General features: G+C 35.7%; 1 protein-coding gene across 1 annotated transcript; it reads left to right on the top strand.

The window, feature by feature from the left end:
* The first annotated feature begins 69,458 nt into the window (after positions 1–69,458).
* SEMA3C (semaphorin 3C) lies at positions 69,459–264,974 on the top strand. Its single transcript, XM_043968818.1, has 18 exons — positions 69,459–69,951; positions 72,532–72,674; positions 158,100–158,260; positions 160,040–160,102; positions 173,332–173,451; positions 179,117–179,207; positions 188,909–189,028; positions 193,483–193,625; positions 195,301–195,415; positions 197,089–197,158; positions 199,973–200,117; positions 215,421–215,643; positions 233,564–233,652; positions 240,090–240,131; positions 244,503–244,660; positions 255,001–255,068; positions 255,996–256,126; positions 262,111–264,974. Exons 2-18 carry the CDS (start codon positions 72,572–72,574, stop codon positions 262,528–262,530), a joined length of 2,262 nt encoding a protein of 753 aa, XP_043824753.1. The 5' UTR covers positions 69,459–69,951; positions 72,532–72,571; the 3' UTR covers positions 262,531–264,974.
* Positions 264,975–288,358: the final 23,384 nt, after the last annotated feature.

The following is a 288,358-nucleotide window of genomic DNA, read 5'->3' as shown; positions in this document are numbered from 1 at the left end:
CAGATCTTCTCAAGCCCTCTATGTCTTAAGCGTCACCTGGTTGCCTCTAAATAATTTAATAGTCTGACCAATTTAAAATTCACCATAAAGATGTTTAGCTAGCTTCTCTAAAGAATTATACACTTTTACCTACCATAGGAGATTCCTCTAAATCATAAGAGAAATTAATAATAACAACAACAACAGCAATAGAAATGGGAATCAAAACAACTTTAAAGTTGTACTTCACACCAAGATAATAGACAAAGATGATAACAGTTGGAAATAGTTAAGGTTGGAGGGGCGGTGGAAAGACAAGTACACTATTACACTGTTGTAACTGTGAATTGTTCCAACCATAATGGAAAACAATTTGAAATTATGTTTTTAAAAAAGTGAAAAATATTTCCGGTCCTCCAGAACTAGATATCCCACTGCTAGTCAGATATTCCTAGGTGGTAAACAGCAGAAAGATTTGAGAGAGACAGACAGACAGACAGACAGAGACAGAGACATATATTCAATTGAGTCCTTTTTTGTGGAAAAGAATTAGGGAAAAATAAGTAAGTGCCTGTTGATTGAGGAATGACTAAATAGATGTGGTATTTAAATAAATGAAATAATGCTGCACACCGAAGAACAGTAATATGACAACAAATATAAAAAACAAATTAAAAGTCTGATGGTCTTTTCCTAATGCTAGTGGTCCTTAATCTATCTGCTGCATTTGACATAGTAATTGAAGACAACTTCTTGTGTATTATCTCTGCTGATCAGAGTTTTCATGACCGGACATGCCCGTTTTCCCTTTATAAATCTATCAGTTCCTTTGAAAGTATGTCATTTACAACAGCCTCATGATGTCATTGGTCCTCTTTGAGAATGAAGGACCACCACCAAGAACAACAACAATAATAATTCACGGCACAAACTTTTATTGTGCATAAGGTAATGTCCTAGAGCTTCTTTTCTCCTAGATTCTCTTGCCTGGTAAACCCATCAGTTCTAGAGTATTTAATTGTTTGTCAGAAAATTACTCTCTTAGGTCTATATACTCCTTCAGAGTTTCTCCTTTGAGCTTCAGTCCTGTTTCACTATTAGACATCTTAAATTCCTCATGTGTAAAACTGTAATTTAAGATTCTAAATGTGGATTCTAATCTGTTCCCCCAGTTTTGGGGGAAACTGACTAAAATCACTGATAAAACAAGTTTAGGTTTTTAAGGGTTTATTGGAAAATAGAAAGAAAAAGATTGAGAACAGAATTCCAACAGCCTGGCATTCCTATCTTTCCTCAAATTTCCTGTGAAGTCCTCTGCCGCCACCACCACCAAGTCAGGAACCTATTGCCTTAAACTTCCTAAACTCTCCCCTCTTCTAAACTTCCTTGTGTCCATAGAACGGATCAACAACCTTCCAGGACTTCAGCTGCATAATCTCAACATTATTTTGAACTCCTTTCCCTCCTTCATCCCATATATCCAATAAGGTGACAAATCTTGCTGTTTCTACCTTCATATCTTCTCTTGTATGTAACATAGGATTTACCCTCATACAACTACCACCTCACCACCTCTTGCTTATTTATTATAACAGCTTCTTATTAGGCTGCCTGTTTCAAGTCTCCTCACACCAGTCCATCCTACACAATGCTAACTAAATTTAAGTGCAGCTATAAACATGTAATTTTCCTACTATAACAACTCCTGTTAACTGTTAAATTGTTTTTCAATTATGTCCAATTCTTTATCACCCCATTTGGGGTTTTCTTGGCAAAGATATTGGAGTGGTTTGCCATTTTTTTCTCCAGCTAATTTTACAGATGAGGAAACGGAAGCAAAGAGGGTTAAATAACTTGTCCAGGGTCACACAGCAGGCTTTGAACTCAGGAAGAATTAAGTCTCTAGGCCCTGTACTCTATCCAATGTGCCACCTAGCTACCCTAATGATAATAACTCCAACAGCTTATTGCCTTTAGGATGAAATATAAACTCTGTTTAGCTTTCAAAGCCCTACAAAATCTGAATTCAACGTAACTTTCCAGCCACACTGAACTTTCTCTACCATCCTGCACTTTGTTAACCAGCCAAACCGGATCCTTACATAGGATATTCCCTCTCTGTTTTCTGTGCCTTTGCAATGGCCAGCTCACATACCTGGAATTACATTCTTTCAATCAGTAAACATTTATTAAGTGGCTATGTGCAAGGCACTTTGCTAAACCCTGGGGATACAAAAGGATGAAAAATCAGTCTCTTCCTTCAAGAAAGTCACAGCCTAATGGGGGAGACTATGAAAACAGATAGATAGATAGATAGATAGATAGATAGATAGATAGATAGATAGATAGATAGATAGATAGATAGATAGATGATGGATGGACGATAGGTAGATGGATAGGTAGGCAGATAGATAGATAGATATAGATATACACACACATATATACACATACACATATAATATATGTATGTATATATGCATATATATATGTATGTATGTATCTATATATGTAAAGCAAACTATAATTGGATAAATAGCAAATAATTAACAGAAGGAAGGTACTAGCATTAAGAAGGGATGGGAAAGGCTTGCAGTAAAAGATGGGCTTTTAGTTAGGACTTAAAGGAAGCCAGAGAGATTAGTAGACAAAGCAGGGAGGGGAAACATTCCAGGAATGGGGGAAAGCCAGAGATGCCTGGAGCCAAGACATGGAGTATTTTGATTGTGGAACAACCGGGAGGTCAGTGTCATTGGATCTAAGCACACAGATAGGAGAGAAGTGTGAGAAGACTGGAAAGATAGGAGGGGCCTGCATTTATGAATTCTAGACAGAATATTTTGTATTTGAACTTGGAGTCAATAGGGAGCCATTGGAGTTTAATAAGAAGGGAGGATGACAAGATCAGATGTACAATTTAGGAAAATCATTTTAGTTGTCAAATGGAGGAGTGATTGGAATTAAGGCTAGATAATGATTTCTAATTTCAGCCTGTTGTTTATTGAAAACAGGCTTTGCATTTTATTCTCATTTTTTTCCTTTCACATTTTAACTATGAAGTTTAATAACATGATAGAAGGCCTGGGTCAATGATTAAGTAGACATGTTTGCTGAATGAATGATATTTTGCCCTTCAAAATATAATTACTATGTGAGATAAAGGTCTAGTTGAACATGGTTAGTCTATGTGGTGAGTGTTAGTCCTATTCTTACAATTAAACTAGTTACATAAATAGTTCTTTGCATTTGGAAGGCTGTTTGAAAGAAAAATTAGTCTTGGTTACTTTGCCTCCTGAAGGCAAACAAATTCAACAGAGGCAAAACTAGGCTTGATTTAATGAAAAATTTCCTTACATTTAGAGATACTAAAGATTTGCCTGGATTTCCCCTCACTGGAAGTAAAAAAAAAAAAAAAAAAGAGCTTGATGAGCACTTGCTGAGTATGTTCTAGAAAGAATTCTTTTATTTTCCCTGGGGGGGGTGAGGTTTGGGGGGAACTAGGTACCAATTTAGGTGCCTTTTTTCAACTCTGGAATTCTATGATTCTCTGGAAAAAAAGGAAATATTCATATGCATAAATACATATATATATACACATATACATATACAAATATACATATAACCTATTCTATATGAAAATGGTCACTAAGAAGAAAAGTTATGTAATTATATTTTGTTTATAGCTCACTAAGTGCAAATAACAATATAAAAATGATATACCAATGGCACTAATTATATGTGTAGTGCTTGACAGCCTTCTCAAGGTCTACCAGAGAGATATTCTGACATTCTGTATGACTCTTAGCTTGTGTGGCCCTTTTTGGCCAGAATAGCTGTTCTTACTTTCAGCTTTTCTTTAGAGAAAGGCACAATTTGGTATGCATGAATTTTTTAAGTGGGGTATTCATAAACCAGATTTACCAGAAGCTGGAAAAGCAGGTGGTGGCTAACCACAAAATTATTTCCACACATGTGAAACTCTAAACTGTTAAAATGTTTGGTGTGTCAACATAAGGAATATAATTTCTCACTTCTGACCAAAAAAAAAAAAAGTAGTACAAGATTTCTTTGTCATTAAGTTCAAAAACATTCCCTTTCCCCCCAGATGTACTATAAAATTCTACTATAAAAGAATAAAAAAAGTTAGCAGATGGTAATCGGGACATAAGTAATACCCTTTGAGAATCAGGATCATTGAATACCTATACTAGCTTTGCTTCTGATTTGCTGCATTTTACTGTTTTCTATATTTCCAGTGCTATACAATGAGGTATCTGATAAGAATTTGAGAAAGATCACTTTAAAAAAGAATAATCCTAAAATCAGTAGAACTTTTACAAACTAAAGTGCACTATTTTGTTTTTGTTCTTGCTGTGCAAAGATGATGTATTGGAAAGCATCAGATTTACCAGTAGGGGTAGTAACAAGAGTAAGGGATAATTGATGGACAGCACAATTGGTCCATTGGTATTTGCAAAATGTCGAGAGATCTAGAAGATACCCCTACCATGGAGTATACACCCTGTGGAGAATTTATGGGAGGACATGGACAAGTTACACAGTGTGAGAAGTCTGTATAGCTATTAAAGTGTTAAAGTATTTGACATTTATAACACTTGTAAGTTTTACAAAATTTAAATATAATATTTATAATACATGTAAGCACATTATTGTATTTAAAAGCAAAAGAGAGTACCCCAATTAATAGTCACTTTTCTTGATTTCTTTTGCTGCTGTTATTTAGCTGATTAGTCATTCTAGACCCTTCATGACCCCAATCTGAGGTTTTCTGGCAAAGATACTGGGGTGGTTTGTCATTTCTTTCTCCAGCTCATTTTACAGATGAGAAAACTGAGGCAAACAGGGTTAAGTGACTTGCTCAGGGTCACACAGCTAGTAAGTATGTGAGACCTAATTTGAATTCAGGTCCTCCTGACTTCAGGAATGGCACTCAATCCACTGTACCATCTAGCTGCCTAAATCCAGAAATGTTAACATTCTCTTAAAATGTCAGTGATAGCTCATAATTATCATCTGCCAAAATTTATCTCCATCTGAAAGGACCACCCATTAAGATAAGTAATTCAATATTTTACCTCATTCCTATTTGATTAGAAAAAGAATGGCCTTGGTTTAGTACTCTGTAGCAGAAAACTTGAAAATATTGAGAAAGGGCAGGAATTCCTTAGAGTGTTTGCTGGAGCAGAAAAAATAATTTTAAAAAATCAAACTGTTTAGAGGTTTGGAGGGAGTGGGGAGGGAGTAAAGTCACATTACTCAAATCACTGAAAATTGAACTGGACAAAACACTTAAGGATCTGGTGTAGGAAGTAACCATGCCTTAGTCTCTGGAGATCAGACAAAATGACCTAAGTGGTCTTTTCCATTTCTCATTTACATGATTATATAATTTGGTCTTTGGAGTTTTTTTTAATCACATTTCTAACAAGGGAGACAGTTGGTGGCAATTAGAATGGTGACTTTGCTATGAATGTAAATACCTGTATTCAAGAAAGTAGGCTGAGAATCAATTGATTTCAAATCAATCAAGAGCTGTCACTTGTAACCTGGATTTTATTCAAACAAGTAACATAGGGGTAAAAAAAAAAGGTCTCAGTTTTTTTATAGAAAATCTGGAAGACATTGAATGCCTATTGTATAAATATTTCCAGTTATTTACTTTCTTAAGTTTTGTCATCTTATTTTTTTCTGATTCTTTGAGCTAAATGAACAGAATGATAACTAAAAAAATTGAGTTTGGAATGCTATTGTAAAACAGAAATACGCTTTTTTTTTTTTGCTGGTCAATGAGAGTTAAGTGACTTGCCTAGGGTCACACAGCTAGTAAGTGTCAAGTGCCTGAGGCTGGCTTTGAACTCAAGTCCTCCTGAATCCAGGGCTGGTGCTTTATCCACTGCACCATCTAGCTGCCCCCTGAACTTTTTAGTATAGCACTGTTTTAAATCTTTAAAATAGCAAGTATATTTCAATGAAAATAAAATAACAATATTCTTACTTATGATTTTAAATTTGGATGATATCTTTGAATCAATAAAAAAGTTTAAAAAAAACCAAGAATGAAAATGTCATTTTTAAGTGGAATGAGAAACTGGCTTTTCTTTTGTAGAAATTTCTTAAGTGTGTGTAATTTACCAAACACAAATTATCTACATTCCTACTTCATGCAAATACATTTAACATAAAAGGAAGTTTCAAAAATCTCCTGCCTCAAACTGACACTTCCCTGCTAAAGGTCTTTAATTTTCATGGGAAGATGGATAATAAAATATATTGTCAGTGAACATAAAAATAAATGACATTGCTATCACAGTCAGATTGTAGACATCCCCTAACTCATTTGAAGAATGGGTAGAAACCAGACTAGCAACAGTGAAGAAAAGGGTATTGTAAGTGGGGAGTGGGGAGAATAATCAAAAGCTCATAGGTTAGACTGGGCTAGGTAATTTGGAGAGATGATGAGAAAACCAGCTTAGTGGAAGCAAGAGTTTTGCTTAGGGAATGGTGGGAGATGAGTCTGTAAACATATGGACACTGTGAAGATCCTGAAATGACGCATAAAGGATTTTAGTGTTTATATTATAAACTAGGACACTGGAAGTTGTTGATCAAGGGTTTAAAATTGTAAAATTGGCATTTTAGGAAAATTTACCTAGAAAGGACCTATAAGATTGATTGAAAACAGGTATATCGGTTAGGAGTTTTCTACAGGAGTCTAGGCATGAAGTGATGAGAGCCAGGACTATAGTGTTGGCAGGGAGAATGGAAAGGGCAAGACAGATGTGAAAACCATTTTCAAGGAACAACTGCAGGATGTAATTGGATATAAGGTTTAAAGGAAGGCAAGAGACAGAAGATTCCAAGGTCTAGATCTTTAGAAAGTAAGCATTTCTTCCCCTCAAAAACTGAGCAAGAGAATCTAGATATGCCTTATCTTTGAAAGTTTGCTCATTTTCACACTTTCTAGTTTCTGTCTACACAGAAGTACTGACTCAAATTTTAGTTTAAAAAATGATACAGTGCCTAATGCAAATTTTCATGAATGAAAGAATGAAAGAGCAGTGTGGTTTTACTAGATGCTTATATTGTAAACAAGGGAGATGATCTATTTTGTCTTTTTACTTATGTCATTTTAAGTTTTGACTCTAAGAGAAATGTTTAAATGTAGCAGATTATTTAATCAATATGGCATTTAAATGGAACTTAAAACATTAGGGCATAGGGCAGGAAGTAAGCAGTGTCAAATACCATATTTTTATATACCTGACCCCAGTTCCATTTTTTTAATTTAATTTTTTTTTAATTTGGGCAATGAGGGTTAAGTGACTTGCCCAAGGTCACACAGCTAGTAAGTGTCAAGTGCCAGTTCCATTTCATAAGAATTCTATTGTCACACTTGTCCATCAGAGCCAATAATGTGCAAATTGCATAGTAAATTAGGGAGTTGAGGCCAGAAGAAAGGAAGAAAAAAGTCATTTGGGATTCTTTAAGGTGACTAAGATTGTGGAAATTATGAAGTCAAATTGAAAATTATGGAGGATAGATGTTCAGAGTATCTTAATAAGAACTCTATCATTTCCCACCCCAAAATACATAACATTTTACATCTGTTATATAGATATATTAGGTATTGCATGATACAATGTTACAATATTTGCCTTGGGATAAGGAAGGCAAAGATTCAACGCCTGCTTCTGACAGCTATTTGATATGTGATAGGTCAAATAACTTAAATTCTCTACACAAATCTTTAGGTGTATAGGTTGTAGAGAGCATGTCAATCTGCAATGATATCAGACTCATTTGGGAAATCCCTTTGTCAATGTTGCCACAAGTATGTAGGAGCAGCTTTTGAAAAAAAAAATTAGGGATGGTTCCTTAGTCATGTTTGCTGTGACCTCTTTGTGAAATATCCTTGAGTAAAAAGAAAAAAAATCAGTAAATAATATAGATTGGAGAACTGAAGGCATGACCAGTGTCTTATGAATTCGTTCTCTCATGAGCTAGGATCAAGAGGACTAAAGCAGGTTTGTACCAATTGAATATGGTTAGAGGGGATAGGAATTCAAAGGGAACTCAACAAAAATATGCCAGTAACTACTATGGGGGAGAAGTTTTGTCTTCATTGACTAAGAAACTATTGAATTTTTCCTTTTACCCAGAACTTCCATCCTTCCTTATCTATTTCAGTTGAGGCTTTTGTTCTTTTATTGACAGCCACAATATTAGAATGATAAGAATCACAAATGGTTGATTACACTCTTTCTATACCAGAACCAAAGAAAGAAGACTTTTCTTCAGTTAGGATAGCAAAATATCACATTAGATTCTGTGTGTGTGTGTGTGTGTGTGTATGTGTATGTGTATGTAGATATATGTATACCCCTACCCATACCCACACCCACACGTGTGTATATATATATATATATATATATATATATATATATATACCCACACACACACACACATATATATATACATATATATATACACACACACATATATATATATACATACACATATACACACATGTGTGTGTATATATATATATATATATATAAAGTATTGTAGAAAAATAGGTATACCCTAAATTGCTTGAACCCCCAATTGTCTAGGTAACCAGAGGACTCTGTGAGAACAGACCAACAATCCATTGAAGTTTGAGCTAATATCAGTTTATCTACAAAGACTCTCCCCTTGCCTTTGTTTTATTGTTTATGCTGGAGGCTTGAACTGTCAGATTGCAAATGGAATGATGAACCCAAGTGTTTGTCATTATCATCTTTGGTGGAAGATTCTGTACTGTGCAGACATCTCACTTACCCCTCCCCCCGCCAAAAAGGCTATAAATCTTAACCATATCCCTTAAAATTGTGACCTTGCTGTTTAAATATATCCTTTTCTGAGTGAATGTGGGGGTCTCTCTCTTGAGATCTCCCATGCATGCATGTCATCTTGCTGAAGAGAAATTAAAAAGGGTACTTGTCTAAATAAATGTGTTTCACTCTATTTCTATTTTTGTGGGGGACAGGCTTCTTTTTTAACAGTCTATAAGTATTATATATATATTAGTTCATGGTATTCTATATATGTGTATATATATATATATAGTACTATAGGTTGTATAAATATAGTATATAAGTAGCATGTGTATATATCTCTATATATGTGTGTATATGTAAATATATATAAAGTATATACATATGTTTATATGTATTTTTTATATCAGAGGTCTGCTTTGCAAATATTAAAGTACTATATAAATGCTAGCTATTATTGTTGTTGTTATTGTTGTTATATATTGCTTAGTTTTCCAAGAACCATTAGCCATTGAACATTAGTTTTAAAGTCAACAACTACCAATCAATTTTGAGAAGTATAGAGAAAGTCCTTCTTGTTCTCCTGTACTTGAGTTTTCCTTCTTTGATTTTTAGAAAACTTATGTTGAAACTATATAGAAATAGAATATTGGGCTAAGAATCAGGAGAATAGCAGTCAGTCTAGTCCTACAATTTTTAGGGATTTGTAGGATTTTTGTAGGATAAGGTATATAAAGGTACTTTCCGTCTTTCCTTTTCTCCCTCCTTTCTTCCCATCCTCCTTCCTTCCTTCCTTTCCTCATTTTTTTCTCTCCCTCATTTCTTTCCTTTTTTCCTCTACTTTATTTTTGGCCCTCTGTAAGTTGTTTCCCCTCTTCTAATTCTCATTTTCCCTCATTTTTAAAAGGAATCGCTTAGAATAGATAGTCTCTCTTCACCTTTTCACACCAATAATCTGCAGCTTTGTGGGTTTTTAAATTTTATTTCTTTGCTATTGTCTTCTTTTTTCCTTTTCTTTCTTTTCCTTTTTTTTTTTTCGGTGAGGCAACTGGGGTTAAGTGACTTGCCCAGGGTCACACAGCTAGTAAGTGTCAAGTGTCTGAGTTCAGATTTGAACTCAGGTCCTCCTGACTCCAGGGCCGGTGCTCTATCCACTATGCCACCTAGCTTCCCCTATGGTCATCTTTAGAATTAGAATTTTGCTTCATATTAGGTACCTCCCTGATCTTTCTCCAAGTCATTTCAGAATGGTTTAAGAAAATGGCAGGCTTTGCATAAGTCTCTATAGTATTTACCTTGTCATTCCATCTGTCTCCATTTACTCAAAATGTGATTTTCATTAGTAAGGCTATATTAGGGATCTATATATACTATATGAACAGAAGTTTATCTAGTTACAAATTTTGTAGCTAAATGAATTTCTAAGACATCATTTACATTAAACATTAGTCTATTAGCTTTTAATAACATTGTACTTTTCATTTAAAACACTAAAATTCCAGATTCATTTATAATAAATGAGCTTCCATTATATGTTCATAGTTATCAATTGGGAATGTCCACATGTAACAAAATTCATAAATTGATTCTCTAAGTCTAGGGAATATTGATAAAAATGATGATAAAAGAACATTTATTTTGATGATCATTCAATGAATACCTATCAAGCATTTATTTAAGCACAGGTTTATAGAAGGTGCTTTCAGAGATATAAAATTAGCAAAATAAACCCTGTGTACAAGGAAATACTAATTTTGTTGGATAAATGTAAAAATAAATAAATGAGGGAGAGGCAGAAGGAGACATACAAACAATGACTGAGGCAGACTGACAGATATAGAGAGAGGGGCTTCTAACAATACAATTTATGTATACTTTAAAACTTACACAAAAGTAGACATTTCTTTTTAAATGATGAGATAAAAATTAAAGCACATTCAGTAAGGAAAGAGTGTGTGTAACAAAAAAGGGAGTATATTGAATAGGGGAGTATATCTTTAGGAAAATCACTTTACTAGGATTATAGAGTATCATTTGGAATGGAACCAGACTTGGGACAGGGAGGCTCATTAGGAAGCTGTTGCAATAGATCTGGCTAGAGGTGAGGGACTGGGCTATTGTGGTGGCTATGTGAATAGAGGTGACAAATGTGGAAAAGGTGTGATTGAACTGAAAAGATATGCCAACTCATTGGATATATTGACATGGTATGAAGGAAAATGAGGAACTGAAGATACCATGCAAGTTCTGATAACCATATTGACTAAAAGGATAAAATGCTCTCGACAATAATTGGGGGATTTGGCAGATGGTAAAAAGAAGATTTGGGATAAAGATAATAGAATCAAATCATAGCTCATACATGCCTGTTACTTTAATGTGATTCATTCTGTCCCACTCAGAATGAAAAAGGATGGCTGTAGTGCTGCAAGTCAGGTGCAGAGTCTGAACAATTAGGAGTACCTTTCATAACCACAAGATGACCTTAAAGGAAGGAAATGGGCCAAATTTTCCCAGTAGCATCTGCATATTTGCTATGCATAGCGGTTATGGTAGGTTATTACTGCCCTAAGTAGCTGATAACCAGAACATAAGAGAGATTAGTATCTTGCACAGCAGATGGAGTTGGCAGAGTATAGGAGTGTTGAGAGATGATGGTAGGTGTGATAGACAAGCCCTAGAATCAGCTATCACAGGGATGGTAGAATGTGACTCTCACTCATTGGTTGATCACACCACCATAGAGTCATGCCTTACCCTATTGTTTGTCACTATATCACACACATAGAAACACATATCTGGTCCCCACTTTGTAGATTACTTATCTAGAGAAGAAAATTAGGTGTATGATTTCATATAAACAATATACACAGCAATGATGACACTCAAAAGAAAGTAGAAATCACTTTAGTGTTCCCAAATAGAACTTGAATGATATAATTACATTTTACTAGAAAAATATCATTCTTGAATTGGATCTTGAAGGCAGTAGCCATTTATCAGAAAATAAGTGAAAGGATTGTCTAGGGTAAAAGATCATAATGAAAGGTGCAGAAGATATGAATTGGGATGGTAAGAAAACTCATTAACATACAGGTGATGTTGGGAGAGAGATAAGATGCTATATACATAAGATTTTGGCAGCTGATGAAAATCCTTGAACATATATGTACATGACAGCATGATTGATCAAGGGAGTAACACCATTAAACTAAACTAAATCAAAATGCTTGGATAATTGCCCCTACCCATCCCTCTGTCTCCCAGATAAGTTGTGATTTCCCTAGGCAAAGCATGAATCCTTGATATCAGTGCCCAGTGATAAAGTCTTCTGGCACTGATGCATGATTGGAATGTCAAAGACTCAAAGCTCAAAGATACCTAAGATATCAAGTAGCTCAACCCTCTCATTTATGGATGAGTAAACTGAGGCCTAGAGAGAATTAGTTGACATTCCTAACATCACACCAGAAGTAAGAGCAGTGCTGGGATTCAGAGTCACATCTTATGGCTCCATATCAAGCACCCCTTTCACAGGTTACCTGTAGAGAAACTGTGTAAATAGAGAAATCTGAGGGACCTGAAGAAAATACTTCACCAACACACCTAAGATAAGTTAAATTTGCAGCCGTGTGCAAGATGAACAAGCCTGGGAAAATACTTAGGTCAAGGATACCAGGTACCAGGAAATTGCTTTTCCAAGCAGCAGGTGGCACTGGGGAGCAAGGCCAACTGAGCTGTCAATCATCTACTGAGTCAGCAAGAGTGATATGCTTGTACAACTTGTCCCCTTCCCTTTTATGTTGATGGTACTTCCCTAACTGCTCATTCCATAGACGTGACTTTCCCTCTCCACACAGCACAATACAAAGGAGGTGGGGACCTGTCCTGTTTTGTGAATCTCCACCATGACCACATGGCCTGGAAGACAAATCATCCTTGTCTCTCTTAAAGAGAATTTGATTATAGTCTTTAGATAGGCTATATTCAGACAGATCTTTAACAGCTACTCCCTCAGTCTGTGATAGAAAAGGCTTTGTAGAGCACAACACCTAGTGAACTTCCGTGGGGAAAGAGCCTGAAAAGTAATTGGGTTTGAGCCTAAAATACCCTGATGTCTCATCATCCATTCCTTTTTCCTATATTATTTTATAGAAAGCTGGGACTAGAATAGAAATTTGTAAAGTTCAGTTCGTTCTGTCTCTGGTCCACCTTTTCAGGATTATTGTGAATTACTCTCCTTTAGGCATTCTATAGCTTAGACAAATTATTCTACTTATTTTTTGCCATATATGAGCGACCTTTGATCTTGGTACTGTTGCATAGGCCACCCTTGATATCCATAATATATTCCCTCATCTCTGTCTCATGACAGAGGCTTTCTTCTAGAAAACTCAGATGGTACCTCCTATGGGATGCCTTCCCTGATTGCCTTACGTGATAGCACTCACAAGCCAGAAATTTCTTTCTGGCTTTTGTATGGTTCCAATTTAATTTCCTGGGTGAAGGTTTTTAGCACCAATGTAATATACGCTTTTTGAAAGCAAAGACTTTTTCAAAATCTTTATTTCTGCAACCTAACAGAACCTAACTTGCTAAATGCTTGTAGAATGGATAAATGAATGGATGAATCAGATAGTACATGAGCAATACAATTTCTGAGTGACTCTGGACAAATTTCTTAACCTTAGAGAACTGACCAGGGTAAACTTTCTCTGACTGTAAGTTTCAGAGAAAGGTGCTGATCAGCTTCAATGAAGGGAACTTTCTTAATAGAAGTTCGTTCACTAAAGAAACCACTGATCTAACTTTTAAAATATAGTAAAAAACAATGAGTGGACACATTAATTTCCAATTTGCAATAAAATTGAGTACCTCCTATGTGCAAGGAACTGGGCTTCTCCATGTATTAAAAAGTCATGTCTTTTCCAATGGAAAGAGGGTGAAAAAAATCTCCCTTAGTTGTGTAAGCACAAAGAAAAATGACAGAGAAGGAAAAACTATTCAAACCATCCACATAATTCAGTTTAGAAACTACTGGATTGAATCCAGGACAAGTATCTTAATTTCAATACAGTTTATTGCTCCATGACACTGGGCCTCTCTACTCCTCTTGTTCTTCCTCTTCCTCTTACTTTTACCACCACCACCCCCACCTCCCACCACCACTACTACTACTACTACTACCATCATCAGCACCACCACTACTACTACCACTATTAATATTACTACTACTTTATCTTGTACCTATGGGTATTATTTCTCCTACTATATGGTTTGCTCTTTAAAGTGGGTAATTAATCTTATGAAACTTGGCAACTCTAAAAGTTCCTTGCACAAAATAGGTCTTTTCAGTGTTGGTTCTGACATGTATTTGCTAATTTGTGTGAACATGGGTGTGATCAGGCCTCTTACGCTGGCTTTTCTCTTCTATAAAATGAGGGTAACAACAGCCATACTATCTCCTTCATAGGTCTGTTGTAAGGCACAATTAAGATAGTTTATAAATTGCTGTGCAAACTTTAATGTGCTATATAAATTTGAGGTGTTATTATTATTGTTATTGATACTAGATGGATAATCACCTGCAAAAATGTTTTTCCAAGTATATTGAATAGAGAGAAAATGAGAATACAGGGATGTAAATACAGACTCTCAAACTTAGACATATGTTTCATCCTGTATATAACAGTAAATGTGTGGTTCATGAGAGGTGTTCTTTTAACATTGGGTTATTACCATCAATGTTCTGTATTTGCTTTCAGAGCACTATGGATGCAACACATTTGTCTGACCTAAATATAATAGCTGTAGTCTCTAAAGGCAAGACAGAACATTGGTGAAAGTTAATAACAGTAACTATAAAAAATGCAGCAATACCGTTTGGTGTGATTAAAGTAAATGCACTTGATACATCTCTGTAGCTATTATAGAGTCTAGAATAGGATTCCAGGAATGGAATGAATCTCATATCCATGTGAATAAATCCTCAGAATGTGGACTGACCCAGCATGGTGTTCACTTTCATCTATAATATGATTTTCACTGAATCATGTTGCTAGATTTATCAGCATGTATTTAAATATGCATAGAATTATCCATAAATCAAGATATAATATTTTCAAATATTAATGTCTTTATGTTTATTTACTTGAAGTAAAGCACATTATTGGTTACTACAGTTTCATTTCTAAGACCATACATAAATATGGGTACCTTATTCAATTACTTTTTTTTCCAAAATAAAATCATTTTTACTATTCAGTTTTGTGAATTGGAATAGGCTAGTGTAAGGTTTAGCAACTGTTCAAAGGAAATGGCCAAAGTATTTATTAAACCATACCCTTAACAGCAGTCAGATTCTCATTTACAGAAGGAAGGTGTAAGCTTCCCATATGCCAAGAGGTTAAGGGCTCAGCGAAGGCACTGAGCAGTGGTCTGATCTGAAATACCCACAAGGAAGTTTCTAAGTAAGCCCTGTTAGGGATATCCTGTAGAGCATTAGAAAAGGCTCGTCGAATGAAGGCAGATTGCTATAACCAAGCACTTATTTAACACCTATTATGGACCAGTTACTGTGTTAAGTACAGGTGATAGAAAAAAAATGTATACAAAAAATTTTAAAAAGCAAAAACATTGCCTGCTTCCAAGAAATTTGCCTTGTAATAGGCTGTCAGTGAGCCAGAAATGGCCCCATCAAAAAATACAACTACTACTAGAAACTTATACCTTAAGTTTACTAGAGTTAGTTGGGTAGTACTAGATGGATATATAGTGTTGATGATAGATAGAGAGATAGATAGATGAGTGGATGGATGGACGAATAGATAGGCAAATAGATGATAAGTAGATGATAGATTAATGGATGATAGAATAGAGAGAGTTGTGGACTCAGGAAGTGCAAAGTTCGAATCCTAGCACGATATAAATGCTATTATTATTAATGTAACAATTGGAATGATGCCACCTGCTGGAGACTTACTGTAGGAAAGCTCCAACATGAGGAGAGGGCCTCTGAGGGCAGGACTATGCGGTTTCTCTTGGGCATCAGGAAGTGACGTTGGCTTGTAGGAGGAAGAAGGGGGAGGCTGGCACGCTGGTTCGCTCTCTTTCCTGAGGACTCTGGTGGAGAAGGGAGCTAGGAATGCTCTCTCCCTTTAATAGATAGATAAATCTAGGCCTTTCTCTCTCTCTTTACCAAATTCTTATTCTCCTTAATAAATGCTTAAAAGCCTAACTCTTGCTAAAGCTTATAATTTATTGGCAACCACTCATTAGATATTTTAGACAGTATGGCTAGAATTTTAGCCCTTACATTAATACTTTTAGTACTAGGGCAGTAGCAGAGGCTGGGTAATAGATGAGAGCAAGAATGAGACAAAATGTAGAAGGGGGACTGTAAAGGGAATGCCAGTGGGAAGGAAATGAAAAAAAGAATGGGAGGGATGAAATAAGGGAGAGGTGGCAAGTTACCAAAGACAACCAAACTCTGCCAATTCCCAATGTTGCCTGGGGTCACTCCTGGCTTTGTCAACTCCAGTTATGTCATGTGTCATGGGTTTCTGAACTCCCTCCAACAGATATCATTTCAAGACCACAAAAAGATCAATTCTACATGGTAGAACTATTTCTTGTTTTGTTTGGTTTTGAAAAGAAGCTTCCAAACAACAACAAAATGTCACAGTAAAGCTTATTCTTCACTTATCCTCATGTCTGACATATAACTTAAGCTGATTATTACACAGTGCTCTTAATGGTGCAAACACCATCTAGGAAGCTATTAGAAGGCACTTCAGTCTTTTTTTTTGGTCTTATCCAACTCTTTGTGACCCCATTTGGGGTATTCTTCACAAAGGTACTGAAGTGGTTTGCAATTTCCTGCTCCAGCCCACTTTATAAGTAAGGAAACTGAGGCAAACAGGGTTAAGTGACTTGTTCAGGGTCACACAGCTAGCTAGCAAGTGTCTGAGGCCAGATTTTAACTCAGGAAGGTGAGTCTTCCTGATTCCAGGCCTGGCACTCTGTCCACTGGGCCTCTTGGCTGCCCAATTAAAGACAGCTATAGGAAATCAAAAGTGTATTTCTTTATAGACCCTCTGGAGTTTAAGACTGAAGCTTCCAGAAATAAGGCACATTCTGACTAATTTTAGAAATTAGATACCAGGGCAGCTAGGTGGCACAGTGGATAAAGCACCGGCCCTGGATTCAGGAGTACCTGAGTTCAAATCCAGCCTCAGACACTTGACACTTACTAGCTGTGTGACCCCAGGCAAGTCACTTAACCCCCATTGCCATGCCAAAAAAAAAAAAAAGAAAGGAAGAAAGAAATTAGATACCATCCCAAAATCAGAGAAGAAAAAAGATCACAAAATAGACTTGGCATACATTTTCATTTAGGGTTAAAAGATAAGCTATAGTATTTTGATGGTAGGTGCCTTCTTTCACCTTAGACTGACTTTCTCTTGATATTGGAGAGAAAGACTTCCAACTCAGCCTTTAAAAGTAAGTGCCCTCTAAGAAAAATTTACAATCAAATAGGGGTTTTTCAATGTAGTGGTGGTGGTAGTAATAATAGTAGTGGTAGGAGGAGGAGGAAGAGGAAGAGTTGAAACAGCTACCATTTATATAGTGCCTACTATATGCCAGACACTACCTAAATATTTTACAATATTTTCTCATTTGATTCTCACAACACCCAGATGAAAATCCTAGATGAAGCAAATAGAGGTGAAATGATTTATCCAAGGTCACACAGTTAGTATAAGGCTCTATTTGATGGACTATATTATCATGAATTTCAAAGCTGATTGAGACTTTCACCAAACCTATATCCATCAGTTTTACCTTCCCATAATTACAGAAGGAAAATCAATAAAAAAAAAATTAGCTAGAGCCACCAAAGACTTATAAATAGACTGAGTTTAAGTTTGCAGCATTTTGATAAAAATAAAATTAGCTAATCCTTAAAGTTATTATGCCTCCTAACAAATCTCCTCAGTAATTTTTTTAAGTCCCTTACCTCTGTGTCTGGTCTTTGTTATATTGAAATGTAGCAGATCAGTATTTCTGCCCTACAATCTCCCCCCTCCCCCACTCTCTCTTAACAATAGATGGAAAGCTACTAGAAGCAGTGTTGAAAATGGGTAGTTGCATTCTAGGAAATCCTTTTAATAGAAATAAGGACTAAAGATGTGGGCTGAACCATTGAAAGAACAAATGACGCCCAAGAGTGAAAAGCAATAAAGGCCTTGTAGTCTTACTGAGCTAGAAGTCAGGTTTGTGAAAGTGGTAAGAGAACTTAAAGGAAGTAACTTTACAGAATTGGGATGGTTTGTGGAATTATAGGTATGAATACCTAAATAAATCTAAATCTAGTGGGACATGACTGAAACAACTGAACAGCAATAAAATATCTCTATTTACATGCACATATAAGGATGTGTATTATTACTTTTTAAGTTATACTTTACATCAATATATCAGCTGATTCATTCCTGCTGTAACACAATAGATATGACTGAGAAATATCCAGACATACCCTAGAATGATTGGACAGAACAATAAAGATTGAACTATGGGAAGCTGCTTTCTGTCAGCTCTTCTTACGTGTTAAGAAGCCCATTTTTTTTCAGTGCCTTGGGCAACCATTTAAGCTGAGTGTAGGATTGGTTATATGATGACTGTCTATGAGGATATGTCTTATTTCTTTGTGTCAAAGTAATCTTGGATGGGCACAGACAGAACAGCCAGGAATGAGTCTGGAATCAGAGACAGCCCAAGGCGATATGGTAAAGTAAATGAAGTTTGTCTTTGGAGAATTCTTCCCTTTGGCCTTGTGCCCTAGAATTCGTTCCCTATCTCATTGTTCCTTGGTTAATCTGACTCATGGCTATGGTGCCCAGTAAGGCCGGTTCTTCTTAGTTACACACTGTGCTTCTGCTAGTTAACTAATTCCATTTACCAATATTTAATGTTTCATTCCTCTCAATCTTTCCTTTTTAAACTCTGGTTTGATTATTTATTTTAAATTTTTTATTGAGTCAATTTGTTTTGACTTATGATTCATGTCACAATAAATAATGTCCCATGTAGGACCTTCCAACTTAAAAAAAAGTTAAGAAAAACCATCTGTTGTAGTGATTGCAAAAGACAGTACATGTGACTTTTCATTTTTCTTTTTCAACATTTTTTAACCAAAAGATGAATGTGTTTCTCATTCCTGGACTTCATCATCTCCAGAAATTCATAATTCTGCAAGATGAAGTCTTGTAAATTTCATTTGATATTCATAGCAACCTTAGAAGTAGCTGCTACTACCCATTTCAGAGATGAGGAAACTAAAGTAAATAGAAGTTGTGATATTCATAGTTACACAATTAGTAAATGTTTCTGGCCAGATTTGAACTCAAGTCTTCCTGACTCTAAACTTAGCATTCTTTCTATCATGCTGTCTAGCTACTTGAATTTATTTATTTTATTTTTTTCATTTATTTAGTTATTTATTTTGGTTTGTGTGTTTTTTGTTTTGTTTTGTTTTTGTGGGGCAGTGAGGGTTAAGTGACTTGCCCAGGGTCACACAGCTAGTAAGTGTCAAGTGTCTGGGACTGTATTTGAACTCAGGTCCTCCTGAATTCAGGGCTGGTGCTTTTTCCACTGTGCCACCTATCTGCCCCCATACTTGAATTTATTGGTAAATGCAGCCAATTGTTGTATTTACTTTTATGCTTTCCCAATTTCTTCATCAATATTGAACTTTTAAATTAAAAAAAAAAAGAAGTGATAATTCTAGATAATGGAAGACCTTGAAAAGTTCCTGCAGCTAAGATCAAACCATGGGGGAAAGAAGAATAATTTATAGTTATTGACACTAGCAATCAATTGTCAATTAATCAACAAAAACAATTAAATGTTTACTAGTTCCTAGAGTCAAGAAGACTTGAATCCAAATCCAGTTTCAGATATTAAAAGTTATATGTCTTGAACAAGATTCTTGACCTTTGTCTGCCTTAGTTTCCTCAACTGTAAAAGGTGTATAATAGTAGCACTTACCTCCCAGAGGTATTGTGAGAGTCAAATGATATAATATTTATAAAGCACATAAAGCAGTGCCTGCCATATAGCAAGTTCTTAATAAACATTTATCTTCTTCTTTACCCTCTACTAATTAGAATTATAGTGCTGTCCTGAGCATATAAAGAGGATTAAGAGAGCCAAGATGCTCAATTAGAGGCAGCAACCCAGCCAAACTTCCCAAAATTCCTCTCTAAACAACTTTAAAGTAATGCCTCAAATTGAACTTTGGAATGGCAGAGCTAACAAAAGGTCAGAATGTCAGAATGAGACATTTTTCCCTGTCAAGATAACTTAGGACATCACGGTAGAGGTCTATCATACCAGACTTGGGCCTGTCCCTGATTGTACACAGCAGCAATGCCAGTATCAGAGGTAGGCCTTTGAAGCAGCTGGGAGAAACAGTGGCAGCTTTGGGAAGCTCTCAGTCCACAGATGGTAAGAGGATTGAACAACGAGTTAGAAAGTGATTATAGAGGACCTCTAGTGCTGTGGATGGTGACACTGATTGACAACTCTATTGCCTATGTGCAGTTCTGAGTTACAGTTCCAGGGTAGAGAGGAACATTTGTGATTAGTCACAAGGGAGCAGGGGCCCCGGTCACAATTCCAAAGCAGAGAAGAACACTAGTCCTTGTAGCTACAGAAAAAATAAGGTCCCTTCCAGGGTAAAGACCAGAGTACAAACGAAGAGATCAGTGACCACACCTCTTTTCAGATCACACCATATTGGCATTATTGAAAATGCTCAGACTCCCAGAACTAGGTCTGAAAACAGCAGCAGGAAAAAGCCTAAAGTTTGTCACAGTGCCTCCCCATCTCTGTGTGAAAAATAGATGCAAAAGCTCATTGGAGAAAATAATTCCTTACCAATTAATATTGGGCAAGTGGGAGATAATGATTCTATGAAATACCAAGAAACAAAACCAAACAAAACAAAAAAACAAAATCAAAAGAATAAAAAAATCGGAGAAAATGTTAAATATCTCATTGGAAAAATTGACCTGGAAAAAAAGATCAAGGAGAGATCATTTAAGAGTTATTGTACTATTTGAAAGCCATGGTCAAAGAAGAGCCTAAACAAAATATATAAAGAAATTATCAAAGAAACTGCCCCCAAATCTCAGATCCATAGAATGAAATAGAAATTGAAAGAATGCATCAATCACTTTCTGAAAGAAATCCTCAAAATAAAAACTCTCAGGAATATTGTAGCCAAATTCTAAAGCTTCCAGGTCAGGGAGAAAATATTGGAAACAGCCAGAAAGAAACCATTAAAATATTAAAATATCATGGAACCATAGTCAGGATCACACAATTTTTTTTTTTTTTTTTTGCGGGGCAATGGGGGTTAAGTGACTTGCCCAGGGTCACACAGCTAGTAAGTATCAAGTGTCTGAGGCTGGATTTGAACTCAGGTACTCCTGAATCCAAGGCCGGTGTTTTACCCACTGAGCCACCTAGCTGCCCAATCACACAAAATTTAAAAGCTTCCATGTTAAAGGAGTGACAAGCTTGGAATATGATATTCTGGAGGACAAAGGAGCTAGGATTACAACCAAGAACAACCTATCCACAAAAGAATATAGATAAATGGATGAATGGATGGATGGATACATGCATGCATGCATGTATTCATGCATACATACATATATACATATGTAGAACAAATTAACTTCTCAGACATGGGTAAGAGTTTTAATGAGTATATAAGGCTCAGTGAACAAATAAAATCTTTAAGTGAAGGAAGGCATCGATATGAAATAAATCTGAAAAGGGAGCTTGGGGCAAGACTGTGGAGGGCCTTATATGCAAAAATTAGGAAGTTGATGTTGCTTTGTAGGAGAATGGAGAATCCCTGAAGGCTTTTTGAGCAATGGATCCATTGTTAGACTTGTGTATTAAGAATATTATTTTGTCAAATGTGTGAAGGATGGGCCAAAAAGGATCATGGAAACAGGGAAGACATCTAAGAAGTGGTTATAAGAAGTGCCGAGCACCTTAATTTGAATGATTGCAATGTGAGTGGAGATGAAGGTAAAGGTTTGAGGAATAATATAGAAGTGGAATTAATAGGACTTAGTCATTATTGCTCCTTTTTCCTTCCACCTCATCTATCACATTCAAATAACTAAGAGGTTGTGACCTTGGACGGCAGAAGGATGGTTGGGCTATTAATAAAAATAAGGAAGTTAGAAGTCTGAGTAGATGAAGGGAAGAAGATGGTAAATATCCATGACGATCCATTTGAAATTAGATAGTATCACTTTCCAATAGTCCACCACTGTCCCGTGAATCATCCTAAGATTCTCTGTCGCCTGGGAGTAATAAAGCAAGCATTTGGAGAGATCCAAAGTTAGAGAAAGTTTAGTAGGAAAAGTTAAGTATCAGGGAAGGTGTAGTGAGGAAGGGGAATTAAATATATTCTTGAAGCTTGTGTTATAAAGCAACTAACCACAGAATTCAGCTAGTAGAGGGACTCAATTGTCCAGAAAGGGGCTAATAGACAAAGTGACTTGGAAAAGACTGAGTAACTAGACACTTTGGTAAAGGTAAAGATCCTATTCATTGGTTATCTGGAGAGAGGTGGAAGATAAGGTAGTGGTGGGCAGAGAAAGAAGTGCCTCTCTTAAGATCTTAAAGGCAGACCAGTGGCGTGTGATGCTGAGGTCCAGTGTGTTGCTGGGTCATGCCACTGCAGTGGAAAGGATTCAAGGGATTAGATGCAACATATTCCCTTTAAATAATTGCAAAAGATCAATTGGTTTAAAAAATCTCTGTAGAAGAAAAAAAAATGTTATGAGATTGGGAACCTATATTAAATATATAAAACAAAGGAGTTTTAAAATGTATAAAGTGATTTAACTGAAAATATTTTGAGAATTAATAAAAAAATCCAATATCATTGATTAGGAAAACTTAAATCTTTTTATGTTTTAAAGCATCCACATGATCTTGAACAACCTAAATTCTTTGAAAGTACAGATGTTGATCTGGGTATCAGAGGTTATGCATTACCCACATATTATCACAATGTTTTATGGTATAACACAAAAACAACAGCTGAATTTTATGTCATGTCTTATTCCAAAGGATTGGCCTGAATTAGCTGATTGAAGAGCAAATCAAGTTGTAATATGCCATGTATTATCTTATACATAGTAAATTATGGGCAATATGTTGCCTTTATCTATTCATATTTGTTTAGATGAATAATGATGTTATCATTGATATAGAAAAGGATATTATTAAAGTTTCATTTAATGAAAAGAGGAAAGGAAAATATAAGGGAGAAAATAAACATATAAAATATATTTTTGGACCATCTGGTCCCTTCAATATGCAAATCACTTAATACTGTAAAATATGATATAACCATAAGGTCAAAGAATTTGTATTCCAGGGTTCTAGGGTTAAGTTCTGGTTTGCTATTTACTGTGTATGTGAGGTTGGGCAAATCCATTCATCTCTCCGAGTGTTACTTTATTCATCTGGAAAATCAAGGGATTGGACTATCAGTCAACAAAAATTTATTAACTTCCTATGTGCCAAATACTGTGCTGCTTGTATCTATTTATCCTGTCTAGATCTAGTATGCATATCTTTGTTTTCATGTTATCTCCACCATTAAAATACTTCTTGAGGGGGCAGCTAGGTGGCGCAATGGATAGAGCACTGGCCCTGGATTCAGGCATACCTGAGTTCAAATCCGGACTTAGACACTTGACACTTACTAGCTGTGTGACCCTGGACAAGTCACTTAACCCCCATTGCCCTGCAAAAAACAAAACAAAACAAAACAAAAAACTTCTTGAGGACAAGGGTTGTTTTGGCCTTTCTTTGTATTTCCAATATAGTTAGCATATTGTTTGGCACATAGTAAGTGCTTAATAAATGCTTGTTATGAGGTAAGCTTTGAAGCAAATTAACTTCTTATGGGATAGTGAGGTGATGCAGTGGATATAGTACCAGGCCTGGAGTCAAGAAGACTCACCTTCCTGAGTTCAAATCTTGCCTCAGACACTTACTGGCAATGTGAGCTTGGGCAAGTCACCTAACCCTCTTTGCCTGTTTTCTCATCTAAAATGAGCTAAAGGAGGAAATATCAAATGATTCCAGTATCTCTCCCGAGAGAGTCCCAAATGGGGTCACGAAGAGTCAGACACAACTGAAAAACAACTGAACAACAACAATGACAGCGTTTTTTTATTTTTTTCAGTGAGGCAATTGGGGTTAAGTGACTTGCCCAGGGTCACACAGCTAGTAAGTGTTAAGTGTCTGAGGCCGAATTTGAACTCAGGTCCTCCTGACTCCAGGGCCGGGGCTCTATCCACTGTGCAACCTAGCTGCCCCTAATGACAGGGCTTCTAAGAGATGACAAGGGAGTGTATTTTAGGTGTAGAAGATAGCTTGTGAAGAAACACAGAAATAAAAGATTGTGTCATGTATCAGTGTTTGAAAAGAAGTAATATATAGTAAGGATGGAAAGGTAGAAGAAGCTAGGTTGAAAAGGTCTTTTAATGTCAAAGAAGGGACTTTATATTTGACCCTAGAAGTAATAGGAGCCACTGAAGTTTACTGAGGAGGAAGTGACCTGTGCTTTAGGACAATCTTTTGGGCAGCTGTATGGAGGGTGGGTTGAATAGGAGAAACTACAGATAAATAGACCAATTAGAAGGTTATTACAATAGCTTAGGTGTTGAGAGTTTGAACTAGGAAGTTTTTTTATGCACACAGAGAGAAAGGAGCAGATTGGGGACTAAGCATAAAGAACTAATCCTATTCTATATCCTATGATTTAACAAGAATATAGCCAGACCTCTGAGACTGAATCATGTCCAATTCTAACATTGGCTATCTGACTTCGTTAATTTAATGTGGGCCGTTTATAAAGAGACCCTGAGGGCCTAAGGCTTTCTAATCTCAGCCTAATCTCAGACCCTTCCCCAAATCAAAATAAATTCCCACAAGATCAATTCTCTATCCATTGAACCACCTAGCTGCCCACAAACATGTAGTATATATAGTTTATTTGAAGAAGTATGTGTTTGTGTGTATACCCACATATTTATTACATTTAACAAGGTTATAGCAAAATCCATATTTTGTGGCTCCTTTAACACTTTTTCATCTTACCTGGTTTTTTGCAAGTTTTACATTAGAAGCAAAGCATATTATATTATGAGATAATAATTCATTACATGAAAATATTGTTACATATACCACCTTTAAAAAGTCACTTTCTAACAGTAACAATCAAATTCCAATAGTTTGAAAAAGGATATCCTGGCATATGCTGCAGCATATGTTATTTTCTTACAAAATGAAATCTCTAACTAAAATCCCCCAATAAATATGCAAGCAGAAGAATTTCTTGATATTCTACAACCAACACATAACTATTTGATCAAAAGAGTGAGCCATCTTATTTGGATGAAGAGAATGACAAAATTAGCCCTGATTTTTAAGTCAATTAGGTGACTTATGAAGATGTTTAAAAGTTTTCAATATATGCAGTTGAGATTGCATTCCGGTGGTGAACAATAAATAACAATGATGTATGAGGCTGTGGAAAAAAGTTTTAACAGTCGGTTAGATAATGGAGAGACGCCAGTTTTTTTAGGATCACCCTTTTGGGGAGGAGACCAACAGCATGAGCTACGCACACCAGTCCGCCTGTGACGCAGGCCAGATTGCCTGCTGAGCACTCGACTTCCGGGGTGCGAGCTTAAAAGGCAAGGAGAGAACGGAAGTGGGGTTTTTTTCCTGCTCGGCTGGTCTCCTGGCTGCGCTGCACAGACAGACGCGGACTGGAGTTTGACTCGGCCCGGCTCTCGGTTAACAACACGCGCTTGACTCGGTCTCTCTCCCCAAAGGTGGCCTTGGGTTTTGGTGAGTTTTATACAGAATATAGACTAAGCCTAGACTTAAGACGATTTGTATTATATTTCTACTTTCCTATCCTTCTAATCAACATCACCTTGTGACTACCATACAATAAAAGGTCTATCTAGAAAACCAGAAGCTTCTTCCATTTACTAGTCTGGGAGATAAATTAAGGGAAAGGTTAAGTAGGGTAGATTTATGATCTAATATCCAATTTTAATCTCACAAGGCTAAGAGGTTTTCTCAAGCAAAGACAAAAGAGCTTTGTTTCCTTATTAAGGGCTTCCTAATGACCTCTTTGACCTTTCAATAATTCCAGTATCTCATGTTTACATTTTATTTCTTATAACTATTTCTAAATTCCTTGATATAATTCATTGGAAAGTAATTTTGATTCTATTAAGATATAAATATAAACGTAGTTCTTAAACATTCACATATGTAATATTGTACCAGTGTTTATTTTTATGTTAAGTACTTAAGAATAACTTCCTACTTCCCTTTTCTTCTGTTCTTAAGTAGTAGAATATGACAACTATCTGACCTTACTAGGAAGGTCTCAAAATTTAAAAAAATAAATAAATCTGTCCTAAAATTGACCTTTAGAAGATATCTAAGCAAAAAGTTGTATAATATGAAAATACAAGATTCACCACCCTTATGAAGTTATAGAAAGATTAACACTTTCTAGTCAAAGACAGAAAAAGAATATTTTTCAGACTTTACAGCAAAACAGAATAAAACACTACAGAAATTCTTTATAAACAGATAATACTTCACAGAGCAATAATAAAAGCTTATAACTGACACATATCACTGGATTTATGATAAGTAAATGACACTGATTCACCTCCAGGGTATGAAAGAGCTATGCAACAAGAGTAGAATCAAAATATACTCCATAGGGACATCCATATGACTTCAAAAAGCAATATATGGACAAAGAAGCTTGAAACAAATGGCTGAGCAAAGTAGATTTTTTTGCAAAAATGAGGGGTTCATGATATCAGATTATTCCTACCAGCAAACACAGAGAGCTCATCTTTATGGAGACATAACTTATTGAACAGGGCAGCTTTTTCAAGGAAATGGTAAAAATGATGCAACGTATCATTGCAGTTTGCAAAAAAGTTATCACCTAGTAGATACCCAGAAAGACAATTACATGAAAGAATTATACACAGGGAGTTTGCTAATCTTTATAAACTAAGAGGACAGTTTACTGTACCTCAAATAAAAATTCTGAAATATCCTTGAGAATTCAACAAATTCTATTAGAAGGGTAGCATTATAACAGATACAACTGTCCCTCACAATTGCCCCAACATATTATTAGTTCACAAAAAAATAAGAATAATGATTTAAATGAATCTCAACATTTTAAATACTAATAATTTCCTTGCTAGGTAAATTTTTTTAAAAACCCTCTGAAAATAAAGAAACAAAATGGGAAAAGAAAAAAAAATTATATCTTCCCTGGATACTCTCACCTACAAGTAAAAGAAGCTTTCAGTTAGTGTACAGAAAAAGAACTAACATCACAGCTCTGTTGTTCAGTCATTTTTTAGTTGTGTCCAAATCTTTATGACCCCATATGAGGTTTTCTTGGAAAAGACATTGGAGTGCTTTGCCATTTCCTTCTCCAGATAATTTTATAGATGAGGAAACTGAGGCAAGTAGGGTTAAGAAATTTGCCCAGGGTCACAAAGCTATAAATTGTCTGAGGCAAGATTTGAACTCAGGAAGATGAGTCTTTCTAATTTCAGGCCTCATATTCTGTCTAGTGTTCCACCTAGCTGCCCATCACAACATTTTAATTCAATTGCAAAAGGCCATCATCAACAGCAAGCAGTCAGTCAACTATAGCCTGCCTCATATTAAACCTAAGAGAAAACTAGAAGGAGAATTGCTTGTCTCAGGATCATTTCTATCTGAAAGACATTGGGCATTAATTTAAGAATTGGAGTTTTAGCTATGAATGACAGACATGTGGGCTATTCCTTTTTAAAAGTATTTTATTATTTTCCAGTTACATGTAAGGATAATTTTCAACATTTGTTTTCACAGGATTTTTAATTCCAATTTTTTTTTATCCCACCCTCCCTTCCCTCCCTCCTCCCCAAGACAGAAAGCAGTCTGGTATAGGTTGTATATGTACAATCACATTAAACATATTTCTACATTAGTCATCTTGTGAAAGAAGAATCAGAGCACAAGGGAAAAACATCAAAAAAGAAGAAAAAAACAAGTCTAAAAGTAGAAACAGTATGTCTCAATCTGCATTCATAATCCACAGTTCTTTTTTCTGGATGTTGAGAACATTTTCTATCATGATTTCTTTGAAACTGTTTTGGATCATTGCACTGCTGAGAAGAGCCAAGTCTATCCCCATTGTTCATCACACAATGTTGCTGTTACAGTGTACATTGCTCTCATGGTTCTGCTCATCTCACTCAGCATCAGTTCATGTAAGTCCTTCCAGGTTTCTCTGAACTCCTCCTGATCATCATTTCTTACAGCACAATAGCATTCCATTACATTCATATACCACAACTTGTTTAGCCATTCCCCTGTTGATGGACATTCCCTTGATTTCCAGTTCTTTGCCACCACAAAGAGAGCTGCTATAAATATTTTTGTACATGTGGGTCCTTTTTCCTTTTTAGTGTTCTCTTTGGGATACAGACCTAGCAGTGGTACCACTGGGACAAAGGGTATGAACAGTCTCATAGCCCTTTAGGCACAGTTCCAAATTGCTCACCAGAATGGTTGGATCAGTTCACAGCTCCACTAATAATGCATCAGTGTTCCAATTTTTCCACAGCTGCTCCAACATTTATTATTTTCCTATTTTGTCATATTAGCCAATCTAATAGGTGTCAGACGGTGGTACCTCAGGGTTGCTTTAATTTGCATTACTCTGATCAATAGTGATTTAGAGGGGCAGCTAGGTGGCGCAGTAGATAGAGCACCGGCCCTGGAGTCAGGAGTTCAAATTTGGCCTCAGACATTTAACACTTACTAGCTGTGTGACCCTGGGCAAGTCACTTAACCCCAATTGCCTCACTAAAAAAAAAAAATAGTGATTTAGAGCATTTTTTATATGACAATAAATAGCTTTGATTTATTCATCAGAAAACTGCCACTTCATATACTTTGACCATTTCTCAATTGGGGAATGACTTGGATTCTTATAAATTTGATTTAGTTCCCTATATGTTTTAGAAATGAGGACTTTATCAGAAGTACTGGCCATAAAAATTATTTCCTAGCTTTCTGCATCCCTTCTAATTTTGGGTGTATTGCTTCTGTTGTACAAAGCCTTTTTAATTTAATGTAATCAAAATCATCCATTTTGCATTTCATAATATTCTCTATCTCTTGTTTGGTCATAAACCACTCTCCTTTCCAAAGATCTAAAAGGTAAACTATTCTTTCCTCTCCTAATTTATCTATGGTATCACCCTTTATGTCTAAATCTTGAACCCATTTTGACCTTATTTTTGTATAAGGTGTAAGATGTTGGTTTATGGTTGGTTTCTGCCATACTATCTTCCAGTTTTCCCAGAAGTTTTTGTCAAATACTGAGTTTCTATCCCAGAAACTGGGGTCTTTGGGTTTATCAAACAGTAGATTAGTATAGTCATTTACTACTGTGTCTCCTGTGCCTAACCTATTCCACTGATCCTCCACTCTATTTCTTAGCCAGTACCAAATAGTTTTGATGACTGCCTTTATAGTATAGCTTCAGATTTGGTACAGCTAGCTTGTGGGCCATTCCTATGACTAACCCTACAAACTATGTCCAGAATACCAAGTACCTTCTCTCTCTACTCCTCATTGTCTTCTTGTCCTACTCAGCCCAAAATGGAATAGGTCTGTAACCTGATTGTTTCCCAGCTAGCAATAGACAGAGACACTGATACATAACTGTTTTCAGTCTTTGCAGTTGTGCCTGATTCTTCGCAACCCCATTTGGGGTTTTCTTGGCAAAGATACTGGAATGGTTTGCCATTTCATTCTCCAGCTCATTTTACAGATGAGGAAATAGACTCAAACAGGGTTAAGTGACTTGGCTAGGGACCTACAACTAGTAAGTGTTTGAGGCTGGATTTGAACTCAGTTCTTCCTTTTCTCCAGACCCAGTGCTCTATCCACTGAGTCACCTAGCTGCCCAATACACAACTAATAGGAAAATGTTTGATGTTTCTCTGTTAACAACTCATTCTAACATGTTAATCATAGTCTACATGTCACACTCAAAAGAACCCAACTGTCTTTGTGGCATCCTCTTTTTTGTATGGCCACTTATTACTCTTCCCTATGCATATTCCTGGCTCTTCTGCTACCCAACCTTCTTCTTCCATTCTCCCAACCAAGACAATTTGATTGTTCCTCTCAGGTGTTCCTTGTTTTATAAATCTTTCCTTTCTTTTCACAATAGTCTCCTCTATTTTCTTTCCAGAATAAAAAAAAAAAATAAGTAGCAGTCAGGAAAATGATAATCTGTTGGTTGAAATGAGTAAACTGAGGACTCAGGGGATAATGTAACTTGCCCAAAGTTACAAAGCTAGTTCAAATCATGAATTTATTGGCTAGGTAGTATAAAGGGTAGAGTGCTAGAAATAGAGTCACAGAGACAAGTTATAACACTTCCTCAAAAGTGTTCTAATTCTATGAACTTGGGCAAATCATTTAAAGGGTATTTGCCCAAGTTTCCTCATTTGCAAGATAGGGATAATAGAATCTATGTCCCAGGGGTGTTGTCAGGATATCATGAAATTATATATGGAAAGCATTTTAAAATCTTTAAAGTACTCTGTTATTTATTACTATTATTATCATTATTATTAAAGTTAAGATGCATACAAAAAAGGATTTACTTCAATGCTGTTGCTTTACAGATGATGAAAGTTAGGCATTTAAGTAACTTGCCTAAGATTATATAATGATATAGTAGAAAAAACTAAGCCTAGATCCCAGGGGTTCTGATTTGATATTGAAAATGTGCCCTTGAGGGCAGCTAGATGGCACAGTGGTTAAAGCACTGGCCCTGGAGTCAGGAGTACCTGAGTTCAAATCCGGCCTCAGACACTTGACACTTATTAGCTGTGTGACCCTGGGAAAGTCACTTAACCCTCATTGCCTAAAAAAAAAAAAAAAAAAGTGCCCTTGAGGGCAGCTAGGTGGCACACTGGATAAAGCACAGGCCCTGGATTCAGGAGGACCTGAGTACAAATCCAGCTTCAGACACTTGACACTAGCTGTGTGACCTTGGGCAAGTCACTTAACCCTTATTGCCCTGCACCCCCAAAAATGTGCCCCTTTTGTGGATACTAGACCTGATTTTCATTCTTACCTCAGACTTATGTCCTTTGTGACTTTGGGAAAGTCACTTATCCTTCTATTAGTATTTTCCTCTGGAAAAGAAAGGTTCTAGACTAAATGACCTCCATCCTTTCTCTTTATTAGTTGATGATCAACAGACTTAGTTGGACCTATCAGTAAAGTTACTGTCACAGGGGAGAAATGGAGGTTCTTAGGTATTCCTCAGTAAAGAATTATACTCTCACACCCAATTCAATTAGAATGAAAATAATCTTTTATTTGGTACTAGGAAATTGACCAAGTGGGAAGTAAAAGACTTCACCCTTCAGGGAGAAAGACTTATAAACATTCTCTTCTTCCCAGAACTGAAGGAAGGTAAAAACTTTTATAGAGGATAGATGGTGTGTCCACTCAAAAACTGGAAAGTTCCCTTTTGTGGTGGGGTGGGGAAAGCTTGGATGCTTGTCATATTCCTGAGAGCTGACAGGATTTTTTGAAATGATGGTCCTTTCCTTTGGGGTTATCTCTGTCTCCCAGATCTGGTTAGGTAGTAGCCCCACTTAATTGATTTTCCTGCTATAGAATTTTATATTCCCTTAGTTCTTAGGTGTGTCTGTCCTGAAATCCAGTTGATCAATCTACATTTTAATAGTCCCTTTATTCCTGGAATATGTCTGTCTTGTTATCTTGTCATCTTTGGTTTTGCTTCTCATAGGAGACATGTAGCTTATCCTAAACTACATGTCAGTTACCATAAACATTTCCATTATCTCTAAAGAGATAAAAAAGACAATAGAGACAATAAATAAAAGATAAAGATATTATAATAATAAATATAAGATAATAAAAATGACTTTAAAAATTGGTATGTTGACTAGTACTTGAGAAAGTAACCCATAGTAACTTTATTTTACCATTGTTTCTGAATTATCATTTTCCTTAAAAATTCCAATCCATGGCTTTCACTCAGCACACAGCTGTCTTTAACAGACAGTTGGTGAGAATTTCTCTTTTCACCTACTTAAAAGCCTGGGAATTGCCTATAACACATGGTCCCCAAAAAGGGAAAGACTTTTAGGGATGGCGCAAGGGTAAAGCTTGCAGAATGCTAGGCCTGAATTATATTCTTGCTCAGTATTCCAAGCTTGTTTTCTGGTACCCTTAGGAATACACAAACACTGCTTTTAACATTTATTGATTTTTAATTGTCAGCATTCTAAGAATCTATGAGTCTACGATTCTGTGCCTCTATGTACTCAATACAGCTTACTTTCTCAACGATTTCTTCCCTCCTCTACTTCCCTATAGAAAAATCACTACCTGATTTCCTGGAACAGCCACAGGGCATTCTACATTTGGGATTCTTCAGAAGCTATCTTTGGACATATTATCAACATAATGTGGGTGGGCAAGACCTAGTAAGATATTTGTATGTTTTAGATTATGTGTATAAAATAGGAGTCATTTCATTCATTTGTTCATTCAACAAATGTTTATTGAATATGGACTATGTACACAGTACTGTGAATTACCTAGTAGAGAAATTCACTGTGCTATGAAGTTGACTACCAAAAGCCCTTTTCAATATTTGCTTTCCAAAAGGAAGTGGCCATGGTAAGGGCTGGGAGCCAAGAATTCTGCATTCCATTCCCTTCCTTGCCTGTCACTGATATATTGAGTAACATTTAACAATTCTGCAAACTTCCCCTTTCTCCCACTCAGCCTGGCACTACAGGGGAAACTCCTCTGAAGTGGACATGACCAGGGGCACTTTGAGTGAAGAATAAGAGAACAGAAACAACCCCCTAGGCAAGTCTCCCATCCACAGTTGCACAGACTACAAAGCTAAGTTGGTCCTTGAGACATGACTCAACCCAGACAGCTGCTGTAATGGGGAGTCTGAATGTTTTCTGAGGCACCTGGGGGAATGAGGCCAATAGACTTATTGTGTCTGGGGACCTTCTGAAGTAGGAAAAAAGAGAAAATGAAATAAATGGATTCAAAATCTTGAATTTCAGCTTTTTAGAAAAGACTCAATAATGCAAATTGATTAGTGTATTATTTTGGTTTGAAGAGAGAGTGAAAGAAATTATTTGTCACTTTAAAGTTATTGCCAAATATGGTCAATGTCTAGAGTTTTAAAGGAAAAAAAAATCCCTTTCCTGGAGGTCCTATGGTTTACTACCTTGTATTTTAGGTTGATATTTAAGGATAATACTAATGGGCCCAGAATAATTTCATCATGTCTCACTTTTTCCAGAGAGTTATTTGTACAATATAACACATTCTCTCAGCCCCTTCCCCCAATTGCCTTTAAAATTCATACTGGTCAGTAGAGTGCAAAGAAGGTAATTATGATTGTTCCTCTCAGGCTTCTAAGGGTTACCCTGAGGGATTTGTAGCTTGGTCATTATCCAATGGGCTTCCTATGATCAATCAACCAATAATCCTCTATTAACTTTTAGAAATCAGTATTTACTAAGAAGGCATAACAAGAACAAGAGACACAAAACATTTCCTAACCCCCAAATGATAAGGCACACTCTTCCCTTACACATACAGATTTGCTGGGGAAAGTGAGTATGAACTTGAACTACAATGAGAGTGAGACACACATGTAGAGAATTCATTAGGCCAAAGGCTATCTTGACTTAGAAGGCCTTTTCTATCTTCAGGGAGGCCTCATGGAGTTTCCTTTAGATATAGCTCTAAGCTTGGTGGATTAGCACCATTTATCCATAGCTGCCGTTTCTCTTCATCTAAAGGGGTCACAATTCTGAAACTACCATTCTCCTTAGTGGACTGTCTTTTCAAAGGCATTTGCAGGTACTTGCTTGGAATTGTTCTGGACACTGACTCCAATGTCTCAGATGGATCTTCTAGTCACCAAGGTAGTATGCTTCCTCCCAACAAAAAATAAAACAAAACAAAACAAAACAAAAAAACTTCTTATTCATCTATAATGGGAAAAGAAAAATGGGGCACCATGTGACCAAGACACATGGTGACTGTGTAGATCAGAGGGAGGGAAAGTAGAGTAGTCAAGCTTCTATTCTTTGTCCAGTGACTCAGAATAGTTTTCATTCAACTACCACCAAGAAAAGAATAATGACTCACTGCTTAAAACTTTTGCATACATGCTCCTTTTCAACCAAGCCATAAGTCTTTCTGAATACAAAGCTATTGAGAAGGTTTTTCATCATCACACAGTACTTTGAGTCACAATGGCTGAAACCCAGATTCACCTCATTTAGCATGAAGTCTTCTAGATCGATACCAGAAAAGGAATATCCGAGCATGTATCAGAGACTGGGCCCTTGTTGGACACCACCCCACTTCCCATTACAACTATTATTATCTAAATTACTTATTCAAACCAAGAACAAAGAATTGGCTACAAAGATATTTTTTTTTTCTATTTTGAACCTATTGAGTTCAGATAGGTTAAATGATATAAAGAAGTCAGTCTAAAAAGGGTGGATCAATTGACATAATATTATATATAGTGTGTAGAGTCCTAAAATCAGGAAACTCTGAGATCAAATGCTGCCTCTGATATATAAATGTGATATGACCTTGGTCAAGTCACTTAACTTCTGTGTGCCCCCAAATAGTACTCTAATTTGATTTTACAAATGAGCTGAGGATCTGCTTTCATAAAGGCAAGTTCCAGACCCAGAGTTTTTATGTGTGTGTGTGTGTGTGTGTGTATGTATGTGTGTATGTATATATATATATATAAACATGGATTTGCTCTGGTTCAGTAATTTTACCCTTGTATGGAACTATAGGTTAAGAAAATCTCTCCCCCTAAACCAATGCAAATCCACCACTGATCTGCAATTTAGCAGTCTTAGAGACCAACCTAGAACAATGAGAAAATTAGGTGAGTTGCCTAGAATCCACAACCAGTATGCATCAGAGGCAAGAATTAGATTCAGGTCTTTCTGATTTTGAGGCCTGGTCTCTACACCAAGCTACCCTTCTCTCCCTCTCTTCTCACTTCCCCTTCCTCCCCCCCCCCACCCCTCTCTATTTTTCTGTCTCTGTCTCTTTTTATGTGTATGTGCGTTTGCATGTAACAAACATGTCTACTCAAATACTAAATCTTAACCATCATATTTTAAACAAACATTCTGTCCCATACAATTTTACTAGAAGAGGTTGGAGAGTTGGCTGCTTATATTAGAAATAACATACTACATACAACACACACATATTACCTAAATTGCTATCTATTATGTGCTATTGGAACCACAATTTTATGTTTATAAACCTTGGCTTATCTCAACAATGTTTAACTTAATTTTTCATTTAAAAAATGGAACTAAAAATGACTAAGATATCCAATTAATATCTCAAGCAGACTTACATAGCTATGCAAGGAAATTCCACAAATACCTCCTGGAAGGGGAAACAAGGTAGTCTAGACTACACTGAAACTATTATATATCAGGTGGACAGTTGACTCCTGATATTAGAAAGAGAATACTGTACAGTGTTTAGTTAAAAACACACAGCTGGAGACTTGGTGCCTGGCCAGTCCTCTTTACTTCTTTAAAAGTAGCTATTGTATTTTAATGACTACTTTATAAGGAAGTAGTAAAAGTGATTTGCACATAGTGTATAATCTCCACAAAAGAATCACAAAATATCTCGTTTCTTTATCATTTTCTCTGCTTCATAAAGACAGCTAGGTAGCCTAGTAAAGGGTATATTAGACCTGTAGCCCAAAAGATCTGAGTTCAAATTCAGTCTCAATCATTCAATTGCTTTACAATCCTTTGTACACCTCAGTATTCTTATCTGTAAAAGGGGATAATAGCACATATTTTATAGTATTGCAATGAGGGTCAAATAAAAGAATGTGTGCGTGTGTGTGTGTGTGTGTGTGTGTGTGTGTGTGTGTGTGTATGGCGAACTTTGTACATTTTAAAATGCTATATAAATATTAGTTATTTCACACATGGAAAGAAAAAGGGAGCAGAGCTCAACAAATTTACACAAATTCACATTTAAATCATCAATGAAAGAGCTGGGGTCAAGTTTCCCCTACAACATATGAACTCCTTTGACATCCAAGTCACTTTGCCATATAAACTATGAGGATAGATCTAAGAAGTTCATCTGGTCTACTTGGAACTGATAAATTAATCCCCTTTAAGATGCCCTTAAGCGGGCATCCAGATTTTGCTTGAATGCCTTTAGTGAAGGGAAACAATGCATAATGAGTAAATGTGGTCTGAGTTTCAATGTACGAATAGATTTGTTTGAATAAACTCTTAAGGAATACTTTTTTTTTTTTTTTTGGTGAGGCAATTGGGGTCAAGTGACCTGCCCAAGGTCACACAGCTAGTAAGTGCCAAGTGTCGGAGGCTGGACCTGAACTCAGGTCCTCCTGAATCCAAGGCCAGTGCTCTATCCACTGCGCCACCCAGCTGCCCCAGGAATACTTTATTTAAAGATACATTCGTCTATCTTGTATTTTCTGCCCACTAGTACTAGTTCTGTGTTCTGGAAAAATTTAAATGTTTAATACATCTTCTAATTCAAGTATTTCAAACAGGTATACTGTCTCCATTTAGTTTTTTCTTCTTTTTAGTTTAAACATCCTTAGGTCTTTTCATCTGTTCCTCATAAGATGTTTTTGACTTTAGTATTCTAATTTCTCACCTCTTATAGCATTCCATTTTCCAAGGGATAGCATTCTGGTAGGAAGGAGGACATCCAGGTATTCTAAGCATTACCATTATTATAAACATTAAGCATTAAAAATACTTTCTACTTATGAAGAGTTACTTCATATGTAGAAAGTATTTTTTCCATGTCACTTTGGTGATGAGGCATTTCACTTTCTTAGCAGAGTTATTTTTATACTAAAATATAGATAGATAGATAGACAGACAGACAGACAGATAGATAGATATTCTTCAGGCTGGTTCCTTCCTCTTAGACTCAGCTATAGGGTAGTAGCTAGAACAATGGAAGTGAGCTCAAATTCTACTTATCGATTGTGTCATCATGTTGATCATGTTCAGGTCCCTTAATGTCTCAGACCCTCAATTAAAAAGAATAATATTTACTATCCCTACTTCACAGGGTTGTTGTAAACAAATTATTTTGCAAACTTTAAAGTATAATACAAATGAGCTATTATAATTTTCCTCTCATCCTCCCACCCCAAGATCATGAAATTAATCTCTAAAATTATACTTTAAGACATCTAGGAAAATGTTAATATTTAGGAACATTAATGTAATAAACCATTTAAGCTACCTAATTTGTTTGATTAAGACAAGATTATTATTTAGCATAGTTTAAATTGATTTTAGAATGATTTTCATAATATTACATTCCCTTTATCAATTTGTAAGCACCTAGAAAAATTATGTTCCTTTAATTAACCTATTACTATAGTTTTCTGTTAGTTATACCTATGTCTAGGTTTTCACTGGCTGTTCCCTATGCCTGGGATTCTTACATTCCCAATATAGCACCTATTATATCAAATAAGCAACAGAGATATTATGTGGAAATTTGTGTCTGAAAAGGTTTGATAACATTTATCTGAATGAGTATACAAATGGGAGTTGGTATTATTAGTAATTCAATTTCATAATCACTTATTGGATGACACCAGTGTGCAAAACACTGCTTGTACCAAGATAACAAACAGAGCTCACATGAGGAGCTCACAATCAAATGCACTTTACACATGTATACAACATAAGTGAGATACAAGTTAGAATGTGATGGATACAAAGAAAGAATCCAGACTGAGATTTTGATCAAGTATAGATCACATTCTCCTGGATGAGATTAATATACAAGATAACACCTTGAGTTAGAACTTGAAAACCACAAATGTATGGAATCAGGACAGGGTAAGATGACACTGAGAAGAGAATGAAATGCGATTAAAAAAAAAAATTGTGGTAAAGGTCCTTAAATGCCAGACCTTCACCTTCATAATTTATTTTGAAGGAAGTAGGGAGCTACTGAAGACATTTGAGTAAGAAAAAAATTGTACTGGTGCATTAGGAGAATTGTTGTGGTTGCTATAGAAAGGATAGACTGGATACTGAAGAGACTATAAGTAGTTCGGAGGATAATAAGATTATGCAGGTGAGCGGTTATGATAGCCAGGCCTATACTTAGTCAATATGCATAATTAAAACATATAAATAAAGACTCTGGAAAAGTATGATGAACTTTTTGTAGTGTACATTTTACTTTCCCCTCACAAAATATTAATTTTAATTACACACACATGTAAGGTAGCACTTTAATTAGCTTTCTAATTAGAAATAGTATGATATCTAATAGTATGTTCAAAGATCAAATCAGACTATGTTAGTCCTGAAGGTTAACACTGAAAAATATTTAAATTTCTAACTTCAGATCTAACTTGGAAATAAAATAACTAATTCTCATCTATAATACAAGGTTTGGCTTAGGTTTTTACAACAGGGATTTCTCACATTTTGGCTGGGGAAGTTTAATTATTTTCCACGATATTCCTTATTATTTTCCATGGTGCTACAAGGAAACATGGTCCCATGCCATATACTGACCTATTAGCATTTTAAATTTCCCTTCTTATAAATGGATGTGAAGAGTAAGGTGAACATTCTTTGCAAAATATAGAAATGAGGCACACTTATGTCAAATCAACATTTTTCACCAATTCAAGTCCTTCAAACTTCTTGATCTAAGATCATTCACTTCATGGGGAGAATTACAGAAAATATTTGAATCTTCTTTTTTCCTCCCCCCCAAGGTAGAATAGTGGAGTTGTTCTATTTTGTTTTTTGTTTTTTCTCACTCTTTCATTTACTTAACTTTTGAGACACACATATTATGTGTGTGCTGAGCTCACTTTGGAGTATAGCTGCTGTCTTGATGAAGCATATTATTTGATAGACTGCTATTTTATGACCTATTCTTTTTTTTTTTTGGGCGGGGCAATTGGGGTTAAGTGACTTGCCCAGGGTCACACAGCTAGTAAGTGTCAAGTGTCTGAGGTCGGATTTGAACTCAGGTCCTCCTGAATCCAGGGCCGGTACTCTATCCACTGCGCCACCTAGCTGCCCCTATGACCTATTCTTGCTAACTAGATGCTATATTCAGTTACTTCTACTTATTTAAATAGTACAAATGTTATCAGCACTCTCTATATTCCAGTACTCTGTGCAAAGTCCCACTTACCCTTCCCTAGTTCCAGGTGCAGCTGTCAGTATAGTCAGTGTCCCTAAAAGGGAGAACACTTTCTTCCAACTTGTTGATTCCAAGTAAAAGAAGATTTGTCCAAATGGTTTGTCTTCATTCTTTAGTTATATTTCATTTATTTGTTTACTATTTCTCTCTGTGTCTCTGTGTCTCTGTCTCTGTCTTTCTCTCACTCTCACTACTGTAGAAGTCTAATCCCTAAATAAAATGGCATGGGAGCTGGATCACAGCCAAAAGATGCAAGGATACTTGGCCATTAAGTCTTTCTTCACTTAACATTACTTCCTCCCCCCCCCCCCTGCAAGATTATGTCCAGTTCATCTTGTATAGATCTACAAATTATTTTTGTTTAACTCCCCCATTAGATTGTAAACTCCTTGAGAAAAGGTAATTTTATTCCTTTCTTCATACTTACACTACTTAGAACAATACCTAGCATATTGGAAGTACTTAACAAATGCTTATTGATTTAACTTGCCTTGTCCTAATGAAGAGAACAATTATATTGTCAGGTCCTAGAAACTAGATTCAAACTAGTGTCATGTTGGAATCAAAGTTTACCTGGTTTATTATATGGTAATAGTTCAGTCTTTGACCTTGTTCAGAATTGGAGATAGTTTAATGGGAAAGTTAATTAACTGAAGTACTGTATGGGTATGAAAAATCATGATAAGTGATTATACACACATCCATTCTGTGGGGATATTGCTAATTTTGAGAGAAATTTCCATTTTGGCTATTTCTTCTCCTCAGAGTAAGTACCGAAATGAAATATAGAATGATTTATTTTCTAAGTATGTCATAGCAGTTTCCTTTCATTTAAGTTGCACTAAATTTCTTTCCAATAGATCAATATTGAAAAACATATTAGAAGGGGTTAGAAATGGGCACAAAAGGGAGCAGCACTTGCTCTGTTTGTTTTTAATAAACAAAAAAATGTGTTGAAAATAAGAAAAAAATCAAGAGATTATTAACATTATTTTTTAAAGATTAAAGGTAAGAATCACATGTAAACAATATAATGATGGACCATGTCTTGGCCAAAACAAAGTTCTTAGTTTTAGAAGGAATTTGTTAATTGTATTCAGTAGAACAATGTCATAATTCATGATATTTTACAGACAAAGCCAGAGGTCTGTTGACATCATTCCCATGTAGTCATTTAAGTTAATTAAGTTTGCCAATTGATGAGAACTTAAATCATCAGAGAAAACCTTTTTTTCTTTTCAAGGGAAAGATAGAGATAATTGTACTTCCAAATTTTTATATGTATAAAAATTTATTAAAATTAGAGGGGTTGAAAGATAAGAAAAACAAAGCATTCCATTATCAATAATCTTTTAGAAGATTAAAAAGGGAACATTTAAATCTCCCTGGCTTTGTTACTTCATGTCTCTAAGTATTCCTAAAACGTTACCAAAAATCTATTTTCCCTGAAGTCACTGTTTTTAGTCATAATTTTAAATTGCAGTTTTGCAGTGAGTATTCCAGCTTCACTCAAAAGCTTACCTCAAATGAACAGACTGATGAAAGGAGGGAATGCTGGAGGTGGGGGGGCAGAGAACAAAAAGAACAGAGATGATTATGGGGCTGGAGAGTCTAACAGTGAAGATTTAAAAAAGAACTAAATATGTATTTGGGGTATAAATATGTAGTTCGTCCAAACTACACTGAAGGAGGTAGTATAATAACTAGAGTAAAATATATGAAGGACACAAACATCAGTTTAAAAAAAAGGAATCATGTACAGTGGTCTAAAGGTTTAGACAAGTGAAATAGGATAAAATTAAAATGAAGTTGAAAATCAAGGAAAAATTCTCAATATCAAGTCCTCTTAGTACTTTAAAACAGTCATTCCAATAGGGGGTGGTAAACCCTATTGCACTTACATAATATATACTGGAGCTGACAAGAAAACACCAAGGAATATCAAAGACTAACTCTACATCTTCAATGAGATGGAGGAAACATATACATATGTGCATGGACAAATGCATGCATTTATGCATAAGCACATACATGTGTTTTTTCATATAACCTAGGGATATAAACACATATTGTGAGCATATGTGTATAAAATATAGTGACAAATCGGACTTAGTATTTCACCAGGTTTTCTTCATTTCAAGTCCAGCTTTCTATCCATGGACCAAATTGCTTTTGCTTGTGTATATACACACATGTATGCATATGCATACATGAAAACAAACATGCCTCTACAGTGTGTGTGTGTATATATATATATGCACTTGTATTTATATGCATACATATATACATGGATTTGTCCATATAAACGCATACATAAATATGTATAAACACACAACTAAATATATATGCATATATCATAAATAAATATTTATTTCTAGTTTCTGATCTCTAAACTGTAGCAACAAAATATTTATTCAACTATTCTTAGTAAATTAAATGAGTTGTATAGAAACAACTTATGAGAATGATGACATTTAAATGGAATCACATTTTAAATTAGTGTGAAATTGTTTCCTAGAATATAGTTAATGACAGCTAATATTTAGTTCAAGTATACACTTGTTTTTTGACTTGTGAGATGAATAGTAAGAGAATACTTCAAATTTTATCTTCTAAATTAGCCACAAGAAGCGATAAACTAGCCTTATCGGTGGTCACAGGTATAATACTGCAGAGCTACTGGGCATTTGGCCAAGAAGAGTCATTGGGGAAAAAATGTAATTTTAGCACTTTTCCTAGTGTATCCTGATGCCTACTGAGACACAGACTACTTGCCCGAAATTGGATTTTTCAGGCCTACTTTGTGAAGGTCATTCAATCCACATCATGGTCATGAAGTTATTTTGGTATAAAAACACATAACAGAGAAATCAAATAAAGGTCCTTTGCATTCTGGCTCTCAATTATCTTTCCAATATGGATCTTTTAGTATTCCCCCTTACATTCTCCACATTTATGAATTTGGTACATTTACTTGTACTTGATATTTGCACCTTTATGACTTTAAAGATTCTATTTTCCATGCCTTGTATTCCCTCTCTTCTTGCCTTCTCCTCCAGGAATCACTAGCTTCCTTTTAAGATAAAAAGTGCCACCTACTATACAAGGGCATTTCTGATACCACCAGTTGTTAAGTTCAAAAGAACCCAGTAATGGAAAAAAGTTAGTTTGCATTTACTTTTTTTAATTTGCAAAGATTTTTTTTATATTTTATTTCCTTGACTGTACTTACTCAGTGTCTGACCCATAGTAGGCTCTTTTAAAATAAGGTTTTTTAAAATGAACATTAAAATTTGTTTTTATATTTCATTGGGGGAAGAAGCATATTATTATTATTATTGTTATTATTTTAAAGTTAGTTGATTAATTATACCTGCTTCTCTACAGCAAATTGTGAAATTCTTGAGGGCTGGTAATATTTTATTTTTGTCTTTGTATCTCTAGCATCTAGCTCAGGAGGAGCTTAATAAATTATTATTGAATCCAAATGAAATATTGAATATTCTGATTCATAATTCTTGCTCCCAGCTCAGTGCCTTTTCTTCTATATCACAGTCACCTCTCCTAAAAAAACCAAATTACTGAAGCAACTACAATATCTTATTTATTTACTTATCTATCAGCCAACATAAAGTTTTGCATATAGTGGAAGCACACAATAAGTATTTAGTGAATAAATTAATGTGAAGGTATTTTTAGTAAAGGAAGTTACTTTAGTGTTTGTTTTAATGCCATTTTGTCATATTTGAGGTTTCCTGAAAATTTTTATATACTTGTCTTAAAACAGTAAAAGAAATGAATAGAGATCAAAGTAACTTTGAAAGATTAAAATGTATAGGTCATAATGTTTTGCCTTTCTTATCAAAATCTGTTCTGGACAAGTTTCACCCACCCCCCTTTTCTTTCTATTCCAAAAAAAAAAATGCTACAAGTTTTTTTTGTTAACCAAGCCAATCCTATTTATCTATTCATTTGTTTTTGCACAGTGATAAAGTTTTCAGAGAATATACTTTTTTAATCGCAGTACCAGGAAAAATCAAAATACATTTCTTCAACAGCAATGCTACCTCTTTTCCCACAAAACAAAACAAAACAAAACAAAACAAAGCAAATGCTACATTGCCATTTTTATTGTAGCCAACTCTTCATGACCCTATGTGGGGTTTTCTTGGCAGAGATACTGGAGTGGTTTGCCTTTTCCTTCTCCAGTTCATTTTATAGATGAGAAACTGAGGCAAACAAGGTTAAGTGACTTGTCCAGGGTCACACAGCTAATTAGTGTCTGAGGCCAGATCTGAACTCATGAAGATGCGTCTTCCTGATTTCAAGCCCAATGCTATATCCACTGTAGCACACAGCTAGCCTACGTTGTTATTTTACCTATGGTAGAGATACAAAAAGTATTGTGAGGGTCAAAATTTTATATATGGAGCATTATCAGTGACTTGCCTTAATATTGGGGTCCCGGAACTATGAGGGACCTTTTAGGTTTAAGCCCTCCCCTCTGAACTGCCCTTTTTAGATATTTCTCCCAGGCCAATAAGAAAGGAGCCTCTAAGCTTTAGTTCACAAAAGGATCAGATTTTATTACTTGGGAATTAATTAAACAACGAAGGTGAAACTAATAAAAATCAAGGGTAAGGAAATAGGAAAATAGAAATACAGATAGATATTCTTAACTCTAAACTTAGCCTATGCAATCGCCAGACCGTTTTCTATTAAGCTAGTTCAAAGGAATTTAGGGTTTTCTGTAAGTAATTCACCCAGCAGCTGAACAGCCCGCCAGTCTAAGGTTGCTCGCACAGTCCCAGGATCGCAGTCCCCAGACCAAGAACCAGTGTTCCGGAAGTGTCTTCTAACCTCCCTTCAGGGAGCATTCAATCTTTTCTTCCCCAAAAGGGGAGACCCTTCAAAAGCTGCCTATACCACAAATAATTTTTACTACATTTACCCCCTTTGTTTCTTTGGAAAACACTATGGGTTTGCTGATGAAACAGCCAAAAATAACAGAATATAATACCCTATGCTAGCAAACAATATGTTAATATCAATACAGAAAAGGGAGAGAGAAAAGTTTTGTCTAGGGGGGCAGTCCCTCATGAACTCACGCTTTGACATTTGCCTTGCAAAGGGAGGGCCTCTGCAGAGAGTACATGTTACAAATGGTGTATATAATAACAGAAGGAAAAAAACCCAACAAAACAAAACTGTTCATTTAAAGTCTCTGAGCTCTTGTCTTCTTGGAGTGGTAAATGTCATCAGGAGAACTGGCCTCTTGTCTGGCCTCTGGTCTGGAAAGCTGGACTCTGGTCTGGACTCTGGTCTGGAAAGCTAGACTCTGGACTCTGGTCTGGAAAGCTGGATTCACTTCTTTAGCTGTTGAACTGTTGGATTTTTACTAAACCTTAGCATAGCATTGTCAATGGTCAACTTAATACATTCCATTACATTCCCCTCCTTTATATAATACAGGGTTGAGGTAGTTATGCGATCTATAACACTTCTTACCACCATGTGTCTGAATCAAAGCCAAATTTAGTAATGTATTCTTGACACCTAAAAATGTTATGGAAAGTTACCATACCACATCTCATGGTTCCAAAGACATTCAGCAATTGTGCTAGGCCACAGGTGGATGGATTCTGACCATGCCATCAGACTGAGTGAAAGAAAAAGAAAGCAAGTTAAGTTAAACTAGGTTTTTTTAGGAGGGAAAGAGGAAGAAACTGGACTGTGTCCAGCAATTGTGGTCTACATAGTTGCCATCATAAGCAAACCATGGACTTACATGTACCCGTCTCTCCTCCTAGTTAGTCTCTGAAATAATGTTTCCATAATTCATAAATCTCATATTAATTTCACCAAAGACAGTATGATGGTAAGAATGCATGTTATACTGCATAACTGAGGATATATTTGTAATATATACAATAATTCCAAATCATACCCAGAGTATAATGACATATAAATGATAAATAAATGTAAATATCTGATAATATTAGACATTATTATATAATCTTCTTTGAGCAAGTAAACACATCATCTTATACATGAATTTTCTATCTAGTATGACAATAACAGATATTTAAAGTGAAAATCAATTTATCAAAAAGAAATAAAACTTCAGTCAGCAAAACTCAGTATTCAATATGTTCATTGATCAATCAAGCAATAGGTTTCAATAACCCTTTTTAAAAAAAAAAAACATAATCCCATAAACAAAACTCATTAAACTCATGGTTATCTCAAAACAAAAAAATTGTGATAGCTTCTGAGGCCCAATGGCCCCACAGCATATACTTAAAATGTCTTTGAAAATTCACTTAGTTCAAAAAATTGAGTTAAAAAGAAAGCAAAAGAAACAAAAGTCAAAACAAAAACAAAACAAAAACAAAAAGCAAAAAGTTTGCTAAGCACCCTTTTGTGCTCATGAGGAAACTAAAAGATGTGGTGAATTCCAGGTCTTTTCAATGCCTTTTAAAAACAAAACAAAAGATAGTTTCAAGGAACAAAGGTTAACTAGAGGGAAGGGAAAGGGGTGAGGGAGATTGAGGTAGGCCAGAAAACAAGGCCATGTACTTCAGTGGGTTACCTGCAGAAAGAAAAGCTTGTTAAAGTTAAAGTGGAGTTCTTCAGCTGATGAATGATTACATTCAGCTGCTCTTCCAGGGTCAGGTTTACTTACTAATAGTGATCTAGAGGGCCTTTGTCTAGCAGACAATCATAATACATGTCTCCAAATGTGAGGGTTACATGAGGTTCGTTACTCTGGGGAGGTGAATGGACTGGCACAAGGGCATTCAAAAAGTCTGGGTGTGGGAATATGTGGCTTTCAGTATCTATTTTCCATCCCTCCCCTTCATCTTGTCAATCCTGTGCCCCCCTCTGAGGGAGACCTTGGTTATCTTGATTCTGGTTCTGTGTTTCTGTATTTCTCTGATAGGGTCTATGGTTATTCTGATACTGTCTCTCTGTATTCCCCTGAAAAGATCCATTTCCATTTTGATTTTGCCTGTAATATGGCCTATCATATACCTTGGTCCTCGTACATTGTCCATTTAAATGCTCTTCTCCAAGTCCTAGAGTTCCTCAATGAGTGTCCTTCTTTCTCACAGTAGCAACACACCTTAGTGCCATTGTGTTGGCCCTTATATGGCTGACCAGGAAGTGCTCCTGCCAGGATACTCTGTTTAGGATCACTCTCCTCACGTGAGTCAAAAACATAAGCTGAAAGTTCCTTAAGTCTATCTACAGTCAGAGTTCTCCTATCTGGACATTGTGTCAGAAAATACTTGCAGTTTTCTGGCAATGAATTACAAACAAATATGTTAAATATGATATAGGAATCTATCAAATCTAAATGGATCCAATCTGGTGTACTGTCTAGCGGCCTCACAAAGTCTATTGTAAAATCTGTTTGGTCTTTCTTTAGTCTCCTGATCTAGGCTTAAGAATTCCTTCCAGTTTTCGAGTTTTCTAGAGCAAGATTCCATTCCCTTCAGAAATGTTTCCCTAGCGTCTTTTAATTCTTGGAATTGTTTATCGTTATTATAATTCCAATTCGGGTCCCTGAGAGGCCATGCTATAACTGCCTGACCTTTTGCCACCAGGGTATTTCCTACTGAGACAATATCTGTAATCTCACTTGGAGATCACAAAGTTTCTATAAGACAAGTAACATTGGCCCAAGTGGGTTCATATGAATTAAATATAGTCCTTAACTGTGAAATTACAGTGTTCGGATTTTTATCAAAACTAGGGATGATTGATTTCCATGCGTTCAAGTCACTCAGTCTAAAGGGACTATGTTTTCTAACTTGAAATGGTGCTCCTTTTTTGGTATGTTCTATAGCTTCCTGCAGGGGGAGCAGTTTCTGCTGATCTGATTCTAAGGATTGATCAAGATCTGTTCCTGAACATGGATCATCTCCAGCAGAGGGAGCCGTCTTGGTGTCTCTCTTGCCACATGACACTTTCCTCCACAGTATAACAATGATAATAGTGAAAATGAAATTCATAGTCATTTGAACTATGAATGTGATATTAGAATTTATTTTGACTGTAGGCATTAAATTTCTACTAATATTAAACATGTTCTCAGTGGAGACAGTCACACCCATGTCATTATACCAAAAACTTTTTGCCATGTGAATGAGGAGGAAACCAATAATGTTATGAAGGAACATTGGGCAAGCCAGTTGTCTAAGTTGGGACATTATGCTGTCCCAATACATTCCAATGAGAAAAGTCAAAGGGAAAGCAAAATATTCAATCATGTTTCCCTTTAAACTGGATAGGCTTTTCTCTTTAAAGCAAGGCTTTTAGAGGCTTAAAGCACGGGAGATTAGTCAAATGAGGGAAAGTCGGGGGGGGGGGGAATAAGAGAAAGTCCACTAGGGGGTGGGTTGGGTGGGTCCATAAGCTCCTAGTTTAGGCTCATCAAAACTGTGAGAGCCAAAATTGGATATACAGAGCTTTATTTAAGTGACTCACCTTAATATTTGGGTCCCAGAAATATGAGGGATCTTTTAGGTTTAAACCCTCCCCTCTGAACTGCCCTTTTTAGATATTTCTCCCAGGCCAATAAGAAAGGAACCTCTAAGCTTTAGTTCACAAAAGGATCAGATTTTATTACTTGGGAATTAATTAAATAACAAAAGTGAAACTAATAAAAATCAAAGATAAGGAAATAGGAAAATAGAAATACAGATAGATATTCTTAACTCTAAACTTAGCCTATGCAATCCCCAGACTGTTTTCTATTAAGCTAGTTCAAAGGAATTTAAGGTTTTCCGTAAGTAAATCACCCAACACCTGAACAGCCCGCCAGTCTAAGGTTGCTCATGAGCCCCCAGGACTGCAGTCCCCGAGAGCTAGCATTCCGGAAGTGTCTTCTAACCTCCCTTCAGGGAGCGTTCAATCTTTTCTCCCCACAAAGGGGAAGTCCTTCAAAATCTGCCTATACCACAAATAATTTTTAACACAGTATCAAATTTTAAATCAGATTTGCATTGGCAGAAAGATCATTATGGTTAACAGTGGGTCCCTTAGATTACTTAAAAATCAATAGTGGAAACATTTAACTCAAAATTATTATTTGTTACCTGTACAGTTAAAAACATTAGAGTATGTTACATATTCTAACTAAGAAGCATAGCCATCTGACTTGAATTTATTATTTTGCAATTCAACCTTCTTACTGTCCCCCATCCCAGCCACATTAATTAAAATTGTCACCTCTGGAGCCTGACCCTAAACTGAAAGGTCTCACAGCTTTCTATTCCTATTCTTTTCTCTTTATCATAATGGGTTTTAAACAGATGGTTGATGTTTCTTCCTTCAAATGACTCTACATAAGATAGAAATTGGTCTAATTTTTCACATGTCCACCTATACTTTGTGACCATTAATGTGAAACTTATGTGAATTTTATTTTTACAACTCACAGGATCATTGATGGAGAGAGAAAATGCAGCTAGAAAGTGTCTAAAATAAACCTTTAATTTTACAGATGAGGAGACAGAGAAGTTAAATGATTTACCTATGGTAGTAAGAATCAGAGGCTGGATAGGTCACTTTATTATCCTCTGACATGAGGGCTTTTGCTCTTTCTACTGTACTAATTCAGCTCTTCAAAGGCTTCAATTCTTAGAAAAATAGTAATCCTCCTGAATTCATTTGAGGTTTCTCCTGCTAAAGGCAATATGCACAGGAAAACTTTTCAGGTAACTGGATGTCAATCCAAATTGTCACTCTCTGGGGAGAGGTCTAACAATCCACTCTCTGTTTAGGGCGACATATTCACTGGGGCTTGTGGTATACAGCTGGGCTTGAGATCCAGTTCTAAGGTGTTAAAAGTCAAGCAAAGATAGACTTTCACTACATAATGAAAAGCAAAATGAGCAGAACCACAAGAGTGTTGTGTAAAGCAACAGCAATCTTGGTTGTTTTGTTTGTTTTTGTGGGGGGGGGTTGAGTGTTTTTGTTGTTGTTGTTGTTGTTTTTGTGGGGAAATGAGGTTTAAATGACTGGCCTAGGGTCACACAGCTAGTAAGTGTAAAGTATCTGAGGCTGGATTTGAACTCCTGTCCTCCTGAAACCAGGGCTGGCACTTTATCCACTGTGACACCTAGCTGCCCCCAGCAATATTGTTTTAAGAAAAAACTTTGAGTGACCAAATCATTTTGATGGTCATAAATGATCAAATTAACTACAAAGGACATATAAAGGAAGATACTATCTGAATCCAAAGAAAGAATTGATAAATAGAAGTATGTCCAGAATGGCTTTACATTACAACACACACACACACACACACACACACACACACACACACACTTGTGTCTAATGGTAACCATTTCTAGGGCAGGGATGGGAGAGGGAAGTAAAAAAGGAAATAAAAGAAAGTTACAGAATAACATATATTTAAAAGGAATAGCAAGTTGCATATAATAAATTTGTGGTTTCATGTATAATCATCTTTTTCTCTATTCTACTAAGTTATGAAAATGCTTATTTTATTTCTCAAGTTGAGAATAAAATAAATAACATTTTAAAAATAAATGTAGCATGATGCTATTGAATCCTGTGGAACAAAAATTAAATAATACTTCCATCCATCCGGTATAGTTAGCTAAGCTCCAGTTTTACCCTCCAAGTCTGCTTCTGTCCAGCATGGAGAAGAGATTCAATTCAATTTCACAAACTTTTTTTCCTCCTCAAACTAATGATTTGTCCTCATAATTAAAATTCTTCTACTGTGCAACCTTTGCAGGAACCATAGAAGTTGAGGGCAGGATTATAGAGCCAGGATGGAATTAATGGTCTCTTGACTAGGGGGTCATTTCTCCAGTACTTTATAATTTGTAGAGCACCATACATATATTCTCTTATTTGATCCTCACAGAAATCCTGTGAGGTAGGTGCTATTATTATCTCTGTTTTATAGATGAGGGAACTGAGCCACAAAGAGGTTATGTGACATGTCCAGAGTCACACAGCTAGTAAGTGTCTAAAGTTGGATTTGAACTCAGGGTTTGCTGACTCCTGGTCCAGCACTCTTACTGTGTCACCTAGCTTTTAAAAAAAAAAAATAAATGTATTTTATTATTTTCCAGTTACATGTAGAAATATTTTTCAACATTTGTTTATATAAGATTTCCAATTTTAAATTTTTCTCCCTCCCTCCCCTCCCCCCTCTGCTAGACAGCAGGTAATCTGAAATAGGTTATATATACATAATAACATTAAACATATTTCTGCATCAGTCATGTTATAAGAGAAGAATCAGAGCAAAAAGGAAAGAACCTCAAAACAGAAAACCAACAGCAGCAAAAAGAGAAGAAATAGTATGGTCCAATCAGCATCCATATTCAACAGTTCCTTTTTTTTCTGGATTTGGAGAGTCTTTTCCATCATGAGTCCTTTGAAACTTTCTTGACCATTGGATTGGTAAAAAGAATCTAGTCTATCACAGTTGACCAACACATAATGTTGATGATACTGTGTATAATGTTCTTCTGATTCTGCTCATCTCACTCATTATCAGTTCACGCAAGTCCTTCCAGGTTTCTCTGAATTCCTCCTGCTCATCATTTCTTACAGCCCAATAGAATTCCAATACATTCCTATACCACAACTTGTTCAGCCATTCCCCAGTTGATGGACATCTCCTCAATTTCCAATTTCTTGCCACCACAAAGAGAGCTGCTATAAATATTTTTGTACATGTGGGTCCTTTTCCCTTTTTTATGATCTCTTTGGGATAAAGACCCAAAAGTGGTATTGCTGTGTCAAAGGGTATGCACAGCTTTATAACCCTTTGGGCATACTTCCAAATAGCTCTCCAGAATGGTTGGATCAGTTCATAGCTCCACCAACAATGGATTAGTGTTCCAATTTTCCCACAGCTTCTCCAACATTTATTATTTTCCTTTTTTTTGTCATATTAGCCAATCTGATAGGTGTCAGGTGTTACCTCAGAGTTCTTTTAATTTGCATTTCTCCAATCAATAGTGATTTAGAGCATTTTTTCATATGGGAATAGATAGCTTTGATTTCTTCATCAAAAAACTACCTGTTCATATCCTTTGACCAATTCTCAATTAGGGAATGACTTGGATTCTTATAAATTTGATTTAGTTCCCTATATATTTTAGAAATGAGGCCTTTATCAGAAGTACTGGCCACAAAAATTGTTTCCCAGCTTTCTGCCTCCCTTCTAATTTTGGATGCATTGCTTCTGTTTGTACAGAAACTTTTTAATTTAATGTAATCAAAATCATCCATCTTGCATTTCATAATATTCTCTATCTCTTGTTTGGTCATAAACTGCTCTCCTTTCCAAAGATCTGAAAGGTAGACTATTCCTTCTTCTCGTAATTTACCTATGGTATTACTTCTTATGTCTAAATCATGGACCCATTTTGACCTTATTTTAGTATAAGGTGTCAAATGTTGGTTTATGCTTGGTTTCTGCCATACTATCTTCCAGTTTTTCCAGCAGTTTTTGTCAAATACTGAATTCCTATCCCAGAAGCTGGGGTCTTTGGGTTTATCAAACAGTATATTACTAATGTCATTTACTACTATGTTTCCTGTGCCTAGCCTATTCCATTGGTCCTCCACTCTATTTCTTAGCCAGTACCAGATAGTTTTGATGACTGCTGCTTTATAGTAGAGCTCCAGATTTGGTCTAGCTAACCCACCTTCCTGTGCTTTTTTTTTCATTATTTCCCCTGATATTCTTGACTTTTTGTTTTTCCAGATGAATTTTGTTATTATTTTTTCTTGCTCTATAAAATAATTTTTAGGTAGTCTGACTGGTATGGCACTGAATTAGTACATTAATTTTGGTAGAATTGTCATTTTTATTATATTAACTCAGCCTATCCATGAGCAATTGATATCTGTCCAATTATTTAAATCTGATTTGATTTGTGTGAAAAGTGTTTGGTAATTGTGTTCATAGAGTTCCTGGGTTTCTCTTGGCAAGTAGACTCCCAAGTATTTTATATCATCTACCATTTCTTTAAATGGAATTTCTCTTTCTATCTCTTGCTGCTGGACTTTGTTGGTCATGTATAGAAATGCTGATTATTTATGTGGATTTATTTTATATCCTGCTACTTTGCTAAAGTTGTTAATTGTTTCAATAATTTTTGAGTTGATTCTCTAGGATTCTCTAAGTAGACCATCATATCATCTGCAAAGAGTGATAGTTTTGTTTCCTCCTTGCCTATTCTAATTCCTTTAATTATTTTTCTTCTCTTATTGCTATAACTAAAATTTATAGTACAATATTAAATAATAGAAGTGATAACGGACATACCTGTTTCACCCCTGATCTTATTGGGAAGGCCTCTAATTTATCTCCATTGCATATAATACTTGCTGATGGCTTTAGGTAGATACTATTTATTATTTTAAGGAAAGCTCCACCTATTCCTAAACTCTCCAGTGTTTTTATTAGGAATAGGTGTTGTATTTTGTCAAAAGCTTTCTCTGCATCTATTGAGATAATCATATGATTTTGGTTGGTTTTCATATTGATGTGGTTGATTATGTTAATAGTTTTCCTAATATTGAACCAGCCCTGCATTCCTGGTATAAATCTCACCTGGTCATAGTGTATTATCCTGGTGATCACTTGCTGTAATCTCCTTGCTAATATCTTATTTAAGATTTTAGCATCAATATTCATTAGGGAAATTGGTCTATAATATTCTTTCTCTGTTTTTGCTCTGCCTGGTTTTGGTATCACCACCATATTTGTGTCATAAAATGAATTTGGTAGAACTCCTTCACCTATTCTTCCAAATAATTTGTATAATATTGGAATAAATTGTTCTTTAAATGTTTGGTAGAATTCACCTGTAAACCCATCTGGCCCTGGGGATTTTTTTCTTAGGGAGTTCATTAATGCCTTGTTCAATTTTTTTTTTTCTAATATGGGCTTGTTTAAGGATTTTATTTCCTCTTCAGTTAACCTGGACAGTTTGTATCTTTGTAAATATTTATCCATATCATTTAGATTATTAAAATTATTGGCATACAGTTGGGCAAAATATTTCCTAATTATTGCTTTAATTTCCACTTCATTGGTGGTAAGATCACCCCTTTCAATTTTAAATTTTTTAAAAATATTTTTAGGGGCAATGACTTGCCCAGGGTCACACAGCTAGTAAGTGTCAAATGTCTGAAGCTGGATTTGAACTCAGGTCCTTCTGAATCCAAGGCCAGTGCTTTATCCACTGCGCCACCTAGCCGCCCTCACCCCTTTCATTTTTAATACTGGTAATTTGGTTTTCTTCTTTCCTTTTTTAAATAAAATTAACCAGTGGTTTATCTATTCTATTGTTTTTTTCCCCATAAACCCAGTTCTTAGTTTTATTGATTAATTCTATAGTTTTTTCTTTTAATTTTATTAATTTCTCCTTTACTATTCAAGATTTCTAACTTAGTATTTATTTGGGGATTTCTAATTTTTTCTTTTTCTAGCTTTTTCAGTTGCATGCCCAATTCATTGATTTCCTCTTTTTCTTTTTTATTCATGTTAAGCAGTTAGAGCTATAAAATTTCCCCTAAGCACTGCTTTGGCTGCATCCCATAGATTTTGGTATGTTGTCTCATTGTCATTCTCTTGGATAAAGTTATTGATTGTTTCTATGATTTGTTGTTTGACCTACTCATTCTTTAGAATGAAATTTTTTTAGTTTCCAATTGATTTTCAGTCTACCTTTCCATGGCTCTTTATTACATGTAATTTTTATTGCATCATGATCTAAGAAGGATGCATTTACTATTTCTGCCTTTCTACATTTGACTATGATGCTTTTGTGCCCTAATACCTGATCAATTTTTGAAAATGTGCCATGTACTGCTGAGAAAAAGGTATATTCCTTTCTGTCCCCATTCAATTTTCTCCAGACATATATAATGTTTAACTTTTCTAGTATTCTATTCACCTCTTTTACTTCTTTCTTATTTATTTTGTGGCTAGATTTATTTAATTCTGAGTGGGGGGGGTAGACTCAGATTCCCCACTAGTATAGTATTACTGTCTATTTCCTCTTGTAACTCATTTACTTCTCCTCTAAGAATTTGAATGTTATACCACTTGGTGCATACATGTTTAATATTGATATTACTTCATTATCTATAGTACCTTTTAGCAAGATGTAGTTTCCTTCCTTATTTCTTTTAATTAGATCTAGTTTTGCCTTTGCTTTGTCTGAGATAAGGATTGCTACCCTTGCTTTTTTTTTACTTTAGCTGATGCATAATATATTCTTCTCCAGCCTTTTACCTTTACTCTGTGTGTATCTCTATGCTTCAAATGTGTTTCTTGTAAACAGCATATTGTAGGATTCTGGTTTTTAATCCACTCTGCAATTAGCTTCTATTTTATGGAAGAGTTCATCCCATTCACATTCACAGTTAAAATTATTAAATGTTTATTTCCTTCCATCTTCTTTTCCCCTTTGTACTCTTTTTCCCCTTCTTTCCCCCGATTCCACTTGACCAGTGTTTTGCTTCTGACCACTGCCTCCCTCAATCTGCCCTCCCTTTTATCAGCTGCCCTTCTTTTTCTTGCCCCTTTTTCCCCAACTTGTGTCCTCCCTTCTATCAATACCACCCTTCCCCGCCCCTTCCCCTTTTGTTTCCTTAAAGAGTAAGCTAAGTTTCTTTATACAAATGGGAATCTATTTTATTCCCTCCCTTAACCAAATCTGATGAGAGTAAGGTTGCAACAATGCCCAACCCTCCCTTCTTTCCCTCTGTTGTAATGGATTCTTTGTGTGCCTATTCATATGATATAATTAACCCCATTCCACCTCCCTCTTCCTTTCCTCCCCCAGTTTTCTTTTATTCTGCCCCTTAAGTTTCTTTATATCATCATGTCAAAGTTGATTTAATAACAATACCTTTACAGAGATACAGATCTCAAGAGTTAAAAGTATTATCCTCCCTCATATGGACTCAAGCAGTTTAACATCGTTGAAGAACCCTTTTCACCCCCTTGTTTACTTCTTTATATTTCTCTAGAGTCTTGTATTTGGACATCAAATTTTCTGTTCAGTTCTGGTCTTTTTCTCAGGAAGCCTTGGAAATCTCCTTGTTCATTGAATGTCCATCTTTTCCTCTGAAAGAGAATGCTCAGTTTTTCTGGGTAGTTGATCATGGGTTGTAATCCAAGCTCCTTTGCCTTCCTGTATATCATATTTGAAGCCCTGTGATCCTTTAACGTTGAAGCTGCCATGTCTTGTACAATCCTGACTGTGGCTCCATGGTGTAATGATTGGAATGATGCCACCTGCTGGAGACTTATTATAGCAAAGCTCTGCCATGAGGAGAAGGCGTATGAGGGCAAGACATTTGGCTCTTTTGTATCAGGAAGTGATGTTTGCTTGTGGGAGGAAGAAGGGGAGAGGCTGGAGCTCTTTTGCCAGGACTCTCGTGGAGAGTGGAGCAGAACTGTAGCTCCCCCAGATAGATAGATGAAACTAGGTCTTTCTCTCTCTCTTTATCAAATTCTTATTCTCCTTAATAAATGTTTAAAAGTCTAAACTCCTGCTAAAGCTTATAATTTATTGGCAAGCACTCATTAGATTTTAGATAGGATAGCTAGAATTTTAGCCCTTTACAATGGTATTCAAATGGTTTCTTTCTGGCTGCTTGGAGTATTTTCTCCTTCACCTGATAATTCTGGAGTTTGGCTACAATATTCCTTGAAGTGTTCCTTTTGGGGTCTCTTTCAGGAGGTGTTTGGTGGATTCTTTCAATGATGATTTTATCCTCTGATTCTACAATTTCAGGGCAGTTCTCCTTAATAATTTTCTGGAATATGGTGGTGTCTAGACTCTTTTCTTGATCATGGCTTTCAGGTAGTCCAATAAGTATCAAATTATCTCTCCTGGACCTATTTTCCAGGTCAGTTGTTTTTCCAATGAGGTATTTCACATTTTCTTCTATTTTTTCAGTCTTGATTCTGCTTGTCAGATTCTTGTTGTCTCATGGAGTTACCAGCTTCCATCTGCTCAATTTTAATTTTTAAGGCCGCGTTTTCAACAGTAAAGCTTTTGTACTTCTTTTTCTGTTTGGCCAATATTTTTTTCTCATTTGGCCAATTGTATTTTTTAAGAATTGTTTTCCTCAGTCATTTTTTGTGCTTCTTTTTGCAGTGTAACTTTCATTTCTCTTATTTCTTTTTACATTTTTTCTTCTACCTCTCTTATTTGGTTTTTAAAAGCTTTTTTGACCTTTTTGAGGAAGGCTTTTTGGTCTTGAGACAAGATCATCTTTCCTCTTGACTCTTCACTTGTGGGCATTTTGACCAACTCATCTGCACTTGAGTTTTGGTCTTCTGTTTCACCATAGAAGTTGCCAATGGTAAAGGTCCTTTTTTGTTTCTTGCTCACGTTGTAGGCTATTTTTAAACTTATCAAGTTGAAGTCTACTCCTGGGGCACAGGGTTCACGGATGCAAGCTTCTTATTGCTCTCACCTGCCCCACTCTCAGCTGTGTCAAGTTGCCACAATGTTGAGCTGCCCACTGAGCCCAGCTTTGTGTGAGATTTAAAATTGGATACTAGATCATAAATCTCCCCTCCTTAACCTTTCCCTTAATTTATCTCTCAGACTAGTAAATGGAAGAAGCTTCTGGTCTCTAGTTAGAGCTTTTATTGTGTGGTAGTTACCAGGTGATGTTGATTAGAAGGATAGGAAAGGAGAAATACAAACCAAATAGTCTTAAGTCTAAGCTTAGTCTATATTTCGTATAAAACTCACCAAAAGCCCAAGGCCACCTTTGGGGAGGAGAGCTGCGTCAGGCACGTGCTGCTAATGGCTAGCTGGGCTGTGTCCAACTCCAGTCAGTGTCTGTCTGTGTGTCGCGCCAGTCATCGGACCAGGAGAGCAGGCAAGAGAGCCCACTTCCATTCTCTCCTTGCCTTTTAAGCTCGCACCCCGGAAGTGGAGTGCTTAGCAGCCAGGCTGACATGCGTAGCCCGTGCATGGCCGTCGGTCTCCTCCCCGAAAGGGTGGTCCTTTAAAAACTGGCGTCTTTCCGTATTTACTAACCAACTGTTAAAAAACTTTTTACCACATTTGCTGACGTGAGCTGTCAGCTGAGAAGAGTGGTGCTGAGCTGCCCTCCCTTTCACCCAGATGAGACAGATGTTTGCTGAAGTCTTCTAAATTATCTCACGTAGCAGGATTTTGTCTCTCTTTTTGTAGGTTCCATAGCTCCAGAATCTGTTTAGAGGCTTGATTTAATGTTGTTCTTGAGGGAAATACGGAAAAGCTAAGGAAAGTTCCTAGCTTCTCTCCACCATCTTGGCTCCACCCCCAAAAGTCTCACCTAGCTTTTCTATAATGTATACATGAATGGAAGTCAGTGTATCAATCTCAAGTAATTCCTTTAGTTATTATCTTATATTTAATATGCTTAATAATTGGGCATTGGTTAAGCTATTTAATATTTTTTGTGATTCTTCAATTATAGTTATTTCACATACAGTACTTATTTATTTATTTATTTATTTGCAGGGCAATGAGGGTTAAGTGACTTGCCCAGGGTCACACAGCTAGTAAGTGTCAAGTGTCTGAGGCCGGATTTGAACTTAGGTCCTCCTGAATCCTGGGCCAGTGCTTTAACCACTGTGCCACCTAGCTCCCCCAATTACAGTTATTTCAGCAATATATTTGTCTATAAATTTCAAATATTTTCCTAGGCCTCAGATTGCTCTGCTGTGACAACAAATATGTTGATATTTCAGACTGAGGAATACAATACATATTTAAATGAAAAGATTTAGCCTCCACTCTGGATAGCATAATAACATTCAAAATCAATAAAGAATTCCCATTTTGGAAACATGAGGATGTTGGAAAGAACAAACACAAATAACTGGAAATTTTTTGCCATATACATACATAATACTACTACAAGATTATCATTTTATTTAATGATCTAGGGTATTCAATAATATTTTCCCATCAAAAACTCGGAGTCTTACATTTATGTTTAACACATCGCAGAGTATGAGTCTATTCATTTCATTATTCTCATATTCTCTTCCATTCTACCCCTTACTGAAATAAAAATGGTTTAAAAAAAAAGACAACAACAACCCCTCTGACAAGAAACAGAACAACAATAGTCCAGCAAGGCAATTCATTATATTGACCATGTCCAAAAGCATGTCTCATGCATCATTTTGGATTTTAATTTTATCAACATGCTAATAAGAGATAGATGTTGTGATTCAGATTCAATCCTCTGGACTCCTGGTTTATTGCATTATTAATTATTATCTCATTAATAAAAAGGGTGAAGTCTTTAAAAGCTGTTTTTCTTTATGATGCCTTTGTTCTAGTTCTGCTCATTTCACTCTGTATCATTTCATAGAAATCTCTCCAGTTTCCTCTGAAACTGTCCATTTCATCATATCTTATGGCATGAAAAATCTTCCATTACATTCATATTCCAAAATTTGTTTACCTATCCCCTGATAGGTGTGCACCCCCTCTTTATTTTCCAGTTTAGGGCTATTATGAAAAAATCTGTTGTCAATATTTTTGTACATATAGGTCCTTTTCCTCTTTCTTTAATCTTTTTGGGGTTAAATAGCCTGTTCATTTTAAAAGCAATATTGCTCATCATTTTGATTTGTCTGGGATTAGTTGCTCTATTAAAGGTGCTCACAAATATTTACGAGGAAAACTTCTCATGTTTTAATAACTAAATATACACAAACACATAGAATTCACTGCAGATCTTGGGATTTAAATGGGATATAGCCAAGTTATAAATAACGGAGAAAAGGATCAAGTGTGGGCAACATATGTTAAGAATGCATAAGGAATGAAAAGCAGGGATGTAGACCTACTGTTGGGAACCCAGAAATGGATGTAATTGAAAGTGGGGGGTCTTAAACCCTAGAAAATCTGTGGAAAGGAATGCCATAATCAGATTTTCAGACTGTAAATCCAGAAACAATGAAGGACACCTGGTTTGACAAGGAAAGAAGACCAGTAATGAAAAAGGTGCTCAGCAAGTTCATAGGATGACTCATAAGAGTAAAGGGGAACATTTTTCAGGACTTCAGGTACCTATATACTGATGGAAAGAGTATGAATTGGAAATAAAGTGAATTTGAAATTCTAATGGAGGGAGATAAACCAGTGAAAGAGCAATGATAGCATATAACCCATTACAAAGAAATAGAAGAGGCTGCAGAGAGGCACTCTGTATCAAGATTGCTACCTGAATATAAATCCATAAATGTGAATGAAAGCACAATGAAGAGAATTTGAGTTAAGGCAAAAGGAGAGAGAAAATGGTTCTTGAGAAACAGAAATAATATTGTGGGAGTAAACTACTGAAATGACCGCACAGAATTATGGAGGAAATGAATAATGAGTTTCTGAAACAAAAATCTCAACTGGCTCAGAGGGAAGATACAGTATATCATAATGATCAGGAAATTCAACTACCCAGAATGCTACTTGAAGTCAGCTTCTACTCAAAGTATAACTTCTGATAAAAACTTTCCTTGATCACTTTTTTAAAATTTCTTAGAAGGTAAAGGAAATAGAGAAAAGCTGTTTTGTGCCAAATTTTGATGAATAGTGAAGTGAAAATAACAGGAACAATGGAAGAAAGTCCATTCAATTCAGTAAAATGCAATAAATGTTTAGTATTAGCAATAACATTTCCTATCCATATTGTACTTTCAATTTTGTAAGACACATCACATATACTCATTTATTTAAGCTTCATAGCCACACTGGGGAATGGGTACTGCAAATGTCACTGTGCCCATTGTATAGGTGAGAAAAGGAGTCCAGAGAGGTTAACTGATTTGCCCATAGACACATGTAAATATTAGGCAAAATTTAAACCCGGGTTTTCCCTACTCCAAGTTTAACCCTTTATCAACAATGCCTTATTGTCCTTCATACATAGAACACTATGTGAGGCACCAAGAGGATACAAAAATAAATGATATAGTTCCTGACTTTGAATATTTATGGTCTAGTAGGTTGGAATGACAAATATTCAAGTAATAATACAAAATAAAGAATATTCATTATCCCAATGTCATAGGTGAAAATACTGACATTCTAAGAAATTAAGAGCATTGCTGATCATCAGAAGGCTATTAAGTGTCAGAAAAGGGAATTCAATTTGACAAACATCTCATAAAGTTGTTTACTTGTACATTGAGTTTCTACTATGGACAGGAACAGGTTCTAGAGATGCACAATGACTCATGACATATATGCACTTGTTTAAGCCTCATAGAAACCCTTTATGCAGCCTTTAACATGTTTATGATTTATTAAGTGGGATTAGGCCTTACAAATGTTACTTCAATACAAGCTAGAACATAACTACTCATGGAAAATCAAAAAGTCTTGAGAGTTTCTTAAAGAGAAAGGAATTACCTCTATCTGGGGTGATCAGTAGAGGCCTCAATTACTATAAAGAACTGATGAAGTAAATAATGGACATTCACAAGATGGAAGAAGAGGTATATAACTAGAAAGATTAAAAGACTGACATCGATCTGTAAGAATAGTTTTAGCCAGGCTACTATCCAGAATAAGTTGAGGCCTAAGTGCATTCATCAGGGGGGATGGTGTTATGCTGAAAGAAGGCAGAGATTATAAGTACCCCAATTCACTTGTGTCTCTTCTCTGTAAAAAAGCATCGTCTTCATATGCATTGGGAAGGATAAAAGAGCAATGGTCAACTGTCAGTTCTGTAGAGAGTTGCCCCCAAAAGTGCTATTTATATTTATATATAGGATGATTAGTTGTTGAATGAGGATATTAGTCTCCTCCCACCCCAGTTGCCATGTTCTTATTGAATATTTTATGGCATTTGATAGCATGGACCAATCCAATTTCTTCATACTCTCTCATTTCCAATCCCATGAAACTGTTTTCTTCCTGTTGCATTCATATCCCTAAATGCTTCTTCCTTGATTCCTTTTCTGCATCTCACCCTCAAATGTAGTTTTTTCCCAAACCTCTATCGTCTTTCCTCCTCTCTCTTTTCTCTGTACTTCTCCATTTCTTAGTGATTTTATCTCTTTAACTATCATCAGCATCAATTACCATTTTCTTGCAAATGACTTTCACATCCTCACATCTCCATCACTGACCTCTATGAGAATATTGTATTTTCAACATTCTTTTTTACTTCTCCATTTGGATGTCTTCCCAAAGTTTCACAACTGAACAAGCTCCGAAATGACCTCATCACTTCCCCCCACAACCCAATCAATTCCCATCTCAGTTGATGATTTTACTATTCTTCCCAGTCATCCAGTCTCAAAACTTTGTGGGTATATAATGGAAAGAGAAGGGGATTTAGAAACAAAGAACCTGGAGTCAAATCCCAGCTTTGCTGCTTATCATCAGTATAGCCTTGTTTAACTCACCCAGATCTATTTGTTTCAGATTTTTTCATCTACAAATGAAAATATTGAGCTAGATGTTCTTTAAAATTACTTCTAGCTTAAAATCCTATGATACCAGAAGGATTTTCCTTTATTAACTAAGGCTTCCCACAGAGGTACTAGAATCCCTTTCACTAGAGGTTTTCAAATATAATGGGATGGCTATTTGTTGTTGTTCAAGTCATTTCAGTTGTATCCAGTTCTTTGTGGTCCCATTTGGGGTTTTCTCGGCAAAGATACTGGAGTGTTCTGTCATTTCCTTGTCCAACTAAATTTACAGATGAAAAAACTGAGGCAAACAGGGTTAAGTGACTTGCCCAGAGACACACAACTACTAAGTGTCTGAGACCAGATTTAAACTCAGGTCTTCCTGACTCCAGGCCTGGTGCTCTATCTATTGTACCACTTAGACATCTGGCTATTCGCTAACTTATGAATTGAACTAGGAAGGGTTCTGTGATTCTTCTTCTCTCTCTTACTTGCTGTATTCACTAAGTTGACCACTCTTGTGCATTTTTCTACCTACAGAGTTTCTCTCAAATCTCCAATCAACCATTTTCCATATCTACTGCTATCACCCTTCTTCAGGATTTCAGGATTTTATCATTTAACCCTAGGATTATTATAATAAACTGGTCTTCTCAATTCAATTCTTCTACCCTCCCAATTCATCTTCTTAATCTTATTCATAATCTTCCTAATGCAAAAATCTGATCAGGTAACAGATTCCCTAACTTTGTGGTTAGTATCCACAATTTGGCTCCAATTTACCTTTCCAATTAAATTTAATATACTATCCTCTGGACGCTTGGCTTTTGAGCCAACTGGACTACTAAAAATTCCCTAACCTTGTTTCTCTCCTTACTCCTTGTGTTTTGTAGTCTATAACTCCTGCCTGCATATGATTCCTATATACCTTAGCCAGTTAGATTCCTGATCTTTCAAAACTCAGCTCATATGACATGTCCTCTAAAGAGCCTTTCTTCATCTTCCTGGGTAGATGTGATCCTTCACTTCCCAATCTTTCATCCTTCTTTGTTTGACTTCTCCATATGCTTATCAGATTCTAACTTGGATTTTAGTTCTGTGCACATCTCCCAGCCCACTAGTAATTTACAAGCTTTGGAGGACTATGTTTTATTATTTTTAAATTCCCCAGTATCTAGCACAGGTTAGTACATATAGTTGAAGTTAATGATTTTTAAATTGAATTGAAGACTGGATCATGCTAAACTAAGCTCAGTTTCTTTTTTGACAGGGCTAATAGATATTTTATATTTTGAGAATTCTATAGTATTATTTCATCTTGTCTTCAGCAAGGCACTTTGCAACAAATCTCATTATGTCCTTATGGAAAAATGGAGAAATGTGGACTAGGTGAAAATATGTTTAGATGAATAAATAACTGGTTGAATGAATATAGTGAAAGAATTTTGACTAATGGTCATGCCAGGCTAGAGGAAGTCTTTAGTAGAAAGCCTGAGGATTTGTTCCTTTGTCCTACTTTGTCAACATTTTAATCACTTGCTTGGATGAAGCTATCACAGAGATGATTATCAAATTTCAGATATTCTTCATTAGAAGGGATAGTTAATGTATTATGTGACATAATCAGAATTCAAAAAAAAGTTTTAATTGGTTTATTGATGGGCAAAATATAAAAATGTGAAATGTAAAAGGACTAGATGCAAAATCTCTGTTTTTGAGTTCAAAAGACCAATAGCAAAATACAAGGGAGGGAAAATTTGGCTTAAGAGTTGATGAGAAAATGATTTGGATGATTTTATTTAATTGTGAGCTCAATATGAGTCAACTATGTGACGTAGCTGTCAAAAGAGCTACTGTCTTGTCCAAATTTCAGTAGATTCATGATCTCATTGACGTGGGCACTTCCCTTTCCAGTGCATGTTGCAACATATTTGTGTCTACCCTTTACACAAATTTTTTCATATCCATCCAAAAATTCTTTATGGGCCTTCTATATCACAAAGGATAACTTCTTCATGTAAATAATAAAAAATAATAATAGTTAACATTTATATAGTGCTTACTATGCATCAGGCACTGTGCAAAGCACTTAAAATATTATCTTATTTGACCCTTACAACAATTCTGAGAGGTAGATACTGTAATTATTCTCATTTTACAGATAAGGAACTGAGGTAGACAAAGGTTAATCGACTTGTCAAGGTCACATAGCCACACTAGTAGCTAATAAGCAAACACTAATAGGTGTCTAAAGCTGGATTTGAATTGAATTATTCCTGACTCTACGCTTATCACTCTGTCTACTATGTCACCTAGCTGCCCCATTATGTTAATTAATATTTTGTAGATTCTAGTTCAATTCTCAGGCAATTCATCTGTTATCCCTTATTCTTATTCCATGACAAGCCTACCTCCTTGGGCTTGTTCCATGACAAGCCTATCTCCAGAGGCAGCTTGGTGAATCAATGGATAGAATGCTAGACTTGGTGTCAGGAAGACCAGAGTTCAAATCTAGCCTCCAACACTATATAACTTTGGCACATAGTATATGTGCCATAGAAATGCATATTCCTTCCCATCTCTCTTTCCTGGCTATTCATGTCTTTGTTGACATGTTTTATAGAAATGCTTCAGTGCAAGTTATCTTTGATAATGTACTGGTCCCCAATTACACACTATACATCTTTCCATTGTCCCTTAGATTACCTATAATTTTGATTCTTCTGAGGTGATGGTATTCCCTGATTATATTTATCAGGAGTAAACAGGTATTTAAAAGATGAACTTTTGCATCAGAGAGCAATCAGGAATCATTGGGAAAATTCCTCCTTTTTCTAGATCAAAAGCATTCTGTCTTCCTGCGTTCTACCCTCAGCTCATTGTTTATCTGCTTGCATAGATAATTTCGCATGAGACCACAGGGTCACAGCCATACTCTTGGTCTAAGTGTTCAAAAGAATACAAAATCCTGTTGTGAATTTTTGTTGATTAAAATAATTAACTAGGTAGGATAAAATAAGACCTTAAAGGTTCTTCAAAAAGGTAGCTCACATGAATATTTTTAAATCATACAAGACTTCTTGATAGATATTATCATAATGATAACTTTGATTGATGATTCTGTGATTGTCACTATCAAGTTATGTATAAAATGAAAATGCATGATCCCCCAAATCTTCATCACTACCATGAGGATAGAGGCACATTCATTCTTTTTGTCCTCATAGGGAAGAACTTGAAACAATGCATGGAAGATACAAAGAGTGTCAGATTTAGGCTTGATGAAAGAAAAAATTTAACAATTGAAGCTGGGGGGGGGGGAAGTGGATAGAATAAGTTGACTTCCAGATGCCCCATTTATAAGGGGCATTAGTAAACAGCATTGTATTCATATAATCATATAACTTGAAAATTTCCCATTAGAACAATTGGAAAAATTAGTATATATAGTTTGCCAAAGAGAAGACTTATGGGAGACATCAAAGCTATCTTCAAATATTTAAAGGAATATCATGTAGAATTCAGGGTTAGATTCTATGGCTTCAGAAGGCAGAATTTTGAACAAGGAGCAGAAATTTTAGTCACTTAAATGGTCTCACTATAAAAAAACCTTCCAAATTAATTAGATTTATTTAAAAATGAATTATCCATCTCAGACGATGGATTCTCTATAATGAAATATATTCAGGCAATGACTGAAACACCCTTTGTTGGGAATAGAAAATGGTGGGAGTGAAGAGTTTATGGATAGAAAAGTGACAGGAATTACAGCAAAGCTTCTTAAACTGTGGGTCACAACTCCATATGAGGTCTCCTAACTGAATGTGGAGGTCACAAAAAATTGGCAGTAAAAGGTTTTGTACACCTATTTTATATATCTATATTTTATGTGATACCCATGATAGCATAAAAATTTCTCAGGAAAAAAGGAGTGGAAAATAGAAAAAGTTTAAGAAGCCCTGAATGAGAATATCCCTAAGGCCCCATTCAACTGTGGGATTCTATGACTTTATTATCCTTGAGACTAAAGCTCTCTGGTAGGTTTTATGTTTTACACCTTCTGGTAATATAAAAATGGACCTTGAACAAAGTTCAGTCAAGTCTAGTCAAAGAGTATCTATTGTAAAAATAATGGATAAAGTGGCTCCTTTTGGTAATTAGAGCATCAGGTGGAAGGGAAGTTAGGAAAGATGATTTAAGTAGTTTTTCAGGCTATTGAAGAATGCATAGAAACACAAAGAAGGAAAAACTTGATTTTTTACTTTGATTCAAAACATTGAGTTTTTGTCATTTCAGTTGTTGAATATCTATCTGGGTATTTATTCATGGTCTGTTTTCTACTTGTCATCGACATTTTTAAAAAGTTATACTTATTATCAAGTAGATTTTATAACATTATTTGGATCCATAAATAATAGGAAGGCAGAGCTATCCTGAGAAATCTTTGTCTAAAACAGGGCATCCAAATGCTCATTATTGTTCTAATTTCTCCTATGCTAGACTACATCATTTCATAGGGTTTATAAGAAGATCACCACTCATGGTAGACCTGTGGGTCTTCGATTGGGACAGAGTTCATTTGAAAGAACAGTTTTCCATATAATAGAAAAGCTCTCACTAAAATGCATGACTTTTTTCAATTTGATACATTCAAGAAACATGAATTTTTAGCTAACCATCCAAGAGAATATTATTTCATTGAGGAGAAATATAAACATTGAGAAATACGAGCAAGTCTTTTACAGTTACTACTCAATGACCAATAGCTAAATGATTTTCGTGCATTATTGCAAATGAAATTTTGAATTCTGGATTCTTCTCCTTGGCAAAATTGTGAAATGAAAATTTTTCTGTGGTATTCCTTTAATCTGTCTTATCATTGCTCTCCTTAAACTCATTTAGGGAACTTCCACCAGACCTCTGTCACATTTCAATGGGAAATTATATTATGTTGCCTCCTGGTTCCCCAGACCTCAACAATGGGGTCCAGGGTGGAAGTTGACTTTGGAAGAGAGCAATCCAAACTCCGTGTGATGTGTACTCTTTTTTTTTGCACCTGCCTTTTTATCAAAACTACCAATCTTTTTCCCTATCCCTTCAATAAAATGGGTTTAAATGAGTTAACCATGAAGGAGTTATTCAGAATGTTAAATACCTAGCAAGTTTGTGGAAACTTATAAATTATAGATAGGAGAAACTGTTGACACCACTTAGTTTGTGCTATACAATTTAATCTTACTGCCTCTACTGATCTTGCTCCTGTACTCTCATCTGGCTAATTTAGTGCCCAGAATGGCTTTTATGATTCTCAGTAGGAGCCAATGGTAGATTTCTAAGTTCTGAGAAGTGTTCTAAAGTGATTCACTCAAGCTGGATAGCAAGAATTCTGTATACAAGAGCCATAGGCCTGTGATTAAATCTAATCCAGATTATTGGTCAGTCAGCTTCTAAAACTACTTTTTCCCTACAAGAATAAAGCTATGTCTATGGGAATTTGTGAATGGTGTGAAGTAAGATATAAAATCCTGGTTGTACTAGTCCATATATGCTATTTGACAGGCATTTAAACTCCTACTTTTTCATCCCTTTCCTCAGGTTTTTTCACAGATTATGAAAGTTATTGTTTAATACTGTCCTGTTTGACTTGAATTATATTTGTGTAAATTTGTGGAATCTTTTAAAAAGTATCCCATGTTCCTATAAGGGAAGTCATTACATACAACAAAGATTTATTGATGTATTTGTTGACATTGATACTTTTTCATATTTTAACTCTACCTCCTTCCCTGTCTCCCATTTTATAAATATGATCTGAATGAACAAACATGAAATGGTAATGATAAGAATTGATACAAGATAGCAATTTACATAAGAAGAATTTGTAAGAAATTCACATAATATTTGTACCCACAGTTTTTGGTTCTGAATATTGGCAGAGCATTTACAAACCAAAATGTTGCTGCAGGTCAAGAGATTGTTAAAATTCTTTTGTTATATCAAATATAATTGAATGGAGGGGGAAAACCTAAGATTGTTTGGGACAGGTTGCCATCAATATTTTTATAAGCATTTATTAAGTACCTACTATGTGCGAGGTTTTTTTTTTTCCAGACACCTTATTAGATCCCCACTACAACCCTGTAGTAGGTACTAAGTGCTCTTATTATCTCCATTTTTACAGTTGAGGAAGCTGAGGCAAAGAGACGTCAAGTGGCTTTCCCTGCATGCACAGCTACTAAGTGTATGGGACTGGATTTGAACTCAGGTTTTCCTGTCTACCCACTCTATCCCTTCACACTATCTACCCAGCTGCCACTTGAAAATCATTTTGTTATACATATATTTATTTAGTAAAGTTATTGGACTGCTAATTGAATTTTAAGACACATCTCTTAGTCCAGCCTTCATATTTTCCCTTTAACATTTCTTATTCTGGAGAGCACCTCCCTTCAAATCCTGACTCTCCTTCCCTCCCACCTCTGTTACCTTGAGTAAATCCCTTCACCTCTTTTTCTTCATCTGTAAAATGAGAGCGCTAGACTAGATTACTTTTAAAAGTTATTTTCAGTTCTAAATCAATAATCGGATCAAGTTATCAGAGAAACCTGAAGTGCCCTTTGCTCACTTACTTTCCCTAAGTCTGAAATCCAATTAAATCAAGCCCTATTCAAGCCACAATTTTTAATTGTTTTCAGCTGAGAAATGGAAATTGTCAAGGAATAACTAAAGCAAAAACCCTGTTCCATCCAATGAAATCTAAGAGTCTTTTTATCTGAATTTTATTTTAAAATCACAGCTGGAAAGAACCCGACATCGAATTTTCTTTCTTCACCTCTGTACAGTGACATCTACCGGGCTGCAGCACATTCTGATTTTATTTTATTTTATTTCTTTTCAGCCGCAAGTTCCTGCTTGCTTTATAGGCGCTGAAACCAGCTCTGTGGCATTCAAACATCTGGTTCTGCCTTCGCCACAGAGCGAAGCACTTTTGATTTAAACATCAAAGCCCGTTCTAAGGTTCAGTAACTTTACCTGCACAGTAGTACCGGCTCATGTCCCATACGTCTTAAGTACTGTAACTTACTACGTCAATTTCGGTTTGCGGACTTCATAACAGTCTTCTTCCGTAGAATTGCGAAATAAGTTTCTTTTCATCATTGTGGTTTGGAAGTATCCAAGAGTAAAGGGTGTAAAGGGATGAGTCAAACTGAAGGGGTCAAGTGAAAGCCCTCTCAGGTTGAGAGGCAAACAGCAATAGGAAACAATACCCATTTAAAACTGGAATAGATTTTTGAGGCAAGAGGGGGGATGTTTCCTGGCTGGGTCCAGAAGGTTTGCAGGAGAAAAAAAAAGTAAAGGCGGCGGGGGGGGGGGGGGGGGGGGGGAGATGGTATTGCTATGCTTCTGAAACACACATGTCTTTGCCTTAAAAGGATGAGATCATTCCCCGGCAAAACTGCTCTGCACTTTAATATAGCTAAGGCAAAAGCAGCCTGCAAGCGTTCCAAGCTCTGCCTGGATGCTACAAAATCCCTTGAGCCCACCCGGCAAGTTTTTTTTTTCCCCTTTCCATTGCAGACTGCTAAACAAACGGAGGTTTTCAGCAGGTTTCTTTATTCTGTGTAGCACATTCCTGGATTTTGACGGAAGCCCATTCTCTGGGCATGCTGCTCCCCACCCCTTCCCCCGCCCCCTTTGGCTGCCTCCCTCAGTCACGGTCTTTCTTCCTCTCCCGAGCGTTGGGTGTGGCTTATACATTAGTTATGAGATGCAGCCCCTATTTGCTCAGCTAATGATGTATGCAGGGCTCAGCAGCGGCGTGGTACTGGAGGCAAGTAGGACCAGCTCCAGGGGTAAATGTAATTGGAAACCAGGGCTTTCACCGTCATAGCTCAGCTACTTTCCATTCAGTCTTAGGTGCTTAATTGAGGAATAGAGAGGACTCCGGGGTGCCGTCGCAGCCGCAGTGGGGAGAGCCCTGAGGATTGCTTTACAAAGAAACTCGGACGGACTACCCGGAGGGAAGAATTTCGCTACTGACACACTAGGGAAATTAAGGCTTTCTGGTTAAAAATAATAAACAAAAATTTAAGAAGGAAAGAAAAAGGAATAAAGTCACCAGCTGCTAGAACCAGAGGGACACTGATGACTTTGGCTGGCTGATTTCTTCCAGGCTGGGTAAGTTGGCTCCTGTCCCCTGGAGTATTGCGAATTTAGGAAAGTGTAACTTTTTGCTTAATATTCTGTTTTGTTTGCTTTTCCACTCGTGCTCCATTAAGTTAAGAGCCCCTGAGGTTTGGCCGGGAAGGATTTAACCTCGGTCTGGCAGGGACTGACTGCTTCTTTGGGATATGACACCTGCCTGCAGGGGCAGTTTAAAGTTAAGTGGTTTAAAAAAAAAAAAAGAAAAAAGGCTGAGGAGAGAGGACACGAAATGATCCTTTCTCCTAGATGCATTTATTCCCCTCCCCTCCACTGTGTTATTAGATTGGGATGAGTGAAAAACCTTAACAGGCAGCAAATATAACCCTTGGGATGTTATTACCATCGGAGTGGAGTACTTAGATATTGGTCGCTAGTGGAGATTGTGTACAAATCACTTAGACTTCTCATCACTATCTGGGGGAGAAATAGTTAGGGGTTCTCATCTATATTTTGCTTTTATGAACTCACATTCCTTTTAATATGACACACTGACCCGAGATAGGACTCTCTGTATTTTGTGGCCGGTTTCCCTTCTCTGGGAAACATATGAGAGAGGTTAGTGATCATGTCAATGACTTGAGACAAGCATGTGTATTTATTATTAGTGTTGAACAGGACAGAAGCCGGGCAACTTACTGAGTTGTCCTCTCCTTTCCTGTTACGTTGGCTTTAATTGTGAAAACTGCCAAACCAGAGAGCCGATTGCCAAAGGAACTTAACCCAGAAAATCAATTTTCTTCACTGGGAATTAATTTAGGATTAAGAGGGTGAGGAGGCTGGAGAAAAGAGGTAGTGGTGGTGGGGAAACTGTGCTCTTTTGAGATTTCGTCTCAATTAGATTCAGCAGCACAAGTTCTCTAGCTCTTAGTCTGTGTAAGAAAACGAAGGGACCCCACATTCTTCTTGCTGCTTATACTAGGACTTCTGTAGAGACCTGCTCTGTAGCATCTGTTAAAAATCACATGTTAAATATGATTGCCCATTTTGTTTTGGCTTGGCAGAACGATCTTATCAGACTTTAATAGCATTTCTTACTTTGAAGAGGATTATGTTGAAAGCTTAGTGGTGGATTTTAAAGCAGCAGCATGGTGTTAAGTATCAGAATTGCGGTGACCTGTTTAAAAATAATCTCTAGCCAAGCTGTGTTGTCTAATTGTATTACTTAGCAAACTCTAAAATCATGCTGGGGGCTGTTCCAAAATGAAGGGGCTTCCTTTTGCTGTTAGATTTTATTTTGTAAATTGTAGCCACAGGTGTTCTAGTCAGTTTTGGTAATAGCCCTGTTGGTCACCTGATCTTCAGTTGTTCCCCAGAACTCAAAGATAAATTGATGTCCCAGTCTTGAGCTTCAAAGAAGGAGTAACTATTAAATTTAGTTGATTTTCTTAATTCTTTTCTTTTCTTTTTCTTTTTTTGAGAATTTGAGCAATCTACTTCACGTGTAATTTATCATAACTATGTGGTCCACATTTTATGGTTCACTGACTTGCTCACCTCTAAGTCATCCTTTTGAGTCTGGCCCAAGACCGGCTTATCAACATTTTGCAACAACTGGTTTTAGTCATGATTGGGATCTGGTTGTTAACTTGTTGGTGTAAACCTAAAACAAAGTACCGCATATACAGTGGAATCCCCCTTCTGGAGACTGTAATTGAAATGGAGTAACATGTTAGTAGTATAAGTAGTATATACTATATGATGGCAGCATAAGTACATTTGAACTACAGCTACTAAACTGGGTGATGGCACCATAGATACATATGTTATTCTGAACTGGCACATTTTCAGAGGAAAATACAATTTTGGTTATTAGTTCTCCCCTGCTGGCACCATTCTTAAATATTTTTCAAGTAGTCAAGCACATGCACATGAGGGTATATTTGTAGGTGTATGAATAGATTATTTTTGGCTCAGTAATGGGTTTTTCATTTATATATGTCCATCATGCTTTGCTTTTACAATAACATGATAATTGTTTCAGTAGGTGACTTGACTAAAATAAAGCCTTTCAATAGGAAAATAGTTCCTCTGGTGGACTTGTAATTGTAATTGAATAAATTCCAGACCTAGTCTAACCAAATCCAAATTTTCATTGTGAGACTGCACCTCCCAATGAAAAGAGCACTGATTCTGGAGTTAGAAGATACCAGTTCAAAGTTCACTTTTCATGCATACCACCTGTGTGATCCTGAGCAAATCATTTAACCTCCCTGGTTTTAGTTTCCTGATTTGGAAAATGATGAGGATTGAACTGGATGGTCTCCGAGATTCTTTAAAACTTTAGGTATAAGATTTTTTTTTAAGTCACTGCATCTCTATGAATTTAGTTTCTTAATCTGTGAAATGAAGGTGTTGAATAAAATAACCCCCAAGGTCTCTTCCAGTTTTATGTTTATGAAATTGGTAGGAAAATCAAAAAACAGCACCTCCTACTGTACACTGACAAGTATATTGGTGTTGCTGATAAAAGGACAAAGCTCTTTGCAGTTTGGTATTTCTGCTTACCTGAGACAGGTGGGAAAATGTAATGAATTTGTTCTTTTTCTCTTTTAGGATTTTTTTTCCTTGGATATTAAATTGAAGATTTGAAGAGATGACATTTCTGGCAATCCAAGTGTTGATTGGGGCATTTGTTTATTCTGGCTGTGTAAAAGGATCTTCACAGCCCCAGGCAAGAGTTTATTTAACATTCAATGGTAAGAAAGAAGATAAACATTCCTGAACAAATGTTATTTTAAGGCATTGTTCCTTCTTATCCAGTGTCAATGATTAAGAAATTAATAAGGAGAGAAAACATTATTAGATTTTGTTTTGTTCAAATTTCTCTTACAGGGGAACATTTTTTTGGTGAAGCTTATTTTAATTAGAGTGTATCCTAGCAAATTTATATGTGAGAAAGTTATTCATATAAATATTTTGGAGGATCAGCATATACTGGTTTACATTTGAAGTTTATAATCTATGGAAAAGAAATGTCCAGGTCTATAAAATATTTGGTCTTAACATTCATATGGCTTTGTTCAAAAATGCTTCTTGAGACTTTTAAGTGTCTATAACTAGTCGAGATAAAAGTGTGCTACTTAATTGCTGAAAATGACCTTAATCAATTTTGGCTCTTATTCCTCAAACTGTTCTAAGGCTATTTAAAAGCCCTTCATTGAATTAAAAAGGTCCTGAGACTGTAGTTGGAACCATGATTTTCACTGGTATTGTCTGAGAATGTATTTTTCAGAAGCTTGGGAGAAATTTGTGTTCACAAAGTTAAAAGGGAATAGTACCCTTGGAACAAGTGGCTTGCCAAATGTATGCATGAACTCTTATTGTGGACAATTCAAACCATTTGCAAAGGGTGATTTTGGTGAGTCATCTAACCGAAAATAAATGGATACAATAAGAGATGGATGAGAGAGGCTATTCAGCCAGTCAGTTTCATTTGTATTTTTATTACTTCTCTCAACTCCATTTCATTGTTGCTTAAACCCAAATGTTGTCTGGACCAATTTATTCCCTCCTCACTCCATTTATATTATCTTTTAACTGAGAATCTACACTCCTTCCTCCCTGTGGTATACATGTATCTTCTGGCATGGCTAGCTATCTTGAATTTCAAACAGCAGATTGACTGGAATTTAATGTTTTACTTCATTTGAATTCCTATTATTTATTTTTCTGTTAATATTTGTAGTTTCCAAGTGATTTACCTAAGGTCATATTAAGGCATTTTAATAAGCTGATTTACACATTAATGCCTTTACTGCAATCCTAACCAACTGAGCCAGGCCTTCATAAAACTCACGACTTCCCCTCCCCACCATTCCCTACCCCCAAATTAGAATAGGGAGAAGTAAATGGAGTGGAGGACAGGGAGATGCCCTGGAATACCAGGATTCAAATTATGTCTCTGAGACATACTGACTATGTGACCTTGAACAAGTCATTTAACTTCTATGAATCTCTCAGAGTACATGAAGATCTACATTGTTAAGAATCCTTACCCAAGGGGGGCACAGCTGGTTGGCACAGTGGATAGAGTATTGGCCCTGGATTCAGGAGGATCTGCGTTCAAATTCGACCTCAGATGCTTGATACTTACTAGCTGTGTGACCCTGGGCAAGTCACTTAACCCTCATTGCCCAGCTCCCCCCCCAAAAAAAAATCCTTATCCCAGTGAAATCTTACATAGTTGAAGTCCAAGATCTATGAGGAGTAAAAACTGTTTCCCATTTTCCTTACTTTTAGAACTCTCCAGGTGTTAGTAGAGAAGGCATAGGGCAGGAAGAAGCAAGGAGGCTAAAGGAGTTTGTTTTGTCTTTGTTTTGTTTTTACCTTTTTAACACTTCAAGGTATTATAGAGTGTGTTTTAATTTATATTACAGAAAGCATATAATTTAAATATTAAGAACAATAAAATCAGTAATTATTTATAAATACACTGCATTTCAAACATCAGGCAAGGTAAGTGGTCGAATTCTTTGAAGCCATTTTGAATTCTGGGTGGTATGAAGTGTGTTAACAAAATGGGTTTAGCAGTGATGTTGAAGTTTTTTAAAAAATGTCATACTTCTAAAACTCTGTTTTCAAAAGCTCTCATGTTGATAATAGATTCCTCCTCAAGAATGTGTGTTCTAAATACATGGTTTCAGAATAAAGCAATAACAAAGTATTGATCTCAAAGACTAACAAGATTCTAGGACTGTGCTCCCCAGAAAGTTTTGCTGAGATTGTCAATCCAAAAAGAAAAAAAAGATATTTCAGAGGAATATCTTCAATGGAGAAAAACTCATCTAATAAAGGTACAACTGCATCCACACTAAAAAACATGTAGCTACTAAAGTGATGTTTGACAAAGGTACAGGAAAGAAGACAGTATATCAAATGGTCCATTTCTCCCTTTTCTTCAATGGAACTATCTAAAGTAACTTCTATGTTAGTTTTCTTTTGCAAATTTATTGCTCTCCGCCACCAAAAACAAGTTCTGTTTTACCTCACATGAATTAATTATCATTCTTAGGAATTATCTCAAAATCCCTTACCAGGTGATCAAATCGAAGATATTCTAAAATATTAATTTGTACATCAATGTCTTATTTCCAATTTGCTTTTACTGTGTTACTCTGTGTTGCATAAATATGCAAATTCCCCATACCTTTTGGAATTGAAAACAGCAAGTGACAGTATCTATATCCACATCTATATATGTGTTCATATGTATATATTTATATGAAATATTATGATATATGTTTCATATGTATACATACACACATATATAATATTTAACATACACACATATTCACATCTGTACACTACTTTGACATATACAAATTGATTTGTCAACAATGGCAATGTGATTATATCCAGTTTACCCTTGAGGAAATGGAAGCTCTTGACCTAGGTCATACATCTTGTCAGTGTTTGAGTTGAGATTTGAACCTAAGTCTTCCCATTCTTAACAATTTCTCGGGGCAGCTAGATGGCACAGTGCATAAAGCAGTGGCCCTGGATTCAGGAGGACCTGAGTTCAAATCTAGCCTCAGACACTTGACATTTACTAGCTGTGTGACCCTGGGCAAGGCACTTAACCCTCATTGTCCCACAAAACAAAACAAAACAAAAACCAAAAAAACAATTTATACCTTATCTCACTGCAATTTGATAGCTGGGTTAGTGTTGAGGGAGAGAAAGATGATGAAAGAATCAAGTTGAGAAGGGAATCATCACTTCTATCATCTCACCATTTATCTCCACCCCATGATTTCTTAGTTTTCTGTCCTGTTCTTATCTTCATTTTTTATTACCTTGTCTTTTGGCTCTCTCCAATGCCAGCACCTTGTGAGACTCCTCCCTATCTTCCCTATACTAAGGCCCAACTCAGAATAAACCATAGATCAGTGTGAAACCTTTGTCATTTCTATGATGAATGAAACAAAGAAGAAATGTTGCTATTGCACATAATTGCAAGATTCTGGGGGTGGGAGATGGCAGATTGATTAAAAATAAGTTGATATGCCATGTTTTACTTGGTGCCTAGCATATTTTTAGTTGGCCTCTTCTGGGCATTTCTATTTATGGTGCTAGCCAAAGCTTCTAATGATTAAAATTTATTGAGTTAGAATCCACAATGGAGATTAGTTTTCTGGATGTCAGAAGTTCTCAATTTTTTTGGGTGTATATGAGTTATGGACATTTTGGCAGTCTGGTAAAGCCAAGAGACCCTTCTCAGAATGATTTTTTTGGGTGGGGCAATGAGTTTTAAGTGACTTGCCCAGGATCACACAGCTAGGAAGTGTCAAGTGTCTGAGGCCGGATTTGAACTCAGGTCTTCCTGAATCCAGGGCCAGTGCTTTATCCACTGTGCCAACTTAGCTACCCCAGAATAATTTTTTAAAAAAATTCATAATTGAAGAAATGCTAAATCTTATTTACCTTGAGGAAATTAAATTGTAATCACTTTTCCCATCCAAGTTCATGGATTTCCCTGAAATCATTCTGTGTGTGTATTTGTGGATCTTAGGTTAAGAACTCCTGTCCTGGGGCAGCTAGATGGTGAAGTGGATAGAGCACCGGCCCTGGAGTCAGGAGTACCTGAGTTCAAATCCAGCCTCAGACACTTAACACTTACTAGCTGTGTGACCCTAGGCAAGTCACTTAACCCCAATTGCCTCTCTAAAAAAAACAAAAAAAACCAAAAAAAACAAAAAAAAAAAACCAAACTCCTGTCCTAGGTAGTTTACACTTGTACCAACTAATTTATCTTTCTTAAGGGATATCCTATTAGTGCACACTTAGTATCTTGTTCATTATATCCTGAAGCCTGAAGGGAATCTTGATGATCACCTAATCTGATCCCCTTTTTTACAAATGGGGAAAACGTGGAACAGAGAAATGAAATAATTGTCAGCTTAATGTCAGCCAGGATTTTGACTCCTGCTCTTCTGATTCCAAATAGCGTACTCTCTATATAAATTTTAAGACTGCATCTAAATGATATGAATAATTTATTTGATCAGTTTTAGGTGGGGGATGGATCAAACAGACTGGTTATTTGGCATTTGTAAAATTTGTGAAAGAAGGCATGGAAGTTAGCCACCTTTGGCTGAATTACATATATTTCATATATGGTCTTTGTCACACCATACTGAAAGACAGGAAAAAACAGGACATTGCCTGTTTGACTGGATCCCCCCTCCCCCCAATCTGGTAGCCCTGAAAAGGCTTCATCTCTAAGAGAGGTTCCACAATCTTTATTTTATACAGGTGAAGGTCCTGCAGTATTCTCTGATTCTGGCTAAGTATCATATTAAACAAATATAGATTAAATACTGTTTACGTAGCATTGTTTGTACTTATCTGTTGAAAAACTAAGGTATGTAAATGTCCTCAAAGTGCTGACACCCCAGTATTTGCATATACAAATGATATCTATAAATCATCTAATTTGTATTATAGTCACACACACGCAAGAAAGGTACCAAAAATATGTTAAGACTGTTTACAGGAGGGAACCCTCCCTAATGGAGAAAACGGGTGTTTAGAAGAGCTCAAGGAATGTTCTACAGAGTATTTAAACTAGGCCTTTGTAAATGATGGGTAGGTACACATTTTACAAGAGAGGTGAGTAGGCACTAGTCATTCTAGGCTTCAAGAATGGCAGCAACAATGGGTCAAAGGTGGGAAAAATCAAGATGTGTTGGGTTTGACTTTGATCATGTGGTATGTGAAAAGAAGTACTACAAGCTAAGAAATGTTTTTCAGCACGATCACTGTTAGAACCTAGGCAGAAAGTAAAAGTTATAGGATAAAGCAAGCCTGTCAGGATATGTTTTTGATCACGACTTACATTTATATAACATTTAAAGGCTTATTTATAGAAACGTTTCTTGAGAACAACACAGTGAGATGAATAGGTAGTTGCTGACAATAAGTGCTTGCTAGGAATTCCTAGCTGGCCATTTAACTCTATTACTGTATAATTTGTTTCTTGTTTCCCAGCTTAGTTCGTGCTCCTGGGCTTAGCTTTGTTGTTGTTATTACCTCTTTCAACTTCGTCTTCCAACTTCCAGACCTTTAGAAAAATCCTTGAAATTGAATGTCACCTTGGATGCTCTCTCACTCGAGTAGTCAGTTTCTTCTCCCAAAGTAGGGAATTTCCCTGGTAGACCAGTTCCTAGCACAGCCGACTCCCACTTTCTACCTCTGTTTCTGGGAAATATGTAAGGAAGGAGGAGAGGTTTTTTGTTTGTCTTTTTGGTGAGAGATGATTTTGGTTTTACATAAGTGGAGTTCAAGGTATAGCCAAAGCATCCAGGAGTATTTCCCTTGAATTACCAGTATCATAGGATCATGCATCAGAAGAGACAAGGACTTCACAGGCCATTTAATTCAACCCTTTAATTTTACAGATGAGGGAGCTGAGATTCAGGAACATTAAGTTACTTGGCCAAGGTCACACAGAGAGCAAGTATTAGAGATGGTATTTGAACCCAAGTTCTTTGATTCCAGAGCCATCAGTATTTCAGTCCAGCTTGAAAATGTTTTCTTACAAATGAGGCCAAGTATTTTGAAAACTTTTTCTATTTGTCTTAAGTTCACTAGAATTGTCTATTTTTCTCTGTAGTTTTTGAATTACAGTATTTATATTATTTTTCTCTTCTAAAATGTGGTCAACTCTTTCTGGAAATAAAAAAAAATATTCTAACTTATTTATCTACCATGAATAACTAGAGAGAATGTCTGGATTTCTTTGTATTTTGTTGCTAGTAATTGTTCCATTTACAGTTCAAAATCGACTCAGAGAAAAATCTCTCTAAATTTCTGGGAAAATTTAAGCACTTTTGTCGAAATATTCTTGGATGGAGCCTTAAAAATAGTTGGCATAAGATTGTGATTTTCTTTTTATATGTTCATTCTCTACTACTGCTTATTTTGCATAAAAATTACAGAGATGCTGTATTTAGTTTTATGTTGATTCTGTTGAATATTAAACTCACACTAGTTTAAAATTCAACTATGAAAGAAGGCAAGGGGAGTATAAATGAATGAGCTTTAGAGTATAAATACATTCCAAAGTAATAAAAAGGATAGAAACTGATCTTTTCCTATATAGAAATATAGTATTTGTGCCCTGATCACCTGAAACCAGAGAAAAATGGATGTTATTTTCATTCATTCTTTTTTTATTTTGTTGATAATAGTGAGATTATAAATTAATAATACAAGATGTTTTAGTCCCAATCATTTCTGGCAATAAGAAAAGAAAGAAAATTAAAAAACTAAGAGAGATTTATGTTATGTTCCAACTTTTCTTCTTGAAAAATTTCCTTTGTCACTTCTAATTTCAGTAGATAGACAACCTTTGGTTCTTCCAATTGTGTTCATGTTCCATTTTTTAAAACTGAAGAGGTATGTAGAGTATGCATTGTCTACATGTCTCCAACATTCTGAGATAAATAATCCAATACAAAAGTTTATGCCTATCATTTTTGGAAAAAAATATATTGAAAGTCAAAGGGAGTCCCTTTACTCTCATTCTAAACAAATCTCAGTACAACTAAATGATAATTTAATTGAAACACTTTGCTTATGTATCTCGGGATTTCCTTTAAATTTTGTGTATGACATAATCGGAGGTTGTTTTTTTATATATAACAGAAATTAGTTTTGGTTTCCTATGAAGAGTAATGTAGTCTAAAATGAATGACTCAATCCAAATTCTATTTTCAATTGCCTCTAAATAGCGTTATGGCTTTTTGGGCACTTCAGTGGGCTTTATTCTCTTCATTTTTCAAAATACTTCATCCTGCTGGTCTGAGTGCCTTCGCCAAAGATACAGATTCCTCTAGTCTATTATTTAGTTTTCAATTAAATAAACAAATGCTAGCTCATTGTGTACTGCATAGCAAACACTGCTAGGTGCTGAGGATATAAAGACAAAAATGAAATGTTCACTTCCAGTAAAAGAATTTTTATGGAGGGAAGGAATGTGGACCATAGATAAGCAAATTCAAACTACATAAAAGGAAATATGTGCATGTGTTTCTTTGTGGTGGGAGGTAGAATGGCAATGGTAAGACAACTGGGGGAATTGGGAACAGTGGCACCTGATCTGTGCCTTGAAGGAAGCTGAGGCTTCCAAGAGGTGGAAGTGAGTGTGTAGAGCATAGGAGACACAAGCTAAAAGCATTAAGGCAGCAGAACACCAAACAGGCAAGTTTGGTGGCAGTGCACAATGAATTCTGGGAATTACTCTGCATTGAATGAGCTTGGATAGATAGACTGAAGCCATTTTATAAAAGGTCTTAAAAGCTTAAAGGAGAAATACTCATACTAAAGGAAATAGACAATAATTTCTTGAGCAGGGTACTAAGATGACCAGACTTTCTAAAGATTAAACTTTAGAAATATCAATTTGGCAACTGTGTAGATTGGAATGAGAAGAGACTGGAGGCAGGGAGAAACTTGCGAGTTTTTTTTTTTCAATAGTGCAGGTGAGAAATAAAGGTAAGAATTTAGGAAATATGGTTTGAATGTTGAAAAAAAAAGGGACAAATGTGAGATAGGTTGGGTATGTCATAGCAGCAAGTCACTGAATATGAAGAGTGACTGAAAATAAAGAGTTAAAGATCAGCCCAAATTTGCCATCCTAGGAAAGTGAAAGAATAGTGGTGTCCTCATTGGAAATAGGGAAGTTGGGGGAGGGGTGGGTGCAGAGGGAAAGATAATGAGTACTGTTTCAAAGCCTTTGAGTTTTTAGTATTTGAGAGAACTTGATATGCCTGGTGGATATTTAAGTGGAGAGATCCCTCCCCTGCCTCCACAGAGAAGTGAAGATATGGGACTAAAGTTCAAAAGAGAAATGAGGACGAGATGTGTAGTTTTGGGAGTCTGCTGCATAGAGATAATATGTGAACACGTGAGCTGACGACATCACCCACACATAGGAAATATAGAGATAGGAGAAGGTCTATGACATAATTGCTATGGCCAAAAATGTCATCACAATGTGTCCAAAATAATGATGATTATCTCTGAACTTGGTTTCCTCTTCAAACATATCATCCACCACTGAAACCATATCCAAAGCTGTTCCAATTTGAATAGAACCTACCAGAGGTTGTACTTTTTGGAATAGTCTTTGTGAACAAAGGATCGCCTCTCTGTTCACAATTGGGAATTAGAATTTAACCTTATAAAATAAGATACATGATATCTGAAGCTCCCTTCCACCTATAACTTTAATAATCTTGTTTTAAAACTAAGCAAGAACTCACATCTAAAAACAGATTGGGGTTCCAAATTAACAAAGAAATGCACATCCTAATTAAACATAAACTTCATGAAAAAGCCTTTCCTAAAATATTAAACTTGCTTTTTGTAATATATCTCAATAGAACATAACTTGGAGTTCATTTTTATTTCCCCTAATCTTCTGGCAGAATTAAAAGTTATGGAACAGGGGCAGCTAGGTGGCGCAGTGGATAGAGCTCTGACCCTGGAGTCTGGAGGACCTGAGTTCAAATCTGGCCTCAGACACTTAACACTTACTAGCTGTATGACCCTAGGCAAGTCACTTAACCCCAATTGCCTCACCAAAAAAGAAAAAAAAAAGCTATGGAACTAGATTCATGTGTTGCTCCTGTTGGGGCAATAAATAGAGCTGAAGAACCCCTAGCTGACCATATTTTCTGGTTTATCACTCAATTTTGTTATAGAGACTCATGTTGTGGTCTCAGATTTAGAGTGGAAGAGAACTGTAGAGATTGTCATTGTAATCCAGTTGTCATTGGATTGCGATACTTATTAGATGATAAATTCTTTGAGGTCAGGTACTACCTTTGTTTATGTTTGTATCCTCAGTGCTTAGCACATAATAGGCACTAAATAAATGTTGTCTAACTTAAATTCTTATTCCTTGCTTTTACTTGGAACTTTAGGACAAAGTCCTAACTATTAGGTCCAAAATATAAGGTCCAGAGTATTAGGTCCAAAAACAAATGTGTATCTGTTTACAACTACCATATATGGAAAGACTGTGTAGCACTAGCTATCATAAAAAACTGAATGTGACACAATTTCTGCCCTGAACAAGCTTAGATGTTAATAATTATTTAGTCGGGGCGGCTAGGTGGCGCAGTGGATAAAGCACCGGCCCTGAATTCAGGAGTTCCTGAGTTCAAATCCAGCCTCAGACAGTTAACACTTACTAGCTGTGTGACCCTGGGCAAGTCACTTAACCCCATTGCCCCGTTTAAAAAAAAAATATTTAGTTCCCTTCAACAACTGAAATGAAGATTAAAAAAAATACTTGCTCAAGTACTAGTGTGGATTCCAAGGAAGTCTTGAGTTTATTCCTGACTGCTGTTGGATAGGATCACGAGAATCATAGGATTTTAGAGATGGAAGAGGTCTTTGAGTTAATCCGTATCCGTGCCCTGATTTTACACATGAGAAAACAGAGGATACCTGACTGGCTGAAGGTGACATATCTATAGTAGTTAGTGGCAAAGTCAGGGATGTTATCATCTTAATTTTTCATTCCAAGACTCCTACCCTCTACATCTTGGAACTACTCTAATGTTTACCCCAGCAGTTATAAGTGTATTGCACTGGCAAGCTAACTTACCATAATTTCTTGAGGAGACTAAAAATGAATAAATTCTTGAAGAGGCTAAAATAAATTTGAAGAACTATTAATATCAATTATTCTTGTGGTGTTTGATTAGTGGAAAGATAGCTGTGAGCACTTGTTAGATGTTTATTATTGTTTTAGGTCTTATCTTTTAAACATATTCACATAAATAGGTTTCAACCACATTTCAATTCATATATATATATATATATATATAAATGTATGTATACAGACATGCACATATATCTATATGAAAATGTATGCATAGACATGTACACATATACACACATAGCACCTGTATATAGTACATACATATACTGTGTTTACATATATACACATATACTATATATACACATATATGCTATATATACCTACATACACATACATATACACTACATATACATATATATGATATATACATATATAGTAAGGGCTTGCCAGTCCTTTAAAATTACCTCTGTTTCTGCTGTAACAAAGGTCATCTCTCTGTGACTGAAATGAAAAGGTTTATATAGGCCCTGTGATCATACTATCTTACTGATTTAAAAGGGCTTATCTTTGAGAGATGGGGGCAGCTAGGTGGCCCAGTGGATAGAGCGCTAGGCATAAGTCAGGAAGACTTATATTCCTGATTTTAATTTGGTCTTACTAGCTATATGATCCTGAGCAAATCACTTAATCCTGTTTCCCTCAGTTTCCTCATCTGTAAAATGAGCTGGAGAAGGAAATGTCAAACCACTCCAGTATCTTTTACAAAAAAACCTCAAATGGTGTCATGAAGAGTAGGACATGGCTAAAAAACAAACAAAAAAACCATCATGACTGAGCAACAAAGTCTTTGAGAGATAAAGAACATTTTTATGCTTTATATGTGGTTAAACCGAGTCAGTCAAGCTATTTGGCTACTGAATTTCTGTCTGCATTACTCTAAGGCACAACAACAAAAATAACAACAATGAAATGAATAATTGTCTATAATTTGGTTGATTTCTCTATACAATATTGAACAAGAATACTAGAAAGTAAGAGAACCATATGCTGTTAAGATTAATACTGTGAAGATTAATAATGTTGATTTTTTTGCATGTACATTTTGACATTGTGTACACATAATAGTAGAGTAACTAGCAGAACGAGAACTAGAAACTGATGAAGCTGACATATAACCCAGCAGGGCTGTAAAAGTCTGAAAACCTTTGTCCTTATCTGTTATTTGGATAACTTCTACTTTGATTAAAGTCATATTTTGGCCATAAACCTCAGAAAAACACCAAAATACATTAATATAACAATGACAGTATAACCCAAATGAAACTTAAATAATGAGCACTTATGTTGGTGGTAGCTGTTTTCAAACATAATTTCACTTTAATCATTGCTGTCATTGGCTGGTTGCCACCAATGGCTTTATTTCAAGTTTTTATTGGTCATAAACTCTTTGGAAATATCAATATGTCTTATAGAGAGATCTAAGAGTACTTATTTTACAACTTAAGAAGGTCCAACTGTGTGTTCTTTTTTTTGTTGTTTTTTTAAGAATTGTATTCAACAAAAGTTTCTTGGCATTTAAAATGTTCTTAAATTATTGGTTCCACCTCTTTGTGTGTGGGTTGTTCATGTATAGGTGTTGTCTGATGTTCACTAGAATACTAATGGATACTTTGGCAACCTTTCTCCTAAGCAAAATTGAAAAAGAAAACCTTAAGTGACGAGTGGGTTGCTGAAAACTCATGAAAGTATTCATGGAAAAGACACATAATGAATTCTAAAGTATTGTAGAGCTTTTTTCCTTAAAGAATATTGTACTTGGAAAATCAACCCATGTTGAATTTTATGATTCTGTGTTCATAGCTCTATTCTGAAGACAAGAATAAATTATAATAGGTTTTGAAGTTAGAATAGTGGAGAAACTAGGGAAGATGACTCCAGAATGTATTTCTTCAGTAGTTAAAGTAATTTCTTCTTTCATTTAAAAAAAATTCCAATTTTTCCTTCTTCATTTACCACCTGCCAGTCTTTCATAAGTAAATAAACTACCATCTCAGAGGTCATAGGTGACATATCAATTAAAACATGAATGGAATTTTAGAAAACTATCTTTCACTATTTGCTTCATTAGGCAAGAAACTTTCCTTACTTTAATTAACCAACAAAGGACTCTAGTTGCCTAGTGGGCACCCCCTCCCCCCCAAGCAAAAAAAAAATAACCTGAAGAATTGTCACTGGAACAATAAACTCAAAATAATAAATTACCTTTTTATTAGCTTTGGTCACATTAACATTACAAGGCATGCTCGGTGAATACAGTTTGTCTTGTCATTATCCAAGAAATAAAAGGCAATTGTTCTTGATTTCTTCATTTATCTTTAAGAATACCCACTGTGGTTGCATTGAATCCAATGGAATATTTTGCTCACTTGGAAAACTTGTGCTGCTGATCCAGTGACTTTTTATTCTCCTTTTGATGGCTCCTAATGGATAGAGCAAATGTATTTGTAAGGGTAGCCATATGCAAAGCCATCAAACTCCATAAAGGTGATGAGGGGAATGCTTCTGGAAATGCCTGCCTGCACATTTTTTATTGAAATGAAGTGGAGATTTGTAATGATGGTTAATATTAGTCAGGAATCTTCAAAGTGGAAACTAAAGATTAGTACTATTTAAGTTGACATGAATACTAATTAAATACTACATGATATTATGAAATGCAGTTGGAATAAAAGATGATAGCTCATATTTGTATAGTGCTTTAAGGTTGGTAAAGTATTTTGTGTATATTAATATAATTTGATGAGAAAATTTAGAAGAAATAAAGTCCCCCATCCCTTTCTATTTATTGGTATATCTTCATTTGTTGCTCTGAGTAAAAGATATGGTTTCATGGATGTGCATCTTAGATCAATTTTATATATTTTATTTAAACTATTAGAGCTTTCCTAACAAAATAATTATTTACTATAGAAATGATGGTGAGGTTTAGGATTTTTTTCACTTAAGACTTTTTGGAAAGTAAAAAAAAAATTGCATATTAAGATATCAAATCAAAGTATAGTTGACTTAGGTCATCTTATGTAATGGCTAATGAATGTAGTTTACCCCATCAGACAATGCTGTAATGTGAAAATCCTACGGAAATATGCAGTCAGATTTTTCTTTAGCAGTAATCCTCTTTTTACAGTAGAGGAAACTGAGCTAAAAAGAGGTTAAGTGACTTGCCCAGAAACCTAACTAGTAAGTAGCTGAGGCAAGATGTGAGCTTAGGTCTTCTTGATTTCAGGTTCAATGCTTTATCAGCTATGCAACCTGGCTGCCTGATAATTAGCCACAATAAAAACCTTTGGTTTATCTCTTGTTTTTGATACTGTACCTACACTGTAATTGATAGTCAATACATTTTTAAAAGTATCCCAACACATAGAAAGTACTTAATAAATGCTTGTTAAATTTGAAGTCGTCATCCTCAAAGACAGTTCATAATATGACAACTGTTCACCAAAATCCTTCTTAAACTTAGGAATAGATTTCAAGGGGATCTGTGAATTTGGATGGGAAAAATAAATCTCTATTTTCATTACTCTTCGGTTTACTCTGGAATCCCATGTCATTTATTTTATGCATTTGAAAACATTCTTCAAAGAGGTCCATAAGTTTCATCAGATAGCCAAAGGGGTCCCATGGCACGTGCATGCACACTCGCACATTAAAAATGCCTCAGAGTTTGTCTCCCCTTACAGTAATCAGCCTTTTTCAAAATAAAGCTAGAGGAAATCCTTTCTCACCTCACCTTGAGAATTATTGCTCCTGGGGACAGCTAAGTAGTGTAGTGGATAAAGCACCTGCCCTGGATTCAGGAGGACCTGAGTTCAAATCTGGCCTCAGACACTTGACAGTTACTAGCTATGTGACCCTGGGCAAGTCACTTAACCCTCATTATCCTGCAGAGAGAGAGAGAGAGAGAGAGAGAGAGAGAGAGGGAGAGAGGGAGAGAGAATATGAGAATGAGAATAATAATTATTCCTTAGGGAAGAACTGCTTCTTTAGAACCTTTGTCCTCTGTTGTTTTTGGCAAAGCTCTTTTACACTTTCGTGCCCCAGAATATCATTAAGGCTGCCCTGGACACATCCTTGGCCACAACTTCTTTTGGGGGCTTTGTGGCTGAGTGTGAGCACAGGTATACTATTATTGTGTAGCATGACATCTTTTGTCCCTCTTCTCTGTACCATGCCAACTCAGGGAGGGTGTCTTCAAAATTTAATGTAGCCTACTCATTCCCTTAGTAAGAGCACGAATAGGCTTGCCTGTTCTTTTTTGTGGATATCATTCCATTGCTAACTAAATATAGCGCCGAGCCACACTCCCAATTTTTCCATTTCCTGAACATCTTTTTCATAACAAGGTATAAAGAGGTATCATTTTGGTTTCAGTTCCATTACAGTAACAAGTTACAATTAGAGAGAGCTGTGGTTAACGGCATTCGTTCCAGAGGAGCCCCCCCAACCCTTGCTTTTCTGCCTTTGGATTTGTGTATCTTTTTTGTTCCCTGTTACTAATACAAAGACTTTTAGAACAAAGAACAGAAAGACATTTTCTATACCAAAGTAATGGTTGGCAATAAGTGGAGATTAAAAAAAAAGTAGAAACTAAGTATTAAACAGGGGGTTGGCTATCTGCGATGCAGCACTGCCTATGGAAGAGTGTATTCTATGACCAACTAAATTACTCTGGAATCATAGAGTATTATAGCAGGAAGGCACTGATGGGATAATCAGTCTTCCCTTCCCCAACCACATATAGATGAGTAAACAAAAACAGAGGTTCAGATTCTGTGGCTGGTACGTCATTGCCAGCCTCCCAAGTTCAGTGCTTGTTATTTTAGGCTTCTTACTGTCAATTTGTTCTTTTCTAAAGGTATGCAGTGTTTCAGAAACACTCAACCCTATTCTCCTCCGTTGCTATGGGGAGGGGGGTATGAGCTATCTTTAAACAAACACTGAATAATAATAATAAGTTTATAGTAATTGATGCCTCTTAAATAAGTATAGAGGGAAAACCTGCTGTAGTGAATATGGAGCTGACCCTGGATGCAGGAAGGCCTCGAATCAGTGCCTGACTCTGACAAGTATTATCTCTGTGACTCAGGGGAAGTTACTTAAACTTGCAGCAATTATCAAATGCAGAGCAGGTGCATATCTATCTTGGTGGATGGAGTTTCCTTACTCTGATGTATGCCAATAAAATCACGGTTCAAGTCTCTCCAAAATACATCTTTTTTTTTTTTTTTTTTTTTTTTGTGAGGCAATTGGGGTTAAGTGACTTGCCCAGGTTCACACAGCTAGTAAGTTCCAAAATACATCTTAAAAGAACATTTGCATTTGTTATCATGTATGGTTCTCACAAAATACCCATGGATGTTTTGACATTATTTTTTTACTACTTTCATATGATTTATGAGACGTTGGGGACACAACACATTTGCAACTCAGCTAGTAAATCCAAAGAAAAGCCAGAACATTTAAATGTCTGTTGATGAGCCCATCTTCTCTCATGTTCTTGTTTTTCAGTTGTTTTTAGTCGTGTCTGACTCCCTTATCCTATTTGGAGTTTTCTTGGCAGAGATACTGACGTTGTTTGCCATTACCTTCTCTAGCTCATTTTATAGGCAAGGAATTGAAGGCAAACCAGATTAAGTGACCTTGGGGTTGCACAGTTAGTGTGTGTTTGAGGCCAGATTTGAACTTGAGACATGAGTGTTTCTGACTCCAGGCCCAGTACTCTATTGACCATGCTACCTGCCTACCCCCATCTTCTCTTATACCCCATTCTAATGAGTAATTGTTCATTTTAATTGACCACTGAAGTTCCACAAAAATAAATGTACTATCCCATACCAGATATATTTTCACTTCCCTTTTGGAATGTATGTTTTATTTTCTTATCTTTAAACTATAGAGCATCATTTTTTTATGTGACTCCTGTAAGTTTCCCTTTAAGCAAAAGGTAGCTCTAATGAGTATAGAGTTTGTCTACATTCCATAACCAATTTTAGAAAGTAATTTCCTAATTAAAATACCTAACATACAGCTTTCAGTTTATAAACTGGCTTAAGAACTTTATGGAGTACTTTAACCTAATCATTTGTGTCTCAGTGGAGAACTGTTTTAAATGATTTACTTTCTGATTTGAAATTATTACCAGTAAAAGAGCTAAATCTGGTTAGTTGACTGGGATTTAGTGGGTCTCCTTACATTAAACTTTAGAAATATCCTTTCCAATTAATTATCTTGTGATTATTTTAATAAAATTACCTTCTTGAAAAGGGATGGCTAGATATCTCTGTCTGAATTTAAGATTGCTGGTCTAGCTAAGGTCAAACCTCTAACTCTGCATAAAATTAATAACCCAGAGGAAGAAGAAACTTCTTACTTTGACTGAAGTCTTTAGTTCTAGAAGTGAAAATAATGAGTAATAAGATGTTTTAGACCAAATAAAACTCATTTAAAAATCATTCTCAGAATATGTGTTTTACCGTTTATGTAAATTTGAATTGTTATTGAGTCATTTTAGTCATGACTGATTCTTCATGAGAGTTGTGGTTTTGTGGGCAAAGATACTAGAATGGTTTGCCATTTTCTTCCCCTGTTCATTTTACAAATGAGAAATTGAGGGAAATAGGGTCAAGTGACTTGCCCAGGGCCACATATCTGGTTAGTGTCCCAGGCCAAATTTGAACTCAGGAAGATGAGTTCTGGTTCCTAGCCCAGTGCTCTAGCTGCCCTGTAAATCTGAATATTCTTTACTAAGTCCAGTTTAAAAACAAACAAACAAACAAAAAACCTTGAAAAAAGTATTGAATCCCGAAGTTCCTCAGGTCCTTGTGATATTTGTAAAATTTCTTCATTTAAAAATATTTTCTATGGCAGTGATTGTTGGATGCATAAACATAAATGAATATGTGTATACTTGTTTGGGGTTGACAATAGTTTTACTATTTTGAAAATTTATGCAAAGCATACTCCACATAGCTGAGTTTAAATGAAGTGAGGGATTGACTAAGCAGACAGGTATAATCTGTCAGTTCATTCAAATTTCACATAGCTATAATTGTTAAGAAGTTTGCCTAGACATTGAACCCAAATGACCTTTGTGTAACTTTTAACCATCACTTCTAGTTTTGCTCTTTGTGACCAAAGAAAGTCTTTCAAGTTCTTAGTGAAAGCTATCATCACCAGTCCTCTCCATTTTCTTATGTCTTTTTTTTTTTGGATTAAAATCCTCTAGTTTCCAGGGGCAGCTAGGTGGCACAGTGGATAGAGCACCAGCCCCGGATTCAGGAGTACCTGAGTTCAAATCCGGCCTCAGACCCTTGACACTTACTAGCTGTGTGACCCTGGGCAAATCACTTAACCCCAATTGCTTCACCAAAAAACACAAAAAAAAATAAAAAACCCTCTAGTTCCTTCAATCAGTAACCAGTAATGAAGCATGTACTGAAGGCCCACCAACTTCCTTGTTTTCCTTGTTAGGCATTCTCCAGGTTATCAGTGACATTGCTAAAAGGTAGTGTCCATCTCCGAATACTGTATGACCCATATGTTCTGACCAACATAGAACATAGTGGAACTATCACATCTTTATTCCCAGAAGCTATTGCTTGCCTCGACATTAAAGACAAGCATTACATGTTTAGGTATTCTACCCCACCATTCTATCAAATCAAGGTTTCAGTTTCCTAAGGCCCCAAATGTCTTTTTCAGACTGTTGTCTACCCATGCTTGACTACCCACTTTTGTACATGTTAAGTCAATATTTTTAACACAAATGTAAAAGTTATTATTTGTTCCTATTAATTCTTATCTAATTAGAGTCTTCCCAACATCTCTTATGATCCTCGTTCATAGGCAGCTTAGTCTAGTGGATAGAGCACTGCACTTGGAGTCAGAATGGGTGTAAAGCCTGCTTTAGACCCTTACAAGCAGTCACTTAATCTCCTTGGACCTCAGGTCCCTCATCTTTAAAATGACCTTGGAGTCAGGGATCTCTAAGGTATTTTTCAGCCCTAAATCTTCATTCTTCTGTTCCTCCTTTCTTGCCATCTGGGAAAGAATAACTGTCTTGTAGCCACACAGGCAGTATGTGGCAGAACCAGGATTTAAACATGTCATTTGAATACACATCCAGTGGTGTTCCTGATTCTTTAGGAAGGTACTTGGAGTCAAAAGATTTGGGTTCAAGTTCTAACTGCCCTACTATATTTGAGAGACTCTGTTAGGTAAGTAACAGCTTCTCTGATCCCTTGCTTAATTATAGCTCATTTTTACAACAAAATATTTAAAAGGGAATCCATGTGTAATTTGAGCTTTCTTCTTTAATTCCACAGTGTACAGACCATACATAGTACAGATCGTGTCTTCTTTCCCCTAACTGGGCATCATAGGGAGCAAATGATAGTATCAATTTATTACTGAATTTTAGCTAGTACAGATTGCGATGACTTTTACAATGACCATAATCACCCTATAGAATTGATTAGATAAATTTAGAAGCCAGGGTATAGGGGGCGGAGAACATTAGTTTTCCTAAACTTTTAAATCTTATTTTTAATATGGACAAAGTGTGTAGATAGCGTGAGTGAGAGATCTTAGAGGGCAGAAAAGACTGTCTTTGAAGCCATAGTTCTGCAGCAGCATAATATTATCTAATAAAATACAGAAGCCCCTTCTTTTATGGCATTGGAGTGTCCCCAAAACATTGGCTATAAAGTCACGTTTTTGGTAAAAAGTAATATTATTTTATGCAGAACCTTAGTGTTGTATAAGCACCATGGGACTTGGAATCAAGAAAGCCTGGTTACTTTACCCACTGAATCTCCTTCTAGAGGTGTAAGCTGAGTAAGATTTAAAATTCTTCTGTAAAATGGTAAGGTTCTGTCCCATTTCCATCAAAGGACTACTGCATTTTATAAGGGTTTAAGTGCTATAGGAATGTGAAAAACTATAATAAAATCAGAAAATGCAATGGAACACATTACCCAGTAGATTAGTATAAAGCATTATTAGGAAAAAAAAAGTAAGAAAACGGACATTCTTGGGACGTGTTGGATATTGAAACAATTGGGAGTATTTTTTTGAAATTACTCATCAGGGGCAGCTGGGTGGCAAAGTGGATAAAGCACCAGCCTTGGATTCAGGGTGACTTGAGTTCAAATGTAGCTTCAGACACTTGATACTTACTAGCTGTGTGACCCTGGGCAAGTCACTTAACCCTCATTGCCCTGCCAAAAAAAAAAATAAATTACTCATCAACCTTTCCTATATCAGAATCTCCCTCCTACATTCTTACCTACAAGACTGCCTAGAACTGAAGAAGTTCTTCATATTCTTGGAGATCCCATGACTGAATTTTGGCTCTCGTAACTGATCCTGCCTTCTTTTATCTATTTATTTGTAGTATTCAGTCATAAACTCATATGGCTCTAATATGCAGGAGGTTGTCTCGTCATTTTACAGTTGAGGAAAATGAGGTTCCAGAAGGAAAAAAAAAACAAGGAACCTCTAGTAAAAGGTTCAATCAGCAGGTACTGTTATCTAATAGACATTGTACACCTTGTTTAAAAGTTCCCTAAATTTTAATTTTGTGGCTTTTTGTTTGCTTAATCCTCTTGAGTGTGAAATTAAGTTAAAGGTTACTTTTAAAAAAGAAAAGTAGGGGGCAGCTAGGTGGCATAGTGGAAAAGGCACCAGCCCTGGATTCAGGAGGACCTGAGTTAAAATCCAACCCCAGACACTTGACATTTACTAGCTGTGTGACCCTGGGCAAGTCACTTAACCCTCATTGCCCCACAAAAATAAAAATAAAAATAAAAGTAAAAGTCCAAACAAAAAAAAATCAATTGTGTGAAGAGCAGTTTTGTTTTTTGTTTTGTTTTTTAGTTTTCCCAAATCTCTCTGTCTATATTTAAAGAAAGATTTGGCAGATTTGTTTCTCTTGCCTCCATTCCTCTTCCTAGGTGATTCTGAATAAGTATTAAATTTAGTGAAATTTTATAAAATTATAGGTTACAGCCAACAAGGACCTTAGTAATTGCCTGGTCCAACCTTTCTGTTTTCAAGATGAAGAAACCAAAATAGAGAGATGATGTGATTTGCTTAGGCCACACAGCTAGTTAATAGCAGAGCTTGGCCTGGAATTCGGGCCTCCTCATCCTCCACTTAGTATTCTTTTCCCCATCTACTGACGATTTATATTGGAGGCTAACTTTTGGCAACCCCTTCCAGAAATCATTGGTCTAGATGTAGTTGTCCATAGGCAAAGCCAGGTTGTTAATCTGCTTCTGTCTAGATAGCCGCTTGCCATGACTGAAACAAAAATGGAATCTTACAGCTTGGGTTATCCCTATTAGGTGCCCTGATTTGACCTGAATTACTGGGTAATTGAAACTTGGCTTCAGTTGCCAGACACACACACACACACACACTCACACACACACACACACACACACACACACACACACACACACTCTCTCTCTCTCTCTCTCTCTCTCTATATATATATATATATATATATATATATATTTATATATACATACATAACATTCTCTAAACATGATCCATTTAGGCTTACATAGAACTTTCATCTGTTATGTAATAGTCATAAAACAATACGAAGTAACTCATCCCATTGCAATTATATAGGAAACATTTTAAACAAACATTCTGTACAGTGAGGCCTTCTATCCCTTCCTTTGTTGTTGCTCCAACCAACCCCTCACTCTGATTCTGTCTCTTCATTCAGGTTCCTGAGTTGCCCCCCCCAATATTATTTAGAGTATTCTGAGAGACTAGACTATTAAACGGGGAATAAAACAATGAATGCACCATCTTCACCAAAAGGGCATTTTGAATTTTATTAGTAGAAACTAATTAAGATGTTATTTTCAAACTAAGGGCTTGGAAGGGGTTCAAAATGTTACTGTTAGGTTACAGGCATGGGATTGAGTTGGCATGGAGAGCAGATCTTTAGCTTAGATATTTGACATTTCTTAATGTGAATGCAGCAGGGCTTTTTAAAAAATTTAAACTGATGCTGTTAAAAGCCATGCTTCCTGCTGCCATTGAATGTAATTGCATCAATTGCATCTCTGAATTAATACATGAAATCTGCTGCTGGGATAGAAGTTTAAAATGGGGACCTTAAGAAGTGTGGTGCTGTAAGGAGTGATACTGTAAATTTAGTTACTATTTGAAATACCATGTAATTTCCAACCATGAAATCTGACACTGCCTATGACGTTAATTCCAAGAATTCTACTTTTTAGCAATAAATCCATTTAATGTCATATTAGCTTTATTGTATTGACCACAGTCAGGTGGTACAATGAAGGGAGAGAGAGTAGAAAGAAGACTTGTGTTTAAATCTTGCCTCAGTGACCTTGGGCAAGTCGTTTAACCCCCTTGGGCCTCAATTTCCTCATCTGTAAATAAGGCAGTTGGATTAGATGGCCTCTGAGGTCCTACAGTGTGTTTTGTAGAAATGTCTAAGGGAAAAGCCATGGATGCTTTCTCTAACATTCTGTAATAGATCATTCTTACTCCATTTATCGGTGGTATGTCTATCTTCAGCCTAACAGGTTTTTTTTGGTGAAGTAATAGTATTAAAACAAACAAACTATCCAGGGTCTATCAGGCTAGGTCAGCCATGTCAAACTTGAATAGAATCGTATCCCTGCAGAGACCATGTTTACTTAGAAAAAAACACAAATTAGCATTATCTACCTAGTGTTGTACTTTTTAAAAGTTTTTCTAAATATTTCCTGATTAGATTTTAATATGCTTCAGCTTTCACTTGGAAGTTTTGTTAGCTGCTGTTCAACACCTATGATTTCTCTCCTTTTGAGATATTTCCTCAAAGCAGCAGTCTTGTCGACATTGCACAGCTGGCCACTGACCTTCAACCCTGGCTGCTGCTCACAGAGTGTAGCTGCAGTGCAGTGTCCCTCTCCCCTGCCTAATCATCCTAGTTCCTTCTTCCTTTCTTTCTGCCATCTTTCCCACTCTTGGTCCACTCCTTAGGGGTGCAAGTCTTTTCCACAGAGGTGGATTCTCTAGGGAATAAGCTGCCCTGAGTTCCCTTGTGATCGATTTTACCTGAGCCAGACTGCCTTTGCCTACACCTTCTCCCAGGTTTTTGTAATATAGATCAAATATTGGGTCTTTTACTTTAATACACCAGCAGCCTTTGAATGGGCAATCTTGTCAGTTCAGATTGGTGGGTAAAGTACACTCAGTGGATACTCTTAAGTACTCTGAAATCAAGGCTTATATATTCAACCAGGTTACAAATTGGCAGGCACTAGACAGGCTGCAGATGGACAGGGTATTCATTCAGTGTTGATTGCAATGAATCTGGACACCTGTGTTCAATTCTAGGGCTGCAAGCTCTGGGTATGTTTTCCTGGGAATCACAGATACTTGTTAATGATTGCTTGTGAAAGAGAGTTGTGGATGGAGGCTGCCCAGTTTGGAGCAAACCAAAAACATTCAAGTGCAGGGCGGGTGGGAGAGAAGAGGAAGTTTTGGCTGGATGCCATAGTACTTAAGAAGCTTGAGTATATTGGCAGGCCTTCTTTCTTTGGGTTGCTGATGATGCCACCAAGGTAGAAGAAGCCAAGAAGAAGGAAGCATAATCAGAGCCTGCCGATGACTTGCTTTGCTCCCTTTGATGATTTGCTTTGCTTCTTTAATCCCTTCCAAACTTGCAAGGCTTTCCTGTCAACCTTTCACCCCCTCCCATCTTCCATTGTTGAAAAGGTTTTTTGTAGACTAGAATTTCAGGGCTAGAAGGTACCTAGGTGATCATCTCTTTCAATCACTCATTTTATTAATAGCTCACATTTATATAGCCTTTTATGTTTTACAAATCACTTTTTTTCCCCAAACAACCTATAAGGTAAGTAGTTCAAGTATGAAATATGTTTTTGTTGTTACAGATGAGGACAATAGGGCTCCAAAAAGTCAAGTGACTCGTCCATTCATTCAATCCACAAGGATTTATTAAAGGCCTACTATGTGCCAGGCAGCTGGCTAAGTGCTGGGAATATAAAATGGTCCTTGTCCTTGAGATAATCTTTTTTAAAAAATTGTATTTATTTTATTTTTTGTGGGGCAATGGGGGTTAAGTGACTTGCTCAGGGTCACACAGCTAGTAATTGTCAAGTGTCTGAGGCCGGATTTGAACTCAGGTCCTCCTAAATCCCGAGCCAGTGCTTTATTCACTGTGCCATCTAACTGAATGAAGATCTCTGTCTCTCTCTGGCTCTGTCTCTCTGTGTTTCTCTCCCTCTGTCTCTGTCTCTGTCTGTCTCTCCCCACCCTTTTCTCCCCCCTCCCTCTCCCTTCATCTCTTCTTCCCTTCTCTTTCTGAATATATGAGCATACATATGCACACACACATATATATGTATGTTTATAAATATAGTTGATAAGTGGGAAAGTTAGGACTCAAATCTAAGTTTGTGGGCTCTGTATCTGTCTTAAACAGATCAGCAATCTGAAGCCCAGAGAGAAAAAGTGGCTTGCCAGGGATTAAAAATGTGATTAATGACAGAACCTTGAGACCCTTTCTAACATGTAAACTAAAGCATTTAGCTACAGAACAATACACTTTTAAGCAATGGTGTGGCATGTTTTGGGATTACTAAGAGCTTTTTATCTCTGAAATTGCTCAGAGTCTAAGCTTGATGCCAAATCTGTGTGGTTTCTGGTTGTCTTGTGACAAGGTGGCAATATCATTGTAATAATGTGATTTTCCTCTCTAGCACTTTATCAATAGAGAGACCTTACATTTCATTTCTCATTTCCTTCTTCCAGAAGGCCAGTTGTACACTTGGATGTATAGAATCATAGGATATTTAGCCAGGAGGGACTTAAGATTATTTAATTGAATCCAGACTAGGAAACTGAGCCCCAGAGAGGGTAAATGTATGCCGAAAGCTCACACTAATAGCCATAGTGGAGCAGGTAGTTGAATACAGGTCATTCAGTAAGTTTCTCAACTAACATTTATTAAGCCACTGCTATATACCAGGTACTGTGCCAAGCACTGTTATACAAACAGGTGGTAAATGGCTGTTAAGGGCTAAAATTCTAGCTAAACTGTCTAAAATATCTAATGAGTGGTCGCCAATAAATTATAAGCTTTAGCAAGAGTTAGACTTTTAAGCGTTTATTAAGGAGAATAAGAATTTGGTAAAGAGAGAGAAAGGCCTAGATTCCTATCTATTAAAGGGAGAGCACATTTCTAGCTCCACTCTCCACCAGAGTCCAAAGGAAAGAGAGCCCGAGACCGAGTGCCAGTCTCTTCCTTCCTCCTCCCACTAGCCTGTGTCACTTCCTGACGCCAAAGAAAAGACTCCTGGTCTTGCCCTCAAAGACCTTCGCTTCATGGGAGGAACTCTTCTACAGTAAGTCTCCAGTAGGTGGCGTTATTCCAATCGTTACATGGCAGTGGTAGGACTCAAATCTCAGTCTGATTTTTTATCTAGTATATTCTTCTTACGAAGACACAGTGAGGTCTTTGACCTGTATTAATCTCTTCTCTTCTCTTCTCTCTGTCTCAGGACTCCAAAACCCACTCACCAGGCCTCTTTCCTCCCTTTCTGCCCCCAGCCATACCCTAGGTTACGCTGTTCCTCATTACTACAAGTGATCAAACAATTCCTATCAATGCAGGCCTTAGAATACTCTTTCTCTTGCTTCAAGTAGCATTGTAGCAGAACAAGGAACAGTTGTTCAAGAACTCAGAGTAGTTATGGATAGGAGTAGTATAAAGACCCTTCTCTCTTAGGCAGGCATAAAGGAATTCTAGCTGTTGAGTAAGATACTAACAAACACACATATGCACATAGATGTTCTGTATGTATGTGTGATGATTAAACACATATGTTTAAGCTAATGTAAAATTTTAGGAAAAAAAACCTGTCTGTAATCACACTCATTGCAAATACTGGAAAATTAACAAATTGTGAAGGCAAAAAAAACCCCAAACAAACAAACAAAAAAACCCAAAACAGTAAACCATATATGTATTTTCTTTTTTCTTTCTTTCTTTTTTTTTGTGGGGCAATGATGGTTAAGTGACTTGCCCAGGGTCACATAGCTAGTAAGTGTCAAGTATCTGAGGTCGGATTTGAACTCTGTCCCTCCTGAATTGAGGGCCAGTGCTTTATCCACTGCACCACCTAGCTGCCCCCAAAATGTTTTCAATAATCATACTTCATTGCTAATATAACACTGTTATTTGCTCACAGCTAAAAAAACAGAAAGACCATTGCTTGTAGACTTAATGAAGTAACTATTAATTGTGTGAAAATGCATTCAAGGGGCATCTAGGTGGTACAGTGGATAAAGCACTGGCCCTGGATTCAGGCGTAACTGAGTTTAAGTCCAACCTCAGACACTTGACACTTACTAGCTGTGTGACCCTGGACAAGTCACTTAACCCTCACTGCCCTGCAAAATAAATAAATAAATGAAGTCTTTGAAAATGTGTTCCAAGCCAATAATAAACAGCAATGCTGAGTCGAAGTTTATTCCTCTGAATTGGCCTTTGTTGCTTTTTAGTCATTTCCAGTAAATCTTTCTTAATCTAAAGGTTATAGATTTGAATCCCCAAAACACTAAAGCCATTAGCATGAATAGAATGAGTTTTCTTTATAAACTATGTGATAAAATGTTGCTTAGCAGGTATTATATAATAGCAATACAAATAGAAACCTAAATAAATAAATAAAAGGGAAACAGGGACCCTTATTGTTTTTGTTGAGGAATTTATAAAGTGATTTCATTTATAATAGACATAATAAAGCATTTTTTCAGACAATTTACAAATATTATCTCCGTCAGATAGGATTTATTTATAAAGTGTGATGTTAGAAGGGATAAACTACTCACTTCTCAGATGTATCTGTGTATGAAATTTCGGAATGTTGCATGTTTTAGGTTTCAAGTCAAATTCAATCTCTACTTCCCCTTCCCCTGATTTTCCTCCTTCTCTTGAGTGATCGTTAATGGAAGAAAAATATAAGTGTTTGCATTGAAAAGTAAAGGTTAGTGGTATAAAAGCTTCTTGGTTGCTGAGGGTTGCAAAGTCAACAAGCAAAGTGAATCAGATAAGGAATTATGAAGTGCAGAATGCTTAATTATTGCAAAAAAGCTGAACCCTGAAGTCTGAGTAAGTTTAAGGACAGAATTGTTTGATAACATCGGGATGTGGATATAGCAGTTGGAGAACTGCTCTCAAGCAGACAGGGGGTCTTTATGCTTGCATTGTCTCTGGTTAGAGCTAAGAACATGAGAAGCTGGAAATAGGTATCCTAGAGAAGTGACATAACTGGTTGAGTGAATGTTTCACCATTGTTGAGCCATTTGTTTTGGTTCCATGGAGGCACAGCTAAAGTCATACAAAGGACAATTACTCTTGAGACCAAGTCTGCATCACTAGATTCTAATATAATCCCCTGATTCTTAGTTCATTTCTGGAGTAGATCCACTATTCACTAGTTAGCTCCTGTCCTTAGAGAGCTTGTACTGTACCTCTTTAGTGGGTAGGCCTATGACTCATTTCATCCATTCAGTTTTGCCAAAACCATTCAGTGCATTTCAAAGCTATGCTTCCCACTGTATCTTTTTATTCATTAGTCACAATTCTCTATGCAAGTAATGTATCCAACACCTTCCATTTTAGGAATATTCGTTAAAACATAAGTTGGAAATCTTCAACAGTTTAGTGTTATTTCTTTGCTGTAATAACAATCTAAAGGAAAGAATGTTTCATTGTTTACTCTTGTATCATGTCTAAGCTTGTCACTAGTATGACTAAATTTTTAATTGTTGACTGTAATTTATCCACTTATGTATATATCGTGGTCGTTCTTGTATGGTAGCATCAGAACCTTTACAGTTACTATTGCTCTTAAAAATATAGTTGCAACGGAAACATCCCTTTCATAGTCAAATGCATAAAATGGAAAAATATTATTTTGTAAAACTGAATCTCAGAAGAAAGAGAGCTAATGTTGGAAATCTAAGTGATATACTTCATTGCTATAAAAAAAAGGAGAGGGAGAGATTTTATTCATGCCAAATATACACAGCTTAAAGGAGAAAACATTTTATTTTTGGTTAGTATATAAACAAGTTAAAACTTCTGTGAGCTAACCAATTTGCAAAAAATGAATAGATAAATTTACCTTTTAAGAAGTGAGGAAATAGGGATCAAATTGGGATTACCAATATTTAAGGATGTCGGTTGTAGGTAAACTTTTTGTATTGGATGAGAAGTTAAATCAGATGATCTCTAAGGTTTTTTTCCAAATTGAGGATCCTCTAATAAAGCCTATGGCTCCTTCTGAAATATGCGTATGTGTTTTATGTGTTAACATACTTAAACACATCTATATATGTTATTTCTGTATGTGTGTGTCTATAAGTGTGTGTATGTATGTATACACACATCTGTTTGTGAATTGGAACTATGTTTTCATTGGTATGGGGAATTCATACTAAAGTAACTCCCTCTACAAATGTTGTTTGACACTTGTTCTGCGATATATAGCTTCAGTTGCCTAGAACATTGAAAAATTGAGTGATTTGCTCAGGAACACAGCTAGTAGGTGTCAAAGGTAGGATTACTACCCAGGTCTTCCTGACTCTACAGCCATTTTTCTATCTACTGCACTACAATGAATACCTCTTTGTATACTCACACATAATCCATCCATCCATCCATCCATGCCTATATACATACACACATGGCATAATAAAGATCTATCCTTGGAATCAGGAATACGTGGGTTCAGGTCCTGTCTCTGACACAAATGGGCTGGGTAATCCTGGACAAGCCACCTAACTTCTGAGTGTCCCCAGGCAACTCACTGTGACTGCAAGTTAGATAAAGTTGTTGATCTGAAGGAATGGAAAAAAAAAAGTTTCCATGTTAGGAATTCTTCCACCCAGGTGGAGATCATAAGCTTGGACCACTCTCCCTCTCCTTCCTTAGCCCCTAAAAGTGGGGGAGTATGTTTGTAAACTGTAAACTTTAAATTAGTATTTAGAGGTATGGAAATGTTGAAAAACATCTTTATTTCAAAAATATGTTCTAGGACAGAAGTGTTATTAGGCTATAACTAATCAGCTGATAAGGCAGATCTTCCATACACACACACACACACACACACACACATACACATACATACATGGCGGGGGAGGGGAGAAGAGGGGGGAAGGAGGGAGAGGGAGGAGAGGGAGAAGATATGTTGGGTAAGGGAAATAGGTATGCTGTGGACTAGAAAGCAGAAGAACTGGGTTCTACTAACATACCTGCCAAGAACAAGCTGTATGATCTTGCCAAGTCATTTTACTTTTCTGGGACTTGGGATCCTTTTCTAGAAAGTGAGGGGAACCAGTCTCAGGAAGGTCCTAAACAAAAGTTCAGAAATCATTATTACTCCTACCAAACTCTCATCTGGATTGGGGCATGATCAAAATAAGTTAGAGCTGCTACAGTTGTAGTTTCAAATATTCTGCATCTAATCCTACACACAATCTTCTCTTTAGTCTTTTTAATGATGATCAACAAATAGGCAGCAGGTTCTCTTGCTTCCTTTAATATTTAAAACAAATTCATTTGAGGAAGATAGCTACCCTTGATAATCAATAGATTGTTACTGTAGGAGCCAGGTGGTTATGATATTTTAATGCTTTACTAAGCCACAGATCATGTTTTTGTAAAACTTTTTTTTTTGGGGGGGGTCTGAAGGAACAGAAATCATTGCCTATTACTTAAACTCCTGAGACATCTCTAGTCAAAGAAACATTTGATATGTAGGAGTGGGGTATGGATTTTTCAGATATCCAGTTATCCAATAAGGCATACAAATACATGTGACATTTAAACTCTACAAAAGTTCTTTGTGGTTATTCTTCATGACAACTGGTAGAAATTTTAGAAGGTCATGTCCTTTGTAGTGACCACAAAGGGAAAACTGTAATTTTCAGGTTCATTGAAAGTTTTGAAAAATAGTCTTATTCTGTAATCATGTCAATGCATTTATAAACCATTGTCATATTATGTTTTCTTTATTTGATTAATTAAACAACTGCTTAAGCTTACTATAGCTTAGAGGAATATTGGGAAAAAATTAGGGTCCACGGCCTTCACACAATAAAGTAAGTTTTTCTTTAAAAAGGTCTTTATTTAGTTAAAAGCATTCTGACATTATAATTAACACTTCAGATGCAGCCTTTTTACTTAAATGAAATCTACAGCCTTCTTTACTGTCAATACCTTGAATCATTTTTTAATCAACCAACATTTTTTTTCTTTTTTTGGGCAGGGCAATGGGGATTAAGTGACTAGCCCAAGGTCACACAGCTAGTAATTGTCAAGTGTCTGAGGCCAGATTTCAACTCGGGTCCTCCTGAATCCAGGGCTGGTGCTTTATCCACTGTGCCACCTAGCTGCTCCAGTCAACCAACATTTTAAAAAATACTGTTTGGTTATAATATTTCCTCTGCTCTGCTTTACGTATCTATTACCACTGATTATTTTTTTGCTCCTCTCCTATCTTGAAGACATTTAATTCTACACATACACACACACACACACACACACACACACACACACATATACATACACATACATATATAGTGTTTATGTATATGTATACATAAATACACAAATGTGTAAGTTTTCTTTTGTTTTCCTTTCCCGCCTCCTCATATACACAGACCCCCTTGCTAAATTTCTTCCATTATATTTTTGAGACAAAGCCAGCCACAACATAATCACTGAGAATGGATAAACATTCTGAGTAGAAAGGGGAACCTGCTGTTAGTCTGTGGTTGTGCAGCATAAATACTACATTGATAGCCCCCTTATCATGTTAGAAAAAGTTGTACCCTCACAATTTCTGACTCCTATTCCCCTAAAAAAGAGCCTTTTCATTCATTCCAGTTCTACTTATTTCTCAATTGACACAGGATTCATTTATTCAAAACATTTATTGAGCATTTACTATGGGAAAGTCCTTGTACTAAATGTGATATAAAGAGTTCCTTCTGAAAAGTGTGCTTAGAGATCTCAAATTGAAAACAAAATAAATAAAAATACACTTTGGCACTCACTATCATAAGGGAAATATAGGTCCCAGTCTATCCTAACTGAAACTCTTTCTGATAGATAAGAAAGTGCTTAGAGGAATGTGGTAGCCAAGAGGGGCAAGAATTGAGAATGATTCGGATTTAAGAAGGGGGTCTAACAAGCTATTGGAGCAGTCTTTATTTTACTCTTTTTCTCTAGATCATGGATGTAGTTACTGAGTATAGCAATGTATATGTGCTTTATAATTTTATGATTTTTAACTTAGTCCTTACTCCCTGGCACATGGAGCAGTCAACATTTACAGCTTTTTATTTAATGAAGCAAGAATTGCGATATTGCAATTTGCCAAGCATCCTCTGCTGAATGTATAGCTTGATAAATGCCTTAGGGACTTTAATCAGCAGCTTTTTTGTGCTAGCTGAAAGGTTACACACTTCTTTTTGTTACCTAGAGGCAACTAAGTTATAAAAGAAAAAAAGGCATATCATAGATATTGGGTGCAAGGAACACTGCCTTGTATTGTCAGTTTACGTAGGGAAAAACTAACGAGGTTGTAAAGAAATACTATCTGTTTTATAAGAAAATTTTACCACTGAGACAGCTGGAAAAACAGAGGTAGTCGGCTGGCTTCCATTTTCCATTGCTTTCTGTCTTTTACATTTTGTTATCCCCTTGCTTATGACCACATGCTCCCCACACACAGACCCTCTTGGTTACTTTCAGCCACATGGAGACTAAGCATCATTAGTTTAGAGAAACTTTGGAGAAATTTGAACTAAAGCGATTGGCACCTTTAATAAAGAACGTACATCTAGTGCATTTAGTGTTCTGTATAGGTAAAACACTAAAAGAAAAAAAAACAGGTTACCATAGTTATTACTGCCATTAAGAATTAAGTTAATTAATTCATTAAATGTTATCCTATTTCTCTGAAGGTAGAATTTTAGGGCCAGTCAAGATCTGAAATCATCCAGTTCAACCATCTCATTTTACTGATGAGGCTATTGAAGACTAGGGACGTTTAAGAAAATGTCATGCAACTAGTTAGCAACAGATCCACAATTAGAACCTGATCCAGTAAAGAGAGAGGCTCACTGGCTGGCTGTTAAAACTGGTTTTCAGAATGACTAAATGTTGGTTGGCATCCTGTGAACCTTATTCTCAGCTTTCTAGTTTAAGAAAGATTTTGCCCCTTCCCCCAGAGGTGATCAGGCACTTTGGGAAATTGATTTATGCTATCCCAAATGAAAAGAGACAATTTGTTGACCAAATGAGTGAAGCCAAAAGCAGTTCAATGACTTGCCCAAGGTGAGTCAATAACAGAGCTGATATAGAAACCTAGATTTTCTGTCTGCCTAGAGAGCTTTTGTTCTGCTATACCTCACTGCCTTTAATAATAACACTTCTTTACATTTGAATAGAAGGTACACTTTAGATATGCCTTCACAAACAAGATTTCATTTTGTCCTCATATAGAAATCATGTGATATAAGTAGGATCAATATTATGACCATTTTAGAGACAAAGAAATTCTCAGAGGGACTGAGAATAGTAAAGGAAAAAGAAAAAAAAAACTAGATTAGCAGTTAGGAAGGAGATCTAGGTCTTAGACTCACATGTGCTACTTACTGCTCATTGTAAGACTTGGGTCAAATGCTATTTACCATTCCACTATAATGACTTGCTGCCTTACCTATCACTGTGCTAAATTCTGGGGATACAGATAGAAAAGGGACAGTTGATTGAGTTACTTATATTCTAGTAGAGCCATGCAACAGCTGATGCAAAATGGTGGCCAGGTAAGAATGTTTCAGTTTGAGTCTTCACAAGGGTTATAGTTGGAGCCTTAGGGGAGATGGTTGACTCTCAATAGCATTTTGGATTTTATTACAAAAGTTGAGGGGGATTTGACTTTACCTCCTCTGAGTTCCCTCCCAAGAGTAGGTCTGTGATCCTTTTTGGAGGTAGATAAATCATGCTATAGGCAAGGTAAATAAGGATAGTGACAACCACTCCAACTCCTACCCCCCACTCCCCACCAATCACCACAACCACAACAACAAGCAGCTGAGCCAGGACCAGTGTTCCATAGAAGAAAAATACAAGAACGAGCTTTGTGGGAGCTCTACATCCCAAGTGTGTGTGTGTGTGTGTGTGTGTGTGTGTGTGTGTGTGTGTGTGTGTGTGTGTATTTATGTATGTATGTGTCCCGCTAGATTTCTAAAGGCCAAAATCCAAAAGTATTTCTTTCTTCTTTCCACCTTATTAGAACAATTATCTTTTGATTATCACTTTGTAGTATTTCAGCACTCCAATTTTCCATAAGATCCAGAATGTTCTAAAAGCAGTGAAGCAAGAGAACACTTGTTGGTTGTATGGGGGCATTTGGGTGGGTAGAGACAGGGAGAGGAGTGATAATCAAGAAAGAAATACTTTTGGATTTTGGCCTTTAGAAATCCAGCAGGTGTTAATTATCCAGTGTCTGAGAATCTATATTATCCTACCCTGGAAGCAACTGCTTAAAGAAGTATGTGGAACAGTTCACTAAAAATATGATCCTTTAATTCTCCCTGCATTCTTATAAAACACCCATTTATCAGTGTGGAGAAAATATGAAGGGCTAAATATCATAATGTTAAATGCCATCTATTATTCTGTTGTGGTGAGTAGGTTCAAGAACTGTAAATCTCTCATGTTACGTTTGCTTGTTATGCGTCTGCACAATGTCCCTTAGCCTTGCTCATTTGAAGGCTAACACATTGTACTTTAATAGCTTATTTGGAATATTCTTTTGCTGACCTACATCCCCAGGTCTAGATATCAGAAAACAGCCAGTATTTATGTCGGTGGTATAAAAAGTGAACCTTTTATTGAAAAAATTACAATGTAGATTATTAACTGAATAGACTTCACTTTGTATTGCCTACTGGGAGAAATGCCTCATTCTTAGGCTAGAACTGGATGTCCCTTTTATATGTGTGTATTCCACAGCAATAGCAAAAATAGGGCGTTTATCTTTGCAAGACAGGGACAATTCCTTCAGCACCCCTGAGTGAGGGAGAGTGTCTATAACAAACACAAGGGGAAAACAATTACAATTTATATGAAAGAGGGACACCATCTTCACTTTACTATGGATATTCCACTTAACCTTTTATTTTAAAGTTCTCACACATATTTTATAGTTGTTTCTGTGTAATACATGAATGTTAAAGCTATGCTATGATTTCAACTTTCATTCATTATACAGATTCATTTTAAACAAATTGGTATGTATAAATTATTTTACTACATGAGTTTAAGTATATCCTTAATATCATAAAGAATGATCACACCCTAAATATGAGTGCTATTCTTAGTTATCAGTATAATTTCAGTGCCTGTGAGATAATGCATACCATGCCTATATCCCACTTATGGATGAGGATACTGTGACTAAGAAGTTGTGAATTACCCAAGATTACAAAATAAACAAATGTCAGACTTGGCCTTAAGTGTAATGTACAGTGTTCTCTCCATTAATCTGTAGTCTCAAAAAATTGCTAAGTCAACTTTACAGGCAAATTTTCTTGTACCTATCTGTTCCACTAGATATTAATCAAATATTTTCAACTACATTACATTTTATGAAATATTTCTTTCATTTTTTATTCAGTCCTCGTCAAGAATAAAGGATGAATAACAACAACCATTCAGTCTTTAATTTATTCACCAAATAGCTGTTGAATATTTACTATGTGAACACTGTTGTATGAGGTAGAAGTCCTGGTCCCTTCCCACTAGTAGTTTATAATCCATGTAGGATTATACACCAACGTACTCCATGTATACCTTCATATACACCAAAAATTACATTGTAAGCAGTATTGCTAAGTGCCTTATGAATGGTACAATAAATGATCTGGGTGTTCAAAAGAGATTATTTTTATTTTTATTATTTATTATTTTAACTGGAAGAATAAAAGATAGCTTTTTGACACAGTTGGAAAATGAACTAGATAATTGTAGGGGAGGAAGGAGAGCATTCCAGGCCAGGGAAAGTGCAGCAGGTATAAGCCAAAGAGAGAGGGGGTGGGGAAAGAATGAAAATGAGAATGAATTGTGGAGCATATATCTAAGGTCTTAAACTTCTCTTGATTGTCATTTTGGCTCAGGAGCTTTGTGGTCACAGGGTTACAGTGCAGTATCTTGACTTCCTCAATTCCAGAGGTCTAACATTTTATTTTTCTAAGATTCTATACATCTCCTTGAATTCTTATTTATTTTGTGGTTAGATTTGTATGGCTCTGAGAGAGGAAAGGTCATGTCCCCACTAGTATGATGACAACAAGTCTCTTTCCTCCTGTACTTCATTTAATATTTCCTTTAAGAATTTAGGCGTTATGCTATTTGGTGCGTATATGTGAGGAAAACAACTCCTGCTCAATAATTCTCTGGAACTCAGCAGCAGTCATGTGCCAAAGGCTTATTTATTGTCATTCTCGTGAGAATGGGCAACCCAGTGTGCAGCTGGTGGCTGCAAAGAATGGAAGCTCTTAAGTCCCATTTTATCAAGTAGATCCTCCCCTCTTTCATCACTGGTCGATTACTCAAGGGTTACAATCTACACACAAAAACTAGCTAATCAGAATGCAGTATTCCCAACCCTAATATCCATAATTATTCTTTGGGTTCTTAGCCAATGGGGGAGGTGATAGAGGGACAATTTTCAATCCTCCCTTATATGGACATAGCTCAGGAGCAGACATAATTGAGACCAGCTGGACCTAATTGAGACGAGTTTGGGGCTCCTAGAATCATGTGATTTTGTTTGCTGGAGGGGGGAGGAGGAGATCTGAGACCTTTGTCCTAAAACAGGTTTGGAGGAGTGTAATTTGAACGGTGACTGTTATATTCTTATTGAGAGAGGACCATTCCCCATTTCCTCACAATATATGTTTAGTATTGATATCTATAGCATCTTTTAGCAAGATGTAATCTAAGAGTCAGCTAGGTGGTGAGGTGGATAGAGCATCAGCCCTGGGTTCAGGAGGACCTGAGTTCAAATCTGGCCTCAGACACTTGACACTTACTAGCTGTGTGACCCTGGGCATTAACCCCAATTGCCTCACCAAAAACAAAAAAGACATTATTTAACCATTTAACTGTGTTTGCCATTATTATTATTATTATTATTATTATTATTATTATTATTATTATTGCTTTGTCTGAGATTACAATTGCTTGACCTGCCATTTTTACTTCAGTTAACACTTAATATATTCAGCTCCAACCCCTTATTTTACCTCTGCATGTGTCTCTGTCTTTGTTTCAAGTCTATTTCTTATAAACACATAATATTGGATTCTGGTTTATATTCACTCCAGTTTTATGTGTGAGTTTATCCCATTCACATTCCCAAGTATGATTACTAATTGTAAATTTCCATCCTATGTTCTTCTGCTTAGTCTTCTCTTTCTTTTTATCCTTTCCCTCCTCTAAAGTCTATTTTGCTTCTTTTATCTCTTTTCCCTTCTTATCTTGTTTGTTATTTATCTGTCCATGCTTTTATCACCCCTTCCTTTCCCTTATCTCCTTCTCCTCCAATTTCCCTGTTGGGGTAGATAGATTTTTTTTACCAATTGATTTTGAACCAATTTAGATATGAGTGAAGTTCAAGCATTCTCCCCCCAAAAAAGGTCTTCCTTGCACATCTTTTATATGAGATAATTTCCCCCGATATTCCTCTCCCTTCTCCCTTTCTCAGGGCATCCCACTTTCTCTACTTTCCAATTAAAAAAAAAAAAACCATACATTTCATTTTGTTTTTGGAAGACTGCCTCCCCCCCTTCCCCCAAAAGGAAATTGAAGATGTCAGTTTCATCATTTGGTAGAGCAAACATTGGCAAGGGAGTCAGAGAACCTGGGTGCAAATCCTGTTTCTGACAGTGCATATTTGTCCTTAGGCAAGTAAACCTCAGATACGTCATCGGTGCAATCATGAGGTAGGAATAGTTGATCTCTGAGGTTCCCTCCAGCTCTAGATCCATGATCCTATAAATATTTCACTAAGTTCTTGACAAAACAATATTTTGTAGTTCACTTTGATAATTCTTGGAGAAGCCAAAAAGCCTGGATGAGATCATAGTGTTCTACCATTATGCAATGAATAAGTGTGTCAAAAAGATATGAGCAGATTTATGAAAAAGCAAGCTAGAGAACCATTGTGAAACATGAATAATTTTTAAAATGTATTTCAGAAGATTTTGGGTATAAGTATATTTAAAATTTGTAGAATTTTCATAGAAGAATTAGAGGAAAATAAATTAAAATTAGTTTTTCAAAATTTACCATTCTCTCCATTTTCTCAATTTATTTTATGCTTTCCCTGTTTACCTAAAAATTGTAATAATATCCCTCTTAACAAAACATAAAAAGAGCCTTTATTTCCTCCCTCTCCATTCTTCAAACATTTGAGAATCATATGTTACATATATACAATCTCAGCACCTTCCAAATTAGTATTTTAAAAATCAATGTTTCAGGGGCAGCTAGGTGGCACAGTGGATTCAGGAGGACCTTAGTTCAAATCTGCCCTCAGACACTTGACACTTACTAGTTGTGTGACCCTGGGTAAGTCACTTAACCCTCGTTGCCCCACCAAAAAACCCCACAAAAACAAAAACAAAAATCAATGTTCCAAGAAAAGACACACAGAGATAACTATTGTGTACAGATGAAGATTGCATTTAAAACCTTTGGCATTTAACTTTTCTTGCATGGAATAATCAAATGTTAATTAGATCACTTGACCCAGGACACTTTTTAAAAAATCTGTCTGACCCAAAACTTTTACTGTAGAGTCATCTCTCTGACACTCAATTCTTGGTTTCTATCTCATATATTTTGGAAGGAGATAAACTTTGAAGTTCAGCAAGTTAGTTGGGAAAAGTTCAGTCACCGTTCAACATCTGCATTTATGTCTTCACATCAAGTGTTTTAAATTCTACAGTATGTGCAGAGGAAAACTTAGCCAAACCTCAGTTGAAATTGAACTGGTTTCATTTTTTAACTTTTGGATTTTTTTTGAAAAAGTAATTCTCAGTTTCTTTGTCCAAGAACCTAAGGCTTTTGAACTTACTTTCATTTTTCTCTACATAGTTCTCATCTCCTCATCCAATATTCTGAGCTTAAATGAGGTAAAGTTTGGGATGCCTTAGGAGGTAGGAAAGACACTCAGCTTGTTGCCTAAATAAGCTACTTTCAAGCTCAACTTATTCCCTAGAACCTCATTTTTCTTTCATCCACTACAGAATTTTATCAGAAAGCAACAGGAAAGGAAAGGTAAAGAATTATAGTTTCTGATTGGAGTCCCCCTATTATCAAAGAAAGACCTATATTTGGTGAAAATTTTTCAACATATGGAAATTTCAATATATGGTAACAAACTATCTCATTTATATAGTACTTCAAAGTTTTCAAAGAGGCAGCATAAAATAATTGGTAGAGAGTTTGTGTCTGACTCAGGAAGATCAGAGTTTAAATCCTGCCTCCTGGAGAAGGGAAGTATGAGTAGTCTGAGGAAATACCAAGCAGAGTTGTTTAGCATCCTCCAGAGAAAATACAAATACTGGCTTTGAGGCTCTGGCCAACACTTGACCTTTAAGTATCCCAGACAACTTTCTAAAGCTATAACTGGGAGACCAGGTACCAATCTACACTGGTAGAGTGAATCCTATAGGACTGGGATATCAGTAGGATGATATGGCATGACATGTTTAACAAGTGTGCATCTTGAATAAATAAATGGAACTCCAGAGGAAAGGGATTATTATTTTCCTTTATGGTTTGCTTCTTAAGTAGGGTTTATACCTGTAAGTATAACCTAAACATTTTTGTAAACTAAGACAGTTGTTTCTTTGAGCTGCAGGAAAAGTACTGGACTTAGATTCAAGTAAACTTGGGCTCAAATCCTGCCTCAGACAATTATTCCTGTGTGGCCATGGGCAAGTGCATTACCTTCCTTATGCCTATTTCCTTATCCTTTAAAATTTTGATATACTTTCTGAAGTACTTACCTATAAGAGTTGTTGTGAGAAACAAATGGAATAATGTATAAGTACTTTGTAAACCTTAAATCACTATATAAATGGCAGCTGTGGTCATTTTCTACAGCTCTTTCTGCCAGTGGCTTATCTTACAAAAATGTCTTTGGTCACTTAAGACTAATTTATTCCTTCCTCAAGTACTTATGTGGGATGGTTATTGAGAAAATTCAAACCAATCTGTCTTTTTTTGGCATTTTTATCTATACTTTTTCTACAATATTAACTAATGATATATGGACAATCCCAGCTCTCATTACTTTGCATGTTTAAGATAATTAAATTTTATTAACTATTAGGATCCTACATGAAATAGCAATTTCATCTTAATTGGAATTCATTCTTTTAGTACATAGTGTTAGAGAGATTTAAGCTTTGGGATGTACAAACCTTCATAATTAGGCTTCAAGCGCAGTCAGAAACATTTTCAATTGTTATAATATCTCAGGGCTGTAATTAACTGGGAAGGGTGAAACTGGTAACCAGAGTCACAATAACTGGTTTGACAGATTGAATAAAGAAGCCTTTAACCTTTGCCTTTGGGCTCCTATATTGTTTAAGTACTCTATTGTTTTGTCAAACTGCTCTTTTTTGATTTGAGGATTTGGTTTATCGGTGTAAATTTTTTGTTACATTTATTACATTAATTTTTATTACATTTGTAACACTTGCTCATCAGAGAAAGGCAGTTTATATATTCTAATTTCTTATTAGAGACAACAAATTAGAAACATACATTTATTTACTTCTTGCTTTAAACATGGCTGTTCACATTTCTGTTTCGCTATGGTACCCTTCATTGCCTCCACACACATATATGCACATTTTTCCATGAGAGAATTGTCTACTTCTATCATGCCAAATCTGAAGTGGTTGTTTGGGATATTCCTTGGGGGCTGTTAAGGCCATTAAATTTATACCTTTTAATAGATTTTTCCCATTTAAAATCTGATATTCCATCTTATATAATTTGTCAATATAGTGATATGGCTGAACAGGAAAAAGAAGTATTTTAAATGATAAAGTGTAAGTCAATATAAGATGATAACCCTTAAATTTTGGGATTTTGCAAGATATTATTAGTAAAGGCAGAGAACAAAGCATCTTTCCGTAGAATAATCTAAAATACATAAGAAAAATTTTAAACCTAATTCTCTTCATTAAGACATAGTATATTTGGATGTCTAAGTAGCCAGCAATATTATAAATATTGTCCAATAGGGGTTAATGTCATAAATAGGACATAACTGTATAATGCATTAAACTTTATTGTAAAAGATAGCCCATTGTTATCTAAGAACCAATTCCTTTTCATTATCAGTAAGACAAAATATAAACTTAGCAAGACATTTTTATATGCATTCATAGTTATAGAAATTCAAACACTTATCAGTCAGGGACAATGCTAATGATTAAAATAAAGATGGAATTTAAGTAAGTTTAAATTAGCTAGGTATACAGAATCCATGAAGGACAAATTTGCTAGCTATTTTTCATTGTCAGTCTTGTTCTTGTGTCTGGACATATAATAACTGGAATCCTAATATAAAATAATTTGATATAAATGGAATATATAATGTCAATATATTTTAGAATCCATTGGAGTATTAGCAGGGTGGGGGTGGAGGGGATCAGTGTGTACAAAGGGTGTGGGTGAGCTTGTTATTAGTTTTCCTGGAAGGATCTCATATCAGTTTCACCTATGGTACAGACCCATACAACATTCTTTAAATGTATACACAAACAGAAATGCATGGAGATTATACTAATGACTGATGATGAATTCTCAACATCAGGCAGTAGTATTTTTCTTTCTCAATTATAAGACTCTAAATAGGAATATTTTTCTGGTTAAAATATTAATTCCAACCATACCTACAATAAGAATTATTTTTGACTGTCAACATGCTTTATCCAGCAGATATAACAGATAGCCATCTGCCGTGAAGTCTCAAGAGAGACAACTGAATCTCCAAAGTCAATATGTCACCAGCAGCTTTGCAGTAATAGATGCTTACAACAGTAGGTTTATGTAAACTAATGGAATATCCTACAATGGCAAGTCACTTAGATGAAAGAGATGCACAGCTAAAATCTCATGTCCAGTCTAGCTTTGGATAAGGATAAAAGATAATCAAAGTGATCATTTTTTTTCATTTAGGCACATGGCATTCATAGTTGTCTATGCTATAGTACAGTATTAAAAATATTATTAACAACAAAACAAACTGTGTAAGTGAACCATTATATTTTGAGTGTGCATTTCTTTATGTGGCTCAATCATAAGTTAAATATAATATCCCAAGTCATTTTAAAGGCAAAGAAGTATTAAAACACAGGAGCAACAACTTACTGGAAAATATAAGGAACATGTATCGATTTTTTAAAAAGAGAAACACAGGACAGAAAGGAAATAACAAATAAATAATGTAATAGTATACTGAATAACTCAAAATGTTTTTAAGGAAAATAAAATTATAACTCAAAGTGCACTCATTTCTTTGCTACAGATGAAAGACCTGTATAGGGGTCAGAAAGTTAAGCTCTTAGGTTTTAAGGCTTTTAGATCTGAAAGCTTTCAGTCAAACTTGTCATTTTAAGAATAGTAAAACATGGTTCTCCTTTTCTTCTATAGTCAAAAGGAATATTACTTTAAAATGCTTTTATGGTCTTAGATCATAGACCATTCAGTTGAAATAGTTAATGTTTTTTTTCAATTTGACCTTACCCACTAATCCTTTGTATGTTTTAACAACTGAAGATTTCCTTACCCATTTTTTTCCCAGAGCAACCTAAACTATGTTTGGGGAATTCATAATGTTTATTATCCCACACTTCCATAAACAGTTTGTCTATATGGTCAAGGTATTATTATCATCAACCTTGTTCTGAAGTTTCATCACAGTCTTGTGACCTTTTGGAAAGAAATTTATGATCTACATCAAAGTGTGTTATAAACAGAGAAAATTTTTTCAAGTGAGAGTCATAGTCACTTTGCTCTTTCAGTTGAACATGTGGTGATGCTTTACATTGAAGACTCAGATTACCATAGCTTAGTGTTGATGAAAAGCTGTGCCACTGTTTGCACAAGAGAGAACCTCACACCCACAAATGAACCTTGCACACGAAGGAGATTCTGATGGATCTAACCATGCATGAGCTTCAGTTCTGCAAGTAGGGTCAGATACAGACTTTTCATCCCCATGAGAGAACCCTCTGTTGAAACCTATGAGGAATATAAACAAATCCCATGTACCTCTAGAGTTCTTTGATGATGATTGATTTTCAATAATACAGTTTTAAAGGGGATAGCTTACTAATGAGTTAACACTGGCCTCTAATTTTGCTAGGGAGCAAGCAAAAACAAAGTGTGGCATAATAGAGAGAATACAGGACTTGGACTTGGGAAAACTTGACTTCAAGCCATAACTCTTATCACTGACAAGTGATGTGACCTACACAAGTCACTTAACATTTAGCCTTCATTTTTCTTTCTTTTAATAGTAGGAGGTTTGATTAGATGATCAAAATGGTCATTTATTTCAACTATACATTATTTTATCAGTGTATATGACTAGTAGCCAAGCCTTTTATGTTATGGTTCCTCTCTTCCTCACTGTTGCTATCTGTGTCTTCTGTCAGTTTCTCTTTTTCTGTTTCTCTGTCCCTTCCTCTGTTTCTTTGTCTCTCTCTGTCAGTCTCTCTTTGTCTCTGTTTCTGCCTATCCCTCTCTATCTCTCTGTATCTGTATCTTCCTCTCTTTCTTGCCACCCTGTCAGCCACACAAAGGTACTGTGGTCACTATCCTAAACCAGTTTTCCAACTGGCAGGTTGAATTTCAAATGCAAGGCTTGCTGTTTCTTCCCCAAGGTGCTTTGTGTTGTTGTTCAGTCATGTCTGACTCTTTGTGATCTTGTCTGGGTTCTTGGTAAAGATATTGGTGTGGTTTACCATTTCCTTCAGCAGCTCATTTTACAGATGAGGAACTGAGGCAAACAGGGTAAAGTGACTTGTCCAGTGTCATACAGCTAGTAAGTATCTGAGGCCTATTTTTGTTGTTGTTGTTGTTTTTTGGGTTTTTTTGTGAGGCAATTGGGGTTAAGTGACTTGCCCAGGGTCACACAGCTAGTAAGTGTTAAGTGCCTGAGGCCAGATTTGAACTCGGGTCCTCCTAGCTGCCCCGTGAGGCCTAATTTGAATTCAAGAAGATGAGTCTTCCAGGTTCCAATCCCCATGGATCTACTGCAATATCTGTTCTAGGGCTAATCCAGGAAAATTGGGAGAGGTCCTTTAAAACCTATTATTTCCTTTATTTTTTTAAAAAAATTACCTTTTAGTTGATGAATTTAAATCACATTAAGCAAATAGAAGAAAAATAGTCTTTTTGGAGGTGGTCAAGCACATGTACAAGAGAGTCACAGGAACTTCATGTTAGATAATGGGGACGAGTGGAAAGCTGGTTCACAAAGACTTATGATGTGGCAGATTTCTGCTTTTTCCAGGTGGAGCTGTGCATCAGTCTTAGAAGTAAGCTCCCCATTTTTAAGTGTAAAAGGCACATGAAATGTACCCTAAGGCATTTAGCATGTTCACTGATAATATATTTCTGATCATGTTTCAAGAGAACTTGGAAACTTTAAACAAGCCCAAGGATAGAAGTGACAGGGAACTCCTAATACAGGCTTTGTTGTTTGTTGTTCAGTCAGTTTTCAGAGGTGCCTGACTCTTTATGATTCCATTTGGTGTTTCATAGGCAAAGACATTGGAGGGGTTTTCCATTTTCTTCTCCAGGTCATTTTATAGTTAAGGAAACTCAGGCAAACAGGGTCAAGTGAATTGCCTAGGGTCACAGAGTTGGTAAGTATCTGAGGTCAGATTTGAACTCAGGAAGCGGAATTTTCCTGACTCAAGGCCCAGCACTCTATCTACTGTACTAACTATCTGCCCTGCTTCAGGCTTAGTATATTATTATATATCATTATAGTCTTTGAAATTGGAAGAGAGGGAGATAAGAGGGTAAGGTAGGGGTGTGTGTGTGTGTGTGTGTGTGTGTGTGTGTGTGTGTGTGTGTTGTACTATACGATACTTCAAGTGATCATGGTATTGGAGTAATAATGGAATTTCAAAAAGAGTGGAGACTTTATGTTCCAAAAGACTGCAGATATCTAGCTTGAAGGGGGAATACAAAAGGAATGTATTCATTGGGTGAATTTAATAAGGATAGGAACCACTTATTTCTTTTATATATACAGAATAATTTCAGGCTTTTTTCTGAAGAATTGAGAAACTCATTTTTTAAAGAAACTCAAGAGAAATGAAAAAATTAAATTAATCTTTAGAAATCATGCACAACATTATTACTAAAAGAAGACATCTGTAACTACTGATCCATATCTCCAGTTTCTCATCTCCATAAAATGTTTATAAGAATGTTCTGTATGTATACATGTCAAGGTTGTTGGTAGGAATCCATAAATAATATACTCCAGGTAATAACATCTTCATAGTAATACAATTGATTAAAAAGTTATAGAGAATATATGAACCCATAGTGATATCCCATTGGTTGATTATATATAAAAACTTTTGACAGATAAACTATAGCCTGAAAGCCTCTTTTTCCAAACAAGTGATTGTACAGCATCTGTTAAGATCGTGCAAATAGACTGAAAACTTTGTTCACCAATTTTATTATTAATAATCAAGGCAAGATAGCACATCTACCTCAGACTAGAGGACCTGGTACCACCAACGGCAATTGTAGACAAAATCTTCATGGATATTCTTCCTTTCTGAAATTCTCATCCATCCTTCTCTCTCTCTCTCTCTCTCTCTCTCTCTCTCCATATCTTCAACTATAGCCCCCAAAGCTTTCCTCATAGTATTCTCCTCCAATTTCCTGCCCCCATCTCTGCCATTGGATGGAACTGTTTTTTAGAGTCTCTCTTCAGGGCAGTCTCTAGACCTTATTGGGAGACAGTGAATAGTAGGCAAGGCTTCCCCTCCAGTTTTCCTACCCATTCCCGCTAAAAAAAACAACAACAACAAACCTGGACATAACATCTTGCTTTAATTTATTTTATTTTTTGTATAATGAACCTTTTTGAAAACAAAAGAAAAACTGCTCACCAAAGGTGTTTGCTGCTATCTCACAGGATATCCTTTGCAGAATTCAAATGGGAGGAGTCTATCTTATAGATTGTGGTATTTTGTAGATGCTCTTCTTTATTCAAATTGTATTACAGATTACACCAGGTATGTCACTTTAGGACTAGGAGGAATGTTAGGAAGTTTTTCCTTGTATCAAGAAAAAATATCACCTCCCTTTCACTTACAGGACTGAATTTTAATCTCTGGGGTCAGCCTTTTAGTGTGAATAGATAAATCAATGGGAATTTCTTTAATGTATTTTTTTCATTTCAACTTCAGGTGCCAATTTTTAATTTTTTAACATCTATTCTTCCTATTCATTTTTAGTTTTAAAAAATAAATTGCCTGGAGTCTGGTTTGAAGCATATGTTTGAAAGAAACAGATGAAATACCTTTTCAACTGTATAGTATATTTAAGATCCCTATGAGACTCATATTTGTGTTCTTCCATCTTTGTCCTTTTCTTCAGTTATTCTGGAATTGATGCCATTAAGGGATTATATTTTTGTCTTACATATTATTTAGTTGAATAACTCATAGATTTTGGTCTTCTATATGTGACAATTTTTACAGAATCCTCAAAAATATATGTTCATGTTTATGCTATAAGTCTCTCCACCCCACCTAAAAAAATCCCTTATGAAAAATACCTAAATAGTTTTTCAAAGTCATATCTTAGGATATCCTGGGGAAGAAAAGCTAAAAAAACATATCCAAATCAAACAAGGAAAGTATTGTAAACCCAGCAATACATACAAAAAAAAATAGATTGTTTCAAGTGAGACATGAGGTAGCTTAATTCTAGATGGTGAGACCAATATTTCTTGGCTCTTTGACTTATCTCTATTGAGCTAAACATTTCATTCGAGTGTTTTCTTTTAATCAGTGAACAAATATATATTGGACACCTATCGTGTTCAAAGCATTGGGCTAGATATTTTTATTCATTGTTAAATTTTTAGTAAATATTTGAAAGATTTTTTGCATATTTTTCATCAAGGAATGACAAAAAAGTCTTTAATTTCATTTAAAATATATTTGTGCAGAGGTGTTTGGGTATTTTTATTGATTAAAATCCTTCATAGATATTATATACCCATATGATATCAACTCTCAGGGTTGAAAGGAACTTTGTGCATCATGTTGTCCAACTACTTTTTTTTTTAAACAAGAATCTGAATCTACAGCTATCATTTAGTCATTTAGCATTAAAACTTTATTAGTGGGGGCAGGTAGGTGGCATAGTGGATAAAACACCAGCCCTGACTTTAGGAGGACCTGAGTTCAAATCCGAACTCAGACACTTGACACTAGCTATGTGACCCTGGGCAAGTCACTTAACCCTCATTGCCCTGAAAAACAAAAACAAAACAAAAACAAAAACACCTTTATTAGTACCTACTACTATGCTCAAAACTTTAGTTTCTGCCCTTGAGAAGGTTCTACTCAATTGGAGGATGAAAAATGTACACAGATAAATAAATACACTAATCACTGGAGGGTGGTGTCAGGCAAAAACTTTGCATAGGAATTGGCACTTGAATTGAGCCTTAGAGGAAATTAAGGATTTTAAGAGACTATGAAGAGGAGGGAATGCATTCCAGTGATGAATACCAGTCTTTGCAAAGGAATAAGAACAGATGTGGAATGTCAAGTTCTGGAAAGTTAGTGGGTCTGTTTGCTGAAACCTAAAATGTTAATTAGTATGAAATTAGAAACTGCTTAGATATGATTAGGACAGATAGGAAAGAGTCAAAGATATTTTAGATGTTGTCAAATAGGGTGATTAGAAATATAATGGAATGAGGGAAATTTGTAAAAGAAAGGATTAGTAAGAAGATGAGCTACATTTTGGACAGGTTGAATTTTAGATTCTGAGAGAATATCCAAGCAGAGTTATTGTCCAATAGGTTGGTGAAGATGCAGGACTGGTGTTCGTGAGAGATTAGGTTTGATATATGGATTTGGGAGTAACCTCTATAGAGGTGACAATTGAACTCATAGGAACTGACAAAATCATAGAAAATACAGAAAGTTTAGAAATGGGCCAAGAAATTAACCTGGGAGGATACCTAATCATATTATTATTTTTTGCAGGGGAAATGAGGATTAATTGACTTGCCCAGGGTCACACAGCTAGTAAGTGTCAAGTGTCTGAGGCTGGATTTCAACTCAGGTCCTCTGGAATCCAGGGCCAGTGCCTTATCCACAGTGCCACCTAGCTGCCCCACTAATCATATTATTAATGATAATCCCTAGGAGTTATATATCCCTTTATCAGCAATTAGGCAGAGCAGTGGAAAGACTGTTGGTCTTGGAGTCAGGAATACTCATCTTCATGAGTTAAAATCTGGCCTCCATTACTTACTGGCTGTGTGGTCCTGGCCAAGTCACTTAATCCTGTTTATCTCAGTTGCTCATTTGTAAAATGAGCTAGGAAAGGAAATGGCAATAAATCCAGTATCTTTGCCAAGAAAATCCCAAATGGGGACATGAACAATCAGACAAGAATGAAAAATGTATATTCCTTTAAAACATATATCTCTTTAAAATTTGCCAACCACATTACAGTTGTTATCTCATTTGATTATCATAAGATAAAGTAGGTGTTATTTTTCTTCCCTTTTTAAGAATGAAGAAACTGATGCCAAGATGATGTGACTTACCCAGGATAATGGAGCTTGTAAGTCTTTGAGGCAGGATTTGAACTTGTGCCTGACTCCATGACTATAACTCTATTATATTGTACAAATTGAATTCTTAAACCAGCAAAGCAAGGATGGGGAAGTAGGTCAGATAGAACCAGGAGAGAATGCTGTCATAGAAGAAAACAGGGGCTGGATTAGTCAGGAAAATGGAATGTTTGATAGTGACAAAAGCTTCAGTGAGTCCTCTGATGAGTCCTAAGAAAATCTCTTGAATTTATGGTTATGGGCCATTCATAATCTTGTAGTTTTTGTTGAATGATTAGGCCAGAGGTTTCTAAATACTGACAAATGTTTCTAGGACTCTAGTTTTGAAAATGAAAGGAGATACATGGGAATAGTGTGAAGGAATAGCAGTGTTAAGAGAAAGCTGGTCTTTGTTTTTCTTTGCTTTCAAATGGAGGAGATCTAGACAAGTCAAGGGTATCAATGAAAGAGCCAATAGGTAAAGAGATTGAAGAAGAGAGAGAAGGGTGGCTAAAGAGGCGAACCTTGTGTAAGAGAAAGAAGGGAATGGGATAACAGGGTTAAGAATAAGGATGGGTATTGACAAGTAGAAACTGAGTGGAAAAAAATAAAAATAAAGGGAGATTTTGAAGTACAGAGAGTTGAGAAGAGGATGCTCGGATGTATGGCTTCAGTTTTCTAAGTAAAATAGGAAATTGGGTAGTTTAGATGCAGGAACTGAGGGAAGCTATCATGGGGTTGGAAGTCAGAGTAGATAGTTTAGTACAGTTTGCTGCAAGGGAGTAATTCAAGGATATCTGTATGGTAGGGAAAACCCACTTCATATCATAAAGTATACAAGTATAGTAGAGCTGCCATGTTTATGACCTCCTCTAGTGACATCAAGTGGTATGTAAATAGGAGCAGAAAATGTAGATATTGTGCATGACGCAGGTTTGTGGTTTGGCAAGGGACATAGTCAAAGGAACAAGGCATTTCAAGGTAGAACAAGAGAGTTGCAAGTTGATACAAGGAAGGGAGAAAAATGAGGCTAGAACAGGGGTGATGGACATATAAATAGACAGACAGGGACAAAGACAGAGGGAGGGAGGGAGGGAAGGAGAGAGAGAAACAGAGAGACACACAGAGAGACACGCAGAGAGAGACAGAAACAGAGAGACAGAGACACCCCAAAGGTCACAATGAAGATGAAAAATAGGTTTTAAAGGAGTCAGTCAGAGGAAGAGATTAAAGAATAAGAAATGTAATCAGAGGGAGGAATTTCAGAGTTCAGGATCATGGAGGGTTGTTTAGTTAAGGCAGTGGCCAGATTTAGTATATTATCATACTTGTAGTTGCGTAAGTTGGAATATACATGCATAAACAATGCTTTTTGTAGGGAACTAGATACTTGTGAGCTCAAGGAAAGAGCTTGAAGCAGTGAGTCCTAAGATTACGTGGAATTTTGTTCATGGTAGAAGGAAGATTCCAGGGCATACAATGGAGAATGTAGAACAAGATAGGGATTAGGGAATGACAGAGCAGGAAATGAATGGTAGCAAGGGAAGTAGAAGAAGAACAGAGTTTACTAAGCATAGGAAAGAGAAAGTACGAGTTCACTTATCTTCTGGTTACCAGAGGGCTGTAATAATAGGTGGTAGTATCAGTATGTTCTTTCTCAAACCAGGGCAGCAAGGACTGATCCAATAGAGAGATCATTCCAGTCATCTAGGTTCATAAATACTTAATAGTCTCTCTCTATAGGTGCTGGACAAAATTTATACTTGCCTTTACTCACTAGTGTTGCATGATGCATTCCTCAAATGTACTTTTCATGTTGAGTGTGCATTAGACTCCTGATTGATCACAGGGGCTAAGATTCTAATCCTGGAATGAGTCTTAGAGACCAGAAGCCTATTATCTGGGTTCTTGATTTTTATGGAGGGATAAGGTATTCTTGATTTTCTAAGATGTTTTAATAAAGCAAGACAAAGAATTGTCTCCTAGTCTATTCCGTAGGAGGAACCAGTGAAGGAGAAAACTAGGGGTTTCAGTGTCCACTGTAGACTCTTCATGGGGGCTCAAGTTACAGAGAACTGACCTGTTGTTTCCCTCAGACAGTTATGATGGGCATAGGGCAGAGTAGTCTTCATACAGGGCAGTCCACTTTAATTTAGGTACATTGGAAAGAACCTTGGCTCTGACTTCCAAAGCTCTAGGTTCACATCCTACCACAGATTCTTCCAATCTTTATGAGTTTGGGCAAAAAACTTGACTTCCCTGGACCTAAAATAAAGAGGTTGCCCCAGATGGCCTCATAAAGCCTTTCAAAGTCTTACTCTATAATACTCTTCCTTACCTTGCTCCTACTTTATAGAGTGTTTGGAGGTTAGAGGTGGTATAAATAATCATCTAACACCAGGGATAGAGAACTCACTACTTAAAAAGCATAACATTCTACTTTGGGGGCTATGGTTATTTATTATGATGAAATGTCTCAAGATGAAATATCTGTTACTTCTACCCACTGCTCCTATTTGTGTTATCCTGGGGCCAAGCCTATATCTTTACTCCATAGGTGCCTTTCAGAAACTTAAAGACATTTATCATATCTCTATTAATTCTACTTTACTCCAAACTGGACAGCTCCATTTGTTTCAAACTCTCTTCTTATGGCATAATTTACAGTGTTCTCATCAGCATATTAATATCCCCTAGATATGTGCCTGTTTCAAAGAATCATAGACCCAGTGGTCAGCCCCCTCATTTTTACCCATGAGGCAGAGAGGTTAAACATCTTGCCCATGACCATTTAGGTAACAAGTGATGTGGTGGAATTCTAAACTAAGATGCTTCTATTCCAAAGCTAAGACTTTTTCTGTTTTTACCATACTGCCTACCAGGTTGAAAATATTCTTCCTAAAATGCACTACCAGAACTCTATGCATTTTATAAGATGTGTTCTAACCAAAGCAAAGTACATAGGGGCTCCAAATCCCCTTGTTCTGGACGTAATATTTGTATCAACACAGCCTGAAATCAAGTAGTTGCATACATATGTGTATGTTTAATACTGTTGACTTATGTTGAATCACAATATTGAGCTGTAAGGTATATCAGTGACCTTTTGGTGCAATTCCTACACCAATGGAATGCTCACTACAATATAATTGACAAGTGATTGTCTATCCTCTGCTTGAAGTCTTTCAAGGAGAGGGAATCAGCTGCCTCCTGAGGCAACCATTGGGACAGCTCTAATTGTTATGAAGATTTTCTTGATATGAAGCTTAAATGGGCCTTTTTATGACTTTCATGGATTATTATTGTTCTGCCCTGAAAAGCTAAACCAAACAAGGCTACTCCATATGCCAGACTTTCAAATTCTTGAACTCAGCTTTCTTCATGGGTCCATTCTCCAACAGTTATTTTATTACCTAGGGGGGAAATGCCCAATTTCTTCAAATGAGGATCATATGACTTGAACTCAAGGACCTTCACCATCCTGGTTGATTTCTCCTGGACATTCTTTAGCTTAATAATATCTGTCTTGATTCATAGCATGCAGAACTCAACACAGTACTCCAGCTAAGCTTGGATGAGGGCAGTCATTCCATTAATCTTACCCTTGATTTTTCATTTAAGCTTTATTCTTAACTAGATTTCATCTTCATTAATGCAGCTCAGTTTTATAACCTATTAAGTTGCTCTTAGATTCTGACTCTGTCATTCAGTATGTTAGCTCTGTGCCTTCTGTATATTTGAGTTCCCTTTCCCTTAAAAACTCCATGTCTTTTTTTCATATTAAGTGTTATCCAGCCATGCTTATCCCACTCCTTACTTGTGGGATTATTTTTTAAACCCCAGTGTAGGATCGCACTTTTCCATATTCAATTTCATGGTATGCTATTTAGTCTGTCATTTCAAGCTTTGAGGTCTTTTTGGATCCTAAGTCTTTCATCATCAATTTTAACCAATGATCCTATGGCAAATAAACATACACATTAGATAAGTTGGCTTTCTATTCCTTCATCTCCATGGTCAATAAAAATTTTGAAGTGCTTATGCCGAGGAAAGATACCAAGGGGCACTCTTCCAGCTACCTTTCTCCAGTTGACATAAATTCATTAATCACTAATCTTTGGTTACAAGTCACTCAGTGACTTGATTGTTTTGCAAGCGACCCTACTCCCTTCTTTGTATCTCCATGTTGTCTACTCTAAAATAGCAATGGAAGGAAAATCAACTACTTCTGAGAAGCAAAGCAAGGCCTTGATAAATAAAGGAGGAGCTATCAAGACTTGGAAAGAAAATTTATAGTTTCCTTCACTGTGGAGCTTTTCTAGTTAAAAGCCAACCCACAGCAGAGCAGGAAATAGTGCCTATTTCCAATCTAGCATGTGTTCAAGTTGTTATGCTTTTGACTGGAGTTATAACATAAAGGCCTCCTGTTTTAGAATTAAGCTTTCTTGGGATTGTATATAAACACACAGGGTGAGCAGGCTAGGCTCACAAATGGATCAGTTACACACAATATCCTTACCAGTCTGGAGTTGACCTTTTTTATTTTGGCAAGGGAATCAGGAGGGAAGGTTGAAAGCATGCCTAGGTCCTGAGAGCATATGATAACCTTTTGTGAAACACTGGGAGTAATTCACACCTCATGAAAGTAAGTCCATGACTCTAACAGCATACTTCTTATTCATCAGTTTGAGGGTTAAAGCCATTGGTATTGCCAGAGAGGAGAAAAAACAAAAGATGTTACTCAACTCCACTATCTCACTGACCAAATATATTCATCTTTACTTGATAACTGATGTTTATGTATTATGTGACAACTTTATTCTGATTAGGTCCTTAAGCAGCCATATTGAGATATGTATTAATATACCATTACTGAAATTTTACAGATGAGGAAATTAGGTGATGGGTTTTGGTAACTGTGCCATGTGCTCCAGAAATATAAATAATTTAGGCTCAATAAATTTAATTAGGGCACAATAGCTAGGATAAAAGATCCATCATTCACTTTGATACTCTCCATAGGTTTGTTCTTTGGCACTAACAGATAATTAAGAATCGATTATATCATTTGAGTTCAGGGGAGAAGCAACGTTTATATAAATGTTTCTGAACCCCTCTATTAGAGAGAAGTGGTCTGAGTTGCTTCCTACATAAAAAAATATTCAGACTGTCAATATGGCTTATGAAATCATCTATTTCATGATGTATTAGGGAAGATCATTTTTGTAACCTCCTGTCATACAATCTACTGGATTGAATATGTTTTAAAATAGAATATTAGGATTTTAAGTCTGGAGTGCACTTTTATGTTTGCCTGGTCCAATCTATAATTTTGCAGGTGAGAAAACTAAGGCAGAGAGTACAAGTGATACACATCCATTATTGTAATGAGATAATTTTATCTTCTTGATTTCTACTCTATCCCTATTCTTACCTTACAATTGCTGATTACTAAAACAACAGTTAACATTAACCCTGCTGTGGTCAAGTGTTTTGTCTCTCTTTTTTGTTGGTTATTTACAAATGACCACATGAAATTTTGAATTTCATATATAATTTTTAAAACAGGCACTTTTTGGCTGGAATATTGCTGTATGCCAAATCTGTCCTCTGCACTGCAGCACACATACTTCTTTAGAATGTAATTGAAATTTCTCAAGATATCAATTATCAACTTGAATAGCCACCAAATTGCATAAGTACTTTATTTCATGATATTTTGATTAAATGCTTTCTTTCCCTCATTGGGATAGAATGTCTTCAGTCTTTAGTCAAACTCAGCAAGCTTCCACTACCACTATTAATTTCATGTGGTTTGGTGTTTTTTTTTTTCCCCTTACACTTTCTCCATTTAAATTTACCTGCTGATTATGGCCTTTTAGGCCTTACTAATCTGTTATCTCTACAATGAATAGTATAAATCTAATCCTTCAGTTTTATTTCAATACGGTTGCAGCTTCTGCTGTGAAACTGTGAATGTAGATAATTATTCCCCATGATTACTAAGATTAAAGCCACATGGAGCTGATGTTTGATTTGCTTAACTGCTAGACAAAAACCCTGGATTGTGTATAGCAATCATGACATTAAATTTCTTAATCAATTGCATGTGCATATCTCCTCCTGTGCTGCCAAAAATTCAGCAGAGCTATTTCTTCTATGCAACATATGAATTTGGAGGAAGTGTGATCAAAGGAAGTATCAGATTTGTTCTCATAAAAGCTAACGCTACATTTGTGGGCACAAATAATTTATATTATGAAGGGAATCTCCAAATGTTCTCTTTCATTCTTCGGAAACAATGCCATAGAGTAAGAATAGCAAAATAACTGCAGGCATTTCAGTATCTGGGGTTACTTTGAAGGAACACAAGAGTTTTCACAAGGTGATATTTTGGAGCCTTATGGCAAATGTGAAGTAACTGTTGCACTGGACACTTCCCAGTGGTTTTCTTTTCTCCATGTTGCTTTTGAATAAAATAAGGCGATGATATCTATAGCAAACAGAAAAACACCTAAGCAAAGAATTAATTTTGAGGGATCTAGTTCTTTTTCAAGAAAAAAGCAAAACCAAACAAACCCTAACTTTGGTTCCTAGAACTTAAATTCGTTGTTTTAGTTTATTTGTTTTAAACTGATTTATTATCCCATAGGAAAAATAACTAACTTTCCTTAGAAGAATGCTCTGAATGAGCTTTTGTATGGGTTGTTTTACAATTTGGAGAAACAGAACTAGAGCAATGTAATTTCTCTAAGGCTTTAAATTTCAAAATCTAGCTCAGGATGTTTTACCTAATTTATTTTCTCAGATATTGATAAAAAAAAGAAATGAACTTTGACCGCTTCAATATAACTTCATCCATGCCTGTTGACAGACTCAAAATTGATTTAAGTTTCTGAAAAAAGCCTCTGCAAGCAAATATCTATGAGTTACTAATTGAGTTCCTACTATGTATAGGGCACTGTTTGGATCAACTAAGATCAGAATTGAAAATTCTTCACATTTTTCAAAGAATGTCTTGAGGCATCCCTATAGATATTCATAACTTTTGACCAAAAGTCCACAGTCATCATGCAGGCCAGCCCTTTTGGAGATTGTCAGTGTGATTGCTCTGTTTTTTATTCATGTTTCACACTTGTAGCCTTTCTTTGCAAAAGAGCATATAAAACAAGCATCTATTACATTTGCCCTAGTGATTATTAACTAAATTCTGCAAAAGGTCAATGTGTGAATTAATTAAGTATCATTTAGTATTCTATACTTATAGGTTTATAGCAAAAGGAGAACCAGGCTCTAGGATTATGAAATATCTTCCCCCCCACCCCCACCATGAAATTACAGCTTTATTTGTGTCAATCCTTATAAAGCTCTTGGGTATCTCAAATTCATTGTGTGTAGAACAGACCTAATCATCTTCCACCTAAATCTAACTATCTCTCCTTTAGACTTCCCAGTTTCTGTTCAGGGTTCTATCATTCTTTAGTCACTCAGATTTGTAATCTTGGTTCTTTTTTCCCTTTTCCTTCAAATTGCATTTCTAAATGGTTCCTAAGCCTTGTTACTTCTATGTTTTTCTCTCTTTACACAAATCTAATTCTGACCTTCAACCTCTCTTTCCTGGACTACTACACCAGCTTTATGGTTGGTCTTTCTCCCTCCATTCATCCTTTCCAATTTATCCTTGACACAACTGCCAAAACAGCATTCCTAAGGCACAAGTCTCTTCATGCATTTCCCCACTCATGAATATTAGAGCTTTGTAGAACTAGAACTTCAAAGAATCAGGAAAGTCATCTAGTTCTTCACCTTCACTTGACAAAACATGTCTACAGGAGTCAATTGACTTGTATAAGTTAAAGAATAGAGCAGAATTTGAATTCGTGTCCTGAAATTCCAAGCACAACACATTCTCTTGTCCTTCACTGCCTCCATCAGTGATTACTCATTTTCTTTTCCTGACATTTAAAGCCCACCATACAAGCAATTCCCAACCAACCCCTTTCCAGACTTATTTCATACTACTCCCCTTCAAAAAGTCTATGCATTAGTTAGTCTGAATGACTTCCATGGTCCCTTAGAACTCTAAATCTGGTATCCTATGATCTTATTATCCTGGTAGCTAAATGAATGACTTTTTATTTTGGTGTCTATTTATAATTTTTGCCGGAATTATTTGTGTGGACATTTGGTGGTTTTATCCATTTATAATTGCTTTAAAAAACATAAATCAACCTTATTTGGGTTCCTTAATTTGATATAGTACATATACATGGTACTGGGAGAAAGTCTATTGTAATTGTTTTCTCTTATAGACTTTGTTAGTAACTTTAAAATTTTTAAATTCTTGTAGTATAAAATCTTTTAAATTGGCTCAGCTTCCCCATTGTAATCTGTTATGTTAAATTCATTTTTGGTTCTTTAAGACTTAACACAAAGACAATAAACATCTTGATGAAAAATACAATAGGCATTACTGCAACAAGACACTAAACATAAATGATAATGTAATTTGAATGAATAATGTATAGCTCAGTTACATTAAAAACACTTTCACAACATTGAATATCCAATTAAAGAAGCAAACAATTTAACCTTTAACTTGAATACATATTCAAGTTAATTCATATTCAATGCATCACTATTGAGAGATATTTTTATCCTCTCTCTGACATAATGTCCAACTATAATACCTCTTGTCTCACACCTAATAAATTATCTGCTGTTTCTTTTTAAAAGTTGTGAAAGAGTTAATTTTGGAAACATTAAATATGCAAAACACCTCTTCTGTTAGATTCAGTTTTCTTATCAATGCTGTTTCAAACATGAGAGGCTGCATTGGGGTCATGATTGTGGTATGAAATATAAAATAGAGACAAGACTGCTGGAGGAAATATATGAAATATTTTTTAAATAAGAAGAAAAATTCAGCCTGATTTTGGATATTGAGTAGATAGAAATGGTTCTCATTTTCTTATCAGTGGCTTAGAAAAAATATTATTTTTGGCACATGAGAGAGAAATCCTGGTCCTAAGGAGACCTCAGTTCTCCAACTCAATAGTTGGAGAAGACCAAAGCATTGAGGTAGAATTCCAGTAAGGGATGACTAGCAAATCTGATCTCTCCTATGAGCATAAGTGAGCAAACAGACTATCTATTAAAATAAACCAAGGAAGTTTAGTGGTGATGATTTTGTTATGTATGCCTCATGTTTCTCAAGGTATGCTTTGTATATGATCAATATTAATCATAATCATGCACAGAGAATTCTGGCATGATCTTTTTCAAAAGCAGTTCAAGTTTTACTATGTTGGCACTGATGCAAACTGTAGCATGTCAGTAAAGTAATCCCAATGACTGATAGCAGCTGGACATTAAAGGTGACAGATGGCATCCTGTCATTTCTTTAGCAGCTGTTGGTACATGGCTGAATGTCAACACCATTGTGATGTAATTAGCACATTCTCTTGAGTCCAGTCTGGTGGGACCCTAAAGGCAATTCCTATCAGACTGTTAGGACATGTAATTCAGGAAAGGGCAAAGAAAGGGGAGATTTTGGAGATCTGAAGCATATGTCTCCTCACTTGAATACTTCTGTGGTTATTGACAACTGTATTCACACTGTGTAAGAATATATGTTTAGTCTTGACCAGATCAAGGTGTGATTTTTTTTTAAGACACATTGAAACACTTTTAGAACTAGGCTAATTAGAGATTATGAATTGTTGCTAAATTGTGGGTTTTAACCCAGGATGAAAATCTAAAATGTAAAGGGAAATGGAATGTATTTTAGTGAGGTCAATGTTGTTTTAGTAGATTTTTCATTATTTATGCTAGATAATTTAAAAATTTTATTGTTTTGTATCCTGGTATTATAAGTTATTACAAATTCACAAATGAAGCTTTAAAATAGATTTATCTTCAGCATATTAAATTTTTCTTGACTCTAACTAAAAATATTGATATCTGTTGTTAGTGTAAAATGAATAAATATAGGTAATATTTTTGGACATATTTTAATGGCATTGACAGTGAATTCCAAGACATTTTCTAAAAATTATTTTTAGTATAGCCTTATATTCAACCTTGTAGATTACTTGATCTCTGGATATAAATACTCTGACTTGTATTTGTACAATAAAAGGAATTTGTGACTTGATTTGTAATTCTGTTTATATGTCAGAATGTTGATTTCATCAATGATTATGTTTTATCTCAATTTAATATCTTATTTGAAGTTTTATTTCAAACTTTGCTCAAAACCACTCCAATTTGAAGTTCACTGTAGGTATTGGCTGATTTCAAAAGTTCACAATTGCAAAATCTAAACTTTTGAGACAAAAGTGTTAATGATAGAGATAACCTTATGATAAAATATTACTGAATGATTCACTGGAGAGACAGAGAGAGAGAGAGAGAGAGAGAGAGAGAGAGAGAGAGAGTGTGTGTGTGTGTGTGTGTGTGTGTGTGTGTGTGTGTGTGCGTTTAAGACATGAGTCCTTTCAAAATATTATTTGTTTAAAAAAAATCACCTCCCTGCTACTTTCACAAAATGAGATACTTGGATTTTTTTTGTTTTTCATTTTCCAAAGAGAACTTACTGAATCATTATAGATCCCTCCTATGATGTCTTATTCTTCCTAATCTTTTCTCTTATAATGAAAATACTCACAAATTGAAGTAAAATATCTAGTATCAAGATTTATCATGAAAGTATAGATAAAATTCTATTAACTTTGCAAGAGTACAGATTACCTGGTCAACTACATGTTGATTAGTTATATCCTAATTAAATAAGGTACTGTGCTGGATATTTGGGAGTTACAAAAAATGTCAGATTTTACCTTGCCTTCCAAGAGTTTATAGTTTTCTCCCATGATACACAAGCCAAGTTGAGTGCTAAAGCATAAATAGAATCAGAAAAGTAAAGCAGTTGGAGAGTTAATATGAAATTAGGAGGTTAACAAAAGCATAAAGAAAAGAAAAATGAAACAGAGACAGAGACAGGCAGAGACCAGGTAAATATGGATCAAATTGTGAAGGGTCCTGAATGCCAGGCTAGTAAATTTGAACTCTTATAAAGACAGAGAGTTGGTAGTCACTTAAGATTCCTCTAAGACTGGAGTAACAACGTAATTTTTAATGAACACTCACTATTGCAATGAATCACGATTCTTTCTGTATTCCTTTCACCTTCCTCCTACACACATTCATCCTTGTGAATAATCTTTTTGGTAGGAGTTTCTAGATTTTATTTTTTGTGTTCTTGAGTTATTAATAATACTGTCTATAATAAACTAATGAATGAGGTAATATTAATTTAAATTGAAGAGAAACAGAAAACACAGGCTAGTTCATTAGAAACAAATATCAAATTACAGTCAGAAACTCATGTCCACATTCACGTGAGAATATAAATTAAAGTGTGGCCAGATTACATTTAGAGGTCCAGTGAAGTATGTATGAAAGAGGTCATTCAGCCAAAAATAATACCCATATGACTTCAAGCCAGGCCTTAGGTACAGACTATGTAGGAGATCACCTATGTGGTTAATTGAACCACTCCTAGAAAGGCTCCTTCTTTCCAAAAAAAAAAGGTTTCCTCATCAATGTACACCTGTGCCTGAAATTTCATCATCAGTATTACATTCCTTTGGCTTTATCTGCTGGTGTCGACATTTCAAAAGTACAGATACTGATGACTTAATTGAAAAAACCACAGAATTTTTTTTTATTTGGAACAAGAACATAAAGATCATGTAATCCAACTATCAGCTTACAGTGACTCTTCTTCACCGTCCTGGATAATCAGTTCTCCAGTAGCTTCTTAATTCTTTTTCAGCTGAGAATGTAAAGGCCTCTATAAACTGACTCCCATCTACTTTTTAAAAAAAAAATTTTTGGCAGGGCAAAGAGGGTTAAGTGACTTGCCCAGGGTCACACAGATAGTAACTGTCAAGTGTCTCAGGCCGAATTTGAATTCAGGTCCTCCTGAATCCAGGGCCAGTGCTTCATCCACTGTGCCACATAGCTGCTGCCCCACCCCACCCCCATCTACCTTTCTAGTTTTATTATTTCTCTTTATGTCCTCTCTATTTCAGATAAACTGACCTAGTAGCTCTTACCTGAACTTTTACCCAGGCTGTCCCTCAAATCGGTCTGTACAGTCCCTTCCAAAACTCGGCTCAGGCAGCACTTTCTTTCCTGACCCCACCCCTTCCCAAATGTTGGTGTTCTAGTTTGTCTTAATGGACTTTGGGTGAAGTTCAGGATTCCAGGGTATGGGGCAGGGAGGGAGTAGCATTCTCTCTTATGTGCGGTTTATGTAGCAAGGGGGAAGAGTCTGAGGAGGGAGCACATATCAAAGTTCAGATCAAGACCTTAATCACATTCTTGGTTTTTAGGATAGGTAGGGAAGTTTTGGGGCAAGGATGTAGGTTTGGTCCAGTCGTTTTGTTCCATGTTCCCGAAGCCATGGCTAAGAGAGTAAAGGTGACTGATGAGAACATTAGTCCTAACAAAAATCAATGGCTGATGATTCTACAGGACAAAACTGGAGAGGGTAAGAGCCATATGAATATGACTTTCAAATATTTGCTAAATTGAAAATAAAGTGAGGTTTGCTTATCTAGGTCATCTTATAAGCATGCTATTCTAGTCTTCCCAATTTGAAGATCATTTTCATTGAAATAAGTTAGAAATTGTTGTAAGAAACAGAAACTCAGAGGCAAAAGGGTATATAGTTATAGTTTATGTCAACCAGTAGTGGAGATGAGCATGTCATCTATTACATTCCCAACATTTGTTCATCCAGTCTTTACTTGAAAAATTGCAATGATGGAGAATATTCTGATTTAGGCCATTGCACCTCTGAACAGCTTTATTCGTAAGAAAGTCTTCTTTTATATAGAGTAATATCTGTTCTCATTTCTCCTGCTTTTGAGGGTGAAGTAAAACATACCTAACCACTTTTTCACAGGATAACTTTTCACATGAAGCTATCACTCTCTCTCAACATCACCTAACAATCACTACCCTCCAATCCAAGTTTTTTACATCTCTAGGTTAAACTGTCCTAGTTCTGTCTACTTAAATTTCATGGTTCCAAGCTTGCTAATTTTAGTTATAGTTTTAAAAAAAAGCCACTGCCTAGAGGCAGCTAGGTGGTACAGTGGATAAAGCACCAGTCCTGGATTCAGGAGGACCTGAGTTCAAATCCAGCCTCAGACACTTGACATTTACTAGCTGTATGACCCTGGGCAAGTCACTTAAACCTCATTGCCCTGCAAAAAAAAGCCACTGCCCCCATTTTTCCCTTCAGAATTCATCCAAAGTTCCAGCTGTTTTTTCCTCCTGGGCCTTATCATCTTTTATATTTCAAAAGTAACATGCCTCTCTTTTATATTCAACCTCAGTTACTTGTCTATGATTCCATCTTTTTCACATAACTTTAAAAAAAAATCTAAGTAAGGTGGTGAGTTTCCTATGAAGCTATTTTGTCCCTGTTACTAGTTACAACTTTTCTTTTGGAGTATTGAATGGGAGGATAGGCATCATGAGCTCTATTTCATTTCCAGAACTTACTTGATATGTGAATCAATTTCCCCTGTGGACAAAACATTGGTCTGTTTGATCTCTAATACACTAGCTAGACCTAAAGCTCTATTACCTTAAATATTTTTGAGGGGCATACATTATCAAAAATTGGTAGTTTATGGCCCATGGGCCAAATATGGTTTATTGCCTGTTTTTATATAGCATTGTAAGCTAAACTGATTCTTAGCTTGCCATCCTACATTTAACTAATTCTCACTAATGTGTTCATGACTCATGTAGACTGTTGGCAGGACTTATTTCCAGAGAGACAGAAAATGTATGTAGAGTTAGGAGAAGGAACTGAAGATGGTCATTGAAGACAATTTGCCTATTTTATGTTATTTTTCTTAGAGCTGGATTTTGGCTAAACACTAGGAGTTGAGAAGAAATCATATAAATATATTCTACATTTCAGAACTGTTCTACAGATAAATAAGACACATAGAACAATTACAGCTTGTTTTGTAATCAGCTGTTCCTTTTCCTAGATACAAGCACTCACATTTTCATTTGATTATGCCAGCTAATTACATTTAATTATGAACACTAATCTTTCATGTGATTACTTTAAATGTTGCCAAATTTCAGTGAAAATAGCTGCCAAGTCATTCTACTTTGTTCATTCAGAATCACACACACAAAAAAACCCCACAACTATGCTGGCTTGTAAAGCCAACATTTTGTATAAAAAAAATACTTTGGGAGAATTTCCCTGAGGATCTTTATTAGTGGCTTATGTTTTAATGGTGACATATTATTTAATTCAATTATAATATATCATAATATCCATCCAGTCATTATTCCATTAATTGAATTTATAACTGCTAATTATTTGATGCACAACCTATTTTTGAATGTGCACATATATCTTTGATGTATTCTGTTTTCATATGTAATAAATAAATTTTTGTGGACTATAGAATTCTTGGATAAAGAAATAGCAAACCACTCCAATATCTTTGCCAAGAAAACCACAAATGGGGTCACAAAAAATTGGACATAACTGAAATGACTGAAGAAAAACAACAACATAGAATTTTTAAAACTGGAGACCCTTAGAAGTCATCAAATTCAATCCCCACATTTAACTGAACAGAGCTCAAATGTTTACAAAATGAATACCTAATATGTAAAATTGATTCCCATAGTGAAATATTAAGGGAATTATTTGTAAAATTCAAACAAAAGAAGTGACTTTTCCCTCCCTTTATCTAGATCAGAAGTTCTTAACTTTGAGTCCAGGTAAGGAAATTTCAAGAGAATTTGAATTTTAGCATTTCTTTCTTCCTTTCTTCCTTTCTTCCTTTCTTCCTTTCTTCCTTTCTTCCTTCCTTCCTTCCTTCCTTCCTTCCTTCCTTCCTTCCTTCCTTCCTTCCTTCCTTCCTTCCTTCCTTCCTTCCTTCCTTCCTTCCTTCCTTCTTCCTTCTTCCTTCTTCTTCTTCTTTCTTTCTTTCTTTCTTTCTTTCTTTCTTTCTTTCTTTCTTTCTTTCTTTCTTTCTTTCTTTCTTTCTTTCTTTCTTTCTTTCTTTCTTTCTTTCTTTCTTTCTTTCTTTCTTTCTTTCTTTCTTTCTTTCTTTCTTTCTTTCTTTCTTTCTTTCTTTCTTTCTTTCTTTCTTTCTTTCTTTCTTGCAATTGGGGTTAAATGACTTGCCCAGGGTCAAACAGCTAGCAAGTGTAAAGTGTCTGAGGTTGGATTTGAACTCAGGTCCTTTTGAATCTAGGGCCGGTGCTCTATCCACTGCGCCACCTAGCTGCCCCAGCATTTCTTTCAATTATAAACAAATGTGCTTCTGAGAAGTGGTCCTTAAGTTTCACCAAGTTACTATTGGGATACATTCATCTCTCTCCCTCTCCCTCTCCCTCTGCATATATTGGTTGCAGAGAGGGAAAATTGTGAACATGAGAATATTATAATAGCATGGTTGGAATGTAATGAAAATTTGAAGTAGAACATTTTAAGCATGAATGGGGATGAAGAGAATGGATATGAAAGATATCATGGAAGTAGAATCAAAAAGATCTGCTAACTGGCGAGCTGAATGTAAGGGTAATGAGAACAGAAATTTGTTTTTCCTGAAGGCCTAGTGCCTAAAATAGTACCTTTCACAAAGTAGGTGTGTAATGCATATTTATTAAGTTACAATGAATTGGTTTAATGACTCTGACATTTTGAATTCGAAGAAGCAATGGAGAATGGCAGTGCCATTGAGAATAGAGCTAGTTTTCAGTGTGGAATATCAATTCATTGTGGAATATGTCGTACTCAAGGTGCTGACAGGATATATAGATGGACGTATACATGTAACAGGTGGATATCTGTGACTGGTGCTGAGAAGAAAGATTGGCATAGGTGTGCAGATTTGAAGTCATTTCTTTCTTTCACTTTCCCTGATATTGTGTCAGTGCTGGGTTTAAGTCTATAAAATAGTTTCAATTTCTTTATTGAAATTGTGCTTTATAAAACTTTGTTTTCTAGCAGAATGATACTTTTCCACCTCTGTTAATGACACTCAGAAACTACTGATGCATTGCTAGTTATATTCCTACTAGTTGCCACTTACTAGTTAGTACCACCAACTACTAATTACTAGTTAGTGGCATTAGTCATTGTCATTTCAGTAGAAATTAAATATTCATTATTTTATCTATAGGTCTTCTCATTATGGATTTTAGCTAATTAACTTTAAAGCTGTGTTGGATTTTTCCTCTCTTTTTCTTGGTCTTTTGGTAGAGCTATATATTTTTTTGCATTATAGGGTATTGATATCATACCATGAATAAGCTAAAATGCTAGGCAGAGGGATAATATGTTATCACTTCTAACACTTCTAAATAGTCACTTCTAAATAATACATTCAGCTGAAAAAAGGCTGGGTAGAAATATTTCCAATAAAGAATTTCCATTTCCAATAAAGAATTAAGAAAGCAGGGTACTAGAGGACATGCTAAATGGGGAAAATGGTTAAAATTAAGTAAAATCCAGTGAAATCCAGTGAAATCAGGAATAAACCAATACAATTTTTAATTGACACAGTGTGGCATAGTGATAGAGTCCTGGATTTAGAGTAAGGCGAAAAGATGTTCAGATTCCATCATTGTCAAATCACTTAACAATTCCAACCCTCAGTTTCCTCACCTAAAAATGGAGACAATAACTTCTAGAAAATACTTTATAAGGTTGTTGAGAGGCTCAAATAAGGTGTAACATGGTACACTTTGGAAACTTTATAGTGTTCTATAAACGTTATTAAATCATCATTTTATAAAAGACAAACTATCTAATTTCATCATCACAACAATCCTATGGAGTGTATGGTTTTAACTAATATTTCTACATTTTTACAGGTGAAGAAACCAAGGTTTTGAGTGCTTATGTGATTTCCCTAGGTCAGACATGTTGTAAGTGTTTAAGATAGGATACAAACCCTCAGACGAATATGTGTTTGAATTTTTAAAATTCTGATTCCCTTACACATTCAGGATAAAAATTTCATTTGAAAGTACTGTATCAAATACTTTTAAAGTCTATCATTTGAGAAAGGATTGGATATATTATATAAGATTCTAGGGTACAGAATCAGTACCAATAAATGAAAGTTAAATGATGACAGATTTCATCTCAATATGCAAATGAACTTTCTTAAAATTGTAGCTATCTGAAAATGTAGTAGACTTCCTTCTCATGGACTTTACCTTCAGTGACTCAAGCATATATAATACCACTGGCCAAGACATTTTTAGTAGATGGATTTTTCTCTTTCTAGTAAGTATCAGACATGATGATTTCTGCAAATTCTTTTAAGTCTTAGCTTCTCTTTCTACTTCATATAATGTTAGGGCAAAATGAGTGAATACTTAAGGCATGTCCAATCTATTTTACCTGGTTGGGTAGAAAAAAGGTATCTTTTCCCCCAACTAATGTGAATTTTGGATTCATTCTACTGTATAGTTTATTAGACAAGCAAAAATTCTAGTGATTATGATGCTATCATTTAATGTTATAGAGTTTTAGCATGAATACCTTTGATTTAAAATAATAAATATGGGTATAGTGTCATTCCTGCCCCTAAACAAAATTTTAAAATACCGCAAGTAAGCTAACCATATTACCTAAACAATGAAAATACTGACCAGACCTTAAACCCAAAACATTTTTTTTAATGCTCTACACCACCTGTCATCATTGTATTTGTTGAAGAAGCAAACAATGATGGCTTTGTCTTTAGTGTTCAAGCAGTTTGCTGAAACATGCATGCCAGTCCTACAACTGCTACCCCCATAAGAGTAATGAGCTGTAAGGTCTTGACCTCAATACAACCCTTAGACCTCACACGACTATCTTGAGATCCCACCCTTTAAATTGAGAATTATCTTTCAAATGAGGTTTGGTATAATCAAATAAGTAGCATAACCCCTTTATAACACTGGCTTTGAGAGGCAAACCTAGCAACCTTTATTATAGGTAACCATAATATATCAGGCTTTTAAATTGTGAACAGTTATATTTCAGTGGCCCTAAGGAGACCCATGCTATTTTCAAACCCATGGTAAAGGTACAATGTTCTTCCTTTATTCCCAATACAGTGAAGATGGTTGGTATGTTCTATGAAACTGATAGTAGCATTTAAAAGCATAACACATATGCCAGCAAAAAAGGTTTAAATCTTCTACCTGTAGCCAATCTTTAAATATATATATATATATGTATGTATGTATATGTGTGTGTATCTATATGTATATATAGATATATAGCAAGCCTTTATTTTTCAGAATATCAACAGAATTGCTTTTGTTCAGAGGCAACCAACCAAGTGTTAATTATTGCCCCAGAAAAAACACATTATCAGAGAGAGAAGCAATGAGGGCAGACTTGTGATTTCATTAATGTAAGGAACTCCCAGTGAGTAACTTATTCAACCAGTTCTAATCTACAACTACTTTGAAACTTAGAGCCTTAGAGAGTTTTCTGGTGGTTTTGAGAGTTTAAGCTCTTGCTGAAGTGACTTTTACAGACATACAGGCAGCATGTTTCAGAAATAAAATTTGAACCCAGATGTTTTTGACTCACAATTCATTATGTTATGCTGATTCATTACCATATTTTTTCATGAAGAAGAAATACATCAAATGCCTAATATTTTATGATCTATTTAAGGACAATTAATAAAAATTATTTGAATTAGAATCATTAATATTACATAAATATTCCTGTGTATTTTATAACTTATATTTAATATATGACATTTCTACAGTTAATTAGCTGTTTGGTATTTCCTTTCATAATATATTTGAATAAGTGAGACTTCTTGATAATTTTTTTAAAAAATACTGTATTTTCACTTATGTCCTGTAATTAGATACAGGGGAAGCCCTTGTTGGTTTTCTTTTTCAGTTTAAAAAAACAATTCTGACATGACCATTATTTCTTTAAAAAAAGAAAGAAAGAAAGAAAAGAAAAAGAAAACCAAACAACTTATTTTGACTTCTGAAGCCTCTTTTTGTTTTGAGTCAAAACAGTGCCCATCAGGGCATGCAGCTGTATTTAACTATGGCTCTCTGGCCTTGGAACTGCCCCCCTCTTAAAAGAGCAGTTCTGTTTGGTAGTCATGAAATTTCTGAGTCCACAAGAAGGGTGGGGTAGCCAACAGTGTCAGTGGCTATGATGATAGAAAGACCAACAAGGAATGAGAGCCATCAGTGTGTGACACTGCATCCTAAAAACTATAGAGGTGACAACTTCACTAGAATCTGCCCTGTTTAGACCTAGTCTGAGGTACCATGTCCAGTTCCTGATGCTACATTTAAGGAAGGGCATTCATAAGCTGAGATAATATTTCCAGAAGTCAGCTACCAGCACCACAAAAGGCCCTGAGGAAAAAAATGAGTCAAATGAATTAAGGAGTTTAGTTTGCAGAACAGAAGACTTTGGGAAAAGGTTGTAAATAGTGACTATTTGCAGGTGTCTGAATGTCTGGAATGGGAAAGAGGAATTAGATTTATTTTGTTTATTCCTAGGGGCTATACTTAGGAGCAACAGAAGAAGGTGCAGAGAGGTGGATTTGGGCTCAATGATATAAACATGTCAATGATTAGAGAGATTCAAAAGGGGAATGGTGTATCTCCATAAGTAATGAGGTCTTTGTCTCTTCAAACAAAGCTTGCATTTGTTTTAGAGTGTTTTTTTTCCTTCAGGCACAAACTGTTTTTTGTGGATGTGGCTTCCATTTTCAAGATTGTCTGATTCTTATGCCTTTGGGTTTTTTTGTTTGTTTGTTTTGTTTTGGGGGACAATGAGGATTAAGTGACTTGCCCAGGGTCACACAGCTAGTGGCAAGTGTCTGAGGTGGATTTGAACTCAGGTCCTCCTGAATCCAGGGCCAGTGTGTTATCCACTGTGCCACCTAGCTACCCCTCTTATGCCCTTTGTTAAAAAAAAGTCTTTGAAATGAAAGACAGTTATAGTATAGACAAGAGAAATTGCACTTCTCTGAGTTTCAGGTTCTTCATCTGTCTCTAGAGCAACCATGAATTCCAAAATTCTGTTAAGTTATGAACTAAAGCAATAGTAAGATTTGTTTATCCTACATGTCAAAGAAAAAATACTATAAAGGTGATTAATGGTAAATCTACATATAAGAATCATGTTGAACAAAAGTTTAGATTGGTTTGCTAAGGGAATTATGGTTTCTTAGTCACCTAAAGGCATGGAAGGGACCAGATTTGGGTTCTTTCAAAATTAACAGAAGTCCTATGTTGGTAGGAGAAGCCACATCCTGTTCTGCTGACCCAACATGTTTCTTTAAAGCAGGGGAAGGGGAGTCTGTGTTGTGTAATTTTTGACTATCCTTCCTGTGCTACAACTAAGTAGACCTCCTGTTGTTGAGGTGTTCCATGTTATTAGGTTTTCTTATATATTACTTTTTAAAAAATATATATTTTCCTTATATATTACTTTGTCCTAACTCAGACCCTGAAGTACCAAACTGGTCTGAATCAGACATGGCCCACAGCCATCACTAATTAAAAAATAGTTTAGAAAATGTAGCAGGTACCAAACTTGACCCCAAATAAGGGATTTGAGAAGGTGCTTCTCTCCTTTCCTCTTTGTCAATGTAGGGAACCATGGGTATAGATTGCTATAGATATTGTCAGACTTTTTCTTTGTTCTGGTTAATTTTACTATGTTTTATTTATTTATTTTTACTCTTTGTTATATGTCATATCTCTCTGGGAGTTAGAGTGGAGTTCTCATGGAAATGGGTGATATAAAAACAAAAGATAGAAATACAATTTTAAAAAGTATTAAGTAACCAACCATAGTACATCCCACAAGCTCTACTGACTAAACTGATCAGTGAGTGTGGAATTTCTACTTTGGAAATGGTCAAACTTAAAAAAAAGAAAACAAACAAAAATAAAAAAAACAAAAAACCTTGGCTCTGAGTTCTAGTGAACCTGATCCAAACATACTTCTCATAGTCTTTGAAGGGATGTCTCTTGGGCATTAAAAAAAAAAAAAGAAAAAAAAGCTGAAGACCTGGCCCAGTGTATGAACTTTGCTACTAAGTAAAATCCAATATATTGTTGAGGATATCTTGGGCATCTTAAGAAGAATATACTAAAGCACTAAGATTCTAGGGAAAAAATATCTCTGAGCAACAGGAACAGACCTTTGCAATCTGTTTTGCTTTTTAGTCTGGTAAACAATGGCAGTCCTAGAATTATGCCTTTACCAAATGCTTTACTCTGATGAAAAAAAGTTTTCTAAGTTGTCTTGTTTTATGCAACCATGAATCAAAATACACATGTTTTTAATTTTATTCTTGGGAAATTTATAGCATTCTTTTAATGAATATAAAATAAAATATGAATTAAACAATCAAATTAATCAACAAGCATTTATCTAGTGTCAACTATATGCAGGCACTATGTATGCCTTATCTAGAAGAAAATACAGTTTTGAAAGAAGTAATAGGCATAAAATAAAGATATTTAAGTTTTATTGTTATAATTTGTCAATTATTGTGAATTAAAATTCCCAACTTGAAAACTTTTAAAGATTCTATTTCGCTAGCATTATAACCTTTATTATTTGAAGTAGTTATTATATTTGAGAGGCTAGACTGTCATAAAGAATTGAGTTCAAGTCCTGAATGTGACACAAGCAGACTTGAGTCCTTGGGCAGGCTATTTAAACATCTGTGCTTTTCCTACTACTTTTGAAGACTCATAAATGACTTGTTTTAGAAGACTGGTCTTGAAATCAGAATTCTGGGTTCTAAAAAAAAAAAGGAATTACCCTACATCAACAAATTCATGGGTCCTATTCCAAAATAGAAAGCAAATTTTTATTTTGGTAATGATATTTAAAGTTGAGTGTGTTATATTTCAAAGAAAAAGAAGAACATTTTAATTTCAATTACTCCTCTATTCATCATAACTCATGTAATGAAATTATTTGTACCAAATGCCAATTGGTGGAAACTTTCAAAATGACTTTGAATTTTATGTGTTATCCTCAATTATTTTCCTTCCTAATCCTATTATCCAGTGACTTGTATGAATTTGATAAACCAGATATGGAAAAGGGGGAGGGGAATGAAGTTGAGGGGGATGGCAGTGTTGGGTTTTGATTCAAATACAGTCCAGATGTCTGTTATTAATTCCAATCACAATCCACATTTCCATAGCATTCTAGGGTCTATGAATTGTTTTCTTATATTCAAAATGTCTAATTCTGAAATGTTGGGCTTTGAATTGGGTGAATAACTTTTGTAATTATTCTTGTTTTTGTTTTTGTTTTTGTGAGGCAGTGAGGGTTAAGTGACTTGCCCAGGGTCACCCAGCTAGTAAGTGTCAAATGTCAGGCTGCATTTAAACTCAGGTCCTCCTGAATTCAGGGTCAGTGCTTTATCCACTGTGCTACCTAGGAGCCTCATTTTGTAATTATTCTTTACCATTCTGGTTAAAGAAGGAGTTTTCAAAATAACTAGACCTGTTTCAAACATTTATTCCATGTTTAGACAAGTTGAGACCAGGCTTATCGTATGTGTTTTTAGTAGTAGTATTGTCATGGCTTTGTCTTTTTAAAAAGACGATGCTGATGTTGTTGCTATTATTTAGGTAGCATTTTTCATGTTATGAAAGATCACAGTTTCATCATTATGGATATTCTCTACTGTATTGCAGAATTTTTACCCTTCTATGTTTCATGAGTTACCTTGGGCAAAAATTCATCACCTAGTGTCCAACCTTCAGGTGATGAGCTTCTCTGAATTTAGGTTGGCCCTCAGGTGACATTGATATAGTCCTTTGTCCAGGCTACACACAAAGCCTTTCCATTTTCATAGGGCCTTCCAGAGCCTGTGTCCTAGTCTGATCTTGGGAAGGTTAAATAATCCCCCTGGACTTTTGTTTCTTCATCTGTAAAATGAGGGAATAAACTAGATGATATTTAAAGATCTTTTCTAGTTTTCTGTCCCCTTATCTAGCTATGTCATGACCTGTATCTAAATAAAGAAATGGTGTTGTCAGGGGAGTGGGTCCACATTCCAAAGAGTCAAACCATAGAAAAGAATACCTTTGGAAACAAATATAAACAGAAAACACCCTTATACTTCAGAAGAATTTCCAAAGAAGTATACAATAAAATTTTATAATATGTCCACAAATAAAGCAGGTTTTAATATTTCAGGGTATTATCAGCATTACTCAGAATTTCAAGAGAGCTATAGAAAATTAAATTCCCTATGGGAATATTCAGGAACACTTAAGGTCATTGACTCATTAACTGTTAAAACTAGAAGGGATAGTAAGTATCCTTTGGTCTGACATCATCATTTTATAACTCTATCAATTCAGTAATGGTAGTAGTAGTAACTCATTTGTATTAGAGTAGGGTTCCATCATGGGACAGGTGTTTCTCACTCTATTTTTACTGCTACCTTATTTGAGCATGTGTGCTCTAATTTCACCTTCCATTTCCCTACCTGAAAAGGCTGGTCCCCAGTTCCCAAATGTATTGCTTCCTCACCTTCCCCTTTTGGAATCCCTATCTCCCTTCATACCTCAGGTCAAACTCTACCTACTACATGAGGCTTCTATTGATTGTTTGCCCCCTTCTTGTCATTACTTCTTCCCCAAATTACCCATTATTTACTTGTATACACTTTATATTTACTTTTATGTGTCCTCGTTTCACTTGACCCTCAGAACATTTCTGTAAGGTAGGTGTTATTATCCCCACTTTACAGATGATGAGAATGAGTCTAATGGATGTTATGTTACTTGACCAAAGTTTTCCAGCTAGTAAGTGTCTGAAGTTGGATTTGAACTTGAGTCTTCCTGACACCAGTCCTGGTGCTCTATCTACTATTCAATCAAACTGCCTGTCAAATGGGATAATAATTGTGACGTGCTTCCTACAGTTCTTGGCATATAGTAAATGCTATATAAATTGTAGGTATTATCATTAGGTTGTTGGTGGTTCTACCAATAAAATGCAAGCTTCTTGAGGACAGGAATGGTTTTGGTTTTACCTTTATATCCCTAGAAATTAGCACAATGCCCCACATATATTAGATGCCCTTTAGTTGGTTGATTGATACAGCAATTAATATGGGGAAAACAGAGAGATTGGTGAAAAATTAATGGAAAGACCTGGATGAACTTTATGTCCTTCTCTTTAAGAGATTGGGTTTTTTTGGGGGTGGTTATATATAATATAACTAATTATGTAAAAATGTCTTTAAGATTATTGATCTTATAGAAGCACTGTATACTGTCACAATTATTTAAATATATATATTTGTTTTTGATTATTATAAGAATTGTTATAATGTGAAATCTTTGATTAAATAGAGAATTTGATTTTCAGCATTAGGATTTTAGAGGAAAAGAATAAATTGCTTTTTCTTCAAAGAAGATTTAACAGAATTCCCTTTTTTAAATTAAAAAAATTGTGAGAAACAAGTGACAGCAGTTACTGTGCCAAGAGGATGAAAATGCACTTAAAACCAGTAACATCAATAAGGTCAAGGATTAAGCTTCTACAAAAAAAGTAATATCAATTGTACATATATAAAAAGATTTCCTGGAGTCTCCACAGAGATTGCTCTCAGAGAACAAAGGGATAGATATAATAAAAGAGTTCTCTTGCCTCTAACAAAAAATCTTATTTTATTACTGCAGTTGTGATAAAATGTATTTGTGCCTTCATTAACACCATCAGTAACTCTGCATAAAGGTGCCTACTTACATTCAGAAAGGATAAAAAGAAATGTAGGAGGGAGAATTTCTGGGAGGACCCATAATCACCTAAATACTTTTCTTCTCATTTCACTATTTTTATTAATTACTCTGGGCATTTTTTTAGGATTTCTATATTGTCCTGCTAATAAACACACACATATGTATGCATGTATATACATATATATCTATGTATATATGCATATGCATGTACACATGTGTATTATATGTGTGTATGCATGTCTGTATATATGTATATAGAGATTTGTGCCCTCTTTTCACATAAAAGGGAACCTAGGTCAGTAATAAATATAGAGTAATTTTGCCAGTAATGATGGATTGTCCTGAATTCAGGACACTTTCTCCACTGGTACCCCCTGAGCAGGAATATGCATTTTTGAGAGAGCTGGCCATAATTATGGCCCATGGCCATTGTTTTCTTTGTATTAAGCTATTGGACTGTACAGGGAGCTAATCTAAACTCCTTCTACTCTACTGAATGAAACTTCACTCCAACCATATTGGTGTCCTTTTGTATACCACAACCATCTCTTCTTTATCCTCTGATGCTTTTCTGGTGCTATTTCCCTTACCTAGTTCGATTCTCTGATGCTTTTGGCCTGTACAAATCCTATTCATCTTTTAATGATCATCCAAGTCCTCATTCTTGGGATTTTATAGCTAGTAAGTCATAGAGACAGGATTTGAACTCAGTCTTTTAATTCCAAATCAAACTTTTATAAAGAAGAGCATGAGGGGCAGCTAGGTGGCACAGTGGATAAAGCACCGGCCCTGGATTCAGGAGGACCTGAGTTCAAATCTGGCCTCAGACACTTGACACTTACTAGCTGTGTGACCCTGGGCAAGTCACTTAACCCCCATTGCCCCACAAAAAAAAAAAGAAAGAAGAGCATGCTTTAGTTTAGTGGTGTCAAACTCAAACAGAAACAGATCACCAGCAGCTGTACATTGACTTAGAAAACCTCAAATTAACATTATTTATATTATATTTTTATTAATTTGTTTAAACATTTCCCAGTTAGATTTTAATCAAGTATTACTTGCTGCCCCTGGCTTAGTGGATAGAGAGATGGTTTCAAGGCCAAGAAGACCTGTATTCAAATCTTGCCTTGCACATAAACCAGCAGTGTGACTCTGGGCAACTCATCTAACCTCTGTGTTCAAGGTAGCTCTGTAAGAAAAGTTGCAAGGTGTCATCCTGCACTAATAGAGATGGTTTTCTCAGTTGAGTTCCCTACTCAATGAAATCAGCTTTATTACCATTGTAGTCATGTATTGATCCTATAGACATAGATCTCGTTATATTGCTGCTCATATTATTATCTTTTTATGTATACTTCAATTGGATTGCAAGCTTTTAATGACAGGCATTATGTCTTATTCATCTTCTTAGCTTCCCATGATGCTTAGCATTTATTATAGTTTGTGTACATGTCTTGTTCTTTTTAAGTTAATTGCTGGTAGGACTATGTTATTTCTCACTTTGATTTTCCAGTGCAAAAGATTAAATCATAGCTCTAAGATTCTACTATTTAGGAATGAATGCTATCTAAACAAAGTTGTGACCTGAGTTTAAATCTCTCCAATACCAGCTGTGTGGATAAGCCAATTACTTAACCTTTCTTGGTCTCAGTTGCTCAGCTATAAAACAAAGCTATTAAATTAGTATGGTCCTTCAAAATTTTTAAATCTGTGGTTCTATGATGCTGCACATAAGGGTTGGGAAATACCATAGTGTGGTGGATAGAGTGTTGGACATGGAGTCAGTAAAATGTTCAATGAAATCCTCTCTTTGACACTTAAAATATCACTTTGGGAAAGTCACTTATCTTTTGTATCTCTGAGCAGCTCCCCATGGATTTATCATCTAAATTATGGGGGGCTTGCAATTCGTACTGGTGGTATGTGTTCTCAGAATGGGAGCTCTCTAAGCTGATATATTGTCCATGTTTTAAGAATGCATATGTCTTTTTGCCATTAATGGAACCTTGAATTTAGGAAAATGTATTTTTTTAAAGAGCTTCTGAGTTTGTCTCCATCCTTCATACCAATAAGTTTCTAATGAAAATTCTTCACCAAATATCAGAATAAGGAAGCTGATATTTAGTGATCTTTGTAGTTGAAAAGCTTGATGATATGGTTTTAAATTTATGGAAAGATCAGAATATTAGAAATTTATTTGCCTTTTCTTTTTCTACTTAAAATGCCAATGATTTATGTCTCTTATTAATATTTAAAGGTACTGTATTTCTTGGGAAGCTAGGTGGCATAGCGGATAAAGTTCCTGACCTGGAGTCAGGAAAACTTGTCTTTCTGAGTTCAAATCTGGCCTCAGATGCTTGCTAGCTTATGACTCTGGGCAAGTCACTTAACCTTGTTTGTCTTAGTTTCTTCAACAGTAAAATGAGCTGGAGAAGGAACTGACAAAACACTCCAGTATCTTTGCCAAGAAAACCCCAAATGGGGTCACAAAGAGTGGGACATGACTGAAAAAGAACTGAAAAACAACAACAAATTATATTTCTTATTCTTGTGGTTAAGATTCTATCTGAAAGTAAAAATGTTAGCAAAAAATAATAAAAAATTGGATAACCTTTTGTGACATTTTTCATTCAGATCAGCACTCTAGCAGATTGTTCAGTTGTCTGCTCATGGTGGGAGAAAGCAGAATTGCTTAATGCTAATTGTAGAAGTTTAGCTGCAAGATGATGTTTTTATGGCATTCTAAAGCTGGATTAAAGAGGCAGTAGCAACTCTTCATTTTAGTAATGTGTAACCACAAAATAGGATTGGATGGTAGAAGTACAGTATTGAAGTGGGTTTATGAATGATATTCTCAGCTGTCTCTTGTAGAGATGAGTTGTATCATGCACGTGTCATGTCAGTTTCATGTGACAGCAGTCCTTGATATTTCAAATGTTGATGAAAATGGACAAATAGAGGTCAGCTAGGTGGCACAGAGGATGAAGCACTGTCCCTGGATTTAGGAGGACCTGAGTTCAAATCTGGCTTCAGACACTTGACACTCACTAGCTATGTGACCCTGGGCAAGTCACTTAACCCTCATTGTCATGCAAAACAAAAACAAAAAGAAAAAAAATGGGCAAATATATAGGTTGTAGCAGTGAAAGTAAGTCAAAGGAAATGAGAAGAAATGGGATGCTTTTTTGTGTTGGTGACACCACTAGTTCTCTTCTTACCTGGCTGACCCCTTATTCTTAATCTCTTGTGGTAGTTTATCTTCTATATCATGCTTGCTAACCATGGATATAGTCCAAGGCTATGCCCTGTGCCTTCTCCATGGGTTTAATTATCATCTATGCTTATGACTCCCAGATGTGTGTGTGTGTATACATCTATCTCTAGCCTTTCTAATGAACTCTAGTCCCCAAATGTTTAGTGCATATTTTGAGCTGCAGTAAATGCCAGTGGCTCCCAATTACCTCTCATATCAAATATAAACTCTTCATTTTGTCATTTAAAGTCCTTCACTAGCTAACTTCAAACCCTTTTAAACGTTGTTTTTCCCTTCACTTACTCCATTATCCAGTCAACCTGGTCTTAATATTTTTCTTCATTATATAACACTCCATCTCCAATATCTTTACCATTGTACTGGCTGGTACCCATGCCAGAGGTAATGGACTGACACTGCTGCATATTTTGCTTAATTCAACTAAGGGTCTTAGATTAAATTGTATTTCAATAATCTGAATCAATATCCTCCTAAATATGGTAGCCTGGTGGTGCTTGAGTGAAAACTATTTTTCTTTTTGAAACCTTATCATGATCCATCAATCTATTTGCCTATCAATCTATTTATCTTGAATGTAAATTTCCCCTCCTTCTAGTTTAAAAAAGACATAGTAATCTCTCTCTAGAGCAAAGCTTGATCTTTGAGGTGCCACTCGTAACCGTCTATTAGTTCCTTCTAAAGACTTCTATATTTTCTCTAGAAAATCCAAAGCAGTCCTTTATTTTCATGATTGCCACATAAAGAATTCAGTATTTTTTAAATAAATACATAAATACACTCCATGGAAAACATGCTTTACTGCTTTTCCTCCAACACCATATGTGTTCACGCTTGTGTGTGCAAGTTTGTGTGTAATTCTGAAAGGATGCTTTGGAGGAGGGGGAATATTTTGGAAAGAATTTGAAACAGTATGGCCTCCCAGTTAGTAATTATCCATTTCTATCTCAAGTAAAGGCAGTAATTCCCAAGGGCAATGCTAAAAATATTTTTCTAAATGAAAAAAGTACATGTATGTGAAACATTTAACTAAACCTTTCATACTAACCTTTTCATTTGGTACTAGGGAACAATTAAAATCCACTTAAGCAAAAACAACATAATATATTAACGGTATAGTTATGTCCATATATATTTAATATGTACAAACATTTCTTATTTGCAACATAAAGAAGGGAATGTGATATTGAATAACTTCTTTGGTGTCCTTTTGCTTTCTCTAAAAAATATTAATTTTGTAATATTTGAACTGTTTATTTAGAGTGGAAGATAGTAGCATGCCGAAACAAGTCAGATTGACCCAAATAATGATTAGATAAATTAAGTGCATCTTCCAAAAATGATCCATATATTTATTTAGTCACCATATAATTTTGATTTTTGAAATAGTTTTGAGGTCATAGAATATACAATCTACTGTGTTTCTTATTGTGCTTAAGTAAAAATGGCTTAGAGAATGTATAAGTTGAAAAAGAAGGTTCAATTATTTGGGCTAGGGATTGCTAAATTCCAGATAGTCTGTCTGGCTGAATGTTGTGGGTGGTCTTATGTAATTCTTCAGGGAAAATTTTAGAGAGGGAATTTTTTTGGCAAGACATTGGAATAACTTTGCTTCCCAGCTTAGTGGTAATTGGCCATTTCTATCTACTTCAGTGAAATTCAGCAGTTCACTAAGCACACTGCAACATTACTTCTCAATGAAAATGTACTTGTAAAGAAAGCATTTGGCTGAGAATTTTTATAGCGACCCTTTTGTATATTACTAGGGAGCAATTAAAAACCACTTAACTTAATAGAACGTTGAATTTATCAAACTCAAGATTATAACAGACCATAAAGAAATTCTGTTTGGTAGAATGTCAAAGCATATTATTTTCAGTGTCAGAGTAGAATATTGCTTTGTTCAGAAATGTATTATATTTTTGGGTGAAAGATTCAATTTTCTTTAGAGAAATATGGGCTTAAAAAGCACCAGATATTTGGGATTATCTTTATTTTACACCTGAAAAAATAAGATGGAGAAATTAAGTCTCTTTCTTGGGATCACAGGAGAGGTAAAGGGTCAAAATTCAAACCCAGATCTTTCAATTGAAAAAGCAGTATACTTTCCATGAATCTGTGCTTGTTTGAACGTTTTAACTTCTCAAGAAAATTTGTCAAATGTTTAGAATTCCTTCCTTCTAATCTTTTTGGATATCTTTTTTTCTTCTTCTTCAAGGTAAGTGGGTTTGAATTCAAGATCCCTAAGAGCTCACACCATGATTTTGACTCATGGTGTTGGCTAAAAGCTTGATTGTTTCAGAATCCTCAGGGCAGCCTTACATGAGAGAATAATTAGCAAAATAGTAATAATATACAGTCTGAGGTGTAATTTATGAGAGAGAAACTGTCTTTAAGTCTTTTTTGTTTGCTTTACTACACAAGGTGCATCATCTGCTCCAGAGGTGACACTGCCCCCCCATGGCTTATCAGAACAACAACAATAACAAACAACTAACAACCAACTAAACATGAGGCTCCTTCTTTCCACCTAGGAGGAAGGGAAAAACCTCTATATAGAAGAAAACACTAGAGATAAGGCTTGAAGGAAAGCAGGGGTGCCAAGAATTGGAGTTGAGGAGGGACAGCATTCCACATGGGTAAGAAAGCTATTATGAAGACAAGGAAGATGGTGATGAAGATTTTAGTGTAACCACAAGTAAACTTGTATGAGTGGGAGTTTCTAGTGCAAGGTGTAAAAAAAAAAGTTTCAAGAATAGAATGGAGTCAAATTGTAAACAGAGACTAGGTTAGGGAAGAGGGGAATGAGTACCTTCCTTCAATGTAGGTCCAGTTGAGATTAGGGGAAAAAATAGTGGTTCTAATTATTATAATTGCATGATTTTCTTCCCCAGCTCTGTTCAGGAGCTAATAGAAAGGAGAGAAAGGCAGAAGGTAGGAGTTATTCAGCATGGCTGTTTGCCAAGGCATGATCAACTATTAGACAAAGAGGCAATGGATTTGAGAGTAGAGAATAATAGTTCATCACAGGTTAGGGGCAAGGATGAAGCACAGTGTGCACTTCTGCAGAGAGGTCAAGATGGGTGAGAATTTGAAAACAAAACAATCTAATCAGACCATTTAGAAAACTTTGACAGTAAGAGAGCAATATCAGATGAATGAATGGAATCATGAACTAGTGCTAGGAATGAAATTTTCACTGCTATGTAATAAATTGTATTCCTTCCCATTCTTTCTCATTCATATTTCCTTTTTATTCAAAATTATATTAAAATGATAATACTTATTGATTATTTTTTGGAAGGAGGGGGATAAATGTTGTTGCTCACACAGTCATAGCTTCTTTCCTCCATATTCTAAGGACCATCCATTTTTCTTAGAATACTTGTTAAAGATTTTGGCTTTGAATCCTGAAGCTGGCTTTGATGTACAGTTATTTGTGATTTACAAACTACAAGATTTTGTAACTGCAAACATTACTTCTCTTTAGGTGGAATGACATGTTATATAAAAAATTAATAGAATTAAAATCCCTTGGGGGCAGGTAGGTGGTACAGTTGATAAAGTACCAGCCCTGGATTCAGGAGGACCTGAGTTCAAATTTGGCCTGAGACACTTGACACTTACTAGCTGTGTGACTCTGGGCATGTCAAAATTTGTATGTCATTAAATTTGTGACACAGGCTTTATTTGGCTTTATTTCCTGACACTCAAAGACATGTAATGATAATAACTCAAGTGATGTTTTATGGTTTATAAAGAATGTTCTTTTTATTATTTAAAGAAAAAACATACTATAGTCTTATATTATAGTGGTGAGAGCAATGTCCTAACCCCTCATGCCCACACAAGTTAGAATAGATTTTCCTTAAAAGTTACTGAAATCATTCTTTTGACTTAATGGACTCAGGGGATTAAAGGCACGAGCAGTTGACACTACTTCTTGGTTGTCTTACTACAAAAGGGCCACGAGAGTTAAATGACTTTTACTGGGTCACCCAGCTTTGACTTCCTGGCCTCTGAAACATAATAACCCTGAACCTGTGCAATTTGCACTCATTCTCTTCTCTCAAATCCCTTGCCCTTTTGTTTCTCATTGATCATGACTTGACAGATCCCAATGCTGGATTCCTTTTATCCATTGCCTCCTTTTCTTCTTAATTTTTTCAAACATAAAGCAAGTCATTTAATTTCTCTTAGCCTCAGTGTAGAAAATGAGAAGAACAATAATGCTGGCACGATATCCCACAGGGTTGTTAGAAAGAAAGTGTTTTCTCTATAAGCCATAAAGCACTATCTAAATGGAAACTATTAATACAACTGTTTGAGTGCTAAGTTCTGGTGTTCACTTCAGTGTCCTTTCTGCTTCAACATACTTAATTCCTTTCCTTCCCCAGCCCCAACTCCTTGAAAATGAGAGGAAGTCTCAGGTTACCTGTATTTTGAGGAATCACAGGCACTAGGTGTTGTGTAAAGTTCTTGGTGACTCTTTATCCATGGGCTACGGTTCTTCCTGGCAGAGTGCCTAGATGAGAGATTCTTGGTCATTACTACTACTGTTCCTGGAGCCTTCCATCTCCTGTTCAGGACTGATTGATTTTGATTTTTTGAGTGTGGGTTTGGCACTGTGCTTGCTTGCTATGTCTTCCCATATTTCTTTCCTTGTTTGTCTTAGGAAATAGGTAGGTGATACTGGCTGCCAGTCAGTCTGCTGCAGTTTGTCAGACCACGTCTTGATCAGCCTACTTTTACTAAAGAACGAGACAGCCTTCATTCTTAACTTGGTAGGCTGAATATCTCGTGTACCTCGAAGAGGGGAAAAAAAAGGCAGTGGATGATGTCAGTAAGTCACAAGAAGGAAGAGAAGAAGAACAAGAAGGAGGAATAAGAAGAGGAAAATGAGTGGAGGAAGAACAATGCTGAGAGACGATAGCACTAATTCTTCAGAAGATATGAAATACAGCAAAACAAACAAACAAAAAACCCTACCCGATGCTGTCAAAAGCATAATTATTGAATTTAAAGGCTGTGACCTTGGTCCTTGTCTCATAAGGAATTCCATCTGAAAATGAGTTCTGCAAGAAGGAAATTCATGTTGGATGCTTTGAAAAGTAGTCCAATGACTTTCCCTCCCAATTTCATAGTAGAATCGAAAATCAATTTCTATTTTAATATGGTTGGGAACTGTTCCGTATTTAGCTTTGTATCCTGTAAAGGTTCTATTATAGTGCTCTGCACACAGTAAAAGCTCAATAAATGTTGGTGGATTGAATAAGCAGTAGGCTTTATAAACCTTAAAAAACATATTTAATCAGACTACAAATTTCCTCTTGTTTCTGGTACTGCGTGTGCTTCTAATAGAAAAACTTTCTTGGAATTGACTTTTAACTGGATAAATAGATAAAATACAATGCCCATTATTCCCTCTTGCCAGTTCTTAAGAATTTTTGAAAGGTATGGTGGTTCTGAAGTAGAGAATGCAACCCCAAAGTTTTGGAGCTACAGATACTTTATATAGGTAATAAAAGATTTTATAATCATTGCTCAAAGATCAAATTTCTGAGTGCATGAATCATATTGGTATTGACTAAGTCACTTCTGAAAATCTAAGACAGAGCCCACTGACAGATTGAATACAGAGAACTAAAGTTAGTCTGTAGTGGTTATAGTTATAGAGTTATTTACAGATGGAATATATTAAAAGCTGTGTTTTCATTGCTGTAGAATATTAAATTGAGTTCTAAAGTGCTTCACTTGTTGGGGCTCATCACATTTTGGGGGTGAACCTGTAACTCCAAGTTTAAAGGGTATAGCCCTTTTTATTATAAAGAACAGTAAAAAGGATTGTAATTGTGGATGTGAACTTTAGGTGAGACAATTGTTCAACTAAGGATTTCCCCTAAGGGAAATTTGGCATGGGGTATATTGCCGTAATTTTCCATGATGGAGGAGCTACAGTGATTTGGATTTCTGAGCAGAAGCATGCACTAAGTCTTTGCCTTTTAAAATAATTTAATTTCCCAGGAAATTTTCCCAAGTTCCCAGAGCTCTTTTTTTTTTTTGTAACCCTTCACCTTTCTAATGCTATATCATCTTGGCTGAAGCGTAAGTAGGACATAATTGGAGATTTTTCTCTCAAAAAACCAGTATCAACTACCTATGTCTTCATCCTAAACAAGATGTCAAAGCTTGGTGAAATTCAGCAAGACTTGACTCAGAATTCAGCAAAGTGCCTGATTGGCTACTTATAATAAACAATGCCATACTATTTTCTGTTGTGCCACTCCTTTTCTTTACAGTCAAATCATTCATCCTTCAGGAAATTCAATTATGACAAATTTAGACCACATAGGGATAGACGTGCCAGAGACTCTGAGTAGGAGTGTGTTAACCAAAGCAACTCCTTTTACCATCTCCTTTAATTTCATATTCATGTGGGCCTCTTTATCATATGTAACGGGACATTTCATTTTAGGCATAACTTAGCAGCAGTAGGCTCAGGCATCTCTTCATCTTCCTACTCAATCAATCAGTAATGATTAATTAAGTGCCTACTATCAGGCACTCTAACAGGTGCTGGTTACACAAAGACAAAAATAGAACAGCCCATTACTTCAAAGTGCTTGCATTCTTAAACTTTCAAGTGAGGTTCAAAGCCCTTTCATAGGAAGAACCAAAGATTCCATGGCTGTTGAAGTGTGAACAGTAATAGGGTTGTTGGGTTGAGTAGCAAGTCAGTATTTCAACAGTAAGTTAAGTTGATATACCGCTATGCTCTTCCTCTATTCCAGAGAATATATCACTGAATGTTGGTGGAAATATTTTAATACCCAAATCAGTTTTATCCACTATTTTCGCCTCCCTTACTTCTTTATTAATGAAATGTCAAAAACATTTATTGGGATAATAAGCTTTAAAGCTGGAAGGAACTTTAAAGGTCCTCCTATCTTAAAATAATTTGTCCAAGCTAGGGTTTCTTTATCTGAGGAATGTGAGCTCTTGTTAAAAAAAAATCATAATTCTATTTAACATTGATTTCCTTTGTAATCAGATGTACTTTATTCTATCTATTTAAAAATATTATTCTGAGAAGAGGCAAATAGGTTTTATTCAGCTCCCAAAGGAACTCACATAAAAAGGTTAAGAATCTTTGTTCCTAAATTAATTATGATTGAGATGAACAGTACTGGCTGGGGGGGGGGGAAGGGAGGGGCGGCGGGCAAATATGTTTGAGTAATAGTTTCATAATTGTGCAGAGTCGGGTCCCAGAGTTAGGAAATCCATAATATTACCAAAAAGTACCAGATAATATAGGCTTAGATTTATTGTAGGCATCATTGGTAATGTGAAATGAAGCTTACTATGGTTTTTTTCAGGTCATTTTGTGATCCTTGTTTAAAAAATGTCTGAGTTATCTTCTGTTAAAGAGTCTAACTTGTGTGGTCAGAAGATACATGTGTATGCATATCTGTATGTGTATGTGTATAGGTGTATACACATTTTGTTGTTCAGTCACTTTTCAGTTGTGCTTGACTCTTTTCTTGGCAAAGATACCAGAGTGCCTTACCATTCCCTTCTCCGACTCATTTTATAGATGAGAAAACTGGGGCAGAGGAGGTCAAGTTACTTGTCCAGCGTTATACAGCTAGTAAATGTCTGAGGCCAGTTTGACCTTAGGAAGATTCATCTTTCTGACTCTATGCCTGGCACTCTGTCCACTGAACTACCTAGCTGCCCTGGATATAAACATACATACAGACATATATGTATAGATATATAAGTGTTTGTGGGTGTGGGTATAGGTGTGTGCATACACACCTATACATATACAACATGCTTGTTAATCTATATGTGTATTTGAATGCATGCACACATATACTCACCCACACATATATATCGATGCATATGTCCATGTATGTAGATATATGTATTTATGCACATGTATATTAAATGACATAATAAACACTTATCTGTATTTGTATAGTGCCACTCTAGTGCAGTCCCTCATCACCTGTCACCTAAACTATCACCATATACCTTCCAGATGGTCATCTTTCCTCAAGTCTCTTCAATCCATATTCTGTCTGGCTGCCAGTTATTTTACTAAAGCTTAGGGTTGACCATATTTCATTCAGTAAAGTCCAGTGGCAAATCGAGTCTCTAGTAAAAATCTCTACTTTGCATTTGAAACTCTTTATCATCACCCCCTTCCTATTTTTCCAGGCTTCTTATGCATTATTCTACTTCACACAATCTATGGTCCATTCATTCCTAAAGTCTTGCTGCATTCTCCTTGATGCTTCATCTCTCATCTCTGTACCTTTGTTCTCTATCTTCATTTCTACCTCTAGGAATGCCTGCCTTCTTGAAGACTAAACTCAAATGTCACCTCCTAAAACAGGTCCTTTCTTGCCTCCCATCTGGCAGTACTTTCCTTTCTTAAATTCCTCTAATTGAATGTGTGTCATATGTGTATAAGTATGTATGTATATATACATATGTGTACATGTGTCACCCATTAGAATGCAAACTCCTTGAAGGCAGGGGCTGATTTTAATTTTTCTTTTTATAGTCAGTGTTTAAGCACTGGGCCTTGCACCTACTAAGCTTATGAAATGGGTATTTGTTGATTTTTTTTTTTCAGGGCAATGAGGGTTAAGTGACTTGCCCAGGGTCACACAGCTAGTTAAGTGTCAAGTGTCTGAGGTCAGATTTGAACTCAGGTACTCCTGAATCCAGGGCCGGTGCTTTATCCACTACGCCACCTAGCTGCCCCTGGGTTGATTTGATTTTAAGGTTCAGGTATTCTCTATCAGATATTGTTTGTAGCACTTTACAAGCCACCCCATCGTTTTCAATTTTGGCTCAGTTCAAATCCCAAAGGGGTGAAAAATTCAAGAGAAATATTTGTAAGTCAACTAACAAAACTTTGAAAAGAGTACTCTTTTGAAATTTTAATCCTAGAACAACCTGACATGTTCCTAGGATCTGTGAATCTTAGGTAAGAAAATAATAAGAAAACAAAAGAGCTACTGAATTCCTTTGACTAGAGGCTAAAATGTGATCAAGAAGCATTTTGACTGGAGAGAAAATCATATCAGCTATAATGAATATCGACCTTTTTATTGTCACAGTACATTCATTGTCTTCAAAGGTCAATTACAAAGGCACTTATTCATTGTGAAAGTTATTAAATGAGCATGAGTCCCTGCATATGAGATGTGGTTTAGCAGTTGTTGGTTTATTTATAACTATGGATCTTTGTTCATGTGCCTTTTTTCCCCTCTTAGGTACAAAAGATTATTTAAAGATGTGGTTTGATTTATCTTAGAATAAAGTCTAATGATTAAATATCTGGTTCCTCCTTCCCTGCCTCCCCTCCCCCAATTTAAACTGTTGAATAATGCATCTATTTAGTTAGAGCTCTCCATAGTGACTACTATAGTAGAGATTAAAGATTAGGTGAATATTGAAGTGCAAATGAATGATCCTCTCAAGAACAGATAAGGTCAGTTTAGGTTAAGCATGAGGCATATTAAGTGTGATCTGAAGCAATTGACACTCCCTTGCCTTTGATCTACCTCTCCTTTTGTAAGCATTAAGCTTTTCACTGGAATTGATTTTTTGACTGTTGGTTCTCAAAATCATAATGGAATGAGGAATTTCACATGTCTGTGTGGCTCAAATGATTCTGTTAAAAATAAATCATAGTATACTAGGGGAAGATATATAGTATACTATATATATACTATATATAGTATATATAGTATAGTATACTAGGGGAAACTGGAGTCTATCCTGTCTTCTCCCCTCACTTGACACATGAAGAAACTGACCCAGAGAAGGAAAATTCTTTCCCCAAGGTCACATAATGACTTAATGTCCATGATCTCCTCACTCCCCATCCTTTGAGTATCCTTTCCATCATCACCATCATCCAAAAATATGTGCCCTACTTCCTGCCTGCTTTGTCCAAGCTACCCTAAGAGTTCTTTTCAGGTGCCTCATCATTTCATAAACAAGAACAGATTTCCCTTGTTTAATGATTGCATGGTCTTCTTATACATTGAGGCAATAAACAATGACAAACATTAAAATAATAGACATTTGCTAGTTTGGCAGGTAGAGAAATGTTTTTGCTTTTTAAAGAAAACCTTTTAAAATATCATAAATGAAAAAGAAAGATGAATTGCTTAAGGTACCAAACTGCTGTGTCATTACAGGTGGAAAAATGAAGCCATTCTTTTTTAAATTACAAAAAACAAAATCATAAAACCAAGAAACTTTTAAAACTAATTTCTGCTATTCCCTGTTTCAGAACTGCGGGAAACCAAGACCTCTGAATATTACAGTCTTTCCCACAATCCATTAGACTACAGGATATTATTAATGGATGAAGATCAGGACCGGATTTATGTGGGCAGCAAAGATCATATTCTGTCTTTGAATATCAATAACATAAGCCAGGACCCTCTGAGTGTAAGTTCAAAAATGTTTTCAGAACTCAAAATTGCCTCATAATGTGTTTTTCTGTTGTTGTGTACAGAGAGAAAAAGAGAAAGAAATGTGCATTTCATTAGACCAGCAGGCAAAAGTCCAGGTCCATTGCTTAGTGAAAAATATGGGTTTATTTCATAGGGAACATAAGTTAAATAGAGTTGTTCCAGTTTCTCCCCTCTGGCTTCACAGGTAGCAAAATTTTGTTCTCTAAAATATAGAAAAAGGGAAATTTTCTTGGACCATTGACAAATTAAATAAAATTGAGGTAATGGGTAAAAATATGAAATAGGATAAAAGAATAAAAAGAAAAAAAATATTTGAAGAGAACTTGAGGAACAAAGTTAAAGACCATTTTATGTTTTCAAGTTAGTTTTCTATTTTTTTTAGCATAGCACAAACAACAGGTTGCTAGGACTCTAAATATCATAAGAATTTATCCTACAGGTAATAGAGAGATACCAGAGTTTATCCTTTGAACTAAAGGAGGGACAAGGTTAGACCTACATTTTAGAAAAAAAAAATCATTTCTCTTGGTAGGAGAAGGATTGATTGGAGTGGAAAGAGAAGGAATAATATATTATGTTATAATCAGATAAAAGAATTTTAGAGTTCTTGATCATGGTAATTATATGATCATGATCAATGGCATTGTGTTTGTGTATGACTGTCCTTATTCTTTATAAAGGAGTATGTTATAGAGGGGGGAGTAGATTGAAGAATTTAGTAGTAAGTTTGGTTGAGGGAATATTAGTATTCTTATTGAGGTTCTAGAGTATTAGGTTGGAGTTGGGAATGGACAGAGAGATCATGAACCAGGCACTGACCTCTTGGAGAAGGGAGGGAGAATGATTCTGATGAATATGCTGATGGAAAGTTTTCTAAATGTATATTTTGATATTTTAAACAGTCAGCTAGGTGGTACAATAGATAGATCACTGAAATTAAAGCAAAGAAGACCCAAATCCTAACTCAGACCTTGAGTGTTTTTTGGAACTTAGAAAGCCTTAATCAATATAAACACTGTGATTTTATGTTATAGTGTTATATAGTGTTATAGTTTTGGGTATGTGTAATCATAGCATGAAAAACCATATTGATATTTAGGTACCCATATTATGCAATTAATAGATGATATGTATACTTTTGATACAATCATTTTGATATTGTCTACCTATCTTTAAGTGATATTGTCAGGAAAACTTATGAATCCAAACAAAAAGAAAGAAAAATGGCTACTCGAATTCTCTATAAAATTTTGTTAGAATGAGCTGATGGTAATAACATTCTTTGGGAAAATTCATTCTTATAATGGAAACAGTCTAAATGATAGGGAGAAAAATCTTAGATGTGTTTTGAAAGAAGCCCTATTAGCATCAATGAAATGAAGATATTATTATATATATAGACACACATGTATACATACATATACACATATATACATACATAAACAGAGACACACACACACACATCTTATATTATGGAGCTGCTAGGTGGTTCAGTGGCCTTGAATCAGGAAGACCTGAGTTCAAATGTGGCCTCAGACACTATCTGTGTGACCCAGGGTGAGTCCCTTAACCCTATCTGTCTCAGTTTACTCATCTGTAAAATGAGCTAGAGAAAGAAATGGCAAACCACTCCAGTATCTTTGCCAAGAAAAATCCACACAGGGTCATGAAGAATTGGATATGACTGAAATGACTCAACAACAACAACAATAACAACAACAAAAACTTATATGACCTTGTTCTTTCCAAACAGATTTTCTGGCCAGCATCTGCAAATAAAGTTGAAGAGTGCAAAATGGCTGGCAAAGACCCCACAGTGAGTATTTTTTTTAATGATATTATTGTTAAGCATTTAGCTTTTGTATCAGAGTACCTTGAGTGCAACCAAAAGTGAGACAAAAAGGACATTAATGTTTTAGATACTTTTTTGAACTTATGACAAACCTAGAAATTAAAAGAATTTGGAATATGTATGTTTTCTTCATCTTCAGATCTCCCATTAGGGTAAAAAATGTGCCTCATTTTACTTTTGTTATTGTACTTGTATGTTTTTAGGGATGAATATGAGTGATTATGCTTGTTCCTAACATATCTAAGAGGATACTTTGCAGGCTTGCTCAAGTAATGATAACACAAGTGCCTGGAACAGTTTCCAGGTTTTATATGGATATTTCTAAAGAAAAACATTTTGCATACAGGCAGTGGTGAGTCTGTACATTCTGGAGGCACACACCTTCAGGAAATAAAGGCCCCTTAGTAGTGTTTTGTTTTGTTTTAAGGGCAGATGTCATTTAAATGAACATGCATCCTATCTATAGGTGGCTAATGTATATATAGTACTTGAAAAAATATTGAAGGTTTATGTCAAATTGTAGCTAGGAGCACTTCATCCTAAATTTTTCAGTCGTGAGAAGGGTCATGACAATATTATTGTACTTTGCTATTGCCAATAGAAGAGATCAAATGAGTTGTAGAAGCTCATGCAGGAAGTTAGGTGGCTTATGATAAAATTCAAGGAATAGTGGTTCATTAAATAATCCTCTAAGTTACTTATTATGAACCACAAAAATATGCAATTGTGTTTATTTCATCCAAGTGATGAACTATAACTGTGTTCCGTAGATCTGGACCTAGGAATGCCTAATACACTGACAAATGGATGCATCTTAGGGACGAGGATTTAGATGTAGGGGAAAAAAATGTTCCAAATATGGATGTAGCAACCAAAAAGAACTAAATCTCAGTTTGTCAAGTTTTGGCCTTATATTCAGTATTACACTGCTGGGTATTTTATATGTTTAAGGAAAGTAATCATGATTTAAGGAGTTACATAGACCTATGCACTGAAAATATATTACTGCTTCATAGAGGTAGATCACCACTCTCCTTGGAAGAAAAGTAGAGAAATACTGTGAGTCACCAAGGAAGCTCAAAAGAATGACCAGGCGATGTTTCAGTGTTCATGAGTTTAAGAGATATTTTAAATAATTTGAATTTTACCCATAGACTATGAATAGCCACAGTCACAGAAGAAGGGGACTTGGCTCTGAGCAGAGTGAAGCTGAAATGGGCTTCAGCCAGTGAGGATCCAATTGCATCATTTTGTGGGTGGCTAAATTTAGGTAGCTAAATTATTCTACCCATGATTGAAGAAACAAAGTTAAATTTTATTAAAGGGGTCCTTTTCCTAGAAGTTTCCCTGTGAAGAAGGGGAATACAAGCTGCATGGTGAAATGAGAAAGGTTTTAGGAGTGGTTTGTTTCTTCTTCCCCAGAAGAGTCCATTGAGAGTATGACAAGAGGAGAATATAGCTCAGACATGGGGGGTGGAGGGTGGGGGAGGAATGAGTCTGTATAATTAGCCATGCACATGTGAAATTACAACCTAATAATGAATATGGTTTATCTGTGTGTGTGTGTGTGTGTGTGTGTATTAGTGCTTTTCACCATATAATTGAGTTTTACTGAACCATTTGCCTCAAAAATACTTTGTAGTTCAGTGATGCCCTGTGGCTATAAATTCTAGTAATTGATTATCCTTTGTTGAAAAAGCTTTAGTTAAAACAGTCACAGAAGATAAATCAGAGAATTCACTGATGACCTAGATCTCCTTGTGGATTCTAGTCCTGGAAATTCCCACTGACTTTCTGCATTGTCTTGAACAAGGGATTCAGCATCATGGGATCATAAAAGTGAACTAGAAGAGATCTTCAGAGTTGTCAAGTCCATATCACATACTTTACAGATGTACAAACTGGGGTCCAAAGAGACCAATTTCCTGTTCTTGCCTGAGGGCATATAGGTAGTTAGTGGTAGAGTTTGATTTCTCTCTCTCTCTAAGGCCTTTTTCTCCTCTCTCTGGCCTCTCACTTTTGTTACTTAACTAGTCTAGTTGGGCAAAACAAAACAAAAAAACAACCCACAACAAACCTCTTTCCCGATCAGTTTCTTAGAGCTTTTTGTTTAGGCCTGTGCTGTCGTCTTCTTCTTCTTCTTCTTCTCCTCCTTCTCCTTCTCCTTCTCCTTCTCCTCCTCCTCCTCCTCCTTCTCCTCCTCCTCCTCCTCCTCCTCCTTCTCCTTCTCAACATTTCTGTGTGTACATTTCTTGGTGCTCTTCTTATATGTTTGAGTATAGTTGTTTTTCATTGTTGTCAGGGTTTAAGTACGGTGTTTCTTGCCTGTGGAAAGGTATTGTATTTTCACAGTATTTCTTTGTCAAAGAAACTAAATTATTTAGCATAGAGTGTTCTATTAAGAAATAGTTTATAGTATTTAACCTAAAAGCTTGTTTTTTTGTGATTTTTTTTGGGGGGGGGGCAATGGGGGTTAAGTGACTTGCCCAGGGTCACACAGCTAGTAAGTGTCAAGTGTCTGAGGCCAGATTTGAACTCAGGTACTCCTGAATCCAGGGCCGGTGCTTAATCCACTGCACCACGTAGCCACCCCCAAAGCTTGTTTTTTAAAAGAAATTATTTTGTTTTTTACTTGGATCTATAATTTTATTGGTAGATGAGACTGCCAATGAGGAAACTGCTTCAGCCAATGTGGGTTGGCACCTACTCTAAAATCTTAGTCTTAGAGAGTTGCCTACAGCCCTGAAGAGACAACATCTTGTCTTCCCAAGGGTCACATAGTTCATGTATGTCAGAGGTGGGTCTTCAACTCAGATATACTTGATTTTGAGGTTGGCTTTCTATCCACTATCCCTTCTTGCCCCGTGGTTCAAAAACAAGTTAATAATTGCAAAATAAATTAGTGGCTTTTAGATAATGTAAACTTTTCAAATGAAGATATCTTTTTGGAATTGTTAATATAATCTCTTGTAAACACCTAAAGTTGTATCTTCTGCGTGCCCTGTTTTTTGTCTTTTTTTTTTTTTAATCATTGTATATAATAGCCCTGACTCATGTTTTAATATCTTTTATACAAAGCAGAAAAGTGACAGAGACTTTAACTCAGTATCTGGCATAATACATTGGGAAGACAAACTCAATAACAAAAAAAAAAAAAAGGGTTTTCCTAAATCCATTAGATACAAACTTTAATTAAAATTATTGATAAAATGTCACATTTACTAGACCATAATAGAGTATCCTTTAAACATTAAATTAGAAAAAATAAGGAATCCTTATACTCTCACAGATAAGGATTCATGTGGAAAATTGGGTTGTGATGGTAGATATTTATTTCTCTTCCCCATCTCTAGCAGCCTTTGCTACCATGACCCTTTCTCCCTCCAAGTCCTTAGTAGTTACATCCCCATGCTCCATGTAGTTCTCCATATACTTTTATATTTTATTAATGTAAAAAATATTTGTTTAGATATGAAAACAGTGCTGCAAGCTTTCAGACACAAGCCCAAGGAAATAGGGTTTAATGAATGTACTAAATAACCAATGTCAAATAATTTTGAATAAAATAAACAGGATCTGCCACACTTATGCATCACAATCTCTACAATATACATATGTATAAACACAACACATTCAAAATATCAACCTTTACTAAATTTATTAAATGTATAGAATGATGTGTTCTATGCCCATGATGAGCTAACTAACCCTATGTTACTGGTAAGGATGTTTTCTTTACTAATAACTTTATTAAAAGGGCTTCATTTCTTCTGACAAAAAATCACTTAAATGGAACAAGGAATATCAATTGGTAAGAGTCTAGGCCTATGCTTTGAACAAATAGCAACTTAAAAGTCTTATGTGCTAGCTCTCAAAACTATGTAGTTATTAAAAAAAGAATTACAAACAAAGGAAATAACTTTCAGGTCATTTATTTTTGTTGAATTCTCTCAGGTTTCAATAGATAAGCATTGTCAAATATTTAATCATATGATTGTAGGATTCAGAGATGGAAAATACCTTTGAGATTATTTCACCCAAACCTTTATCTTACAGATGAGAAAATTAATGGCCAGAGATATTAAGTGACATTTTTCTAAGGTTATAGTAGCCAAGTCAGGTTTCAAACACAGATTCTCTTAGATCAAATCAAATGGCCTACCCACCATATCAGACTTGGTTTTTCGCTTGTATTGTTTGCTTTCCTTGTGGTGTGGAGGAGCTGCTAAGCCTAAGATAAGGTAGAAACCTGACTCGCTAACCAGGCCTGTGTTTAAAAGATTGAAAATTTCAAATTAAATAATTTGGGTCAATGTGGATTTTTTTCTTTGTTTTTGTTTTTGTTTGTTTTTAAGATGTACTGTCTTGGGGCAGCTAGGTGGCGCAGTGGATAGAGCACCAGCCCTGCAGTCAGGAGTACCTGAGTTCAAATCCGGCCTCAGACACTTGACACTTACTAGCTGTGTGACCCTGGGCAAGTCACTTTACCCCAATTGCCTCTTTAAAAAAAAAAAAAAAAGATATACTGACTGGAACCAGACAACCCATGATCAGCTCCTTCCTCTGTTACTACTTCTATTATGTTAGGCAAATCATGTCATCTCCTTGGGTCACAAGCTCCTCAGTGTGTAAAATGAAGGCATTGGAAAGAATGGCCCCTAAAGACACTTTCAGTTTTGTCTATGATTACTATGATCTTGTGTATATCAACACATTTATACCCTAGTTTGTTGTTGTTCAGTTGCATCTGACTCATCATGACCCTATGTGGGTTTTCTTTGCAGAGATATTGGAGTGGTTTGCCATTCCCTTCTGTTCGTTTTACAGATGAGGAAACTGAGGCAAATGGGTTTTTAGTGATTTACCCAGGGTCAGCTAGTGAATGAGGCCAGATTTGAATTCAGGAAGCTGAGTCTTCCTGACTCTAAGCCCAGCACTCCATCCATTGCACTAACTAGCTTCAGAGCCTTACGAGAATATTATTCAAAACCATAGTTCCTTGCCTAAATACTGAGTGGGTCTTCTTTAGATTCATACCCTGTCTATATAATTGTTACAACCAAAAATAAGCGTTTTGCAGTAAACTTCTTTTATGAGTGTCTTAAAGACTGGTATCTGGACAGTCAGCATACCATGCAGTTGATCTGTTTATTAAAGACATCCATAAATACAACTTTGGCTCCTTTCCTAGATTTTCTTTTTTTTTTTTTTCCCTATAGTGGTACTTGCAGAGTCTCTCTTCATCTCTTTGCTGCTTGGAGGAGGGCAGATATAGCTGACTATATAGTAGAAAAAGAATGGCTATAGATAAGGAGATCCAGATTGTGTCTCAATATAAGGAAAATATTCTCAATTAGAATTATTACAAAGAGAAATGTGTTATTATTGGAAAGAGTGAGCTCCCCATCTGTGAAGATCTTTATATAGAAGGATTGCCACTTGTTGGTCATGATATTCAGGCCTTGTATTCAGGTATGGAATAGACTGGATAAGCTCTACCATCTTTTCCAATTGTGTGGATACTGTTTAGGCATTATGGGATCAACAATGCTATTTCAGTGTAAAATGCTGTCATCTTTAAAAACCTAATCTAATTGAATCTTTTAAATCTTAAGATAAAAATGACAGAGAACAATTTTAGATGCATACAAGTCAGAGAGAATCAACACTTAAGTCCATAGTTATTTCCATATTAAAATGTCATAATAGTGACTTGGTGTGCAAACCTGATACAGTAATTACCCTCCAGAGACTTGAAGGGGGCTTCCCAAAAGCCTAGATTACTTATTCAAGGTAAAGCAATAGGTCTTTATTTGGCAAATTAAAAAAGAGGCTAAGTAGTTTAACTGGAGATACCCAGTCTTGGAAGTATAGAGTGGAAGGCAAGGGCAACAATAAAAGGGCACTAGAGGCAGCTGGATGGCATGGTGGATAGAGTGCCAGGCCTGGAGTCAGAAAGACTCATCCTCCTGAGTTCAACTTTGGCCTCAGACACTTAGAAACTGTGTGACCCCAGACAAATCGCTTACCTGTTTGACTCAGTTTCCTCATCTGTAAAATGAGCTGGAAAAGGAATTATCAAACTACTCCAGTATCTTTGCCAAGAAAACTCCACATGGGGTCACAAAGAGTTGGATATGACTGAAAACTAACCAACAACAAAAGGGCAACACTTGTCCCTCAAGTTATAGTAGGGGCTAAGACCTAACACTTGTTGACGTAAGGATTTGTGACATTGCCAAAATAAGTTGTTTTTTTTCCAATTTCCCCCTTGTTATGATGAATAGGAATCACAATTCGGCAATTATTCCATTTATTGAGGATGCTAAAGAACATATAAAAGAGTTTGGGCTTTTATAAGAAAGTTGGAGTTTTATTTAGGCAAATAAGTTTGACTTCACATGTGATGTCACAACCAGAGTTGTCCCACTGTTTTAACATAGTTCATAGAATATTATAACATGGAGGGTTTTTAGAAAAGGGGTAGTTACAGGCAGAAAAAGGAACATGTCTAAAGCAGAGATAACAAATTGCATCCCCACACCTCTTCAGAAAATTATTTTTTTAGACAGACACAGTAGGTGAAGGATAATTATAGTAAGGGAGTATAATAGCTAAATTTCAGATAAATTAGATGAACTGTTTATCTCTAATTCATTATTATTTGTAGCAGTATCACCAGTTTGAATATACATAAGGTGCTAATCCTATTGCATAGTGCTATTGGAGACATTCACTAAAACATTCATTTTTGATAAATTAAGTGTTTTTCAACAATTTATTCACAAAAATAATTCTGAGGGACTGCATACAGATTGAAAATGAAAATATAGTGTATTTGATGAGAATGTTACATTTGGTTAAATAAGGACAGTTAGAACTACATTTAGTCAAGTGATGCTTGCCCAGTGTAAATAAAAGAACAAAGCCTGGTGCACAAGAGTTGGAATAAATGGTTTTATTGAAATATCCATCAATATATAAAGCAAACACATATGCTGGCTCTAAGCAGAAGAAAGAACTCGATTTGTGCCCACTGTTGTTTCCATTTGGGATGATCAAATAGATGTTAACATTTTTAGTCAGTCTTTAAGATAAGCACCACTTTAAGTTACACTTTGGCCAGACAGAAAGTCTGTTCTCCTCAGCTTAGCACTTAATTATGTACTTTATTTTCTACTTCATTACTGTTTTATGTTTGATCAACCCAACTGTACTATAAGTTCCTTTGGGACTGGTGCCATTTTTAGCTTAGATTTCTTGACCACAGAGGTAGATAGAACTAAGACCAATGAATGGAATCTATAGGGAGACCAATTTCTGCTCAATATAAGAAGTAACTTGTCTTCCATCATTCCCTTCCAAATATTTTATGCCATAACGAAACTCTCTATAGCACTTTCCATTTCACATTCTCATCTCATACAACAGCATAATGTAATGTAGAGAGTTTGGCATCAGAAAATCTGGCTCTGCTCCCATTTGGATCTCTTGAGTTTGTGGAGGTCATGTGATCTCTTTGATCTTCAGTTTCCTTTTCTGTAAAATTAAGTGATTGGAAAAAAAAATATATTTCTAAGGTTATCTTCTAGCTCAAAATCATTTTGTCCCATGAATTGCTTCTAATTAATAAAAATAATAATAGTAATAGTAATAAATGCTAACATTTATATAGTGTTTTAATTTTTGAGAGACAGAGTGGTGTGGTACCAAAAAGTCTGAACTCAGAACCAGGAAAACATGGGTTCTAATCCTGCCTCTGACACACGAAGTATGAGCTTAGACTAGTCATTGATCATCTCAGTGTTCTATGCTACTCCTTTAGAAAATAAATGAAAAAGAAGGTTTCAGCCTATATTGATAGATGGATTTTCCTTATATTGGAATTCCCTTTGCTTATCACTTCTTTTAAAATTTATACAGCATTTTATTTTTTTCTTCTGAAACACCAACTTCTATACAAGGTATTTTCTGCTATGTCCACAACTCATAATTACTTTCCTTCTAATACTTTGTATTTATTAATCACATTACATATATCAATTAATTATACATTTGTATCTACTTATAAAAGTAGGAGGCAGATAGGTGACTGACTAGGAGTCATTTTGGCACTGAATAGATTCCTGGGCCTGGATTCAAGAGGACTTGAATTCAAATTCAGCCTCAGACATTTACTAGTTGTGTGACCCTTGGCAAGTCACTTACCTCTGTTTGCTTTAATTCACTGTAGGAAGATGTGGCAAACTGCTCTACTATCTTTGTCAAGAAAATACAGTATGGTCCATGGGGTCATGAAGAGTTAGATATGACTAAATAGCTAAATTACATCTATTTATATGTGTACATGTTTTATTTATTATTATTTTTTTTTTAGTGAGGCAATTGGGGTTAAGTGATTTGCCCAGGGTCACACAGCTAGTAATTGTGTGTTAAGTGTCTGAGGCCAGATTTGAACTCAGGTACTCCTGACTCCAGGGCTGGTGCTCTATCCACTGTGCCACCTAGCTGCCCCCATGTTTTATTTTCTAAGCCTAATATAAATTCTGGAAGGGTAGGGACCATTTGATGCTTGCCTTTGTGTTCTGTATGCCTAATTATCCTATAAGGTTGCCAAATCATATGCCACCAGTATTCTGACATTTTCTCTTATCTATTCAATTAGTGCAGTCTTTTGCCTCTGAACTTCTATAGCACTTCATTTTTTATTAATTCTTATTCTAATTTGAGTCACATTTATTTTCTTTGTTTAATTGGTTTAAATCTGGGACCCATGACAATCACCCTGATTTTTTATAGCTTAGGGAAGGTAAGCTCAGTGCTGAGCATTTAGTTGTTATTGTTTAGTCATTTTTCAGTCTTGTCTGACTCTTCATGACCCCATTTGCTGTTTTTTGGCAGAAATACTGGAGTGGTTTGCCATTTCCTTCTCTAGCTCATTTTACATATGAGTAAACTGAGACAAATAGGGTTAAGTGACTTGCCCAGGGTCACACAGCTAATAAGTGTCTGAGACTAGATTTGAACTTAGGAAGATGAATCTTCCTGATTCCAAGCTGGTGTTCTACTCTCTCTTGCCACCTAGCTGCCTAGCTAAATAAATAAATGAATGAATAAATAAATAAATGAGTAAATGAATAAATAAACAAACCCATTAGGTATATACCATGCATACTAAGATGAATATTGGAGAAATTGAAGATAGACGTGGCTCAAATCTATCTCTGAAGAAGTTTATAGTTCAGAGACAATTGAAGGCAAGTGAGATAAATGTAAAGAAACTAAATTTCCAACAATGTGTGGAAATTGTGTAAAAATGAATTTTGATAAGGAAAAACTTCCTAGCAGTTAAAATATGCTAGAATGAAATAGACTCCCTCAGACAGGAATGGGGTTGCCCTCATTAGGGAAATCTTCAAAGGGAAGCTAGATGACCATTAATTGCCAAAGATATAAAGGGGATTTTTAGCTTAGCAATGATTAAATATCCACTGACAACATTTTGCAATTGTGATGTAAGAAACAACACTTTCACTTAGGGAGGGAAAGGCTTCATGAATATTGTAGCATCTGATTCAGTCCCTCAAGGAAGGGAAGGGTTTAATAATATGAGCATAGGAAGAGTGTCACTTTGAAATGTGATGGATGGGGTGAACAAAGACCTAAAGATGATGTGTGCAAATGATACAAGAATGGGGTGGATGGAGAGTATTCTAGTTTGTCTGAAACACAGAGCCTTCTAAGAGAGGAAGTGTGAAATATGTCTGGAAAAAGCAGTTTCTATCCCTACTATTGGAGGCCTTGAACAAAAAGATAAGATGTTTAAATTTTATTAATTATGTAGTAGACAACCACTGACAGTTATTGAGAAATGACATGTTCAAAGCATGTGCATTTTGGAAGTATGTTACTTTGGTGGTTGTGTGGAAAATTGATTTGAGAAGGAATAGATCTGAGACAGCAGACCTTAAGAGGCTCTTATAGTAATCTAGGTGAATGAAATAATGTTCTAACCTGAGAGATTTTGCAGAGGTAGAGTCAAAGAGATATGGCCATAGACTGGATGTGTAGTGAGTGATAGAAGATTCAAAAAGATACTTTTGGACATAAGTGATTGGGAATATGAGGGTACCATGAACAGAATGGATAAATTGGTGTTGGGGAGCATATTGAGGTATAGTAATTTCTAGAAAATAGAAATAATTGAATGGAATTTGTGAGAGTGAAATTCTTGAGCCATCTGTATAAAGGAGATGACTGAAGCCATATACATATTGAAAGCTAATTTGCATTCTCTCTGAAACTTCATAAGTTCATGATATTAGGACTTTCAATAATGATGTAGACTATTGCCACTGCTGGTTTTTTAATGCAAATAAGGTGGTAATTTTAATTTAGACTTATGGGGAGCTGCCTCTAACAGTATCTAAGGAAAGAGAGGCATAGATTCTCTGACAGGCTATCTGCTGTTTCCTTATCCCTTATGATAAAAAATATTTTTTCTGTAATAAATAATAATTAAATGAATTATTGAGACAAGACTGAAGAACATAAACAATGATAAAGGACCAGGAGCACATATGGTGGCTTTCAAATGTAAGCACTTTTTAAAAAATTGTATGATGCCTAGTGGACAGTGTCAGAAGAAAAATAATAGAGATTTGTAAAATTCAGGTTGAAATAAGATACTTGTAAGAAAAGTTATCTAGAAAAAAACATCAGATACCACTATTATCAGAAACTAGCAAAATACATGATATAACTCCAAACTTATTGAAAAAGTCCTGCACTCAATTTCTTCATGTGAAATAATAGCTCTGGGGCATGAGACCTGAGTCACCCCCTTCTTGCTTTCTATTACAAAATAATTCTCTTGATTTCTTTCTTTTATTTTCTTCCAATGGTACAGAATGGTTAACCAGTGATTTCTTATTCAAAGTTAATTTGTCTAGAGGACTTAAGGTAAAATAGACATAACTTGCATAATAGTAGTAGATTGGTTTCCTGGTTTATGGAGAAAATATTATATACAGATTCCTAGACTGACTGAACTTGAAGATGAAAAAAATAAACATTTGGGTCTTACTGCTTACAATCATTCCTAATATATACATGTTAAATATACACCAGGCTTGGATATATGCTTCCTCCTGAGAAAGAATATACCAAATACAGTTATATAATCACATTTTAGGTACCTTTATAAACAGGTGTCAGAATAAAGTGCCTTGAAATATTGAACATAAATGTAAGTGTCTCAAAATATAAATAAAACAATCTGTCTGTTGAGCTAGCTTTAATTCCTTTGATTACAAAGTTTGTGATTGATCACTTGGTAATAAAAATCTAGAAAAGAAACATCTGTATGAGATCACTTGGCAGAAAGAAAAATGGCTAATTATTGTCAAGAAGGAATCATCAAATGAACAAGAAGAAATGATAGATGAGGGAAAGAACTTTTAAAAAGTTTACATCTAATTACTTATATACTCCAAAAAGATGGTTTTAAGGTTAGAGCAAACTGGAGTTTTGTCTTAAGTCTGGCTTTTCATGGCCAAAAAGTGACTGAAACATGGTTGAGCACTAATTAGCACAGACCCTCATGAAATTGCTATAGATATGAAAATCTATATCTAGTCATTATTCTAGATGTGAAATTTGGGACTTTTCCCAGTCAAAAGATTGAGACATTTGGATCTTAGATGTAGCTGTCTGCTGCCCCACAGAACTAATAGGCATCAATCATCTCAACGTTTTTATTATATTAGTTCATTTCCATAGAGAAATTGGCAGGTGTCTATAGATACTAGATTGGGAACAGGTCACTTTGGGAAGAGCCTGGTAATATTTGGCAGAGGGTATAGAGTTGCCTTGAGTGAGTTCTAGAGAAAGTATAGTAGGATGGAGGAGTAAACTATTAGATCATTTTGCCTAAGGTTGCCTCTTTGTAATATAACAAAGTAGGGAATATTTTTTAAAACCATAGGCAAATATCACACATCATTGGGCGGTGTGCATGGGATATGATCTGAACTGATGAAGTCAGGAAGCATATCAAAGATTCCTCTAGGCATTAAAATGGCATGTATTAAGTACCAGTATCTGCCAAATTCTCTGGATAGAAATAGAAAAAGGAGATTGCCCCTGCTTTCAAAGAACTCTTACTTTCATTAGAGGGGACAACACATAAAAGAACATTCAGCTGCAGGGTGAATGGAACATCCTGAAACTCCAAAGGATCAGTGGTAACAGAGAAGAAAAGCTTCTGGGGTCCTTAGGTTATGTCATTAGCTCAGATGGTATTGCCAAGGATGTTTAGGGCTCAGAAGCAAGGCATGTAATATGCCCAAGAACAACTTAGGAGGTAGTAGCAAGATCGATGGTTAGTCCTGGTGGTTCTTCATCTCATAGTAAAGAATATAGTTTATGAATCCCATCTTACTCAAGCTATGAAGGCAGTCTAGAAGGGCTTTGGGTGGCTGAAGAAGGCATTAGCAGGGAAGGCAAGGAAGGAAGTAGACTCCCAGTGGTGGTGGCTCCTTTAGTCCTTGACTCTCTGGAATAGTATCTAGGATGGCCTTCCTGTCCCTGCTGGAAGGAAGAAAGTAAATTCATTTGTCCAAGGGTACAAAGAAGTGGGACTTGAATCCTGGTCTTACGAGTCTAAGTTGAGTCAGTGTTCTTTATTTATGCCATACTTTATCAGAAGGGTAGTTTTAAAAATAGTTCTTTGGTGTTTGTGTTTAGAATTGTCAATAGTTCATGCTAAATGATGACTCATAGATTCTTTGGGTTGTTTTTTTTTTCCCCCTTTGGTGAGGCAATTAGGGTTAAGTGACTTGCCCAGGGTCACACAGCTAGTAAGTGTTAAGTGTCTGAGGCTGGATTTAAACTCAGGTCCTCCTGAATCCAGGGCCGGTGCTCTATCTACTTCGCCCCATAGATTCTTAATAGTCTAATACAGTAAGCATATAGAGCTTCTTGTTTTTGATTGGTGGTGGGAGGTAGAGGGTTATTACAAGATTATGATGTTTTCTTATCGTTAAATGCAATTTGAAAATCTAGAGTGTATATCTTGATTTCACAAAATATACATAATTCAGAGGAAGTCAGAGGGAGAGGGAGAGAGAGAGGAAGAGAGAGAGAGAGAGAGAGAGAGAGAGAGAAACACACTTACTACTTTATCCTTGCAGCACGGCTGTGGAAACTTTGTGCGTGTGATACAGGCTTTCAACCGTACTCATCTGTATGTCTGTGGGAGTGGTGCCTTCAGCCCAGTATGTACATATTTGAACAGAGGACGCAGATCAGAGGTAAGTACACAATATTCCATGATCTTCACTTTTTATCATGATTTTGTATTAGTTAAGTCTCAAATATTTAAAACATTCTTTTATTTTACTCTAAGAATAGTAATTTTTCCTTCATATCTACCTATAATCTACAAGAAAATCTATTCATCTTGAGGACATTCTTTTTGAATAGGAAAGAATAAAAGACAAAAAATAGCTTAGTGGCTTCATATTTGCTTTGGAATAGGAACATATATTTTTCTTATACAGTTCAAATTTTATGAATGTTTTGTGATGACTTTAAATTCTCAATATGCTAAAAGTATTTCTCACTTCTTTGCCAAATTTGGTAAAAAAAAAAACCCACATCTTTGGGGAGTTCATGAAGAATGCTGAAAAGTTTTAGTTTCTAAAATCGATTACATAGCTAACCAAGAAGTGGACTTCATTTCAGCTGGATTTACCTCCTCATTCAGTTTTTTGTTTTTTTTTTGCTGGGCAATGGGGGTTAAGTGACTTGCCCAGGATCACACAGCTAGTAAGTGTCAAGTGTCTGAGGCCGGATTTGAACTCAGGTCCCCCTGAATCCAGGGCCAGTGCTTTATCCACTGCTCCAACCTAGCTGCCCCCCTCATTCAGTTTTTGAATGACTTGTTATAGCAATAAATAAAGTATGCCATATTATTATGAATTTTGAACTGAACTACTTATAATGGATAAACAAAATATACCTTGTACGTGTCAATAATTTAACCTTGCTCATGTAAGCTCTTGCTGTCGACGTCCAGAATATGACTATGGAATAAAAAACAACTAATCAGAAAAGTGAAATTTTTAATAAAACAATTTATTTAGTATTTTATTATTATTATGCATACTATTAGTTCAGTCCAACTTGTTAGCATCTGTTTTTACTTTTATTAAAAAGCCTAAAGCCATTGGATGGTCATGTGGGTCATAGGGCAAAGCTTTTAGGAATTTCAGAATTGTTCTAAAGATTTTTCATATGGTGATGTTAGTTTATTATTATTATTAATTATTATAATGATTATATAATCATGACAATCTTGCAAAAGATTAAAATTTCCACTGATTCCCTGAATGTTTTCCATTTGCATTTAACTAATCTATTTTATAATTAACAAAAAATATCCCTTTTTCTACCAAAATCTTCTTTAGATTCCTTCTACTTTTCTTAAAGGGATTCAAACACTTTTTTTTTGGGGGGGGGTTGGGTAATGAGGGTTAAGTGACTTGCCCAAGCTCACACAGCTAGTAAGTGTCAAGCGTCTGAGTCTGAATTTGAACTCAGGTCCTCCTGACTCCAGGGCAGGTGCTCTATCCACTGTGCCACCTAGCTGTCACCCAAACACTTTATTTTTAAGAGGAAAATATGCTTTAGTCTAAAAATACAAACCTAAAAATATCCCTGACCACTTAATAAATTATACTTGGATCCAGCTATCATCAAAGACCAAACTATTGACCATAATCACTTATATCTTACACTGAACCATGCAAAGTTAAGAAAAACACTTTTAGTTGGTCTTACCTTGACAAATACTCATACTCTCCAAACAACATGGAACTAAACACTTTCAAACCTTACAGACTTAGCAGAAGAGATTACAGTTATGTAGGATCAGTATGAATTCTGTCTGATTTCTACTGTCCTGTTTGCTACTGGAATTGTATAAAAAATGCTTGCAGTGACCCTATAGAAGATAAACTCATATCCACAATTTATTCAACTACAAAAGGCAGTTATTTATTATACTTATGAAATAGCCCATGGAACAAGATATGTAGAAGAATAGCAGGATAGTGATTTCTCCCAGCATAGTTTCTATATAAACATTGAAAAAAAATAACAAGATAATGATAATAATAATAATAATAAAGAAGTTGGCTATATTTTAACAGAAAGGAAATTACACAAATAATTATTCTCAAGTTATAGAATACTCAGAGCAAAGGTGGATTTTAGAAATCATGACTAGCAAATTAAAGAAAAAAGGAAATAAAAGAAGAAAAATGAAAATAGTGTGCTATTATAATATCTCCATTTTAACCTGCTTACACAAGCATTCAAGTATGAAAAATTAAAATGGTCAAAGGTAATAACTTCATCACCATTTCCTATAGAAATGTAATTGATAGGGAAAAAAGTGTCAATAACTGGGAGCAAAGTGTAACATTAATGTAAGTAAATATTAATTTGTAAAACACAGTGAAGTAGGAAGATGGTCTTCCATCCTCATTTATACCCAACATTATTTCACAAAAGAAATGACAAGTTGTTGAGAAAACAAGACTAGAATTTCAAAGTCCTGGGTTCATGGTCCAACTCTTACCTCCTTCCAAAAGCATTTGTAATCTGAATGGAAAACGATAACAAATGAACACAAAATGTAACAGATTTGAAAGTGTTCTACAGTGTTCTAGTTTCATTAGCAGTGATAATGTAAGTTACTTTTGGAATATTGAAATCAATACTTATTATTCCATGTTAAAAATAAAAATATCACTTAGGAGTATGAAATGAGGAAGAGCTACTAGTTGTGACTCAGTGCATGCAGAAGTCTGTACTGAAAATCACTGGATAAATGACAGTCATGATGCATGAGAAGTGTGTTCAAATTGATGGAAGAAACTTCGTTAACACCCTGTGAGTCATCAAAAAAAAGTAAACCATATTAGAACCAAGGAAATTTGAAGGTCTAACAGTGAATTGTTGGAAGCATCAGGCCAATCCTCTGGAAATTTATCCTTAGTGAGGAGGCAAGGACCAAGAGAGCACTTTGGCCTTTGCTTGCCTTCAGGTCCCCTTCCCATCCCTTGACCAGAGAAGATACTTATAAACTTCAGAAGACTGGAAGATGTGAAATTTTTAAAAATTAGCATCCAAGAAGTATTTCTGGAACAGTAGTGGTTGACAGCACTGCATGCATTAAGAGCTGAGGACAGAATGGGCACAATGAGAAAAGGAAAATTCACGGCTTTACAAGGAGTCTAGCAGCAAAGCTACTCTACACCTAAGGGGAACACTTGGTGAATCCAACAAAGTCTTCTAAGTGCTATGAAATACTCCACTGCCAAATGTACTCTCTAAGCTTAGACTGAGTCTGTACTTGTAAGAGTCACCAACTTTTGCAAGGGATATTTTGTACCAACTCTACAACTTTAGTAAATATTAATTTCTGGACAACTAATGAATATCACACAATAATGATGGAGGGAAAGACTCTAGTGGGACATATAAAGCTATAGAATTAAAAAGGATAACCCTCTGAACCCTCAGTTTTAACCCCAATGCAACATAGTGACCACCTTCTGAGAACCTGACAAACTATTAGGGGTGAGTCCAGAACACGTTACATTATGATTTTGTAATTCTAAGGTGACATATGTACATATTATGCCTTGCCTGACCTCACAGTTTCTCAGTTGCCTCAACTCTAATGACCCAACAAACATCATTTTAGATGTGTCTCCACAAAAATATAATGGGAGTCTTCCAGTTTCCTCAAGGGTTTCCTACTATGCTTTGGTTTACTATAGAGGAAGAAAAAATATGTTATTGACTGGAGCCCCCAGTATGTGTGGGCTTTACTTACAGGCCAGAAAAATAACCAGAAATTGAATAACAAAGATTTTCATTAAGGCATAATAATAGAATATAAACTATACAATAAAATTGTTCTTAAACCACTAAAATCCAATCCTGTCATGTCTGTATCTGTGTGGATGGGAGGAACTCACATTTTGAAGAGGCTAGGTGTGGGGGGGTGTTCTTTGAGATAGATGTTGATTAAACCATGGCTGCAGTAATTTTATTGGGTGAGCCTCTGCCTAAACTGTTGTCTAACACAGCTAGCAGGTCTCCTAGTCATTTCAGCTCTGTTTCATCAGAAGTCTCTGTCTTAAAGCTTTCTTTCTGACCTATGCTTGCAAAGCATTAATTGCTTATGATTCCAGTCCACTTTCTCTCTCTCTCTCTCTCTCTCTCTCTCTCTCTCTCTCTCTCTCTCTCTCTCTCTCTCTCTCTCTCTCTCTCTCTCTCTCTCTCTCTCTCTCTCTCTCTCTCTCTCTCTCTCTCTCGCACACACACGCACACACGATTTTATTTACCCATAAAGAGTATCAAAGCATTAAGGTCATAGTTTGGCAGATCATCATTCGATCTGAAAGGCCCAACAAAGAAGGGTATATCCCAGCCCCAGAATAATTGAATACAAGGATAAAGTATTGTAAGGAGCTACTTGAGAAGAAGGGTTGCCTTTTCCTTTTATTTATATTCCCAGCATTTAGCACGGCGCCTGGCATATAGTAGGCATTTAATAAATGCTGATTGACTGGTTGACTGATCTCTGTTTTTCTAAGATGGGAAAGACTAAGTCAGGCATCAAAGTTGGAGGCTTTTTGTAGAGAAGAACCAGTAGGTGCTCCAGCAATTATTGGGAGATGGGGTGGACAAGGACCTTTGAATCATCCTATCACCTTCTTTGCATTGCAGTGATCACATGCTGCTTTCTACCGTGGTTATTTATGTACATATCTTCTCAGCTAAGTTATATACTCCAGTATCCTATAGTAGAAAAGCCATTGTATTTGGAATCAGACAACTTGGGCTCCAATCCCATTTCTGAAATTTATTGTCTGTTACTAGTCACTTGACCTTCAAGGGTTTTTATTTCACAACCTCTGAAGAGTGCCTTCCAGTACAAGATCTATCATCCTAAGATTCTAGAGAAGAGAAGCTTTGTCTAGTTCACTTTTGCTCCACATCCACATCAAGTAACACACAGGTCTTGCATATAACAACAGTTCAGATCAATTTGACAAAAATGTCAGCTGAATGAACAAGGAAATTTAAGCTTGACTTAAAATGATAATTGTAATTATAAAAGTAAGCCAAACCAAAACAGTGGTCATTTATCACTCATGGCATTTTCCCCACAGTATTACATGAGCCATATTATACAGACATTGCTCCTATGTAATGAGATGAGGCATTTTTTTTTTGTTAACATGACATTTGAGTATCAGAAATACCTTCTTTGTAATTATTTTATGAGGCTAATAGATCAATAAGATAACCCATAAGCATTTATTAAATGTATAGTATATACTAAGCAGTGAGCATACAAACATGAAAACAGGACTATTTCTGTCCTCAAGGAATTTTAATGTCTTAAGGCAAAACATTTAGTGGCAAAATAAAGCTTAATCTATTTTTTAATCTTTTTCAGAAACATTATCTTCTATGGTATTAATACAAACAATATACTTTGTGCCTGAATAAAACTTTTTTTTTCTTAATTTGACTCCACACAGTACATATCTGGTTGTAGTTCATAATGACCTCTGGGTTTCAAATAGTTTTTGCTGGCTCTTCTTTCAGAATCTCTCAGTGCCTGCATCAGATTTGGAGGTGCAGTGCCATTAAGATAAGGAACAAGCCCTCTGAGATTAGTTTAACTTTCACAGATAAACACTTCTTAGAGGTCAAATAATTCTTAGGAATAATAGGTTGGGAAAATTAACTAGGAACATGTAGGTAGCCAAATAGAAAGATTCTTCAAGGTATATTTTTGTTTTAAACTAAAAAAAAAAAAGCCCCCCTTTCCCCTAAATTTATAAAGTTGCTTCTCTGTATTAATTTAGCCCTTATTCTGCATTTAAGGAACAAGTCTTCATGATTGATTCTAAGTGTGAATCTGGAAAAGGGCGCTGTTCTTTCAACCCCAACGTAAACACGGTGTCTGTTATGATCAGTAAGTATATAAACACAATGTGAAATGTTGTGAATTAAGCAATGTAAGTTTTAAAACATGGTACACAAAAATTCTCTCATATTTTAAAAGTCCCTTTTGGATTTACATGTGAAATTCAAAACAAGTGTATGTTAGGAAGAAATTGACCATAAAGAGGAAACTATGTTTGGGGGAAAGAAGTTAAGATTTTAATTTCCCCTTTCCTAAAAAGTCCTGTGATTAAAATTGATTACTTAATACATACCATCCTAAATTACACACAATGTGTAATCTGCTAGCATACCAAAGATATGAGATTTCCTTGGCATAGGAATTCCTTTTACTTGGAATACTCAGAATTCATCTATAACTTTGGTAAATCCTAAAATTACCTGCAATGCACAAGTAAATTTACTTACTCGTGACAAAAAGTTATGTAAAAAGGCAAGGACTGAATTGCGGTTTTCTTGACTCTCCTATGGCATTTGATTCACTGTTTCACACGCACATACACACACGCACACACATACTGTACTTTCTAGTATCTTGCATATATGCATTTTGTGGCTGATTTTTCTCTACTTTTAGTTATTTTATTTCAACTTTACTTCCCTGAAAGTTGCTCTTGATGTTCTGCCTCTTTAAAGAGACAGAAGGGAAAATGAATCAGACAGCTATGTCTCTCCTTATACTATCTGAAAAATACTGTATGAAGAACTATTAGAGAGAAGCAAGTGGATTAATTCTATAGACATGCTGTTACCCTTGCAATATATTCATGTGTCTAGTCTTAGGTTCCCTAGCACATCATGTTTATAGGCAAGTCAAAATGTTACTGAAAACCAAATTATTCAATACTAAGTAAGACATTGCACTTATTAATTCTAAAGGCTTCTCATTAGGTAATTAGAGCATTCAGAAATTACTTGAATATGCCAGTTATCAGTAGTAGATTGAGATGGCTAAAACTTCTTTCAATACATTGTGTGCTGCATGTATGCGTTGCTCTTTTCTCATGTATTAGGAATGATTTCATTCTTATCTCTTTCCCAAGAGACTACCTGAAATAACTAATATCACCATTGGTGCTTCTGTGACAATGCATATAAATACACAACCTATTTTTCTCACCTGGGGACCCTACTTTAAAGGCAGGTGCACCCAAAACAAAGTAAAATCACCTAGCGAAATAGCAATGGGACTGTTTGGGTTTCTTTTTTCTTTATATTCCTGGCCTGAAGCACAATACCTGCTGTACAGTAGTCATTTCAGAAGTAGTTGTTGAATTCTGGAACTTGAATATCAAAAGTGAGTGATCAAGTTCATCAGGAGGCATATATGAAGCTGCTGCTATGTGCTAGGCACCCTGCTGGGTACTGGGGAAGCAAAAGCAAAAACAAAAACAAAAAAACCCCAATCAAAACCAAAATAGCCTTGCATTCAAGGGGCTTATATGCTATTGGAAGAAACAACATGTACACACACAAAAAAATACAAAATTATATGCAAGAGGCAGTAGTAACTAAGGACAGTCTAAGGAGGTGTAGAGATTATAAGGGGTGGGGGAGGCATACTAAAGACATAGTTAAGAACCTCTGAACATTCATGGAAATGGGAGATAGAATGATGGATATGAAAAATAACAAGTGATTAAAATATAGATTGCATGAAGGCAACTATATGTAGTAAGGCTAGAGGCAAATTATGAACAGCTTTTAAATATCAAATAGAAGAGTTTGTATCTCACTGAAGGGAGAAAAAGGGAGCCACTGTAACTTCCTGAGCAGGCAATTGACATGGTCAGAATAATGTTTTAGGAATATCACTTTGGTGGCTATGTGTTGGATAGATTGGAGAAAACGAAGATTTGAGGAAAAGGAATAATTTTTGAGGCTACTGCAATAGTTCAAGTGAGAAGGGATAAGAGCTTGAATGGGAGTGGTGGTCTTCTAAGAAAATGGTGGCCATTTAAGCAGATAGAAGGGGATGAATGTAAGAAACAGCAATTGATTGTATGTGGGAAGTGATGAGATTAGGGAAGAGTTAATGATTACTCTCAATGGTAATAGCTTTGATGGAAATAGGGAAGTTTAGAAGATTTTTGTTTGTTTATCCATTCTTGGAGAAAATCAGTGATTTTGGACATGTAAAATTTGAGATACCTAAGGGACTTCAGATAGACAATGTCCAATAGTCAACTGGTGGTGTAGGAATGAAGGTCAGGAGAGAAAATGTGGCTGGAAACATGGGTGTTATTGCATAGAGATGATAACTGAGCTCATTGGACCTGTAAAGAGGGTCCAAGAGAGAGCTTTTGTGAAGGCCCACAGTTATGGGGCCTCAATATATAGGTGAGGATACTTTGATCCTCTGGTAGGAAGAGTTAAGAACATTATTATTAAAACCCAAGGAGGGAAGAGTAGGACAAGAAGGTAGTCAACAGTGTCAAGAGAGATCAAGAATGATGAGAAGTAAGAAAGGCCTTTAAGTTTATCAGTTAAGAGGTCATTGGTGAATTTGTATAGAGAAGTATGAGACAAAAAAAAAAAAAAGAAAAGTATGAGACAAATGATGAGGTTTATGAGTCTTTGGCTGTGAAAGGCTGAATGGGGGATGGTAGAGTCAATGAAGAGTTTAAGAATGAGGTAGACATAGGTATATTTGAGGGTAGCAGGGAAGGAGAGATGAAAGATTAGTCAGACAGGGGATTATTGTGGAAGTTGCTTGCCAGAAGGGACAGGAATAGATAGGATCAAGGTTATGAGTAGAGGAATTCAGGGCTCACAGTGGCTAAATCAGGATGTGAGTTGAAGAGCATGCCAAAATGTAACATAATAACTGACTTAGGATTTTCAGGCTTTGATGTTTTGAGGTATTCATTGCATACATAGAATTTCAGCACTTCATAGTGCCTTAAAGTTCATCAGATTTGATGATAGATTTGATAGTCCAAATCCTCATTTACAAAGGAGGAAACCAGTTAACTGACTTGCCCAAGGTAATACAGTGAGATGGTGGCAGGCCTAGTCTAGAATCAAATCATCTGACTTCTAATCCAATATTTTTTCCAGTATACTACGTCCCCTCCATTGTTTTATGGAATTACTGAACATAACTGGGAATAAATGCAGTAGCTGCCTTTTTGAGGGTTAGAGTACTAACCCTAAATTTAGTCATTATAGTCAATGTTATTACTTACCACAAAAGTATCTGTTATGATGGAATATGACAAGATATAACCTATGGATAAGAAAGGAAAAGGTCAATTAGAATCTGTCTCTTCACATAATTTTTAGAGACATTTAATCTTTAGTGGAAATGTTTATACTTACATAGCTTAATTCTTTTTTTGTTTTGTTTTGGGGGATTTTTTGCATGGCAATGAGGGGTAAGTGACTTGCCCAGGGTCACACAGCTGCTAAGTGTCAAGTGTCTGAGCCTGTATTTGAACTCAGGTCCTCCCAAATCTAGGGCTGGTGCTTTATCCACTGCACCACCTAACTGCCCTCCATAGCTTAATTCTTGAGGTTGACTTTAGTTGGTTACAATGATAATATTTTTAAAAAGTCAGTATACTGGGGCAGCTAGGTGGCACAGTGGCCCTCGAGTCAGGAGTACCTGAGTTCAAATCCGGCCTCAGACACTTAACACTTACTAGCTGTGTGACCTTGGGCAAGTCACTTAACCCCAGTTGCCTCACTAAAAAACAAAACAAAACAAAACAAAAAAAGTCAGTATACTGAGAAACTTGGAGAATGCCTTAGTTATTTCCACAGTTTGCCTTCTGGTGATCCAAAATTATTTTTATTTGGGGGATAATATTCCTTCACATCCTCAGTTGTGACAATTAGACTGGGTAATAGTTTGTCATTTATACTCCAGTGAGTTTGGTAAGCCAGGAAAATTCCTATGTCTTTAAATGGTAGAAAGACTTTGAGATTACCTTTGGACATTGTCACTTTCCGAAAAAAAAAAATGGAATATTTGTAAACTTCAAAAGATAGCTGCAACATCAGCCCTTCCATTGTGTAAACTTCTTAAATGTAGGCCATTTTAAGTCATTGATAAGCACTAAATGGCTGGATGAAGTGACTTTAAAAACATATCAATAATCATCAGTTTTTCTGGTCAGTAGAGCTCTATTTGTGTAAAGTCACTCAGCACTTCAAGCAAAATTTAAAAAGCCAAAGTTTTGAACTTTGGAAAAATTAGGGTTTCAGAGAAACTCTGAAAAGAATTTTGTCTTGTTTTTACCGCTCCAAAGCAGGCTTCTTACCAAGGTAGATAGACATCACTGAGGCCTTTCATTAGATCAAAGAAAGCACAGCAGGACTGGCACCCTAGCTATAATAAATTAGAGTGAATTTAAGGAAGGAAGTGAGGCTGACAGAAACATCTGATACTTGATTACACAAGTAAGTTGTGGGTTGTTTAAGGCCTCATTAATTAATAAGCTGGTGTACATTTGGATTCAAAATTATATTCCCTCATGCTTTTTTTTTTTAATGATACAAGCGATGGTAGTCTTATGAGACAGCAGGAATTAGGCACTAAGTGCCTGGGGGCAAATCAAGCACAAGAATGTGAAATAATTAATTATAAGCTGATAATAATTGAATAGTCACATATAAATATATATGTGTATATATGCATATATATATATGTGTTTCTATACAAATATTTTTTAGCCTTTTAAAGATGCCAAATTGTTGAAATATTTCTTTCTGCTCATTTTGGTTATCCCCTTACAATGGACTCCCACATGGTTTGGACCCCTACTAGGAAGAGAGGCAGGGAGACACAATGCCTGCCTTACCTGCTTATGAATGGGTAGGGGTCCAGTTCATGACCCAGTAAGTAACACAACAGGAAAATTCCACAAGGCCTGTTCTCTAATGCATTTTTTTTTTCTTATTACTGACTAGAAAACCTAGAGAGCCTCAGAAAACATGGGTCATGCCAACATGACCACATTCTGAGGACTGCCAGGGGATTTACTCTGGAACATCAGTCAAAGAACATAGCTGTGTGGCAGCTCAGTCAGACTCTAACCTTGATAAATTTGATTTTTAAAGATTGCTCTTAGCTCCTGTTTTGTACCCAGGGGGTAGCATTGATGCTAACTGGCAGAATTCTCTTTGTTTCCCAAGGGAAAAATTTAGATGCCTTTCATGTATGTTCCTAACATATGGGCTATATTTCCTAAGTTAAAGTACAAAGACAAAGTAGATACTTGCTTCTGCTGCTGTTGATAAAAGATCTTATTTCCATGGTTTTCTTTTCTTTATACTACCTTTTCCTCCATGTTTAATTAAAAAAAAAATCAGTCTGAATTGTTAGGAAAAGTTCCTTGTAAACTTAAAAGCCCTTTAGGAGTTTAAGTTGTTATTCAAAATTGAATACTTTTTTAGAATGCAAGTGTTAAAATGCTGTAAGTACCACTGTAATCTGTCTTATTTAGCAATCAATATTTTTTTATAAAGTTTTAAAGTTTGCAGATTTCTATCAAGAATTCTGAGCTAAAAACTTGCTTTTCCCTTTAAACAAAAACAACAAAAAATCTCCTCCTTTTTTTCTTAGAACTAAAGAGACATGACATGGTATCAAACTCAAATAGAAGAGGGTGCCACTAAACCATACACGAGGATCTGTGTGTGTCTCTTGACTTAGAAGACCGCATTTTGACATTATCTATATTCTATTGCATTTTACTTTATTGTTTCAAATATTTCCCAGCTGCATTTTAATCTGGTACAGGGAGCAACAGGAGTCACAATCTAGGTGTGTTTGATACTTCCGGTATTAGAAGAATACAAGGCTACCATAAAGAACCTCTATATCCTAATCCTGCTTCCTCCATCTGCTGTTCTTCAACTTGCACATATCACTAATGGGGATAAAAATGTTTGTACTTTTTACCTCTGAGCTGTTGTGATTGTCAAATGAGATAATTCATATAAAAGTGTTTACTTCCAAAACAATATGTACATATATGCCTTATAATTGATCAATTAGATGTATTTAAACTTCAATTTCCCCCCTTGACTATAACTTGACACACAACAACATCTGTTTAGTTTAGATAAAAGTCACAAAATATCAATGCACCAAAATGACAATTCATTGAGTCACAAAGCATTAATTAAATACCAGACACTGTACTCATCACAGGGGATATGAAAGGTACGTACATTCTATTGGCTCCAAATAACACAGGCACAGATAAGTTAAAATGATGTATATACAGAGTAAATATACCATAATTTGGGAATGGGAGACAGGAGCAGTTAATAGGTTATCACACAGAAGCATGTTTTTGAACCGAATTTTGAAGGAATTTCCAACTAGAAATATTATTTTATATTTTCCAATGAGGGAAAACCTGTACAAAACCATGGATTCAGAACATAGAATGACATGCGTGGGGAACAGCAAATAGTCCATCTTGGAAGAGGCAAGCACAGAGGTGGAAAACGCATGAGCCCACATCAATGCTGCTGAACCACATTAAAATTTAATTTAGAAATATTTAGCTAACTAAATAAAAATACAACAGTGCAGAGATAATGTTAATATGTGGTTGTCCAAGTTAATGCGTATCTCACAGGGATCCTTATGTACGGTTTAGTGATTATGTCTCTTTGGATTTGATACCACTGGGCTAGCATCTGTGAAGGGGAATAGTGTGCAATAAGCCAGGAAAGATAGTATTGAGTTAGTGAAATGCATTAGATACCAAAAAGAGGTACTTAATTATAGAGGCAACAGGAAACTGCTGAAACTTCATGAGCATGCAAGGGACATGGGTAAGATAGAATTATATTTTGGGGATATCAATTTTGAAGGTTGGTAGTGGAAAGATAGGGGAGGGCACAGACCTAAGGCAGGAAGATCAATTAGGAGGCTAATATAATGGTCCGGGGAGAGGTGATGTGGGCCTGAACCAGAGGATATTTCCAAGAGATATTGTGGAGGTAGATACTGAAGAGGAGGGAGCGGGAAGGGTTGAAGATCAATCTACTTAAAAAAAGATGCACTTACTGTGGACCGGGCATTTACCAGGCAAATTACCAGAGATACAAAGAAAAAGTTAAATAGTTCATGCCCTCATGGAGCTTACAATCTTTAGGGGAGACCATGTATACATATAGAAGGATGTATACAATCAATACAAGTTAATGTGGAGATAGAGGGTACCTGTAACCAGGATCATCTGGAAAAGCTTCATGTCAAAGGTGGTGCTTAAGCTGATGTTAGAGGAAACAAAGGATTCTGTGAGGTAAATATGAGGTTTGAATATATTGTGAGCATCGGTAACACCTATTACAAAGGCATGGAGATGGGAGAAGCTGAATCTTGATTGAAGAAAAGCAAAAAGTCTAAGGAGGATGCCTCAAAAGTAGTGACCCTATTAACTGAATAGATGGTTGTATTCTCTACAGAAATAGGGAAGTTTGGAAAATTGTATGAACCCTTTTCTTTTCTTTTCTTTTCTTTTCTTTTCTTTTCTTTTCTTTTCTTTTCTTTTCTTTTCTTTTCTTTTCTTTTCTTTTCTTTTTTTTTTTTTTGGTAATGTTGAGTTGGTAATGTCCTTAGAACATCCAGATGGACATAGAACTGGAGTTAATGATTGAGGCTAGAGTTGGATATATAGATGTGGGAATCATCTGGGTAGAGATGACAATTGAAAGCCCATAGTACCTGATATCACCAAGAGGCAGGGGTGGTGGTGGAGAGGGAAAGTGGGAAAAGGGAAAGGGAAAAAAATAACAAAAGGAGGGCCAAGGCTTAGGGGACATCCATGATTAAAGTGTAGGACTAGAATAATAATCCACCAAATTAGGCTGAGAAAGAATGACCGGACAGGAGGAAAACCAAGAGAGATCATGGAAGAAGGAATATCCAAAACAAAAGGGAGGTAAGCATTGTCACATACTGCAGAGTTCAGAGAATGATGACAGAGAGAGATTATTTATTCAATCAATGGATCAATTAATAAATATTTTTAAAATACCTTCTATATACCAGACACAGTGTTAAGCACTGGGGATACAAACAGAAACAAAAGACAATCCTCTCCTCAAGGAACTTACAATCTAATGGAAGAGACAATATGGAAACCAGTATTTACAGAACACACATACTCTCTCCATATATGAATTTTAAAATAGAGGGACAGCATCGGAATTAAGAGGGGTTGTTCCTATAGAGGGTTGGGACTCAAAGTAAGCCAGGGAGTCAGAGTAGAGAAGGGAGAGTTTTCCAGGTATGGAGGCCTGGCAGAGAGAGCACCCAGAGTGGAGAGATACAGTGTCTTGTTTATGGAACAGCCAGGAGAACAGTGTCACTGAATGGAATAGTATGTGTTGGGTAGTAAGGTGTAAGAAGATTGGAAAGGTAGCAGACAGCTAGGTTATGAGGTGCTTTGAATGTCAAATGGAACACTGTGTATTTGTTACTGAAGGTGATAAATAGAAAACCATTGCAGTTTATGTGTGTGTGTGTGGGGGGGGGAGTTGACATGATCAAATGTGTATTTTAGTAAATTACTTTAACCTGGATGGAGAATGCATTAGAGCAGCTGGCAGATCTACCAGTAGGCTGTTCTGGAGATCAATGCAAGAGGTGATAATCACCACCAGTCCAGTGGTGATGTCAGTGTCAGGAGAGAAGGGGGCATATACAAGAGAAGTTGCAAAGGTGAAACCAACAAGTTTTGGAAACAGCTTAAATATGGGGGGGGGGATGAAAAATAGTGAGGAATCCAGGATGACTCCTCGCTTGTGAGTCTCAGGGACTGGAAGGATGGTCTTGCCCTTGACAGTAATAGGGAAGTTAGGAGTGTGACTTAGGGGAAAAGATAATGGATTCAGTTTTTTATATATTGAAATTAAAGTTGTCTACTGGATGTCCAGTTCAAGTTATCAAAGAAAATGAGAGATGTGAGACTGGGGCTCAGTAGAGAGTTTGGTGCAGGAAAGGCAGATTTGAGAATCCTTCACATCAAGATGGTCATTAAATCCATGGGAGTGGATGAGATCACCAAGTAAAAGTAGTATAGAAGAAGAAAAGAGCTTAGGACATAAACCTGAAAGGAACTGATTGAACCTAGATAGAGATATTTATGTTTAGAAGGCATGATCTTGAGGAGTCTCTACCAAATGAGATAGAGAAGGAAAACCATGAGAGAACGGTGTCCCCAAAACCTAGAGAGAGGAGAGTATCAAGGAAGAAAGTGCGATCAACCATGTCAAAGACTGCATAGATGAGGGCCTAGAGGTCAAGAGTGAATTGCCTGCAAGTTAAGGGAAAAATGGAATTATAACAAATTTTAAACTCCAAATTCAGTATTTAAAAAAAAATTACTTGGGGAGGGAGTTCACTAATCTGGCATATTAGTTATTTGGAATTATTTACCTCTGTCAAAATATCTATAGTATATGCATTGGGATTTAGCAATATTAAGTTTTGGCAGAGACATCTCCCTCTGCTTATATATGTCTTTTTAGCAAAAGTAGACATTCAGGAATACAGTGCTTGATTTTTATTTGAGTTTGTTTTTTTTTTACTTGAATAATATGACCTCATGAGAAAATACATGTGCTAGGCACCACACAGGATGGTGTGCTAAAAGGCAAGTTTATTTGTGCCTCTAAAAAAAGAGCTTGGAAAGGTAAATAATCCTGTGTTCAAAATTTCTCTTTTTTTCTCCTCTATTATAGATGAAGAACTTTTCTCAGGAATGTACATCGATTTTATGGGTACAGATGCTGCGATTTTCCGTAGTTTGACCAAAAGGAATGCAGTCAGAACAGATCAACACAATTCTAAATGGCTGAGTGGTAAGACAGACAGTCATTTTAATGGATGCTTTTGATTCTCAAACATCAGCCTTTTTTGTTATTGATGAAATTTTCAGAAAGGAAAAGGGGAGGGGGAAATGTCAAGAAAATAACATGTCTCAGATAATGTACTCCTGGTGTGACTGATGAAGACTCTTACAGAGTTGATTCTAAATATTTGGCTAAAGTAAATAATTTAAATAATTTCTGATTCACATAACATTTCCCCATCTTCATCATAAAGCAGTTGTCACAGAATATATATATATATATATATATATATATATATATATATATATATAATGTGTGTCTACACACATCAATGTGTGTCATGTTGTCATCTAAGTCAACAATAAATAGAATCTCTTTTGAAAGCAATTATTCATTATATTTAGTTCAATTCTACAACAAACATATAGGACTTGGAATCACTGGATTACATTCTAGTATATATGTAGTTTGATGTCTTAAAAATAAGCCCAAATTGTTCTGCCTTTCTTACAGTAGCTTTTATCAGAGATTAGGAGTAATACATTCACAGAAATCTATCTGCTGGGATCTCAGAAATTTCTATCATAAGATTTCTTCATCTGATCTTACTCTGCCACTCTGGCCTTTTGCTTAAGAGGAAGGAAAAAAACACACAACAAAACAACACAAATCAGGAAGATCCTTGTCACTATGCCTTGGGGAAAATGTCTTGCTGACTCTCAATGTGGCAATCTGTTTAACACTGCCCAGTTGATCATGAATCACCCTAGCAAAGCATCCAATCTCACTGATATTCCAGTGCAAGAAAGCCCTGATTGTACATTTATTTCTTGAAATTATTCTGGAAGCTGAGACTTCTGAAAGTTGTTTATGGTCTGAGAATAAGGAGACCCTCTATGTCTTTAAATTGCATCATCATTTTTTTTTTCTTTGAAATTCTTCCCCTTCATTCAATGTGTTGTATTTTAATGTAGCTATTTTTTTTTAAGATCTTCAATTTTCACCTCCTTATTCTGCTTCATTGAATTTCTCTGTGTGTGGACAAAATTGAAAGTGGTCTGCTAAGGCAATGGTGGCAAACTCACCAATAGAAATAGGGGCCACTGGGCAGCTAGATGGCACAGTGGATAGAGCACCGGCCCTGGAGTCAGGAGTACCTGAGTTCAAATCTGGCCTCAGACACTTAACAATTACTGGCTCTGTGACCCTGGGCAAGTCACTTAACCCCAATTGCCTTACTTAAAAAAAAAAAGAAAAGAAACAGGGGCCATTAAGGATCTCTATGGGTCACATATTGACTTAAAATCCACACATGATTTTATATTTATATATATACACACACACATGTATGCATATATGTAAGGGCCTAAAATTCTAGCTATGATGTCTAAAATATAATGAGTGGTAGCCTTAAATTAGAAAATGTATAGCACCAATCTTTGGGCATTAAGTATTTATTAAAGTATATTAGGGGTTAGTAAAGAGAAACATATGAATAAAGTGTGAGATTTGCATGCTCTCCCTATCCTGCCTGTCTCTGCCTCCAAGACCCTGTCTGGGCACGAAAAAGCTTCACTCATCCCAGAAGCCTCCTGTGAAACAGGAAACAGGGCCATCCATGCACACACAGCTCCAATCTAATTGGTTGGTAGCTCTGATTGACAGAACCCACAGGGCGGCAAACATCAATTCCAGATGCTAAAGTCACATGGTTTCTTTTTAGGCCAGAGCTCACAATGTCCCTCCTGGCAGGGGGTATCATTCCAATTCTCACATATATAGCATGTATGAATGTATATATATATAGAGAGAGAATGTATTATACATTATTAATACAAAAGCATATTAAAATCAGATAGGAACTACATTTGTATTTAGTTCAGGCCATACTCAGGAATTGTGGGCTTCATTTGGCCTATGGGCTATGTGTTTGACAACTATATTCTAAGATATATGCATTTATACATATATATGTACTTTCTCATTGACACTTTGAATGTATATAATATATTTACCTAGACACAGTGAGCAACACATAGAGACATGCATATGAGTGTATACACATATACATGCACACACATTCCAAGGAAGCGGAAAGTATACAGAGAGTGTGAGAGCTGGAATAGATCTCAGAGTTTCCATAGTACTTGACAATCACAGGCTCTGTATCATAAATTAAAAAACTAAAACAGTAACAAAAAGTAAGTTACGTCCTCAGGGATGAAGCCAGGACTAGAACCAGGTCTGCTAACCAACCCTGCTCTGCCCTGTCTTCCTGAGATCACTGAGGCAAAAGTCAATGTTTTCCTCCACTCTAAGTTATATAATATTATGTTCATGTTTGCCTTCTTCAAAACATGTTCATAATTGTTGTGGACAATGGAACTATTGGGAAGAAAAAATGTTGGCTCATTTTTATCAGACAGTGGAATGTGAAAAACAATTAGCTTTTAGTTCTATTTTCCCATGGAAAGCAATAACCAGGAAAAAAAAAACATTTAGCAAAAATCAGTCCCCTAATTGGATAATTTCTCTCCTTCCCAACTCGTTCATTATTAATAATTAATTATTAATGCTAATAATATTGATAGAAGTAGAAGTATAGTAATAGTAATAGTAGTAGTAATAGTAAATAGTAGTGATCTGGAAGATGAGGTAAGCATTACACATTTTTTTATATTTTACACCTCACTTTCTTCACAAAAACACTGTAAGGTAAATTAGGAAAGCATTATCTTTTCCACTTTATAGATGAGGAAATAGGTGTTTGGAGAAGTATTTACATTTGAATTACAAGTGATTGTTCAAGTCAGGGCCTTAGTAGGATACATTAACATGTATTGACCATTACCTCAGCATCTAGTGTTCTTTCTGGTACTCCAGTCTTAAGCGGGGTAGGGGGAATTGGTTATTGGGTTTGTTTGTTTTTTCAATAATGGCTCACACTTACATACCACTTTAAGGTATGTAAAGTGATTTCTTCCCAAAAACTCTAATAATGGCCTTCCTAATGTTTGGGGTAATTATCCCATTCCAATGAAAACATGGCAACCATTTGCTTAAAAAACATTCATTGGGAAATTTTTCATATATGATAAATTCTAAATCCTATGATGTAGGATTTATGATAAATGGTGCTCTAAACTTAATAAAAGCTAGTATTTACATAGCATTTTAAGGTTTGCAAAGTGTTTTATATATAAAGTATCTCATTCAATCCTCACAATAACCTTATAAAGTAGGTACTATTATTATCCTTCCTTTAGAGAGGAAAAGATGAGGTTGAGGAGAGCTTAGGTGACTTGACCTGGGGCACACAGCTACTAAGTGTCTCAGAAAAGATTCAAATTCAGGTTTTCCTGATTCCAAGGTCAATACTCGAGCCATTGTGCCACCTAGCTGCCACTTTGCTGACCAACTTCCTTGTTTCTGTTGAGTGACCACTATCTTTCCATTAAATAATCCTGGAGTCATCCTTAACTCTTCTCTTTCCCTCATATAATCCAGTTATCTACCAAGTCTTCTTTATTCTGCCAGGAAAATATCTCTCGCATTTGTTCCCTTTTTCCCACTCATGTGACTGAGATCTAATTCAGCTCTTGCTTGAGTTATCAGAAGAGCCATCTAATTTCATCTCCCAATTTCTTTGCTCACTAATCCACCCTTCCTGTGGCTGCCAGAATAATTTTATCTGAAACAGGAATCTGATCATGTCTAAACCTCAGTTGGGTCCTGATTGTTTCTAAGAGAAAATAGCAACTTTTCAGGGTAACATTTAAGGGGTCCAGTCCCTAGCTGGTCACTTAACTTCTCTATGCCTCAATTTCTTCATCTCTAAGGGGGGTAATAATAGTATCTACTTCTCAGGATTGTTATAAAGATGAAATGAGATAATATTTGTAAAGCACTTTGAAAACATTTCGATGGCAGAAATAAAAGCTGTTATAAATGTTAAGCATTTTATTATACAAGACTGGGAGCTGTGGTGAATTCAAAAAATAAAATATAATCCCTGATATTATAGAATGTACAGCCTCATAGGGATTAGACATGTGCACAAATGACTATAATGCCAGGTAGAATTTTACCATCACCACCACTACTTTTTAAGATATTGCATATCCTCTCTTTTAAAAAATATTTATTTTATATTTAATTTATGGAATAAAACAAGTATTTGCATACAATATTATAATAAAAAGATGATTGCCCATGAAACTACAAATCTATTATGTACAACTTGCTATTCCTTTTAAATATGTAATAAAATTATCATGTAAAAATTTTCCCTTTTATCCACTTCTCCCTCTCCTCCAACAGATTGTACATTCTAGTCAGATTGTCTTTGTATCACTATCCCCCAGCATAATGCCAAATGGAATTATACATTATACATTTGCAAGTAAATCAATGATATCTATGTAAATATTTTTAATTGTAATCTTTCTTTGTTTCCTTTCCAGAACCTATGTTTGTAGATGCACATGTTATCCCTGATGGCACTGATCCCAATGATGCAAAAGTATACTTTTTCTTCAAAGAAAGACTAACTGACAACAGTGGCACTACCAAGCAGATTCATTCCATGATTGCTAGAATATGTCCTGTGAGTATGTTTACAAAAAGCAATAAGCTACTTTAATTGGATAAGTGAAAAGAAATCCAATTTGCTTGCTTGCTCCTGCTTATGATGCTATATTTGAAATAAAAGAATGAATTGTAAGTTTTATTTAGACACAGCTTGAATATATATTCAGTGGGGAAAACAGAGCAAATATTTAATGATGTTTGCCCCCAAATAACCAATCTTTTATATGAATTTATTAATTTTCCACCTCATAAAATTACATGTATGGGCATAGGTGTGTATGCAAAAAAGCCAGTAAATACAGTTGTCTCACAAATTAAGACTAGTGGCAAGGAAACTCCATCTAGATAAGTGAAAATCACAAGGTATTTTTGAACTACAGAAGTTAACAATTTCTGTAGTTGAGTATAAAGCTTGAAGTAGGAAAACTAAATACATTCATATTTATGGTTAGAGGTTAGATGGTTAGAGAATACAGAGATTTTCTAAGATTTATACAGTTATATTTAATATTCAATTCAATACAGCTTTATTGAGCATTTACAAATTTAAACAGAGTTCAATAAGCATCTCCTGTACAGGACTAGGAACTATGGGGAATTCAAAGAATACAGTTTAGTTCCTAATACCATGGAATGTACTAGCCTGATAGGAATTAGACATATGTACAAATAACTCTAATGCCCAATAGAATTTGAAAGTTTATTAAAAGGAATAAAGATTTTGTGATGTATGAGAGTTCAGAGGAGTAAGATTTCACTTGCTGTTGGGAAGTCAGGAATGTATTTCTGGAAGAGTTTGCATTTTAGTGAGGCTTTGAATTATGGCTTATCAGATTTAGGACCTGGGTACTTTTTCCACTGTCCAAGCCACTCTAGTTTGAGCTTTGTTCAAATGAACTGAGCAATATTTAAGTGGGTGTTCTAAAATTTTTTATTGTATATGAAAACCATTTGTTCTCCTAAACACACCAATACCATATTATCTAACAGGTCAAATTTTGCTCCAATTTAATTAATCATATGAAACAAATTAGCAGAGTCAAAAGGAAATAAAAGAGATTTCTGATTAAAGAGGAGAAAGGATGCAATAATATTCATTCTAATTTTCTTGAGAAGTGCATGATACTGTCCTTTGGACCTTACACAGATCTTCATGAGTGTAAGGCAAAAGATTAGCAGCAGTGAGGGCATGCTGATCAGGAGATAAAACTATGTAGCATAGGTCTCTGTAGCCATGATGTGAAGGGCAAAATAACTCAGTAGCCCTCAAGGGAATTATTACATTTTGGCTGATTGCAATAATTGATGTTCCTAATGATGCTCCAAATCATCAAGAAAAGGTTAAATAATGTTCAATCTATATGGAAACATGCAACTCAATTTCAGAATGGTATCAGCCATTAATATTTTAAAAAATGATAGTTTTATTAAACTTGGCAAGGTACTTTACCTAGAGATTTATTTATATTAATGTGACCTTTCTTAATAATGACAGATACATGAGGCACTGTTTTATTTAAAAGACACCTCCTAAAAAAGGATCAATTTTTTAAAAGGTAAATATTAACTATGGCCTCATAATATTACAGGATATTCACAATTAGTGGTGTCTAAAGTTATGATCCATTTATATTCTTAAGGGTTACATTTAAAATTGATGGGATATGTTTGTCAATGTCCTATTTTTTTAGAATGACACTGGTGGACAGCGTAGCCTTGTTAACAAGTGGACTACTTTCTTAAAGGCAAGATTAGTATGCTCAGTGATGGATGAAGATGGCACCGAAACGTATTTTGATGAACTAGGTAGGTTCATATGAGTCTGAGATTGGGGTTTTAAGAGACAATTTATAAGAATTTTAACTTAAAATAATCATTAGAAAATTTTGTATTCAGTATGAAAGCTGATATTAATAAGGGGAATTATTCTAATTTTTTCAGCTTTAAAATATATGTGATTTATTAAATGCTTAAAAATTCTAGCTTCTGGCTAAGAAATATAAGCTGTCCCTTAGAGTTAATTTCTTTTTTGGAGAAAGGAAGTGCTTTTCATTTTAGTTAGTCGTGTATTCATGATTGCAACATATAGGCCCTGAGCATTGAATAATAACATGAACAGGGCTGATATTTTTCTTTCCTTCCTCCCTCCCTCCCTTCCTCCTTCTGTCTCTTTTTTGTGTCTCTGTGTTCCCCCCCATGTTTTTGCATTTGTGTGTATGTATACATATGTCTATATCTATCTCTTTCTACACACAAATACATATATACATATGACACATGAAATATTTCTTCCTGAACATAGATGAACTGTGAACAGTCAGTTTCTGTGCTGATATCTGTTGGACTAGCTGATCTCTGAGGTCACTTTTAATTCTGAGATTCCAAGTTTGAATGGGATCTATGTTTACATCAGAAAGAACAATCTGTCTGTATTTTGTGGAATGAATTGGAAAGAGAAAAGACAAAGGTGGGGAAATTGTTGGGAGTCATCAGACAATAAGAGTCCAAACTAAGGGAGTGGCAGTAGAAAGATTAGGGAAGGGATGGAAGTGAGAGGTATTACAAAGCCAATTGATAGGACTTAGTGATTGATTGACTATCTTTGATGAATTAAAAAATTACTTCAAATTTATCAGGCATGGGTGACTTTGGAGAGTAATTGACAAAATGGAGAACCTTCTACAACGTTCACTGGAGAAATGATGAATTTCATTTTAGACATATTCAACTTGAATTCTCTAGTGGGACTTTCCTCATTGGGAGTTGCCTACATCAGTGCTTTTATTGGTCTGAGTAAAGCTTGACTTGCCAGTAGAGGTTTCTAATGAACACAATAAAATTTGAGCTAGTTATTGGATAAAAACAATAAGGATCAGAAGAAGTACTTCAAAAACATGTAGTTCTTTTTGTGTTAGAGATGGGTCATGACAATAGGCATGCTATTTTTGAAAAGAGTCAGTCCAGGGCAGCTAGGTGGTACAGTGGATAGAGCATTGGCCCTGGATTCAGGAGGACCTGAGTTCAAATCTGGCCTCAGACACTTAACAGTTACTAGCTGTGTGACCCTAGACAAGTCACTTAACCCCAATTGCCTCACCAAAAAAAAAAAAAAAGAAAAAAAGAAAAGAGTCAGTCCTCAACTTTTGAGGGGGTAATGTTCCTAGAAAATGGCACACAAGTCAAAAGTGCAAATGTTGATGCACTGAACTTATGGGAAATAGGGGGTTAGGCTCCTGTGACACCCAAACCCTGTAATTTTTTTGCTAGATGTTTCTCAACATATACTGTCTTCCATACAATGCTTTATAATAAGACATGTCTCATGCATACTATATGCATAATTTCAATGTTATTGAACAGTTGTTGAAACAGTTGTTGAATATTTAACTTACACATTTAATAAATGCTACAGTATAGTTATACTGGCAATATTGGATATGAAGTTTTCAAATAACTATATATATTTTTTTCTTTTGTAGAGGATGTATTTCTACTTGAAACAGATAATCCTCGGACAACACTCGTATATGGTATTTTTACAACATCAAGGTAATGATCTGGTTTTTTTTTAAATTATATTCTTAAGTGGCTTAAACTATGCACAGTTAATAGAATATAATGAAATCTTTTGTGTATAATCTAATTCTCTTTAACAGTTAGGATATAACTATTCATATCCATTTACTTTTAATAGATTGACTGGCAAATATGTTTTAGTAGACTAAACTTAAAAAAAAAATTACACCTTGTCTTATGCTGGTAGAGTGTTGTCTTAATAGAAGAAAAATGTAATTACTTGAACAAAAATTAAATAACAAAAGTTACTGATTGGAATAAAATCTAGTTTTGTTTATAGCTCAATAACATCAAAACTGTTTAAAAAATTATCCAAAGTTGGATCTTTAAACTTTCCATTTGTACTGATAGGTACACACGATAATTTAGACGCAACTTCAGGAGACATTTATCTTCTTACCTTTATCCTTCCCAAGTTCCCCATCCACTGTCTTCAACCATTCCTCTTATTAGTTTTCAGCTCCATACTTTTTTCACCACATTCCTATGAATGCACTCAAGTTTTTCAATATCCCTCTTAAAATGTGGTAAACAGAATTATCTAAGCAAATGGATAATGTATTATGTCTTTTGTTCAGAACCAGTATATATATTAATGCTACCTAAGATTGTATTATCATTTTAAAAAGTAGCAACTGACGGGAAAAATTGTGACTTTAGTGGTCCCTATCTAAGCTGCACGTAGAAATATCTCTAGATGAATTTCATTTTAAAAAGGAATTTTATAAGTTGTATGGGAAATTGGAAGGCTTTAAAGTTTTATTTTGAATTTAACACATTCTCAAAAAAACCCTTTTGTAACTATTGTTCTTACAATGGAAACTGGACTTCTGTCAAGGACACAACAAACTAAACAAAGAAGACTTCCAAATCCTCAAGGCAGTTTGAGATTTAAGGGAAAGATTTTATGTGTTCAGGTTTCTGTTTTTCTAAAAGCCCAAGCATTTATTTTTTTTTTTTAAATCCAGGATGGATGTGTTAGATGATGATGGCTAGTCATCACACTACTGCATGCATACTTTATATAGATATGTTATATGAAAGCCAGTGATTGTCACCCCTGTATGCCCTAAATCGGGCATGTAACAGGAGAAAAATGTTTACGACAAAAAGCAATTATTAGTTTTAGTTGAACTGTATGTGTGACTAAAGGCCATGTTTTTTTGGCAAGAACTGAAATAAAACTTACAAAGGTGTATTGTCTCATTTAATTTTCCTTTTTGAATCGTGTCCCTTTTTTTGTCTATGAATAACTGGAAAATTGTGTAAAAGAATCAGGAAGAAAGGGATTTTTATACAATTAAGACTCACATATTCATGGCAAGGAAAATCTGAGCTTTTTCTCCCAACAAAATGATTATAAGTGGAGATATTCAATACTTGATAAACATTTATTAAGCACCTACAACATTGTGCTAAATGCTGAGGATATGAGGCAGATGAATCATACCTAAAAGTCCTTCTCTTTATTCATTTCTAATGATTCAAATAATAATAATAACATACTATAAATAATGTATAACATATAACAAATATAACATGAATCTATATCTGTTAATTCATGTATGTGTCACAGATGGAAGGTGGGATCTTTTAAGTCTTACAAAGCATTTTATTTCTTTTTAGCTTTTAAAAAAGGATGTTTAGCAAGTTACTATGGTGAGAACAGTTTGTCCACATATTGCCCCCAATGTCTAAGACACAGTCTCCATGGGGCAGCTAGGTGGCGCAGTGGATAAAGCACCAGCCCTGGATTCAGGAGCTCCTGAGTTCAAATCCGGCCTCAGACACTTGCCACCTACTAGCTGTGTGACCCTAGGCAAGTCACTTAACCCCCATTGCCCCCCCCCACACAAAAAAAGACTCATACCAACATATACAAGAATCCAGGGGTGAATGGACTTCAGTTTAGAAAGCATGATATATCACAGTTCTTAGAAGTCCCTTTGATCGTATCTTCAAGATGTTGCCTAATAAGTATGGAATAGCATTTTTTTTTGCAGGACAATGAGGGCCAAGTGACTTGCCCAGGGTCACACAACTAATAAATGCCAAGTGTCTGAGGCTGAATTTGAACTCAGGTCCTCCTGCATCCAGAGCCGGTGCTTTATCCACTGTGCCACCTAGCTGCCTCCTGGAATAGCATTTCTGCTGGAAAAACTTAAATATATGTCCAGTCTAGCCTTGCCAGCCAGGGCAGACCCTATATATCAACTATCCTGGGAATACTGCTAGAGGATCATTGAAGAGTCTAAAATCCTCTTTTCCCTTTGAAACCTACAGGGACCTGCTCAGGCCAAGGAGATGTTGGGAAGGATACCCAGAGACAGTCTCTGTCTTCTCCCCTCCCATAGCTGAAGCCATTTCTCCTCAGAGGTTTTGCTAGTCTGGTTTCCAGCTCTCTCTAATATCTCAAATATAGTTTCATATTTTATAGATGACCCTAGAATATGACTAAGTTTTCTCATGTAGTTAAAACCTTGATGCCTGTGTAATGTCATTTCGTTTGATCAATGAACTTTTTTTTCATACTTAGTCTAAAGTCTTTTGGTTGGTTTTCGACACATTTTCTCACCTCATTTAGGTATAATTTACTTTAAATGGAGTGGGGTATTTTGGCTGATTTACCTAATCAACATCCTAGTTTATACTTGAAAAAATAATGCATGGCCATTTTCTTGGAATTCTTTCCGAGCTGCCAAAGGAAATCTATGCCCATCTCAATTAGCTAGTATCCTATATGTGATCAATCTAAAAGATATTTTTTTGCTTGTTTGTTTTCTTCAGCTCAGTATTTAAAGGTTCAGCTGTGTGTGTATATCACTTATCTGATATTCAGACTGTGTTTAATGGACCATTTGCCCACAAAGAAGGGCCAAACCATCAGCTGATTCCATACCAGGGGAGAATCCCTTACCCCCGTCCTGGCACTGTAAGTACCTACCTTTGGATACTTATTATCTTCACATAATTTACCAAGAAATTAGTACTTTATCCTAATTACAACCTAAATATAATGGAGTAAATATATGGTCTTTCACAAACTCATTGCAACTCATTTAAACTAATTGCTTTTTTTTGTTGTTGTTGTTATTATTTTTTTTTTAGTGAGGTAATTGGGGTTAAGTGACTTGCCCAGGGTCACACAGCTAGTAAGTGTTAAGTGTCTGAGGCCGGATTTGAACTCAGGTACTTCTGACTCCAGGGCTGGTGCTCTATCCACTGCGCCACCTAGCTGCCCCAACTAATTGCTTTTTAAAAGTTTGAACTTTTTTGTTATTGTCTTTATTTGTCTCGTACCTTAGCTTTTCAAAATGATATGCCTGATTGGATCTTCATAACTCTCTGAGATGAACATGACAAATCCTGGTTTTGGACACTTCACTTGTTTTCTACTTGATTTATATAGAAATCAATGTAGGAATAAGGAAGAAATAATACTTTTGTAGATGTCTTAACTTAAGCCGTTCTCTTCTTTTTTAGATGTACTTATAGTTTCAAAATCATATACCATATGTCTTTAAAGGTGGTAACTTTTATAGGAAAATTCAAAGTTGGAATTTGCTATAATTATAATCTAAAATGAAATATATAGAAGTCAGAATGATTTAAATAATACTCCAGATAGAACTCTAGCAGCCATAAGCATGAAAAATCAGTTCCTCAATGAAATTACTTTGAGGGTAGGGTGAGAAACGAGATCAATTTATATGACCAAATATCACTATTATTAAAGAACACACTTAACTATAACTTCTCCAGTCAAAGATAGAGAGGGAACAGTGCCTTATTAAAATTGGAATTTTTCCAGCCCCTCAGTGATAACACTATTTTTAGGGAGCTTTTATTACATTTGGTAGTCATTTGGCCCATAGTCTGCTGCTCTCAGCAACACTGATCAATGTTCTATCTTGGTTTAAATGACATAGAAAGCCCTGGATTAAGAGAAAATACTATACAATAGGACTGCCTAAAGGAATTATTCTTTTCCCTTTAACCCATTACACTTGATGGAATAGGGTAATAGAAGTTGTAAAGAAATGGAAAACACCTAAGTAAGACAGATCTTTTAGAAAATGAAAATGATTCAGAGAGAAGCACTTGCATTTATACTTTATAATTTATTTTACTGGTATTGAAAGAAGGTTATAATTTAATTTATTTTCTCTTGCTTTTCAAGGAATTAAAGAATATTAATATTTTAGAGCTTATTTAGACCTGAGAAATTTTCTAATCCATCCATCCCCCCTTGTTTTATAGTTTAGGAGAATAAAGTAGAGAGATTAACCAATTTGTTCAAGGACTCAAAGGCTCAAAATTAATTGGGGGTACAGACTGCAATCAAAGTCTCCTAACTTCTTTTCCACTGCCCTTTGCACTAAATAAAAGAAAAGAACCATAGACCTAAATAACTCTCCAAGATGTTACAGAGGAATGAAGCACCTCAAATAGCTTTCCATTTTTTATAATTTGGAATGCTTTGTACATAAATAAGTCCAAAGCATATAGTCTAGAATGTTAGACTTGAAAGAAGACTATATACTCTTAGCACAATTCAGCTTAATCTTAAGAAAATGTTTTCAACAATTAGAGCTGTCCAAAAGGAATGGGTTTCCTTGGGGAAACAATCGAGCCCTTCTGCTCCTTTGAGCAGAAGTACGTGACCATTTGTTGAGAATATTGTAGACAGAATTCTTGCTTTAGGTAGCATTATGTCTTGTTGGTCACATCTTCTCTATTTATGGGTAGGTGAGTAGGTTTCATAGATAGAATCTAGATGGGTTACTCTGAACTTGATCTGAAGCAGAGCTTTCCTAACATTTACTGTTAGAATTCTCATGCATGTGAAGGAGGATAATTATGTGCCCGAACCCGGGTAACACATAGATACCAGTGAATATGTCCATTCACATTAAGTAAAATGGGCACAGGAAATAAAATAAAATTAATAGGCATTGTGACTGTACTGCTACTCTCTGTGTCTATTAATATAGACTTCTATCATTCGCTCTAACCCGAATTTCTAACAATCACCATATTTGGCATTCCTAAGTAACCCCATAGACAGGATTCCAGAGGAATCATTAATACATACATAGAATACCACCTGTCCCCCTTTTGTCACCTCAGCTCATTCTGTCTACATTAATGACAAGTAGCAGTTTGGCTAAATGAACATTGAGCTTCTTTCTTAAGATTTAATGATGGTTTGATTCCATTCTCTGGTTCTCACCAGCTATTCCCAATGGATAATGGTTTTCCTAGCCCAGGGAAAATTCCTAGGACCTGAGTTCTAGCTATTGGTCTTCTTTCTAAATAAAATTCATTGTATTTGTTTTAAGATTGTAAGAAAGTACCTTTGTACATTTGTATTATCTATCTTTCTGGGTAAAAGGGAGAATTGGAAATGAATGAGGATATTTTATAGCTAAAAATAAGAGCAACAAACACAGTCATTCTCTACATCAAAGTTAAATGGCCACTGAATTACACTTAGCAGTGTCTTGTGCAGTGTTCCATGTAAGACATTTAATTTATTAATATTCAAAGAAAAGAGCATAATTATTTTTGAGTACACAGTAGAAGTAGTGAAGTAGTATACCATTCAGAGTACCAGACTTAGATTCTGGATGATTGGGGTATATGTATCCCATCTTAGCTACTTAATAGTTCTGTGACACGGGAAAAAAAAACTTCTCTCAGTATCAGTTTCACCATTTGTAAAATGGAGATCATAACAACTATAACAACCCCTCACAGTCTTATAGTGAGTTTCAAATGGGGGGTTGTATTTAAATCACTTTGCAAATTTTAAAGTGCTTTATGAATTAATTTTTTATTATCATTAATTATTATATTGCTGTCTGTCACTATCCCCTTAACCAAAGGCTTAGTTGAGACATAATAGATAATTTCACATATTAGCAGGGACCTGGTCAGGACTGGAGTTAAATGAGAGGGGGGAAAATATTTTTTTCTTTCTTTAAAGACATCCCACTCTTTAAAGTATGAACATGGTCATTAATACCACATTGTGATGATTTATGGCAGTATCTAATGTGGTTTAGGAAGTTCCCTTAGTCTACTTACTAGTTGAGCTTTTGACACCTCATTGAGGATGAATGATTGAGTTATGGTATTTTGGGATGGCTGATTCAGTCAAAGATTTTGCAGATCTTATGTGCTCTGCTCCCTGGGAGTGGGTCCCATAAAAGATTTTGCAGGGAACAGAGAGAACCAAATCAGGGAAGAGCTAAGCATATACATGTAGAAAATTAGCTCAGGTCCCTGGAGAATTGAAGCTTTTACAGTCATACAGTAATCCAAAGGACATCTCTGTTCCAGAAGTGGGGTGACAGAATCTTTCAGCTCCAAAGATGGCAGCCCAATAGCTGGAGAAACAGTGAAGTTCCAGGACTTAGTCTTCTAGAGAGAAGAAAAGACTTCACATGGGGCCTTAGAGCTGTAGTACTGATCATCAAGGGAGTGAGAAATGATGGGGAAGAGTACAGCTGTAGCTTATTCTCTTCCTTTGCCCTGAGTTAGGTGGATCATTCATGCCTCAGTCTTCACATGCAAAATTCCCTTTCAGAGGAGCCCCATATATTGGGACAACACTAGAATCTAGAAGACTGTATAACTCCCTGGTCTGAGGACTGGGATGTAAGTGTCATGAGAATTTTCAAAAAAGGGAAAATAGTTATCATTGTTTGGGGGTTCCAATAAGTCTTGTGTATGTTTAAAAAATGTGATCTAAAATAAAGGCTGATCTATAGCTGAGACATATTGTAGGCATGAGTGCTTTCATAGGAATTGAGGAACTTTTTACCCACATATGTAGAGACCTGGACAAGATGCATAGTGTGATGTTTCTTTTCTTTTTCTTTTCTTTTTTTTTTTTTTGGTGAGGCAATTGGGGTTAAGTGACTTGCCCAGGGTCACACAGCTAGTAAGTGTTAAGTGTCTGAGGCCGGATTTGAACTCAGGTCTTCCTGAATTCAGGGCTGGAGCTTTATCCACTGTGCCACCTAGCTGTCTCAGTGTCATGTTTCTAAAGGATACCCTGACTATAGGGGAAAAATGAGTCAAATGTGGTTTCTATAATCCCCCTAGTTTGAATGCAGTTCATTTAAACCCAGAAGCTAAGGTTCTAGCTCATAGGGTACCTATTATTAAAATAATATCATAGATAACAAGAGTGTTAAAATCAAGCCCTCTGTCTCCTAAGCCAGTGTTCTTACCACCTTGGCATGCCCTACTAGTTAAGGCTTCTTAACTCTAGTTAGGGATAATTAGCTAGTTGGCCAGTTAGCTATCATGATGCTCTGCTATATGAAAAGTAAAAGGGGTCATCAAATTGTAAAGACTTATATGATTCAACATATTTGTGTTCAAAATAAATGAAATAAACTGTCTCAGCTCCTATATCCTCATCACTGGACATAGTCAAGGAGAATTTGTATAGATCTCTGCCATTGCTTCTGTAAAAAGAATTTCCTAGATGGGGTGAGAGACCGGCATATATGACTTACAAAGTCTCTCCTTCTGATTCTATGATGACGGAATTCCAAATTCCCTGTTAAGATAAGAAGAGGCAGCTAAAACAGGTAATGGCCTATTGCAGTACCACATGAGAAGGTATTGACAAATATGTCAGTTATGGAAGGGACCGGTCTCCTGCATCTTAGTAGTAATCTTGGAAAGAGAAATATGTGTATCTTTGTGCATGGGTGTATATGACGTAAAGGAACAATATCCTTAGTCTGGCTTCACTGTTCCACCTGATGTACTGTTTAAGAATTTTACAAATGAGACTCCTTAATTCAAAAATTAATTTAAAAGGTTATTCCAGAAACAAATGTAAATGATTGTCCAGTTGTCTGCTATCTATATTTGCCTTCAACACTCTTTCCTTCTCTTAGCAAAGATAATTGAAGGTTGGCAGGAATTATGCATTCTTTCATTGATTTATTCAGCAAAACATCATTATTACATAAATGTAGTTTGGTTTTTTTGTTTGTTTTTGTTATTTCTTTCTTTCTTTTTTTTCTTTTTTTGGTGAGGCAATTGGGGTTAAGTGACTTGCCCAAGGTCACACAGCTAGTAAATGTCAAGTGTCTGAGGCTGGATTTGAACTCAGGTACTCCTGACTCCAGGGCTGGTGCTCTATCCACTGTGCCATCTAGCTGCCCCCATAAATGTAGTTTAATGTTAAGCACTGTTCTATAAAATAGCTCTCTGGGAACAGAACAAAAATAAGAGTGATTTCTAGTTTGAAAATTCTATACCTTATGCTTCTCACAGTACTTTACAATCTTAGTTTTCTCCTGAGAAGATTTAAAACATGCTCCCAAGGCAGGGCATCACGAGCCAAGATTTTGGGAAGTACTTCTGAGCAGGCAGTGAAAGGCCAGCAGTCAGTGATCAAAGTGTATTTTTATAATGTGGTTTCTTATGTCTGGCACTGAGTCCTTAAACATCCCTTTAAATCAAGAACTGCTGAATAGTGACCCTCAAATGCATACATACATGCACGTGTGCGCGCACGCACACACACACACACACACACACACACACACACAAAATGGAACTTCTGGATCTTCTCTTGGAAAAGAACAGCCACTTTGAATATTCTGTCCTTCTCTCCATCCCCAGAACCTTACAACACAAAGTCAGTATTCTGGCCTTGGTCAAGAATGGCTGAAATGTTCTTCCAGGACTCATCTCAGCTAAAGTAGCCAGGGCGTATGTAGCCAAGTGATCTACAGTATTCCCTTTTTCTCAAGGGTTAAGAATGTTGCCTCTGAAGTCCTCTTAGTGAAGGATCAACTGTGACTGTCAAACTTTGTTTCCCCACACAGTAGTCCGGCTGCCGGGGCAAAGCCATAAATCTGTAGTTACATACTTAGAGAAAAGACACCGACAGAAATTTTAAACCTGTACTGTGACTTTAAATTCAAGCTATGTCTGCTAAATTGATGGGGGATAAACCATATTAACAAATAGTCCTAACATACAAACCCAACCAACTTCAGTAGGAAGGAGTGTGCCAATTATGTCATGATGTTTTTCCATAAGTAATTCAAGTTTGTGGAAGAAACAAGACACCGCTGGTATGCTGCACAGGGCAGCCAAAGATTGCAGACTCTGTCTGTGGCCAAGCTAACATATTACATTATTCCAGTTAAGCTTATTTAGAGAGCCAGAAGTGCCGACTGCATGTGTATAAACTATCCTACAACCTAATAAAGACTGTCCCATTTTACATCTATTTATAAGTATGGAGCAGGGGCATCTGCTCTGGTCATTCTGCATTTAGCAGGTCCAGAAATTTTTTTCCATAAAGGAAATTACAAATGTACAATATGCATAGTCAATAGGTCAGGAATTAATTTCTACCAACGTAGATGATTATGTTATGATAAAGAGACATCATTACTTTTAAAAACATTAGACATACCCTCATTCTTACTGAGTACTGCTAAATATGAAGTTAGGGAGCTTAAAAACTATAGAAATAATAATACCCAGCATTTATATAGCACATTAAGCCCTTTACACAGGTTATTTCACTTGATACTTATAATAACCCTGAACTAGGCACTCATATCCCCATTTTACTGATGGGATAAGCAAGGTAGAGAGAAGTTAAGTGACTTTTCCAGAATAAAGAATATTGTTTCTCTGGGAGGAGATGACCTCAGATCTTCCTGACTCTAAATTCAGTGCTACTCTATCCCTTAAACTACCTGGTTGCCCCCAAATGTAGTCATTCTCCAAGATTTTATTATAGGTCCTCTTTCCTCTTCATATTAATTCATTGTTAATATTATCAGCTTCTGGGGGCAGCTAGGTGGCTCAGTGGATTAAAGCATCGACCCTGGATTCAGGAGGACCTGAGTTCAAATGTGGCCTCAGACACTTGACACTAGCTGTGTGACCTTGGGCAAGTCACTTAACCCTCATTGCCCGCACCAAAAAAAAAAAAAAGTATTATCAGCTTCTAAGGATTTAATTATTATTTCTATGGTGATTCACATCTCTATATCTAACCCAAATTTCTCCCCTGAGATTGTCTCACATTACCAATTTTTTTATGGTACATTTCAAACTGGATGCTCAGGAAATATCCCAAACTCAACATGCCCCCTAAAAAGATTTTCTTCACCCCTCCACCAACCCAACCTTGTCCCTCTTCCAAACTTACCTATTGGCAGTAATACTTCCAGTCTACCAAGTTTGTAACTTCATTGTTATCCCTAGAGGATAACTAACTCCAACTAACTCATATATCTAATCATTTACCAGATATTACCATATCTACACATTTCTTGCATCTGACTCTAGTCTCTCCTCTCACAATTAGCATTTAGCATAGGCTTTCCTAGGAGCTTGGGTAGATTATAGCAGTAGGCTTTGAATTTGGTCTCCCTGCCGCAAGTCTCTTCCATTTCAACGGACGCTTACTTGGCTTCCAAGGAGCTTTTCCTTACGTTCAGATCTAACCAGATCTACTCAGTAAACTCTTGTGGATCCCTATTGCTTTTTTTTTTTTTTTTTAGTGAGGCCATTGGGGTTAAGTGACTTGCCCAGGGTCGCACAGCTAGTAAGTATTAAGTGTCTGAGACTGGATTTGAACTCAGGTACTCCTGACTCCAGGGCCGGTGCTCTATCCACTGTGCCATCTAGCTGCCCCCCCCCCCTATTGCTTTTAAGATCAAATGACAACTGCTTTCTTGCATTTAAGACTTCACAACCTGGTCCTAATATATCTTTCAAGCCTCCTTGTACATTTCTCCCATACTCTGTAATCCAGACTGGCTGCCTTCTCCTGTCCTAACACATGAAACTGCATTTCCTTTCTCCATTCCTAGAATGGACTCTCTCCTCACCTCTGCCCCATAGAATCCTCCTTTCCCTTCAAGATGCATCTCATGCCACATTGTCCATGGGGTTTTCTTGGCAAAGAAAGTGGAGTGGTTCGCCATTTCCTTCTCTGGTATGACCCCGTTTTACAGATGAGAAACTGAGGCAAATAGGGATAAATAATTTGCCCAAGATCACACTGTAAGGGTCTGAGGCCAAATCTGAACTCCAGTCTTCCTGATTCCAGGCTCGTTTCTCTATCCCCTGCACCACCAGCTGCCCCAGTCTCCTACATGAAAAAAACATTTCTGATCCTGTCGGTTCTTCCCTTCTAAGCTGCCTGGTATTTATTCTCTGATTATAGGTTGAGGTTTTATTCTCTCTGTATTTAGGGTGTGTGTGTACATACGTCCCTCTCTCACACACACATAACATACACACATATACACATCTTCCCTCTTATACATAAACACACACATGTCTTCCTTTCCTTTCAGTGCTCTGTATTCTATTAACATACAAAAATATATATTTACATAGATGTCTTCCCTCTCATACACATATATACATGCACATACATATACATATACACACACTTGTCTTCCTTCCCTTTTGTATTGTGTGTATATATATGCACACAAATCATATCAGCCTCTCAAATTCTGTGACTGCATAATCACTATGCTTTTCCCCTTTTTTAAATTTCTAGGGTAACTTTGCCTATTTGGGTCCTTTGGCACTTATATATAGCCTTATGGCATCAGTAGAAACTGGTGTCCTGAACAGTTATTAAAATATTTTATTGTTTGACTTTTCATAAAAATAGAGGCAGCTAAGTGGTGTAGGAGACAGAGGGCAAGACTTGGGGTTAGGAGGGACCTCAGTTCAAATCCTGCCTCAGATACTTACCAGCTGTCTTACCCCAGGCAAGTCACATTAACCTCTCTCAGCCTTACTTTGCTCACCTGTAAAATGGATATAATAATAGCACCTTTCTCATAAGGTGGTTTAAAGTAACAAATGAGTTTACATATTTAAAGTGCTTGGTAAAATTTAAATATATTTACAAAATATATGCAAAATAAATATAACATTAATTATAGTTATGTAATTACTATATAACTATTACATAATTAACATTAAGTATGTAATTTTATGTATTGTATATAATATAAACATATACTATTTAATTACATTATCATTATTATTACTACTATCTTCATCAACATCATTAGTTGATGTCTTATCCTCCTAACTAGATTGTAAGTTCCTCGGTGGCATTAAAGGTATTTTTATGCTTCAAAGGAGAGTGCTTCACTGATGCTCTATAATCAGGGAATAAAGGGATAAGCATTTATATAGCACCTACTCTGTTCTAGACACTGCTAAAAGGCTGGTTTTGAACTCAGGTTTCTTCTAGGCCAAGCACTCTATCCACTGGGTCACCAGTTCTGTATTCAGGTTAAGAGAGCCAAAAGAGGGGCAGCTAGGTGTCACAGTAGATAGAGCACCGACCCTGGGAGCACTGGAGTTCAAATCCGGCCTCAGACACTTAACACTTACTAGCTGTGTGACCCTGGGCAAGTCACTTAACCCCAATTGCCTCACTAAAAAAAGAGAGAGAGAGAGAGAGAGAGAGAGAGAGAGAGAGAGAGAGAGAGAGCCAAAAGAGTAAAAGAGTACTGGATTTGGACCTGTGTTCTGATCCCTCCTCTGACACTGTGTGACAACTTTAGACAATCTTAGTTTTGTCTTCTGAAAAATGAAAGGATTGGAGCAGACATCTTGGTACAGTGGATTTTTAAAAAAAAGGGCAAACCAAAACACCCCAATAAATTTTCTAACCTGGAATACCTGGGTTAGAATCTCACTTTTTATTCTTAATACCTGGGTGACCATAGGCTAGTTCTATTATCTTCCAGGACCTCATTTTCTTCATCTGTAAAATGAGAGAGTCAGACTAGATGGCCTATGAGCTCCCTTCCAGCACTAAATCTATGATTCTATGATTCTGTCACTGGATGGTATCTCAAATCCCAGTTCTGAGTCTATGTATGATCCCAGAAGTTAGCACTGAAAACTGGTAAAAAATAGTAGTGGATAGTAGTAAAAAGAGTAGATACATTAGATTTCTTTCCCCAGTATCCTTCTGAAGATATTTATTTTGTATATTTTTACTCAGCATAGACATGTATAATTATATATTATTTCCTGGGATAGAATGTAAGCCTTTTGACATAAAGAATTAAATTGTTTTTGCCTTTCTATCCTTAGGACATAGCATAATGTTTGGCCTATAAGTTTTAGATACATGCTTATTGATTGATTGAAATAATATTCAAATGAAAACAGTAATACATTGGGAAGGAGGTAAAATATTTAAATTAATTAGATTTTCAAGTAATGGAAGGTATACCTAGCAAACTAGAAAAATATTTTCAACATTACATTTTTTACCAAGTTAATTTGTTTTAGGAAACAATTTAGGGTCAGGGAATACGCAATCATTCATTCATTTGGCAAGATTCTAAGATAGGCTTGCAATATAGAAGGCGTTGTGGTAGGTGCTGTAGGCACAAGTATCAAAACTAAAGAAACAAACAAAAGATTTCCTATTCTCAAGGAGTTTATATTTCTAAAGATAAGTTACAACATTTGCACAGGTAAATAAATGCATAATTTAAGGAGGGAGAGAGTGTACTAATTATCTACTAGGAAGAATACTGTAAGATATCCACAGGAAGTGACCATTGAATTGAGACTCAACAGAAGAGAACAATTCAAAGAGGAAGAATAAGGGAATGAGCATATCATGGGAACTGGACACAAAGTACAAAGATTCTGAGGCAAAAAAGGTAGTGCTGAGCTTAGAGATCAGTAATATTCCATTGTAAATTATATATGTGTATATCCTGTCTCTGTCTTGCAGTTTCCCTTCTATCTTGCTCCCCCTTGCAGGTTTTTTTTTGTTTGTTTTGGTTTTTGTGGGGCAGTGAGGATTAAGTGACTTGCCCAAGGTCACACAGCTAGTTAAGTGTCAAGTGTCAGAAGCCGGATTTGAACTCAGGTCCTCCTGAATCCAGGGCTGGTGCTTTATCGACTGCACTACCTAGCTGCCCCCTGCATGTGATCTTTACCTATAGAAAGGAGAGAAGGTTGGCATTAGAGCTTGTTTCAGAGACATTAATTCTATGGACAGTTTTTTGCTCACTTTAAAAAAAAAATCACTTAGAAAGTTTCCACTCCATAATCGGTATGACTATTTGATAAGAACCGATGAAAACAAGCATTCAAAGGACTGGTTTAAGAAAAATCTTTAGGTATTTGCAGTAGTGAAACTCTTATCTTTGTGAATAAAACAATCTCAGTCTAATTAGAGAACAAAGGCCATTTGTTTTCTGGGAGCTTGTCAGGAGAGGCTTGGTAATAGTCACAGGGTTTGAATCTCAGTGCTTCCATGCAACTCTTTGTTGAGTTAAAAGACTTGTTCATGGTACTGTGGCACCCAGCAAGCCCAGAAATTTAGGTAGGGTCAATCACTAAAAGAAGAATAATTAATCTGTGTTTGTTGTCATCACTATTGTTGATTTTTGTATGAACCGCCAAGCTTATCTTCAAAGTTTATATAGTGAGTCAGTGGGTGGGTTAATCATTACTTGGAAAAATGAATCATGTGTCAATCTTGGAATATGTGGTTACTAGGGAACATTCTTTGGGCAGCTAGGATGGCATTGTCATACCTTCAACAAGATGTTTCCATAGACATCATTGAGGTATTTCCCCAGTCCACAAGAAAATAAAAACAGCCTATTTGGAATTCCCAAGTATAAACCCTTTTCTTCCTGATTACTCTTACATGGGAGAAAAGAAAAAAAAGAAGGAAGAATGGAAGGGAAATGAAACCTATGGTTCCATAGTTATAAATAAATCATTTGGTTTTTTTTTCTTTTCTTTTTCTTTCTTTTTTAATCCTCTTATTTAGGATTATGTAGTTTTATTTACTGTAGACAACTGGAAAAGGCTGGGATAAATGAATATGTAGATGAATGCATGAGGTCATTATTTTTTTCTACAGAATAGCATAATATAAAATATATTAGAATTCATGTACACTTTATGCCCTCTCTTTTGTTGTTTAGTTATTTTTCAGTCATGTCTGACTCTCTGTGACCCTGTTTGGGGTTTTCTGGGCAAAGATACTGGAATGGTTTGTTATTTCCTTCTCTAGCTTATTTTACAGATGAGGAAACTGAGGCAAACAGGGTTAAGTGACTTGCCCAGAGTCACATAGCTAGTTAGTAAGGGTCAGAGGTCAGGTTTGAACTTGGGTCTTCTTGACTCTAGGGCCAGTGCTCTATTCACTGCACCACCTCGTTTCCCCATCTATCTTAATAAGCAGTATTTTGTCAATATATTGTTTTAATGCTTATAGTTGATAAGGGAACACATTTATTTCAAGTTCAGAACATATACATTCATTCTGTTTTCTTCCTCCAAGAAGAAAAGCTTACATGTTAAGACATAACACAAAAATGAAGGGAGGTACAGACATTGCGATGTATCAGATAATTCAGAATCAGGCAAACCAGGGTTCCAATATGACATCTGCTTGTGAGCCCCTGATTACATTACTAAGACTCTCTGCCCTGCCCAACCTTTTAAGCCAGTGATGGCAAACTCAGATGGAAACTGGGGGCCACTAAACCACACATAAGGATCCCTGCAAGCTTCATACTGACTTAGAAAACCACATGTAAGCATTATCTTTTTAAAATTGTATTTTCATTTATGTTGTTAAATATTTCCCAATTATGTTTTAATCTGGTTTCTGGGGCACTCTGGAGTATTGTGGGCTGTGTGAGTGACGTCTCTTAGCCTTTCAATTTCTGAGCAGTTGCCCTTCTGCATCAGTAGATTACAATTCCCTGCCATGGAATTCCTTACACCACTGGGAGATTAAAAAAAAAAAGTTGACATAAAGAAGTAGCACGGTATAGTGGAAAGAATATTGCATTAAGAGTCTTAATTTTTAGGTTTGAATCAGGAATCTGCATCTTTCTAACTGTTTGCATTAAGGAAGTACATAAAACTTTTTAAAGCCTTAAATGGAAATTTACTGAGGTTTGCCCTACTCGTGTCACATGATGTTATGATATATTAAAGAAATATGAGTGATTATTATTATTTAAGAAAAAAATGTGCAATCATTTCATTGTAGGGATTTAGCAAATTATGGAAGATGCTGCTGCAGTGTGAAAAACTTACCCCAGAGGGAACACTTGCCATCTCAGTGTGTCAGAATCCAGTAGTTCAAAATTAATTGGAAAAATAAAAAGCTACTTGAATAATATAGTAGTTTCTTTATGAATTTATAGTATTAGAATGTCTCTATTTGATGTTGTACCTTCATTTAGTATTTTCATACTGTATTTGGCTATATATTCATTTTTTGTTTGATTTTTTAAAATAGCGCTTTTTTTCAAGTCACACCAAGGCGATAAGCATTCACTAAGTGCCTGCCATGGGCCATGAACAATGTTAAGCACCTCGGATACAAAAAAGGGCAAAATTTGTGGTCTAATGGGGGAATGACATGCAAACAACTACGTACAAACCAGATAAACAGTGTTTAAAATGAATTGGAGAAAATCTTTGAGGGAAGGCATCAGTTTAAGGAAAACTATAAAATATTTCTTGTAGAGGATAGATGGTACTTTAGCTGAAACTTCAAAGGAATCCAGGACTTTCTTTTTTTATGTTTGATAAAAGGATTTTATTATTTTCCATTTACATATAGAGATAGTTTCCAGCATTTGTTTATATAAGATCTCCAATTTCAAATTTATATTGGGCAATTCATATGACTTCTCTAGGTCTCAGCCTCTCATTGATAAATGAAGGATATTTGGGGTTAGATGGTCTTCCAAAGTTCCTTTCATCTCTAAATCTGTGATCCTATAAAATGATGAATGAAATTTGTAACATAGTAAATACTGACCCAGATATTTTAAAATAGTTTACTCTAGTGACAAATAAAATATCACAAATCAGAGTGATGATTGAATGAGAATTTAATGAAATGTCTAGAATTTTTTTTATTAAATTTTGCATTATCCAGTATTTGCAAAAGGGAGTATTCACAAATATTTAAGTGTGGGCTTTTCAACTTTGCAAAGCCATAATTGATGCTCTCTTACATAGCCCTGAATCTATTTAAATCACTCGTACATTGTTCTTTTCATGTTTTCATTCAAAAAGCATATGTTACCATCTTTCCACTTTGTGTGAGGAATGAGGGCAGAAAACACCCATAATTCTGTACTTCCCAGAAGTATGGAACTCATCCATCAGCTAAAACACCCTAAAATTATTTCTTTTAAAATTCTTTGTCCTCATTTGGTCTTAACTGAGGTAAATTTGTGGGCATATTTATGCAAGTATAACATTTTTCCCTTAAAAAGTTAGCTCCAGATGAAGATTTAATTGATGTAATGACAAATTAGAGACCTATGTTACATTCACTGCTTAATTATCTTTCATCATATCATTAAATGTCATGCCTATTTCTACAATGAGAATATTTATATGTACCAAATAAGTGCTAATAAGATTTTTTGATGAATGAGGATCTAAAAAGAGCAATTCAGGGTAATTTAGGCATTCTCTCAAATAGTGGTGTTGTATTTGATGAAATTACACTATTTAGTCTGTTCAAATTACTAAAGTTTATTTACATGCTTATTCTATGGAAAGAATATGAAATACTGCTCCAGAGACACAAAGGCTATTAAATCTTCTTGGTTTCAGCCCCAAATAAGTGAATGTTATGGTTCTAGCCCAAATTAGTTTTTTATCACTAAGGCTAATATGTACTCTGGCTTGTTTCTTGTAGATTCTTTTTTTTTAAAGTTCATGTAGTACAGAGTACCTTGGAATTTTTTTTTAAATCCTTGAAAAGGATTAACAAATCAGGATAAAAGAAAAAAAAATGGTGGTCACAGTAGCTTCAAAAACTTCCTGGGATTATCTACTAAAACAAGAATAAGTGTGAATTATTTGTAGATGGAAATTCATTATTGACCTGCAGTGATCAATGTCACTGGCCAAGCTGGTGGATTTGAAGTGAGTTAAACTCATGTACATATGTCATGCTAAGGAATAAAACTTTTACAATTGCTGAATTTAAAAAAAGTTATGATTTTTAAAAATTTAATATGAATTATTCTATACCGTTTTAACTATTTTAATTTTAATTTTAATTTTTAAATTATAAAAGTATTTTATTATTTTCCAGTTACTTGTAGAGATAGTTTTCAACATTTGTTTTTATAAGATTTCTAATTTCAAATTTATAACTATTTTTAAACAGTGTCCAGGAGGAGCCTTTACCCCCAACATGAGAACAACTAAGGAGTTCCCAGATGATGTTGTAACCTTTATTCGGAATCATCCCTTAATGTACAATCCCATCTATCCAATCCACAAAAGACCTTTAATCATCAGGATTGGCACAGACTACAAATACACAAAGATAGCTGTGGATCGAGTAAATGCTGCTGATGGAAGATACCATGTCTTATTTCTTGGAACTGGTAAGGCATGCATTTTCAGACAAAGACATAGTTGGCATAGTCACTTTTGTGTCATTTTTACTTGCTGTGCAGAAATTGTCTTAGTTGAAAATATCTTTAAGATATAGTACTTTGTGCTGGTTATCACACTATGAATGTTACCACGCAATTATTTTATATTGTATGACACTGAAAATAAGTAAAAAATCTGTAATCCTCCCTACATGCCTGCCTCTTCCCTCCCTCTCCTTCTTCCTTCCCCTCTCCTTCTCCCTCCCCCCCTCACTCTCATTATTACTCTTACTCTTATCCTTACTCACTCTCAATTAATGACCTATTGATTAACCAAGTTTACCTATCTAAAGTTGTACCAAAAAAAAAAAGTGAAGTTTTTATTGATGGAAACAAGTTGTTGGTTTTAGCCATACTTTATGACTTAGGGACAAATGTGACATTGGGCCAAGTAACATATATATCTTGTTCTTCCTCCATGACAAAACTTTATGAAAATTGCAAAACACTGCTGGAAATTAACATTGAAGGCTTGAATGAGGAACTATACTTAGTAAATATATTTTTATTTTGTTTACTTTTTATTATCATTTATTGAGCAACTACTATATGTACAATTGATACTTAATAGATAAAAGGGATTTTTTTTTTTGGCAAAAGGTTTCAGCAGCTGAGGAGTGGAGGAGTGTAGAGGTTAGCAAATACTTCATATAGAAGATAACATTTGAGTTGAGCCTTTAAGGAAGATTCAGCTGTTAAGAGGTGAAAAGGGAGTGCTTTCTTAGAATAAGCATTGTAAAGGCATGGAGATGTGAAATGGAGTTTTATGAAGGCCAACAAGAGGCCAATCTGGCTACCCTGAATAATAAACGTATAGTAAGAGTGGATCTCAGAGTTGGAGCATAATAAGTCTGGAAAGGCATGCTGGAAACAGTTGACATGTATTTTAAAAGGGACAGAGCAGGGTTTGTATTTGATTCCAAAGGCAGTAAGGGATTCATTGGAGTTTAATGAGTTAGTGATATGGACAGACTGTGCTTTAGGATAGTCATTCAAGTGGCTATGTAGAGGGTAGATTATACAGAACTTAAAATAGGAAGACCAATAAAGAGGTTGTGTCAAAAGTCAAGGAGAATAAAAATGAGTGTCTGATCCAGAGTGGTGGCTCTATAAGTGGAAGAGAAAGGGATGGCGGTAAGACATGCTGTGGAAACAGAAATAATAAACTACAATTTTACAAAAGATTGTATACATGAGATTAAGAAGCCAAGGGTGACGAAAAGTTTACAAATCTGGGTGACTGGAAGGATTGTGGGGGTCCATAAAAGCAATACTGAAATTCAGCAAAGGGATGTGTTTTTTTGTTTTGTTTTGTTTTGTTTTGTTTGTGGTGGGGGAGATAATCTAATCATATAGATGACATAAAACAAAAACATAAAAAAGTTGTCACTATATCGGGATGAAACAAACCAAGTGAGTGGTACAGACAATAGAGCTAAAGAAAATCAGGAGAGATCATTATGTAGTGAGACAAGAATTAAATGAAGATAAGTTAAGAAGAAGTGAGGAGGTTAAACTAAAGTCTAGAGAAAGTTGAGAGTGAATGTTTCCTTCCTTCACTTTCTCTTAATATTTTTGCTACATCTCACCTTTGAGTTTATTTTACTTTCTCTTGTTGTATATGAGCAGAAAAGGGAGATGGACCAGTCTTGTAGATAGCACTATGGATAACTGATAGACCATACTTATGCCTTTCTGTGTTTCATACCATGTTAAGAAATATAAAAGAAGGTTGCCAACATATTGGCAGACTTTGTGGACAAAAATATCCATGGAATAATATGGACAAGATATGTATAGGATGGAAATGGGGTGGTGGGTTGCAGTCATTGGAGGGAATATATCCAGGCCAAAGATGCACTGAAACATGGAAAAGGCATGTATTTCCCTAAGAGATTTTATTTTTAAAAAGGAAATAAAAGTAGAATGCTAAAGATCAAGAAGTAATGTTTATGAAGTTCCCAAACACGGAACTGTCCAAAACTCTGAATCCTTTTTCTATTTAGAGAAATCTTTCCACTTATGTTTATCATTCACATTACAAATAGTGAAAACTTCTAAAAACTCATTCATATCCTTTATTTGTTTGCTTTTCTTTTTTATTCTTTGGATAGTCCCCACTTCCCCCAACTCACCATAGTCTTTGGTCTTTAGAACATCTGGAATGCATTCTTAGGCAACAACAGCAATTGAGTTATTGAAACAGGTGCGATGTTGCAAAGAACTGAATGAAATAGAAATCTGGAGACTGGGTCCCAGTCCTGGATCTGCTTTATGGATCTGCCTAAGGAGTGGTGCTTATCTTCTTGGTTTTCCTGTTTTTAAATTGAAGGATTGAGAATAGTCTCTTTCCAATTCAAATATTTTATAATTAGAAATCAATAGAGAAGCAGTATTGGGGGAAAGGCAGTAGAAATCTTATCAGATTGTAAACTGGATTTAAATACTAAACCTCAAAGTTCTTATTCATAAAAATGGGAGGTTTTCTAAAACATGCTCTCCTAAATTTCTTCTCCAGGCATAATTCTATAACATGCATTTAAAGCAAGTCTTTAGCAAGTGAATTAAACCTACTCCAAATACAGAGAGGTTTAGAGTATTCCAGGGCTGAGTATTTTAATGCCTAGTGATTCTAAGGCAGTGTGGAATACTGGAGAGGGAGACAGCATCAAAGCCAATAAGATCTGTGTTCAAGGCACACCTGACACATTTTGACTCTGTGACCTTGTGGCAAGTCACTTAATCTCATTGTGCTCTAGGGGATTATCTAAGATTATAAATTACCAACAAAACAAAACAAAACAAAATGTGATCTAGAAGAGGTATCTTCAATTGTGAGTTCCTTATATCAACACAGTTATAGGACCAGACACTTCACACAGTAATTTGAAATAAGTGACTTGGGAACTATAAGTCCCTGTTCAAGGATGTTTCCTTGAGGTAGAGAAGCTGGTTATCATCTTCTTACTGTTATTACCTACATTTTTATACCTTTGTTGTTGTTTGGTCATTTCCGTAATGTCTGACTCTTTGTGACCCCATTTGGGGTTTTCTTGGCAAAGATACCAAAGTGGTTTACCATTTCCTCCTCCAGCTCATTTTACAGATGAGGAAACTGAGACAAACAGGATTAAGTGATTTACCCACAGTCACACAGCTAATAAGTGTCTGAGGCTGGATTTGAACTTGGGTCTTCTTGCCTTAGGGCCCCAGTAATTTATTCAGTGTACCACCCAGCTGCCCCCTAGGTCTCAGTTTCTTCCCTAGTAAAATCATGGTGTTTGGGGTTAAATTGTCTCTGAGATCCCTTTGAACCCCAATTTTCATCGATTATAAGTGGGTTATTGAATAAATAAAATCTTAGCCAGGGAACTAGATAAGAAAATGGTGAAAAAGATGTGCTTGGAAGATGCATTTCTGGCTTGAGATTTATGAGGCTGAAATTCAATCCATAAGCATTTATTTAAGCACTTACCATGTACCAAACACTGAGATAGGCACTAAGGATACAAGTACAAAGAATGAAAAAAATCCATACTTGAAAGTAGCTCACATTAATATTCAAATAAGCAAGACTTCAACAAAGAGTATATAAAAAAGAAAATTATCTCTTTTCTCATAGAAGTATTACAGTCACTATAGGAAATAAAGGAGATTTTAAGCATAATAAAATATTATAAATTATGCCTATTCTTGTTTTCATGGGTAAACTCTAATCACAGGATGTTCAGTTTTATTTTTAATGTTCATTACACTATTCAAGTGGCATTTACACCCTGAGGCTATTTATGAATAGGTGTAAAGCATTACTTTTATGAAATATTCAGACTGACAGATGATAAATTACAAGTATCAAATCAATTTAGGATAGGAGTAGTTTTATTTTTGTCTTTTTGGTGTGGAATACAAAATGAATATTTTCTTTTTAAAAAATAGTTCTTGCTTCATCTTCCATTGTTTAAGTTTTTAAATCATTAGATACACTGAAGCCTAACTGAATTCATTGTTAATAACTTCTTTTAGTCTGTCAGGTCTTTTTAAAGATAAATGATGAAATATATAAAACCAGGCTTCACCCCTCTAAAATACTAAATTATCTATATCCCCCACTAACTAATGACGGAAAATAAGTGTTTTCAGGTGCATTCAGTGTGTACAGTATTTCTGTAAAATCATATTTTCCTGCAAGATGAATGGGAGTACTTCAGAGCCATGCCTTCTGAGTCATATTCAAATAAGTAAGCTAATTGTCTCCTCCTCTCCTTTCTGAATACCTACGGAATCCTCCAAAATGGTGTGGTTTAATCTCCCTTTCCTTATAGGCCTTTGGGAATAGAAATAATACAAAACATGCTGAAAGCCAGGTCTGACTTTCTGAGAATGTGTAGCCAGATTGCAATGTTAAAGTAAAAGACATGACTGCTACAAGAATGCTTTTCACCATTTCATTACTTTTTCTTACCACATAGTTTTCTGGAAAATGCATATAGACTTCTTAGAAGCAAATGAGGGTGTTGGCATCTTTTTGAGATGTGTCATTTTCAAAAATGGCATTTTAGCATGTGATTTTAATTTAACATACTTAAGCAAACCACACATTCTTTCTGAAGACAACTACCAATGTGATAACCTAATAGAAAATGCAAACTGTGATGTGAATTCCTTCGTAAACATCTTTTCAAAAAGATGGCAATAATGAAAGTGTGCTTTCTTTGATCAAATGATCTTATGTACTTTGCCTCACCTGACCACACTGTAATTTTATGTAGAAGATGTATTTAGACATATTTCTAATCTTAATTCCCATTAAGGAAATTGGACCAATTGTGCTTGTTTCCAGTGATGGATGAGTTGCCTAATACTGGAGGCAGTCCAATAGAAACTAGACTAGTTAGGGAGGTGGTAGAGATGATTCATACTTCAGAATAGATAAAATCACCACTGTAGACCCAACCACCTTGGAAATTCTATGAATCTTCCAAAAACTTTATCCTGGATAAACATCTAACCTTTCCAAGAAACCCTCCTAGTTTTTGCAGAGCAGGGGTTCATTATCTTTCTTTGGAGGGTGGGTATGAACCTCTTGGCAGATTGCTGAAACCTCTGTGACCTTTTCCAGAATAACATTTGCTGCCTAGAGTTATAATTGAAGTAAATGGTGGATTTCAATTAGAGTTTAATAAAAATAAAAAATATCATTTTAGTTTGTAGAAACTCTGAAGTTATCCATAGTCCCCCCTGGGAGTCCATGGACCCGAGATTAAGAACCCTGCTTTGAAGCTTTCAAGAAAAACTTGAAGGGTGATTTGAGATCTATTTATTTGTACTTAATGGAGGGTAAAAAAGCCTTTTCTGCAATTTACTACTGGGAGGCTGAATTCAAATATAGCTTGTTATGTCCATTATTCTTTAAGTTAACATGTAGTGCTTTTTCTTGAAAGGTTTGAACATTTCTTGGGTGGTTCCAGCCTTCCTCACAGTTGCTTCTCAGTCCTATCTAAAAATGAATGACTTTCCTAATGGCACAAAGCTTTTCAGCTGTCATAAATAATAATGATCAAGTTGCTGTCACCACAGAGAAAACTTCCCTTTTTTTCTTGCTCTGTGTTTTTCAAGAGTATTAGAGGAATTTAATGAAGATGTTAGCTGTCAGAAGAGATGCTAAAGAGAGAACTTTGTGTCAGTCCATTCAGAAGAATGCAAACATCACATTGTATTAACTGTTTTTGATTTGAAAATTACTGGTGATTTGTTGTCCTAAAATCTCTTGGTGATGAAGACTCAGACTTGTGACAGTGACAATAATCATCAGCTGTTCCTGATGGGTTACTATGGCAGGGCTAAGATAAGATACTCTGGCTATGTCTATCATATGCAGTAGCAAGACTCATTCTATCTTGTGTAGTGTCAAAATCATAGCCAGCCAGTTATACAGGCAGACAAAAGACAGATAGGATTGTTAAGGGCTAAAATTCTAGCTAGACTGTCTAAAATATCTAATTAGTGGTCGCCAATAAATTATAAACTTTAGCAAGAGTTAGACTTTTAGGCATTTATTAAGGAGAATAAGAATTTGGTAAAGAGAGAGAAAGGCCTACATTCATCTATCTATTAAAGGGAGAGCACTCCACCAGAGTCCCCAGGAAAGAGCCCTAGACCGAGCGCCAGTCTCTTCCTTCCTCCTCCCACTAGCCCGCGTCACTTCCTGACGACAAAGAAAAGACTCCTGGTCTTGCCCTCAAAGACTTTCGCTTCATGGGCAGAACTCTTCTACAGTAAGTCTCCAGCAGGTGGCGTTATTCCAATCATTACAGGATAGATAGCTGCTTTTAATAAAGACTGATAATTAAATTGTACTTTAATGTGTGCAAAGTACTTTACATGTATTATTTCATTCATTTTCCCAACAACTTCATAATAGCTTCAGCTACTATCCTCATTTTACAAATGAGGAAACTGAGGCTGAGAAAAATTAAGTGACTTGCCACGAAATCCGTGACTAGGAAATTTCGGAGGCTGGACTTAGACTCTGATCTTGGTAAAAGTCCCACTCTCTATTGACCCTCCTCCACAACATGTCTCCTGTTGACTTCTTACTTTTTCTATAATAAATCTGTTTCTAGTAAAGCATAGTCCAATGGAAAATGTTTCCTGAGGGCAATGACTGTTTAATTTTTGTCTTTAAATTCTAAATAGGATATATAGTACCTTGCCCATAATAGACACTTACTAGATGTTTATTGAATTGAATTATGCCAGAATTTTAGAAAATAACAAGGTCCAAAAATGTGCATACACATGTATATACACTTTATACTTGTATATTAGTATTATTTTTCAATGTAAAATTTCAATACTTCTCTTTTTTCTGGGAAAAGCTTCACTTTTATGGTAACATGTCTAGTCAATAGTTTCTTCTGAAGAGTAAATAAAACCATTGTTGTTATTTTTTCCCCTTTTCTCATTTTCAGCCTACCAATAGATCACAATTTAGTATGTCAGAGTAGAGAACCAACTTTATTTTATAAATCAGTGTTTTACAGTTTGTTGATGTCTGTGTGTATACATGTGTGTGAGAGACAGTTCTTTAAACTCGATGGAAGGTAATAAAACAGCAGGCAAGGGTTTTCCTGAGATTAACATTTCTATTTTAACATTGCCACCTACTGCTTGCAATGCAAAGCATTTGTTCCAAGTCCACCGCATTGCATAAGTCAAGAGACAGTGCCTGTTTTCTTTAATGCTGCTGAAGTTATAAAAATATTTAAATGTCTGGGTCAGGTTCAGACCCATTCAGTGATATTTATATTTCTCTCTCTTCATCAATCAGGATGACATGTGGTTTTTGATAAAAGCTGAATGATTCTTGTGAATGGGTGTTAGAGATTTAGAATGATTTAGGATCATCATTAATTCATAATGTGGGGCATATTCATGTGGTTTCTGTCCTGGCTTCTCAGGTAGCATTTGTTGGATCAATGTTTCTTGTAAGTTTTACTTGTGTGGAATCTAAGTTTAGAACATTGGCTTTCCTAAGTACTATGAACGTATGAATTTTTTTGTTTGTTTTGTTTTTGTGGGGCAGTAAGGGTTAAGTGACTTGCCCAAGGCCACACAGCTAGTAAGTGTCAAGTGTCTGAGGTCGGATTTGAACTCAGGTCCTCCTGAATCCAGGGCTGGTGCTTTATCCACTGTGCCACCCAGCTGCCCCTAAAGCATGAAGTTTTAAAGTTGATGCCCCATTTGTGACTAAGGCATTAGCATCTTTGCCTTTGTGTTACATGATAGTTGACTGGGTAGGAGACTGAAACATTTTGGCAGGAGCTGGCCCAGGAATGGCATACCCTTATTCAACTGTGGAGCCATGCATTCTCATCAGAAAGAAGAGGTTGCCATAGATAATTCGATAGCCTAAGCAAGTGCATTTAGTCCCAGAAAAGGCTGTTTGTTAATCCAGGACAGTACAGTGGAAAGAGCATTGACAACATTCAGATGAAGTATGTTAAGACCCTAGCTCAGTTCTTTACTGTTCTATGTGATATTTTGGCAAGTTATATAATCTCCCTGGGCTGAACTTCCCTCCTTCACAAAAAACAAGATAGTCTCAAATGTCCCTTTAGGTATGTAAGTACTACAGTAGATAGAGTGCTGAGTTGAGGTTTGGAAGACCTGAGTTCAAATCCTGTCTCAGATACTAGCTACATGACCCAAGGCAAGTCACTAAAACACTCAAATTGGGTTTGTTGCTATTGTTCAGTCATTTTCAGTTGTGGCTGGTTCTTCTTGACCCTATTTGGGGTTTTCTTGGCAAAGATACTGGAATGGTTTGTCATTTCCTTCTCCAGCTAATTTTATAGATGAGGAAATTGAGGCAAACAGGATTAAGTGACTTTCCTAGGGTCACATAGCTAGTAAGTGTTTGAGGTCACATTGAGCTCAGGAAGATAAATCTTCATTTCTTCAAGCCTGGCACCTAGTCACTGCCACCTAGCTGCCCATCTACTTTTATCATCTGTATGTGGGATAATAATGTCTGTGTCTCAGAATTGCTATGAGGATCCAATGAGATGGCATATACAAAGGATATTCCAAATCTTAAATCCCTATATAGATAATACCTTCTATACTGCTGCTGTTGTACTATTATTATTCTAGCTCACTGTAGGATATTCAAAAGAGCACCAGATCACTAGTTACAAGATGTACATAACAGAAACCAATACTTTCAGACACAACCCTTTTTTCCATTCTACTGTATTCATGGGAATACCCATTTTATTTGGTGTTCACTGAATTCATAATATTTTTTTAATATTCCAACCCCTTCCCCAACACACAGACACACAAACATACACACATCTTAGCTCTGCTATTTACCATAATAGCTGTTTGACCTTAGAAGTCATTAACCTCTTTGGGCCTCCGTTTAATCATCTGTGAAATAAGGGATAAGGGAACTGGACTACATAGCCTCTTAAAATCCTTCCAGTTCTTACTCTAGGATTCAATTCATGATCTCTTGGTAAATCCCAGATTTTCATATTCATTCCCTTCCCAAGCAGTATGTTCAAGCCAACCTTGAGAACTAGGCATTTCTCAAAGTTGTACCCCTACTTCCCCCCATTCTCACAATGCTTTTTGGAATGAGATCCCCTTCCCTCTTTCCTTCTCAGAATCTTTATCTTCCATCAAGGCTCTGATCAACTGCCAACTACTCTGGGAAGCTCTCCCTGATGTCCCCAGGTGTTAGTGTTTTCTTCCTCAATTTTGTTTTCTTTCTCTCTTTCTTTCTTTCTTTTTTTTTTTTTTAAGTGAGGCAATTGGGGTTAAGTGACTTGCCCAGGGTCCCTCAGCTAGTAAGTGTTAAGTGTCTGAGGCCAGATTTGAACTCAGGTCCTCCTGACTCGAGGGCTGGTGCTCTATCCACTTGTTTTATTTCTTTTCGCACAATGTACCCCCATATTGTGGAAGTATACAGCTCATTAAGGAGAGAAACATTGTTTTATCTTTGTCTACCAGCACTTAGTACAATGTCTGGTATATAGTAGACCCTTAATAAATTATTGACTGAGTGCTCAACACAGTGCCAAACATGTAGTACTCACTTAATATTGTTTTAAATATGAACTCATTGTCTTCCAAAGAAGGATCCTGAGGCACCTAAGGTTTCCCACGGGGAATTTCATGGCAAGAATTACCATTACATCCTTAAGAATGGAGCAGACTTTGTGTGAATGCTCCTTTTTAAAAGAAGACCACAAGCAGAGGGTGTCAGAGTGATGGGCACTAGCAGTAGAAATAAGGGATGGAAACTAAGTGGAAGTAAGATAAAGAGAGAAGTAAGATCTAAAATAAAAATAAATGAGCATTGAGCAGCCCCCATTACTATGAAGAGCCTTTTTCTTTTTATACTTATTTTTGAATTCAGGTTTTGAAAAGCAGAATTTTTCTAATTTAATTTACTCCCTTGTTTTATATTAAATATCATTTGGAACTTCATCAAATCCTTATCTAAACAAAATAATGTGAAAACCTTTGAGGTAATTACCTATTTTAAAATGGAGGCAATTATTCCCATAAAATAGTTCTCAAAAGAGCATTGTTTAAACATCCCAGGTAACTGATGCAAAGATTTACTTTTTTATTGCTTTAGTTATCCAGATTATTTTTTTCAGTCTATGACTTTACAGGTATAGACTTCCATTTTATTTTACGCATATATGTATATGCTTATGCTTATGCATGGTATTTGTAATGTTTCAAAAGCATACTATTGAAGTTCTATCCTGTATATATACAGATGGCAGTACTGATCATTTATAAATAGGAAATGAAATTTGAGTTGTTTTTTTACCCCATAGTGTTGATGGATTTTTACTGAGGTCTACCCGTATCTCCTCACTCATTTCCTTTGTGAACAATGAAATGCATTCACAAGAAGTCAGATTTGGGTAGAAGGTAGCTTTGGAAGCTCCATGGGGAACAGAGCTACTCTGTTTTCTCTGTATTAAGGTAACTGCCCTTTGTAGGATTGAACTCAATGAGTTTTAAGTAAGATTTAACACCTTTATGATTTGAAGAACAGAAAGAATGTCTTACTGAAAAATGACAATAATTATTGCTGCTCTGAAAGTAGTTCATCTTTTCATTGGAATGTTCTAATTTATTGTTAGAGCAGTTCATATAAATTTAATATTTTTTTGGTAATTGATCTTTGTCTGTGGTAGAGGGAACTCATGGTGAGAAAATTCCTTCTACCAATGCAGAGTAGAGTCACCTCTATGGGATTAGGGGGAGAGTTAGGGTTTTAATTTTAGAGAGATTCCTGAGCCATCGAGTCATCAAATAGCTTGTTAGTATTCACAAAACCAATATGTCTCAGAAGGAGAATTTGAAGCAGGTATTTGAAACTTCAAAGTCAGCTCTCTCTGAGGTCACTATGCCAAACTGATCTTTTCCCCATTACTTTAACTCAGTTGATCGTCACAGCAATCTTGAGATACAGTTCACATAGGTATTATTGTTGATGCTCAGTCATTTTTTGGTTTTGTCCAACCCTTTGTGACCCCTTTGTGTTTGGGATTTTCTTGACAGAAATACTTGAGTGGTTTGCCATTTCCTTCTCCAGCTCACTTTACATATGAGGAACTGAGGCAGAGTATAATTATCTGAGGCCATATTTGAACAAAGAGGCTTCTTCTTGACTCTAGGCCAGGCACTCTATCCACTGGGCCACCTGGCTGGCTGTCCCCACGCAGATATAACAATATCCATTTTTCAGATGATGGAATTGATGATCAGAAAAATAAAATGATTTTCCTATTTTAAAAGAGCTAGTAAATATTTATGTGGAGATTTTAACTCAGTCTCTTCTGACTTTGTCTAATTTTCCTTTGTATTAATTCATATCCTATGAATTTCATGTCTGAAATTGTCTTGCCTTCTATATATTTGTATATCCTTTGGATATGGACTTTAAAAAAAAAGTAGATCCTATATAATCAGTGGTTTTTAACATTAAGGGAAGACAGGGTGCCACTCAGAGTGCCATGGAGATATGTATCACAATGCAGAGCACCTTTTAGAAGGGACAGGAAGAACAATGATTTACGCTGAGAACTCTGGTTGATTCAATTACTAGTTAGTGATTTGAAGGATCTGAAGTCTTAGGTGGGAAGTAGGTAGTACAGTGGATAGAGTGTTGGGTCTGGAGTCAGGAAGACCTAAGTTCAAATCCAGCCTCAGACATTTATAAGCTGTGTGACTCTGGGCAAGTCTTGTAACCATGTTTGTTTCAGTTTCCTCATTTGTAAAATGAGCTGGAGAAGGAAAGAACAAACCATTCTGGTATCTTTGCCAAGGAAACCCCAAATTGGATCACAAAGAGTCAGACATGGTGAAACAACTGAACAACATCCAGTGTTCTTAAATAATATGAATACTGTCAAGTATTTCCACATCCCTTCATGTGACCCTCTCACCCACCATCCCCATTTTAACTTTCACTTTTAAAGGAAGGCTTGAGGAGATTCCAGCTTGAAAGTATTAAGATAGGAGACTTTTGTCTATTCACAGAATGGATTCCGGATAGATAGTCACATAAAGGCCTTGATCTTGATGTCCTGCCAGATTTCCTAATCCTTACTTTGGTGGTATTATATCCTAGGGATAAGAACCTGAGGTCTTGTTTAGCACGGTTAGACCTTATATGAGTACCCATAAGAATGTCTATTATTGCGAATTGTGGCGGTGGTTTCTGTTAGTGGAAAGTCAGCTCTTTAATTTTATTAGACTGGGAAGACTTCAAAATTCAAGAAAATGGAAATAAATGTTCATATTGGAATGTAAACTAGTATAGACTGGGAGAGAAGGATTTAAAGCAGGAATTGCTGAGGTGAGCCTGTGGTATCATAGCAGTATGTTTGGATTTGCTGAGTCTTAGGCTTATTAAATTTTCCTTTGTATTCAAATTCTAGCTTGTCTACAAGATCAACAAAATGTTACTGCCTCTCTCTCTCTTTAGTATTTTAATTGAAACAAACAAACAAACAAACAAACAAAAAAACAGCCCAGGATATCATAAAGTTGGTAACTAGATTCCTCTTTGGGTTTGTTCAAGAGGAAGGTGACAAAGAAGCTATTTGTCCTCCAAAGAATGATAAAAAGTATATGCAAAGAAGCTACTATTAAAGAGTTAATAGAGTAAGGATCTGAGGAAGAAGAAAGGAAAAGAAGTAGAATTGGGGGCTCCCTGCTCAGATATACTTATAATTGTCGACTTAATAACAATAGAATATATTGGATGTATATCATGAGTCCAAGAAATAATAGAATACATCTTAGAATTTGTCAAAACAGATGACTCTTGCCCAGAAATCTGGGAGGAGTGGTTAATACACTGGATACTTGAGTCAGAATTTCAAAAAGACCATGATAGGCTATAGTTTGGGGCCAAATATAATAATATAAAACTTAATAGGGAAACATTTTAAGTTTTAAACTTAGGTTCAAAAAATAAACTTAAGTACAGGATTGGAGGCATAGTTGGAGACCACCATCCCTCCCAATTCTTCTTGGAAAGGTAGATAGGGAGTTTAGGATGTTTGAGGACTGTAAGCTCAATGTGAATTAATAGTGAGATAGGCCAACCAAAAAAGCCCACATGCCATTGGGCTGCTTTGAGAGACATTGGTTGCCAGGATAAGGAGGTAATAAATAACTCCTCTGTGCTCTGGCCTAGTCATTCCATCTCTGGAGTATTATTTTCAGGTTGGAGTGCCATAAATTTAAACTCCCTTGGAAGTAGTGTCCTCACTTATAGAAGGTATTGAAATAGATAATCTCTGAATTCCCTTAGGGCTCTAGATCTATGAATCTAGGAGCCACAATGGATGAAGGACAGCCAGATTGGTGAAGGGCCTTGAGTCCCTACCAAATAAATATTGTTTGAAGGAACTGGGGAAATTAAAAGGCAATCTAGAAGGAAATTAAGATAGATGTTTTCAAATATCTGAAGGTTTTCCATGTGGAAACTTGGCCTTTTTGGTTGTAGGGAGAAGAACTAGGAGCAATGAGTAGAACCTAAAAAAATATATATATAAGCTTGCCACAAGGGTTCTAGAACTACCCAGGAATTAGAGCTATCCAAAAGTAGGATGCCCTTCCTGGGATAAAGATTGCAGATAGAGGTAGAGATTTAAAAAAAAAAAAAAAAGATTGTGCATCCTATCACAAGACCCAACACTGAAAGAAACCCATGGAAGCCCACTATAGTTGCCAGTTACAGAAAAAATGTTAGTTGTGGTCATATTGGAGTTGTGAGAACCCGCCAAGTTACCTTTAAGAGGCTGCATTGGTAGGATTGAGAACACCATTTTTTAGGCAGCTTATCCAAATGGTTTTGCCAAAATATAAACTTGATCAGGGATGGTGTTATTTGGTTACACTGAGGAATGAGTGTTGGGAAGAGAGAGGAAGACGTCATCCAAAGAACTACTGCCACTAGGTCACAGAAGTGTACTCCTGGAGAGGGAAACACAAACAAAACAAAACAAACAAACCAAAACCAAAAACAAAAAAATAGGCACTCTCCCTTAAAGAGTCTAACCAGAAGATAGGTGAGTGGTACTGATTGGTTCCATCCAATGTAAACCATCCTTGTTCAGCAGATATTAATAGCTCGTTACCTGAATTAATGCAGTAGACTTAATAAGTTAAGATTGTCTCCATTTTGACAATCCAAACTGTACCTTAGTACCCAGGCCACAAGCAGATCTTGAGATAAAACTGTATATATAACCTTCTCACTATTACAGCAATGTCATGAAATCTCTGGCCCTCTTATTTCAGAAGTAGTATTCATCCATAATCTCTCTCTATGTATTTGCTTGTTTTAACTAGGATTTTAAAAGATTTCTTAGAGTAGTGAACTTTTTTTTAAAATGAAAGTGATGTATTTTAATTAAGTACCAAAAAAGTGGCATTATTCAAAACTAACTGGGGCAGTAGATATAGCCCTAGCCCTGGAATCAGGAGGACCTGGGATTTAGATTCAACATAAAGAAATTGTTTGTAACCCTTCACATTGTCCTAAAATAAAATGCATTCTTTTTTTGAAGAAATTCTGTCTCCTTGAAGGTATTCATCATATTAAGGGCCATTTTTAGGGTTGCAAAAGAGGGGATTCATGCTTCTTATAGAATATAAGCTCCTTTTGAACACTTATTTTCCAGTTGTTTCTTTCTTTCTTTTTTGTCTTTTTTATCCCCAGTGTCTAGACAATGCTTTTCTAAATGCTTATTGATGTATTCTTGGAGTGGTTCTGATGAAAGGACCTCTGAAATCTCTTTCAACTATAAGCCTTTTTTTTTTTAGTTCTATGAGTCTGTAAGAGTTGAGTCACACAAATACTCCAAAATTTCTCTTTTTTTCTGGAAAACTATATTAGGGGAATTAATAAGATTCAAATGTTTGGGGCCTTCTGAATGAAGCTGTTGATTTCACTTGGTCCCCTGATGGCATAAAAAGGATAATACTTGGGAAATATGATAATAAGCAATCAACTTCCTCATTTAAGAGTGCTTTCCTTTTGTCGGGGACATAGTTACATCTTTGGGAATTTTTGTAATCAAGGCTTTGATTTCCTGGTCACAAATATTCTCTACCATTGCTAGAAATTACCAAACCTTTATAGATTATTCAATGAGCCATGTCTGCCATTACAAACTGTAGCAGTGAACCATAAACCCAGCATTGTCTTCATTATTCTTGTGTGTGTGATTACATGAACAAAAATAAAGATAATGCCCTTCCTTTTTCTTTTCCTATTTTCTAAACACCCTTGACCCTCACCTCACTCCTTTCCACCACACACACTTGGTGTAGCTCTCTAAACTTTGATGATTTTCATCTTAGACTTTTTCAGTGGGCCTTATTTTCCTTTAAAAATATGTCTATCACTCAGCAATCTTATGTGAGCCTAATACATGACTGACTGATGAGGTATGGGACAGGAAAGGATTCATCGTATTATTCAGCCCCATGGTTTGAACATTGTCTCATTAAAGATAAAAATGGCATTCTTTGCACTTCATAAATTGCCCACAGCAATGTCCCCCATTAGAAAACAAATTAACGCAAGTTTAGGCAGATCATGTTCAGAAAAATAGATATAGTTCTGGGTTTGAATATCGAATAGCCACGAGACCATGGACAAAGCAGTTAAGGTCAGTTTTTTTTTTCTTTATGAAGTGATGGATGCACTATACTTTGAAAATTCAAGCCAAGTCAGAACAGCTTTATATATACCCCAAATTTTAAGGCTTTGTGTTCTTATTTACTTTTTAGTGTGACTGAAGGTGTGAATTTAAAATTATAGAATGTGGCTTTTTAAAGATTTGTCCCATTTTGAATCTTTCCAATAGTTGGGGCCTATTTCAAGGATGTGTGTGTGTGCGCGCCTATCTTGTGGGTTTTACTGTAAACAAGTTTGAGGCATATTTTTATTGCACTTAGTAGTTTCTTGGGGTTCATTATTTAAAACACTAAATTTATTTTCTTCTTAAGGAGTATTTTGAGTCAGTCAATTAAATATGTAGGATGAAAACTCTTAAAAAGACTCTTATGTCAGAGCCTTTATAAACAATCTGAGTGGAAGCCAAAAACTAATTCGAGATTTGTGACATTTTACTAAGTAGTTCCAAGTTATATTCTCCCATGTAATTCCATTATGTGGATTTTTATTCTAAAATTTTCCTAATTTGTTCCATGATAGGAACGGGACAGCATGCTACAATAAATTGGGGATGTTTAGAACATAAAACGTATCTAATACATTACTACAAACAAAATTGACTGATTAAAATTCAGTTCATGATATGACCACAGAATCTTTGTAATTAAAATCATCATAGATGAGTCAATATGCCTTGACTTTTATTCAACCATTCTCTTTTCTATTCACATTTTCACTCATGTGACGTTTAAAAAAATTAACCTGAAAGTTAATGCATTTTTTATTGTGTCACATGCCTAAAAACTCTGCTTTTCTGCTGCAATGTGTGTTTATGTATGTTGTGTGTGTATTGGTGGGGGCATGGATCCATATGTAAGTGACACAAACCTGTATAACCAGTATATATTGCATTTCTATGCTATATACTCTCTACTCACTTAGAACCATATAATTTAGAAGTGGCTGGAATCTTGAATGTCATTAACTCCAGTTTCCTTATTTCCTTATTTTTTTAAGGAATGTGGAAACGGAAACGGAGAAATTCAGTGGTTTTCCCTTGGGGATCTCCAGTTGCCATTCCCTAGAGGGATAAATAGTGACAATACCTCTTTTCCTTACCATTTCCCCTTCTAACTTCCAAATGCCTATAGGTAATTTGATCCTTTGATGTGTCAATTATCTGTAATCTCACTGATGTGGTTACTCTTTTTACCGGTGCAACCCACCCATACTCTTCTATTTGACTCTCATCCCTTGAAAAATCGTTCATTATGGAACCACTCACATGGGGGGTGGGGAGGCCTTTCTCTAGAGCTTTTGATGTGGAATGGCTACCAGTGGGGCGCACAGACTTTCTACAGTTTATCCTTCATTCTTGTCACATACACATAAACATATAGATAGCTAGACTGTTACTATGAATAGAGTTATCCCAGCCAATTTCTAGACCTCAAAATTTCTAATACAATGCAACTTTCATTAAAATTTACCTTTTATAATCCTGAAGTAATCACAAAAATTATCCTAAAAGTTCAAAACAAAAACTACTATGATATTACTTTAAAATGTGGGTGGGTTACTAGCTGTGTGACTCTGGGCAAGTCAACCTTCATTGCGCTGCAAAAAAAAAAATAAAAAATTGTGGGTGGGTGAGGGACAGGGAACAGCAGTGCAAATACCATAGATGCAAGATGACCACTTAATATCATTATATTGTCTCCTTTTTCTCTTATAAGTTGCTATATTTCCAGCTAATGTTACTTACTGTCAGAATTAGACTCCCTTGTGTAAAACTAACTTTTTTAAAGGCAAAAGGAAATAATTGCTCACTGCCCAATATGTACATACTTCTAAAATTGTTCAAAATTTAATGGTTTTCATGTTATTAAAAAAAAAACCCTCTAGATGAGAACTATCCATTCAAACAAATGCATTTTTGAAACAGTAAAGCCCAGATGCAAATGGAAATGATTTTACATGTGAGCAGAAAAAGGTCTAAGTTATTTTATTTGCTATGTATAAATCTTTCTTAAGTAGCAGTTCAATAAAAATCTCTCTTTGTCCACATGCTTTTCTTTTCTGGGGGAAAATACACAGTAATAATCTAACACTTTATTTGTTCTATTTCTGTTTTAGATCGTGGCACAGTACAGAAAGTTGTTGTTCTACCTACTAATAGCACAGCAAGTGGAGAACTCATTTTGGAAGAACTGGAAGTCTTTAAGGTTTGACTCATTTTTTTCCCTTGCATATTGGATTGAATCCTTTGACCTCACAACCATTTAAAAGGATAAAAGCTGCTTGATAAAAGGTAAAATAAATGGGTGTTGTAACAATTTTGAAAAAAAGAAAGTATTAGATAAAATAAAAGTAGATTGGGGTTTTCTTGTGGAATCTTTCCCCCTCTTCTACATATTTTAAATTATCTAAACATTACTGGTTGCATTTTCTTTCCTCATTACCATGCCTTTTTTGATCATTTTTTTTTAATTAAAAAAAAGTCTCTTTTTTCCCCCAAGATCTACTAGGCCTAGCTATCAAAAGACTTTCATCATTGGCAATGTATTCCACTGAAATACAAACATTTCATATCTCTGATTGTTAGATAACTGCTCTGATTTTTAGCCAGAAAACATAAAAACAGTTTTGTTTTCACTTGTTTTTATTGCTCTCAATTCAAATGTCACTGAAACTAAAGAAGGCACACGCTAAATCTTAGTAGTGCACATTCTAACTACTTAAAGTACAAAAAAAGCTGAAATTGAAATCCTTTAACACTCACTTTGATGGATTCATCATTTCATCTGTATGGCTATATTCATGAAGCCTCCAACCTTCCATACACTTCCTCTTATCAGATTCTTTTCCTTTTTTTCCCCACAAAAAAATTCTCTCCTATTAAAAAACAAATGAGGGAATTATAAAACCTATACAAATCACAGATTGTAGAGTCTTAAAGTTGGAAGGTTCCTAGGAGGTAATCTTCTCAGTCTACCCACATAAAAATCAATTAGATCTTCTTTTGCTATAAACTAGGATCATAGCATCCTAGGATCCTTAGTAGCACTCATAGGAATTGTAAAGATCATTGAGTCCAACCTTCTCATTTTACAGTGAAGGAAACTGAGTCATAGAGAGGTGAAGGGATTTGAAAGAACAAGTAATCTTTGAACCTGTCTTCCTTACTTACAGGCAGACTTATGTTAATGTAGTTTGCATATGCTTATACTTTGTAGTCCCTTAAGTCTGGGAGTCATTTATGTATCACTGAAACTTGTTTGGGAAGATGGGTGGTGGCTTTCTATGCTTTTTATTCACTCTAGATCACATTGTTTGGTTTGCCACCTTTGACTTGATAGCTGTATTCAACTTTGCAACCTAGCCACTGCTGTCCCCATCACTAATAGTTATGGGCAAAGGACTTCTCTTCCATTTCTACTCAAAAACATTTGACAGAGTACACAGTCAGGAGAGATAAAACGATTATTAAGTTGTGGCCAGTGCTATTGAGGAGTTTCAGTCTTGCTGTTTTACTTATCAGGAAGGAATGTCATAAGGATAAAAAGCCATGACCTTGGAGGCAGGTAAGTGGTGCAGTGGATAGAGCACCCACCCTGAATTCAGGAGGACCTGAGTTGAAATGGGACCTCAGACACTTGACACTTACTAGCTGTGTGACCCTGGGCAAGTCACTTAATCCTCATTGCCCCGCCCCTCCCCTCCCCCCCAAAAAGAGCCATGCCCTGGTTCATAGAAACAACAAATGACTGAAAAAAGGTAATTTTCTCCTGCTTAAACCAATTAAACAGTTCAAGAGCTGCTACAAGTGCCACATTATGAATAACTATAATTGTTATTGATTTTGTCTAACCTACACTTATATTTCAGTCTGCAAAGTATACTCACATTTCTTCATTCCACACTCAGGAGAGCCCTTTGAGAAGGGAGATCAGGATTAATATTTTAATTATGCAGATGAGGAAATTAGGAATCAGAGTTTAAGTGATTTATCTAAGGCTCTACTGTGGTGAAGCCGGCCCTCTCATGTCAGTTTTCTGCCACCAAATTCTGTAGTCTCTACTGTGGTCCATATTGTGTCCCTAAGGAGTGATGAACTGATGAGAAAAAAAAAGTCTCAAGGACAGCATTTTAGAACATCCTATGAACTTAAATTTTGAGGGAAATGAGAAAGTGACAAAATCCAACCATATAAAAAAATATTGAAAATCTGCCTGTTAGTCTACAATAGACATTTCCTGGAGATAATATTTTAAATTTTTTCTTCAGTTCAGCTACATCATGGAACATTTATGATGACTTTATGAAGTTAGAACTCAATCTTCAAAACAGTGATCAATAAACACTTCTATTTCCATTGCCCTTTTCAGTCTTTTTTTTTCTTTTTCTTTTGGTAAGACAAAGCAATTATTATACTAGTTTAACCAGATAGAGTATAAATAAAATTAATGATATTTAACATTCAACTCTGAAGTGACTTTTCTGGTGAAAGTAGTATGAATCTATGTCCAGAACTTTTCTTGAAGAAGGTTTTGCTCTAGCACTTCATTTTTTCCCTGATATTGAAGTGTCTTTTTGATAATCAGACATCATTGTTAATTAACTGGGTTTGACACAAACCAAAACATACATTGTAGATGGGTTTTCAAAGAAATAAGTGATATGCTTATTCTGATCATGTGGTGACTACTTATGAGCTGTTATATGATTTATGGCTGTGTTATCATTATGAAAGAATAAACTCTTAGTAGAAAGAAAATATAGAAATGCACAGAGAGGACATCAGTGAATAGGAGCAAGTCTTCAGTGTTATATGAAGAATTATACAGTTGCTATGTCTGCCACTGATTGATATGCCCAAGTCAGAAGGCTCACTTACCTAATACAGTGACTATCTTCAGCCCAGTGTTTGTAGCACATATTCTGTGAACTAAAAGTAATTGGGTGTATGTGACATTATGTCACAACCTTATAAAGAAATAATGTATTTAAGCGGAAGCAGGACCTCACATATTCCTTAGTTGAGTGTCACATCAGTGAACCACTGGAAAAAAAAAAAAAGTAAAGTTTCAAATAAAGGCCAAGTTTTCTCCTTTGTCTCCATGGGGGCAAAGGACTACAAACCCTTCTTTTATCTCTCTCCAGACTGAGCTGGAACTGAGCCTGGCTTTCTTAAGTAAGGTTGGCTCAAGTATGAGAATGACAGAACTATCACCCAACAGCTTAGACATCTGTCTCAAGCAACACTTTTCTGCACATCTCTAAGAGCTGCTGAAAAAGTGTTGGAGTGGGTTTTTGAGACTATTACATCATCTGTCGGGAAAAATGACGTTTAGGTGTATATAACAGGCAGGCACCCAGAGGGCTGTACTTACAGCATCACTTGACAGAATGACTCCTCGGCCCTGTTAGGGAGTTGGGCATAAGCTACTGGGCCTTTCTTCAGGAGGTTACCAGTATGATTTTGGGGTTGTGACGCCCACCAAGTTCACCAATTATGAATCTGGCATTCACAGAGGATTACAAGCTGAGAACATAATTCAGTTTCATTCACTTGACTCCTGTTCTGACCTCACTAAAGTGAGTAATTTTTTACAGTAGTTCTTTGTTCTTTACAAAAAGAGAATTAAGATGTTTGCTTTAGGTCAACCTGGTCTTCAAACAGAACTTGATGGATCAAACAATAGCTTGTTATGCCTAGTGTTTGATTTAGGGTAAAATACAGTGGAATGCCATTTAAGAATTCTTTTTGAAAACTTACACCAAGCCTCCATGTTCTTCAGTGGCCCCACCACACCAAGATTAGTTTTTTACTCTCATTCCATTCATTTATTCTATCTCTCTTTCTTCTATTCTTTGATTTAAGGCTGTTCATACACAGGCTAGACTCATAGTTGAGGTTTGATACTGAAGTAAAATGAGATACTTGTAAATTGAAGAACTTAAAGTATTAACTATAGCAGAGAATAGATAGTTAAGGTGAGAGCACTGATTAATTCATAGTAAGCTTTCTTGGGCCTTGTTGTCTCTGCTGTCTGTAGTTTAGAAGTCTAAGGGAGGAGTTGGTGACTTCTTCTGCCCTGGCTTTTTTCAACTTTTTTTTTCCACTAGGAAGCTCTGTCAATGTCCCCAGCCTTAGTCTCCTAAGTTAATTAAGTTGTGAGGATAGTTTAATACCTTTTAAAGAAAAAAAAAACTAACTTAGTGTTATGAGGTAGGGAAGGATGTTATTGCTACCACTAAATCCTTCCTCTTCTCTTAGAGACAACAGAACTAGAGAATTGTTGACTAGGGAGAACTATTTTAGTTTAGCGGGTTACAAAGACAGTGAATGGAAATATGGGTGAGTAGATGCCACAATGTTTTTAATTGCGATGATAACATTGATTTTATTATAGTTTTAGAAATGGAATGTTCAGAGAGGAAGGATAGGAAGAGAAGTTCCATGTAGCCAGGTATCTGGTGAGAGGAGTAAAGTGCTAGACATTTGTATAGTTTTATGTAGTAGGCTTTGGGGAAGCACCAAGAGCTATATTTTCTAGAGGAATGAAGTCCAGTAAGGAGGAGGTTTCAATAATGTGTGTGGGAAATAGTCAAGCTAAATCTTTAGCAATGGGGTTGTTCAGGAAAGAAAATAATATAATATTTCCTTTGAGCCTTATACCTTGGTAAGTATTCAGGGCTGATATAATTCTACCATTTTTTCATGTGAAGAAATGGAAGTTCAAGTAAGGTAAAGAGACAAAACCTTACATCATTTTGTACTCAGAGTTCATCAGTTCTCTCTTTAGGTGGATATAATTTTTTTTTTCATCATGAGTGCTTTGGAATTGTTTTAGATCATTGTATTGATCAAAGTAGCTAAGTATTTCACAGTTGATCATAATTACATCACTATGCATGATGATCTCCCAGTTCTCACTTCACATAATTCTTGCCCTGGTTTTTTTTTTTTTTCTGAACTGCTCCTCCATCATTTCTTTCAGCACAACAGTACTTTATCACATTCATATGGAACAACTTGTTCACCTTTTCCCCAATCTATGAGCATCCTTTCAATATACAATTCTTTGCCATAAGAAAAAGAATTGCTATGAATATTTATGTACATATAGGCATATAGGCAATTTTCCTTTTTCTTTGGGGTACAGATCTAGTAGAGGCATTGCTGGGTCAGAGTTTATTTGTGTACCTATTTTTCTTCATCTCCTCTACCCATTGTCATTTTAATAGGTGTGAGATGGTACTTCAGAGAGGTTTGAATCTGTATTTCTCTAATTAATAGTGATTTAGAGCATTTTCATAGACTATGGATAGCTCTGTTTCTTCTGAAAACTGCCTATTCATATTTTTATGGTCAAGTTCTTTTTTGTTGTTTGCTCATTTTTTCTAGCCTATTTCTTGACTTTGAACTTTGTGTTAAAGTTAGGCTCTACTTACCTGGAGATAGGGAGGTACTGTCTCAAGCTTCAGTCTTTTTAGTGTTACTATTTTCAAAGCTAGTTCTGGGGGTCTGCAAGTTTAGGTGTTACTAAGGTGATGTGTGGTCACTGCTCACCTGGTCTGTGCTCTGGTCCTTACCCAGGAAGGGCCAGTGTTCACCTTCAGCAACAAGTGTTAGCACTCTTCTCTTCCTTGGAATTGTGATAAGAGCCCCTGAGTCCTTGTAATGGACCAGATACACTCCTCTCTTCCCTGGACCTGTGACCCAGAACAGCTTATGGTCACCACTAGTTACCAATCAGAGCCAGCTGCATTCAGTACCAGCAAAGTGTCTCTAATCTTTATCTGACCAGTTGTCTGACTCTCTGGACTCCCTGAAGCTGCTGATGCTGCCATTGTTTCAGCTACCTCCAATGCCCTCTGTTAGTGCTGTTCTTGATGTGAACTGGGCCAGCCCGGACCTTGGTGTGACACACCCACACATTTCCTGCTCACCTCCTAAGTTTTCTTAGGCTGGAAAAAAAAAAAAGTCTCCCTCTGGCCCTTTCTTTACTGCTCCAAAATTTGATTTGAGAAATTATTCTAAAATTGGTTGTAGGAGAATGTTGGGAGAGTTTAGCTGGGCTGCTGCCAGTACTCCCAGCATATGTGATGTTTAAAAAGGTCAAAAATACGGTATCTGCCACAAGGAGCTCACACTGTAATGAGGAAGAGAACATGAAAAAAATTGTACATACACATATAGATATACACTTATGTGTATATACGAAGGTAATAGAGGGAAGAAACCAGTAGTAGAGCAGACTGATGTTCTTTCTCTGAGGCATGTTATGTCTCATGGGCACTAAGGCAGCACTAGATCTTGCATCTGATATCTCTCTTCCTTTCTACATGACCAGCCCATGCACCTTTCTGATCACATGTTCTGGATTTTCCTGTATAGTTCATATACCACTTCTTGCATAAACGTTAGGATTTGATAAATGCTATTGCTTATTTATACATAGTAGAATTCATGGAATTATTCTTAGTGCTGTTCTCCCCCTCCTCACAGGAAATGCCTCTTTACTTTTTCATATATGTGTGTGTATGTGTGTATACACACACATGTGAATATATGTATATTATACATAAAATATTCATTGGGAATGAGACCATTGCTTTAGTGCTCTTTTTAACTATTCATTTGTTCTTCTTTCAGAATAAGGCTCCTATTACAACAATGAAAATTTCATCTAAAAAGGTAAATACTAACCCATGTTTATTTTCTGTTTATATCACAATGGTTTAATTATTAATTAATGATAAATAATTTAAGGTAAAAATATTTAAATAAGTTAATTATTATTATTAATTCAGTTATTAAAGTGCTATAGAACTAAGAAATACAAAACTAAATTTCAAAATTGCACCTTTAAAACTGACCACATGATTAATAGTTCACAGAAGCAAAGAACCTCCAAGAGACTCTTAGACACCTCCAATCTAAGCCAGACCTAAACAGTAATTCCCTGGAAGATATTACTGACAAGTTTCTATGCAGCCTCTAAATGGAGATTCCCAGTGATAGGAAATCTGCTATGTCCCAAGGCAGTACTACCTTGAGGAAGTTCTAATTGTTAGGAAACTGGCTATGTAAAGAATTTAGATGCAAGTCTAAGAAATGTAGCCACATTTCATGTCATTTGGAAAAGGGAAAGTTCTTATTTATCTTCATGATTCAAACCAGATCTTTTATCTTAGATTAAATATGAATGTTTCAGGTCAAAATCTTTTTTCCCTTGGCATAGAAAATAGGGACTTTTGATTTCATTGATATTAGGAGCTCCCAAGTATAAAATTGCCTTTAAAAATAGGTCTATACTTTCTCTTGGGGCAACTATGTGGCTCAGTAGATGGGCCTGGAATCATGAAGACTCATATTTCTATTTCAAATCCAGCCTCAGACAGTAATTGTGAGACCCTGGCCAAGTCACTTAACCCTGTTTGCCTTACTTTTCTCATCTATAAAATGAGCTGGAGAAGGGAATGGCAAAACCACTCCAATACCTTTGCCAGGAAAACCCTAAATGGGGTAATGAAGAGTTAAACACGACTGAAAAATGACTGAACAACAATAACACATCTCTACATTTTTTTTTTGGTCAGCGAGCTTTCTCAAATTATCAATAAAATTAGCATAGTTACTAGCTTTGGATTTCAAAATATAGACACATTTGCTATGTGCAACAAAGAACATAATTTTATTTTCCACATGGGGAAGATGCCCCTTCTCCCTTCCTACCACATGCTGACATACAGCACCACCATAATATATTCACATGCCTGATATATCATGCTGGTTTCGTTAATAATTGCTTACTTTAATCTACTGCTTCCTTGGTTACAAAGTGCCATGTCAAGTTATTTCTTGTCACCCCTATGAAATGCATAGTATTTGTCTTAGAGTCATAGGGAATTCCACAACCAGGACTTAGTGTTTTTTCTAGTTTGACACACCAGGATCTACTCAGGGATAGAGTTCCTAGTCACAAAACATCTTGTATTATACCTTTAAAAACTGTTTCCTGGATAAAGCACAGGCCATGGATTCAGATGGACCCGAGTTCAAATCTAGCCTCAGACACTTGACACTTATTAGCTGTGTTACCCTTGGCAGGTCACTTAACCCTCATTGGCCGAAAAACAAAACAAAACAAAAAACAACAAACACAAACAAACAAAAAAACAACCCCTATTTCCTCTTCTACTTTCCTACTCAAATATAACTAAGGTTTAGGAGCTAAAAGGACTGGTATAACTGAAAATATTAGGAAGCAAGAGAAGCCAGCAGATTATTACTTGACCTCTGAGCAGTATATTCCCCTCACACTCTTAAAGAACTTTGTTGGGGATGAGAGAATTATTAGGCTTAAAAACCTCAGTGACTAACAGAGAAGCTGCTTTATCACAGGCCATTTGTATACATTTTGCATTACTCTTTCCCTCCTCCCCCCAATGACATGAGCTATATTATTCTTGAAAATGTAGCATTAAGGCTTCGTCTGTTTGACACAACTGTGATGACATAATTTTAGCAGGGTTCTTTAAGGGTTTCAGGCCAAACAGATGAAGAAAAATTCCACAGTGTGCCTTGTACTCTTTACACTTGACTAACTTTTATGAAGAAAAACAAATGGCATATACAGAAGTAAAGGCCTCATCTGTAAAAATGTTTGTGTGGTGCATGAGAAACATTTTCCTCAGTAACAAGAAGCCATTAGTCATCTTCTGTGCCCCAGGGAACTAATCCAAAGGCAGATTGTCCTTTTGAAGTCAATGGGAAACTCCTTTTTCAGCCCAGCTTGGTAGAATGAAAAAGGTCCAGAGAAAAATATAACATTGATACATGCCTGGAGTGCACATTAGTTCTGTAAACATTTGCAAGGAAACAATAGTGTTGTTTATATAGAATGCAGAGATACTAAAAACAACACCTCCCTTGAGGCACTATAAAATTATATGATCAATTACCATTTCATATTCTAAAACATTACAAACTGTTTCTAGTGTTCAACTTCATCAAAGTGCATAGTAGGAAGGCAAGTAGATTGTTTAAGTGAAACTATCAAGATTCCCTGACATTAGGAAATAAATAATTATCTAATTTGCTATAATTCATTTTCCAAACCTATTTGGTAATGGTAATTGTTTTTTAAGTCACCCACACCCCAGTGGATCTTAACTAGGGTTTATAAAGTTTACAAGATACCTTATGCTGCAAGTCTAGTGACTGACCAGGCAAGCAGAAAGCAAATGAAAGGGGAAAAATGACAATTTAGGGAAGGAAGTGAACCAAAATTCACTTATTTTTCATTAAAATATTTTAACCAAACTAATATATTCTGCCACTTCATAAGAAAGTTAAGAGCCCTGATATACTTTTGCTGTCCCTGAAATGGTTTAACCAGGATAAGTTATTTGCAGGCTCTTCTCTGAGCAGTTGATATCTTGATATATAGTAATTTTATTAATCTGGACTCAGACACTTACTGGCTCTGTAACCTTGGGCAAATCGCTTAGCCTCTGTTTATTTAGGAGACAGCTGGGTGGCTCAGTAGACAGAGTGCTGGGCTTAGAATCAGGAAGATCTGAATTCAGAAATTTATTAGCTATGTGACTCTGGGCAAGTCACTTAACCTCCATTTGCCTTAATCCATTGGAAAAGAAAATGGTGAACCAATGCAGTAGCTTTGCCAAGAAAACCCCATTGACAATATGGTCAGACATGACTGACCAACAATAATAATTTTATCACCTTTGTCAGTTTAATAAGAGACAGCACCTGGAGTCAGGAAGATATGAATTCCAGTCCTGCCTCTGCCACTGACTAGCTGAGTTCATAAGCAATTCCAAGCTTCTGCAAATTCTCTAAAATTAAAGCTAATAGTGGCTATGAACAGGATTGGTAAAACATAGGTCATTGATGTAAAGTATAATCACTTCGAGATTTCAACTGCTTAAACCTAGAAATTCTTTCACTGTTTGGAGGCTTTACTTAAAATTGGAGGAGAAAAGAGATAGCTAGAAAATGCTATATGTACAAAAAGGAAAAAAACAAAAACAAGAACAGTGTCTCAAAGTAACTGGGGTGGGGAACCAATACCCTGGCTTACTGGGGGATTTTTTTTTCCCTCTAAGTAAATCTTATTGTAATGCTTAACAAGTATCCCTAGATCGAAGGAATGTTGCTTCTGTAACTTTTGTGCACAGCTTGGGAAAAATCAAAAACTACAGAATGATCACCACACTCTAGCAACTAATCAATCAACAAGCACCTATTAAGTGCCTACTATGTGTCAGGCACTGTTGTAGGCAAAGGGTCTTAGCATTTCTGCACCATTTGGTCCTATGCATATTTCTTGCAAGTTGCTTCTGAAAAGTCAACCAATGAGGATTTCCTAAAGCGTAGACTTGACAGGCTCTGATTGAGGATGCTGAGGCAAGGGAAACCTGCAGACATGCCTAGGGTGGGGAGGAAGGAGCGATGGAAGCACTCTGTAATACATGTAAGGTCAATTTTTGCTGCTCCTCTTTAAAATTTTGAAAATGTTTTCTGTGAATAATTTACTTACAAAAATATATACTAATGATCATTTCTCTTTCTTCCTTATACTCACAACTGTTTATTTTCTATTTCTAAACTAAAATAATATTCCCAATCCTTACCCCCGCTCCCATTTATTCAGGTGACATATCACTAAATTTAAAGTGGGAGGGAGAAAGTCAGCTTTTGCTATGTTAAAGAACAGAACTCAAATAAATTATTCAACATTGAACCTTTAATGTATTAGTTCCAACCTGAAGGAAAGAACAAGGAAACTTAATGGCTAGAAAAGAGTAATGTTCTATGTGGGACCTTGAGCATTTTTAACAGGAAAGTGGCAATGTTATAGGCATATTAAAATAGGGAAATTCTGTTTATTTTGACTGTCTACCCTTTGGTAACATGTCTGATGGTTCTTAGTTTGAAAAGGAATCCAAGGATTTATGGGCATAGAGCACAGAATATTCCTGTTTAAAGTCTTCCTTTAATTTCCACATATGAAGTGAATCATCATCTTTCCTTTAACAGCAACAGCTCTATGTAAGCTCCAATGAAGGGGTTTCCCAAGTGTCTCTACATCGCTGTCACATCTACGGGACAGCCTGTGCTGACTGCTGCCTGGCAAGAGATCCTTACTGCGCTTGGGATGGCAGCTCTTGCTCTAGATTCTATCCAACAGGGAAGAGGTGAGTACTTACTGTTTCAACTCAATACACAGTTCACACATCTTATTCTAGATATTGGGAGAGATGTAAAGGTCAGCTTTGATTTAGTCTGTGCCCTCATGAAGCTTACCTTCAAGGAGGAAAATTTGATACATAGATATATTACTATAAATCAGTGTAGTAAAAAACAAGTGGGGCAGCTAGGTGGCGTAGTGGATAAAGCACTGGCCCTGGATTCAGGAGGACCTGAGTTCAAATCAAGCCTCAGACACTTGACACTTACTTGCTGTGTGACCCTGGGCAAGTCACTTAACCCCAATTGCCAAACCAAAAAAAAAAAAACCCCAAACAACAACAACAACAACAACAACAAAAAACAAGTGCATTTTTTATAAAAAATACACAAACAAAAGCATTGTGTGAGGTTGGGGGAAGGCCATTCTTTGGGTGATACAATGGAAAGATTATTGGATTTGGAACTGATAGACTTGGTTAAACCAATAGTGTCTCTGCTCCTTGCTAATCATATAGCCTTGGATGTTAGAAGTGGCACTAATGGCACCACCCAGTTCAGATCCATTTTGGGGATAAAACAAGGCACTGACTTGCAAGTCATTGAATAGTTACCAAAAGGAGGAAACATATGTAATAAGGATATAGCAGCAGTTAGCTCCTCTTGACACAGACCTTAATTTCCTACAGAGAGAAATGCTTATGGTCAGCAGGGCAAAGTATAGTGACTCAGGTCATCTTCAGAAATCTGCCACATCAGAGTTCCACATGAGTGGGAGCTTTTTTATTCTGTTAAGTGGCCAGGAAACTTCATCAAGGGAAATAGAGGGCAATGAAGGAACAAAGATATTTTTGTTGCTTTTGAAGGAAAGTTAATAGCTGTTGCAGGGAAATAGTCCAGGGTCATATCTCACTTGGTCTCAGTTTTCATATTTGTAAAATGAGGTTAAGCTCTGGAACTTCCTAGATCCTTTCCAACTCCAAATTTTGTGATCTCACGATTAGGTGGATCAGTGAAGCCTTTCTGGGGAAGTTAGCTTTTACATTTTGTTTTAAAGGATGAGTACCCATGATAGTATTGCCGAAACAGCATAAGTTATAGCACAGTGACAGGAAAATAACAGGTATGGTTTGGGTCCATCAAATAACTGAGTGTAGGTGCAGCAAAAGGCATATGGAAGAATTTTGGGAAGGTTTGAGGGGGAAAGAAGATGCTAAAAAATGAAAATTCTAGTACAGGATAGGACTGGAGAGATAGAATGATGGCAGTAATGGAGGGGGATTACTCAGCTGGCAGAGCTCAGACAGAACTTGGAAAGTTAACCCACATCCAAGTCCTAAAGGGAATGAGGAATGCTTATGTTTTGGAATGTGCCAGCAGGAAATGTGACTGCCAGGTACAGGAGAGAGATCTGAGGCTTGGAGCACAGGGCTAGTGTGTGTACTTGACATATTTTCTAAAAATATCAGCAGGGATCCACAAAACATGCATGCACAATTTGATAGCCTTAACATTCTCATGCATATATGCAATTATGTTACAGATAAAGGCAAGGCAGGGTTCTGTTTGTTTTTGGTCTTTTTTTTTTTTTTTGGTGGGGCAATGAGGGTTAAGTGACTTGCCCAGGGTCACACAGCTAGTAAGTGTCAAGTGTCTGAGGCTGGATTTGAACTCAGGCCCTTCTGAATCCAGGGCTGGTGCTTTATCCACTGTGTCCAATAGCTGCCCCTCTTTTTTAAAAACTTTCTTTCCTTTTTAAAAATATAGCAGTATATATTTCTGTATAGCTATGTAGCAATGTCTAGAGAGTTTTTACTTTTTTTTTTTTTTTTTGCTAGATGGGTTCAATTGTAAAGTTCAAATTTCTCTCTAAACTCACATTTGAGGACTTATACAATCAGGCATCATCCTATTTTTTGTTGTTGCTGTTCTCTGATAATGTTTCTATAAGTTGATCTACCATCTTCTTTTATTTACATTTGTGTGTGTGTGTGTGTGTGTACATACGTGCATACAATATACCTGACCCGACCCCACTCTGCATGACAAATTTCATCAGAGCCTTAATTTCAAGCTTGTTATCTCCTCCAGTGCCTAACAGTGGTCCCAACAGAAGGAGGCATTTTGTAAATATTTGCTAAATTGAATTGAGTTCAAGTATATTCTCAAAGTGTTGTTATTGTTGTAGTTTTCCTACTAAGACTAGCGCCTAACATCCCTTTGTAGCCTCCCTACCCTAGAATCTCTAGTTGCCCTTTCAATCCTAATACTCACTATCTTGATTTATCTGCTTCTTTCAGACTAAGTACTGAGTGTTAGAGACAAAATCATGAAATCCTAATTTAAAGCACTAAACATATACAGCCTAACCTTAGCTACACCACTGCCAAAAACATGCACTATATTCAACCCATTTAATCTTTCTCTCAATAATCTCTCCTCAATCACCAATCCTAACCCCTTCCACACATTCATAGCAAATCATCTAGCCTCCTACTTCATGGACATCAGCATCATATGATCTCTTTCAACACTCCATTTCTACCTCTTAAAACTCTTCCATATCTTTATCCTGTCCCAAAAGATGAGGTCTAAACTTCTTGGTGAAGTTAATACTTCTACCTGGATCTTTAGATCAATTTCTTACTGCCACCTATTGATCTTTAGATCTATTGATCATTCCCTCTTTCAAATATATTTTCTGGTTCTCCCTCGAATTTATCTACAAATATGATGTTTGGATCTCTAATGTCTCCTTAGCATTTTGCTGTCTGGTTCCCACCCACCTGGAAAAGAGCTAGGTGATTCCAGGGTCAGAAATACTGATGTCATCATGACTCCAAAGAACCATTGCATATGTTATAGGACCAGGCAATATAGGACCAGGCAAAAAACGGTCAACAAGGTTTCTGGAACACAGGGAAGGCCAAAGAGGACAAGTGAAAGCACCAAAAAAAAAAAAAAAAAAACCCCAGAAAAACCCAAACTAGTTTTGTATAATAAATGTCTGCTGAATGAAGCCTTTTATTTATTGGGGTTATCCAGATGACTTCATGCCTATTAGAATATGCTCACTTAAAATGTCTTGCCTAATTAGAGAAAACCTACTTTTCCTACACATAAGAGGCTTGTCATCTTCTGGTTTGGTATACAAAAATAAAATAGATTGGGTAACCATGTGGGAGGTCTTTTTTTCCTACAAGTTCATTTGGGGTGAACTCTGTTAGCAGTCTCTGATCTAATGGGAAATACTCCCATCATTTCATAATGAGATTCTTCATCTTTGGTAGTCCAAGTTGAGGTAGTAGGAATAAAGAAAACATGGTGCTTTCACTGTCAAATGAAATACCTGAGTATGTGTCAGTATTTTCAACCAAACCTATCAAATACCAACCACCTACTTCAAATATAAATCGGATGATGTTAGTATTTAAATACTAATACTAAAGTGTATTTGTGCATTTTACCATCTGCAAAGACTGAAGAATCTCAAATATCTCCAATACAAATATTTAATCAATGCTGAAGCAGCTTAAAAAACAAAAGAACTATTTTCTAGGCATGAAATTATCTCAATTTTGGGAGCCAAAGGCTAATCTTTCCACATCCACGCATTTTCTTATTGCCCTTGTCTTATAGCTGAATGATGAGTGCTTGTATGATCTTCCCTCCTTCTCCCTCCTTCCCAATTCTCTCTTGCTGTGAAGAACAAATGGTTTATTTTCCAAACTCTAGAGTTTATTTTTGAAGTAAAGTTGTTTTTTTTTTTGTTACGTGCAGACCATCTTCTCATGTTTGAGATTTTTGTTTTGTGGGTTTAAAAATTTATCTTGCAATGTCAATTTGCTTTTGTATGCCCAGGTGGCCTTTCTCTTATCACGACCTTTCTTTCCTAAGACACAAACTTATCCATAGATTCCAGTGTTTTCTGCAACATAACTTTTATCCTAATCACATCTATCTTGATATATTAAAAAGTCAATTAAATTACTTATTCCCTTCTGATAAGAGAACTATGCTCTCCTGCTAGGACCTTCACTTTAAAATCAAGTTGGTCTGATTAGAATGAAGCAAAAAATGTAACGGATGCTCATTTAGAAACAAAGCAAAATTGCTTTTTAAAATTGTTTTTTTTTTAACATCATTAGCCAGAAATTCTCAGGCAAACAAATGATCATTAAATTCACAGATTCCATATTTGCCTAGCACTTTTGAGTTTTCTTTAAGCATTTACAAAAGGCAAATAATGTCTTAAAAAGTTAAAAATCAGAAGGAACCATTTACAATATTTTAAATTTCCCATATGGAGAATTAACTTTTATCTGATTCAATTAGGAATATGACCATAGATAATTTACTTTGGAAGAGCTGATCATACATATTAAATTACATCATAATTAATATCATTATCATGATAATAATAATGACTAACATTTTTATTGTGCTTACTATGTGCAGACACTCTGCTAAGCACTTTACAAATCTTATTTTATTTGTTCCTGAGAGGTAGAAGTTATTATCTCAATTTTACATGTAAGAAAACAGGCAAATAGAGGTTAAGTGGCTTGCCCAGTATCCCACAACTAATCAATGTATGGGGTCAGATGTGAACTCATGTTCTGGGGTTCTAAGGTCAGCATTCTGTCCACTGCAACTATAAAAGAAGGTCCATGCAGAGTCCTGGTGGGAAAAATATGAGTTTTCATTTTGATTTTTTTTTCTGTCTTAAACATAAAGAGAAGGATGGCAAGTGAGAAGGGGTTGGGATAAAGTTGCCAGATAGAATTTCATCATTAGCTTCTTTGTCAAAAGGCTAGACTACTTGTGAATAAAGCTAAGAATACTTCTGTCTAGTATATTATTTCTTTACAATTAATACCAAGGATTGGCATCAATAAAAAATCAGTTACTTAACTTACAAGTAAATTGATTGCTAACTATCAATTTAGAATTGTGCTAGTCACCGGTAATGCAAAGACAAGTGAAATAGGTCCTGCTCACAAGGACTTTCTATCAATGCCAGCCCTATTGCTTTTCCATTAGAAGCAACAATGTAGGGAAGGAAAAAAAAAAACATTACATTTGAATTCAGAAGGCTTAGGTTATAATCTAGGCTCCAGTGTTTACTAACTGAGTAATCATACTCCTAGTGACTGCACCAGGGGCAGCTAGGTGGTGCAGTGGATAGTGTGTCTGGCCTGGAGTCAGGAAGACTCATCATCATGAGTTCAAATCTGGCCTTAGATACTTAGCTGTGTGGCCCTCGACAAGTCACTTAACCTTGTTTGCTTCAGTTTCCTCACCTGTAAAATAATCTAGAGCATGAAATGGCAAACCACTTCAGGATTCTTGCCAAGAAAACCCCTAATGGCCCACAAAGAGTTGGACACAGCTGAAAAGTGAGTAAACAATGATCATTGATCAGCCTCAGTTTCTCCATCTGTAAAATTATGATTGTTATTAAAAGCAATAATGATACTTGAAGTACTTACGTCACAGGGTTATTGTGGGGGAAATACAAGATCCTACATGTAATATTATATTTCTCCTAATGTTTACTCAGTGGCAAAAAGTTTTTGTTTTCTGCTTCTTTACCCTTAGAAAAGTTCTATACATATAAAATACCCAGACTGCTGTTGGCTAATCTAATTTCTTGATAAATTATGTTAATACCCAGTGCCAATCACTGTGATTCATTAGGCCACACTGATTATCAAGATATTTGAAATAATTGGATTGACCAAGCAGTAGCTTCCTTCAGTGCTTATGTATGTAAAATTCTCAGGTTGGACACTCTGAAAAGACTGTGTGATGTGACCTGAAGACATTTCAATACAAGAGAACACATTATAACTTAGCTCTAGATTTGAAAATATAAAAATGTAGCATTAAAATATAATAGTGACGGGGCAGCTAGATGGCGCAGTGGTTAGAGCACCGGCCCTGGATTCAGGAGTACCTGAGTTCAAATCTGACCTCAGACACTTGACACTTACTAGCTGTGTGACCATGGGCAAGTCACTTAACCCCCATTGCCTAAAAAAAATATATATATATATAATAGTGACACAGATATAGTGTGATACTAATCATATTCTCTAACTGAAAATTTTAAAGAAGAATTCGTGTGTGTTATAAATTACAGGGAACAGCAACAACTACCAGCCTCATATGTCCGCTTTCCCATTTATATGAAATTACACACATTCAAGATATCCCCTATGAGGATGTTAGTAGTAAAGAGGCAGGATAGTGTAAGTCATACTCCATGGTAGATTACATTTACACTGTTTATCAGTCAATAAGAATTCATTATTTACTATGTGTCAGGCATTAAGCTATACAAAAAAGGCAGAAGCCTGGTCTGTGGTCTGAAAGAGTTTACTTTTGAATAAGAAAGACCACATGTAAATGGCTATGTAAGTATAACATATATGCAAGATAAAGGGTGGGTAATTTCAGAAGAACAGAACGAGTGAAGCCTCCTACAAAAGCTGAGATTTTATTTGAGACTTGAGGGAAACCAGAAAATACAAGAGAGAGAGAGAGAGAGAGAGAGAGAGAGAGAGAGAGAGAGAGGCTATAGGGAGCACTACATTTTATTGAATAGGGAGGTTACAAAGTCAGACCTGAGCTTCAAGAAAACTGCTTTGTCAGCTGAGTGAATGGTGATATGGAGAGAAACCAATCAGAAAGAGATTTCAAGAGAAAAACATAAGGTAGTGAGAGCCTATACCAAGGTGTTGGCTGTGTGAGTGAAGATGTGAAGTTTGAAATGACAAGGTTTGACAAGAGAATGTATCTGGTTACTGAGTGTGAGAGAGAAGTGGAAAATAATGTTGAAGTTGTGAGCCTATGTGATTGGGAGGATGGTGGTTCCCTCAATAGTAATCAGAAAGCTCTTACAAGGTTAGGATTCGGGGGAAAGAAAACATGTTCTCCTTTGGACATGTTGAATTTAAAACACCTACATGGCACCAGTTGAAGAGGTCCAAAAGGCTGCTGGTGATGTGGGACTAGATTTTCAAAGAGAGATTACAGTTAGATAGACGGGAGAATAATCTGCATAGAAATGAAAATTGATTGCACATGAGGCATCAGAGAGAAGAAAATATTCAAAACAGTGTCAAAAACTGGAGAGATTAAGAAAATGAAGATTGGAACTTAACAATGAATGGATATTAGGTAACTATAGAGAAAAAAGTCAAATGTGAATTTAGAAGTCAGAATATAGTGTTTAAAAGCAAGTGAGAGGGGCAGCTAGGTGGCGCAGTGGATAGCGCACCGGCCCTGGTTTCAGGAGGACCTGAGTTCAAATCTGACCTCAGACACTTAACACTTACTAGCTGTGTGACCCTGGGCAAGTCACTTAACCCCAATTGCCCAGCAAAAAAATAAAAAAAGCAAGTGAGAACAGTGTCTAGTGTCAATGATTTGCTTAAGGAATTTAACTTAGTATAAGAAAAGAGGTAAAAGGTAAGCTCAAGTTAGAATATTTTGTAGGCAACAGAGAAATAACCAGCAGATAATAAGAATTGAAAATCAAAGAGACTGGAAGATAGAAGGTGGCAATCTCCTGGAGAAGATGGGAAGAAAGGAGATCTAGGGTCCATGGAGAAAGCTTTCTCTTGGCATAAAGAAGGGCCCTGTCTTCATGAAAGATGGAGGTGCAAGAGGAAATATAGAGAAAGAAGTTGCCTGTATAGGGAACTTTGACTAAAAGATATAGAGAAAATACTATACCAGCATGTTTATTCAGTAGAGTAAAATGCTGCCTTGAATGATCTGTGTCATAACTCTACATCAAAATTATTTGAATCTTTTAAAACTGGGAAAAGAAATAACCATGTTTAACAACCCACTGATCATAACTATCAGGCAATGAATGGGGCTGGAAATTAAGAGCAAGAGGAGAGTTGGTTGGATTACCTTCAGGGAATTATAAAATCCTGTTTAATGACCACAAACTTCTCCCAGAAACAAAGTTCCATATTTTTCTAATCAATATTCTACCAGTGCTATGAGACAAGGAATATGATTATCTCCAAAGAATTTAAAATGAATTATAAACTAAGAGCAATGAAGAGGCACATGGTGGATTTGAGAAGGCTGCATGATATAACAAATAATTTTTCAGCACAGTGATGAGAACATAGTGAGTACATGAGAAATGACTTTTCATTTTCATTTATCTGTTTATTCATTCAAAGAACAGAAAATAAAAATATTAGCAAAGAAATTTTTGAGCAAAAATGATGGGTAGGCTACATGGCAAGGACAAGAGATGAAAGGCAGACAGCCCAATTTATCTAAAAGAAACTTGAAATGTCAGAAAATAAAAGGAAGATCCCCAGCCTATTAGACCCTGGGATAATCTTATGGTGAGACATGGCCAAAAGTAGCATTAGATTGGCAGGCATGAATGGGTTGTAATTTGCATCATTAAAGAGAATGCTCAAACAATGAAATCACAGATCCAGGAGAGTAAATTAATTGAAAACCAGAGTTATTTATTGAGTTTAGCACTCTGGTAATCAGAGCAAGATAAACTCATGTCATGCATGTAGTAAAATGTTAGGGGTACTATGTAGATTAAATCACTTGGAAAATATCTATAAGCTAATCCCCAGTTTGTCCTATTATTTAATATTTATCCTTGTATTTAGATACAATTTGCAATATCTAGTTTATATAATTTTATTCAGGAAGGTGATTAATTTTAATGCAAATTTATAACGTAACCATATGACAGTGTTATATTCAGTTATCCTTTTCATGATAAGATTTAGAATGGGAGAAGATTTTTTTAAATTATAAAATGATTCAGAAAAAAGGGAAGTGCTGGTATATATGTCTTTTGAATTCATGATACTTGACAATCTTCTGTAAAAGAATCAGTTTGGGAAACTGATAATAAAATAAGCTTTCAATAAACAAGCATTTATTAAGAGCCTATTACACGTCAAGCACTATGCTGGGCCCTAGAGACAAAAAATGAAATTTTCCCTGTCCACAAGGGGAGTTTGCATTCTACCTTTTTTTTTCTTTTCTTTCTTTCTCCCCCCCCTCCATGGGGCTTATTAAGTGACTTGCTCAGGGTCACACAGCTAGTAAGTGTCAAGTCTCTGAGGCCAAATTTGAACTCAAGTCCTCCTGAATCCAGGGTCAGTGCTTTATGCACTGTGCCATCTAGCTGCCCTTGTATTCTAATGTAACACCATATCATGAACACAAATGGTTATCTTCCTCTAGTTGCCCCACTTTGTTATAGTTATGATGTGGTAGGCATTGAGTTTAGGAAGTTTGGAAAAAAAAAAAACAGTTCAAAAACAGTTCAGTAGCCCTGCTGTTTACATATTTATAACTGGTAGTGCTAAGAAAGATAAATTATTTTAAGCAAATCTGGGAGCAAAATAAAGAGACATTTGTTGAACCTGAAATATAACATTTTAGGCAATACGTAAGGAAAACTATACCAAGCATTGTTTTTAAAAGTGAAGGAAATTATAGAGGGTTCAGGTGTTTAGTTTTACCCCTTCCACAATTCATTGCACATAATACATTCTTTTTTTTTTTTTTTTAGTGAGGCAATTGGGGTTAAGTGACTTGCCCAGGGTCACACAGCTATTAAGTGTTAAGTGCCTGAGGCCGGATTTGAACTCAGGTACTCCTGACTCCAAGGCCGGTGCTCTATCCACTGCGCCACCTAGCTGCCCCAATACATTCTTAATAAATGTTTATATAATTGAATTATAGTGCCTGCCACATAGTGAGTACTATATAAATGTTAACTATTTTATTATTTAGTAGTAGTAGTAGTAGTAGTAGTAGTAGTAGTAGTAGTAGTAGTAGTAGTGTTATTGTGGGTATAAGATACATTTTCAGTTTAACTGGATGGATTGGATATGGTCCTTTTAGTAAATAAGCAGTTTATATAGGATCTCTTCAGGTCCCATTCAGTTTACAATTCATAGAATATTATTGCCATCGTAAAAATTATTAGCAATAATTACAGCATACATTTACATGAAGCTTGACCAAGTTCTTCCAAGCTCATTATCTCATACGATCACCATGACCACACTTCTAAGCTAGTTAGAGTAGGTATTGCTAGTTCCATTTCTCAGATAAGGAAAATGAAGTTCAGAAAGGGTACGTCATTTCCTCCCTTCACACAGTTCATATGTGGCCAAATCAGTCAGATAATCTGACTTGAAACACATTGTTCTTTCCCTTACCTCACACAGTTGCTATATAACCAAATGATAGTGGTGTCACTTGAAATAAAATTTAAAACTGTGGGTAATGTTACTATTAAGCACTCTTTTAAATACTTCTAAACCCTCAGGCGGAGTCGCAGACAAGATGTGAGACATGGGAATCCAATGACTCAGTGCAGAGGATTCAATCTAAAAGGTATGTTAACTGAAAAACCTTCATATTACATGAAGAGAAGATAACTTACCTTTGACAATCAGCAGTTATTCATGACAGTGTATCATAAAATGGAAATAAGTAATTTTCAAGCAAGAGTCTTTTAGTGTCATTCCAAGTACTTTATTAGGAAAAGTATATGTGTATTATTATCATAACATTATTATTGCTAAATTAATTTATGATAATGCAGGATGGCAGGTATTTTCCTCCCTGTGCTTTTTGCCCTTCGTGGAATCTGACCCTTTATTCAATAAAGCTTGTCTGTGCATTCCTTTCTACCTCTAGAAGTTGATTTGTTTTTTCTTATGCAATAAATTTAGACTAGTATAATAGCCAATCGATCAACTCAGTTTCTTCCTCTTTTAGCTGGAATAAGATTTTTTTCTCACTACTGGATTTTTAAAACAACTTTTTAAAATATAATATCTTGATTTTTTAAACTAATCTATTTGTGATTTGGTCATATGATAGAAACTAAATAGATTGTCTTGTTATCACAGGAATTTAGAGCATTCTTTTGAATGTTCACACACCAAAATTGCAGTTTAAAAATAAATGGCATCTCAAGACTATTGCAACCAATATGACACTTGGAAGAGAAGTTAATTAAGGAAATAGTTGCCAGAGTACTGAATAGGGCACCTTGTTAGAGTCTTCCCCCAAAATAACATTCTCAGGATTTGTGGGTAATTTTTCCATTGTAACCAAAGGGGGAAAGAAAGACATCAATGTTAATGGCCTTGCCTGCGTGAAATTAATTGGAACGCTTTTTTTTTTTTTTAATGAAAGAAGGGGTTCTATAATGGATCTTAATTTTAAAGAAGTAAACTTGCCTTTTTAAATGTCGCACACAGTGGGGGAAAAAGAGGTTCTAAATACTTGGACTTTCATTCTTTTGCTTTGCAGCATATAGAAATGCAGCTGAGATTATTCAGTATGGAGTGAAAAATAACACCACTTTCCTTGAGTGCACTCCCAAGTCTCCGCAGGCATCTATCAAATGGCTGTTACAGAAAGACAAAGACAGAAGGAAAGAGGTGAGTGATGCAGTTCAGTAGCAATCAATCAATGCTAGCAAAAGGGCCTTAAATCACCCAGTGGGTCAGCGTGCTTCAAATCAAACCAGCTAAGTACAGCAGACGAACATCCTTTTATACCTTCAGGATGACAGGTGCCAAGTTCTTTAAAATCAGATGCCCTAAAAGCTCATAGATTAATTAGGTAAACTCTCTGTCTACTCCCCTCCATCATGAAGTTACTGAACAAGAGCTTTGACTGTTGGAGTGAGGCATTGATGGGAAGTTGCATATGGAAAAGAACAGTCTATGTGCAAATCTAGAGACTAAATTCTTCTACCAGAGCATTTTGATATGGTGGTAAGGGAAGGTAAAAGGGACTTAACCATTTTTTAAAGTTTAAATTCATCATCAAGAAATTTGCTGTAAACTACAACATTGTGACAAAACAACAATATTTTGCTACTGCCATATTCTCAGTCTCCATTGCCACCTTGTCCATAGATCCCAAGTTTCAGCTTCAGGTTAGAGGGACTGCTCATGGAAACATTGCCTTTATTTTTTCTCAGAAAGAAAAAAAAAATTCCTTTTTTTTTTCGGGGCAATGAGGGTTAAGTGACTTTCCCAAGGTCACACAGCTAGTAAGTTATGTCTGAGCCTAGATTTGAATTCAGGTCCTCCTGAATGCAGGGTCAGTGCTTTATCCACAATGCCATCTAGTTGCCCCCCAAAATCTCATTTCTTACCAAAAACGTTGATTTTATGCTGAAGCTCTGAAAGAGCTTTTTCAGAAACCAGTGATATAAGAGGAAAATGGTAATTTTTTTTAAAAGGCTGTGGGCATTATAATATAAATAATGAGCTCAAAAACATTCCTATCAGCTTGTTTTGAAAAAAAATGGAAAAAAATATAATTAATCCTTAATTACTACTTGTAACAATGTCTAAGAAAGTCTCACAGAGCCTAGGGAAAGATTCTAGCTGTTAGATTTATCTGGGTTTTTTGTTTGTTTTGTTTTGGTTTTTTGCCATATTTTAAGTTAACAAGGAATCTGTGCAATTGTAGAAAGTGTCTCCAATTAAGTGATGTAACAGGAGATAATTGTTCTTCCTGTTCTCTTTTGATTGTCTACATCACAAGTAGGAAATGTTAGCACAAATTTTGCCATGGTATCCAAGAATCTTTTTGCACCTTTTCTAATTTAGTTTCATCTATTTTGTGAATTATCTTGGAGTTTGTGGTTAGTTTGCAACTTGACCTAGTGCTGCCTATCGTAAGCTATCTTATTGCTTCCCAAATGTTTTGCATTTATTTGCTTTCATTAATTGCACAGAATTGCTCTTTGACTTGATGAATTGTGGCACAGTATAGAACTTTCCAGGGTCTCCTACATGCATATGTGGTTGCAAGTTCCATACAGTTTGTGGCCAATCTATCCCAGATTTGGGCACATTAATGTGCCCCTGCTCCATAGTTCTTTGCGAATTCAGTAATTTTCTGACCATAATGTTTGAAGAATTTCTGAGTAAGGGAGAAAGGTTACTCCAAATAAACATGATTACCCAAAGTCAGAGACTAAGAAAGTAAAAAAAATAAATAAATTCTTTCTTCTTTAATACCAAATTATGTATACAACAAGGAATGGACACTCAAAATATTGTGATTTATAATGAATGTTCAGGATCATTTACTGAAGACATCTGAATTAAAATCCCAAGGAGGGGATTTAATAAATTTAATCTGTGTCCTACTGATCTTGATTGCCATGCTTTAGGACTACTGCAGAGCACGTAGTGCCTCAATACTTCTGCTTATTTCATTTAGCGAGGCTCTATTGTTTCCTCTCCACAATGATTTTTTTAAAAAATTGTTTGCCACCTCCTTTTCCACCCTTTAAAAAACTGTGATCAAATCCCAATAATCCCCACCAAGAGCCATCCCCTATAACAAAGGGAAATAGATAAGGAAAGAAAACAAATAGACATCCATACATCATAGGATAATGTATGCAACATTCTACAGCTGTATGCCTCCACTTCTTTAAATGTAAAACTATAGGGATTCACTTATAAAATGATTATGGTTAAAAATAATTTGTTTTATGCTTTGGAGAGAATACTATTTGTATTTCATATCAATACAGTAAGAGTGAAAATGTTCAATTGTCCTCACCAAGAGCTACTAAGTCCTATTTGGAAACTCCCATAGTTCCTCACATCCTCTTTGGAGGAACAATTTATTTTGAATTTGTGATGTTCTATACATATAGATTTGTAAATCAATGTTAAATTGTATTTTACCTGAAAGAATTAGTCCTTTATTATGCTGCTTCCCAACTGCTTTTCAGACTGACTAAAATAGGATTTAAATGTTTCTTGAACTCTAGCCTCACATTAATTTCACCTATTCACCCACTTCAAATTCTTTACAATCTTTTCTTTACCCATGTATTTTAACTTAACTATACTATGACCCAGAGCAAACCCCCAGAGATGTAAAGTTGTAAAACACTTTGGGATACGTGTGTAGGGGGGGAGTGAAGTAGAAGGAAGGCTACGCATTCTCTCTCCCTATCACCCATTAACCAAAAAAAAAAAAGTCCTTATCTGAAATATTTTGAGAACTCTGTCGGTCTCTTAGCAAATCATATCAATCAATGTTCTGTCTCTTGGTTCATTCCAAGAGCACACTCTAAAAACTTCCTTTCTTTTACTTCTTCTTATATCCCAAGGTCATTTAAATTGGGGGTGGCTTACTGCCTTCCCAGATAAAATTTAACTTCAACAAACATCTTACTCTTATTTCCATCTACTTCTAACCCTTGCTGTTATGAGTCTTACCTTTTCCTTTCCCTTTTTATTGCCTAATTTTTTGCACATTCCTTCAGAAAATTTGCTTTTTTCCTCTTACAGATCATGAATATGCCTCTAGAGAGATTTTAAGACACTACTGACTACAGTCAATACTCAGTCTGAAAGCTATGTTTTTTATTCACTCAATAACATTTATGTATAAGCACTTACTAGCCTGCTAGGTGCAGAACACTAGGTAAGGTCTAGGTATAAAAAGAAAAAAAAAAGGAAAATAAAAATTATAAGGAGGGTCTGTGCCCTCAAGGAGATTACATTTTACTAATTGGATTCATTCATTCATTCAATAGACACTTAAAAAACACTTACTCTGTGCAGAGTACTGTGTTATAAACTAGAGATACAAATGGAAATAGATATTCTCCACCTTCAGTGATCTTACAATCTAATAGGCAAAGACAACCCATGAAAGGAAGCTGAAAATTGAGGTGTAGAAGAGTGGGATTGTGAGAAGGTACCTGAGGCAGAGACATGGCAGAGAAGGCCCAGAGTGGTATAAGCAGATTAGAAATGACATGCATATGGGGCAGCTAGGTGGAACAGTGGATAAAACACTGGCCCTGGATTCAGAAGGACCTGAGTTCAAATCTGGCCTCAGATATTTGACACTTATTAGCTGTGTGACTCTGGGCAAGTCACTTAGCCTTCATTGCCCCACCCCTTCCCCCCAAAAAATGACATGCATGAGCTGAGTTGCCTCCTCATATGGAGGTTGTAGAGTTCATGACTCCACCCTCCAATCAGAGGGGAATGAGGTAGAGCAGCACCAAGCCTATGGGATCTTGCAAAGTGATGAGGTTTTCTCAATAATGTATTTCCTGGAGTCCCAGAGGAATATGGCCTTGTGGGAACTCATTCATTTATTCCTTAATTGAATATTAAAACTCACCATGCAAAGTAAAACTAAAATTCCCTTTATAATTTCAAGTATGAGAGTTAGCCTAGAAGTCAAGAAAACCAAGCTTCAAGCTCTGCCTCCAATAGAGAATGGCCATGTTAACTATTTGCAAGTAGGTTAACCTGTGAGTGTGTCCCAGGTAGCCCTTAAGAGTATAAATTGCTGGTTTTTATTGGTAGCTGTTCCTCACAGGGAGTTCTCTGTGTCAGCACTCTTGAAAGTATTATCTGGGTCCTCCTGGGGTGGGGGGGGGGGTGGGGCGTTGTGCCTTGAGTCCCAGTGGCCAAAGGCCTGACCTCAAATAAAGTCTTATCAACCAGTCAGAGAATGGAAAGATGGGAGTCAGTATACTCTTTCATCAGCTAAACAATAGTAGGTCTGGTCTCCAAACCCAATAGTACCTAAATTTATCCTTTAATACCCTGCCTCCTGCTATGTAATCTCCCATTATCCTACTTCTGAGCCATGTGAAGGCCTTTAGATTATTTACAACCTCAGTAGTACCTGGATACATACAGAAGCTGATAAATATGCACCCCTCAGACTCTGTCCCCCATAACACCTAACAGCTGCAGGAGGCACTTGCAGGAGGATGGGCACTATGCTCAGGGTAGTAACCAGTGAGTGTCTTGCTTTCCTGCTCCCTCTTTTCATTTTGAATGGGACAGAGTGAGTCTCACAGGGTAAACAAGTATGGATGGGGCGTGACTGCATTTCAGAGCTCATTAAACAATTCTGCTGCTTAATCCCACCTCACTTTCCAATTTCTGGTCTGGGCGACATCAGCCTTCTAGTTCAAAACCTCATTATAATCTTTGACTCAACTCTCATTTCTACATATACAATCAGTTTCCAAATTGTGGTTTCTGCATCCATAATGTCTCCAATCTTTCTCTTTACTCAGATGGCTACCCTATCACCTTAGTTCAATTCAGGTTATCATCACCCTTTTCCAGAAACAGTTCAATAGCCACCTTCTTGGTTTCCTTGCCTCAAGGCTTTTCCCCTTTCAAATCTAGCCTCCATGTTTATATCCTAAGCACATGACTGATCATGCCATTGTCATATTCAATAAACTCCTAGAACTTTATATTGACTTTTAGGGTCAAATATTATTCCATCTATCTTGTTCTTTTTTATATTTTTCATTTTTATAATGTACATAATTAATCATCCATATAAGTTATAAATAATTAAAGATATGCACATTGGGGATGCATATTTAAAACTTTAAGGATAGGGGATAGACAGTCAAACATTTCTGGAGACTTCTTTATACCATTGAAATCACAGTATGATCCAAAGTATGTATACAGGAACATGCTCACACATCTACATTCCCTCCCAGGGATTAGATATATAGATGGATAGATGATAAATGGATAATACTTATTATATAAAATTTGTTAATCATAAGTAAATGTAGGCTAAATTTAACACGTGTTTAGAATTTTCCCCCATCCACATACATTAATGATTTTCAGAAAATTAATTTTCAATTTATGTTTAGCCATTTTATTTTTAGGTATAACCAGATTTAAAAAGTAAAAATTTCTCCCATGTGGGAAAATCTTTCTTATTCTCTAGAGTGCTGTCGTATTTGTGAGTGAAATATAGATTATTATTGTTGCTTTCCTCAGCCTTTTGAATATTCATCTACTTTATCACACTAAGAGAAACTAGAACATAGTCTAGCAACATGTCCCTTTATTGACAAGTTTGTCCTTAAAAAAATGGTAATAAATCTTGGAACTCCTTACTATAATGAATATTTTATATTGTTAATTGCTTTCATTTATAATAAATGTTAGCTTAAATGGAATTCAAGTATGGTATGTCTGATTCTAGTGCCAAAGAGAATCAAGGTTGTTTATGATTTCTACCTTAAAAATACTGATTTATCAATATGTGTTTTAATAATTTCTGCAGTAGTGGTGTTGGAGTTGTCCTATTTCACCCATCCTTAATTTAGTGGCCCTTCTCATATTACAAAGAGCAGTTTCAAAATAGCTGACCTATAATATATTAATTGTCCTCTTGAATGACTCATACCCTTGTGCATTAGGCTAATGAACTAGAGAAAGGTAACAACCATATTTTTTTTCCTTTGGTATATGAAATTTCACCAGATTAGCATTATTCAACCAAGGAATGAAAAATTAGCAAATAAAACCTATCTGCTGAATGCACTATATGTCAGTCTTTGAGAACTTTTTTTTAATGTGTTGATTTCTAGGTCAAACTTAATGAAAGAATCATTTCCACTGAACAAGGACTTCTAATTCGTTCTGTCCAAGATTCTGACCAAGGACTCTACCACTGCATCGCTACAGAAAATAGCTTCAAGCAAACAATAGCTAAAATAAACTTCAAGGTCTTGGATTCAGAGATGGTAGCTTTTGTGACTGACAAGTGGTCTCCCTGGACCTGGGCCAGCTCTGTCCGGGCATTGCAATTCCACCCAAAGGACTTTGTGGGGGCATTCAGCCACTCAGAAATGCAAATGATTAATCAGTATTGCAAAGACACCAGGCAGCAGAGTGCTTCTCCACAGGGAGATGAATCACAAAAGATGAGAGGGGACTATGGCAAATTAAAGGCTCTCATCAATAGCCGAAAAAGTAGAAACAGGAGGAATCAGTTACCTGGGTCATAATTCTTTTCCCCATGTTGGGGCAGCTGATTTTTATTTCTGTATGCTCCCAGTATGTTGGTTCTTATGTGTCTTCCCAGAGCATACTTTGAGCAGAGAATTTGGTGGAATACCTGAGAAAAGCTTTTACCCCAATCTGAAAAATGCATTGTAAATTAACTTAAGCAGGCATTTTCCTTGTAAAATTCTGACTAGCACTAGGCATGGCACAGTGCTCGTGGTGCATATAAATTTTTAACTTAACCCAGAGTCTAATTTATGTCTTTATTTACCTTCCCGTCTGAAACCATTGTTGCTACCTACAGACCTATAAACAGAATACCTTTCAGTTCAGATCAGGGACAGACACAATCTCATGATCTTAGTCCCCTGCAGTCTGATAATAATTTGCTAATTATTTTATGGTTTTATATATGAAAACAAATGCCAGGTTTACAACTTTCACTTATACTTAAAAGTCATTAAGTACACAGAGCAAAGAAACTTAAAAACATATCACATAGTAGTTTTTTTAAGTTGGTAAAAGATACATTGAAAGTTGCATGAGTAAATGAATAGTACATAAAGAAAAAATATTTATGTGCTTTAAGTGAAACACTGATTATTTTTAAAAGGTTCCAAAAATTGAATGTTTAGATTGCTTACTTGACTCTTAGAAAATTTATTCCCTATGGCATACATGCTTGCACCAAAGTATAAATGCATCTTCAGTATCATAAAGATCTGTGATGGGAGCTGTCCAAAGGAATTGTAAAGAGGTATAAGAGAAAAGGACAGGAAGGTGGCTTCCTACTTCTCAACTGAACAGCCTGATTTTTGAGTTCACCTTTTGTTTGTCCAAGACAACAAACATTTTCCTCAAAAAGGATGATGTTGCACAATTCCCTGAAATATTATTCTGTGTAATTGGTCCATGCTGCTCTGAGTGGCAATTTTAGAAGTAGGTCATTTTTATGGTGACAAAGGATGCCTTTTGAGGGGAAATGGAAAAAAAAGGAAATGCTTCTACCAAACAATTGTGTGGAAAAATAAGTAAAATTCTTCATTCTTGATAAGAACTGTTGTTTTTTAACACTTTACTGCATTTTAAAAATTCAGTCTTTATCCATGGTACTATTTATAGTTTATCTAATAATTTCTAAAGTTCTGAGCTAATAAGGTAGTGCATTAGATACACTGGTTTTAGAAATAGCTATTCAGTAGCTATACAATGTTGGAAAAAAATCCTTAAGCTTCCAGATTTATGTTAGAAGCACTTTTTGGGGGGAATAGCTTAATGTTTAAGGTTCTACCCAGAATAGTACTTAGGGAGAAAAGGCTAAAATGAAATTTTCTCCTCTAGTCACATTTATTGAAAGTTCTTAAGTTTTTCCTTTGTTTCTTTTTTCCCCTCTTTCCTTCCATTTTTCTCAAACAGAAATAATGACCTCATCATGGACCTCATCTAATGTCTAGGACACTAAGCTTATTAGTATGAGTGATGGTCAATGGAGAAAGAAGGTTCAATGGCCCTCCTACCTAAGCACTGCCATGTTACAACTGTTCAAAGATTGTAGACATTTCCAAATGAATCTGATCATTGAACAGGTTGTAAGCATATGCTTTATTATTTAAATTGTCATAAATTATGACACATTAATAGGGTGGTCTCAGTTGGACCTACAAAATAGTAGGTACTCATGGAACATGGAATATTAGTAATTAGGTTATAAAATTTGTTTAAGACTGAATTAATACAAATTTCATATTGTTCCAAAAAAATCTCCAAAGCTGCTTCAACTATAGATATTTTGACTGTTTAAGAAGATTTAAGTGTCGAATTATTATTTTTTTTCTCTGTAAGAGTAGTAGAAATGTGCATCAGTGTCTATAGATAATAATAATAAAAAAAAAACTTCCATGGAATCTTCAAGCTCTCTGTACAGAATTGAAAATACAATTGCTTTATGGTAAATGTTCAGAGTAATTAATGTATACAATTTCACTCACATCCCATAGACATAACCTGGTAGGCAATATGGATGTTTAGTTTTGTAATGTTATTTGTGCTATTTAATACCTTCTCTTTGGGACATTATTAAAATGTATATAATTTTATTACTTTTTTAATGAAATCTTATTAACTCTGCCAAATGTAAAGATTATGTATCCCCTCCCCCAAAGAATCTCTTTAATGTAAATTGTATGTTGGTGGCTCCCTTTATTTTTATGTGTAGTTTGTACAGTTTGCTGATGTAATAATATGTCCTTCACGATCATTGGTACTGTAGATAAAATGTCCTAGAAAAGCATTTTTCAAAGTGCAGGTGTGTGTATAGTTTTTAGCATGATGAAACTGTTATTACGGTGAATGTTGACTATATCTTCAGTAAGAAACAAGTGTAGCTAGCATAGTAATATTTAATTGAATACCTAAAATATTATTTGCCTGGTTAAATAAAGTGTGTTCAAACCACAGAAGTTTTGAGGTATTTTTCTCCACCCCCCCCCTTTAGGATTTTGTAAATCTTCTATTCATAAGCAGAAAGTAACTGGTTTTAAAATTTCATTCTCTGTTGAATGACTTTAACATCTTAGCTGGTTCTGTCAGCTAAACTCAGATAAAGGGGGAGGCATTCTGGGATTAGATCTGATACCAGTGACCTAGTGGATAACAAGTCACCCTCAAAGGCAAGAAAACATGGATTTGAGGCTTCCTTCTGACTGATGATGTAACCCTGGGCAAGTCACATAACTTCTCAGTGCTTTAGTCAGCTCTCTAAGACAGTAATTTCCAGGGAAAGTACTTACCTATCTTGATAGGAGTTTCCTTATCTGAGAGTACCTTTTACTAATGAAATCACAGCTCCTTATTCCTATTCCAGTTCTCATCAAAAATAGCTGGCTAATGGGATCACTATTTCTAGGTTCTTGTCACAGAGTAGGAATCTCTAGAGGCAGTGTGATATAGATATATACCTATATTTCAAGTCCTTCTAGGATCAAATTCTGTCATTAATGCTACTAACTGACCTCACAAGGCTATTGTGAGGTAAACATAAGACAATCTATTTATTTTTCAAACCTTAACCATTATGTCAATACTTATTATTTATTATTATTATTTACTATGGTAAATAGAAGAACAAATTGATTCTTCTCACTTTAATATTTGGCCCACTGTTCTCCAGCAATTCAATGAATATAATGCAGTAAATGCATTTTTCTTGAGTGGTATGGGACTTAGTGTGCCCAATTTTCTGCTTCAAAGTGCCCTGATATAGAGTATATGGTCCAATATACTGTTCTGCTCCATCGTTAATGTTACATACAAATATTTTGACATCTACAGAAATTTGTGCTTTGTTTTATTACTTAGCATATATTTAATGTTAACAGGGCATGAAACTGAATGAGAAATTCTTTGAAGATCTATAATTCCATGCATATACCGTCTTTCCCAATACATACCCTTATATGCCTTATTAGGTGGTTTCATAAGCAACTGTGACAAAAACTAATCAAAAAACAAACAAAAAAAATCAACTGATGATGTTTGCTGATTTTCTTGCTTACCTCCTATTCTTATAGACTTTCTGGCTGGGTAAGATCTCCCAGAGGATGAAAGTTCCTATATAACAATGAAGTACCCAAGTATGATTTTAGTGAGACTAAAAACTTACTATGATTTTATAAAATAAATATTTGAAGAGATTGTAGCAATATAAAAATATAAAGTAGAATTATTTTCATTCTTTTTTCCCCACATCAAATATTTAGATGTTTAGAAAATATTATGCCCAATTTTACTGGGTTGAATTTCACGAAACAGACTACACTATGAAACCCAATCTGTATAAGATTTAGCACATTTTTCAAAACTAGAAGATATGAGGGGATGGGAAACAGAGTTTGGAGATATAGGTTTAGTTAAATGCTTTTATTTCCAAGAACTTTCTACTCTGAAGTTTTCAACACCAGGAACTTATAGTTTTTGAAAGAGGGGTAAAAATTTCACTGAAAATTTTTAGGTCCCAGAACTAAGCCAGCCTCTAAGATCTCATGTCAGTAGTTAATATCTAGGGAAAGCAATATCAAAACTCCAGTGAATAAAAAACAGGGCCCCCAAAGGCCCCAACATTCCCTTCAAAAATTTTCAGACATTCCTTAACCCAAGGTCTCAATTCAGAAGATGAATCAATTAAAAAAAAAAACAACCACACAACCAAACATCAAATAAAAACCCCACATGATGAGGAGAAAGACTCAGAAGAAGAAAAGGACTCCAAAATATCTATGAGTAAAACATCAAAATACAACACAGTTTGGGGGAAAAAAGATGAATAGGTACATGAAATGTTTTTGACAAAAAATGCCGTCTAATCATTTTTTAAAAATCATCGCACTTGATAAGAATAAATTGATCTAAATAAACTAAGTAATATCCATCTAAAAGCAAGAGTCAGCATTCTACAGGCTTTTGCAATAAGATTAGGATTAAAGCAGATATACTTGTTATAAGCATTACTCTGATGTAGTTACAGAACTGCTAGCTACAACAATATTAAGAAAAACTAAATTGATGGAAAAAGCATAAGTAAAGTGTAAATAAAATTATGGCTTTGTTAGATAATGATGGTTTATTCAGAGAACCCCAGAGAGTGAAATGAAACATTAAAATAAATAATAACTTAACCAAAGTAACAGGACATAAAACAAACCTAAACAAAGGATCAGGATTTCTCTTTATTAGCAATAAAACCCAACAGGAAGAAAAAGAGAAATGGGATTTTAACCAAACTTACACTGGAATTACATAAATATAATTACAAAACACGTTGTAGAAATAAAGGGGGTAAAGCTAGGTGGCACAGTGAATAAAGTACTGGCCCTGGAGTCAGGAGAACCAGAGTTCAAATCCGGCCTTAGATGCTTAACACTTACTAGCTGTGTGACCCTGGGCAAGTCACTAAACCCCAATTGCCTCACCAAAAAAAAAAAAAATGATTTAGCAGTGGTTAAAAATAGGTCAATCAGGGGAACAGATTAGGTGCACAACATATTAAAGAAATAGTTTTTTCTTTGATACAAATATCCAGCTTCCAGTGTAATGAATCAGTATTAGACAAAAATAGCTGGGAATAGTGGAAAGCATTCAGACAGAAATTAAGTTTAGAACAAGATATATCTGATTGTGATGGTTTATTATTGTGCTATAAGAAATGATAAACAGGATTATTTCAGAAAGGCCTGGAAAGATTTATATGAACTGCTGTACAGTGAAGTGAGCAGAACCAGGAGAACATCATGCACAGTGACAGCAATGTTCTTTGAAGAACTGTGATTGACTTAACTATTCTCAGCCATACAATGATCCAAAACAATCCCATAGGATGAATGATGAAGCATACTATCCACCTCCAAAGAAAGAACTGATATTGATTGAACACAGACTGAAGCACTCTTTTTTTCCACTTTTTAAAATTTTTTCTTTTATTCAGGTTTTCTTATACAAAATGATTAATATGGTAATGTTTTACATAATTGCACATGTATAACCTATATCTGATTGCTTAGTGCCTCAGGGTAGGAAGAGGGGAGGAAGGGAAGGAGGGATAGAATTTGGAGCTCAAAATTTTAAATAAAAATGTTTACTATTATTATTAAAAAGAACATATACCTAGATGACTTAAAATGGATAATCTAGTTGTACAGTTATAAAGAGTCATATTATAAATAACTTAGATGAAGGAAAAAATTTCCTTCCAGATATAAGAATAGGAGAAAAGTTCATGATCAAACAAAGGATAGAGAAGATCAGAGAGGATAAAATTTTGGTTTTGATTACACAAAATTAAAAAGTTTTTTTTTCTACAAACAAAACAAGTGCTGCTATAATTAGAAGTGGGAAAGTGAATTGGCAAAGTTTTGTGAAGTAAAGATCACCGATAAAGATATTCTTATAAAGATATATAAGTTATTTATTCAAATTTATAACAATACGAGCCATTTCCCAATGGGTAAATGGTCAAAGAATTTGAACAGGTAGTTCTCAAAGGAAGATATCCAAACTATAAACAGCCATATAAGAACAGGTTCTACAGCAATAAAAATTAGATACATACAATTTTAAAAACTCTGATATTTCACCTTACCTCCAACCAAATAACAAAAAAGAATAACAAATGTTGGAGGGACTATGGGAAAAGAGGTACACTATTGCACTGCTGATAAAACTGAATTATTACAGTTATTCTGGAAAGCAATTTAGAATTATTCTGTACAAGTTATTATGATATATGAATGTAACATAATATTATTGGTCTGTAATAAACCATAAACTGGAGAGATCTGTGATACCTGTGAAGTCCTATATGAAATCATAAAGAATTAGGTTTGCACAACTAGGATAATAATTTATACAATACAACAATATTGTAAGGACCAACAACTTTAAATGTCTTAAGATGTCAATGAATGACCAGAGTACTGATAATCTATGCTTTCAAACTCTTGACTAAGAGAAGGTGGCTTTAAGAAAAAGAATGAGATATAATTTTGGATTTGGACAATGTACAAATTTGTTTAATTATATACACATATATTTGATAAAAGGGTTTTCTCTGTGTGGTATTTTTTTTGTTATTATTTAGGAAGGAGAAAAAATAAATGCCCGTTGATTAAAAAATAAAACAAAATTTTTAAATTTAAAAACAGATTTTTTGGAAAACAAACGGGCCAATTGTAAGTTAGGAGAAATTCCTAACACTAATTTCCAAGTGTCTCTACACAAAATGTTAACAATTATGCTAAATGTCAGGCATTCTGATACCAATGTGAATAGAGACATTAAGTAGCTATTTTGGCTGCTAGGATAAATGCCCAAAACTGTTGCCCTCAAATCAACTGTTAAAGATCTGTTCACTTGAATGGAAAGGGAGAAAATTCAGACCCCTTAAAACAAAAGGCCAACTGGTGGAAGAGTAGTGCTCTTAGGTGGGTTGACTGAGCATCTAGGTTATTAGCTTTCAAAGATAGTCAATAAACATTTATAAAGCACTTCCTATGTGCCAACCATCATGCTAAATGCTGGGGATACAAAGAAAATACCTCAAGTGACACGTCATACATATCTTTCCTGATTCCCCAGATATTCATATCCCCCTTCCCCTTCCTCTCCCCCCAATTATTTAACATTTGTCTGTCTGTTGATATATACATGTTGTTTCTCTCACTGGAATGAAATCTTCTAGAAGGTAGATACTATATATTTTAGCTTTATTTCCCCAGTGCCTGGCACAGAGAAGAGCTTTAAGAAATGTTAGCTGAGGTGTTCCAGAAAAGAGGGGAGAGGGGGGAAGGGGGGAGGAGAGAGATGGAGAAAGGCAGGGAGAGGGAAGAAGGGGGAGAAGGAAGGGGGAGAATGAATGAATGAATGAATGAATGAATGAATGAATGAAGATATTTAGCTGGGACATAATTGTTTTCAAGTTATTTTAAGTTTGTCATAATAATGAGAGTTTCACTCTGTTCCAAAGGATAGTAACTAGTAACAATAGATGGAAGTTAAAAAGAGGCAAACTTAGGCTTGATGAAAGGAAACAATTCCTAACAATTAGTCTTAACCTGGAGTAGAATGACTTCCCTTGTAAGATGGTGCATTCCCTTTGACTGGAAGTCTTCAAGCAAATGCTGGATGACAACTTTTTGAGATATGGAAAATGGAATTCATGTTCAGGTACAGGTTAGACTAAATGGCCAGAAGTCACTTCCAAATCTGAAGTTTTCTGATTTCACTATCTTTTAAGTGTGCCAAAAAGCTTTTCCACTCCCTTTTTTGATAATCCAAAGATTCATGGACTCTTTTTTACTCATTAAAGGGTCAAAAATATCCCTTCAAGGGAGATAATTGAAATTTCTAGATTTTCTAGGTGTGATATAACTGCTATTGCTCTGAAAAAGCATAGCCTGGCTGGGTTTTCTTCTTTTGGGTGAATGTGATTCCTTTTAATCAAGGCAATGCCATGGAGATGAGCTTTGAAATAAAAAACAACTTAGTTTTACTGTTGTGGTTTGGTAGGGAGAAGGCATAAACTCAAAAATCAAAGAAGATGGGTAAAGGGAAATGAGAGAGTTAGCTAAAGATTCAGTAAAGGACTTATTTGTGAAAAAGAAAAAAAAAGAGATAAATGACTTGTTCTACCTCTAGGTAAAATATCCAGTTGTCTATATGTAGTAAAAGTCCTCCAAATACTTCTTTTACCTACTTGCTTATTAGTGGAATTCACTTAAAGGAGATTGAGCCTTTTATTTCACAGAAAATTTAAATGGAAATGCTCTTTGAAAAGTTAAATATGGAATCAAATTCAAGTTTAGGTATAAATGACCGATAAAAGACCCTTCCTAGAAAGTAAGTTTTTCTAAAGCAAATAGAGCTGGAGCAAAAGATCACCGAGAACCTGAAGGTGCTGGGGAGACTGAGACAGAGGAATCTCCCAAGGTTAACTAAGATGGAAAAAAGGTCCTGGAAAGATCCTGTGAAGCGAATCTGAGACCATGAAAACAAACTTCAAATACTACACCATTTTAGCTAAGCAATGATCTCTTTTACATACTGGTCTTAGAACTTATTGGCAGGAAAAGTTAACAAATAATTTGGTGAATGTAACAGGTTATTACAAGGCTGGGGGTGGGGTGGGGAAGGAGGGAAGACTTCAAAGTCATGTGAGCAACAAAATGGAGGACTAGAGAGGCAGAGTCAAGACAGTGCATAGGCAGTAACCTAGATGAACTCTCCCAATATTCCCCTCCAAATAGCTTTAAAATAATGACTGAGATCAAATTTTGGAGCCACAAAGCTAACAGAAGCCCAGGTAAAACTTTTTTTTTTTTTTTCCCAGACTAAGAAAACTTAAGAGGGCAGCAGGAGAGGTCTGCGACAGGGTGAGTATTGGCCAAGAGCACATGTGGCTGAAGCAAAAGCAGCTAAACTAGGATATGGCAGCAATGGTGGCAGCAGCAACTTTGGGAGTTCTCATCCAAGAGATGTTAAGAAGGTCAGATATAGTCAGAAAGAGATGAAAGGGGACACTTTCTATCACTACAGATAGTGTAATAGGGCAGAGAATTACCTATCTCAAATTCCCACTACCCCAAATAACTTGAAATAATGCTTCAAAGTGAATTTTAAAGTGGCAGAAATAATTTAAAAACCAGGTAAAGGATTGGTTCAGCTAAGCCAACTTGAGGGGATATTAGGAAAGATATGACCTCCCAGGGGGATGGTCTGACCTTTGAAAAGAGCAGAGACCAGACAGATACCTCTGAGTCAAGAAAGAGTATTCTCTGGAGGCAGCTGCTTCTGGAGTCAGCCTCAACTTTAGGAATTTTCACCCAGGAACAGCGTGGGGATCACGAAATTTAACAGGGAAAGAGTACAAATGAGAGCCACCCACTGGTACTAGACATCGGACACAGGCACATTTACAAGGCATAGTCCTAGACTGTAGGAGTCACACAGGAGAAGCGTGCACATGCCTGCAAGTGTAGTTGCAGAGTGGCAGAGGCCTTCTGGTTATGGAAACCTGTAGGAGAGTGGAGTCCCTGATTTTAGTTATAGGGTAGAGGGGTGAGTTGAAGCATGTAGTTGCCTGAGAGACCACAGGAAGCAAAAAAAAAAAAAATGTGGTAGCAATAGTGCTAGAGGCTTCAGTGGACTCAGGTTGAGATATAAAAGCAATGATTATACTTGGCCTTGTATCACAGAACACTGAAGAACCAAAAAGTCAGACATAACAGACAGAACTCAAAAAACAACACCACAGAAGAACCTAAAGTTTGAGACATTATCTCAAACACCCTGGGAGCAGAATCTGATTCTAACAAATTTAACATGCAAGAAATAGACTGTTAAAAAAAAGTAAAGAGGGGCAGATAGGTGACACAGTGGATAAAGCACTGGCCCTGGATTCAGGAGGACCCGAGTTCAAATCTGGCCTCAGACACTTGACACTTACTAGCTGTCTGACCCTTGGCAAGTCACTTAACCCTCATTGCCCCCCCCTCCAAAAGGAGTAAACAATGGAGAAAGAGACAAACCATAGAGAATTACTATGGTGAAAGAGAAAATCAGGACTCAAAGTCAGAAGAAGACAGGGAGGTCAAAACTGCTACTCATAAAGCTTCAAAGAAAAAATTTTAAAGGTCTCAAACACAAAAACAGTTCTTGGAAAAGTTTAAAAAGAACTTTGAAAATCAAATTAGAGAGAATGAGGAAATTGAGGAAAGAACAGCTATGCAAGAAAATAAAGAAAAGTATGAAAAGAAAGTCAACTAATTGGAAAAATATATTTAAAAACTTAATGAAGAAAATAACTCCTTAAAAATTAGAATTGGGCAAGGGAAAGCTAACAATTTCATAATCCATCAAGAAATAATTAAAAAAAAATCAAAATAATAAAAGTAGAAGAGAATATGAATTTTCAGTAGAAAAATAACTCACCTGGAAAACAGATCTGAGAGAAAAAAGATAAGAATTGTTGGACTATCTAAACAAACAAAAAAGTCAAAACAACATACTTCAAGAAAATATTAAGGAAAACTGCCTTAATGTTTTAGAACTAGAGGGTAAAAGAAAAATTGAAGAAAAATCCACCAAACATTGCCTGAAAGAGATCACAAAGTATTAACTCAGGTGAAGATTATAACTAAGTTTCAAAGTTCCTTAGTCAAAGAGAAGATATTACAAGCAACTTGAAAGAAACAATTTAAATATTGTTGAAATAAAGTCAGGAGAATACAACATTTAGCAGCTTCTACATTAAAAGACTGAAGGCCTTAGGATATGATATTCCAAAATGCGAAGAACTGGATTTGAAACCAAGAAAAAGCTACCCAATAAAATTGAGTGTAAGGGAAAATTGATATTTAATGAACTAAAGGACTTTCAGATATTTTTGAGGAAAAGACCAGAACTCAACAGAAAATTTGACATACAAGAACCAGGAGAAAGATAGGAAGGTGTGATAAAATAATGGAATTTGGCAGATGCCCAGGGGCCCCACCTGATTGATTTAGTATTGTTTGAATTGGGTGAGAATGAGAAACTGACCAAGTACCCACTTAAAGATAGAGGCCACACCTGGCAGCCCTGAGTGATGTGTTGGTATACTCCTGACATCAGCAAGAGACCACTCTCAACCAACCACCTTGAAGGACCTCCCCTTTGGGGGAGGTAGAGAGGAACTAGGAAGTGAATGCTCATTCATAGAAGAATTCTCTTTTTGGTGAGAAGGAACAAGGGTAGCGGCAGATGGAGAACAGTGGAGGGCCCCTCTTAGTCATTCAGACACTGGCTTGGTGGTGAGAGATTTCATGTGGGCTGCTAAGAAAGGAAATTGCTTTCTTTCTCTCTGGCTATACCAAATTAGATCTGAGCTAGGATTTCCATGTTATAAGGAATCTGTTCTCACTCTCTCTCTTCATTAACTTATATATTTTAATAAATCTTTAAAAGCCTAAACTCTTGCTGAATTTATCAGTGATTTTAGCCAGCTTCTCCCCAAGACTGGGGGTGGGGGGTGGAGAGGGCAGATTAGAACCCACAATTTAGATTTTAAACAACACAGAAAGTAAACATGAAAAACTAATTATAAGGAATTTATTGTGGTTAAACAGTTTACTTCCCATATGAAAAAAACCATAACTTCTAAAAAATGTTATCATTATTAGAGTAGTTAGAAAGAATATGATATAGAAGGCTTGAGACTAAGTTGATTATTATGGGATGCTCCCCCAAAATAAAACTGAGTAGGTAGAGGTAAAATACAGCAAAGAACTCTTACAGTGGAGGTGAGTATGGGATAGAGGGCAGGTTGAGTTGGAAAGTTCTTCTTCTTGGAACTAGGTTAAAGAGGGAATAACATATAAATCTATTATGGGATAAAAGTCTTCTTAATTTATAGAGAAATAGGAAGGTAAAGAGATGAGATAGGGGAGGGACTCAGAAGGATGTGCTGGATTAGAGAGGTATTGGTCAGAAGTAAATTAGATTGCAGAGACGGAGGGAGGGAAGGAGGGGAGAAAGGGGGGGGGCGAGATAAGAAACCAGAATTTGACTATGTGGTGCTTATAAGAAACATGAGTAAAATTAGAAATACATAGGATAAAAATTAAGGGCTGGAATAATATTTATTTTGCTTCACCTGATGTAAAAAAAAAAAATAGAAACAAGCTTGATCTCAGGCAAGGGAAAAACAGCCCGAACTAAAAGAGATAATGAGGGAAACTATATCATGTTAAAAGTTACTATAGTGGGTAGCTAGGTAATGCAGTGGATGGGGCACTGGACCTGGATTCAGGAGTACCTGAGTTCAAGTCCGGCCTCAGACACTTGACACTTACTAGTTGTGTGACCCTGGGGAAGTCACTTAAACTATATTGCCCTGCCCCCCCCCAAAGTTACTATAGATATTGAAGTAACATCAATACAAAAAAAATATGCATCAAATGTTATAATATTCAAATTTTTAAAGGAAAACGAAATTGAATTATAGGTGGAAATAGATAGCAGAAATAGAATAGTGGGGAACTTCAACCTTCCCCTCTCAGAACTAGATAAATCTATCAAAAAATAAATAAATAAATAAAGTCAATGAGATGAGTAAAATGTTATATGAGCTACATATAAAGCCATCTTGGAGAGCTTTGAATAGGAACAGAAATGAATATGCCTTTCTCAGCAATACATTGTGCCTTTACAAAAATTGATCATGTATTAGGATATAAAAACTTTATAGTTAAATGTAAAGAAGAAGAAATATTAAATGCATCCTCTTCGGATCATAATGCAATAAAAATTTCCTTTGGTAAGGGATCATAGAATCACAGATTAAAACTTAATTGGAGAGTAAATAACCTAATCTAAAAGAGGGAAAGGATTAAAGAAAGTCACAGAAACAATAAATAGTTTTATTAAAGAGGATGATAATAATGAGACACATCAAAACTTGTGAAATGCAGAAACAATAATAAGAGAAAATTTTCTCTCTCTAAATGCTTACATCAAGACAATAGAAAAAACAGATCAACGAACTGGTTTTTCCATTTTTAAAAAAAATTAGAAAGATAAAATTTAAAATCTCCAATTAAACACCTAATTAGAAATCCTGAAAATTAAAAGTGAGATTAATAAATTTGATGAAAGAAAACCATTGAATTGATAAAACTTGGAGTTGATTTTATTTAAAAAAATTAAATGCACCATTGGTTATAACATACAATATTATATTGGTTTTAAAATAAATCATTATCTGATATGATTTTAAAATAGAGAGAAAGCCAGATTGCTAGTATAAAAATTAAAAGCATGAATAAATTAGTAACAGAGACACAATTAAATCAATTATTAGGAGTTGTTTTGCACAATTATGTGCCAATAAATTTAATGATTTAAGTGAAATGGAATAATACTTACAAAAATGTAAACTGTTCAGATTAACAGAAGAGGTAATAGAATATCTAAATAAACCTATTTTAGAAAAAGAAGTTGTGCAGGCCCAAAATGACTTTCTTAGAAAAAACCATCAGGACTAGATGGATTTACAAGATGTACAACAAACATTTAAAGTTCAACTAATTCCAAATATTAAACAAATTATTTGGAATAATAGGCAAAGGAGTCTACCTAACCAATTATGGTGCTGTTATCTAAACCAGGAAGAGCAAAAACAGAGAAAGAAAATCATAGAAGAATTTCACTAATAAATATTGATGTAAAAATCTTTAATAAAATGCTTTCTAGGAAAATACAAAAATATTTCACAATGATTATACATAATAAGCAAGTGGAATCTAAATGGAAGGAAAACTACTAACATAACTGATATTAATAATGGAAGCAATAATATTCTTGTATCAATAGATGCAGAAGTCTTTTGACCAAATACCACATTCATTCCTATTAAAAACAATTGAGGGGCAGCTAGGTGGCACAGTGGATAAAGCACTGGCCTTGGATTCAGGAGGACCTGAGTTCAAATCCAGCCTCAGACACTTGACACTAGCTGTGTGACCCTGGGGAAGTCACTTAACCCTCACTGCCCTGAAAAAAACAACAACACAAAAACCACTTGAAAGCATAGGTATAAATGGATTTTCCTTTACAATGATAAGAAACATGTACCTAAAATCATCAGAAAGCAGTAGGTATGATAGGGATATGCTAGAAGACTTCCCAATAATATCAGGAAAGAAACAATTATATCCATCATAAACAATATTATTCAATATTGTACTGAAAATGATAGCATTAAAAGAAAAAAAATGAAGTCATCAGAATGTTCTATCTCTTTGCAGATGGTATAATGGTATGCTTATTAAATCCTAGATATTCAACTAAAAAGTTGAAACAATTAAGAATTTTAGGAAAGTAACAAAATATAAAGAAAATGTGATAAAATAATGGAATTTGGCAGACACCCAAGGGCCCCACCTCAAGATTGATTTGGAATTGATTGAATTGAGTGAGACTGAGAAACTGACTGAGAACCTACTTAAGAATGATTAAATCAAGACCATACCTGGCTGGCCCTGAGTGGGGTGTTGTTCTCAGAAGCTGTGGACTATGACATCAACAAGAGACCACTCTCAACCAATCAGCTTGAAGGACATCTCCTTTTGGGGAGGGAGACAGGAACTAGGAAGCTGAGGTTTGCTCACAGGATTTCTCTCTTTTTGTTCGGGATTTTGGCATGGTGGTGGCAGGGGCAGAACAGAATAAAAAGATCTACTCCATATGTTCTCTATAGAAGCGGGGATAGCTAAATAAAGGTGGTTTTCTCAACTTCTCTCTCTTCACTAACTTCTAATATACTTGAATAAATCCTTAAAAGCCTAAACTCTTGCTGAGTTTTATCAGTAATCTTAGCCAGTTCCCCCCCCCAAAAAAAACCAACAACAACTGTGGGGGCAGGTTAGGACCCACATTATATTTTAAACATCACAGAACTCACATGAATCATTAGCATTTCTATATATAACCAACAAAGCTCTGCAAGAATAGCAACAGATATTTAATTTAAAATATGTGTAAACAATATAAAATATCTGGTAGTATAACTACCAAGATAAACCAGAAACTATATAAATAGAAGATACTTTTTATACAAATAAAGGCAAGTTTAAGTAATTGAAAAAATATAAATTGTCCATGGGTGGGCTGAGCCAATATAATAAAAATGACAATTCTACCTAAATCAATCTATTTATTCAGTAACATATTAAATTAGAAAAAAAATAATGCTATTGAGTTAGAAAAATTTTTTTAAATTCATTTGGATGAACAAAAGGTCAGGAATACCAGGTCAAACTGGTGCTGGCTAAGAAATGAATGATAGATCAGTGGAATAGAGTAGATATATAATACACAGTAGTAAATGATTATAGTAACTTTGTAATAAATGTAAATTTTAAGCTTTGGGGATAAGAATGCACTATTTGGTAAAAATTGGTGGAAAGACTGGAAAGTAGTCTGGCAGATGAAGAGAAGCCAGGAAGTTGCCCCAGTTCTTCTGAGTTTCCCTCAAAATAACATTAAATCAAGCCTCTAAATAGATTCTGGAATTACAGAACCTACAAAAAGAAAAGAGACACAATCTTCCAACTTCAGGTAATTTAGAAGAATTCAGGAAAGGTCTGTCTCACTTGGGCAAAAGGGGAGTGCAGCAAACAGAGAGGTCTGGGCGAATCAGCAAGAGGCTCCTAGTCAAAACACAGATTCACATCTGAAATCCCTTGGTTCTTGTTCAGAAGCTGGGTGGCACAACAGACCAGTTGTGAAGTCCACCAGCCCCTGCTGACAGGGCAAACTGCTGTCCACAGTACAGGCACAACTAGGCTGAGCCATTCCAGTGCAGGGAGCAGGTCTAGGGAAGTGAGGAATCCAAAAGGCACAGAGACCTCAGAGCAGAAAGCCAGTTACCATGCCCCTTTCTCCTAGCACAAGAAGCTTGCAATAGTGGCCCTGTGCCCAGGGAGCAGACCTCAAATTTAAAAGTAAAAAAATATGCTACACTATGATTAAGAAACAGAAAAGGGCCCTTACCATTGAGAGTTTCTTTGGCTACATGGAAGACCAAAACACAAACTCAGATGAAGACAAAACTATCAAAATGCCCACATGTAAAGCCTCAAGGGGGAAGATGAATTGATCTCGAGACCAAAATACCTTTTGGAAGATCTCAAAAAGGACTTTTTAAATCAGATGAGAGAGGAAGAAGCAAAAATGGGAGAAGAAATGAGAGTTATGCAAGAAAATTATGGAAAAAGAGTCAACAGCTTGCAACAGGAAGCACAAAAATTAACTGAAGAAAACAATTCCTTAGGAAATACAATTGGGCAAATGGGGAAAGAAATTGGCCAAATGGAAAAGGAGGTGAAAAAGTGTACTGAAGAAAATAATGCTTTAAAAATTAGAGTTGGGCAGATGGAAGCTAATGACTCCATGAGACACCAATAATTAATCAAACAGAATCAAAAGAATGAAAAAAAAATCAAAGAAAATGTGAAATACCTCATTGGAAAGACAACTGACCTGGAAAATAAATGCAGGAGAGAATTTGAGAATTATTGGACTACCTGAAAACAATGATCAGAAAAAGTCTACACACTATATTCCATTAAATTATCAAGAACTGCCCTGATATTATAGAATCAGAGGATACAATAGTCATTGAAAGAATCCACTGATCACCTCCTGAAAGAGACCCCAAAAGGAAAACTCCAAGGAATATTGTAGCCAAATTTCAGAATTACCAGGTAAAGGAGAAAATACTACAAGCAGCCAGAAACAATTTATATGCCAAGGAGCCACAGTCAGGATTACACAGGACCTGGAAGCTTCAATATTAAAGGATCAGAAGGCTTGGAATATGATATTCCAGAAGGTAAAGGGACTTGCAATGCATCCAAGAATCAACTACCCAACAAAACTGAGTATTTCAATGGAAAAATGGGACTTCAATGAAAAAGAGGACTTTCAGGTATTTGTGATGAAAATACCTGCACTGAATAAAAAAATTGATTTTCAAATACAAGAACCTAGAGGAGCATAAAAAGGTAAACAGGAAAAAGAAATTAAGAGGTATGTTAAAGGGTTAAACTGTTTACATTCGTACATGGGAAGATGATACATCTACCTCATAAGAAATTTCTCAGTATTAGGGAAGATGATAGAAATAAATTTAGACAGAGGACGCAGGTGGGAATTGATTATGAAGGGATGATACATGTAAAGCATTTTTTTTGTTTCTCCTTTTTTTGGGGGGGGGTGGGGAGTTGGGGGGCAGTCAGGGTTGATGAGTGTCTTGTGTCTGAGGCCGGATTTGGGCTCAGGTCCTCCTGGGTCCAGGGCAAGTACTTTGTCCACTGTGTCACCTATCTGCTCCGTGATGACATCTTTGGGGTAAAACTGAAGGGGAGGGGAGATTGATTGATTGGGAGAGGGGATAGGGGAGTGACAGAATGGTGTGAAATCTCACATGAACGGAGCAGGAAAGGGCATATGGAATGGTGAGAGATGGGGAAGGCATGGGGCAGTGAAGCAGCCTTACACACATCAGAATTAGTTCAAAGACCTTAATCTCATCAGAGTTGGCTAAAGATGGGAATAACATATACACCCAATTGGGTGGAGTGATCTATCTAACCCTGCAGGAAAGTAGGAGGGGGAAGGGATAATGAGGGAAGGGTGAAAGAAGGGAGGGCAGAGTGGGGGAGGGGGAAGTCAGAAGCAAAATGCTTTTGAGGAGGAATAGGGTAAAAGAAGATAGAAAATAAAGTAAATATCATGGGAAGGGAATAGGATGGAGAGAAACAGTTATGATGATTGATTATAATGGCAAAACATATGGTACTTACTTTGCTGGGCTATTGTGAAGAAAATTATTTGTCAAGTTTAAGGTACTATATAAAAGTTATAATGAACAAGATGCTATCAGAAAAACCTGGAAAGACCTCCATGAACTGAAGCAGAGTGAAATGTACTGTATACAAAATAACAGCAATAGGGTAAGATGATCTACTGTGAAGGACTTGGTTATTTTCAGCAATGCAATGATCCAATATAACTCTGAAGGACTTATGAAAATTGCAGTCCATCTACAGAGAAAGAACTGATGGTATCTGAAAACAGATTGAAGCATAATTTTTTTTTTGATAGGTTCTTAATCTGAAGTTTTGTTTTTGTCTATTTTCTTTCACAACCTGGCTAATGTGGAGATGTTTTGCATGACTATTCATGTATAACTTATATTGAATTGCTTGAGTTCTTGGGGGTGGGGTGGGGAGGGAGGGAGGAAGAGAAGTTGGAACACAAAGTTATAAAAAATTGATGTCACATCCCTCCATAGGAAGATAATACTTATAACTCTTGAGAATGGTATCTCTATGGGCAGACAGAAGGAGCATATGTAGAGGGTATAGATATAAATTGTTTTTGATGTGATGATAAAAGAAAATTAAGTGGTGACACAAAAGGAGTATATGGGAGAAGAGGAAAGGGGAGGTAGAATGGGGTTAATTCCATCATATGAAGAGGTGTAAAAAACTTATTACAATAGAGGGAAAGAAGGGAGTGGTAAGCATTATTTCAACCTTACTCTAATCAGATTTGGTTCAAAGAGGAAATAACATACACTAATTTGGAAAAATAAATTTAGCATACCATTCAGGGAAGTAAAAGGGTAAGGGGAAAAAGGGGGGTTACTGATAGAAGGTAGGGAAGAAACAGGGAAAGAAAGGGGAAAGAAAAGGGAAGGGGGCTGATAAAAAGGAAGGCAGATTGAGGGAGGCAGTGGTCAGGAGCAAAGTTCTGGGGGCAGCTAGGTGGAAAAACCACTGGCCCTAGATTCAGGAGGACCAGAGTTCAAATCTGACCTCAGACACTTAACACTAGCTGTGTGACCCTGGGCAAGTTACTTAAACTTCATGATGGAGGAGGGAGGAGGGAAGAAGAAAGAAGGGAGGAAGGAGGAGGAGGGGCAAGGGAGGAGGAGGAGGAAGAGTACATGATTTAGACATAAAGGGTGATACCATAGGTAAATTAGGACAGGAAGGAATGGTTAAATCTTAGATCTATGTAGAGGAGAGCAATTTATGACCATGCAAGAGAAAGAGAATATTATGGCCTGCAAAATAAATAAATAAATAAATAAATAAATAAGAAAATTGTGAAATGCAAAATGGATGATTTTGATTACATTAATTTTAAAAGTTTTTGTACAAACAGAAGCAATGCACTCAAAATTAGAAGAGAAGCAGAAATCTGGAAAACAATTTTTACAGCCAGTGTTTCTGATAAAGGCCTCATTTCTAAAATATATAGGGTACTAAATAAATTTATAAGAATGCAAGTCATTTTCCAATTGAGAAATGGTCAAAGAATATGAACAGGTAGTTTTCAGATGAAGAAATCAAAGCTATCTATTGCCATATGAATAAATGTTCTAAATCAATGTTGATTAGAGAAATGCAAATTAAAACAACTCCTAGGTACTACCTCACACATATCTAAGCTAATATGACAAAAAAGGAAACTAATAAATGTTGGAGAAGCTGTGGAAAAATTGGAATATTAATGCAATGTTGGTAGAGTTTTGAACTGATCCAACCATTTTCGAGAGCAATTTGGAACTGTGTCCAAAGGGCTATGGGACTGTGACCTTTGACCCAGTAATATCAATACTAGCTCTGTATCCCAAAGAGATCATAGAAAGGGTTAAAGGACCCACATGTACAAAAATATTTATAGCAGCTCTCTTTGTGATGGCAAAGAATTGGAAATCAAGGAAATACCCATAAATTGGGGAATGGCTGAACAAGTTATTATATATGAATGTAATGGAATACTATTATGCTATAAGAAATGATGAGCAGGCAGATTTCAGAAAAACCTGCAAACATTTAAGTGGACTGATGATGCTGAGTGAAGTGAGCAGAACCAGGAAAACATTGTACACAGTAACAGCAACACTGTGTGATGATCAACTGTGATAGACTTGGCTCTTCTTAGCAGTGCAATGAGAGAAGACAATCCAAAGAACTTTTGTTGGAAAATGTTCTCCATATCCAGAAAGAAAGAACTGTGGATTCTGAATACAGATGGAACCATACCGTTTCAACTTTTTTTTTCTTTTTTGAGGTTTTCCCCTTTTGTTCTGATTCTTCTTTCACAACATGAATAATGCAGAAATATGTTTAATGTGATTGTACATATATAACCTATATCAGGTTGCTTTCCATCTTGGAGAGGAGAAAGGGAACGGAGGGTGGGAGAAAAGTATGGAACTAAAATTCCTATGAAAACAAATGTTGAAAACTATCTTTACATGTATCTGGAAAATAATAAAATATGTTTATGATTAAAAAAAGAAGAAGAAAGGAAATGGGAAATACCTCATCAGAAAAAGAATTTACCTGGAAAATAAATCTGAGACAATTTAAGAATTATTGGACTACCAGGAAGCCATATTGAAGATAAATTGAAGAATTTATAAAGGAAAATCACCCATAATATCTTACATCCAGAAGGTAAAACAGAAATTGAAAGTATCTACCAAATACCTCCTGAAGGAGATATCCAAATGAAAACTGTGAGGAATATTATGGCCGAATTTCAGAGCTATCATGTAAAAAAAAAAATGTTTCAAGCATCCCAAAAGAAATAATTCAAACATAAATGGAGCTAGAGTCAGTATCACACAAGATTTAGCAGCTTCCACATTAAAGGAGCAGAGGCCTTGGAATATATTCTGGAAGATAAAGAAGTTTGGCTAACAACCAAATGTAACTTTCTCAGAAAAATCTTTTCAAAGGAAAAATTCACATTTAATGAAATATAATATCTTCAAGCACTTCTGATGAAAAGAACAGAGCTAAATAGAAAAATTTAACATTCAAATATAACACTAAGGGCAGCTAGGTGGCACAGTGGATAGAACACCGGCCCTGGTTTCAGGAGGACCGGAATTCAACTCTGTCCTCAGACACTTGAGATTTACTAGCTGTGTGACCCTGGGCAAGTCACTTAACCCCAGTTGCCTCACAAAAACCCCCAACAAAACAAAAACAAATATGACAACCAAGAGAAGTATAAAAAGATAAATATGAAAGAGTAATCATAAGAGGCTCAATATAGGTTAAAAAGGAGGTAAAACTATGTCTTTGCTGATGATAGAATCATTTACTGGGAAGATCCCTGGGAAGTGGCAACAATGTTAATTGAGACAATTAACAGTTTCAGCAAATTGCATGCTAAAAATAAGTCCTCCACACTCAGAACATTTTTATATAATAATAAAAACCACAAAAAACTAATAATTGAGTTATAATTCTCAAGCCAATCAGATACCAAATGCACAAAAATAAATAGAAAATACATAAAAATATCTCCTAAAGCACACAAAAAAACTTGGAAAGATTGAATTACAAAATGCTTTTTAAATAAAGAACAACTTACTTATTTGGAGGAATATTTGGTTCTCATAAGTAAGCCATGCCAATATAATAATGACAATTCTACAAAATTAATTTATTCATTCAAGACTATACCAATGAAATTAATAAGGATATTTCATGGAACTTGAGAAAAAGTAAATTAAAATCATTTTGGAAAAAAATCTAAAATATGCAGGAAAATAATGGAAATTAAGAAGAAGGAGAAATAGCACTCCCGGACCTCACACTATAAAGCAGCAGTCATCAAAAACATTGGATATTGATTAAAGAAGATAGAGCAAGAGCAAGAGAGAGAGTAAGAGTGAGAGCTCAATGGAGCAGACTAGACAAGGGAGGTTCCAAAACAATAGAACTCAGCAACCCTATATTTGATAAAGTGAAAATAAAATTATCTAGAGGAAAATGACCTATTTGATAAAAACTGTTGGGAAAACTGTTAGCAGTCTGGCAGAAATTAGGCTTAGACCAAGGTCAATGTCTTCCATCACATTCCATAATATGTATTCTAAATGTGTAAGTGATCTTAATATCAAAGGTCATACTATTAAACAATTACAAAATATAAAAACAACTGATTACATGAAACTGAAAAACTTTTACACTGAAAAAAATTAAAGGATTTAAAGTAAGAAGTAAAGTGGTCCAATGGGCAAAAATGTTTGTATCTAAATTCATAAAAGCTTTGTTTTCCAGGATTTATAATTATACTCAAACATATATAGACATATGTATACATGTAACATATGTATGTTTATATAAAATGCCATATATGTATGTTTATATAAAATGTCAGGCATGTATGTGGATATGCAGTTTATAGAGCTTGTAAACAAATTTTTTACCAGAGAAATTTGACGCAAAGGTTTTTTTTTCTCACTTGACAACTTCAATTTTATTTATTTGAATTTAATAATTTGAATATAATGAATTAAATAATTGACTTTAATAACTTGAAGTTCTTTTAAAACGGCTTGTCATATTCCTGTATCATTTATCTGTTTGTGAAATGTCTACCATTCTATAAATAAATGTGTTCAGGGCATATGAAAAAGTAGTTCTCAAAAGAACTGCAAGTTATAAACACATGAAAAATACTCTAAATTAGTAATAATAAAAGAAAGGCAAATCAAAACCCCTGAAGTTTCACTCCATTTGATGCAAATTTGCAAAAGTGACAAAAAATAGAAAAAGTCAATGTTAGAGGGGTTGTGGAAAGTGGAACAATAATATATCATCGGTGTAACTGTGAAATGGTGACAACTATTTTGCAAAGCAAACATAATGACTCAAATGTCCATATTCTTTGGACCAGAGACTCCCTTACTGTGCTCATGCCCCAAGAAAACCATAAGAAGAGGATTCCTGTACCCACTGAAATATTTACAGCAGCTTTATTTTTTGTGATAGCTAAGAATTGGATACAAAGTAGATGCCCATCAATTGGAGAATGCCTAAAGAAATTGGGATACACGTATGTATTACTGTTCTGTAAGAAAGTACGTATGTGGTGAATACAGAAAACCACAGAGACATCTTTATGAACTAGTGTAGAATGAAGTAGCAGAGCCAAGAAAACAATATATGCAGTCATTATAACAATGTAAAAGAAAGAATGGCATGCCAATGATACAAAAGTAAATGTAACAAAATCATAAAGAGCAAACAAAACTCAAATGAAGCAATCTAAGACGCCCCCATTCTACCCCTTTGTGGAAGTGGGACATTGAGAGGTGTTACACATTGCACATGTTTTCAAACTTCTTCAAATTGTTGATCAATTGTACTGATTTTTTTTCCTTTTTAAAAAAGTATAATTTGTCATATGGGATGACTTTCTTGGAAGGATAGGGGAAGAAATAAGATACTATGGTGATATAAGAAAAAAGAAAGTATAAAACAAAACTTAAAAAGAAATAACTACACAAGCCCAACGTCCTTAGAGATACTCTGAAACTAATAGAGATCTATGACTCACTGATTATGGGTATGACCTCCTACGTTGCAGACCACAATCTGTCTATGATTATTAATACTATTGAATCTTTTCCATGTTCTATAAATTCACCACAAGGGACTCATCCAGCATGTTGAATTTTCTTTAAATTCTCTTTTTCTGTCTGTGTCTGTCTTTTTGTATCTGTCTCTCTCAATCTTTACAAGTCTTAAATTAGTGATATTATTATCCACATTCATAGATAGTAAAAATGAGGCTGAGACATTAAGTGACTTCGTCAGAGTCACATAAATATTAAGAAAGTAAGGTAAGATACTCTTTGAACTATAAGAATTCAACATATGTTCTAGCCATCCTCAGAACAAATCAAATTTTAAATAAGACAATAAGGTCATCACTGTAGTCTATTGAGAATTTGCTGCAAGGGTTAAAGGGTGATAGATGGGCAGGCAAAGTGTTCCATTGGTTCTCTCATGCTATCCAGAAAAAGTGAGGATGATTTATGGTATCCCCATGGTAAATTTTATGCTGACATGGAAAAGAGTCATATAGGATAAGTAGACATGATTAGATTCTGAGCTCCTTCATTGGCAGGATGGCATAATATTGAATCTAATTACCATCAGCACTGGCTTCTTCCAGACCTTCTAAAAGGTTTATTATTTTTTAATGTAGACAACAGAAGTCATCAAAATCTTCCAGATATTGTCTGAATGGGATAGAGAATCACAGGATCTTGTAGATAAAAATCTCTAATCCCTGTGGATGAAAAAGAATTTGCTTTATAAAATACATGACAAATATACAAGACTCTTCTTGAAGAGGTACATTTATGGGAAATACATTACCTCTCAAAGCAGCCCATTTTACTTTAGGGTAACTCTAGTTACTGAGAAATTTTTCCCTTACATCAAGTATAATTTTATCAAATTTGACTTCCCAACTGTTGTTCCTATTTCTGTTCTCTGGGGACAAACACATTGCTAAACCATATTCCATATGACGGTCCTACAAATATTTAAAGACATCAATCAGTTTTTTCTTTATATCAATATCCCTCACTTCTTATTCAAGTTCTCTGCATCCTATTTTGTTGATATTTTAGTAGATAGTCATCCAAATACTTGGTTATCATTTTTATTCAATATCAATTGGAATATGAGGTTCTAATAATTTTCATTATTTCTTCTCTATTCATTATGATTTATTTCTCATTTTTATTTTAGTATTTTGATCTTCCATTCTCTCAAATATTGAAAGACAATGGTTTATTAACCAGCATTATTGATATTAAAGCAAATTTTTTGTGGTGATTGATTTTTAATTTTTTAATTTCTGCTTATTTTCCTGTTCATGTTTTATTCTTTTGCATTTCCTTTGGATTTGTAAATTTTATAACTTTTTATATGTCATTATTTTCATATTTGAAATATAACTTCAGAGGCAAACATTTGCCTCTACATGCTTTATCCATATTCCTCAAATTTCCAAAAGTTGTATTATTATTGTCATTATCTTTAATGTGATTTCCCTCTTAGCTATTGTTTATTTCAACTAAGCATAATTTAACAAGTTTTTTTAGCCTACACTTTGTTCTTCATTAAAAAAAATTAGTTCCCTTATTGATGACTATTATTAATGCATAATGTTATAGAAAGAAAATATATAAAATAAAAAGATAGAAGTCAAATACATTCTGTATGCCATGTAATATAATCACTTATGTAAATGTGTCATCTATGTCTATGTAAAAAACAAGCAGTTAATACAAATGAAGTCTTTATGTAAATTGCAGTTTTTCCAGTATTCTGCTGAAGTCTCTTCTATGTCTAGTTTGTTTCCAAATGATTTATTATCTTCTGTTACTAGAGTTTTAAAAGTCTGCTACAACTATTGTCTTTTTGTGTACATATTTTTTACATTTCAATTAAGTTTTTTATCGCTTTTATTTCCATGCTACCCAGTGTGTGTGTATGAGATGCCAATATTGTTTAAGAATGATATAATTTTCCCATTTATCCATTTCCAATACTCTCTACTTTGAATTCAGATTTGTCTGAAACCATAATTGAAACCTTTAATTTTTCTGGAACTAGTTTATGACAGGAAGATTTTATTCCAAATTCTCATTCCAAATATTTATTTGTCCTTCTATCTTAGGTCTTCTTTCTGTAGCTAGTGTTTTATTAGGGCACATTCTTAATTACCATTAATTTAGAACAATTCATTGTTATAGGAGGGTTTAATAAATTGTCATTTAGAATAATAACTATCAGTTTTGACTTCTATCCAACTATGTATACACATATGTATGTATACATATCTATCTATCTATCTATATAATGTATGTGTATATACATATTTCATGGACAGCATATTTACTCA

This window comes from Dromiciops gliroides, chromosome 5 (assembly GCF_019393635.1).
Source record: "Dromiciops gliroides isolate mDroGli1 chromosome 5, mDroGli1.pri, whole genome shotgun sequence".
NCBI classification, from domain to species: domain Eukaryota; kingdom Metazoa; phylum Chordata; class Mammalia; order Microbiotheria; family Microbiotheriidae; genus Dromiciops; species Dromiciops gliroides.
This window is presented reverse-complemented; position numbering and strand designations above follow the sequence as displayed.

Excerpts from the sequence above, each read along its gene's own strand:
- SEMA3C (XM_043968818.1), top strand. The coding sequence starts at position 72,572 with ATGACATTTCTGGCAATCCAAGTGTTGATTGGGGCATTTGTTTATTCT. Across the intron at positions 72,675-158,099 it reads AGTTTATTTAACATTCAATG|AACTGCGGGAAACCAAGACC; the intron begins GTAAGAAAGAAG and ends TCCCTGTTTCAG. Across the intron at positions 233,653-240,089 it reads AAGAACTGGAAGTCTTTAAG|AATAAGGCTCCTATTACAAC; the intron begins GTTTGACTCATT and ends TTCTTCTTTCAG.